The following is a 288,358-nucleotide window of genomic DNA, read 5'->3' as shown; positions in this document are numbered from 1 at the left end:
AAAGCATTGCGTTAGTTAGAGAGCAAGCAAGCGCAAGGTTGGGGGTTTGATTCCCTGGGAACACATGACAGGTAAAAATTGATAGCCTAAATGCACTTTGGATAAAAGTCTACTAAATGCATAAATGTAAAAAAAAAAATATATATATATATAAAATCTCACGTAATTGTTTCAACTGTGAAAAGATGTATAAACCAGCTTCTGTTGTGAACAATATAAGGAGCATTTTGCAAAAATAGACATTTACGATATATATATAAAACACTTATTTGAGTAGTGACATAATCTAATCAGAAATGTATATAAAAACTTCCATTTGTGCTATTTAAATGATTCTTATAAGTGCTGATTATTACACCTAAGCTTTAACGTTATTGTGATGTACCAAACAGGACGGTTCCAAGTTTAACATAACATTATTTGTAAGATTAATTTCCATTAAAAAAAAATAAAAAATAGATTGAAGTAATAGATTACCTGAACCGTAATCAAATTAAATCATGAAACCTGTCAATACCGAGTTATATTTAGAAACTCCAATGAGAAAATAATCTGGGATTTAAACCTTTAATAAGAGGACATGTTAGGTGAGTACAATGCACTTGTCAAAAAGCAAAAAATAACACTGACATAAAACAAAAAAACGTATGTGAGAACTGCAGTCAAGAAAACCACCAACCTGCTTAATACAATAAAGGGTCAAGGAAAACACAAGTAATCTATTCAGGGGTTTTTTTCAGCCAAGGATAATATATTCAGTGCAAAACATTGTTTAGCACACACATTGGCTACAAGAATGAAATGAATAGTGGTCAAACAACTAACATGTGCAAGTTGCAAAATGGTTAGCGCCGTTACAGTCATGTTCATGATGCAAATCATCAAAAAGCGAAATGCATGACAAAATCTGCAATTTTAAGTTGCCTGTAAATTTTTGACATGCTAATTCAACACTGTATATGCACATTCAATAGGAAACTATGGATGTCATGATTTCTGGGAAAACATAACCTGCATTTTCACTATTGTTTTCACAAATAACTTGAGATACATTGTATTTTTTTTTTTTAGACCATACAGAGATTATTATGCGATTTTGATGAACACATTCTTGAAGGAAATATTAACATCACATCACAGGAAACCCAAGCGATGTTTTTCATTTATTTCAGCTCTTTTATGAATTAATAAACTCCTACATAAAAGCATGCAAGGTTCAAAAAACAACAACAACACATGTAGGGTCAGCTGAACGAACAAAACACTCAAGTATTTACATTTAGACACTACTATCCCTATACATGTGGATTTTCACATAATTAATGGCGGATTCACATTGCAAGCTTTTATTTCGATCCATCCTCTCAGTCGAAATCACGGTTAGTGAGGACCAGCGGAGCCACCAGGGTCCACACGTACAGAGAGATGCAGATCCAACTGGAGGTGATTTTCACCCACACAGAGGGCCACTTGCTGGTCATAGTCTCATAATTGGCATCAGGGCTATAAAATTTAAATAAAAGACACACACAGTAGATATTGAAAACTGCTGGTTAATAAAGTCAATATTTTAATTGAATTCATTTTAATTCTATATACACAATTCCACAAATGAAATCAAACATTTTAATATACTGTGGAACAATTTGATGAATGCCTTTTTGAAAATATGCCCTTTATCTGCTTCCAAAATAGGCCTAGTCAGACAAAGACATGATTACCAATACACTGGGCACTTAAACTTGGACACATACCTGTACCAGTTTGTCAGTGTCATCATGATGTACAGAGAAGCCAAGAAGAGCATGAAGTGGAAGAAAGAATAGCTATAGGTGACTCCGTCTTTCTCATTGTCAAAGGCACGGCTGGTGCCATCACCCACTTCAAAGTTCTCTGGAGCGGGACCATCCTCGATCAGAGCAGACTCGTCGCTGCTGAGGGTCAGTTTGTTCACTTGGGCATTGCTGGAGTTGCGGATGCTGAGGAATTAAAAAGACAAATTTGACTGCTGTATAGAACAATAGATGCAAAAATAAATCATATCTTTTAACAAATTATCAACTTGCTTACCTGGAGTACAGCACACACATCAGGAACAAAATCAAGCCCACAATGCCCTGGGCATCCCACCACTGAACAACACGGTCCTGACCAGCAGGGGTGGTGCTGTTGAGGCCAATAATGCCAAGCAAGCTAGGGTTGCATTTGCGGTCTTTTGAGAAAAGAAAATCATTATTTTAAACGGATTTTATGAGCAACAGAAAATTAATTTAAACAAACCTCTCTCAATCCTTACCAGGCTCATTGGTCATGGAAGACCAGGTCAGATACATGGTGTACAGAGTAACAATGGAGGACTGCAAGAGACCAGACCTGGGCTGGGACTCCTGGAGGAGGAAAGTAAAGACATCATTTAATTCTAGACGCTCACCTGATAAGACGCGTATCCAAACCTTGAGCAGTTTTAATAAGGAGACCATCACGGTTCCAATACTAGTCATACAAACAGACGTTTTGTATTCATTACCTGGATTTTAGGCAAGACGGACATGACAGATGCACCAACGCACAGCAGCATGTTGATGCTGATGAAGACTTTGTTCTCAGTGCAGCCATCGGAGTGAGTGTAATACACATAGAACAAGATCAGAGAGATCAGTGACAGAGCGTAGTTCATGGCTGTGGCAGACAGAAGAGCTACGGATAGTAGAAAAAAAAATACGTTAGAACAATACAATCAAGCTTCTCTATGACCGCATAAAACGGGGACAATACCTTTATAAATCAAGTTCTCTTAATGCATACCTGCGTACCAGCAACGAGAGTTTCCCTCCTCCATTTTTTCCACCCAGGATTCGTTCCAAGAGTGAGCAAAGTCGATCAAGAGCACCAACTGGATGAGGATGAAGCAGAACGCTCCAGCCATGCCAATGTAAAACCAGACTGGAAGAGACCCAACAGAAGATCATCATGAGATCCTCACAAATAAATATGAGGAACAACTCAAGTCTGCCTAATCTCACGCTCTCATTTCTTAAGATGACCAAACACTGTGCAGACTGTATAAATCCCACTGCAGATTGTATAATATACATATAATTTAAAAATACATGACACATATTTAGCAGTTACTTTTTAATTTGGTCACTACTGATAGAGCTAAATGGTAATTTAAAGTCACCTTTTACCCTTACATTGTAAATCATGTAATTGCATGCATATTTCATATTTGAGGCAATAAAACAAAACTTCACCAGTAGTAAAAGGGCCTTCAGGAATGAAGAAAGCTCCAACTGTAATAGCAGTGGCGGCCGCAAACTTGAAGAACCAAAACCTGGAGAAGATAAGAATATTTCAAAGATTAGTGAGGCTCAATGAGACGTTTCTGAAATTATTTGCACGTTAAACCTGTGTCTCGCTCATAAGAATTCAAATCTTTAAACTGTTGAGTTAGAGGTCATGACTTTAACCATTAGTTCACATCAATGCTTACATACCCGTTATGCACAGCGGCTCTTGGGTCCTGGCTGCTCTTGACCTTTACCATGATGAGAGAGAAGAGCAGGAAGAACATGGCCATCCCAAAGCACACACGATACACGGCCTTATAGCCCACCAGCACATCGCAATTCACATGACCTTTGACTCCCGGGATGGACGACCCCGTTCCTCCTTCACAAAAGCCTGGAATCTGCAGTGACGTAAAACAACAACAACAACACAATCAGAATGCTTCAGCTGCAACCCTGTTAACCAAATACAAAACTTTCATTCCCAAGAAACAGTGCTGGGTCACCTTCTTCAGATGCCCCTCCATGCCTGGCATGAGCATGATGCAGGCGATGCCCACACCCAGCAGCATGAAGAAGGCATAGATCAGCCGAGTGACTGTGGAGTTGTTTCCACTCGGGCAGCATCTGCACAGCAGGCAGGGAGCACTGCCACAAAGGCAAGGAATCTGCAGATAAGATAAAAAAAGAAAAAGAAAAGAAAAAAGCACATTAAAGGTGATTTAAGCCATTTTACGATTCAAATAATCGTTTTATCTCAGTTTACATATTTCTGTGACATCTGTCTGGTACTAGAACCCTAAATATATATAGCAATGGATGAGTCGTAATTAGGGCATGCATTGTGCATGACATGGTGACTAAAAATCCTCAAATCAATATAATTTTTTTTCATAAACATTTGGCCATTGATAAATGACACTATTTTTATTAACAAAAAGAAGCTTAATACTGCAAATTCATTTAAGCATTACAAAATGAAGGATGGGTAAATAATGCTTTTTAACCGTGCTTTTAAAAAATGCAATGCAAATAAAAATCTCAATATCCAGTAAGATGCCAAATCGATCATCTCTAGACATAAAAAGTGTCATTCTTCAAAATGAGCAGGGCTGGTTGACGCATAAACACTGTGACTTCAAAGTGACTCATAACAGTGCTTAAAAATAGAAGCCTCATCCCTCATTTGTTCCCAGGGTAAAACATCAGGCAAAGCTTGTGCCTAAATGTGTCTGGCTTTACAGAACAAAAACAGAGCGTTTAGATAATGATTAAGACATTAAATACTTCCAAAATAAACATCTGGAGAAACATCTTCTAAAAAGTGTTCACACTACTAAAGTTTAGAGTCCTTGAGAACATTAAGATTTATTTATTTCTTAAAGAATTATTCAATGCTCAACAAGAATGCATCTATTTGGTCAAAAATACAATAAAACAGTAATATTGTTGAATATTATTACAATTTGAAATATCTTTTTCTATTTATTCTTGTGATTGCATAGCTGAATTTTCAGCAGCCATTCCTCCAGTCTTCAATGTCTCATGATTCTCAGTCAGAAATAATTGTAATATGCTAATTTGGTGCCCAAGAAACGTTTTAACAACGTGCTGCTTTTTGGAACTGTAACGTTTTCAGGATTCTTTTAGGAATATAAAGTTCAAAAGATCAGATTTATTATTTTATTTTACAATATGTCACAACACAGCATAGTACTTGTACATGAATAAAAGTACATTTTAAGTGTTACTTAACAGACAATAGTGTTACTCTGTTGAGTGTGTTTGTCATGAGCTGAAATCTTATCGCAACATCCAAACTAACATGTGCTCTTCTTTGAAAACCTCATGTTATGGTGGAATGTCATCTGTATGCGTGTCCCATTTAATACACCCCAAAATCATATCGCAGACAAAACATTGTTTATCTTTGATTATTTGGCTGCAATTGCGAGAAACGTAGTAATATGTGTTGCTTGGCGATGCAAATTACGCAAAACATAACAATACACGATTGTCTATACAAAAACATATTCAATATTTGTGCTTCATCACAACAGGGGAAACACCCAACATTACACTGTATATTTTACGCTTGTAAAACAAAAACAACTGATTTGAATCAAACCAAAACATAGTGAAATTAATGAATATGCTGTTATGTTTCATTCTTGGTGATAATTCAACAGATGCAATGGGTTTTTATTAATTTAGACCATCGCGAAGGGCCCCGACACCATTTTCTCTTTCGCTTCTTTCACGATGCGGATGTCATCAGCTACACATGATAAATTCGCTGAAAACCAAATAGTTGTTTACCATCGATAATACTGATATATAATCAGTATATTTATATGTAAACTTACCCAACTGGCCATGGAACAAAGCCCGAGTACGGCCCCCATGTTCAGCGGTGATGCGCGATGTTTCTCAGGACGGGTTTGAAAATGGAGGCTGTGTGTTTACAATGTAGCTCCGCCGTCTGGTGAAGACGGAAACCACAGGTTACTTTCACATTCAACTTTTCAAAATAAAACATCATTCTTTCACTCAGACGAATCATAAAAAAGGTGCTGGGAAAAAAAAAAAAAAAAAAATATATATATATATATATATATATATATATATATATATATATATATATATATATATATATATATATATATATATATAAAAAATGGAATACAAACCCACAGGTAATTAATTATAAAATAAGTCATAAGTCATTATAAAAAATAAATACAAAAATAATAATAAAAACTGAGAAAAATGGGAAATACATGATGAAAAATGGAAGACAATTGTTATTGTTTGACATAAATTTTAGGCTAGTCCTTTTTATAATTTGTCATAAATTACACAAAGTTACCCTATATATATAGGCTACAAAAACAAGGTGTTCAAAAAGTGTGCAGCATTGTACACTGTGGAAGAAAAGGCAGAGCATTTAAGTTAACATTTTTGTGGAATAATATGTCTGCATAAATAATGCATGAAAAATTACTCAGTAATGAAACAGAAACTACAAAAATCTGGATTCAGCTATAGCTGGAAAAAGCAGTGCAGTCATGGAAGTCAAGCTGTCACTAAATCCAGGTAATAACTGGCACTGAGGAAACTGATTAAATAAAAGGGAGCTCTAGAATATCTGTGTTCTGAGAAAGTCACTCTGGGAAATGTTATCGGTCACAGTCTGATGTGAATGTCAGATTTACATGCACTATTTTTAGGAGCAGCACATCAAAATGTGATGGCAGAAAAATTCATCCAACATGAAGTCTTAATCTTGCAAGTCTCATCTATTTATTTAAAAGGATTAAACACATTTTATATTTCAATGCACAGTGGCTGTGGAACAGCCAATTTAGATATGATTTCTATCTCTAGGTTTATTTTTGAGATTAGTAGTATTGATACTTTACATAAGAGCTGTAATTGGCCCAGAATGTCTTATGAAAGGGCCACCGGTCTGTGATACACTTGTTCAGACTAGAATTTTACCAGGGAAAGCAACAAGTGGTAAATGTGTTATTCTGGTATCATTGCTATTTTAAAGTTAATATTCTTTACGTACAAAGTTTTCATGTCTATTCTAGATGATACTAACTATATTAATGGATCTCAGGGACGATTAAGGACACTGTATTCTAGTTCTAATTCGATCATGTCACTTTCATCATCACATTATCCATAAGTGATCCTTTAAACTACTAGTTTTGATCAGTGAATCTAATAATTAGTTTAAACACCTTTGACTTTGAGGCTTTAGTTTAATATTATCTTGTACATTTGTGTGATAACAGGTGATTTACCATATAAACAAACCAAATCAGGATTATGCAAAGCAACACGACATGTGATTCAGGCTTTAATAGTCAAATGACCAAATAGTTATACATTTTGTTAACTGCAATTTCTCCCTCTGGTTCCTGCACCATCTGCCTTTTCTCAAGAGAGCTGGGTTGCCTTTTTCATGTTTAATCACTTCATATTTATTTATTTATTTTATTTATTTTTCAGGAAAATCTCTCTTTTAGTCACTCTTTTAAATCAAAGCTCTTTTGGTCTACAGACATTTCATAATTAAACACATGCCCTTGGGCGACCAGGATTCATTTTATTTTTGGAATTGACAAATGTGATGAAATGGATGCGGTGTAGTCAAGTGGAGCAGGATCGTACAGAAGTAATTATCCTCAGCCAGGTCAGAGGGTTACTGTTTTGTTTGTTAAAGGGGAGGATTGTGGTTGCGTAAGGTGTTAAAGGTTGTAAGAAACAGATTATTATTTGAACAAATTGTATATATATTAAGCTTCTATGATATGATATTAGCCTATTATTAATGTCTCTAACTTATATATATTCAAAGGACATATATAAAGGATATTATTCCCATTACATTGTATTAAATTAGAGACGTTAATATACATGAATATAACTTAGAGACATTTATGATATAATATATTAGAGGCTACTTGTGCACATACAATAATGGTATTAAAATATTTTTATGTTTTAAAATGTTATGTAATTTTTCCCGTTCACATATAATATAATATAATATAATATAATATAATATAATATAATATAATATAATATAATATAATATAATATAATATAATATAATATACAAGAGGCAATAATTTATTAATTTAACAATTATATATTCAATGTTATGTTATGTTTTAATATAGTATATAATTAATCCCGTTCACACATAATATAATATAATTTAATTACAATTGTATTATTTAATTTTAATAAAATATAATAATAATATGTATTTAATATATATTGAATTAACATATTTTATAAGTTATTGTTATGTGTATGATAATATAGTGTTGTACACACACACACACACACACACACAGGAAATAGATAAACATACTTTCTGTGTCTAAAGTGCAACTGTAAATCAGCACACTTTTCTATGTTTAAAGTGTAACTATGACGGGTAGCGTTTGGCTGTGCGCGCTCTCGTGTGATGTAAGCGGCGCGCGGTGTAGTTGTGCTCGCTCACGCTGGACACTCAGTGGCAGAGTGAAGGAGAATCACGACGAAGATGGTCTCGATACGCGGAGTTCCCCTCGCGTATAGCCTCTGTTGGTACTGATTCGGAGTGTCCTCCCGGATAGCTTTGCTTCGAGGAGTTGCTTCATGTTCGGAGTGAGTAAAAGCTCTGCTGTAGGACTGGCAGAAGAAATACAGAGAGGGCTAGAGATGTGGCAGACGCGTATGTACAGAGCATCACTGCGCGCTTTGAACTTCTTTATGTGCGCTGCTCTATCCAGATGCTCACTGATGCATTACAGCTTTACGTTCGTTTACATGCCGCTTAAATGACAAAACAATAAGTAAACGAATGAACCACGTGTTTTGAACGAGTATGAATGATAGTTCATACTCAGTCCCTGTTGTCGTAATGAAAATTCTATTGTTCCTTTTCCAGTGTCAACTGCCAGTTCATATGCATTGTGATCATGCAATATTCCCTACGCGTTTGACACATGAAGGAATTAACTAAGATAATTATTGTATTTATTGAAGTATTGCAAATGAATGCATTTTGCATTTGGATGGTTTAAATTATAAGATGCTGTTGCATTCTTTTCTATTAGATTTAGATAAAAGATAATGCTGAACTGTAGACTTTTTGTATTTTTATTTGACTTCATTGTTATTTCTGGTGTATATGCGTCTGAAATCACACTGACCTTGGATTGGATGTAAATGACATGACATTGTTCTCTATGATAGCTGATTTCTAACTTGTCTAAGATAGTCATTAGGTGGTCCATGCACCATATTAGCGCATGCACCAACAAACCAGCTGCCAGTTGGCCATACTATGTAAAGTCATTCATATTGGTTTTTTAGAACATGATTGGTCAACCAGCTAATGATCAGCTTAGACCAGCAAATTGTTCCAAAACAGCTTAAACTGGATTTTCCAGCAGAGATAATTATAAATTTGTATGTATGATTCATTTCTGATGTAATGATGCTTCATGGTTGTAAGTTAATGCATATGAAAAAAAAAAGCCAATGTAAAGCTACAGTGTCTGGGCTGAGCAGTATACCTTCCTTTTCAAAGTCATCATTTCAAAACACAAGTAAACTACACTTAAAATAATATATATATTTTAATGTTAGTTTTCTTAAAATCAGAAAAAAAAATTATTTCTTTTTTCCCCTTCATTTGTAAAACATTTTGCCATGGAGAGTATAAGCAGAACAGATAATGTGACATTTGTGAGATCTTTTAATTCCAACTTACTAAGTTAAAGGTGGTTTAAGTTGCCTAGGAGACACAGCGGTTTCATTATCTTCTCATCTAGAGGCATTTACTCAAACGGGCACGGTGTCCTTTCTATTGTAACGAGTCCTGCATTTACAGTCTGGTATAAGCTTCTTTTGTCCGTTGTTATGGATGCATCTATTTTTGTGTATTACATTGGTGATGTTGGTATTAGATTGTCATGTTGTTACGCTGTGATAATGGATGGGCCTCCAGCAGGGTTAAATCACACATGAAATTACACATTGATATGTCCCATCTTTCCTAGAACAGCTCAATGACCATCAGATTTGCAGATAAAGGGCAGGATCTGGTTTTGATTATTATTATTTATTTTATCAGCACACTTACTGATATAATAATAACCTGGATGATTTGGTTTTTCTAGATTTCTAAATGCAGATAGACGTTTCTATATAGAGCATAGGCCTACATCAAATCTCATGATAAATTGTAGCAATATAGTAGCCGCCCTACTAAATCTATCAATCTCAGTGGCATAAAATGGTGTGTGTGTGTGTGTGTGTGTGTTGTACAGTAGATCATCATGCTGGATGCTGCCCATGGAGAATCTATTTTTAATTGGCCTTGTTAATGATAACAGAAACTTTGCAGCGGTCTCTGTCTGTTCATAAAGTTAATTGTTCTCATGGGACTAGACAGGATAGTTTGGCGGTGCTGCACGGTCACACTTTCTGGTCTGCTTTCACACATATGTCACAAGACTGGCAGTTAGACAAAAAAAGCAAATTTGATGCCCAGACTTGTTTTATTTCTTTAGGCTATTTTAACATGCAAAGTTAGTTTTAACAAAACACTGCTGTTATAAAATCATAATAGTTGAATTATACCAAAGGATCGTGACAGTTATGTTGTTCTCTGTTTCTCATCAAATGCTTAGAATTTCAAGATCACAAGTGATGAAACTGAGCCATCATCTAATAGCTGTAAAATGCAACTCCATATTTTTTCATTCAATTTTTTTGTCATTTTATAAACATTAGAATAATATTATAGATGTTTCTGCATATTTAACTGGAATAATTAAAAGCTTTATAAGCCATTCTTTGGTTGATTCCACCTATCCAGCCACACTAAAAATATCTCGACCAATGGAGTGAGTTTGGGGAAAGGACTTAATTGACCAATGGCTGGAAGTGAGAATTTTTTAATTTTTTTATTTTATTTCTTATCTTGAGGCAAAAACAAGATGTTATTTCAAATTTGCCTCAGCAGTTTGAGGAAAATTATTGTCAATACATTTTGAAGCGACACATTTTAAACAAATTAATGTAATGAGTAAATCAAACCATATTACTACGTACAAAGCACTGGGAGGTTCAGGTGCTTATTTGTAACCCCAAGTCCTTTTAGTCTTTTAGTCTTATTTGTAACCCTAAGTCCTCCAAGTCTTTTAAAGCAGGCATTTGAAAAAATTAAACCAAATTAAGTTGACAAAATGCAACAGATCAAAATTTGGCCTTGAAGAAGCACAGCCTCCCTCCCTCCCTCTCTCTCCCTCTCTCTCTCTCTCTCTCTCTCTCTCTCTCTATCTCTCTCTCTCTCTCTATCTCTCTATTCTCTTTTAACAGCTGATATTTATTCTGTTTCAGCCTTCTTCAGAGTATCATCAAGGCTCTAGTGAAAGGCATGACAGCTTCTGTTCTTGTGTTTTACTGGCGAGATCCCAAGAGAGCTCAACTCTCCATTCATTTCACCAGTTGGTCCACAAATTCCATTAATATTCTCACATTAATGAACAACTGAAAGCATCACAGCAGGGAGCACAAACAGAGAGTTACTTAATGATAACTTCTTTTTTTTTTTGTCCAATGCAACGTGCAGTAGAGCTACTGGACAGCTTCCTGGCATTTATAATAGACATATGTAATATTAACTTCTGTTTTGTGGTCAAACTTTAATTTAATTTAATTTAATTTAATTTAATTTAATTTAATTTAATTTAATTTAATTTAATTTAATTTAAAGTCATTGAGTGATTTAAAGGGGGGGTGAAATGCTCGTTTTCACTCAATATCCTGTTAATCTTGAGTATCTATAGAGTAGTACTGCATCCTTCATAACTCCAAAAAGTCTTTATTTTTATTATATTTATAAGAGAAAGATAGTCTGTACCGATTTTTCCCGGAAAAACACGAGCGCCTAGAGGCGTGACGTGTGGGCGGAGCTAAAGAATCACGAGCGCCAGTAGGCTTTTGAGTTGAGAGCATGTGGAAGCGGTGACACAGATCCAGAGGCTGAAATTTAACAAGAGCAGCATCAGCAAAGGCTTCTCTATGTGGTATGTACTGAAACTGTATATATTTGCTTAGCGGTTTTGGAAAATGACTAAGTTCCACTTTATGTCGTCTTTTTTTTTTTTTTTTTTTTTAAGCTGTACATGTGGAAAGTGCAGTTTGATGACAACATCGCATGTTGTTTACTTGATGTGCTTACGCGCCGATAGCTAAGTTAACAACACAGAGATATTTGAAGCAGTTTTACTCACCGCATGCGGTTCCAACACACGATCGTGACCCTTTTTCGTTGGGATTGCATTATCCTTAAGAAATAAACGATGTGCAATCCGAAATGCAGGGAACAAACAAAAACACTTGCACAACTCCGTTGATGCTCTGTAAAAATAAACTCCATCCACTGGTCCAATGCTGTTTCTATTTTGGTAATCTGTGCAGGGTTGTCTTGCCCTGGCAACCAAAAACACACTTCTTTTGTGACTTTTCGCGACGCTCTCGCTCTGATCAGGCTGTGCTCAGCCTCTCAGTGCTCTGCTATACGGGAGCGCGTGCGCGCACTTAGGACCCATATAAGGAAATTCCGCTCCATCTAACGTCACACAGAGCCATACTCGAAAAAAACTTTACGAAACTTGTGACAAACCGGAAGAGGTTTTTTTGGAACAAAAATACTCCTTCTAACGTACAACTTAATTTTTGAAACTTTGTCCATGTTTAGCATGGGAATCCAACTCTTTAACAGTGTAAAAAACTCAGTATGCATGAAATAGCATTCCCCCCCCCTTTAAGTCGTGGCACCAAAATAAATAAAATAATAAATAAAGTCTATTTCTGTTTTAACCATACTGCGGTCATGTTTTTTCATTGAAAATTATAAGGTGATTCAATTATAAGCTTCCAAAAACTGTAAATTTAATGTATTTTACAGAAAAATTACATTAAATGTTTCTTTACGTTTACATTACAGTATTTCCCTGTATTTAGTAAGGCAACTTACAGTTAACCAATTATCCATTTTTGTAGTCTTCTAGCATTAAAATCATAATATTTGTTGATGTCGGTCAAATGAAGAATCTACATATTACATATGAAGATTTTTGTAAAGTTCCCGTTATTGTTACTCTGAATAGGTGTTTTGTGGAGGTGACAATGATGAATCAGCGGTAGTTTGCAGAGGCGCACATTGCTAACGACATGTGGGCTTTTATGCCTCTCACCATATGGGGTGCATCATGTGGCGTTCCTCCTTCAGTAAGGTGTTAAAGACCACACTGTGTTCTAACGATAAGGCCTAATCCTAGGCTCTACAATACGCTGTAGCAGGGCTTGTGTAAAGTCTGGCACTGGAGGGTTATAAAGGGCCAGAGGTCTCACTGTTATCTCTTATCATAAATCACCGGATTTGAGCACATCATCATATTGGATCTAAAAATACACCGTAGCCAATCTAGGGACCAAGGTATCCTGGCTTTCAGTTAGATCTTCCTTGCTAACTGTCAGATGTCTTGCACCAAGAAAGCAACTTATTGTATTGTCTGCTCTGAGCTGTACTAACCATATCTCAAGTAAATAAAACAGATTGTTGCATGTTGTGAAGCTTTAAAACTCTCACTTTCTGTCAAATAAAGCCTGTGTCTGTTTGCACTGGATATATTGTCAGTGACGGTAGTATAAGGGGTCGCATTCACAAGGAGCTCTTATCGATCTTACACTGGAACCTCGCAGATGTGAATTATTTATGAAAACAGAGTGTCTTCATTCTTGGCACACTATGTGTGTCAAAAGCCTAGACTGTAGGTGTACGGAGAAGTGTTACTTGTAAAATACAATCAATGCTGTTTTAAAAGGCCTGTCTTGCATTTGACATTTCATGTTTGGCCAAGTGCAACATACTGAGAGTTTTGTGATGCCCTTTTCAAATTCTGGGAGTGATTTGCTGTTGCTTAAGACACCGCAATGGTTTCTGTTGATGAGAATTGCCATTTTGTTACTGATAACAAAAGAAAAAAAATAGTGAAAGGAATATAATGGAGTATGCCATTAATAATTCTAATAGTAGGCCTAAGTGATATCATTTTTGAAGAAAAGGAAAAGAAAAAAGAAATGCAATTTCGTCACCAAATGTTTTATTATGAAAAATGTGAATAATACTTTTAAAATAATTATCCCAAAAGATTCTATGCAGACTTTTCAATTTTATAGGTGTCATAAATGCAGTCCAATAACTGTATTCGATAAATACTAAACAAACAAACAATGTGATAACATTACATTAATACTGGTAATATTTTTTACAGTATAAACTGTAGACACACACACACTGTGTGGTCTAAATAAAATGTTTATATATATATATATATATATATATATATATATATATATATATATATATATATATATATATATATATATATATATATTGTGACGAGTCAGCTGCCTCCTCCCTGATTATCACCGGCACCCCGTCCTAAATCGCCGCCCTTCACCAGGCTCCCGACTGGAGTGGGTGTGTGAGAGGAGGGGCGCTAGACGAGTCAGGGCTGGCGGCGTGTGATGGGGCACACCTGAAGGAAGTGGAGCCTCATTACCGCCGCTGTTTAAAAGCCCAACGCGCCTCTCCTCAGGAGACCGGTCTCTTCCCCGTGCATGCACACTGGTGTCCTCGTGGGTCCAGGAAGGGTGCGTTGAGGGACTCCCGCGCCACCAAGACGTGAGCTGCCGGACCCGCGATCCGGATGGGAACCGCACCCGTATACACGGCCGACGGGCCAGGATGCCGGGCCGTCCATCCCCTACCAGCGCCGCGGCCAACGAGAGAGACGCGGCCGCTAGGAGAAGCCGCCGCCCCTCGCGCCCCGGACCAAGGAGGGGAGCGCGTGCGGCCGCCGGACTTCGCCCCTTGCCTGGACCCTTCCTTGATGAACACTGCCCGACCTACACAAATCCCGCAGCACGACGAGGACACCAGATCCCCTGTTATTTTGGACACTTTCCCCCTTTGCCCACTTTTATTCCCTTTTGGTTTATGATTTCTGTTAATAAAAGCCTCTCCGAGGCCTGACGCCACGCCCACTGTGTCTGTCTTGTGCTCCTCCCGTGACACTGGTGGAGAATGCGGGCAAGGCGGAGCCTAGACAGCGCAGTTGGGAAACGTCTGGTGACGTCACTCCCTCTCGCTTGCAAACGTTCGTGAGAACCCAGACTGGGACGGAGGAAAACTGGGGACAGCCTCCCAGCCACAAAAGGGGTAAGTGACTTCTGTTATTGTCATTTTACCCTGTGGTTGGTTGAGGCTGTCACTAAAACCCGGTTTCTCTGTCCCTGTTCTGGCGCGCTGCGAGAGGGAGGACCGCCCGGAGAGGAATCCCCGCCCACTCCGACCGTTTGGAGTCTGGTTGAGGATGGTAGCACTCCCGTGTGGGTGGCACCCTGGGGACGGGGATGTCGCTTGGGAGGGGGAATGTGACGAGTCAGCTGCCTCCTCCCTGATTATCACCGGCACCCCGTCCTAAATCGCCGCCCTTCACCAGGCTCCCGACTGGAGTGGGTGTGTGAGAGGAGGGGCGCTAGACGAGTCAGGGCTGGCGGCGTGTGATGGGGCACACCTGAAGGAAGTGGAGCCTCATTACCGCCGCTGTTTAAAAGCCCAACGCGCCTCTCCTCAGGAGACCGGTCTCTTCCCCGTGCATGCACACTGGTGTCCTCGTGGGTCCAGGAAGGGTGCGTTGAGGGACTCCCGCGCCACCAAGACGTGAGCTGCCGGACCCGCGATCCGGATGGGAACCGCACCCGTATACACGGCCGACGGGCCAGGATGCCGGGCCGTCCATCCCCTACCAGCGCCGCGGCCAACGAGAGAGACGCGGCCGCTAGGAGAAGCCGCCGCCCCTCGCGCCCCGGACCAAGGAGGGGAGCGCGTGCGGCCGCCGGACTCCGCCCCTTGCCTGGACCCTTCCTTGATGAACACTGCCCGACCTACACAAATCCCGCAGCACGACGAGGACACCAGATTCCCTGTTATTTTGGACACTTTCCCCCTTTGGCCACCTTTATTCCCTTTGTTTTATGATTTCTGTTAATAAAAGCCTCTCCGAGGCCTGACGCCACGCCCACTGTGTCTGTCTTGTGCTCCTCCCGTGACACTGGTGGAGAATGCGGGCAAGGCGGAGCCTAGACAGCGCAGTTGGGAAACGTCTGGTGACGTCACTCCCTCTCGCTTGCAAACGTTCGTGAGAACCCAGACTGGGACGGAGGAAAACTGGGGACAGCCTCCCAGCCACACAAGGGGTAAGTGACTTTTCCATTGTCATTTTACCCTGTGGTTGGTTGAGACTGTCACTAAAACCCGGTTTCTCTGTCCCTGTTCTGGTGCGCTGCGAGAGGGAGGACCGCCCGGAGAGGAAGCCCCGCCCACTCCGACCGTTTGGAGCCTGGTTGAGGATGGTAGCACTCCCGTGTGGGCGGCGCCCTGATGACGGGGATGTCGCTTGGGAGGGGGAATGTGACGAGTCAGCTGCCTCCTCCCTGATTATCACCGGCACCCCGTCCTAAATCGCCGCCCTTCACCAGGCTCCCGACTGGAGTGGGTGTGTGAGAGGAGGGGCGCTGGACGAGTCAGGGCTGGCGGCGTGTGATGGGGCACACCTGAAGGAAGTGGAGCCTCATTACCGCCGCTGTTTAAAAGCCCAACGCGCCTCTCCTCAGGAGACCGGTCTCTTCCCCATGCATGCACACTGGTGTCCTCGTGGGTCCAGGAAGGGTGCGTTGAGGGACTCCCGCGCCACCAAGACGTGAGCTGCCGGACCCGCGATCCGGATGGGAACCGCACCCGTATACACGGCCGACGGGCCAGGATGCCGGGCCGTCCATCCCCTACCAGCGCCGCGGCCAACGAGAGAGACGCGGCCGCTAGGAGAAGCCGCCGCCCCTCGCGCCCCGGACCAAGGAGGGGAGCGCGTGCGGCCGCCGGACTCCGCCCCTTGCCTGGACCCTTCCTTGATGAACACTGCCCGACCTACACAAATCCCGCAGCACGAAGAGGACACCAGATCCCCTGTTATTTTGGACACTTTCTCCCTTTGCCCACTTTTATTCCCTTTTGGTTTATGATTTCTGTTAATAAAAGCCTCTCCGAGGCCTGACGCCACGCCCACTGTGTCTGTCTTGTGCTCCTCCCGTGACAATATATATATATATACTTTGGCCCAGTATGTTGCTCACACTACACTATGTTGCTGTCTGGGTTACTGGAATTGGTATGTCACTCTCAAAGTTTAAGATTTAGAAGCCATCATAGCCCAACTAAGTAATTGTGCATCCATAGCTTAAATGAGTATATAGACAAGACAAGCATACATGTATTTAGTCGTGAGGATATCTTATAGTATTTCCCCTCTAAATTGAACACTTTTAGGGCTCTAGACTGAAAGTTAAACTTCTGTGGGTTCAGTTCCTTACGGCTGCTTTGCTATTGATCAGTGTTAGTTTGCCTTCCTTTTCTTTCATGTCACTTTCTGTACATCCTGTCATAAATCTTTCAAATGTGTTTTTGTACTGTATAGGAGTAGCAGCATTAAAATCTGTGCCAAGTAACCGCAAAGAGCCCTCTACCTCTCTGACTGATAGAATCATTTTAAAAAGCTAATGTGGACTATGCTTAGGAGCATTTAAGTGTAGCATATATTGATTTGATAAATAAAGCCTTAGATAAATAACCCTAATTGATTTAATTTTATTGAAGACTGCTTTTTTGTGAAATCACTTCAATGCAGATTCGCTTAGATGATCTTTGAAAGAAAGAGAGTCCGTTTAGTACTTTATTGCTCTTGCTATCTTGTGGTTTATTACAGTAGAAAACTTTGCACACGTTGGAGTCAGCAAAATGGTTGGTTGAAGCCTGTTCAAAGAGATTATAGCAAACCCTTCTAATGAGTGCAAATTGTTCTGCAAAAAGAAATCAAACAACAAATAGAGTGGTGTTTGTAGGGTGTAACTAGTGGTTCATAGATCTTTGCTAGCTTAGGTTTTTGCTAACTGTCTCAGTTAAATAAAAAGAGCTCACCATCTGATGTTCTGGTTCCTAGATCCCTCCTGATTTCTGGACCGTTTTATCGTCTGCCTGGTGGAAGCTGTAAGTAGTGCAGTTTGAGATGTCATTCATGCTTACAGCACAAATAGTGCAGAATGAAATCGATGAGGAATGCTAATAGAGATTATTGTCTTGGCAAAAACCACTAATCACACCAATCAACTCTGCAGTCCTGATTGAAATACATTTGGAAAACTCATTGCCATTTCTAATATTTAAGACAATTTTACAGATGATGCAACTAGCTTGTAAATACCTAGAAATAATGTTATGGCTTAATATAGTTAAATGTTTGAGGTTCTGTACTATCAGTCCAAATATGGATTTGGATAATGTCAGATCTGATTGATCCCACTTTGCCTTTCTTTGGTATTTCAGCAGCGTCCGGTGAACATCAATATTGCGTCATTGAGCACAATCTTTGTTTGGGGAGACAGATAGCCAATGGGAAAATCATTCCCTGAGGAGGCACTGTACAGGAAACTAAGGTCTGTTTTTTAAACGTGAGAAGATGAATCACATTTAATCTGTGCTTTGTTCTTCTAGCCCACACGAATGGGCTTTGCCCTCAAGCAGCTGGAATCTCCTATAAATAGGTGAAGATTAAAACCTTTGTTGTCTGGCTAACCTACAGTTCATCTTCAATTTGCTGCTGCTAAGGTTGTGTCTGATCCTCTGGGTATGATTGGATGTGATTTGGCTCATGTTATTTTTGGCCGTACATGTGATGTGACACAGTAAACAGCTTTGATGTCTATTGATATGGCCGGAGACGTTGCTGTAATGCATCGCTAATTAGCTTTGTTCACCATTCACAGATGTGTCGGTGAAGGTGTTGGAATGTTCAAACGAGTGACCAGTCTTGATTTAGATTCTGAATGGGAATTTGGATGCATTTGAGATTTAGAGGTGCAGCAGTCAAAACATCATTTTCAAAGGTCTGAGGTGGAATATAGGCTGGCAGATAGACAAATGTGTGACGGGGGAAGGCTCAGAGCCATGCCATCTGACACAGCTGGAGCTGTTTGATAGTTGTAGTGTGGTGGTAGTTTCTTTGAGCAATAATGCCATTAAATCCTCTTCTGTAAAAAAGTTTGCTTTGAGTAACCCTGCTGAAAATGCAATCTTAAACCAGTCCTAGCTAGTTTAGCTGACCAGCCAGACTAGTGTACAGCTGGTTTCCAGCATTGCTAGTTGTGGGGTTTTGTTAGTGAATTAACTGGGATATTAGAACAAATCCTTTAAGTGAATAAATCATTCTTTCTTTATGCCCATGACATAACTCAAGTCTCTTTGTTTATCACTCTTACTGGATTGTTGTAGATTTGTATACATGCACATTTTTGTAACTCAGCTTCGGTGATATGATTGGTGATATATCTACCATATGTCGGAGTAACTTCCAGAAAGAATCGATCCAAAAATAATTAAAAAGAACCAAGTGTCTTTGTATTGCAAGATGTTTTCCAGTAATAATAATAAAAAAAAAACACAATTAATGAAATCTCCTGAAGCAGTAAGTATCACCATGGCATCACCCTGCACTTTTGGACATAAACCCTGGTTAGACCATGGTATTCTTTGAAATACCTTGGAATATCAAATACATATAATAGTGGAAGAAGGTTAATCATTCATCCTAACCCTAACCCTAACCCTAACTAAAGCTTCTCCCCGGCCAAATATTAGGATACATGGAGAAAGAGGTGTCCAGATAAGCAACCTTTTTTTAGATGCGCTTATAATTCTGTTAAAAAAGATGTGGCCTTTAAAATGTCCTGCTGTTGTATATGATGATTTAATTGGTGTTAATTGGTGAATCTCAGGTTTTTTATAAATATTCAGATATTCAGTGTAAAATCTAACATTTTAATTAGTCATGACAACCAGCAGCTCCAAAAACCTGAGCTATTTCACAGTGTGTGAATCATGTATTTTTTTATGGTCAATACCCTTGTATGTCTAAAGATCGAAGATATCAGTCCATAGGCAGCCTCACAATAGTTCTGTTCTAAAACCTAATGAACTGCCTATCTAGACAACATTTTAAGACATTTTAGGCATGCTTACGCTACAAAGTCTGTTAAAAAAAGATACAGTAACATTATGTTGCTGTATCAAAATTCTATATGGCGGCATTGGAGCAGCTGGTTAGGATACTGCTTGAAAAAGTGTAGCCGCTTATTGGCAGTAGACAGCATGGCAGCTCTCAGATTTTGGAACAGAGCTGATGTCTTCTGACCTGGGAAAGACTAGCTTTAATGGCTCACAATCTGCACCCCTGTCATTGCTGTCAGAAGCTTTATCATATCTGTTACTGAAACTGCACAACAGAGCAGTGTCAAAACAGTGTGATCATGGTGTTCACTTAGAATCAATCAAAAAGATACCCTAACACAAAACAATTCAAATAGAGGAAATAGTTTTTGTGCTTTCAGGTTTATTTAGAATATCCTGAGAAACAATATTTTGACATCACTGTCAGCAAACAAGTATTACATCATGTGATTTTAAAAATGTTATTTGCACACAGTGTTGGCATTTTCACAGCTGTATGACAGCTATGGGAATGACAAGTGAAGTTACAGTATGTTCAGCTGGAGTTATTATGTATACCCCCATGAAGTTATGAGGTCTCAACCTACACCTCCTCAAAATTCAAGGAGCTAGCCATTTATGTTGCGGTCACATATCATCATACAGTAAGAAGAAGACTAAGGGTGGGCGGTATGACCAAGCTTTTGTGATGGTATGAGTCATTTATGAAAATATTATATAGAAAAATAGTTAATTTTGCTGGTGTGTTTTATTATTACAATTTAAATGTATGTTGTTTATTTTAGTATATTTTCATTTCTGACAATCATTAACATTGTTTCTCCTTAATATAAATATATATGTATTAGGGGTGTAACGGAAAGCAAAAATACTTTTAACCTGTTAAATGTCACCCCGTCCCGTATACGGGACGCCTACGTTGACTATACTATATTACAATCAAATTGAATCTAATCCTGACAAACTATATATCGTTGGAAAGGTCTAAGACTCCCAAATATATATTATACCAATATTTTTTGTTAAAAATTATGTAGGAAAAGTAATAGATAACTTTATGACAAGAGTGCACCCTCAGAAATCTACATTACAAAATGAGTTTTGACCTTTGTTTAAAAATAAGACTTCCTCGTTGCCTTTTTCTCTATCACATTTTAGAAATCATCAGAAGTTATATATCACTTGAAAACATAAAATCTCAAAATTCATCCTTCAAAACCCATTTTAAAATCAGACATTGCATTACCATGTAAATGGCACATCAAAATCATGTTACAAAATGTTTTCAGACATGAAATATAAAAATGTAAGTATGTATCATGCACATTCAAGTCTTCAAAAACGTGAGTGACAGTTATCAGGTTAAATACTTTTTAATAAAATATATATAAAATAAAAAAGAATAAGAAATAAAATACTGCTGCAAAGTTCTCCACTAAATAAAATACTCTCAGTCTCAAACGAATATCATATAATAAAATATAATGAAAAATATAAATAAATAACTATGATTACAGGGCAGCATTACCAATCCCAGCTTGGAGGGCTGCTCATATTTAAAATATATATATATATATATAATTTTCCAAAGTGTAAAGTCTGTTTAAATGCCGACGGGAGCTGCGTTTCAATTACAATCATTTTTTTCCTAGTTGTAGTGATGTTCACACTCGCATGATGCCTTTTGAAAACCTTAGGACAGTGGCAGACTGGCACATTTCACCTGTCAAACATAGTCTATTTTGCCGTCAATACTTTTGACTGTGTCCTTTATCAGTAGGCTTTATATTTATGCTCAACATGAAGTATAAAAATTGTTGTCATGAAGACAAGATCCTGGTCTGTCGGCGGTCTCCATCTATGTTACCTACAGTAGCAGCAGCGCGTCAGCACCGCGTCAGGCACGGTTGTGGAAAAAGACACCATCACGAAGCAGCCATCACGCAACTGACACGCAGCAGAAACGCCACGCTCACGCCACGCATCCAGTGTGTCACCGGCCTTAGAATCAGCTGCAGGGCGGGATATATATATATATATATATATATATATATATATATATATATATATATATATATATATATATATATATATATATATATATATATATATATTATTTAGGAGAAACAATATATATTATTATTATTTTATTTTTTTCATCAAAGAAACAAGTTTTTACTACCACTTATGATCAGTCATCATTGGCGAATAAAAGTCTTATTAAATATATATACCTTGACCCTTTAGCAAGGCACTGAACCCCAAACTGCTCCCGGGTGCCGCAGCAATATGGCTGCCAACTGCTCCGGGCGTGTGTTCACAGTGTGTGTGCACTTTGATGGGTTAAATGCAGAGCACAAATTCCGAGTATGGGTCACCATACTCGGTCACACGTCACTTCACTTCAATTCACTTCAGTTCACTACACTTCACATACCATCATTCCCTCCAGCTCTAGTGAAGTCCAGGAGTGTGTGTAGGATGTTGCATGACTTTCATCAGGAATAGGACAACCACAAACCCCATCCTGGGCCCTGTGATAAGAGAGGCACAAAAATAAGTTTATATTGGCTAAGGTTCATCAGGTAATCTGACCTGAAACCATGGACACAGTTACCCCTTTTTTTCTTTTATCAAAACATTACATAGACTGCTTTTTAAAAGAATGGGGTTAGAAAGTTTTACTTATTTATTTATTTTGTTTATTTATTTATTTGATTAATTTAATTTCATAATTTTGAAAACCTGGTATGCACTGCACCTGCTGCCTACTTATACTCCTGCTGTGATCAGCTGGGGCTGGATGCAATAATCACATGCCAGTGTGCATTGGCTCGTTTAGTTTATACTAGAAGTAGATTGGTCTCTCTAAGTGAGATTCCAATTCGTCGGTCACCGATGTGACGTCTCCATTCCCTCCTTCAGGGAATGAGGGTTACATACGTAACCGAGATGTTTTATTGATTTATATAACACATTTAAAGGCATAGTTGACCAAAGTGATGCACACAAATAAATAAATAAAAAAATACAATATAAGTATAAAACAAACAACAATATGAAAGTATCACAAATTTATAAAAAGATAAAAACAGTTTATGTTAAAACCAAGTATTCCAACTGGATGGAAATTGTATATGAAGTTCAAGTACATAAATCTAAATGTTCCTTGTGAAGAACACAAGATACCACTGTAAGTTTTTTTTAATGCATTACATTTCCCCAAAGATTGTTACAACTTTATGACTTTATTAGTGATGCATTTGTGTTCCTCATGCAAATGTTAACAGTCCTCCCAAATCCAGCAAGTCAACACCTTTACGTTATAGTGTCAGCCTCAGGTCATTGTGCTTGATAAAATGCCAGCTGTCCTTCCGCATATTGACCTTACCAAATCCCAGAGAGGAGAAATGCATGAAAATAAACACAGCACAATGCAGCACCCTTAAATTAGACATCTGCTTTCTCACCGGCTTATCGCACTACACCATGCTGTTGTAGGTCATCTGCGACATTGTTCACACTCGTATTGATTGGAAGATACTGTGCCATTAGCATCATTAGCCAGGCTGAATAAAGGAGTGTGTAAACAGAAAAGACCTTTGGATGTTAGGTGCTGGGAGACATAACAAGCATTACTGAGTTTTGTTCAGTCCTCATGAGCCGTCAAAAGCAATGCTTTCATTACATAACTAAGTGCGACCAATCACACACAAGCTATTTATTTTCCACTGCCGTCACTGCGACAGTGGCACAGAGAGATACTTTTGCTTCTTGTCAAGTCATGCTCTACAAGGTTGGGTTGTCTTGTTGCAGACCAGCAAGGCCAAATATAGAAGCTGAGGGGAAGCTCTTGTCCTGGGTCTTCAGAGCAGAGATTATTCGGAAAATCCAGCTTTATTTTCCCACACGTATTCTGTATGCCTGGACAAAAGCCAAGAGGGGCCCTGGGTATGTGGTCCAATAAATAAAAGACTTTTGTTTGTGTGCTTTTTTTCTGTGTTTTGCTTATATTCAGTAGCTGGCTTAAGTGATAGTATGTTTAATTTTAATTATTGATTTATATTCATAATTGTCTTTTGCTGAGCAATTGTAGTATTAAAGTTGTGCTTCATTTGGCAAAGAAAGATGTTCAATACTTATCTAGGAATTGAGTGCTCTTGATTTATGATAAATGCTATGATCTACTCATGCTTGAATAAAGGGTCTGACTGATTAAAGGATCATTCACACCAAATTAAAGGAGAATGTTCATCCAAAAATGAAAATTTGCTGAAAATATATTCAGCCGAGGCCATCCATTATATCAAAAGTTTGTTTCTTCATTGGAACGGATTTGGCCAAATTGGGTAACACTCATTTGCTCACTAATGGATCCTCTGCGCTGAATGGGTGCCGTCAGAATGAGAGTACAAACAACTGATAAAAACATCAGAATAATCCACAAGCAATCCACAAAATTCACCTTTCAAGTTCCACAGAAGAGAGAAAGTAATTATGATTTAGAATGACATGTTTTATTTATAAGTAAGCTATTTCTGTAAAAGATCATAACCACATTTTGTCTCATTATGTATAGTTCTTCATGTTTGTGTTTTTACAAACAGCCCACCTTATCCATATAATTACATGCTTAAAATAGGCCTTGTAACACAAGGAAATTTAACTTGACATTTTTGCTTTTTTATTTCAGTCACGTTTCATTCATGCTTTTTGCAGTGCATTGGTTAAATATTGAAGATAGAAAATTATCTGTAAGTGTGCAGAAAGGAAAGTATGAAATGAAAAAATAAAAATAAAATGCTGCCCTTCTGTCAGGGATATATTTTAAAGCTTGTTACTGGGCTGTTCATGGATTAAGACTGGATTAACCTTGTTTGTTCTGATATTAAAAGTAATGCCTGTATATATTTACCTCATTTTTGTACATGTTTTTTCACATTTGTGTACATGCTGAATACAATCATTTTTGCAAGCTGCTATGGTTTATATATATATATATATATATATATATATATATATATATATATATATATATGTATATATATATATACATATACATATATATATATATATATATATATATATATATATATATATATATATATATATATATATATATATACATACATATACATATATATACATACATATACATATATATATATATATATATATACATACACATACATATATGTTTATTAGGGCTGGTAAACGATTAACATTTTTTAATTTAATTAATTACATGATGTGGTGATTAATCTAATTAATCGCACATCAAATTTGGAGAAATTACTCTGACCATGTCAGTGAATTTTGACAGAATTGTCATTTTTGGTTGGGTGAACTATAACCATAATAATTTGTTTTCTTAAATTTATTATTATTACTATGAAAATGTGAAATTTTTTCTTTATTGAAATGGTACTCTTAATAATAAACTAATACTGCCAGTAGGTGGTGGTAAATGTCTTAATGTATAAGTGATTTATTCATTCATTTGATTCGTTCAAATGGCTGATTCATTTAGGAGTGAAGTAAATTGTTCTTTATGAATGGTTCATTGAATCATTAGGCTTGTTGGACTTGAAGCGTATCATTACCATCAGACCGATCGGTGTGTGACATGGTCAAGAGTTTAGAGAGCAGACGACTCCTTTGAATCGCTCTCGTGGTACTTTGATGTCATGCACCCATCGGTTTGTGGAGTGCAATGTCACTTTAAAGTAGGGCTGGGATAAACGATAATTTTTTATCTAGCGATTATTTTTTCCGATGCATCGATTAATCTAACGATTAATTTTTCAGACCGATTCGATTTCGATTATCTCCCCATTAATTGACTACTAACAAATTATACATGTTGATTTACATATCTAAAAAAACATGAATTCCTTAACATTGCAATATATATTTATTACTCTTAAAATTACAAAATAAAAGACTGACTAAGAATGCATTACTTTGCACTTGTATAGAGTTGAAGCCAATAAAACCTTGAAGCCTTGAAAACACATAGCTTATTGAAACAAGCTTACTGAACACATAGGGCCTAGCTTACTGAAAAAAAAGTTCTTCTTTCAGATGAAAATAACAAAAACTTGATGTCTAGCATTCAATAAAAAAGGTCACCCAAAATACTTGTTTAGAGCAATTGTAACCAATGTAAAATTGTACAGTAACCAATGTAAAATTGAGGGCTTTAAGATAATACAGAGAGTGCTTTTCCCCCCCAAAAAAAAAAAAAAAAAAAAATTAACAGTGGGAGCCAGCAGCTCGTCATGGAGAAAAAAAAATCTCCGAATGCTCCACGTGAAACTTTGGCGTTCCGCCCTTTTTCTATGGTGCCGGGACTCTCTCTCGTACACGCCCTGTCAGACATCACTCACCGATCAAATAAGGCTTTGACAGCCGCCAAAAAAAAAGATCAATGCAGAAAAACCCCTGGATTGGTTATGTAACGTTGGACAGAATGTTGATCCAGCCATCGCGTATATTCAGCGCACATAATGCATCTACGTATTTTTTGCGTCGACGTCATCGATGACCTCGACGCATTGTCCCAGCCCTACTTCAAAGCCAATGCAACTATGGCCAATGGTTTAATGTGCCAAATGGTTCACCCAATTTGTCCAAAACATGGATTAAGAAATGAAATGCCGCTGTGGGTTGCTCGGAGATGATCAGTTCCGAGTCGGTACAAAAAAAATGAAAATGTCACGGTACCAGGTTACTTTAAGTAGCGGTGGTAGCGAGTACCTGGTCAACCCGGTTCTTGACGCATACATCGCTATGATTTCCGCGAAGCAGAAACGTGGACGAAATCTCAAAATACAGTCGTGAAAATGAAACTTACATTTTAATATGGACAGTCACGGAATTTGTAAAAGTTACCATAAATTAATCAAATCAAATCTCCATATGGACCAGTATCTGTAAATGTTAAGCTGCAAAAATTGGTTGAAATATGAATCCTGCATGTTATGCGCATCTCTGTGTGAATGAATTGCAGAGACGTGCGGGTTTGTTTACTACATAGACTGAAGCATGTGACGCTTGCAGTAATTTCAGCATCTGCCGTCTCAATGAGGACATAAATACATAAACAACAGTGAGTCACTTCACAAGCATTTTACCGTTTCATTTGAGTACAACCAGTGTCAATTTAAAGGTATTCAGTTTATTTTTCCACAAAGGCATTGTGCTAGAAATATTACTATTATTTAGTAGAATGTATGTGATACTGCTATTACTGTTGAATATTTTTATAAATTTTTTAAAGACTAAATCTTTTGGTACCTTGACAACACTAATTGCACCTTGCCTATGTGATGTAAATATGAGACACAATCTAAAAACAGGCGATTTTCCCCATATCTTGAATTTTAGGGATATTCCCTAATCCCTATGCTTCATCATGCAATAAGTTGTTTCCATGCCTCATATTAGTCATTAGTCAACTAACACGTTATTTTTTTCCAGAATTAATCTAATTAACGCGTTAAATTACCAGCCCTAATATTTATTACAGTACCTGACTAAACAGATTGTTTTGGACTTTTTGACTAGACACAGATAGCTCTGTGGGACTATACTGCTACTGGTAAACATGGTAAATGCCTATAGCGACATGGGCACAGGTGTGCGTGGTAGCAGCTGTGCTGCTTTTGCCGCAAATCTCTGTTGTGGGGTTCACAAGGGGGTTCAGCGTCGCAGAGTAAGCTGCCTGCCTTGTTGCTCATTCTGGTGCTGGTTGCTAAGTTGTCTGTCTCAGGTGGCAGAGCTCTTCCCAGCCGAGAGAATTGTCCCGAAGCAGAGCAGCTGCTGAGTGAAAGATATCTTGCATTTTGCCTTTTTGTTGTCGTGTAGAAGATTCAGAATAAAGGTTTGGCTGCAGAACTGATTCGTTTAGTTCAAATGTTAGCTATTATTGACCTGCTTTAGTTGAAAAAGCGATATCCACATAAACATAATATTATAGTGTATAAAGTACACTCACATTTACTTTTGTTCAGCAAATTTTCACAGGGGAAATCTAGTAATTTCAATAGGAATCCATGCGATATGTGAAATTCCTTTGCATATTTTGCAACAGGATCAGGTTGGTATGTGTATTCACAGAAAGCTGCTTTAAATGTGATTTCTGTGTGTGCAGTGCTTAATTATATTGACAAAAGACAATGGACCTGTTTTGCCTGTTTCACAGAGCTTACTTATACACGAGGAGCCTTTGTACTAGTGTCATTATAAGTCACAGTATGCATTGATTTTAGTGCCGTCTGATCCCGGGACTGATTGAAGTACTACTATTTTAGTAATATACTTAGTTACATCTGACCATAGAAGCCAGTCCTGTTTGAAGGTTCAGTCGTGTCTTACAACTGAATATGCTGGAGATTGTTTTTTTTTTGGTGATTTTCTTTTCTTGAAGCCCTCCAAGACAACATGTGGTGATGTAGGTGCTGTGCAATTTTTTTTTTCTGACTTCCAAACTCACCCTTTTTCTGCAGTTCTCCAGCTGTGATCCTTGACCCTCCTTCTCGTACTTCTCATATTTTCTGATACATGTCCTCCTCCAGGCAGATTTTTTGTTGATTGGAGCTTTTCAATTTTTGCTGCAGAAAACGCAGAACATCCAACATGGGACAGCTCACTGGGTCAATATCTCAATCGCAGCACCATTTCATGAACACTCCCTATTAAAAAGCATACAGACGAAAGGGAAACACTAGGGCTTTACTGTAAGCTGAACCAATGAACTAATGAGTAAGGTAGTAACCAACAAGGAGATGTGAGTGGTACTATGAGTGTCCATGGCAACAAACAAGGGAATAGAGCAGCAGGGAAGTAAGAGGGGAACAAGGCAACAATAATACACAAAACTACAAACTAAAAATCCAAGGTACAGACACAGGGAATTTTTTTTTTTAAATTCATAATATTTGATTTTACATGTACAGACTGATTGGAATGAAAAAAAGTATATTTTTTTCCTTACACCAATAATTTTTATATAGTTATATAGTTTCATACATTTTAAGTAGTTTTTTATTTCTTCTTGTTTTACATATAAGTTTATTTTGTAGTGACATCAGCTAAAATATACATTTTGTTCTTAATCTTCCTTGGAATAACATTTCTTATTTTTAAATAAAATTATATTTTTATATCACAAAGATGTTTTTCTTCTTGTTGTTTTACTGTTGTAGCAGAAATGAGTCAAATCAGACAAATCAAAGAGTCTATCAGAGCTGTGTGCATTGAAACATGAGCTGAATTCCTCAGGAAGTCATAAATCAGTTCTAGTGCCACAAGAACCAAGCAAGATAACCAACCAACCAACTTGTTCACACAACAGCTTTCAACATTAACACCAATAGAACAATTATTGACAATTTTAATTCGAAGAAGAGATTGTCAAATTTATTGTTCGTGATTGGAATGCAACGCTGGACATCACATGTAAACCCAGGAGATCAAGTTAAATACTTGCATTGACTCCCCCCCCCCCCCTCAGCCAGTGAAACCAGACTGAAATTCCTAAGGGGGAAGGGCTTTAAACCTTTGTCTTCACAGAAAAGTCCCTTTGCCAGAGAATGGCAAAGAAACTGCTTTTTATACATTATATATGGACCAGAATGAACTCAAAAAAGACTTATGAATGAATCATTCCATTGCTTAACTCCATATTCATTTACGTGTAACCCACACATTTGACTATCATGTATAATCACTTATTGTGTATGTCTTTTGATAACTATAGGATACCTAGGCATGTCTAGTATTCAAATAATCGCATTTTCTTGCTTGATATTGTCCTGACAATCATTTATTTGTAAAATATATCATAATCATGTTATAGGAATCATGTCCAAAATTAGACCCTGTGAGGCAAGAACCACATGCTTGGTAAGATAAACAAATGATTTATGATACCCACCCCAAGAACATATCTGATTGGTCAAGGCAACATTTGAGGGGTGGCCAACAAGGAAGTTTAAAAACTTTGGACACGCTTTTAGTTCTAGTCTGCCTGCTGCTATTAGCCATGTTTTTTTTTTTAGTCTGCTTTTAGTTCCAGCCTTGCTCGTGCTATCAGTCATGCCTGCTCTTAGCTTGTAGCTTTGCTACCTAGCTTTAGCTTGTAGCATCTAGCCATGTGGTTAGTCATCATGGTTCTTCGAGCGCGGTTCCAGCGTGCCTGCCTGCTGCTACTTATGCCACAATGAGAAGGAACACAACCTAGTCTCGTCAAACTTTATTTCTTTTCTTTTCCGTTTGAGAGTTTCGTGTTCTGAGTTAAGTTTTGTAACGTCGACCTCGTCTGCGCGTTTGAACTCCGACCAGCCACACAACTCCAGCTTCAGCCAACGCCCAAGCACGGGCTCCCCAAGACGTCACTTCAGCCAACTGAACTTCCAGCCAATCAGCGACACCGGGATACCCCTTTCAACGGGAGTCCCTTTCACAGGAAACTAAGGCAACGTATCCCCAGATATTTGTTGTGCTGGTGTATCTAATATAATTTAGTCACATTGAGGAACTCAATGCAAGGGCTAATTACGTGATTGATGGTTGTTCATGTCTATGCAATTTAACGTATTGCTGTAAACTTGGGATTCCATATTTCCATTCTCTTAAACTCATCTTTCCCTAACTTTCGATATTCCTGCAACTTGTGTGAATGTGTGTGTGCGTGCGTTTATGTGTTAGATTAGTTTATATGTCTTAGATTTATCTAATAAAGCCTTATTCATATTGAAAAGAGAAGTATCTTGTGTTTTGTGCTTACAAGTTAATGTCTTAAGCTGCCGATCTTGTTACTGTGCTAATTGATAGTGTTTCACTATAGTTTGGATATTAGTATCCAGCGCAGATTTGATGTTAAACGGCTCGTTCACTGAACCGCAGGCGCGTCTCCGTGAACAGCCGTGAAACAGTGATTCTGTTCAAATTCCCTTTAAAATCTTAAATGATTCCCTTTGAGCTAAATTGACCTGTTTCCCTTACACTGTACATATAGATTTATAGTCCCCCCCCCCAACATTTCTTATTTTTGTGTTGTTTTTCAGTAAGAAATATTTGAACATCCCTAACACAACATAAATTAATTAAGATGTATTTTTACATTTATTTTTCTTACTAAAATGTGGGTAGCACTTTATTTTACAGTCCTGTTCCTCATGTACATACTATGTACTTATTATAGTAATTACAATAACTATGTAATAACTAGGTACTAACCCTGAACCTACCCCTAAACCTAACCCTACCCCATGTAGTTACTTTGTGTTACAGAACTTTCTTAGGTAAATACACTTAGGTAAATGTTGCAGTGGCAGCAGTTGTCTCAGATGATTTGGTGTCCCACATATCTCTCTGCATCAAGAGCCGACCAAAAATTGCACTGAAGCCATTCAAGTCTGTAACATTTCAAAGCAACAGTTTTCTTCATTACTAAACCTCCAGCCAAGGCTTACTGATCCGAAAGCATAGGAGCCATTCATTTACAATTTCATAAGTCATAGTACTTGTTGTAAGATTTTAATCAGATTTCTGATTGTAAGAGTAACATAAGAAATAGACATTAGTCTAGTTGTCAACACCTGTTTAAGGAGCTGGAATAAGAAAGCACAGATGAAAATATGAATAAGCTGAAAAGATACATTTTGACTGATGTTTAATTGATTTATGATGGCTGCATGCAGAGGCGTCATGCACATATTCATTTTTGAGAGGGCACCAGTGGAGTCCTAGCACACATGGTGTCCTTGGCAAGCCAAGACATGACTAAAGGAGAAAACTATTTTTAACATCATAGGATTTCTGTGCAGAAGTGTGTAATGCATTTATCTAGAGGTTTTCATTTAATGTCCAAGATGCCCCAGATTCCAATCCTGACCTGATGCATAATTTTATTAATAATACATCAAGCTAAATTACAGCAGAACATGATTGTGAGTGATTACCATGCAAGAACAGCTTTGACATTTTGATAATTCATTTTATTCCCCACAGGAAAAAGCGACATGAGTCTTAGTTCAGTTCGACTGACCAAATTTAAACATGAAAGTGTGATTTCTGCCACACAGTTGTTGTTGTTTTTAAATACCTAAAATAATTGTGCAGCTTAATTCAGTGTTGTCATCATTAACTAAAGCTATTAAAAAGCTGAAATAAAATAAATCTAAATAGTAAATGGAAAATTTTACATTTTAAATAAAAAAATTGGAAATGTTGCTTTGACAATTGACTAATTTATTCTGAAGCACTAGAATTATTAAAACTGAAATAAATTAAAGCAAAATATAAGCAAAATAAAATATAAAAAAGAAAAATTAAAATGACAAAAACATAACAAAATTACTAAAGCTATAATGAAAACTGAAAATCTAAAAATAAAATCTTATTCAAAATATTAATAAATACTGTAATAATATTAAATATATGAAAATCTTTGATTAATTTTCAGGTTTTTTTTTTTTTTTTTTTTTTTTTTTTTCAAGTTGAATTTTAAATACACTTCTGATGGAAGTTTGAACTGGCATTACACTTTAAGGGTGCAAGAGTAGCCATGACAGTCAGTCACTGAATATAAAGAAATCTTTGCATCTTTACAATAAAACAAAATACTTTTTTAGCCTGCTGCTATATTATGAAAACTCAGTTTATATGGATACAATGCATGTCCTCTGTTGGCCAGATTCCATACGTCAAGAAAAGTAAGCTTAATTCCAACAAAATAGCTTTCGTTAGCAAAAGTGATGTTTTGATTCTGTTAAATTTAGCACCGGTGAAGCAGGGATGAAAATCGATTGGAATGTTTTATGATTAAGCTACAGTGGTGCCATCTAATTTGCAATAATGGTTTTAGCCAGACAGGATATGGATTTTCTTTGGAGAGGAGAAAAATACTGTTAAATGTGGTGAAATAACACTTTCTTTGTCAACTTATTCAACTAACCTTAAACCTACCATAACAGTCTCTGAGAGTTAGTAGACATGTAGTTGCAAATAATGAGATTTAGTTGATATGTAGTTGACATGTAGTTACAAAGTTACTATTTAGTAGAATGTCTAAAGTGGACTAGTAAAATAAAGTGTAACCCATATATTTTATCTGCTGTGCAAAGCTATCTGTTTTAAAGAAAAAGAATAAAAGGTCTTTTTGTTGGGCTGATGATGCAATTTATCAGTCAGTCTGTTCCCACATTCGCTTCTGCCCTTTCCAGTAGTGAATTTTCCCCACAGGCTATGTGCACAGTCACATATGATTCAATGACTCTCAGACTAAAGAATCACTTAACTAAAGGCCAATCAAGCCTTTCTGCAGATGGAAGGCAATGCCAAGCAGTTCGGAAATTCTGTCTTGTGCTGCCAGCACAATGAATGTTATTTGTAATCCTCCTTGACACAGAGTATATCCCAGAAGGGACGCTGGCCAAATTCCTCAAAGCCACCCCGTCTTACATAGTGTGGTCAACTGAATGAGGTAGAGAAAGGTAAATGTGAAAGCCAATGCCCTTATAGGCCTTGAAGTAAATGATAAGGGGTAAAGTCACGCTGCTGAAGGTAAGCCGGGTGGGTGGTGTGTGGGGAGATAAGGAGTAGTCAGCGACTCGGTTCAGTCACTCCCTGCAGAAGAGGACAGTCTCATTAGAGATGCAGTAGAGAAAAATCTCTATTTGTTTTGACGCTGTTGCTGCTTTCGTACTGTTGACTGATTAACATGGATAGATGACTGCTATCATCAGTTTCTATTAGTTGTTGCCTAAAATGATGCTGATTCACACTGACATGGCTTAGTTAAGTATGGATATTAATTTGTTCATATAGCAACAGGATTAAAAGCACTCAGAAGTAAATAACCACAGCTCAGCACCCTGGCAACATAGCAACAAGTTTGGCACTGAAAACTAACCCTATCTTTTGGAGTTTTTTTTTTTAATTGAATAACTTTTTGAGTTCTGCTAATCTAGTATTTTATCATACGATATAGAACTTTGATCGAGTGCATGTTGTTTGGTTTGTTTCAGATGATGCTATGAAGACCACCAGAGATGACTGATGTGGAACCTGTTGTCTCTGACTTTGCAGCCACGGGCAGGACTGGCCGGAGGAATGCATTGCCAGATATTCTAGGTTCCACAGCTGGTCCTGGAGCTGCCGACCTACCTGATAAACTAGCCGAGCTTTCAGTAGGAGGTACTGTATGCTGTCTTTTGTTCAGCTGGCTCTATTTTATTAGTTCCGATGCATATTCCAATAATCAAAGTATGCGCTTACAAGGCCAACATTATGACTAGGCAAAATATGGGATGAAAATAGTGCAAATGAATGAAAAGTAAAGAAAACAACACTCTTTGCTAATGAGGATTGGATTTCCACTGGATATCAGCAGCAAAAATTAATACTTTTATTCAGCAAGGATGCATTAAAAGATCAAAAGTGACATTTATTATGTTACAAATGTTTATTGTTTCAAATAAACGCTGGTCTTTGAAGAATTAATGTATCACACACACAAAATATATCACAGTTTCCACAAAAATTATTACAATTATATTCAGCGGTTATGTTCAAATTATGTTATAATATTTTACAATAATAATGCTTTTACTGCAATTTTTTTTTTTTTCAAATGAATGCAGCCTTGGTAGGCATAAAGGACTGAAACTTTTGAACAGTAATGTATAATGTAAATACATAATACATTACTATAATAATATAGTTGCATAATAAAGAGAAAATATGAATAATAATAAAAAAGCAATAATAAGCAATACACAATAAGCAAAATAATAAGAAATACATAATGAACAAAAAACGAAATAAACAATACATAATGAGCAAAGTAAAATACAAATTTTAATTAAAAGTATGCATATAAGTACATAACCTGGATGAAATACTGCAGTGTAATTAAACATATGCAAGGGAATCATGCAATTAACAGGGCTTGAAACTAGTTCAGTACATTAAGTTAACTAGGCTAATTTAATCTATGCAGTGTACCCCTGATGTCTAAAATGGACCATGATGTTTGCAGAGTCTCCGAGACTAAGCTGTGATTGACAAAAGCACCTCTTTTTTTCTACTGAGAAAAGAACACTCTTGTCCTCAAATATACACTTTTCTCAATGCTTAAGTGCTTTTGTATGATGTCATCAGGGGGTCGGCTGTAAGTCTAACTTTTAGACTGCCACTGGATGCTGTCAGAAAGTCCTTAGTGATGGTTCCTGTGGTCAGTGGCGTAGCCAGGGGAGGGGCCATGGGGGCACTGGCCCCTCCTGAAAACTGATTGGCCCCCCAGTGTGCCCCCACATTTCTACTTGTCTGTCACTCACAAATTCAAATTATAATCTTTCAGTTTAGTAAATAACTCATCTGTACTTTTACTTCGTTACTGTGAGCGACGCCCCTCTCGTTACTTTATCTTAATGCAATAAATGTTATAAATGCTTCAGTTTATTCCAAACGCGCCGTCTACTTTTCTCTGGGCAATGAGCGATGCCCATTCGCCAATGATTCATTCTTTTGAGTCAATTCTGTTCAAAGGCTTGATCAAACCAATTGGCAAACGAGTGAATTGGTTCATGAATCAGTTTGAATGATTCGTTCAGTTCCCTGCCTCACGCACTGAGCGTCTGAAGCGGTTCACTCAGAGTTGTAACGTTTAGCATCAACAGCGTTGAAAACGGGACTATGGAACTGCACTGAATTGAAAGCAAATCTGCAAAGGCTATTATTTGCTTGCGGTGGAGATCCTTATTAGATGAACACCGCGTGTGCTGTCTACTGTTTAACAGGTAATAACTTGGGCTACATTCGATTACAGTACACGATACCACTATGACAGTAGTTTGTTGTACGTGTGTGGCTTATAACAGAGGGGAGTCAAGTTGAATGCAGCTTCCAAAAGACAAAAAATAGCCGATTAAGATTGTATTAATTTTAATTCAATCACACCGGTGCGAGTACGTTCAGCAAGTCATATCATCAGCTGCTAAATTCAGATCTGTGATCGCTTGCTGGCGCTGAGCCAGAGACAGACGCGTTTTTACAGCGCTGCGCATTATAACCAATCACACACGGTTCGTTTGAATGCATTGGCCAATCAGAGGTGTTCCGATGAGTCATCGCTGAAATGCCGGTGCTTCCTTCACTCGCTCGCTGACTGAATACCTCTTTCTGGCGAATTCTCTCGTCAGAAACAACAAAGTGCAGATGTGTGTACGAATCTATAATTAAGATATTGATTTCACAGTGTTAACAGTTTCAGTGATTTTAATGGGAGTTTCTGAGAGTGATTGAAATCTAGACTGTCAGTGAAAATGATCTTTAATAATGTTAATGTTATTTGCTCTCTTTCTGAACAATGAAAGATTAGTAGCAATATTTATATCACATTAACTTTCAATGTTAAATTCACATTTAATATAAAGTCAGTCGTATTAAAAATATGTTATGGCATGAAACCTATATCTGTTACTTAAGTAAACAGACAGGGTTTTATAATAAATTGCAGTAAAGGCTGATGAAATATATACATTTACACACGCACACACACATTACATACATTTATCTATATATCTAAATAAAAATAGGCTCCGTATATATGACCCAAAGTAACTAACTACTTGAGTAGATTTTTTATCCGATACTCTTTTACTCTTACTCAAGTAACTATTCAAGACTAGTACTTTTACTTTTACTTGAGTAAATATTTCTAGAATTACTTTTACTTTTACTTGAGTAAAGTTTTTGGGTACTCTACCCACCTCTGGACACATGCAAAAACATCGTTTTTTTTACTGGTCAATTTTGAGATTTGGGCCTGTTTGTCTTCAGTAACATATCTTCTTTCAGACTTGTGGTGAAAAAAAAGTCCAAAATACACATATAGGTCTTTATTTTTCTACACCTTTAGTCTATTTGCGTCTGTAGATTCCTAATAAATTCAGTTGGCGTTCTAAATCACCATGGTGCTCCGCGATTGCTGTTTTATAGGATCCACATATTTTACATGTTAAACTAAAGCTACCTTTTTGAACAAGTAGCTTTCTAACAAAATATGGATATATGATATTTTTAAATCAATATGCTCAAGATTAATTAGCCTTGACATAAGTAGATTTTGTTTATTCGTCAATGCAAATTTACTGCAACTGCTGCTATGCAAATTGAATGGGACGTGGATAATAAACAAAAACATATTATGAAATTATATTAAATTTATAGTAGTTATATTAATTAATTAATTGTGTATTTATTTCTATGAATTATTAATGTTATTCTGATTATTATTATTTGTGAGTTGTACACTATTCATACATTGGATTCTTTTATTTATTACAGTTTTTCTTTCACTTTTGTAAAGTGAAAAGTTAATACAAATTGTATTTGATTTTTTTTTTTTTAAGAGCAGTGAATAACTGCTATTAAAATATAATAGGGTATCACTGTTTATTACTGATTTTAAAGGTTACTGAACTCTTGAAATGATTTGGATATACAGTTCAAACAACACAAGATTGGCCCCTCTGTATTAATCGTGGCCCCTCTTGTGCCCCCCAGTTGAAAAAATCCTAGAATCGCCCCTGCCTGTGGTAGAATTTTGATACATGTCCAGTGCAATTTATATAATAGGAAAACATTCAAAAAGAATGACATTAGTGATATAACCCTCAAGGCAATGACCTTGATTAAATGCACACACTTCTGATAAAGTCCTTCTTTGAGGATTAGATCATGACTGACCCTTCCTGTGCATCAATAACTGCCTGCAGACAAACACTTTTGATCTGCTCTGTGTTGCACATAAGCCTCAAAGGCATCACATGTGATCCCTGCAAATGATGTTCCATGAGCAGTTTGTGATGACGCTGGAGATTCTCAGCAGTGTTGAATCTGCTGCCTATTCCACATCATGCATTATTTATCCTGTTTTAAATAATAAACAGAATACTGTCTCTGAGTTAGTGTCCCCAAACCTGAAAATCATGTCATCATTTAATCACCCTCTTGTCGTTCCAAACCTATATAACTTTCTTTGGCACGACAACAGTGTGCTGTAACTGGGTCCTGATGAATAATGAACTACCTCTTCTGCCATCTAGTGGACATTATTTATAACTGTCATACAAAATTGAATTGTCTTTTAGTTCAAAGAACAGATCAATGAGATTTTTATCCAAGTTCAAAGGGTGAAGTCTTCTTCTCATCGTAAAACTATCATAAAAGTTGTTTATACCAGGGTTTTTCTTGGACTGTGTATGTATGTAAATATATATATAGTAGTATTTATGTATAATGTTTTCTGTTTCTCTTCACATTCATACCTAAAATTGTATCTAAAAGTACTTTTATGGTGGCTAGAAAAAATACAGAACCAATAATAGACACTTGATATTCTATAGTGTTTTTTTTTTTTAAATCCTGTTATACGTGCACAAACGGACAGTCATTACTTACAAGCTACGACTAAATATTGTAGAAACATAATTTTCTGTAAAGTTGCTTTGTAACGATTTGTATTGTGAAAAGCGCTATACAAATAAACTTGAATTGAATTGAATTGAATATAGTCATAAAAAAGTTTTAAAACCCCCTGGTTTACACAACTTGTACACTATATTCCAAATCTTCTAAAGCAGTATGGTAGATTTGTGTCTGAAAAAGACTACAATTTTCATCTTTCTTCTCAGTTAGAGCATTCAGATTTCATTTTCAAAAAATGGTGCTATTAGATCACAACAGGTTTGACTATATTAATGCCAAGTGCCATTGGTCCTGGCATGTCAAGTGATCAACTGACAAAGAAAACAGTGAAAAATGAGATTTGAGAGCTACAGGGAACACTATCAATGAAAACTAGATTACTTGCTTGTAGTTGAATTGCTTTGGATGAGCATGTCTGCTTAAAGAACAAATCCACATAGAATATTGCATTTAATGAGTATTTTTGGCCTCAACGCAGATGATGGCGAACAGGGCGGAGAGAGCTCATCGTCGTCTGACCCACCTAAAGAAACCACAGAGGAGGCAAAGACAGAGGGCTCATAACTCTACTCCAGCGCCACAGTGATCTGACCTCATGAGAGACTCACAACCTCTTGTCCCATTGACCAAACAACTGTTACTCTGTGCTATGCAACATCAAGACCACCTATGATTGGCATTCGGATGTGGGCCAGCGCAAAACAGCTCATTCCTATTAAAATGGAAAGTGTTTTTCAAATATCAACATTTGTTCATTTCATACATCGATGACTTTTTTCCCCAAAGACCCACTGTCATGATTTTCCCAAACGACTGGCTGATTTATGTGTCTTATGAAAACAGATGTGACTTGCTTTCTCATTTTAAAAAGGGATATTTTGTTTCATTTTAAGACTTTCCATAATAGCATTCTTCTCTGAATGTTGACATGTAGTGGCAAAATGTCTCTTTTTGCACAAAAAAAAGTAAATACATTCCATTTGGTGATGTAAGTAAAGTTTTTTATCTTACAATATTTGTCTGTCCTTGTACAACACCACATCATCTGTGTTTTGTATTGTAAAGATATGTATTGTTAACATTTGACCCAGAAGATAAGAAACAGAGTTGAATAACATGAAACGATATTTTCTTCTTGTAAATACAGAATTGTACATTATATTTGCTAGTTTTGTTTAAAAGCCTTCTGTTTTGTGCGTAACTGCTGTCAGTGCTGCCCTGCGTGAGCTCAGATTGGATTGTTAGCTGTCTGATTCATTGCTGCAAACATCTGTGGTCATGTCATTCGGACGTCATCTTAAGTGCTTGTCTCAGATATTTCTTTGCTGTTGTTGATTGCAGTAAAAAAAATATGATTGTGGAGACATGTTGTTCTTCCTCTATTTCATCTTTTCACTGTGTTTCCATTAGAGAATTACATTTTATTTTATTTTACTATTTACCTGGCCATAAATCTTGTAATTTTGTCTGTGGTTAGCTACATATAAAATGCCATTATGCTATGTTTAAAAATTATAATAAATCCTGTGCTTAATTTTGGTAGTTTGAATTTTTGTGCAGTGGTGGTAATTTATGTAACCAGCAGAGGACACCAAAGGTACGTTTTATAATACGAGGGTACTATATATATATATATATATATATATATATATATATACACACACACACACACACACACACACACACACACACACACACACACACACACACACACACACATATATATATATATATATATATATATATATATATATATATATATATATATATATATATATATAAACAAAGTAGGATTATAAAATGGAACTATTTACCTAGAAAATTAATTTGTATAGTTTATAAATTTTGTGTGTTAATGTCTAGGTGAATACTGATGTTTATGCTTTTTGTAGATTAAATCAAATGCTGGGTTTTGTTCCATGAACATGCAATATGTACATTTGATATTGCTGTTAATTGAACTAAACAAAGCATTTAATAGAAAGGGCTGCAAATGTATTCATACAGTTTGTAAAAAAATAAATAATAATAATAATAATAAAAAATTGACTTGCAGCCAATGGGAAATCTGACTCCTCCCACTCCTGTATGACCATAGTCATGGAGTTGAAAAAAACTATTTAAGATCCTCTGCAAAGAGAAAATGCAGCTACGTTTTCTACAGAGAATTAAAATAAAGTTTAGCATTTGTTTATTGGTCAGAAAAGCATAGTTTTAAAAATGGTTGATGCTTTCTGTGGCACATGGAAACTGGTCAGCAGTGAGAACTTTGATGAGTATATGAAAGCTCTAGGTAAGTTGTATCATAATATTATCGATAATTATAATTATTAATGCAGTTCATTATTTCTGATTATTTTAATTTTCCACTTATTATTATTGTAATTACAGACACATCTCAAGTGTATTTAAACAATGGTTTTATTGAACAAAATAAGATTTAAGTGCATGTGATTTTTTCTAAGGGATTGGGTTTGCAACAAGACAAGTTGGAAATGTGACTAAGCCGACCCTAATCATCTCGAAAGAGGGAGACAAAGTGGTCCAAAAAACACAGAGTACTTTCAAGAACACCGAGATCTCATTCAAACTGGGCGAGGAGTTTGACGAGACCACCGTAGATGACCGACACTGTAAAGTAGGTTTAGAAGAAAAATATGTTTCATAGTCAAATCCACTGGGAACAATGCATATTAACAGAGCAGATGTGTTCTGTCTGAAGCTTTCTGTCTGAGATGAATGCACAGTGATGTGTTCTTTTTACCAGTCGACTGTGGTGCTAGATGGAGACCAGCTTGTTCATGTGCAGAAGTGGGATGGAAAAGAGACCTCCTTTGTCCGGGAGATCAAGGACGGGAAGATGGTGATGGTAAGGCTCTTTGTACAGTTTGTTTTAAAGACAATATACTCAACAGCAGCAGGCTATTTAATTAACTGTCGATTTCAATTGTATTATAGAAACTCACCTTTGGGGACGTGGTGGCTGAGCGTACCTATGAAAAAGCATAATTTTGGGGAGTATTATGAGGATTTGTCCTTCTCCGTCACCAGTAACAGATACCATGTGCTCTGATGCTTTACGGAATGAAAAAAAAAAGGAGAAAGAAACCGTTGCACTTAATTCCTCCAAATATAGCCTATTAAAGCATTTACTACAAATATTTTTGATCCATTTTTTTAAATACTTTCAAGTCTGTACGATTCATTTGTAATAAAGAACCAGACAAAAATAATGTCTTGTGTGTTCATTTATTAGATTAATGTAGCCTACATGAATTAACAAGTAAAGTAGCTACTAAATATCAGGTTCAGGCAAAGTTGTCGCAATTTATTAATTTAAATTTCTGCTATTGCATATTATATATATATATATATATATCTTATATAGGCTTTAGATCGTTTTGATTTTGATGTCCAATCAGTGCGCGTCAGCAGAAGGTTGCGCAAAATAAAGCGTCACGTGACGTGATGGCAGCTTTTTCCTGTTTTGGTTTACAGTGTAAATTTAAACTTAACACAAATGCGGTTTAATAAAACGGACACTCGCAGCAATGGCTTTGCTCGTTCTGTTATTGTCTGATCAGTTTTCTATCCTGCAGGTTTACGTTGAGCCAGTTAATAAAGTCTTCAAACACCTGCAGAGTTTTTCAGAGTCTTTTCGGCTGTTACAGGTTCTTCATGTCTCCTGAAGTTTGCTCTGTCGCTTCTACACTTTTCATGCGTGTGCATTTCTGGTCTTTTTTCTTTTTCTTTTTAGTTGCTTTAACAGATGCCTTGTCATTTATCCTACTGTACAGTTGTTTTATTTAACCTGGTTTGCAGTAATGGGACTTTGATATTTTTATTTGTTTAAAAAAACAATGGAATATTAATCTCTTAAAATCAACGTGCATATTGACAGATTGTAAAATACAGTCAATCCAAAAATTATCCAGACACCAGGTATAATACTGATATATTTTTACTAGTGGTTGCAGGCCACTATAGTTTATGTAAGCGAGGATAGCAAAATAAAGTAAACTGTTACATATTATACCCCAAAGATTCTCCATACAGTGGACTACAAGTTACATTTCAAAAACTTTGGGACTAAAAATTATTTAGACACTTTGACCTGACCATGTTTTGTTTAAGTGTTGTCTGACATTATCAATATTAATTTGTTCTGACACAGTTACCGTAACTCTGATTTCTTGTCTTATTTTATTAACATTTTCTAAACTATAGCGAATAAACTGTGATGTGTGAAGTTACAATGAGGATGATTCCGCTGCATCATCTGATATATTATTAGGGGAAATCATCTCGTATATATGTTTATCTCAGACCTGCACTTGGATCCAGCCTACCATGTCACAGAAGACCACACCAAAGTCTTTCTTGGATCCACAGCTTTAAAAAATATATATATTTAATCTAAAGGTCAATAAAGTGTCCTTAATATACTGTTAAATCTAACACCCTAACAGTCTAAAATTACTCGTAATCAGGTAAATTTTCTCAAATTGAATGAAGTTTAATAACAAAAATAACCCTATTACCTAATTTACATTAAGAAGAGCAGATAGTCATGTAATAAATGTTCAACTGCGCCAAAATTAGATTTAGTGAAATTAGATTTTCTGTGCTCAAGAAAAAAAATAAAAATAAAAAAAGGTTATTTTTACAACTTCACAACTTTTTTTTTTTTTTCACAACTTAATGAGCAGGTATTACACCCACACACACACCCACACACACACCCACACACACACATATACATATATATATATATATATATATATATATATATATATATTAGTTAACAGTCAAAAAATATAAAAATTACAGTATATACATATAACTAATATATATATATATATATATATATATATATATATATATATATATATATATATATTAGTTAACAGTCATAAAATATAAAAATTAACAGTATATTATATATACAATATATATATATATATTAACTAACAGTCAAATAATATAAATTGTTTATTTTAAAATATTTTTTTGAGCAGTTGTAAATGATTTCTGGTGACATGTTTCAAATGTCCACTTTGAATAATTATTTTTCCGGTCCGTGCAAAAAAATAAAAAAATAAAAAAATAAATAGACAAAAATAAAATTAAATATCTGCATGGCTCCCGAGTGCAACAAAATATTTGATATATCAGTTTTTAAGGGGAGTAATTTACATTTTTGTGAAATGATTTGAACATATGCATTTTAAATTCCAGCTAAATTCTGGCAAATCTCAGACCTGCACTTGGATCCAACCTATCATGCCACAAAAGACCACACCAAAGTCTGCTTTTCCTCCAAGGGCATTCCTGCAATGAACCAAGGTGTGTTTGGTGATTTCCTGTGTGACCTTACTGCAGAGAAAGCCCTGAACACCTCCCAAAAGAAGAACTGTCTACTGATGTGGTGATCAATGTTATTGCAAATGTGACTCTCACCACACATCCGTTCTTCCCACAGCAGCCAGTTTATCTGGCCCTGGGCAACCACGAGTACTGGCCACAGGTATTTCAAACCCAAGGGTAACAAAAGTTCTTAGCTGGGAATTCAAACCAAGACAACAGTTCTGGGGTCAAATAAAGGGCAGATTGTTTAGGTTCAGGTTGTTTAAATGGAATATTTGCATACTGTTGTATGCACTGGAAGTTACTTACAACTTATTTTTTAAAACGCAAATATTTTATATAAATATTTTGTTTTATAAATAGTATATTTCTATTTTATAAACGTATATTTTATAAAAGAATATATAAATGCACAAAACAATTATTTAATGAAAATATTTCAAACGTAAGTGGCTCAATTTATTTGATAAAAAATGCCATAAAAATGTAAAATTTTAAAGCATTTAAAATTATAAATATAAAATCTTTTTATGATTATATATTTTTTTACATTTTATATACATTTAAATATATACTGGTAATTAATTCTAAATATTTTATGCTGTGCTGTGTTTACATGTGTTTTTATTTATTTATTATTATTATTTTAATCTCATTTTAATACATTAATTTAATAAATTTTAGGATCAGTTGCCGACATCTGCAATTGCAATTTACGATGCTTAACCAAACTCTGGTCTCTGTGGTTGAATCCAGAAGCTGTAGCTAATTTAAATTATTTTTATTTAGAGATAATTAATGCTGCTTGGTATGGTTTTAGCCTTGCTAAAATACTTTGTTTCAAACAACAGTATGATGCAGCAGATTTAAATTTATATAAAATCTTATATAAATTTGAATACAAAGCCTGTCAAATAAATGTGTATATGCATTTTTTCCACAATGTGGTGCACACACTAAAAGGTGGACTTGAGCTAATGAGCTAATGATCTTTCTACATCACTTGTTGGTGTGAAGGTGGATTTTACTCTCTTGTGATCAAACTTGGCCTCTGTCTGGTGAGTCTCAAAACAAACCTGTACAACAGTCCAAATCTGCTGGGCAGTTCCAGTGGCTGCAGGAAACACTTGAGCTGTCAAGACCAAAAATGGAGATGGTGAGTATATTTCTGTCTGATTTATCAAGGCATTTTAATTTTAGAAAGAACCCGCTGTACTGATCATAAGGGGCCATTTCATTACAAGACTGTAAATTAACAGTTGCATAATGGTATGTCCACCATGTGAGTGACAGCAGTGGTGTGTGAGTGTCTGCTGACCAATTTCATCTGTTCTTCTGAGGCCTATGTAATTGCTCACATCCCCATCGGTGAACTACCCTATGCTATAAATACAACAGCCGTCCAGGAAAACTACAATGATCAACTGGTCAAAATATTTCGGAACTAAAGTGACGTCATTCAGGGTCAGTTTTACGGTCACACAATTTGTTGCACCAATTTTATTTTTATTTAAAAAAAATGTTTTCATTATATGCATAAAAACAAACATTATGTGTATGTACGTGTGTGTGTGTGTGTGTGTGTGTGTGTAAGGTCATTACTTCACTACCACTATGTTTCTTGCTAGAGCAGTTCCTGTTTCTGAATGATTAATGGTAGTGTCAGTTCTAATTACATGGTGTGTTTTAATCAAGGTGCCAACTCAAAGTGTGGCTGTTCTATTGCATCCCTTTTAATAATCACTCTGTCTCTTTTTTTCCTCCAAAGGATATTTGGCAGTTCCTTTTAAATCTCACAGAAGCAAACCTGGAACAAAGGTCAAAGTAGAAGCTGGAATACAGTTTGACTGAGGCTTTTGATATTGATGACATTCAGCCTCACGGTTTGCATGAACTTGCTCTTAGGTTCGAGCAGCCAGTCTTTAAAAAGTATTTTAACAATTGTATGGTGAGCTACAACTTAAACCTCACATGTGAGGGTTTATGCAAAACGATTCAGGTGTGTGCTAAGGCAGATAGAAAGAGTTAGCTGAAAGTTACTAGATCTTAACTTATATGTCTAAAAAGATGATTTGAAACTTTTCTGGTAAAAAAAGAAACATGGATTTTTAAAGAATACTACTACTACTACTTATAATAATAATACATGTCTCACTTCACCCCAAAACCAAAAAGAGAAAAAAGCTATTTGAAACGATAATTTATATAAAGAAAATTAAACCAATTTAAGACCATTAAGATTATTATTATTATTGTAAGATTACATTCATTGTGACATCATATCCATTTAAGGATAAACATTTACCCTATAAATTCTCATTATTACAATAAAACAATTTGTTTTATTACTTTTTTATAGTATTACAATAAAACCTGAAATTGTGAAAACTGATACTGATTTTAAGGAACTTTAAAAACTTTATTATTATAATTTTGAATGATTGTAATGCATTTTATACTTGATTCAATGTGTAGTTGCTCAAATGCATAATTTTCTATAGACCCTTTGTTTGTATAAAATTGTACCTTTGGCTAAATCTGCAATTTGCAGCTAAATATGAACAAGAAAAAGATTTGTGCCTTTTTCTGTCCTTTTCAACCTAGAAACATCAACAAAAAAGTTTTGCTTTAAATATGTTGAAAGCTTGTTATTTCTACCTGATATAACTTGTCATTCTTTAAGATATCACTCTAGTTATAAGCATGGTCACCTGTTAACCTAAAAAAAAAAAAAAAACATGCATGAAAACCAGTCTTAATCTCCATCCCTGTTCCCCATTCAGGGGCCCCATACACATTCAGACCCCTCACTGCTCTCTGCCTCCGCTGAGGGTCTTATGAAATGTTGTCTAGTTCTTTTGTCTTGACCCCCTCTTCATGTGGTCATTGGCATTCAAGTGCTACACTGCCTTTGATGACCAACAATGCTTTGTGAAAAGAATTGAGGAGCCAGAAATTTGACAAAGAGATAAAGGGGCACCGTGGTAACTCTGGCTGGTTGTTTTAACGACTGGCTGAGGTGCTTTAATCAGCATTCATCAGTGCTCTGCCAACTGTGTTCTTCAGAGTTCCCAATAGAGACTCATATGTAACAGGGATGGGTCAATATTTGCCCTGCCACACTGGCGGCACTGAAGGAGGGATGGCTTTCTTTAAGCATGGGCCACACAAGGCTGTGCCGAGGTGGGCCGGAGTTTGGCAGCCACATAAATCTCAGAGAGCTTTGGCTCCCTTCTTGGACTGGTGAACGAAAGACATTGTGCTGGTTTGATTTTATTTAAAAAATATTATGGTAATGTGACAGCGGACAGCCTCTGTTTAAAATGCTAGCTTCAGTTCAGTCCAGTATTTTGTTTTGTTTTGTTTTGTTTTGTTTTGTTTTGAAATGCTGTCTGAAATGCTGTGTTCTGTTATGTCCACTATTTAAATTCATTTTAATGCGTTTGACAGCCTGGAGATTATTTTAAATGCTGGGTTCAGTTCTGTTCACTTATTTGTTTTATTTTAGTTTAGTTTAGTTTAGTTTAGTTTAGTTTAGTTTAGTTTAGTTTAGTTTAGATTAGATTAGATTAGTTTAGTTGTGGGGCTGATGCATAGCCAGGGGTTATCTCAAATTCTGGGTCATTTTATTTTATTTTATTTTATTTTATTTTATTTTATTTTATTTCAAGACATTTTGTAGTATGACCCTTATTTTCCTTTATAATCTAGCAAAAATAGCGGTTTTGTGAATTGCTCCAGAATGCATTGTTTACTACAAATCTCCTTTTAATGGGAAATGTCCTTTGCTGTAAACATGAAACCCAAGGGCCTAATCATAACAGATTACTCACCGTTCGATTAGCTAGTTATTGCTGTCACATATATTCAGCTCGGCTGGCAGTCCTGCGTCTAATTTATATGTTAAAGAGCTGTAACAGGGAAGGTCAATGCTAGAGACGGCATAGGTCAGCCCGACGCTGGTTACAGGGCCTCATTATTGCTTTGATGGGCCTTCTTGACCTACTGCACTATTTAAGCTGTGGATTACTGTGGTGATTGTGTAACCATGGCCGCCCCCAGGGAATTGGAATTCATGGAATATGCTGGTTAATTTTATGAGTTGAGGCAGGGATTACATACCAGTTGATTTAATTCAGTACAGAAATTATTACAAAGATCCTGACCCTTTTTTTCATGCAGCTTAGTCCAAAGTCAAATGTGTTTTCTTCATTTTATTTAGATATTTAAGTTTCAGAATTTTTAAGAAAGCAGTATTTATTTACATGCTAATCCCGACGCTGCAGTGATGATACATTTTTATACAGTAGACCAACCAGGAAGTTCACATCACCCTGGTTCCCATTTTTCCATTGACTTTTGCCTTTTTGCAGAAAACTAGCTCTTGTGACCAACAACAGATTATAATTCTAACGCAGTTTGTTTACATTTACACAACGTTCATAAATTCTGAAGCTTAAAAACAATAACCAGAAGTAAAAAGCTAACCGTAGGCTATAATTTAACTTTGCCACAGACATCTTTATAAAAAATATATATATATATATATTACAAAATTAAAATAAAAACATTTTCCCTTAAAGTTTGAGTTAGAATAGTTTGCAAGAGTTTGTTAATGAACAAAATGATTAAGTTAATGTCCCTGACAACCCTGTAGTCCAATTTAGCCACTTGTTATTGCAAAAAGCAAATGAAGACATAAAAAAGAAGAATAAAAATGGGTTACTAATGGTGTGTTTTGTAACATATAGTTAAACAAATATCTTGAGCTTGTGTTAACTGCACACCTTATTTCAGGCTTTCAGCAAAAAAAAAAAAAAAAAAAAAAAAAAAAAACATTCAGAAAACTCACAATGTAACCAGAAGAGGTAAAATGATAACAGGTTTTAGCCTATGAAAATATGTCATCTGTAGCACTCTGTTTACATTTATACAATGTGCTCAAAAGTTTTTGACTACATCTCAGTTTGCATACTTACGCTATGTTCTGAAATTGCTCAAACAGTCTATCACTGCACTAGCAACACCACTGTCAAGGGTTTGGTTCCCAGCGAATGCATGAACTGATAAAAATGTATACATTGCAATTACTTAGCCTATAATTACATTTGAGTGTAAGGTAAGCAATTCAAATAAATTACATAATTATAATGTTTTGTTGTTTTTTGTCTTGCATAATGTTATCAGGGACCACAGATGTTAATTAGCTTTACAGCTAACTCTGGTACAGGGCTTGAACTGTGCACGGTCCCTGTCAAATAAACTAATAAAATAAATAAAACTATGGATATTGTAGAATATAGATCATACTTGAATTGGGACACAGCACAAATGTGAAATCAACATAGCAATGGGAAGAAAGTGATTCACTGCATTCCTGCAAGTGACCAGTGTGTTCCCAGAATCTCTCATGTAACATTTTACACCTCCTCTTTTGTACCAAAATATACTGAGTTTCAAGTTTGGAATATTTGTCAAATCTGAAGTTATGATCTCAGTATTTTCTTTCCAGCAAAGTTCTCCTATGAGTGATTTACAAATGCTACAAAAGTCCTTCACTAACACTTTGCTTTACACTTCCTTTCTTATCAAACCAACTATTATGCATGCAGTCCACACTGTAATATAATGTGAAGTTTCTGTATTTAAAATATGTTTCTGTCAGGTAGGACTCGGGGCACAGAGGTAAAGGTGAATGCTTTTATTATGCTCTTGATTGGTTCAGTGATCAGCAACAGGTGTGGGTGCTTAACCGGGCAGGATCCTGACAGTTTCTTACTGACTGTTTTGCTTGTGCAAACTGCAGTAGTGGATCATTGCAGATAGAAATGTGAAGACTCTTGGCAACCTACATTTACAGAACATTTCATTAAACATATAATGTGAAATTCTGATTGCAGATTACAGTTGGGTTCTATACTATGTTGATTTTATCACCCACTAGTAAATTCTGTAAAAAGGTGCTTCATTCATACTATATGTTAAAGAACACAAGGACCGATGGCTTGTGTTAATAAATGAAGACTACAGCAAGACTTTCACAAGAGGAAGAGCTCAAGGGAACTAGCCGAGTCTCTGTCCTGTTTAAGCTCACGGTGCTGTTAAAATCAGATCATCTAACGCTAAACCTTTCTTTGCAGAGGAAAAATTTAGCTTTTCATTCTAGCAACACACAAATCACAAATTATACCAGTACTTTTGCCACTGAGTTCAATACATAAAGTAAATGATGACAAAGGTTTTGATTTTGTCCAAACTGTAAATTGTGGCATGAAAATGTGACTTTCTGTGTGTGCACACTCAGCATTTAATGTCGTGAGCCACTTCCTCTCTCTCCTCTTTAGAAGTGAGCTCTTTTGTCAGGCACAATGCAGAAGTTTGCATTCAGAGTCACATTGAAATGGCTGTTAAAACCACAAATATGAGTCCGGGGGAAAAGCTACTTTCTGTTTGAATACTGAGGAACAGTGAATGCACTGTAACTTCTGTTTGTGGAATGCATTGTCTTGCTAACTTTTTTATTGTGCTTAGAAAGGCTAAGTAGGAACAGTACCTGGTCTGTTCAATGATAGCCACAGTCTCATGGCTTTTGAACTTAAGAATGCATTGCTTGTTGGATCAGGATTGACCGACACCTATGTGTTATATCTTCATGCTATGTTGTAATTATGTTTAGACATTGACTGATGAGAATTTGACGTGGCACTACATGAATGTATATAATTGTTTGTGCCATTAACAATATACATTTATTATGGAAGCCTGTTTTCACCACAGAATGTTATTGTGACTTTTTATCTCACAATTGTATCTCATAGTTCTGAGAGGAAACAAGTAAGAATTGGGAGATATAAACTTGTTTATGTAAGACAGTTCTGAAGTTACAGCTCACAATTCTGTTCTCTCTCTCTCTCTCTCTCTCTCTCTCTCTCTCTCTCTCTCTCTCTCTCTCGATTCTAAGAAAAAAGTCTGAATAGTGAGAAATAAATCCTGACTTTTGTTCTCACAAAGTTGTCTTTTTGTCTTAAAATTGTGATTTTATATCTTGGAATTCTGAGTTTATATCTTGTGTGTGTGTGTGTGTGTGTGTGTTTATATATACATATACACACATGTGTATTTCACTTTGTGTTATAAATATAACATAAAATCAATATTAAATTGTAAAAAAACAAAACAAACAAACAAAAAAAGTTTTTAGTTTTAGGTGTTTGCTAGTGTGTTGCAAAGGTTTTATTTATTTACTGTGAGTAGTTGTTAGCTCTGGGCTGTGTGGCACTGCTAATATGAAAGACATTGAGCAGGAAAAATGAGTAATTTTGGGGGAAAGCCTAATGATTGTGTAATTCCCTTCCAAAATGAGGCTGGGTGGAAGAGGGAGGGGAGCACAGCCAACCGCTGCTTTCCTTTAGTATAATGCCTGAGTGGAATTTTGTCTTTATTGACCCATATAAAGGCAGCAGTAGGGTTTCAAACTTTATTGAATCATAAGGTGCTTGTTCTCATGTCTTTGAGAGATGATGACAGGCTGGCATCTCTGCTGAAAATGGCCTTTCACTTTGGGTGTGATATCAGTGTCAGCTGATGCCCATGGAAGACTCACCCTGATTTTATGCTTGTGATTGCAGAAAGGAATTCTGGCAAATAATGAAACACTAAAGTCTTCATTGGACCTTCAGAGATGCTGCCTAGACAACAAAATACAATACAATGTGCAACAATGCAAAGCTGAGCAAAAAGGAATCTGTCTGACTCAGAATGTGGCTTGTAAGGAATGCTGAAAAGAGAAAAGTCTTCATAAGTCATGCAGTTTGAATGTACTTCGAATATAAAACAGTACTTAATAGATATTAAATGTATTTAAAATATTAATATGCTGTATCTCAGTGTTTGCTTGAACAATGTTGTTGTGATGTTGTGTTGGTCACCACATCCAATATAAAATCTTGTTTATGGAGCAAAACCAAATGATATGATATTTCTGCATTTCTATGGCTCTGTGGCATTTAAAGAATACGGAAACTTCTAGATAAATTGCTTTGTCAAAGTCTCAGATGTCTCAAATCATCAATTTAACTGTCCACACAACCAGACAAGAGCATGACCTCTCTGATCATACCAGAGCACAATGCTGTTGGCTTATTCCACATGGTCAGATCTGCGTTGAGCCATCATTTTCTCCAGAGGTGATCTAGAGTTGAAGGTTACACTGATATGAAGTAGCAGTTTAGCTCATTACACTCTCCTCTTTTATTACTGTCTCACCCTTGAAATTGTTTTCTCTTCCAGAGACTGCAGTCAATTTTGTTAGCAAGTCACAAATAATAGTATTCTTGTGACCCTCAAATATAACACGCAGAATCTTCCAGTATATACCTTGTTTATGACTTCAAACTAAAGCCATTGTCTTGTTAAAGTATGCAGAGGTTCATTGTGATTTTATAGTGTTTTATTGTTTAATAATCTGTTACAGTCTATAGGAACATCAGCTGACACACAGAACTCATATAAAGTCAAAGTATAGAGCATGCATCTATTTGTTGCACACAATTATGTTGATCCACAGTTGTAGCACAATACTGCCATCATCTGGTCAAGCAGACGATAATCATGCAAGTTATTACACAGCAAGTCAGTTTGTTACCACGTACTGTACAGTATGGAGCAAAAAATTTAGTTGAGAATGTTTATGCATTTTAACTAATTAAAATAGAATTGAATTCAAAACTGCTTCAAAAGTAAAATCTTTATTTTCTTGCCATTTTTTCTTACACGTGTATGTATGTTAAATTAGTTTGATTTCAATTTTGTTAAAAGTTTTAGGTGGAAACTTTAAAAAAGCCTCTTTTTTCCCCCTCTCCCTGCACTGTATATTAACTGTATTTGTAATTTTTGGTATTACATTTAAATTGTACAATAAAGATGATGATGATGATGATTATTATATTTTTTTTCTATATTTATCAATAACATTTATTATTATTATTATTATTATTATTATTATAACATTATATTTGATTAATATTTAATTTCATTATTATTACAGATTGTATAAAATACATTGTATTTTTCTGTAACATTGCTTCTTTTTATTTTAACATTTTTCACGTCAGAGTTACACTTAAATTACCAGAATTGAGTCAAGCATCAATACTGTAGCCAGTAAATCCAAGCATATAATAAGTAGATAATTATTTAATATTGAATGCCACACAAAGACTAAAGCCACGCTGGGGAAATGAGCTCTACAAATGCATGCAATAATTAAACATGACATTATTTGTCAACATATAATAGGCGTTTTGGATACGAACCAGGTTTTTACAGTCTATTTATCACAAGTGTATAATTGAACTCGTCTCACCATACAAGCCTCTGTATGTCTGCCCAGATGTCACCATTAAGAAGAACAGCTCATGCCACTGCAAAGAGGCAGATGACCATCTGGAGTGTCATTTATTATGGGTTATGCCAGGACTGTTATGCATTGCCCCCTAGAAATATCATTATACACAAACTCTGAAACAAATAAAACAAGCTAAATCATGCTTCTGCTAAGTCATAATTCATATAAGTCAACCCATAATAAATGTTTATCAACTTATTTAAAAGAGGATTCCAAGTAGTATGGGAGTAAAGTGTTGTAGAGTTTAATCATTGTGACTTTGACGGACTGAGGACATCTTCTGAATGATAAGCTCTTGGACATTGCCTTGATATGTAACATTTGTAGCATTAGTGGTTTTCTCTTGTTTGTGGTTTTCTCTTGTTTATATTACAGAGATTTTATATTTGAAACATCATAGCATGGCTTAATTTGTCTGACTCACTACATACTAAAAATATTTGTGTTGAAACCTTCTGGATGATTCTGTGCTCTTTAATTAATATATATATATATATATATATATATAGACACAGCTATGTATTAAGCAGGGATTTATGACTTTAAAAAAATAGAAATGAAAATGATTTTACATTTAAAGTAATTAAAACTAGAATTGGAATTAACATGGTTTATGATACTCTGGATTAAATTAGTTTAAACAAATTGGTTTATACAAGATCAGTCTTTTAAGCATGTGAAATACTAATTTTTTCTTTTTTCTTTTTACTCATTCATGAAATACATTTATATTTATTAATATTTATTCATCATTAACTGTAAATTTTACCCAGCTCCATTATATTAATTGAAGGATACCAAAACCAAAACCTTGCTGTCCAGTTACAATGGTGCTGAAAGCACAGTTTGACATGGTTGGAGTTTGATCCCTTTGATGGCTTTTTTTTTTTTTTTTTTGCTTAATCACCTGTTAGTTTTAGAGCATTATTTGCATTCTGTGTTCTTTGAGATAAACAATGCATAATCCTAAAACCTCATTCTTTATTCTTTCAAGCTATTTGAAACATTGTATTGTCTTTTTTAAAATAGTGACAAAACCCCTTATCTACTTCAGGAACACCATCAAGCCAGTCTGAAGAATGGCAAAATGGCCACAGACCCATTTTAAGTGACAGCTGCTCTTCTGTGACAAAAGTCATTTCAAATGCAAGCAGGTCCATTCATTTGATTTCCTCCACATCTTCCAGAGTGTAATTATCATCCCTCCATCTAGCATCCCTAGGGGGCCCTTCCCCCTCCAGGCTCAGCTGTGACCGGCCCAATGCCCCTCCCTTTGCCTGAACATGTGACATTATCCTGTCCCGCCTGCCTGTCCTCACCCATCAGCTCCTTGCCCGTTGTATGACTTTTGTAATCTCCATACAATGTCTAATCAGTCACCATTGACTCCCATTTCAGCCTTATAATAGAAAGTAAAATCACAAAACCAATTTGGACTAGTACACCAACAACAACATTAATGATGATAATAATTTAATAGTTTAAAAATTTAATATTAACAAAATAATTATCATCATCATCATCATCATCATCATCATAATTCAATAGTTTAAAAAATATTATTTATAAAATAAAAAATAAACATGTTAATTATTATTATTATTATTATTATTATTATTATTATTATTATTATTATTAAATATTTAATAATGATGATAATAACAATGATAATAGTAATCAATGTTTATTAATATTATTATAGTTGTTATTGTTGTTTATTTATTTATGTGTATACATGTCTCCCAAATTTTAATGTTTAGCATGTTTTAATGTTTTTAATTGTGTCTCAGAGCATAAAAATAAGATTATGGGGGTAAAATAGTTAAAATAGTCACTGTAACCGTCTCAGTAGAAATTAATAAATCAGAAGGGATGTAGACTTGTTGTATATAATGTTGTAAAGGTAAGATATCAGGAACTATGCATTAGCTTAAATGAAAAGTAATGGTGTCCAGAGGTGCAGGCCTCGAAAAGACTTACATTCATATTTTAAGGATAAACTAATCAGAATCCGTAAAAAAAAAAAAAAAAAAAAAAACAGCCTTGCTACTGAGGTTTTCATTATGAAATCATAGCCACATGGACAGAATCAGTTCACTCAGAATAGAAAGAGACTGCATCATCACAGATGGTGCTTGAGGGCTTTGACTAGTACCTGCCTGAGTGTGTGTGCAAGCTTTTGTTTGACCACATTTGTGTGTGTGCATTTCAATTTAAAATGTTTGTATTCATGCGCTTTAGACCGACTGAGTGCTTTGCTGGCTTGAACTAGTGGATGGTCACGGACAGCCTAAAGGCTTGGCTTCTGTTTCTGAGTGTGTGTGTTTTTGCTTTTTCTCCAGATGGTAAATATGATCTGTTTCACGGCTTTGGCTGTATACAGTAGCTAGTTTAACTTGTGCAATTCTGCTTGTGACTGCATTTGTTTATTTTATGGCAGAATGCATTACAACAAACACCTACTGCATCTAATCTGAATACAAAGCCCCACCTTGTGTAGGAGGCCCAGCCTTCATGCTCCGCAAGCAATTACCCTTAGGCTCAAGGCCCTTCCTCCACAAAAATTATAAGAATCATTCAGGTTTTAAATTAAAAAAGAAAATGCAGTAGGTCTATTAACAAATTTGTAAACATTAATGTTACTGCAAAATGTATATAATAAAATAATTTAATGAAAATATGAATGGCAATGACAATATGTACTAATATAATAAGTGCTAATATGTGCAAATGTTACCTTAAAGGGCTATTTCAATCCACTCTGATCCATATACTTTCTCTATTGATGTAATCTAATGTAGTCAGGTTGATTACATTTCATTGAAATAAAACAGTTAATTACCACATGAAACATACTTTTAGCTTGCCTGACAGTTTGATCCTGTCAAACGTGCACAAACTGACAGTCACCACCATAAGCTACTACTAAATATTGTAGAAACATAATTTTCTGTAAAGTTGCTTTGTAATGATTCGTATTGTAAAAAGCGCTATACAAATAAACTTGAATTTAATTGAATTGAATAAAGTCGTTTTAATTTATAGTAATAAATAATAATAATAAGAGGCAAATACAATTTTTATGACTGCATTATTCTGAAATGTATTTTATATATATATATATTTATATATATATATATATATATATATATATATATATATATATATATATATATATACTTATATATATATATATATATATATACTTATACTTATTATACTTATATAATGTATAATACTATATTATTATTATTATTATTATTATTATTATAGGGGACGCTATATTTAAAAAATATATTTTAGATAAATGAAACAGGATAATACATGTAATAATGTAGGCTAAATATTCATTATATTAAATGACAGCTGCAACTAACAATAAAATAATAATAATAATAATTATTATTATTATTATTTATTACTATTAGTAGTAGTATTAGTAAAAGTCTGTTTTATTTTGTTTTTTTTACAGAAAAAAATAATAAAAAATTAAATAAAATGTGTGAAAATTAGAATAATTCTGGCAAATGGCAAAACCTGGCCAAAGCTTTATTTAGAGAGTCTCGGGGGGATACAGAGAAAACTCTCTCCCCTCCTCCGCCATGTGATGACGGACAGACTGTATTACCGGAGCGATGCTTGAAGTCACTCTCATCAGCAACAAAGCGAAGCGACAGCAGCAGCAGCACTGACGTAAACTATCCACCACATCACCGGAACATACGGACCAGGACCGACACCATATCGTCTCCTCCGAAGGACATATGGAAACGGAGCGCTGAGAGAGACGTGATGATGCTCGGACTCCGAATCACGGCAACATTTCAAATGCGCGTTAAATGGAGACTCATGACAAGAGATGCTGCAGGGTGCCGCATTGCCTGGCCGCTTGATGATGGTAGGATAGAGCAGCGCTTTTAACCGTGATGCTCGTTCTTAGATGCTTTCGGGGTGGGATTTGTAGTCGATCGAATGCCTCAGATTTGATCATACGCAAACTAAGACGATTTCAGCTTGCTTAAGCCATACATGCATACACATATACAATCGATTAGCATGACCAGATGAATGTGAATTTACGTTGCAGAACAAGCATTAATAAACCCACAATACAGGTGAAATCAGAAGGAGTATATGAGGTGAACTAACAGTGTCGTAGCTTACACTCAGGACCTTCTCTGAAGTCAGGTTTTTATTTGCAAGCGCTGCAGTGATAGGGCTCTTTATGATTGATATTTTCATCATCAGTTAGGAAATATATATTGATAGTATATAGAGTCAGTCTTGGTCCAGTGTAAGGACAATGACTCATTTACAGGCAGGCCTCTCTCCAGAAACCCTGGAGAAAGCCAAGGTGGAGTTAAAGGAGAACCCCGACACATTACATCAGGACATACAGGAGGTGAGGGACATGATCATCACCCGTCCAGACATTGGCTTTCTCAGGACAGATGATGCTTTTATCCTGCGCTTTCTTAGAGCCCGGAAATTTAACCATTTCGAGGCCTTCCGCCTCCTGGCCCAGTACTTTGAGTACCGGCAACAGAACCTTGATATGTTCAAGAACCTCAAGGCCACCGATCCGGGGATCAAGCAGGCTCTGAAGGATGGATTTCCTGGGGTTCTGTCCAATTTGGATAGATATGGGAGGAAGATTCTGGTTCTGTTCGCGGCGAACTGGGATCAGAGCAGGTAGGGTGCTATTGGATTTTGGCTAATTGTGGGTAATGAAGCGCACTGTCAGAGCCGTCTTTTCAGCACAAGTCTTCTGTCATTCACTAGAGCATGATGTTGAGCCATTATGAGATGTAAAGTGTTACCTTGTATTTAATCTTAACATTACAGCGTCTATTTACTGTTACAGTAAATACAGTAAATACTGTAAATACTGTTTAACATTACTGTTACTATTTCTGTATAGGTCATATAGAAATTTTATTTATAGACAAACAGAGATTTTATTAAACATTTATACAACCTTCTACAGAAAATTTGATCTTACCTTCCAAAGGATGGTGTCCACCAGTTGAGAGATCTTTAAGAGACATTTGATGGTGTGATCATCCAAGCCTGACCCCTGATGACCTTTGACCTGGCCCAATATTTTATATGATGGTCCTTTATATCATTGTGTTTTTATTTACAGTATGACAACATAAATTCAACATGGATGCACCAAGTGCCTGTGGAATCTCATTTTTTAATTAACTGATAAATCTCTCAAAATGTGTAATCTCATTAATAAAAAAAATATGACCTTGACATACAGTTTAAGGGTCTCTGGTCTCTTGTCACATGTCAAAATGGCTACCGTCATGTAAAACATGCTGACTTTGATTTGGCAAATAAGAGGTATTTATGCATTTCTTAATCTATTGAATAACTGATCTGAACAAAAAAAAAAAAAAAAGTATACCCATATATAGCCTTCAGTAATGTTTCATCTTAAATTTATAAATTAAATTAAATGTATGCATTTAGCAGATGCTTTTATCCAAAGCGACTTACAATGCATTCAGGCTATAATTTTTTTTAGCTATCATGTGTTCCCGGGGAATCAAACATTTTCAGCAAATTACATTTTTTGGATGAGCTACTTTTTTTTTTAAATATCTTTGAATTTATTGGACTAAAAGCTCTACTATAATTTTGTTCTTGCAGGTATTTTGTATTTAATTCTATAATGCTAAACATTCATACATTTTAAGTGTCCAAACACTTTTGGGGGTAATTGGCAATACATAAATATATGCATTTATTTGTTTGGGCACTTTGCATTACTATTACTATGCATCATTTAAGATTACATTTAAATTATATATTTTCATGCTTTTCTTCAAATGTAATTTGTTTTAATGTTGTGAGAAATCCGCTAACTGTTGGTGTTTAGTCTCACCTCTATAGACTGGAGAGCAGATAGTGCTGGAGTCCATATCAAACAGCCTTTGAATTCATGCCAGTTGCGCCATTGCCTAGGGATAACAGGGCTCTTGGCATCCTCTCATAGGAACAATGTGTGATGAGCACTACGGTCAAGCCGTGCCTTATTTGCTACATTTATTGCAGCATTATGGGGAATGTAAATCCCTGAAGAGGTTTAAATATATACAATATATAAATAAATATAAATAAATACAATATAAATACTATATACAGTACAGACCAAAAGTTTGGACACACCTTCTGATTCAAAGAGTTTTCTTTATTTTCATGACTATGAAAATCATAGATTCACACTGAAGGTATCAAAACTATGAATTAACACATGTGGAATTATAAATGGAATTATATACATAACTAAAAAGTGTGAAACAACTGAAAAGATGTCATATTGTAGGTTCTTCAAAGTAGCCACCTTTTGCTTTGATTACTGCTTTGCACACTCTTGGCGTTCTCTTGATGAGCTTCAAGAGGTAGTCACCTGAAATGGTCTTCCAACAGTCTTGAAGGAGTTCCCCGAGAGATGCTTAGCACTTGTTGGCCCTTTTGCCTTCTGTCTGCGGTCCAGCTCACCCCTAAACCATCTGGATTGGGTTCAGGTCCGGTGACTGTGGAGGCCAGGTCATCACTCTCCTTCTTGGTCAAATAGCCCTTGATGCCTTCAGTGTGACTCTACAATTTTCATAGTCATGAAAATAAAGAAAACTCTTTGAATTAGAAGGTGTGTCCAAACTTTTGGTCTGTACTATATATATATATATATATATATATATATATATATATATATATATATATATATATATATATATATATATATAGTGTGTGTGTGTGTGTGTGCAAACTTAAAAATGCAAGTCATGCATAAACATTTAGCTTTTAGTTTGTTTGCAAATCTTCCTAAAGGCTTGTGTTTATTTGTAGGTACACTTTTGTGGATATTCTGCGAGCTATTTTACTTTCTCTGGAGGCAATGATAGAAGACCCCGAGCTACAAGTAAATGGATTTGTCTTGATCATTGACTGGAGTAACTTCACTTTCAAGCAAGCTTCCAAGTTAACCCCAAGCATGCTGAGATTGGCAATTGAGGGCCTACAGGTAACACAATTGTCTGTTTTTAATCTTATGTTTAAAAAAAATCAACGTGGATATTACAATGCATTCTTTCAATTTGTACCTTCATGCATATGTTTTTGGAAGCAATCCAACATCAAATATGTAATGTTCATAAAGTGTGCTTCAGGCGTGAATAATAAGAATTGCATAGGGAAATTCTGGATGTGTGAGGCAGAACAGGTGCTTGTAGAGGAATCCCCCTCCCCTCAAACATTTGCCATTCTCTTTGTGAGTAAAACGAACAGGTGCTGACCTAACGCAAGGGAACACAATCTGCAACATACAAAACAACAACAACAAAAAAAGGCCAATGCATTGGAAAATGTGATTAGTGTGTGTCTATAGTATAGTTTGGAGTTATTCAAGTTGTTTTTTTTTTATATATATTTTTTTAAGCATCTTTTCTGAGATCCATTCATTTTAATAAAGTAAAAAATGTTTGTGCTAGAAAATGGTCACTGCATTTAACTAAAGCTAATCTGTGCACAGACATTGTCCCTTTCCAGAAGCAGCCTCTTGAAAGCTCTCACTTAGACATTGCTGCTTTGAGGAGGGTTTGGGTCTGATATGACATGTAGGCAGTGCAGATTGAGGCATGTTAACTGAATATAAATGCGGGTCCATGATGATCCCATTCCATATTCCAGTGCCTCTTCAGACAGATTAGCTGGTCGCCGCCATTAGCATCTTGCATCCACAATGTGCTGTTCACAGTGAGTGGGACATCGCTTTTGTAACTGTTTGAAAGGAAAACAATAGCGTAGATTGAGGGAAAACAGCCAAAGCTAATTAGCTGCAGTTCAAAAGAGTGCTCAGAAGCTAACTTGTCAGCAGAAGTCACGATTTACTTATTTAAATATTTACAGGAATTCAGATTTTTAGTTTTTACTGCTTTGATCATATTGCATGCAAAGAAAATTACAAAGAGCAACTTCTAGGATGAATGCATGCATTTACAGATATACACCATTGTTCAAAAGTTAGGAGATAGCATGGTTATCTTTTAAAGAAAAAAAAAATTCATTAAGGATTTCAAAGGTTAAAACAATTGAAAAGTTATTTTGAACTTTCTATTACTTTTTTTTTTTTAGCAAGAAAAAAACAAAAACACATCGTGCCTTCCACAAAAATATTAAGCTGCACTGTTTTCAAGACTGTTAATAATAAGAAACTTTTTTTTTTTTTAGCTCCAAATTAGAATATTAGAATGATTTTTGAATGATCTTGTGACACTGAAGACTGGAGTAGTGGCTGCTAAAAATTCAACTTAGCCACCACAGTAATAATAAATTATTATTTCAAATATATTAAAACAGAAAATAGTTATTTTAAATTGTAATGATATTTCACAATATTACTGTTTTTATATATATACATATAAATAAATGTATCCTTGGTGAGATTAAGAGACTTCCTTCAAAAAAAATAAAAGAATCTGAAGAACTTTTGAACAGCAGTGTATGCTGATCACACTGGAATCCTACATGTGTATATGTCAGATGATGTATGCTAATAAGAGGTGTGATGGCCCATGGTTCTGTTTTGAAACTGACAGACCCACGGTATGTACATTGAGTCATTAAACATGACGTTTAGAGCCAGTGGGGAAATCACACAGCCCTTTGACCCAAAAGTGCAGGGTCATGTGAAGCGTTACATCAGTCTGATGACATTGTTCATATGGGCATCTGTCTGTCTCAATCATCAATGTAATGAAGCATCAAAACCGTTTTTTGATGGCTCAGTGCTTTATGGTGTTTAAGTCTATCATCATATCAGTGAGTCAACACATAAGACAGAGACAGAAAGAAAGAGAGGACATGGACAGAAGGAATAGGAGAGAATACTTAAGTCCTTTATGTTCTTTTTTGTAATTCCATTTGAAGTCTATTTGATGATCTAAAACTGCCAGATACTATCATGTATGTTTTGCCAGGTTGAAAAATAACTAATTTATTCTTACTAGAAGACCTCATGGTTTGCGGGCAATGGGCATTCCGTGTTATTTGAGGTAATATGTGTTTACTGTTTAATTTACAGTAGGGCCATCTATCATGTAAATTCTCTTGCAAATGGTGGCTCAGAAAAGAGCACTTGATGCACAGAAAATGGCTGTTCTTAGTAAAATCAATAAACAGAAACATACTGACGAGTCAAATAGAAGTGAGGGAAAGTGTTCATGGCTTTCCTGGAGCAGTGCTTTGTTGTTTCTACCTTTGTTGTTTGGTTCTGTGCTTCGGACATGCCTTTTGTCTCTCTTAGTCTTGAGAAATAACCCACGCTTGGCAGCCAATCACAATGGTCCAATCTTCCCCAGCCCACCCCATGCCGAGTTTCCCTGGCAACCTGTCCAACCGCCATGCTATGCACCCTCCAGATGGGCTGTGCTCACAGAGAGAGATGCACTCATGTCACTCAGCTACCGCCGTATGTGCATGTTTCTATGTAGGGCACTTAAAGTGCATCTTAGAAAGCACAGGAAGTTCATTGTCCTGACAGACTGACATGCATCACATTGTTGCATTCCCGTAAAAAAAGCAATTTTATTGCACTCTAAGGTTTATTTTATTGCTGAGGCTTACATCAATTGTTGGAGTATCAGCAACGATTTTATTACTATTATCATTATTATTATTATTTTATTTTTACATATTATTTGTACTAATATATATATATTTTTTTTTTTTATTCATTTTATTTGTAGGTATTACTTGTGTGTAGTTTTTTATTTCATTCAAGTTTTGCTTGTCTGGGACTGATGTCAGTTGTTGGAGTATTAGCAACAGTTTTATTTTAATACTACTCCTATTACTACAACTACTAACATTTCATTTATACTGTACCATTTGATTTGATTTGATTTGTATGTTGGTATTAGTTGTGTGTAAGCAGTTTAGTAAACTTGGTGACCTTGCAGAATATCTTTCAGATCATTTCCCCAGGAATACAGAAAGGCTGGGTTAGGTTTCTGCTGTTCTTGCCAGATACAGTTCATTGACTCAACCTTTTATTACAGCATTAAATCTTACAATATATCGGAGGTATTGAGCATGCTTTTAATAGCTGTCCCACAGATGTCTTCAGACAGGCAGAGGGGTCTATGTTATGCATCTTTACAAACAGTCAAATCCTTTAAGCCATGCTGACTGATGTACATCTGATTATCATTAAAGAAAGTGGTGAGTGAAACTTAATCAAATGATGGATTTTAAGCGCTTTCAGTGGCACGCTAGCATTACACCTTGGCTTTTACACCAAAAGCCAAATTATAGAATGTAACTTCTCTTAAAGGGATAGTTCACCCAAAATTACAATTGTGTCATCATTTACTCATCCTCATTCTTTTTTTTTTTTTTTTTTTTTAACTATGAAATAGAGGTTCTTAAAGAAGTTTTGTTCTTATTGTGAAGAACGTTTTAGTACTCTAACCTTTTTTTAACTATATAGAATCTTTTGTACAATGGAATGGATGTTAAATGATCTTCATGGATGCAGATAAAGAACCTTTATTATTTCCAAAACCAATGCATCTTCTTAATTTTCAATACCCTAAGACATTTTATTAAAGTTTATTTTCTTTGCTTGAACAGCTGTGTGGTCAGGCTATGAGGTTTGTGCAATATTTATAATTCCCAGTAGTTCCATAAGCAAACACAGAAAAGCATGATCCAGAGGGGTCTTCTCAGTCCCTGTTTAATCAACAGTGCAACTTGCACATGGAAAGGATTTGCACTGGCACATCTGGATGCTAAGATCTGCTGCAGCCTCCAAGGAAGCAAAGAGCTTCTACAAGTCTTGCATATCTGGGAAATGGCACTAGACATATCTGGGCCTGCAGGACTGAAGTTAGACTAATTGTTTTGCTCTCTGCAAAGTGGCACAGTTGTGGTCTCGCTCTGTTTATCGCACTATAACGGGACTGTTCTGATCTGTAGGGAGCTGACAGCTAGTGAGTAGAGCTTCGTCTTTTTGTTAGTAGCCTTGTGTTGCTAAGCTCAGTGGGATGGATCTGGCAAGTGTAGATAAAATGTCTCCTGTAGAGTTCAATTATTGATGTGAGCAATGGTAAGTGTCAGAGCGTGATGCTTCATTTTTCGGGTTTGCTTAGTTATGGTTAATTTGTCTTAGTTTAAGACAAATATTGCTAATGGGATGTTAACTGTATGTATAGCCTTAGCTTCAGAGAGTACAGATCACAGACCACCTGATGTATAGTAAACACACGAAAATGGCAAGAGTGGCCTGTTATGCCGCTTAAGTCAGAATGTGCCAATTTTTGCACAAAAGTCCACCTGGAAACAATGTTGTTGTTAAAGTTAGCACACTAGATTGCATAGAGTTTTCAGGGGTTGGACATTAAATCATAATGTTTAATGAGCCAGTAAGATGAAAATTCTAAGCTTCCTATCACTGTTTATAAGTCCTGTACATTAGGTTTAAATCCATCCAAGGTTAAAAAACATTGTCATTTTGTCAAAATATCATTTTAAAATTACTTCAATTCTCAGAGATCCCCAAACGGTTTGCGCGAAGCTGTTCAAAAGATTCAGTTTCCTTAAACCCCACCTTTCGGTAGCATACTGTGTTCTGATTGGTCAACTGACATAGTCAGGTTTGATTGGTTGTTCCGCACACACCTCCAAGGTAAACTATGCGTTAGCATCTGTTTGGGGTGAATTATGTCTTATTCCTCTCATCGCGAAGCAAACAGTAAAATAAAAAACTTGAACAGTCTCGCTGCTTTTTCTTCTGTGTGGGTGTATTCAAGCCGCGCGCTTTAGTATGAATCTGAATAGCGCGTTCCGCGCGTGGGCGTGGTCACATTAGATGTAACGAAGGGAGACATGAAAAACAGACACCGTGTTGTTTTCATATGGATTACTTTATCACAGAATATCTGTTTTTCGGCAGCACTTGTTTAGTTTTAAAGTAGTCATGTCAAGCTTTCTATAGATATCTCTCTCATGTCTCTTCCTTGAGTATTCACGGAGTTACACTTCAGTTTAATGACGTGTTTGTACATGACGATCAGCGCAGAGAAAGGCTGCAGACAGCACACATACTGATAAGACGCTCGGGAGAAAACAAACACATAACTTCATAATCATACTTGCTCTTTGTTCTAAATAAAGTTGGTAATGAACCATCTTTTATGGCCAAACACTTTGAAAATCCCGCTTTACTCACCGAGATTAGAAAAGCAGTCATCAGTGAAATGTTGTGAACACAACAAAAGGGATTTGTTGTACTGCTCTGGTATTGTGGTGAAAATGAATTTTAGCCATTGGTTCTTCTGATCTTCATTCTTTGGCATGGTCTCCTCGACATGATGCTCTCACACCAAACAGAGCGTCTGTGTGTGGGGGTGGGGCTGGTCATAGTTCCGTTTCTCCCAACACGGTAGGTGGAGATTATTATGCAAAGTGTTCCTAGTGACGTACATAGAGATGGGCAAAAGATTTGAAATCTATAACGACTCGTTTCAGCGATTCAGAGTCGACTCCTTACTTTAGAAGCCAATAACTTTATAAATCGTGTACTTTTTGGTTTAGTTATTTGCACATTGTTTACACAGATGGACAGCTATATCATACACTGTAATACAGGTCATTTTTGATTTCCCATCTGTGTGGCTCTTTAAGAGTTTTCATTTGGTAACAAATTTTTTTTTCTTTTTCTGTCAAATAAAATGGTTTTATTTATGAATAGGTGGAACTGCAAATTAGGAATAGTACTGATTATACACTGAAAATGATTTTTATCTTGTTTTCCAGTGTAAATATATGAAACTCAATATTTACTTACCAATGAAAAAAGAGAGATAAACATATTTCAAAATTAAGTATATTTAATTTCAGTGAAGAATGTTTTTTCCTTCAACATTTTGTTAGATTTCTCACAACATGAGACTTCTTTTCAGATCTCATGTAATTTAGCTGTTATTACAGGAAATTAAGATGGAATCCTAACCACATTTTTAAGTGTAATTACATCAAAATTTGGTGGTGATGGATCAGGTATTTTGGATGTTAAATAATTTTCTCAAAACTTGCATTTGAAAGCAAACCACCTACATTCTTTTAGTGAAAAGTGAGAAAATCTTGATCAGAATAGGCCAGAATGTGGACCATAATTAATGCTGATAAATAAATTCTGCCTACTGAAGACTATTGTATTTTAGGGTCACAAAACCTTTGTTTTCACCTTTGAAGACTCTTAGAAATCAGCTATTGATATATATCCAGGAATCCTGTCAGTGAAACTAGGACAGCTCACTGACTCTGACTGATATGTATTATTTGGTAAGGGGACCATGATAAAATACTTACATTTCCTAAGGCTACGTCTTTTTTTTTTTTTTTTTTTCTCAATTACCTTGCTGGAGTTCAGTCGTGTATCATCAGTGACTCTAGACAAGAAAAGAGATGGAGGTTTCATCTCAAGCAAAATGCACAGATGAAATAATCTTATACAGAGACTAAAAACAACCCCATAAATCTCTAAGCAAAGCCAATCTTTGATAAACTGTAATTTAGTTGCACTGTTTAAAACCGGTAATTATTTAAAATTGCAGATTGATGTTTTAAATGGTTCCTGATTTCACGATGAGGCACTTTGAAGAGCAATTATCCTGTGGCTCTACATCTTTCCAGTCAATCTGACCTGCTGCCAGAATGTGTGTTAGCTGCTTTGTATTCAAGCTAATACAAGCAAACAAAATCCTTTTTCAACAATCCATTTGAGCGCAGTACTTGACCAAAACAGGGGCATTATGCTTAAAACCCAGATCACTCCCTAAGAGTCTTTTATATTTTTATGAGTAGGTAATGTAAAAAAAACGAAGAAAAAAAAAACTTGGCCCTAAAAAATATTCTGTGTTTTCTAATCTGCTTCCTGCTCTGCTGTGGTAGCAGTGTGGAAACAATGTGTAATGAGCCCCCTTTACAAGTATGACACTTTTTAAATTCCAGTCACTTCTTTATTTTTATTTTTTTCAGTAATTTGTTCCGAAAAAATACTTTAGTTAATATTTTGTCAGCTCAGTGCACAAACAGTGCCAAGCATAGGATGACTCATGAATATTAATTAGATTATGTGACGTTCATCCTGTCTAATTTAGCAAAACTAGCTGTGCTAGTTTCAGTGACAGGATTCCTGGATATGAAACCTGATTTCTAAGAGCCTTTAGAGGAGAAAAACAGGTTTCTCAATCCCAAAATATAAATAGTCCTCTGTATTCTTAGATTCAAAAAGTGAAAGAAACCTCTTCAGAATATTTAAAAGGAATTTAGTACAATATGTTTTTAAAGTTGGAGCTGAGTTACAATAGCTGCCTTGGATCCGTATAAACTGGATTATCCAATATTTGTGTATGTGCTGTGTATTTTATATAGTATAATGTGAGCAGTTGTAAGTCAAATCTCCTATGTGCTTGAGTTGTGCTTTATAAAGTCACATTTACTTATGTAGCGCTACAAGATACAGTTGTACAATACAGATTGTTTCAAAGCAGTTTCACATTAATGAACACGAAAATAGAGTGTTAATGTTGTAAACTAAATTCAGTTTCAGCTGGGCTTCAGAAGGCAATAGTGTCATTATTCATCTCACTTTAGGTCAGTGTTGTTTCTATTTAGTTCAATATCTGCCAATGTTGCAAAGTTCAAACATGAAACAAGTTCAATTCAGCTACAAGGACCTCTAAAGAAGATATCTGTGTACAGCTCATGTCTCTTTTTGATCAATTTGTAGTAAATGCTGCATATAGAGACTTTAAATTTTTGTGGTGATTCTGCTTTTTTTATTTATTATATGTATATGTTTTTCTCCCTAAAAAAAAAAAAAAAGAAAAAAAAAAAAAAACCTTTTATTGCCCACTATGTCGTTTACTAGTATTTGTGAAAATTATTTTTACACCTTTTTTTTTCTTCTCAATGCAGCTCACTAGGTTGTGGAACTGAGTCCTAGATTAATTATGGGAGCTCATGTCTGTTATTTTTTAAATTGAATAATGCTTTTTCAGCATTGAAGGATCAAATTAATTCTGAGCATCACGGCAGCTTCCCCTCCCCCGTTTACCTCTGTCTCCTCCCAGTGTCACACTGCAAGGGGCACAGATCAATCAGGTTTCACCAGCTTACACCAGAGTTGAGCAATTCATGTTTAATGCAGCTAAGACCTTTATCTTTCTCGCTAGCAGCGGGGTCTCAAAGAAGAGATATCGTCGTGTGCTGACACCACATTCTGGCAAATGTCTCTTAGCCCCTCCCCTGAAGCGGCAGGCCAATCGGCATGTGTTTGCATCATCTCTGTGTGAGATGCTGCACCAGATCCAATGCCCATAAGCCTGCATTCTGCCACCAGACTCTGACCTGGGGGCCTCAGTGGCTACGGCCCACTTGCTTGCAGATGTCCATCTTCAGCATTACGCATGAACATAGTTCTGATATGAAATGAGACAAGACTATGATGTGATGACTCTGATTTAAAAATTGCATACTACAGAAAAAAATGCTGTAAAAGTTAGGACTATTAAAATAAATAATAATTATAACTAATTTCAGTTTCAAATAAATGTTGTTCTTTTGAACTTTCTATTCATCAAATAATCCTGACAATTCAGATTTGTCATCACAGGAATATATATATATATTTTTTTAATCAAATAAATGCAGCCTAGGGGCTTCTTTCTCATAGACACATGTTTACATCCTGTAAATTGGGACTGGGATTTTTGTGAGTTTAGCGAATCGACCTCAAGACAGCATCATTATGAAGCTTCCCAGAACCCTTGCAGTCAGCTTTATGAATATGGATTACTGTTCAGGGCAGATTAGTGAACACAGCAAAGTATTTATTACCTTCAGCGGTGTGATATCAGGAGAAATGGGAATTATGTCTGCTTTTTGGTGTAATCCTCTGTGGAATCTTAAACTAGACTAAAGGTACAAATTAAACTCTTAAAAAATCTTGTAGGTACAGTTAGGAGAGATGGTCATTGGTAACATGTAATTAGATTTTTTTTTCTCTCTTCTCAAATTCAGTTATAAAGTATGCTGAAAAATGTATTTAAACATAAAGTTATACACAGTCCACTTCAATGTTTAAAGTAGTAAATATAAACATTATTGGACTATACTTGACTAGAAAAATTTTTATTTCAGTCTTTCTACTTGAAAATTTCACCTTTCACACAATTAAGTGTGTTGTTTCTTTTGCTCCACTAGTAATTTCTAAGTGAAAATTGTTTATACACCATTTATTTCACAGTACTATTATTTAATTTGAATTATTTAATTGTAATTATAATAATTTTAATTTTATGGAATATTATTTATATAATAATATGGTCGTCCTTTCTATGGTTTTTGATGAATCCACATGTTTTGCCCTCGTCAGCTGCCTTATTTAACGTCTTATAGTCTTATAGTATTTTGTCCATTCTCGTTGATGTTAATCCATTTATCTAATGTGGATTCATTTACTTGTCTCCTGAATATTCAAATTAAAATACAGTGTTTGTTGATTTCCTTTGTCTTCATCCGTTTGTACCTCACCAGGCGGTGTTTTTTTTTTTTTTTTTTTTGCTGTGTTTTTTCCCTTTTTTTCATCATGGACAATCCAAGTGTTGCCCTTTTATGCCAGGAGCAGAGGGACTGCTCCCTAGAGACTCACACCAGCTATTTTTTGGAGTTGGCATGCCTCACGCACTATCCATACCAGTCTCTTTGTGTGTTTAACATTGCGAGCCTCAGCGAGTGGTCCAAAGCACGCCTCTCTGGGAATGGTCCGCCGGACAACTTCGCCACATGTCTGGAGTGGAAGCTGGAGAATAATGGACTATACTTCTTCGTCTGAATCTCCTGTGTCTCCGCTGTCTTCACCCAGCCCAGAATCTCCTGTGTCTCCTCTGGTTCTGCCCAGCCCAAGTCCTCCTGTGCTCCCTCTCCTGTCTCCTCTTAAACCAGCCAGTTCATCAGCCCTGTCTCCGCTGGTACCTGTCAGTCCCTCAGCTCACCCTTAGTCAGCGTGATCTGTGTGCTCTAATTTGCCTTGGGACTTCCAGACCCCAGGTCCTCCTTGGCGTGAGGATCCCCTGTCTCAGCCTCCAAGCCCTGGACTCCACCGTGGTCCTTTGACCCATCAGCTCCGCATTGGCTCTTAGCTCCCTCATCTCAACCATGGCCCATCATCCCACCAGCTCCACCAGGCACACTCGTCCCTTCAGCTCCACCTTGATCAATCGTCGATCGTCCGCCACCTCGGAACTCCACTCCTCTGGCTTCACCTCATCACTCCAAACCTCCAGCTCTGTCAGGCGCCTCCTTCCCTTCAGCTCCAGCTCCATCTCCATCCTCAGTTGCTCCAGCTCCCCGTGGTCTTCCGGAGCCCCACCTCTGCCTCAATTGTCTGAGACTTCATCTCTGCCTTGGCCACCGGGAACCTAAATGTCACCCTGGCTCTCTGTCTGCTCTGCTCCATTTTGGGCTCCTCATCAATCGGCTCAGTCTCTGTCTGGAGTTCCATCTGGCTCCTCCTGCTCTGGGCTCCTCCCTGGCTCCTCCCTCCAACCACTCTGCCCTGGCACTATGGACCATGCTCACTCTCCGTTGCCTGCTCCTTGCCTGCCCCACGCCCGCCTCCTCAACCCCCACCCTTCCTCTTCTGTTGGACCTTTTTATTGACATGAGGACATTCCGGGAGGAGGCAAACTGTTATGTTCATGATCCGTTTTGGTTAAGTTTTCTGTGATTGCCTTTCACCTGCCTTGTTTGTTTCTATGTTTTTTGATTAATTTGCTCATTAGTCATTATCTAACTCCCTCCACCTGTTTTCCCCTTGTCAGCTTCCTTATGTAATGTTTTCTTCCTGTTTGGTATCTTGTCCGTTCTCATTGTTGTTTATTCCTTTGTCTAATGTAGATTTATTTACCTGTCTCCTGGATATTCAAATTAAAATACATTTTTTGTTGATCTCCTTCATCTTCGTGCATTTATACCTCACCAGCCCGTAACAATATTAGGTCTGCTAAATATAATAATAATAATTATTATGATGTTTAGTTGTTTACTTATTTATTTATCTTTCTCTACTACCCATAGGATAGCTTTCCAGCAAGGTTTGGAGGGATTCATTTTGTTAACCAACCTTGGTACATCCACGCTTTGTACACAGTCATCCGGCCTTTCCTCAAGGACAAAACAAGAAAAAGGGTGAGATAATTTTTTAATTTCAAGAGTTATTGACTTGTCTGTTTTCATTAATCACTTTTATTATATTCTGTTTATGTACACGTAAAGAACATTGAAATATACAGGCTTTTGATGTTTGATGCAGGAATTTTTGACGCACAGTGCAATGCCATTGAATTTAGTTCAAACCACTGAATGGTAATGAAACTATGAACAAATAACCCAGCGAATAACACATTTTTGTTTGTTGTTTATTAAGATTTTCATGCATGGAAACAATCTGAACAGCTTGCACCAGCTAATCTTGCCTGAGATTCTGCCGTCTGAGCTGGGTGGCATGCTGCCTCCTTACGACATGGGCACCTGGGCCAGAACGTTGCTGGACCACGCGTATGATGAGGAGACGGACTACTGCCCTGAGTCCTACACCTTGTCTGTCAAAGACCTGGAGAAAGATCTGTCCCCTAAAACTATGAAAAGGTCTGTTACTTGATGATCCAGCTTTTCAGTACAATTGTTTGACGTATGTTTGATTTAAGTTTTATGCAAGCATAGTGGAATGTTTTAGTATTATTTGTTATCTTTGTATTATTTAAATAGGCCGGCAATTTTTAACTCTAGTCCTCGCGACACCCCAAACCATATCCTGTGATGTTCACTTCTTAGGGCACTTAGGGTCAAATAGAACAAAAGTGATAAGAAAAACATATAAAATATGCAGAGCTGGGGGGATCGAGGAATCAAGTTGAAAACTGCCGATATACAGTAGGTTATGTTATTTTAGTATTTATTCATATTTTAAATTAGATACATATTTTCCATATAATATTTTATTTTATTTTTTATTATATATTTTCTTTTATTTTCAGTTACGCCAAACAATTTTTAATCATTGCGATTTTAGTTTCAGTTAACCATTACCCTGGTGTTCATTAAAACAAGCCCATGAGGTCACCAAACTGCCATATTATGTACTGTATGTTGTTTATTTCTAATGTGTTTGTTGAATGACATCATTTGGTGGCTTGCCATAGAAACAGCATTTGCTTATTCGCAGTCTTCATTCAAGTAGAATTATCAAGAGAGTCGCTCTGGATAACAAAAATAAGCTGCTTTGCTAGAGGCATAAAGAAGCTGCAGTGTTTGTTAAAGAAGTCACATTTGAGCTGCACACTGTATGTTTCTTCTTGGTTACGGTGCTTAGCAACCGACTCCTTAGTTTTATGCTTAAATGCAGCTCTTCTAAATAAAATAAGCACTTTGGGATGATCTTACTGAATGTGTTTGACCGAGCGACTTGAGCTCATTTCACTGATCAAGACATGGTGAGGTGTCTCGACTTACTGGGTCATGAAATGAGGGAGTATAGCTGCTGCCAGGAGATGCATTAAACGATGCACTGCCTATGCATGGACACCTACGGAGTGTAAAAGAACACGTTACAGAAGTTTTCCTGTGTACAGAGACGTTGGCTACCAAATATAGCCTAGTTTGCAGTGGCTTATTTTGCTCTCGCATTTGAAGAAACTGTTTGGATTCTATCAAAGCGCCTGGGGAGTGAAGTATTTGAAAGAAAGTAGGTCTTAGATGTTCTTCTATTGCTTAGATCAAAGTACTGTTCTTTAAACAGCTTTGGCTACTAAACTAAACCTCCCAGTCTGCACATAACACATAACACTTTGCCGGAATCCTTCACCCTGCATTGTGAATTATTCTCCAGTGTTGTATTATTAAAATAATTCATCTTGTTTTAGATTGCTGGTGATGATCTATACTGATATTCAATTATATCTATTCAGTCTCATGGATGTACTCACAAACAGGTTATATATTGGGGCTTTGGTTTACAATAGTGAGAAACGATCCCATTAGACTCAATTAATGATTTATTTGACCTGTAATACAATCTACTAAATTTGACTGTAAAAATATACATTTCCTTTAATCACGCATAACCTGTCACAACTAAATTGCTTGTATTCACAGCATATTTTTTTATAGTTTATTCTATTCTGAAAGGTGAAACAATATAGTGTTGACACTTTTAAGTGGACAAGACATTTACCTAGCCTTTTTCATTTTTAAAAAATACCCAATTATTATTATTATTATTTTTTTTTTTAATAATCAATACATTTTTCATGGTAGCTTTTGTATATTTGTCATATTCATGCATGCAAGATGCATCAGCACTGACATTTCTATTGAATCAAGCAACAGTGTTGTATTTACTGAGTGCTTTAAATTTCCACTCACTAATACTCCCTAAAATGTCATTATGTTTAAATTAGTGTTAGATTATGATTGCTTGAATTTTAAAAGCTAACACCTCCCACATTCTTCAAAAGGGTAAATTATTCAGAGCAATTAAAACCACACTTCGTCCTTTTGTCGGATCTGGAAAAATCACTTTTTTTTCCCCCAACACAGTTTTCTCTTGTGTTTGCATTGGGTTGCACTCAAATAGCATGGATTTTTGCTCTGACGTTAGTGCAACAGCTTTTTTTGAGTCATTCTGTGATTTTATTTTATTTTATTTTTTTGAAAAAAGGTGTAGATCATTATCCTCAAGAAACATCTTGCGTTTCATCTCAGATATTTTTTGCTGTCTGCTGAGTTTGTCACAGAAACAGGTAGGATTTCTCAAAACACCCATTCAGTGATGGGTGTCAGGTAGTTTTTTCATGCATTGTACTGAAAAAAAAAAAAAAAACATATCTTACTGCAACTTTAATTTGAAAATTTAATTTAAAAAATGCAGTGCAAAGTGAATTTCTTTTGTCAAATCTAGCAGTTGCTTGATAAGAAACATCTGTTTTTGTTATATTTTCGTGATTACAATCACGGTTCATACATTAATGCGTCAGTCAGAGGAAAGTGCCCCAGATCTGCACATGATGAACGACAGCACACTGTCCTCAAGGCTTCTAATGCCTCTACGAGAGGGCTAAATCAAAAGTAGGCCAATACAGTGCACTAAGATGATGTTCCATTACACATCCTTCATTTTAAATGATTGTGACATGCACAATGCATCATTAATTTGAGTGTGCAGCGCTCTGTTAATGTACCTAAATGTTTCATTGCGGTCCAAATGTCTTAGAGTAAACGTCACTATTTTGGGTTATTTTTTTATATTTCATGTCATATTATATGATCAGGTATTAAGTATTATCAAGCATTATAGGGTGAAAATGGGTTTATTTTTACCCTATAGGGTTCATTTTATTCAGATTTAAAATGCACTGACTTTCAGGACATCAAAGATGTAGATGAGTTTGTTTCTTCACCAGAACAGATTTGGAGTAATTTAGCATTACATCATTTGCTTCACGATATGTTTATTGACTGGGGTCATGTGGATTACTTGTGAATTTTTGCAATGCTTTTTATCAGCTGTTTGGCCTCTTATTCTGCTGGCACCCATTCTTTGCAGAGGATCCATGGGGTAGCAAGTGATGCAATACTAAATTTCTCCAAATCTGTTCAAATTAAGAAACAAACTCCAAATTAAAATTTTTGGTTGAACTATTTCCTGATTTGAAGTTTTTGCAAATTATGATGTTCTTATTTAATTTGTGGCATGAAAATTTTATTAATAATAATTTAAATAATGTATTAAATAATAATCTTATATATATATGTATATATACATCTTCCTCTGTTGTCAACTTTTCTTGTTTATTTTCACATTTAAATTAAGAGTACATTTTTTATCCTAGCTTTTTAATGCACTCTCAGGATTTTTCATTTCTTAGCGGTTTATTCATATTTTGTTTATACCCACAGGTCCCAGTCCGTGGTGGAACCAGGTGTCCTGAAACGACCAGAGAAAGTGAAAAACGAAGAAGAAAACATGCAGCCACTGCTTTCTCTGGACTAAAGGCTTTTAATTCCCCAGGCAACGAGGAAACGCCAAGCCCCGTACACTGGGGAGGAGTGCACCTTGTTCCTATAACACAAAGGGGGAAAAAGTATAAAGAAAGGAAATGTTATAGAGCAAAAGAACACACAAACAGCCTCCAGGAACAATACAGAGAGCTGCCAGTTTAAATGATATTTTTGAAGCAAAGAGCTGACGGCGGGACTTCCGTATGTGATTGTCAAGTGCCAATTCAAATCTGTAAATACACTTCAGTTCTAGACGTGAGATTGAGGGAGTAATTGTGACATGAACCTGTAAAGACTGCTGTGAATATCCTGTGTGTGCTTCTTGTGATTGGTTATTATGTAGAACACGGTACAGTAGGATGGGTAATCATGCTTATAAAGATTCACAAGCTTTGGGGTAACCTACATTTATAATCCCCAAATCAGGTTTCACAGCGAATACCCCTTTACAAAGAAAAGATTTTTCTAATGAGCGTTTGCTAATATTATTTTAACACATGCTTTTCGGTTTAGTATTCTTACAGTATATCCCAGAGGGGTCGAATCACATTTAGTAGACTTTAGCTGATTCTTCACTGATGGCCTTTTTGTTTACACTCTGTCGTAGATCTGTGGAATATCGCTTTATTTCATAACCATTTCCACATTAGACTAAGTTGGTTTCCAAGGCATTTGTATTCAAACAACAAAATACCGTCTTTGCCATCTTTCCAACTTCAGAGTCATTTTTGCTAAAGTAAAAGGAATAGTTCACCCAAAAATAAGTATTCTCTGTTTATTTACTCACATATTTTAGTATCACCGTTGTAGTTTCTATTAATATTTTTATTATTTTTATTAACTTAATGAATATTTAAAACTCTATATGTTGACATATATATACTTGCTGCCCATATGTTGATATTTTCCCATGAAAACACAAAAGGAGAGTTTTGAGGAGTTTGGAACAACACGATGGTGAGTAAATAAAGACTTTTTGGTTGCACTATTCACTGTTACTCAAACACAGAGGATTCCACAGAACCATAAATAAGGTGTTGTACAGTGACACATGCTAGTGCATGCTTCCACATGCTTATCTTGGTCAGCTAATGGTTTAGATTGTGTGAAAATAGTTTACTCTAAATAACTCAGCTGTTTTATGGCATGCTGTGTTGTCATTCGTTTTTGGCAATAGGTTTTTACAGCGGTTAAGTTTTAAGCCCAAACGAGTGAATTTAACGCACAGATAATTTCACCATTTGATACTTTGTGAGTGTGTGTAAGGAACAAGGGCAATATACACTACATTTAAAATACATACAAATCTTCCAGGCTTTAGTTTTTTGCTGATATTTCTTTTTTTCCATGGGAGCAAAAATCCTCATTGATTTTGAGCAAATGGTACTTCAAAAAAAGAAAAAAATCTATATAAATATGTAATCAAAGCCTCTAGCTTGCCTAAACAGTCAAATTTAGGAATACTGTGGTCATCTTTCTATTTTGTGTATGTAACATTCTGTGGGAACAGGTTTGTACAGTGACTCAGTTTGTTTTTATTTTCTTATTCTCATATAAATCAATAGCTACACATACATTGTTGTGCACTTGCATATATGATGAAACATACAATATGGATGCATTGATAGCATCTAATGTATTTAACATTTACACAGATTAAGGAATCAATAGATTACATACAGTACAATCAGCCACCAATTTTATGAATCTCCAAAGTTGTTAGTTATATATAAGATGCTGTTAATACATTACTTGTACACATTTCAGTGTTTATGCAAACATCCCTTAGAATGTTTTCCCCATCCTTAGCTTTTGAACACTAAGACTTTGCAATTTACATCAAGCAGATTAACAGTCCAGATTATGACTTTTTATATTTTGCTGATATAGTTTGTGTTAAGCAAGGTGATATCCGTTTTTTATTTGCCAAAACTAAAGCCTGCCCACTCTGATGACTCATTGGGCTTCTAAAATCTTAAGGAGCGAAAATTGTTTCTAAAACCTTGCTTTACTATCCTGAACAGAACCGGGGGGAGCAAAAAATGTAAAAGTTTTGAATCAGAATGTATTTCCCAGAGAGTAATGTCAATACTCTGGGTTAAGAGAATGGTGTTCTAATCAGTATAGTCATTATTACACTTCCTGTGTCACGTTCAGATATTTTGAGCAGGAAGGCCTCAAATGATGGTGTAAATTGTTTCAGCATATATTTAGCATATATTTTATTGTTAATGCCATAACCAGTATTTTAATACACCTTGAATTTATTTGTATTCCTGTATATGTTTTGTTCATTGTGCGTAATGAACAGCCTTGTTTGTATTTTAGGCAATCGGAATGTTGACCAAATTGTTTCCATTTTTCTAGCCTTGCTTTCTATGGATATGTACATGTATTGCCATTACGACCAAAGCAACCCTGGGTCAAAGAAACCTACAATTATCCCCTGCTTTTCTAAATACTACAGAAACAATATTTCTTTGATTGTTGGCTTATCTTTTCCTTGTCACTTTGATTGTATAATAAGGTGTTAGTGCTGAGAAGCCCATGCAGTATAGAGGTATTATCATGCAGAACAATACATGTGGTTTAAAGGAACATGTTGAATGGAAGTAAATATGTGTATATGTCTTTTCAAAATGCTGAGATAAATTATGTAACTGAAACTAAACTGCGAAAGGAAAAAAAGCAGCCAATAAATATTCATATGCATAGTTTAAACCTATGAATCAATTTTTCTTTGAACTCAGCTCTTAATTTTGCTTTGTTTTTAACAGGTTACATCTAATAAGATGAATGGCTTCTGTTTCTTTCCCAAGCTCTCCCACAAACATATGTCCATGTACTCTAAGTTTGGTACTAAAATTCCACAAAAAGAAATAAAAAAAAAACAAAAAAAAAATAGGGCATTGCTTTATGGCAGCAACAAATGCATGAGTACAGTTATGACAGCGGTATATTTCCAACAGTGAATTCCACTCATTTAACTGTAGGGGCGTCAAAGTCCCAAAAATGAAATAAACTACATACTGTACAGCTGCTTTAAATCATTTTAAAATATAGTTATAGATTATTATATTTTAAATTGTAATAATATTTCACATTATTAGCCTTCCATTTTACTGTATTATTCAAACTGCAGTCCATCTTATAACAAATATTTTTGTTGTTGTTGTTTTTGTCATTTATCAGGATAAAGTTGCTTAGAAATCACTTTCCATTAGCTTAGAAAAGTCATATATCCAGCTGAATGTTTTAGGTGTCATAACCACTCATATAACACATAAAGGTGTTAGGAGATTAGGAAATGATACACTCCATAAAGCCTTTTTTAGATTATGTCCGCAGCCAATAAGTTAAACACTCTGAAGGGACCGTTTGTTTGCTGAGAGTGCACAAAACCGGTGCCAAATTCTTCTGGTTGTCCTTATCTCATTCTTTGCCGCCCACTCTGAGTGTCTGCTGAGTCTGCTTTGGACACAGCCTGGGCCCTCGTGTACAAACACTACACAAAACCACTGGCCTCCTGCATTATTTAGTGAGGGTGTCATCATCGCACCTCACACCACCTTAAGTGTGCAATCAGGCTGCAGCTCTCTGATGGAGATGCACATGAAATACACTGCAGTGTAGTGTCTAATTAAAAAGCATTCGTCATATTTAAGACCATGCCGTATGTCTGCTGACCATAATGGTGCTTCCTGTCATTCTCTGCATGCATTGCCTTTTTATTACCACATAGTCGCAAGGAGTCGCTCCTTAGTAAGGATGTACAGACCTATTTATCTTCGGGGCTTTTATTGTCTACCGAGACCATGGGATGCCAGTGCTAATATGAGATTCACAGTCAGACTGTCTTCTTGAGACAGCAGTTCCCATATTGGAGAGTTTGGCCTTGTCTAAACCGGGCTGTTTTAAATGGAGATGAAGCACTGATCCTGCCCCGAGGAACCTTCTCTGCTGATGATAGTGGAAGACTGCTTGCTTTTATGAGCAGCAGGGTGTTTGTGAATCTTGGGTGTTCATGCAATACAATCATTATGAAAGACACCCCTTACGAAAGGAAAATATATTTACCAATATATTTCTTAAAATATATTGTGATATATTGTAATATATTATTTTCCCTTTTTATTTTCTAATATTTTATATATTTGAATACATTTAATAATATATTAATGATACATATATTATATTATATATTGTGAAATATACAAATGATTGCCGCTTTCAATATATTGCAACATATTGGAAAATAATAAATATATATAAGAATATATGCCTAATATATTACATGATATTTTCCAATATACTGCAATATATTTTTGTTTCATAAGGGACACTAACTGAACATGAAATGTTGCAATGAGACTTTATTCATGTGTGTTAAAATACTTTCTTCAAGACAAGAGACAAGATGAGGATTAATTTTTGATTGAACACACATGCACAAATGCTGTCTATCTGTCAGGGAAGCTGCTTTCTCTTTTGCACACACTCAAAGTGATTGCCAATATTAGGACCAAAACAAAGTATTTCACTTGACTATTAGGCTGTGACTATTAGGTTCAGTCAATTTAAACAGAAAAGCCAATTACCTTTAGGTTGTGGAAGTTGTTTTTGAATAGAAAAACAAAACAATTCACCATTAGAATTATTTTATTACTTTAAAATTATAAACGTTTCCAAAAGGCGTGCAAATAAAGATGTCTTCCTTCATAACAACAATGATTATGTTATGTTGTATTTTTATTTACCAATATTACCTTTTTACTCTATTTCTGATTTATTATTATTATTATTATATATATTTATGATTATTTGAAGGAAGATTTGCAAACATATACTTAAGAGTATATGTACTATAATTGTCACTCTGTCACTCTATGCTCTGGTTTTCCATATAGTAAAAAAAAAAAAGTCCCACCCCTTTCTGAATTATTTATATAGAGGCGCTCAGGATAGAGCACATTGCAATCATGTAGTTATCTGGCTGACCCAGATATCTTCACTCATCAGCTGATGTGACCTGCTTGAGCCACACTACTTATCCAGACTGAGGCCTAGAATCCAGAACCTTGGCTTAGATTCTGAATTTTTTATAGCCAGGCTGCCATAGAGAATTTGGCTTAAAATAGTGGACCCGTTTTATGTTGCTCTTAACAGATGAGGGTTTAAAGAGGGCAGGCTAGAGGGAATTACAGCAGCAAAGTCAGAATTTATTCACCAGCTTCTCCTGAGCAGATTAGATTCAGTTAAAAATATGAATGGCCCTACTAATGGTGTCCAGACAGTGGCCATGTAATCTCATAAGAAACCAGAGAAAGTTCACAATTGTTAGTCCAGGATGTTTATTAACAGCTGTGTGAAGTGCATATAGCTTAAAATATAGTTAAAAGTTAATAAGAACACAGAGCAAAAAAGGTTTCAACTGCTACTGTGAAGAAAAAAAAAGATATTTGGAATACTAGATTTGCTAAATACAGGGGAAGAGTCTTAATTCTGAATAACATATTAGCATACTACTCTATCTCTGCAATGCATGTAGCATGTATGTTAGTATGTTATTCTGAACCCAGCCCATGTTATGGAAGGGTTGACTGAAAGTATAGCTACTGTACTTGGAGCTTATTAATATGTGAAAAAAGTTTTTTAATGAATATCCTGTGTTGTACTCTTTCCTCTGTAGTTTTGATAGCTGGGTTTCAGTCTTGCAAAGTAAGGTACTTTTTACATTTTTTTAAGACCAAAAAATCAGGATCACATCAGCTAGCTTTGGTCATAGTAGCAGCATGCTAGGAAAACACAGTTTATACCAAACTTTAGAAAAAAAGAACACTAAATACACTCTGAAAAGTATTTGCATTTGAGCTAATGTGTAGCGAGTAAACTAACCATTTAGTTTCCATTTTTTTGCTGACTAAACACATCTTCACAACAGTTTTTTTTAATATATTTAAGATATATTGATATTTCTGTTGTACGTGGAAAACTGAAAATACATTAAATTGTCAAAAACAACATTTAGAAAAACAGGATATCACTTGCTTCTAATATTCTGTAATGGTTCATTTGAGCTCTTATATTTTCTGTGAGCAATAAGTAAGGTTCTAGAGCCAGAAATGTAACAAATTATCACTGTATATATATATATATATATACTGTATATATTCTTTTCCTAGAGTTCATGCTCAACATAGAAAATACTCTGATATTTAATTCATAACAAAACTTTAGTAGACTGAATTGCACAGACCGCTTCTTTTATTTATAATTGCTTTCACATATTTGGCTTGACACATATTTATGCAAAAACAAAAATTCACCCAAATGAATAAAAAAAAACAATTCTGTCACAGACGATTTGCACAAAGTAATTACTTTATTATCAGACTTTTGCCCACTCCAAGATAAAATCTAGCATGATGTGAATGAAAGATAAAAGCAACAATGGTTTAGTCACAAATTTCCTTTTGTTCCACTGACAGATCTTATTCAACATTCATAAGAACATGACAGTTTCACATATTTAAAACTGTGAATTAGGTCTTTGTGATGTGATGATAAATGATGGCACAATCTGACATAAAACTGCTAAATCAAACCACAAAATCCCATTTATCTACTTTATGAAGGAAAACTAATCTATCCTTTCATAAGATAAACACACAGCAAGCCTTAACAAGGGCGACAAGTTTTAGGTATCCATCCTCATGTCATGTCATCAGTGCAAGATTTATGAAGGAAAGACAATTTAGCAGCCTCGATTGAAATACAACCTAGCAAGCTATTTAGCACCTCAGAAACGGACATTGTCACTGTTTAAATAAATAGGAGCAACAACTATCACCTCTTAAAGTTCTGAAAGCCCTAAAAATGAACGTATACATCTATAGTACGCGAAGTCATCTAAGAATCAACAGCTGAGGTTCCATCACGTAAACATTGCGTTCTTACTGTAAACTGTCTCTTATTTACAGTAAGACAGTGATTTTTCTCCAAATCAGACAACAATTACATCTATCTTGTGCATTTTTCAGACAGTGTCATTGATATTTGTATTGTTCATTCATATATAAATTTTAGGAATATCCAGTTCAGTTGACATCCTCTCGGCTCTACATATGTAGTAACTTCAAAGTGAGATTTATTCTCTGGCCTACTTCTCTGTTCAAAGTCAGACAGCTACATCTACCTTTCTCAATATGTCCTGATTAAAGAGAAACAGCCTTCTGCTGCAGTTATTGCATAGAGTAGAAACATTATGCAGTCTTACGACCATATGCAGCCCATATGCACAGCAGCACTCAAGATGCGTCCGGCTGTTCACTCTTGTTCTTGTCATTTTGATTTTTTTCCACTGCAGTGGATGATGAGAATATATTCAAGGACATATTTAGGTTGTTCCAATCCTTAAGTTACTGAAAATAAAGATCATACGCCAGTGTGTTCTTGAATAAGACAATGTTTTTTCCTGGTTGAAACTCTCATACCCACAATATTTGCACTCAACAGTGCAGTATGTTACAGGAACAAGAATTGACAGTGATCTTAGATCATCATCTAGAAAATCACTGTTGGTCGAAGCAAAGTCAAATGTTATACACATATATCTATTTTATTATACTACTATATTTTACAATAAAATACTGTTTGGTGACTGTCTAGGTCAGGATTCTTCAACAGTGGGACTGCAAGGGGTCTGCCCATTTCTGTTAATGACAAGAATTGTTTTGTCAAATATTAAGTAATTAATATTATTATATTGCATTGCCATCATATTTGCTGAATGAAATCCAGTATTTGTTTCTTAAAAATAGTGCCACAATATTTGACACATAATTCTCACAAAATATGTTGAATTTAGTAGCATATTTTCTTTCAACAACCATTTCTAAGGCATAGAAGTGCTGAAGTCTTGTAATAAACTTAAAAAAAAACTGCCACAAAGACATGGTTGTAGCTATTTATTCAATTATAAGCCAGTTTTCATATGTATGAATGATTCTGAAGACTAATTTATGCCTAATCCTGACTTCAAGATTAGAATAATGGCCAGTGATGGAAAACAAATGCAAACATGACCAGATGTTAGCATCAATTGGTGTTTTATCACATCCTAATAGTGAATATGAACTAAAATGCAGCTCATGTGTGTATCCACAAAGGGTGTGGTTTGAACAAGGTTGAAAACTGCTGATCTTGGAAAACAGAGAAAACTATGGCATGGTGGACAAAGACTGTAAACACTGTATTTACTGTATACTTTAATTTTATACAAGTAGCACAGTTGCTTTGGGTTTTATCTGTACATGAAAAGTTAGATTTTATGTATTCATACACAATTCAATTTGCTACCATAAATCTAATAACTTTCAATAAGGGTTTTCAATTAACTAAAGAGATAATAGAAAAGTCTCAGTCAAGTAATATGCAAGCCTTTCATTATTTAGAAGCTGTAGGCTTTTGTGTGCTTTCATTTCTTAATGTCTCTTTCGATTCTGTAAGCATGCAAGCTCTTTTCATTGGTTAAGATAGAAATCGGATTCGGTCCAAATGGCGTCCTCCTGTTTTCTAATGGTCATGCATACAAATGCAGAGAGACCGCAGACCCTGGTAGAACCCAGACGCTCTACACATAATCTCATTACCAGTGAGTCAAAGGAAATGGCCTGGGCTAAAAGATAAGGCCTTTAGTGAATGTGTGCTGTTTGACTTCTTTCCGTAATGGGATCATATAATCAGACATAGAAAAATAAATAAATTAATATTTAGAGCAACATTTAAATCATTTAACGAGTCCTAAATTTGCTTCACCGCTAGTGTCATGTACAATAAGAAAAAAACATCAGATTCTGCAAAATAAATAAATAAATAAATAAAAATAAATTGTAAACAGATGATTTAAGATCTCAAAAAAAAAAGAAAGAAAAGTAAATCTACACAGTAACACAACATTTATTTGACAGGTGTTTATGCATTAAATATATTCCAAAATGTACATTATAATTAATTTGTAATTGCATATTCTTTATTTGTCAAAATTATGTAACTGATCAGATTTACGGTGGCCGAGAAAGCTCAAAACTCTGTAACTTAAGAAAACACAAGCAAACTGAAAAAACACCAGCAGATATAGAAAACATCTTCCTTACTATCATCACAACACATGCATTTAACGAAACACACTACAACACATGCATTTAACGAAACCCACTGCAAATCATCACAACACATGTAAATAACGAAATGCACTGCAAATCCTCACAGCACATGCACATTAAGAAACAATTAATGAAGCATTGCAAAAAAAATGTCATTAACCTTGAAATTATATTTAGCTGAGGATATTAAAGTTAGCCATCTTAAGTAACGTTTTACATTTAATCTGGTAATTATTAAGCTTATTTAGGCTAATCATATCCAAAAGATAAAGGAATCATGCAATCAGGGTGTTAAAAAAAAACAAAAAAACAAAAAAACTCACCTTCCAGATTTGCAGCGTGCTTCGTTATATGCATGTGTTGTGATGATTTGTAGCGCGTTTCGTTATATGCATGTGTTGTGAAGGATTTGCAGCATGCTTCGTTATAAGCATGTGTTGTGATGATTTGTAGGGCGTTTCATTATATGCTGTTGTGAAGGATTTGCAGCGCGCTTCGTTATATGCATGTGTTGTGATGATTTGTCGGGCGTTTCGTTATATGCATGTGTTGTGAAGGATTTGCAGCGTGCTTCGTTATAAGCATGTGTTGTGATGATTTGTAGCGCGTTTCGTTATATAAAAAACTTGGCTGAAGGAGAATCAATTATGTGATCATTAATCCATGGAATGTGTAACTATATCTGTGTTTTGGTTTATATGCGAGTACTGTTTGTTACATTTTGTTTGTTTTTATGTGTTTTGATAGTATTGTCTATATTGTCTGTATTGCTTCTCTTTTTTTCTTTTTTTTTCTTTTACTTTTATTATTATTGTTTTTTTTTTAATCTTCCTTGCCCAGGGACCACAGATGTAAATTAGCTTTACAGCTAACTTTCACGGTCCCTGTCAAATAAACTAACAAAATTAAATTAAAATTAAATTAAAAATATGCATGTGTTGTGAAGGATTTGCAGCGCGCTTCGTTATATACATGTGTTGTGAAGGATTTGCAGCACGCTTCGTTATATGCATGTGTTGTGAAGGATTTGCAGCACGCTTCGTTATATGCATGTGTTGTGAAGGATTTGCAGCACGCTTCGTTATATGTTTGTGGTGTGATGATTTGCAGCGCATTTCGTTATATGCATGTTTCACATCTAATCTGAAGGCGAATAGTAGGCATATTTTGGCGTGCTGTCCTGGGGGATGGGTCTGGGCCCGGAGCACAGCCCGAACCCAAATAACTCCCCCTATCCCCAATTTGGCATAAATAGATTAGAAGTGAGGAGTTGGGGTGGAGGAGGGATGCCGGAAAAAAAAACTGTCGTGAGACAGGAGGTAGGGAGACTGGATATATATACGCTTGTGTGCTATTTAAGATGATTAGCTAAACGAGATGCACCTTTGCCAAATTGAATGATTATCTGATCGTGCTTCTCCCGAACTTTGTTAATAAAACCACATGTTGTGATGATTTTGCAGTGCATTTCGTTATATGCATGTGTTGTGATGATTTTGCAGTGCATTTCGTTAAATGCATGTGTTGTGATGATTTTGCAGAGCATTTCGTTATATGCATGTGTTGTGAAGGATTTGCAGCGCACTTTGTTATATGCATGTGTTGTGATGATTTTGCAGCGCATTTCGTTATATGCATGTGTTGTGATGAATTTGCAGCGCATTTCGTTATATGCATGTGTTGTGATGATTTTGCAGCGCATTTCGTTATATGCATGTGTTATGAGAGTTTGCAGCTCATTTCATTATAAGCATGTGTTTTGATGATTTTGCAGCGCGTTTAGATATATGCATTGTGTTGTCAAATTGATGATGTTTGTTTTTTTTTATTTACTGGTGTTTTTTCAATTTGCATGTGTTTTCTTAAATTGCAGCGCGTTGAGCTATCTCGGCCAACGTACAGATAAAAAAAAAAAAAAAAAAAAAAAAAAAAAAAACACTTATGAACGAATGGAGAGTGTTCACTGAAAAACCAGGGACCTCAACTCATTATTTGTTAAAGTCTCTTATGTTTTAAGTGGACAGCTCTTGAGAGCCTAGCAGCACTGTATTTTTACAGAAGTTCATGAGCAGTTTGCACCTGCCAGGGCCGGACGAGGTCTGTCGTCCAGTTACTGGCCAGCTGCACGGGTTTTCTGCTGCAGTAACGCAGCCCTCTGCTCCATCATGGCTCTCATCATGGTGGGGTTAATAGCTGGACTCATAGCTGGGGACATGGGCCGCAGTGGATACTGGCTGGATTTAGAACTCATTAAAACACACTGGAAGTATGGTATCTTGCCTGTAATACAAAGAATGAGTGATTATCAGTTCTGAAATAAAATAAAATAAAATAAAAACTGATTAAATGAACACTTTTAAAAACATTCATACAACATTCATACATTTATCGAAATATCAAATATCTTTACCTGGCTTTTTCCCCTCCGTGACATTTTCCTCTGCTTTCAGATCTTCTAATTGAAGTTGTTAGAAAGATAAATTGAAGAAATATTTGTACTAATTTCAATATATATATATATATATATATATATATATATATATATATATGTATGTATGTATGTATGTATGTATGTATGTATGTATACTATGCAGAAGCAAATTTTTAATTGACAGGGCAAGGACTTTCTATTTAGAACATAACATATGTTAATGTGACATTTATCAGGGTTGTTATGAGGAGACATGACAAAGCTCAGTTCTCAGAGGAAAATTATATCTGCAAATACCCATTTAGGCAGAGTCAAAGACTTGAATTTTAAAGTATAAGCGGCCTTCAAAAGTTATTTTAAATGGATGAAAACCAGGCTGTGAATAAAGTCACTTGAGACCTTGGCGAATTTCAACAATGAAACAATACAAAAGTTGCATTCGCAGATGAACTGAAAGCTTTGTCCTGATCAAAGTAATTTGTCACTGTAATGTAGCATTGCATTCAGAAGGAAACAGAAAATAGACAAAAACTAAAGGAGGAAATTCAGAGTGTACCATGCCCAAAGACAACATGTCTGAATGTTTGCCGGATTAACATAATCTGTTTTCATAATCATCCTTTTTTTTTTTTTACCTTTCTTAAAGTCTGACAAATTTTATTGAGCCTTCATACTAAATATTATTATTAAATATAATAATAATTTAATATCTTATTTGATAAATCAGGCTTTTATGTCTTATATAACATAATATAGGAGAATATGGTGCTCACAAATGAGGTCTAAACTGAGCAAAAATTTGCAATCTGGTGAAGTTGCCGGTATTTATATGACCAAAAATTATTATGAAATTCTGGTAGCTTGTAATGTAAATCAATGGGATCTGTATCTCTCTGTGTATACTTTTGTGTTCACTGGAATATAAGACAATTATACTGATAAAATTATGCTTTTCAGTGAATAGTGCCTTGCTAAATCAGACTGCAAGTGGTTGCTGAGTAAGACCCAGGGTTTTTACTGATTTAACATGCACTAAAGTGGCACACTAGTTAGTAAACTTGACTCTAACAAGCATGTCAAGTGATTTATGTAAAAAAGGACAGTAGGTGGGTGTTAAAGTGGAAGAGTGACATTAGGAGTTCACAGGGTCAAACTGCCAGCAGCGTTAGTGTATTAATAGCAGCATTTAATTTGTAATTTCACTAACACTGTTTAAAAATAGTTTAATCTCTGGTTTAAGTGGGAACCTTGAATAGTAACAATGTGGTTTATTTGATTTCCAGTGAATTATTGCGGTTCGGTTATTGAAACTGATGGTGAAGTGAATACATCTAATCAAAAGGGGAATTGTACCTCAGCGTCACCTGGAAGTTTTTGAAGTTCTCCCAAGTTCTACAATATGCAGGTTCACATTATCACTATTAATGCTTAGCAATGCATTTCTAAATGTATCTGCAGATGTTTAACCTGCTTACACAAATGCATGCTTTTGATTATTGCTTATGACTTGCTGAATGATTAGGGACAGCATTACTATATATGAAGCAAACAGTCTACATAAAAAAAATAAATAAATAAAAAACGCTTCACAGCATACTCTTTCACAACTCATGGATGCAAGAAAACTTCTGAACTTACTTGCTGGTGCTGGTGCCTCAGCTGGTTTGTTTGAAGTCAGAAATGTAATGACAGAATCGTGGTTAGCAAAGATCAACCTTAAAGCGATGGCAAAAAACATGGCCTTTGTTCCAAAACCTAGAGAGATTTCTCACTTCGTTAATAGGCAGCATTCTAACTAAAATAGAACCTCAGAAGAGACAGCTACACCTACAGCTAGCCATATTTTACCATGTTAATACTTTCTAACTGAATAATTGTTTGTTTTACCAATTTGAATAAATGTCTTTTGAAAAAAATATTATTAATTAATATCAAATGTAGATGCAAATATTTAATAATAAACTATGCCATTATATTTAGTGCAGTCATTTTTACAGTTTCTCACCCTTTTTCATTGATGTATGACTGAAAAATATGCTTTTAAGTTTATTAGTTTATGTATTAGTTAAATGTGTAATCAAAATGGGTGGAAATGTTATAAGCAATTCAAATACATGAATCTTAAATTTAGGCCAATATATTTTGTGATGTTATAATAAATATAAAAACAAAATCACTAAATATTTTCCTATTTTGTGAAATAAAGGAATATATAATATAATATAATATAATATAATATAATATAATATAATATAATATAATATAATATAATATAATATAATATAATATCACTAAAAATACAAGTTTATTCTTTTGAGCCTGACTGTTGAAATTAAATAGCTGATCCAGTTCACATAACAAATTTCCAGTTCTTGAGTTCAACTCAGATGACATGAGGATGAAAAAAATCATATACAATATTTAGACAGCATTTTAAATAGATAAGTTGACCAAAAAAAAAAATAATAATAATAATTTAAATTATTTAAATTCTATAATAAATATATATATATTGTTTTGTTTTTTTTTGTTTGTTTTTTGTTTTTGTTTTTGGTCAACTTATCTCTTTAAAATGCTGTCTAAATAGTCAGCACACTAGTTTTTAAAGAAGACGCACAGACTGCTTCATACCTGGGAACCTGTGTGAGGTGAAACAACACCTTAGGAATAGAGTTATTTCTATTCTTCAGGTGTCTGGAACACATGCACAGTTTTGTGATTACATAGTTATGGAGAAGAACATGAAAGGTACACTTCCTGTCACAAAATCGAGAAATTCTCTCATGGCTTCATCTGAAGTTACATAACTTGACAGATCTAATTTTCTTGTGCCAACTGAAGTCTATAGCGAGATTTTATTATTTATTAATTTTTTGCTGACTTGATCCACCTTGCAGTGAGTTCTCAGTGAAAACAAAGAAACTGTGTACCAGTTTTCTAAACAAAAAGCATCCATTGGGAAATTAATATAAAAACAATTCCTCAATATTTTGCCATGCCTGTCTATTTTGTGCTTTGAGCTGTCAAGAATAAAAATGTGTGAGAACTTCTGATCCAGTTTTACGCTTGTTAGCAATGGAAACCAAAGATATTTTCTCTCTTTTAGGGGCGATATTCAAAGATACAGAGATGGCTATCAGACTTTTATGATGCAATCTGAAAATAATCATTAAAACTTACCCACAACTTCTTCAGTGGCTTGATTGACTTTCGGTGTTGGTGCAGCCTTCTTTTTGACTAATGATCAAACATAATCAAGCATATTACACTGATGATATAGTATGCAGTATACAATATATATATATATATATATATATATATATATATATATATATATATATATATATATATATATATATATATATATATATATATATATTAGGGGTATAACGATACGCGTATTCGTATTGAACCGTTCGGTACGACGCTTTCGGTTCGGTACGCGGTACGCATTATGCATACCGAACGGTTCGTTGGAGTAATTAATTATATTTGAAAAAAAAAAAAAGAGAGAGAGAGAAATATAATGATATGCGTTCAACAAGGTAGCCCAATAACCCAAACAACGTAACAGGCAACGCCCCTGACACTCCCGAAGAAGAAAAAAACACCATCTTCTATGTTTATGTTAGGCTACTCAGCAGGCGCTCGCTCACTCAGTACGCGCTGAAGGCTCGTTGCAAAATAGCCAATGCGTTTAACAGACTAGAAATGAGAAGATCCTCCAATAACCAACAGGTCTGGTGTTTGGGTGCACTTTGGATTCCCTTTAAGCTATAATGGTGATGGCAAGAGAGTGGTGGATAAAAAAACAACGGTATGTCGCATCTGCAACATGACAGGGTACACCAGCGGGAAAAAAAAAAAAAAAAAAAAAACACCAGCGGGAATATCTGGGATATATGCGTCAGTACTATCTGGGAAAAGACGAAAAAAAGGAGAAACATGCACGCAGCAAACTATCCCTGCAGCATTTAGAAACTATAGCTTACAGGGAATCCAACCCAAACACCAGACCTGTTGGTTATTTTAGGATCTTATATTTCTGGTCTGTTAAAGGCATTCGACATTTTGCAACGAGCCTTCAGCGCGTGCTGAGTGAGCGAGCGCCTTAGGGGCCGTTCACATATCGTGCCTAAAAACGCGTGGAAAACGCTAAGCGCGTCTTTCTCCTCCTTTCCAAAGCGCTCGGGCAGAAGCGCTCATGAGGCGTCTGTCTTTGCTAAGCAACAATGACGTGCTCTCTCCATGAGACGCGGAAATTTCAGCGAAGGATAAATGGATTTGCAGCTCTAAAAATCGCTTGCAGTAGCTCTGCTACTAAATTTATTTCAAAATTGCAATCCATATTCAACTATGATCAGCTGATCCTTCATCTTGGCTGAGCTCTCAACGTTGTTACGGGAAAGGATGAAGCTGATTGGTTAGTTCTTGTCACATGACCCGCGGTGCGCTTGCGGCATTCTGAAAAGTTGAGATGTTTTTACATTTTGCTGTATCTAAAACGTATCGAACCGAACCGAACCGTGACATCAGTGTATCGTATCGAACCGAACTGTGAGTTTTGTGAACCGTTACACCCCTAATATATATATATATATATATATATATATACTATATATATATATATATATATATAACACTACTTTATCACTTTTACTTTTTGTCATGTTGTCAGTTACTGTAAACAGGATTTACTAACTTTAGCCCTTTACAGGATGCCAAGGAGTTAAATAGCACATAAATATTGTGTACTGGTTTCCTGTCAAGAAGTCATGAAGTATTGCATGCAATAATTCTATACAATCCATTAGCAATCTAAAATGCAGTGACCTATCACTTAAGATTGACAACATCATTAATCGAATGTATTTGTTGTTTGGAGGACTACTGACTGAAATATTCACTAGAACAAAAGTGTCTTCAACACATTCAGAGCAAGATTGCAATCCTTATTATTACTAATAATAAAATAAGAGTTCAGTAGTTTAATATTTAATATTAGGGGGTTGTTTAAACCCCTAACCCTTAAATATGAGCACTAGTAAAACTATTACTGAAATTCTATACAATAAAATAACATACCCTCTGCTTTGGGCTTCACTTCTTTTCCAGCTTTCTCTTCTTCCAATGTATGGGCACAAAAAAAGAGTAAATTGTTATTGAATTGATTATGAAATAATCAAATATTGTTCGATATTTATCAAAATCATACTGCACATCTTAAAGACACCATGTTTCATAAGACTGGTGCTCTGACTGTATGACCACAGGGATTTTATGGCATCAAATAAACAAAATGGCAAGTGGAAAAAAGCATACAACAACAAATCATTGTCCATGTGTGCCAATCTAGATGCAACTGATAAGCAAAAATAATGTGCAATGTGGAATTCAGCTAACAAGTAGCAGGGACAATTACATTTACTCCAAGCAACATTACATTTACTCGTTGACATTGCTAACGGTGCGGCTAGCAGGCACTAGAAGCAAACAAATATCATCCAGTGTGAAAAATGTTATCAATTTCAAAACACCCAGAATAGGATACAGTTGAACCTCTTTCTGTGAGTATTAAAGGGAATAATACAAATAATATACAACAACAATATGTACCTTTCTTAGTAGAGATAGGTTTAGCCTTTTCTTTAGAGATCATTCGCTCTGTAAAATATGAAATTATAAGCTACTACTCATTAATATAAAACTACTTCCAAGTCAGTTCCTGAACCATAATTACCTGTCCTTTTAGACTTCTCTTTCACAGCTGTTGGCTCTAAATAATAGAAAAGGATTTATTCAGTATGAAACTCTAAAATCTAAATTTAGCCATCATTTTTCTATTATTCTTACCTTTCTTTGCCACTGAAGGTTTTACTTTGGCTTTAGTAACTGTGGGGTCTTGAAGACATACAGTACAAATGTATAAAATCAAATAGGAATGCACAAATTCAAATACAAAATGTATAACAAAGTTGTTATAATAATGACAAATCAGCATCTTCTCCAAAATTATTTTAACTCAGATATTGCCTTTCATTTCATATAATTTAAATTGGATCTCACCCTTCTTTGTAGGAGCTACTTTGGCTTTTTCTTTAGGCACTGCTGGTTCTGAAATTGGAGGTCAAAGGTTATTACTTGCTTCAGGTCTGTTAACATAGCTATAAACTATAATACATTCTTACTATTGGCACAAAACAAATTACTACAATATACCTTTCTTTTTAGTGGCTTGTTTTGGTTTTGCCAAAGCAGCTTCTGGTTCTTAAGCAAAGGAAACATTCATTCAAATAAAAAAAAAAAATATAAAAAAAAAAAAGAAGAAGAAGAAGAAAAAGAAAAATACAAAAACAAAATTATTGTCATATAGAATTAAATTAATAATATATTGCAGGATAAACACCTTTCAGTAGAGTAGGAGCTTGATTAGTTGTTGAAATTTGAACTTCTGATTCTGAAAAACACAGTAACTATTGTTAAAAATATATTTCTAGTAAACATACTGCACTTTCACTGAAATTCACGTTTTTTATTTTTTATTATTTCTTTTTTTCATTGACAGACACACTATTTAGTTAGCAATAATATGTTAATTATTTTATGAATGGATTTAAATTAAAATAGTTTTGAATACCTGGAATATCGGATGGTGGTAATGGGCTACTTGTAACTATATGATGCACTGTAAGATAAAAGATAAAGTAGATTTCAGGGCATTAAAGAATATTTTTGGTTTGTTTAAATTTAAAGGTGTTGTGTGTAAAGTACACCTAGTACATCACAACAGTAATTATGAGTGGCTGCATTACTCACCATACCAGCCAGGGGGCGCTGGGCAGTACACAGGTGTTGGTCGGCACATAGGAACTGTTTCACCGGATTGTGAAAAGAAAGATTCAGAGTTACACCAGACTGTAGATTGTGTGTTACTGATGCTGTCTTTTTGCATAATGTGAATGTAACACATATTAAAAAGTCACAAGGATATGAGTTGCACTCACGATCCTGTATCAGAGCTGGAGCAGCTGACACTTCCACATCCTCTGAGGCTCGAGATCCTGTTATTAGGAAAAGGGAAAGGGAGAGCACTGCTGTCATATAGTTAAATCAAATGGAATTTTTAAATTTGACATCAACTTAGAAGTTCAGCCAAAAATGAAAAATCTGTCATCATTTCCTCATTGATCAAAACCTGTATGATTTCTTTCTTCTGTAGAACACAAAAGAAGATGTTAAGCAGTATGTTCATGCTACTCTTTTTTTCATGTAATGAAAATAAATTTTGACCAGGGCCTGACATAAAGTATCCTGAAATCATAAGTTGTTTGACACTCTTAATCTTCCTCACTGGTAGTTCAAACTTGTGTGATTTGAATATGTGCATGTTTAAAGTTGCAGAAGATCTGTAATATTGCTCACAACTTACATGGATAACTTGTATGTTTTTTATTTAATATTATTATTATTATTATTATTATTATTATTATTATTATTATTATTATTATTATTATTATTATTATTTTACCATATAGGTTGAGTTTGAAAAGTTCCTGTTTGCCATTAATGTGTGTTTTATGGAAAACAGCATGTGAAAATTTAGCAAAATGTGTGAAGACATGATGACAGGACTTTCATTTATTGATGAACTATCCCTTTAAAGAAGTAAAGTATGGTCAGATCATGTGGATTTACTTCTCTTTTTGGGTATGTTGACAGCCGCTGTCTTTGCTTTTGGAGCTGTGAAGCAGAAAGCAAATTTGAGTCAGTATTAATTTCAAAGATTATAAAGTCATTTGAAAAATGTCATTCAGGGCTTGATGATAAAGCAGGCACACATTGTGCTTTTTCTTTTGCACCTTTCTTTGCTTTTTCTAGTCTTGTTCTTACTGGAGACTCTTTTTCTGATGAGCAAATATTAGTTATGAAGTTAATTTTAGTACAATATTCAATAAAAAAAACAATAACTCTGATGTTAAGAGGGCTATTGGACCTTTCCTCTCTTTAAGCAGGGGTTCCCTTCTCTTAGTCTCAGCTTCTGGAGATGGAAAACACAATAAACAATATAAAATTAGTATGATTATCTCCAAATTTGTTGCCAGAAATTTAGTCAGCTGAAAATGATTGTAAAAATATACAGTGTTTGCTGGCAAAATTAAAACACTGTGTCAAATGCACCATGAAAGACATCTAATTGGAAATATATATTTGTCATTTTACTAAATGTGGAAATAAACAAATCAAAATTGAATTTAGGAATAAATACATTTTCTAAAGTGGATTTTGGCATGAAATGTCCCATAATGCCGTTGGCTCACAATTATTTGATTTTTTATATTTTATTGCATTATTAATTAGACTATTTTAACCATTTTGTTAAAATAACAGAACAATCTTTTAAAGCACATCAATATGATTTATCAATAGATTTTTATACTAATTTACTAGAGACATGACATGAATCAAGCTAAACTGCTTTGTTTAGAGAGAGCTGAAAACTGAAGCACTTCATGTTGACTAAATCACTGATACTATAAACTATTAATATATATATAAACACTTTGCCAGTGTTTGTTGTCAGTGTATCAGCTGTATCAGCAGTCATGATTGTTGTTGCAAATTGATTATACAAATAAGCATATTAGAGTGGAAATACTATCTTTAGTATTTCTTAAGGCTGGGGTTTCGATTTAAAAACAAAAACAAAACAAAATCTGCATTAATTATTATGCACCAGGGGGCACTATTGTGTTTGTCAAAAAAATACAACTATTTTACTGATATAAGATCCTCAGTGATGTCCTGTAAAACAGATTACTATGTTATTATATAGATGAGATCATTGTATATTTTTCATTATTCTAAAATGATTTGAAAAATTAACTTGCAAAGCTATCGCTTCGATGAACAAAATTAAACAAACTAACAGACCATATCTGATATAAAATACAAGTTACTTGTTATTAACTTATGTTCATAGATCTGTTGTATAAAAATATGTGGTCCCATGTCTAAGATTAAATAATGTGTGTAGTTTGTTATTGAAAAAAAGATAATTTACTTGGCCAAGCATAATCCATGATACTCAAAGAAAACATACTTTATATAATAAATGCATATGTAACTATTTTCTAAAGTATCTATTATTAACTTCTTGCAGTTGATATATATATATATATATATATATATATATATATATATATATATATATATATATATATATATCAGCGGCAATAACATTTTGTTCAGTAATATTATTGAATAAACACACCTCTTTTCTTTTCTTTCTCAGGTTCAGCTGGAAGAAACAAAGAAAAAAGGAAAAAAGGACAATGAGTGACAATTAATGTAGCACTTTAATTTATCATTACACTAGATGGCGAATATGAGTGGATTTCTCTAAACAACAATGCAAACCACCAAACATGGCTTTGCTGATCCATTAGTGGCAAAAACTTTGCCTAGCAATTTCAGCAAATTGTTAGGAAGAGAAACAAAACTTAATCTTGAATCTTTTTTTTTATATGCTATCCTGTAAGCACAGTAGAAAGCAGGATGGTATGAGTTTAAAGTACGGAGACATCCACGTCTTCAGTCACTTCTATACCACTGGTGCAAATGTGTTTTTAGGTACACATCATTCACCAATCAGTGATTATATTTTATTGCATGTTCAAAATACAGAATATCAGTTATTTTTGCATGAAAAGCTCACAATATTTGTTAGAACATAATCACAAGATTCCATTTCTCTAACTAGATCTACAGTTGATCCATGAGCCAGTGTAATTTGCTATAGAATGGCTCTAGAATGCAATAGAATATGCCCAGGCTTTTGTTTATTATATTTTAAAACAACATGCATGATATTGACCTTGCGAGTCAATACCAAATACCTTTTTCTTCCTTTGGTTTAGTGTCTTGGGTTTTTTGAGGCTCTTTAGGTATTACTGAATGCATACAAGGACAGGCAGAGGCCTCTTTGTGTTTGTCTGGATACAAACAAATGCAAAATTGTGAGTGTAATTTTTAAGGACTTCCAAATGAGCATTTTTTGTGCACACACGGGTTCGTTTGGTGTCAGGGTTCAGTTCGTTTGGGTAATCTAAATCTTTTTTTTTGGAGGCACCCTCAGACTTATTCGAAAAAAAAGCAAAATCGAATCAGTCACAAAAAAATATACTAAATCTGAAAATTATTATGATGTACATGAAATAATGTGAAACTGTTCAAAAACAGACAAACTAATGAGAGATGTGTTAGATTAGCCTTGTTTAAATCAACACAGGGTGATAAAGATCACATTGGCAGCTAAACACGAGGATAAATGTCTTCTACTGATGAATATATTAGTGTCATTATCTTTAAAACCCATAATGTGCTTATGACATCAGAGGCCAATTCCAGATTTTACATCCATAAATCAAAATGTTATTACTGAAATTTATTTTTAGAGTGGTGGTAGTAAATCACAGGATACAAATATGACACCTTCATTATAAATTTGGATTGCATAATTTTGCCAGAATTAATGTGACAAATTTTGGATTAAATACCACCCCATCAGTAAAGAGATTGGATTATTTTAACAAGAAGGATGCCAGCTAAAAATAAAAACAGGTTGACAACCTCGCCAACAAACGGAGATTAACAGTAACAACAAATCTGAAGATAATGGCTGAGAAGAAGGGAAATGTTTTAAGCGGCTGCAAGAATTCCAAGAAAGTCTCTTAGAATAATGTTATTTACATGCTCGCTGGGAATTACAGGGTGGTGTCATTCAAAATGTCTTTAACCTTAAATGCTAATGCCATTTTTGATATCACTCAACGCTGCAGCTGAGAACATGATATGTGTTATTAAAACAGCATGCATTCTTTCTTCCTCTGTTTTCTCACTGACCTTTGGTGCTAAAGTTTATTAGCTAACAAAATGCATTTACTCTTTTCTGATTATTAAGATCAGCAGGGGCATTGAAAGGCGTAAAGTAGGATATTATAGGATATGACTATGGATATATAAGATATGACTATAACTTTGATTTGCCATTGAAACTTCATATATTACATTTGTGTAAATTTGCATTTGCATTTTTTTTCATAAAAAATTAAATAGGATAAAAAATGTAATGTGAAATAAGATGCGTATTTAGAGACAGTAGTAGCACTTAAACTGTAATTTTGCTCTGACCTTCTTTTTAAATAAAATAAAATAAAATAAAATAAAAAAGTTTCTCTATTTGGAGACAACAGCAGCACTTTAATTATGTACTGACCTTCTTTTTCAGCCTCTGCCACAGGCTCCTCTGCTTCTTTTTCTTTCGCTTCCTTGGCTGCCGCTGTTTTAAGAAATAAAGCAAACAAAACAAAAGGTGAGTCTTACAGCCCAGAAAGAAAATAGAAAGACAAAAGACACTGATATGTACTTGTTCACACACACACACACACACATCCACACAATGTCAACTTTGATGTTCAGATCTTTTTGTGCTTTATTTGTGCTTTCTGTGCGGACTGTTCAACCCCATGGGTCAAAATGGATCTCTTCAAGTCCCACATTTTTGCTCTCTCGCCTAGCAGCAGGAGTCTTTCTCTCAGCAGGGATTTATTCTGTTGTGTGAAACATATCTAATGATGTTCTTGATAGAGGAATGATAGAGTATCTGCTGCTTGCCTGCAGGCAAGGCCGAGATTCTCATTTTTCTGGCGTACGCTCTGTAGTAAATGGAATGGGGTGATGTTATTGCTGTAATTTTTTGCAGAGCACAACATTTTAAAGAACTAAAGTACAAAATAGTAAAGTCAAAAACAAGTCAGATCTATTTGAGGTAGCCTTGTCAATGAAACAGATCAGCATGATACAATCCTGGGATATCTTTGGACATGAAACGGGTGGAAAAAGACTCCCAAATATTGCTTGATGATGGGGCCAAAACAAGCACACACATTTACTGAATACTGGATTATACACTCTTTTGTAAAAAAAACAAACAAACAAAAAAAACATATATATATATATATATATATATATATATATATATATATATATATATATATATATATATATATATATATATATATATATATATATATATATATATATATATATGATAGAGCCAATGTATACACTGAACATATTATAATCAGATTGTATTGCTGCCATTTATTTACTGAGTAATAATTATGCACTTTATTGTGTAATGAATACTGAATTATACATTGTTTTGTAAAAAAAATTATTTAAATAAAATAAAATAAAATTTGTAGTGATCAGAGATGTTGCTGTGGAAATTTCATGAAGGTATGTCTTAAAATAAAATGATTTCCTTTCACTTCATAAAGGTAAAGGTCAACTTGAGATCTGCATGAGCCATATTATATTCAGTGTGCATAAATGCCCCCAAACTCGACATACATTTTTAATCTGTCCAGTGCACAAACAGCAGGAGATTGAATGCAAATCAATATGTTGCTGCAAAATCAATGAAGGTGAAAACAAACTCTGAACAAATTTTATTAAAGTTCGAATGTTGTCTTGACAAATCCTTGCCTAAAAATGTAAATAATCTTATTATAAATTGTTAAGGCTTACTTGAGCAATTTTTTATCTTCATGATTGCTACATAGTTGCCTGGTCTTCAGAATCGCTGCTAAGGTTGTTAAGACCAATCTACCATTTTTGGGCAAAAATCCTCAGCAAAGACCATGAGAACCAGGTCCTCTGCATAGACCCTGTGCCCAGCTTTGACTCTTTCACCATGTGATGTACTCCAATCTTCACTGGATGGATGTTTTGAGTGATGCCAGTCCACGTTCTGACTTCTGATGCTGCCTTGAACTAAACCACACCATGTTTGGTTCATCTGGCCAGAGGAGAACTGGCCCCATGACTAAACCTGGTTTCTCCCAAGGTTTTTATCCCCCGTTTCTGTCAAATAAGAAGTTTGGGTTCTTTGCCACTGTTGATTTTTTTGGCTCACTTATTTGGGGACACTTTATATCTGCCGATATTATCGACTTGTTTGCACAGACACAATTAGGAGAAAACTGAACTGAGCTGGATGAGAACATCACTGAATCAGCAATTAACTGACTTTAACTGAAAAAAATAAGAGCTGCTTTATAACAAAATATAATTTTGTTTACAGCATCTCAGAACACCTTAGTTACCAAGTTGTGACTCCCTAGTAACAAGTCAGAGAACATTAGCAACAACTTGTTATGTTTGTTATAGGGTGCGCTTGAATTGACAGTTTAGAGAGCTTTTCTCCTTTTTGAAATGTATTTGAATCTCTCTGTATAAGTATCAGTTCTCTGCACTGTGTGTAACCACAGTCTCACCATGTTCCACTGTTGTCTCTACAGGCACAAGTACACTTCATTCTGTTGTTCCCAGACAGAAGCAGCAGCAGTCAGTACTCTGAACTCATCTGTGAGTCTGTGATACTGCTCTGTCACACACTGTCTCAGAGTGGGATTAGTTTTCCATCTTGCAATACACACATGGCTTTATCCCCAATCTCCTCTCCAGATTTTAATCTGATACCCAGTAGAATCTTTTGCCCTCAGGAGGAATTCAGAAAAATTCTAGTTCAACACCATATCGATAAATCAAATAACAAGAATAATTGGAAAGGGAGGAATACATCTCACAGGAGGAAATCATATTATAGAGATCCTTGTGCTTTTATAATGTTCATTTCACCATGGCTGAGGTTACACCTTTTTTGCATTATCTTTAAAATATGTATTTTAGGTAAATAATGAAAAATATGGCTTCAGTTAAAAATAGTACATATTAATTTCAAGAACTGTTTAAAAACTGTTGAAGAAAGAAAGAAAGAAAGAAAGTGCATTTTTAAAAACATCTGTATACATGGCCTATATACTAATTAAAATTATTATTAATTGATCATTGAAAATACATATTTTAATAAATAATGAATAATTATTATTAAATAAATAAACAAATAAACTATAATATATAGCATTTCTTAAATATTCAGCTCAATAAATAAAGTTCAATAAATGGTCACTTTAACATTACAGTTATAACAGTCAAGGATATAATAAATGAGGCCAGACCCCTTTGATCTATAACTGAGTCTGAGAAAGTACTTTTTTTTTTTTTGTCTTTTTATACACACAGAAAAACAATGTACAAAATCTGTCACTGTGGCGGTACCTTTTCAAAGGGTATACCTTTGTACCTAAAGGGTGCATATTAGTTCCTTAAAGGTAAGTATTAACACCTGAAGTGTACATATTTGTACCTAAAAATTTACAAATTGTACTTTTTGAAAATAAATTTCCCAGGTGATAGCTTTTGTACCTTTTTTTTCTGAGAGTGCAGCAGAGACCAGTGCAGAACATCAAGCAACTAGACACACACCAACATCATCCTAATGCTGTGAAGTAGATGGGGAAAAATAGCTATAAGGAAGTCGTTGGAGATCAAAGTTTAAGGCCTAAGGGTCTGCTCAACCCTCACATCCACAGCCACACACACACTTGCCCTCTTCTCCCATCATCCACCTCCATCAGACTTCTGCCTGTTGTAGAACACCACTCCTCCACAGTTTTTGAGCTCCTTAGTGAGACCTTGGAGCTCATTAGTGTTGGCATGATATTCTCATTTTAATTCTGGTTCATTTTATATGCTTCATGCAAGCAAACTGTTGCTATGTTTGTTACCTTTAGGGACCGGTTCTGGTTCTGGTGCTTTTTCAGCGATTTCCGCCTCCTCTGCGCTTTCATCCTTTTCATCTTTCTCCTCTTCTTTCAGGGTTGTTATGTCTTTGAAAGGAAAGCAAACATATTTATAAAGCTCACCGGATAGATCACAAGAAGTATGCATGATTTTGTTTCGAAGTCTTTCCAACCTTTAGTAAACAGTAAAAATTCATTTTCCCTTGACCTATTATTCTTGAACTCTTCCAAGTGATTTTGGCGGGAGCTAAAATGTCCCCTTTGTTGGTGGCTAGATTGCATTAGTGTTTGACAAAGAGATATAATCAGATTTAATTTGCAAATAGAATCTTTTTTTTTTTTCAATTATTCTACTGAGACTGATCCTTCAGATTGCATTTGCATCATCAGCGGTGAGTTAGGAGATGGAACAGGTGGTTTGGCTTTGTGCAAAGGCAATTAGCGAATCAGATAAATTAAGTTAGTCAAGCTGCCCTTTGTTTGACTACCTAAGTAAAAAGCAAAAGGTATAGGCAGTATGCATAACTTACCATTAACTTTATGTGTTGCTCCAGCTAAAACTATGACTATAACCACTATTCCTAGCTTTTTACTCATTCTAGCTACAATAACCTATTTTGATTTTCTCTCGTTTGCAAGTGCATATTGGCTTAATCTCTTTCCAGTGTTTTCATTCATCATCCAGAACTTTGATGACCTTGAATGACCCTTTTCGAGACAAGTGTTTGGTGACAGATGACACGAAAGCAGTCTCTTATGTTTTCTAACTGTTTCACTGGCAGCTGAACGGCAATGCACTAGCTGCTGTTCTTTGATCCACTCAGCATGAATTAGTCTTCAACAAACTCAAATGGGGTCCCTTCTTAAAAGCATATTTGGATATGTATAGCAGAAACTTATACTGAACTATTTTTGTGTGATAGCAAGTGATGTCTAAATGACTAAAGTATTCAGTTAAAATTGAGAAAACCTACACATAGGAATTGTAAAGAATTCTTGAGGATATATAAAGAGTTCCAATTTCCAATTCTTGTTATGGTTTCTTAACAGTTCCTATTTTTTAGTACTATTAAGGAATAAATAAATGCAATCCAAAAACTGGCCTTATACAGTATATATAGGCTATAAAACAATCCAATATAAAAAAAAAAACAAATGTGTTAAAATAGTCCATTCATTATTTTATAAAATTATAATGAAAAAGCATAATAAATTCACCAAATAGAGTCAAAGTATTAGAGTAAATTGTTTGGAAGACAGATTATATTGGCTTCATTGTATGTTTTTGATTTACTAAAAATAATGTGGCTCAGAGTGATTGGCTCAAGAATTAGACTACACTAGTAGTGCTATATGTTTGTGAATCATAAAAAATAAAACAAAATATTCCACACAGAGTCATTCTATCAGAAACTGGATTAATGTAGGTTGTGCTGTAGGTAACACTTTAGAATAAGGTTCCATTAGTTAAAGCTGTGGTAGGTAACTTTTGACGCTCTAGCGGTTAATAAACAGAACTGCTTGCGTCTTGCGGAAGAACATTGTAGCCTGAACTACTTCTCTCTGTTTATGTCTATGAAGAATCACAAAGGTACTGGGTTACTCCGCCGCGGTACCCCCCGAAGCAATCTAAAATAGTCCGAATATAAACACTTATTATAGGTGTACCCTAGTGATTCAGGACAAGCTAAAAACACGGTTTGGAAAATGGATTCATGGTGTACTCGCTTATTATATAAATTTTTCTACATTTTGAACACAAACAAAGTTATGGACCGCAGCTCTGATTGGTTGATTTCTTACCGGGAGCGGTCTGTAACGGCAAATGGCAATAGGACCACTGGGAGGAGCCAGAGGAGCTTGATTTTTTTCACAGATAATCTGTCTCATATTCTACTGTCAGGACATAATGACAGGTTTAATAAATATGTAAAAAAATATTTTTTTACAAAAGTTCCATGCAGCACCTTTAATGTGAGTTAACTACTTTCGTTAACATGAACTAAGCAAGAACAATCCTTCTACAGCATTTATAAGTCTTCATGTTAATTTCAACATTTACTAATGCATTATTTAAATCAAAAGTTGTGCTTGTTAACATTAGTTAATGCACTGTGAATTACCATGAACTAACAATGAATAACTGTATTTTCATTAACTAACATTAACGAAGATGAATAAATACAGTAATAAATGTATTATTCATTGTTTGTTCATGTTAATTAATACATTAATTAACATTAACTAATGGAACCTTATTCTAAAGTGTTACTTGTGCTCTATGTTTTTTATTCACTAAAATTAACCATTTCAGAGTGATTCATTTGGGAATTGGACTACGCTGGATGCGCTCTATTTTGGTTCACTAAAAAGACCAGACTTTGACTCGTTCCTTTGGAAATCAGACTACGCTGGTCACACTGTATGCTTTTGAATCACTAAAAAGAACCAAAGAGTTGTTCAGGGATCACTGGCTAGACACATTTAAAAAACAAACAAACAAAACAAAATAAATGATCTTTTAGAGTCAATAACCATAATCTTGGTACCTTTTTCGGGTGAAGAGTCACCATCTTCATCAGCCACCACTGTTGTCTCATCTCCACCTGCGTCAGAACTAACTACAGGTGCTGTTACTATAATATCATCATCAGCAGCAGCAGCATCATCATCATCATCATCATCCTCAACCCTTATCTGTTCCTCTCCCTCCTCTTTTCCCTCTTGCTCCTGCTCCTCCTTATCTGCAACATCATCGGCTAGCTCAGGCTCCTCAAAAACACCCTCAACTTCACGTGTTATATCTTTCTCAGAGTCAGCGTCTATCAGTCCATTACCAGTCTCATCTTCAAGACCGTCTTCTGTAACCTCACCATGATCGTCAGCTAGCTCTTTTATCATCTTATCATCATGGTCATCAGTAGCGCTTAAGCCATCTTGTGAGTCAGCTAAATCAGCCACTGCATTATCAGCTTTAGCAGCACTCTCTTCTATGGTTGTTAATAGCTTTGAATTGGCATCAGCTTTAAGAAGTATAGATTCCTCACCAGTTTCTTGCACTTCAACATCAGCGACTGTAGCACCAGCATCAGCTATAATACCAACAGCTATGGCGATATCAGCCTCTTGGGCTTCATCGTCATCATCTTTTTCCTCGCTTTGGTCATCTTTTTGGTCATCATCTTTATCATCAGCAGGAGTATCTTTTTTTCTTTTCTCGGTTTCTTTAGAAGTGACTTGTTCTGCAGTTTCTTCTTTCTCCTCATCAGAATCAGCAGGGATCGAAGTATCTTTCTTCTTGACAGCAGGAGCAGCAGCAGCTTCCTCTTCATGTTCTTCTTCCTGCTCAGCATCAGCTTCCTCTTCTTCCTTTTCTGTTTCCTCCTCCTTCTGCACAGCTTCTGCTGCTACTCCCTTCTTTTCATCTTCATTTTCTTCATCTGCATCAGCCTCCTCTTCCTCCTTTTCTTTGTCCTCCTCCTTCTGCACAACTTCTGCTGCTGCTTCCTCCTCTTCATCTTCTTTTTCTTCCTCATTATGAGCATCATCTTCCTCTTTCTCCTTTTTTTCAGCCTCCTCTTTTCTCTTTTCCTCCACCACTGCTTCCTTTGTTAATTCCTCCTCCTCTTCTTCCTCCTCTACGATCTCCTCATCACTTTCTTCTACCTCTTCTTCCTCTTCATCCCCATATTCTTCTTCTTCTTCTTCCCCCTCCTCTTCAAGAGCAAGCACCTCATCTTCCTCTTCCTCCTCATAATCCCCTTCGTCTTCTAACATCTCCTTGGCCCATATCTCTGCAACTATATCATTAGGTTTTCAGAAATATCAGTGTAATGGATCAAGCTGTAATGGATAACATATAATAAGACTTATATATTGCAAATTAGTGTTTAACTCTGACATAATCCCTTCAGTGTGCAAATGATTGATTGATAAAGGAGTACATCAATCATAACTTGATGAGACCTCATAATGATATTCAGTACTTGGCAGAATTACAAATGTTTGTATATTTTAGTCAGTGTCTGTTAAAGTAGGCATGAAACTGAAATTGTGGTTATCTTTTCTTACCTGTTGTAACATATGTGACAGTTTTGAATTCCTAGTAACAGCTTAATGAGGTCTTCAAAATGCTCAAATAATAATCATAAAAATAATTTTAGTGTATAGTGTAAACACATCTTTATATATCTATAGAGTATGTAGTAATTATGCATTTTTGAAGACCAACCTGGTATCCTTGACATTGGCTTTTGGATTATTGCAGAAATTAAGCTCCGTGACCAACAAAAGTTTATGATTCTTACCCATTGTGCTAATTTTGACAATCTTCACAAATTAATGCAACTTTTGTCCTTTTTGGCAAATGTAAAATGTCAAATGTAAGCTATAAACAAACTATTCCATGGTTGCATGACTTCAATGTCACCACCAGTAGGTTTCTGACAGCTCTTTTCGTCTTTATATACTGTATATATATATATAAATATATATTTTCTCAAATTTTGAGTTGGAGTAGTTTGCAAGAGTACTATGAACACAGTGAAGCTTTAAAAGTGGACTAGTGAATTCAAGATTTATTTTCTGTTTGGGATGATGACGTTTAATGTTCCTGACAACTTCTGTTGTCCCATTCAGCCAGTCCTTTTTCAAGACAAGTAAAAGCTTTAAAAATCACATGGGGGTATTACTGATGTATTTTACGTCATAAAATAAAAGCTTGTGTTATCCACAGACCTTATGTCAGGCATTTGAACAAAAATCAACTTAGAAAACTCACTGACTTCAGGGTGATTGAACCAGAAGGGCTAAAATGCTAACTGGTTTCCGGGTTTTTGTCTATAAAAGTACAGCACATAATCTGTGGTTATTTAAAAAATATGTCCCGCCCTAATTTCCTCTTTCTACACAGGAAGGAAAATGGTCTTTACCCATATCATAGCATCTTTAGAAGGTTATTTGAACATTTTACAATAACAGGCATTGTAAAGGGGCAGTTCACAGCATCTGAAATTACTGTGTTGCTGCACGGTGTATAGCATCCTCTTAGAACAATAATTACAATATATCATAGTCCTCCAGTGACATTGCCTATATGCCTTAGGAGTGCACAACTAATTTCTTGGTCTCTTACGTGTCCCTGTTTTAGCAATTACCGACTGTTCCTTTAAAGCAAAACTGGGCCACACCAATTTATGAAGCTTGCAGAGTCCCCTTAAGTGTTAATATGACAAATGATAGGAAATTTGTCACCCGTATAATCAAATACAGACTTTTAGTATATATATGAGACGACTTTTATTCACAAACATTTGCATAAGCTGAAACTAATAATGTTGTTTAGATGCTTTCTGATTGCATTAGCTTTGCCATTTAGAGGTGGCTTAATGATCATTTCATGAAGTTGTTAATGGACTAATACATGCAGCTTTATGGAACACTGATTAGCATGGGAGCACAATTAGGGTGTGTGAAAACAAAGGAAAATGATTATGAATGGCACTGAATGTAACAGCGCAATCAATGACTGCTTAGTGCCCATTCTCCACAAAATACTCTAATGCTTGCCCTCCTAATGCAACTGTAATATAAATATGTTAATTACAGATACAAGCAAACTGTTATCTGTTATGCTGATAGTTTATGTGTTCTCTAATGAATGCAATCTCATCAAGCGCTCATCAAGACACAAACCTTTTTTCCTCGGTGGCAAGAATTCTCCTAGAGGAGAGAGACACAGAACATAAGAAAAACTGATTAAGTTAGTTGGATACTGTGAGGTTTAATGCACGGTACAAAAATGCAATTGTTTATATGGCACAGTGACTGTCAGAGATGCTCAATCCAGGGCCTGCTAGCCAAAGTTGGCATTTCTTATTTGTCTAGGCTACATGATCAAAGTGAAGCACAGAGTTTGATACTAACCTTTTTTCCTCACAAAATGACGCTCACCTAAATCGGTAAAAGAGGAAGGAAGACAAAAGACAGTGTTAGAGAAGAACCTACAAAATAGATCTTTTGAAACATTGATGAGAGTTGCATAAATTATAAATGTGGCTCAGAGATGGGAAAAGGCTTGTCTGCGATCCACAGCATTTTATTCCCATATCCCTGAAGGTCTTCTATAAAATAGAAAAAGGGCATGCCAACACCAGTACACACACAGTGTTTTTTTTTTTTTTTTTTGTGCAATCTTTGTCTTTCACACTTACATATTTAATTTGCATGCAGATAACAGGTTTAAATCTAAATAATTGTGAAGCTACCTTTATGCCTGGTAATGCTTTTGCATGTGTACAATTCAAATGATTAATTAATCAGCTTGTTTGTCTGTTTGATTTGATCTGGCGAGCCTGTTTTACTCAGTCTGATACAAAAATACATCTGTATTTATCTATATTATATTTCTAATTTACAGAAAAGATTATGAAATTGCTTTACGTTTTGAATATCTGTGCTATTTTCATAAATTCCCATTACTGTATATGTATAGCCTACTGTCAAATCTAGTAAATCAGGTTGTGCACCATTCATAACTGACACTGAAATGCCACATATATGGAAATGCATATTGTATTGAACTGATAATTTGAACACATCATTTTCCAGAATGCATAATTTAAATTGCAATTCAGTGAATTACTCTTCCTGTCATTCCTGTCAACTTTTGAATTGGAAGGGAGTCAATTATTTAATTAAGAATTTTGCACAAACCTGCTCCTGACCCTGAAGTTCTTTCTTGACCTCATTGCAAGTGCATAAAAACAATACATCAGGGTCATACAATAATATTAAATGACAAGGATTTGTTTGTAACTCTGTAACTCTGTAAGGCTGTTGGCCTATCTCCGCTCCCGTAAGAAACAACCAATCAGAGCTGCGGTCCGTAACTTTTTTTTGTGTGCAAAGTATACAAAATGTATATAATAAGTGAGTACACCATGAATCCATTTTCCAAACCGTGTTTTTAGCCGTTCCTGAATCACTAGGGTACACCTATAATAAGTGTTTATATTCGGACTATTTTAGATTGCTTCAGGGGTACCGCGGCGGAGTAACCCAGTACCTTTGTGATTCTTCATAGACATAAACAGAGAGAAGTAGTTCCGGCTACAATGTTCTTCCGCAAGACGCAAGCAGTTCTGTTTATCAACCGCTAGAGCGTCAAAATATAACCAACTGCAGCTTTAAGAGTTTACTTTAAGCTCATGAGTTGGAACTTGAATTAAACAGACCACACTCCACAGGATGCTGAAACAGAACAATATATTGATGACTCACTGTCGGAAAAACATTTTACCTCACAGTATTTAATAAGCTAATCTTTTCCTATTTCTGTCAGCCGTTTGCAATCAAAACTAGGGAGTCACATGAATCATTCGAATCAAACTTATGAAACAGTTCTCATTAATGAATCGTTTAGAGGATTTAACAAATGATCTGAATAGGTTCACGATTCAAAGTGAATCATTTACTTCACTCACGTACTAAAGCGTCTGAAGCAGCTTATCCTGCCTCAAGCAGGGAATAGGTCTACTAAAGTGCACAGGGAGCCAAAATAATCTATCATCCTATCGTTGGCAGCAATTTAAAAGACTTGATTAAGTTCAACACCTGCACTAGGAGCTTGTGAATGACTCGTACCTCAGATAAATACATTAAACAAGTTTCAAAACGGTGGCCTACCAACACACTGCGATTGGCTGTCTGGGCATTAAAGAAGCTATGGAATGCCACTGGTAATGGGAAGTTATGCATTTGTTATATATAAATAAATAACAGTGTAAATGTATAATCTGTGTGTACATAGTGTTGTTAGAAGTTTGTATAAGCTAATTTGCATTCTTGCCTCTTTTTTTTTTCTTTTCTTTTTTGCCAGATGATATATCCCACTTAAGATTCTGTTGGTATGTGAGGTAACCATCAATTTGAAAAGCATTCATTGATAACTGGAGCTGCTGAAGCAATGTGGAAGTCAATCCACATGCATTTATTTTAAATGACTACCTCAAGGTGACTTTTATGAGGAATCTTAGTCAAGCGCGTTATTGGTTCAACAATCTTGGCAATGTCACTATTGTGTCTCTTTGCTTTGAGCTCTCTTTATGAATGTTTCTGAAAATTTCACTGTACATATGTGTACGTACTTTGTCCTCTGACAGCTCCATAAACATTTATTTCTGCTGTATTTCGACTAGGAAGATTCCAAACTCATGTGCTATAATGTTACTAAATGTAGTAATGTAAATCATGTAGCTCTTCATGTTTGTCTAATTATGAGTCTTGAGCAGATGTGGGAGTTTATTAATTGATTACTGTTCTGTGGTCACTGGTACTTAGCCAGACAGTAAATGACATTAAAATGTGGGTTCATAACTTCATAAGACATATTTAATCTTCATAGCATAGGCTTTATTTATCTTTGGAGATTTTGATTGAAGATTAAGGCTTATATTTGCCTATAATAAAAGTGTCAGTTTTAATGGCAGCATTGTTTGCTATTCTACGAGTCTACTGTACCATCCTTTATGGGTACTTTTGGATAGTCTTGTAACAGATGTGAAACATTTTCAAGGTGATAATGTATCAGAATATAGATTGCTTGAAATAAAATATTGCCACAAAAATGATCCATGATATTATTTAATCCCTTTGGGAAACCATTTAAAGCATGTTTTGTTTTTTGTTTTTTTTTCTGTAGAAGGAGGAAAACGTGACCTTAAAAGCCAGCTCAGATTTCTAATAAGACCTATTAGTACACACGGCTCGTCATCAAACCACTGTGGGTTAGTCTGTGGTTTCTGAGATGCTGTTGATATTACACTAAACACTTTGTTATGGAATCGTGCTGTTAATGTTGAATGGAGGCTACAAGTTACTATACCTTCCTCCTCCTCCTCTTCCGGGGCTAGCAAATTAGTCATAAAAGTCAAGGTTGATGTTATCCAATCAGTAGAGTCTTCCATGGCTTCACTCACTGTCTTCATGGGATCAGGGCTGATGTGCTGAATACCTCCTAAAAGCATGTTTTAGACAGGGCATCTTAAGACACGTTTCAATGCATTCAACATACGTTCACTCAAACCTCTCTTTAAACCAGCTCTAACAACAGAGAAAACCTCAAACCTTTCACAGTCTTTTGAATCTCAATGCTCAAAACCACTCAAAAATATTTATCTCTATATCATACAGTGCAAAAATAATTACTAACAAAATACACTAAATGGCCAAAAGTATGTGAAAAGTGAATGCTTTAACCATTTGTGGTTTCAAAATCATTGACAGTTTGTTCACTTGTTATGTATATATATATATATATATATATACAGTTGTCCACATACGTTTACATACCCCTTGCAGAATATGCAAAATGGTCATATTTGTTGCTAAATGGATGGATAATGAAAATTTACAAAGTTTTGTTAGTTGTTCACGAGTCCCTTGTTTGTCCTGAACATTTCAACTGTCTGTTGCTCTTCAGAAAAATCCTCTCCTGCACATACTTTGGTTTTCCAGCATATTTGACCACTTTCCAGCAGTCAAACTGAGGGCAATTGAGGGACTCATACATAAGAATTACAAAAGGTCAAAACATTTATTGATGCTCAAGAAGGCAACACAATGCATTAAGAGCCGGAGGGTGATTCTCTCAATTGTCCTTAGTTTGAAAAGATGGATTTCAAAATCATGCAGTCACTGCTGAAAAAGCGGTGAAATATGCAGAAGATGCTGGAAAACCAAAGAATGTGCAGGAGCTGGGGATTTTTCAGAAGAACAACAGGCAGTTAAACTCCAGGAAATGACACACAGTATTAAGATCCAAGGGTATGTAGACTTTTGAATGGTGTCATCTTTATAAATTCAGTTTTATTTTGTCTTGTGGAGTACAGTATATAAACATCTGTAATGTGAAATAACTTATTCATGACAGTATTAAATAAAAAATAACATGCAGTTTTCATGATCCCTCTTATTTTGTTAAAATTATGAACATTTTGTATCATATTCTGCAAGGGGTATGTAAACTTATGTGCACAACTGTATGTGTGTGTGTGTGTATATATATATATATATATATATATATATATATATATATATATATATATATATGTTTCTTTGCTTCTCTATACAGATATATCTTGCTCTTACAGTGAATAGATAGTAGAAATTAAAAATTATTTATGTATTAAATGTAAAAACATTGGAAAATGTTTAGTTTTCTAGTTGCAATAGCCAAATAATTGTATCAGAAGCAGGTGTTATAATGTATATACTTTTGTCAATGTACTGCATGCTGCTTTTGTTTTCAGATTATCAGTGTGCTATCATTCCTGAATGGCATCTTCAGTAAGACCACCTAATCATTGCAGTGTAAAATTCTGCACTGAAAAAGGCTGAACATCCACATAAAACAAGCTAGGTGTATGCTTGCATATGCCGATACAAATATAAATGCCAAGTCAGAAAAACGTGTTTTCATTTAGGGAGACTCTTGAGTTTTCCTGCTTTCCACTGCTCTTTGACAGGAATACTCATATTTCACACATCATCATGAAGTGCCTGTCTGGTTGCAGTTATTAGCAGGCAAACAGCATGACCCGAGTTATAGCCATTTTACCAGATGTTTACTACCCCATTAGAATAAATTAGTATTTGATTATAGAATATTCTGGCTGCCAGCTATTTGTAGCCATTATAAAATTCTCAAGAATGTGTTAAAATCAGCTTGTGAATTTACATTAGATGTGCAGTAAAGCTATTTTAGTTTCAAAACATTGTAAATCTAAAAAGTCTATTAGGTTGATATTGCTTAATCATAATTCATTATATCAGTTGTTGAAATTTGTTATTTCTTTCAATGTAAGTAATTAAATAGGTGTTTAAAAACCAGGCAAACAGAAGTCTCACCATTGATTGCAATGTTTTTCTGCCGAATCGACATGTGAATTACTTATTTTTTTCCAAATTAAATTGGGAAAGGAGTCAATATTTTAGGGCCAATGAAAATTGCACACATCACATTTATAGATCTACAAATACATTCACCTTGACATTGTAAAGGGTTTATATCTCTTAAGAATGCTGCTGGAAGATGCTGTTCTGGATGACTGAATTAAATTTACAGTTAATTAGTTTTTTTCTAGTCACATTTTTAATACCTTACAATGACCTTGCTTTAGTCATTTAAATAACAACTTCAAATGTTTTGCCTACCAAGACCACTACTGTACGTGTAAGATATAAGATGGCTTGCCTCTAAGGCTAGCTGCTTCCTTTAATGTTTTCCTGACATGGTGTGGCTGGGGTCCTGTAAGGATGAGAGACACAGAAGCAGAGGTGTGGGATAATAACACACACACAAGGTTATGTACACACATGCTCTCATTGGGTCGTCCTCACTGAACATGCTCCAAACTCTAGGCAGGATAATGTAGCCACCATTATAAATAAAACACAATACACTTATGGCACAAAATCACAGGGTAGGTGTGAAAAGAGACATGTTTATCCATGTCACAGAGATTACAAAAACACTTTCGGCTGAGTGTAAATGAAAACGCAAACATTAACATTTTGTGAGAAAACTAATTGATGTAAGAGGCAGGATACATACGTGTGAATGTGTTACATAAGTCACTGTATTATATGGTCTCTTTTTTTTAGACCATTTACTGGTTCATATCAAATTAAATTGTCACACTCTTTTCTTTTTCACACGTCTGCTTACGCCTGCATTGAAATTCAAGCCTCATAACGTTATTGTGACATCTCCTTTACCTAGAAATGCTAATGCAATACTGATGAATTCAGTGACATTGGTTTGATTAACTTTTTAACCTAGTTCATGGAAATTCATATTGCCGTCTAAGCGCTCACACTCAAAACTGAAAACATTTACAATTTTTGGGTGCTTGAGTGTGACGTAAACTCACAGGAAAGGAAAATTACAATTGCGATTTTTTTTTTTACTTTTTTTTTTATATCTCTAGACAGTTATAAGAATACAATGAGAGAAAATTCAAACTTTAATTATGTCTTCTGCTTCTCAAATGTGAAGACCCTATAATCTCACACGTGACCCCTCTAGAGTTCTCAGCTGTGTTTCAAGATGATCAGATTTGCCAAGATGCCAAAATCTGCAATTTAAAATTAGACCAATAATCTAACATGCTTTATAACCACAATAATTATCTGTTTTTGTGTCACATTTGTTTCAATCCTACAGAGAGAAAAAAAAAAGATAAATTGGATATCTATAAAAGATAATTCCAATAGACAGACCGTTTTCTCTGGCCAATGCTGCTGAACCATTGAAATCAATAAAAGAGACACAAAGCCATGCAGATGAATGATTAAATTAAGATACAGTGAGCTCAAACTGAATGAATGCCTTGATGTTTTTAACTTATCCTGAGGACAAAGTGCAGAGAGTTCAGAGCACAAATGTGCTGGTTTCTGTCTGATCTATGATGATAAAGGAACATGCCTGCTCTTTGTTTCAATGCAGAAATCTTTTTCTTAATCTGGATTCTTTCTTTCTTTCTTTCTTTCTTTCTTTCTTTCTTTCTTTTTAATCTGGATCCCTGCACATGGCATGCAGGAAAAAAAGTATAGATAGTATAAGATTCTATATTGTGTAGCCCATTTCTCCAGGCTTAGTTCTTCTTTAAGAGGGAAATTAAAGTATATATTCCTTATCTGCAACATAGAATAATTCTTTAATATTCTACAGGTGAAATATTATTGTTTTGCTCAATGCATTTAATGAAAAAAGAATTAAAATCATTGTGCATGGCAAAGAGGTGTTGCCGTTCAATACAGAACAGTTGATAAACGAAGTCACGCTTCAGTGCTTTCAAAGCATAGTTATCGATGTTAAAGTAAAATAAATTGATTGAAGATAATAATTTGAGGCTTATTGAAAGCAATATTGCAAAGTAGACGTCAACACATGGATGTTGAGTATCATAGGGTGGAATGGAGCAATTGGCACAAAGCTTATTGATGTCATGCTGGCTCAAATAAAATGATGGTTTTAAGTCTCTGAAATGATATACTGTGCACTTTTTGAGTTAAAAAGTCCAGTATATTTTTGCTTTGAGAATTTCAGATTCTTGTTAACATCACTGCAGCATGTGTATGATTTTTTTTTAGGGCCATTTTGCACTTAGAATCAAAATGGTGTTCATCCCATTTATGTTATTTTATTCCTGATGAAAGTCCTGTCGGAAGCATTTTTATGATGCCATACTGTTTTATGTCCCTCATAAAAGCCCATATGAAATGAGGTCTAAATTTATGATGTTTGTGATAAACTTAGCCTACATATTTTTAAATATAGGCTAATAAGTAAACAGATTTATTTGTCTCTTGAGCTGAAATTAGTTTCATGTTGCATTTCAATGTAAAAAAATCCATAGGAGATTTGTTTTTTTATGGAAATGATTGAAGTAAATATAATATTCGATCAAATCATAAAAACTCATCCGCACATCCAACTCCTCATCTGAGTCATGTTTTACTTTAAGCTGAGAGTTAATAAATAATATAAAGACCCCAATCATGTAAAAATTGACTTCTGCGCCCAAGCTACAATCTCTTCAGGGACAACTGTACCAAAATAACTCCCCATCGAAGGGAATTAGACCAATATAAGAGCCCTGGACCTACCTTCAAGACCCTTGCTGTCGAGCAGGCCAAACATTATGACAGCCACGGTTGACCAGGTTACAACGAGAGCCAGCACGAGGATCCAGGCCACAGGAGAGCTGAATGTGGTGTACAGGTCATCAGTTAAGGTGCGTTTGGACGAACATGTTGGATGTAGACTCACATCATTCTTGATATCGACTAGTGTAGTCATGGTGGTGGAGGACCGTGCTGTTAAGACAGATGGAGGTTTGGAAATGTATAAATGCAAACAAGACAGGTAAAAAATCTACATGGTTTCAAACTGGTTCAAGCTGGTTATTTATGGTTAATATCTTGTCCAGTTTCATACAGTAGTATTCACGGGTGGAGTTGACATCTTAGTTGTGTTAGAGCTTAGATGGTTAGAGTGTGAACCAATAACAAACCAGGTACAAAGAACAAATTTAAATTAATAATTGACCATAAAAAAAAATTATGTCAGTTCCTCTATATGTTTTGGCTTTATTTGATCAAAATATTTATCACACAAATTGATTGTGTCACTTCAGGGGAACTACAATATACAACTCACGGGGAAATTTCATTCTGTCTTTGTCCTTCTTGGAGTTTGAAAGTGCTGGGCCTGATTGACTTCCATAACAGTAACCAAAACAGATGAAAATGTTCAAAATATCTATTCTGTTTTCCAGAAAAGAATGAAAGTCATACAATTTTGAAACAAAATGAGGTTAAGTAAATGCTGAGAAATTTTTGTGTGAACTACTTGAATGATTCAGATGATTGGCTACTCTTAACTACCATCTGTAAGGAATAAGGAATCTGCTGGTGATAGTTTACAAAGAGTTTATTTTGTCTGTGTAGAGCATCTAAAGACAAAATGAAGAGTATTTGGTCTGCACACTTTCAACAGTTAGTAATTTATGTTTTATAAATGAGCCACAGTGGCTGCAACTTCAATTTCAACAGTATTTTGCTCTAAACAAAGCATTGTTTATTTTTTTTTCATATATATATTTTGGCAATAGCATATTTTTTTCATACTTTTTTCTATGGAAGCTGCTTTTGATGCTCAGTGCTATTTAAAGAATCTGTCTAATGTATGCACATTCAACGCTATCTCATGACCAATTCGTACATATTTTACGAGGCGTCTAATTCGTAAGAATTTGTACGACCTCACTCGTACGATTTTATACGATTTGTCTAAACCCCAGTGATGGGTAGGTTTAGGGGCGGAGTTAGGTGTAGGTCAATCGTACAAATTCATACAAATTGTGCAACTCGTAAAATACGTATGATTTGACAAAAATCTTATGAATTTGTACGAATGTGGTCGTACAAATTCGTACGAATTAGCCACCTCATAAAATATGTGCAAATTGCCGTGAGATCGGGTTGGCACATTAAGTTGTCTAGTTCTGTCACGTTTCTCACTCTTAGTGCAGACAGGACATAAGAGTTATAAAGACAAAGACAGCTAGACAGCAGATGAATGTTTGCTTTTTATCTTTATCAGTGCATTGCCTGGCAGAGAGATTGAACTTGTTGTCTGTAGATAGGGCACACATCTGCAATTGCAATGTTTCATTGTTAAAACATCTCCAAGGCCACTAGAGGAATGCTGGCGATGTGTCATCTGTTGGCCAGAGCTCCTTTAAAAGCCCCTTTTCTAAATTGATATAAATTATTGCGGCAGCAAGAGAGTCCAAAAATACAGCAAATATAAACCTTATAATATGTGCTGCAAAGTTTACTAGACCATTTTATTAATCTTTGCCAATATTGTTGACTTAAGTCATCGTAAATGATTGATTCTTGCACAGACCACTTTGATTGTGTTTACAGAAAAGTATTTGTGGATGATCCATTGTGAATCTGAGGCAAGATCAGGGCAGTGGTTCTTATTTATACTGGCCCTTTTGCTCAGAGGACTAGTGTTTTCTGCTACCTCTACTCCAGGCTCACAGATAATGATGTGCTCCTGTGTGTGGGGGTTTGATATACGTCACACACCAGAAGTGTTAGCTAAGACCACCTGCTCTTCACATGGTCCCTGTTGTCAAATTTAGGATTAGACGTCCAATCCAAATGCTGACTCAATAATCTTTTTCTGTAACCATATGCTTAGCTGCATCTGGTTTGGAGTTTTGCGGCATCTTTCTACGTGTTATCATGACTTCGCCCTTGCAGATTGTCTAAGCTTCAGTATCTGATTGTACAGAAACATATGATCACATGTAGTGTACACAGAAGGCCTAGGAGAAATCTTTCCATGGCAACACGGTGCGCAAATGCCACTTCAACTCTTGCTGTGTTGTAAACCCGAAAGGGGCACAAGAAATAAAAAATAATTCTCATTGCTTATTTCAATATAAGACCTTGTCCTCCTAAGATCCGTGTATGGATATCCAACTAATCCCAGGTTTGTAAATGACAGATGTTGAGACAATGAAATCAGTAAAAAAAAAACACTCTGCAACGCTATTCCTTCAAGTGTCACTTTAAATATAATTTATTCAGGCTGATCTGAGAGTCATTTCACAGTTTAATCAGAATATCAAATTTACTTTAAAGTCTTTGCAACATTTAGCCATTTCATACAAGACTGGGGCTTATTTGAGATGGCCCTTGACGTCAGTAATTGGCTTTTTTTTTTTTTGGAAACTCTATCTCAAGTCACTGATAATGACTTTAAAAAGATTTCTAACTTTTTAAACGCATTTCTTTCTTTTTTTGTTTTGTTTGGGAACTGACAGAGTTTCAGTTTCTTGGGAAAACCTTTGAGAATACCGCACTTCTAAATCTAGAAGTTAAATGACAACTATCAATGAAAATGTTCTGCAGATACACTGAAACCTTCAGCTTTCAATGTGGACTGAAGCTTTTCAGTTTTGTAACTTTATTCCAAGTTTTCAAAGTATATGTTGTCGGTCACTGATAATCTTAACATCTGCCATTATTGAGAGAAATAGTGATAACTGATTTGTATATGAATCATTCTTTTGAATCAAATCTTTTCAGTGAGTGATTTATTCATGTTTTATGCTAGTCCAAATCTTAAACCAAAACCATTGACTTGTGATCTTGTTGCAATGACTTCAGAAGAATATACAAGTTGCATTGATCGCTTTTATGGTGAATTTATGTCCTTTTTGAAGATTTAATTGCAAGTGCATTAAAAAATAGTGACTAAACTTTGTAATTTCTCTTTTTGTCTTCCACATAAGAAATAAAGTCAAATGGGTTAGGAACGGCATGAGGGTAAGTAAATTAGTTAATGAATTGTTTGAAATGTAAATGATTAAAAAAATGTGGGTCAACTATTGCTTTAAATATATTTCCTCTCTAGCTGATTGAACTGTTTTTCTGTTGATAACACTACATTTAAAAAAAAAACTTTAAAATCTGCAACAACATCAGAAGCCTACTTCAAAGGACTACAGATTCCCATAGAGCCATTTGATATGGTGTATTTTTAGCTGCTTTCAACCTCAAAATTCCCCTCCAAAGCAGATGGTTACTATCTAAGAGACAGTTAACTTGACTAAATGACTAAGTTAACTTAAAGATCTTGGATGTATGCTGCTAGTAGCGCAATTTACATAACATACACTAACATTTATTTGACTTATGCAACCTTATTGTTAAATACACTTAGAAATGTAACTGGAAAATGAAGTTGACAGTACCTTCCATCTCTCTCATGCACTAACAGGCTGAAAGCACAATCTCAAGAGTCAATTCCCCGGTCCGGAATAGTTTTCCAATCAAAAGCACCACAGTGACTTTCTGTGCCTTTCCTGTTAGAGTCCCAGTAAAACTTATGCTTGTGCCAGGGCCCCCTTGAAGGAAGCAAAAAGGGCACCTGTTGCTCAAAGTGGCATAGGAAAAAAACTATACACTTTCAGCTGGTGACAAAGTACCAGCAGGAAGGGGAAAAAAGGCTAGGCAGTGTAAAGAGCAAATCAAGCCCTAGGTTGTCCTTATGTTTGTTACCAGCCCATGATGTGTGTGGGTCAGGAAAAATGGGAGAGAGTGGAGGACGGGTTTCAAGGTAACCTTATCTGTGACTGGACTGTGTGGTTTATTCTTAGAGTCCCCAGCAGCAACGGCATTATGTTTTGCCTTTTCAGGCCAGGGGTGTTACCCCTGAAGTGGAGCCAGGCTGTCATCAGGTGAGTGTGTGGGAGGCAACCACTCACATGAAAATGCATCTTTGAAATGTGCATTTTAATCCATTTTAGCAAAATGTTCTTCTAATTTGCATAATGAAATATTTCATGTTATGCATTAAAACCATAACATACTGCATACAGATTTCTTTCATGGAGATTTTTTTTAGCTAAAATTGAGAAATGTAAGAAACGGAGCCCGTGATATACTCAGGTTAAGCTGTTTGTGGTGGCTTGTTAAATATTCATGCAAATCAAGGGAAATCTTTTTCATAAACCGTGCAAATGGAACATTTAGAAAGTTGACCTTTAAAGAGCAAATTGAATTTTATTCTTTCAGCTGTACCTTTCCCATATTTCAGGGAATAGGGAAAAGCCTGAGATGTCAGAACATAAGTGTGCTTTCAAGATTGAATGACATAGCTTGACAAGCAACATATGTTGAAAGGACCTATTGAAACAGGAAGTTGGGATGTAATTTATTTTTCAGAAATAGCCAGTAGGCTTTAGTTGTGCTTAGACTTTTTGTAGACAGCCATTATCTCGCTTTGCTATTGCTAATATTTTATTTGACAAAACTTTGGATATAATCACAAGTGCTCGAACTGTTTTCACCAAACAGCTTGGAGAATCTAGCTGCTAGAAGACTTTTTCTCAATGTCTAGGAGTATAGTAGCATATAGAGACATTGAAGGTAACATGGACTGTAAGCTAAAATACTTAAATTTTGAGTTAAAATATCTAAGTTTAAAGATACATTTAAGGAATGTTTTAATTTTTCTGCTTAATTTTTAATGTAAAACTACTGCGTTGTAAAATTACTACTGAAGCAAATTTGACCATCCGAATCAGCCTGCAATAGCAGCTTTTAGTTTATGGACTAAAACAACAACAACAACAAAACAAAAATAACATTACCATTAAAATTTGACCTTTTCTCTTTCTTCATTTTATAGGAAGACCCATATTCATGAAGACAAAGTTGCATCTTTATTCTCGTCCTGTCAGAGCTTAGTATACAACGGAAGCTTTACATTTCTTACCCACTCATCTGCATTGCTGTCGTAGTCAGTCTACCCTTGTGCAGGTCAAGATGAAACATGCAAGTCTGATGAAATCGGGTGCAATGAGGAGGAAAAATGAGTGGCATAGTGGTGTGAATCATGGGTGATTTTTTTATGCACATGTGTTTGTGTGTGCGGAGCCCACACTAAGAGAAGGTTGACGCAGACACATTCTCTCCTGTTTAGTGTGCCACTGTGTCACCTCAGAGTTTAATCCTAGCTTGTCATCTCTCAACACCTATCACATAAAAGACACTGCGATGACATCTGTTTAAATTAGCCAGATTTCCATTTAAATGCTGCCTCTCTGAATAGCTTCTCAAGTCCCTGAAATGAGACAAGAGGTCTGAATAAACCATCTGCATCTCTATCTATGGTGCAAAGGTGAGAAAAAAAGAATTATGTTTTGTAGACGGCTCAATCAGCCTTGAACGTCATGCTAAAAGTGGAAGATGGATAAGTAGTCATTGCATTAAATAAGCAAAACAGCCAATTGAAAATTAACAGATGTACAGAAATAAAAAGCGGTTCAGTTGTTTTTAAGGAAGGAAATTGATAATTTTTTTTTTTTTTACAGGTTTGGTTTAGAGTCCTCTTAAAAATTTCATTTGATTACCTTTCATTAAGATTTAAGGATTAACTATTTTGGAGAAAGCTTGCGCTTTATATTTTTAATCCACGGAAAATCAACAACACATAAGAGTCATTAATTTTTGCAACTCCACTAGTTGCACTGCATGGTTATTTATCCACTAAAAATAATGCAATGCCATTGGTCCATGGTGGAGCTGCACAAGCCTATGGCGAAGCCTAAGCCCACCAGAGCCAGCCAATATGGGCAGTGCAATCTGGCTATATAAATGGGCATGTTGCCATAGGATTCTAAGATTTATTTTCCTTCAGCAATAACAACGGTCTTCGCTGAAACTACGGGACTTGAAGCTTCACCGTTGAAATGCCTCACAGCAGATCAAGACCTCTCTGCTCGGCTGATCATGCAGCCGCCTACTGTGCGGCAGCAGCACCTGTCTTCCATCCGCCATTCATTCCCATCCGCCATTCATTTTGCGGCATTGATGCAAACACAACCCCATTTCTTTCTGGACTCCCCTGCATGTCGCTGATGGTCATGGCAATTGCATCTCATGCTTATGGAGATCCCACGCTGATGATGCACTCAAGGTGACGGAATGTCCTCATTGCAAGTATATGAGTCTATCGTCTCTGTGCTCGTGGGCAGCTTTCTTTTCAGAAAGCGACCCCGACCCGAGGAAAACAGAGCAGGGCAGAGGACCTCTGCGCCCATAGACAAGCAAGCTCATGCCGGCCCAACCCTGCGTGCCTGGTTCTTTCCTCAGTAAGAAGCTTCCCACGTCCACTTCACCTAGCCAGACCAGCATCCCTCCATGGCTGCAAGCGATTTGGTGTCATTTGGTGGGAGCGAGTGTGACATGCTTAACAACTGCTTGTCATTGGCGGCCTTCGACGCAGTGGAGCTGTCAGGCTCAATCAATGACCCTACCCCCCTGCCACCTACAGAGCACAGCGAACCCGAGCCAGGCATGGATGCCAAACTCATCTGAATCATGTCAAAGGCTGTAGAGGAGCTGGGATTGGAGTGGTCTCCACTGGAGGAGCCCAATTGCAGCTCCCTGGATGAGTGGTTCTTGCAGGGGCACTGTCTAACCCCTCAACAAAGAGCTTCGACAGTGCTGAAGAGATGGTCAGCTTAGTGGTGCTCGAGTGCACCTTATGGTTGACCTTAACAGAAATTAAGGATGCAGACAAAGTCCCCTTCCTGGACTTACCGGTCTTCCCCTCTGGCCTCTTTGGACTTGCGGTCAAAGGATTCAAGGAATGCTTAAATGCTGCACAGAAGTTGTCCCAGGCCATGCGACAGTTCCTTCCCAAGTGCTCCAGATCTATGGCTGCTTCTAGTTGCCCCAAATCAGCGCCAGCTCAGCAGCCTGCGAAGCCCACAACTCCATTCACGAAATGTCAGTGACCCCTGGCCCAAGTTAGTGTTGGACCTGGCACCTCAGGTGTCCTCCTGATCTGCAGGAAAGGAAGAGGAGGGTGCCAAGTCTCGCTAAGCCGGACCTCCCCTAAGAAGCCTCTGTTGTGCCTCAAAGCACCCCGTTCAGTTCGGGGTGCTGGCAGCAGTGTGTTTGTGAACACTAGACTCATTCAGAAAGTGCACACACATCCAGCCGCTGTTATAGCGGAAAAAAATAAAACACAAACACTTTCAAAAAGAGAGCATATTTCCTCTTTCACTTACCATGAGTGTTGGGTAACCATAAGGTGATCCTCAAACCAAATAAATCCAACCCTTGCCAAATGGGAAGAGGCCTGGCAGAGGGGACCTCTTTGCTTCAAAAGACAACTCTCACTGCCCAACTTATTTCTCAAAGGACATGGACTCGTTGGCCCACAGCTGGCAGAACCTCCTCCTCCTCTACGCTTCCTCCGATCACCCTGATCCCACAGGTAATCAGGCAAAACAGGGAACAAAGGCACAGGGATCTGTTGGTAGCCCCACGCTGGAAGAACCAACACTGGTTTGCAGAGTTGTACCAGCTGCTTGTAGCAGCTCCATGGCCTACTCTCCTAAAACCAGCCCCAACCTCATGCAACATATCTCTGATATTGTCCCTCCTACAAGAGCTGTTGGAAAAGGGCCCTTCCCCTTCTATGTCTATGTAGCAGCTATAGCAGCCTGTCATGCTCCTTTAGCAGGCCAATCGGTGGGCAGAAACAACCTGGTTGTTTGCTTCTTGAAGGGGTCTAGGAGGCTTAACCCGCCTTGCCCCTCCACAACCCCCACATGGAATCTGGACACGGTGCTAAGGGTTCTTAGGAGCCCTCCTTTTGAACCACTACAATCTGTTGATTTTCATCCCCTGATGCTAAAAACCATTCCGCTAATGGTGTTAGTATAGGTAAAGTGGATGGGAGCTCTACAGGTGTTCTCTCTGAGCCTCTCTTGTCTGGAATTTGGGCCCAATGACTCTAAGGTCATCCTGAAACCGAGCCTCGGGTACATACTTAATTTTGTTCAGACCATATGTATTAACTCTATCATTACCCCAAATGGGTAGGTGATGCTATTGTGCTTGCTTACTCCTCATTGGGCCTACACTGCCCCATGGGAGTAAGAGCCAATTTGACTAGAGGCATGACCTTGTCTATAGCTTGGTCTAGTGGTGTGTCCATTGCAGAAATCTGTGTGGTAGCTATCTGGACCTTGCCATCCACATTCACCAGGTTCTGTAATCTGGATGTCCTTTCTGCTTAATGGCCTCAGTCTTGCCTCAGGGCAGAACCAGTCTCCTGCTTTGCCTACCTGTGTTCTTGGCTCTCATGGAGTGCCAGGGCTGTAAGTTTTTATTCCTGGAATGTTTACTTATGGCTGGGCTGACCTCTACGAGTTTAACCATAGTACCTCCTGCAGGGTCTCCTTGCAAAATTACTCTTGAGCCTCTTGTGGTGCTTAAGGCAAGTATGAGTCGTTCCTCTAAGCATAGCACGGTGGGATTGTACTGGTTACCCGAATGAGATACGGGAATGAGAACTGCATACTTAGCCATGCTGTACAGTTGCACGACTCAGTCGTCACTTCAGTTGAAGTAACCTGTGAATCCTATGGTGACATACCCACTTATAAAGCCAGATGGCCCTGCCCATATTGGCGGGTGGGCTTCATTGTTTTTCATTTACTGCAGGAATCAATGGCAGTTACACTGTCATCAGAGAAAAAGGAGTTTTCCCCATAGCGTCTTAGCAGACACAGTACTCGTTCTCGTATCTCAGGGAACAGAGGTTACGTTTGTAGCCGAGTATGCTTTTGATCCACTAAAAGAAAACCAACTCCTACGAGTGACTTGTTTGGAAATTAGACTACATTGGTTGCATTGCAAGTTTTTGGAAAACCACTAAGAATATCATAATTTAACAAAATAATTTGTGTTGTACATTTCATAATATTTCATAGTGTTATATTCCTGTTGAATAGGTAGTGCAGAAAAGTAGTGCAAGAATCCTTTAGTTCTGGTGTTTTTGTATCATTGGAACATGTTCTGAATAAGAATTTGTTTTTACCTTAGGGGTTGTAAAATGTCTGTATAAAATCAGCAGTCCATGCAGAACTGAAAACTGCTGAGGTACATAATGCAGTGCCAGCCAGCGAGTAAAATTTACTTTTATTTGGAGATGGATTTTTGACCAATGATATTTTGTGGACGTGTATAGCTAGTGCAGTGCTGCAGATATAGAAACAAAAATTCAGATACACTTAACATATTTGTGTTTGATAATATTTTGGAAATGTGTAAAATGTAACACAGTATCAGTGATACAAGGCAGATAACTAGTCAACAACCCATACGGTTTACTGTGTCTCTTCAAAAAGCTTTATGAAATATATGCAGATTTGTTGTTTTACATCTCAGTCTTTGGTCTATGAAATACAAAAAAAAAAAAAAAAAGAAAACAAACAAAAAAAATGAATAAACAAAGGAGGAAGCATAAAATAGCGGACAAGTCTCTAATGGTGAAAAATCCTGCAAAGCAGCCACATTCTTTCCATGCATGAATGATTTTAAAGAACTAATTTAGAAAAAGAAGAGCCATTCAAATGTGGTTTATGGAAAGAGAAAGCAATAAACCAGCAGGTTGTAAAATAAAAATGTGATGCATAAACTTGTCTATAAAAACAAAATATTTACTTTTATAGCATTGTCTGACAACCTAGGATTTTACAGTTTGCAGTTGTCAGAAGCAACAACACACTATCTCCAAATCATTTAATTTCATTTATTAAGTAAAACTACTGTTACTAACCTGGCATGAAACAGATTTGGGCCACTTCATTGGGAAATAATCCTTCAGCTACTTACAGTAGAAACTTAAAGTAGTGTTCATCTCCGTAATAGACATCAGGTTTTGTTCCTTCTCTCATGGTGAGATCTGTAGCTGTTGGTGAGAAGAAGCAGACCCAGCAGTAAAGGATCGGACGAAACTGCATCTTAATGGGTAATTTAAAAGAACTGCTGATGAAGTCATTAATACTTAAAGACAGGCTGTCTGGAGTGCAATAGCAAGCAGTGCTAAATGACCATAATGGGAGGACAGGTCAGGCCCTGATTCAAATGCTTTTGGAGAATAAGAATTTGAGGTGGAAAAGAACAAAAATAGGCCTAATGCGCTTTGTCATTGTATTTCACAGGGAGGGGTGTTATGGATGTTATGAGTGCATCAGACCCCTTTTATGCCATGCCAAACCCAATCATAATTTAGTCCTGTCAGCTCTAACTGGCCATCTGGATGCTCACCATACTAGACAATATCAGTGCCGTAATCAAGGAAGAAAATAGGTAACATGGAGCAAACTGAGCCACTTGTTTAATAGGAGTATTAATGGGATCGTGCTGTATGAATAAGGATCTCTTATAGAGCTGTCCATAGTCCTATAAAAGCTGGAGGAGAATTAGCATTTTTGACCACAGGTTTCCTTCTGGAACTCTGAATGGGTTTTTAGCATAAGCTAAAGTTTTCAGTTTAGTGAGTAAAATGTTGTTAACATTACTTGAAGAGACTTTAACATTATGTTCTTAAATTACACCCAGTCGCTCCTCATTAATGTTGATATTGTTGTGTTTTCCAAAAACCAGATGCTACATGCGGCATGCTCTTTGGCAGCATATCCCTCTGAACTGAATGTGGCCCAATACTGCTGGATGTGGTCATGTGTAATTAGAGTTGACAGGGCTGCAACATCGTATATTAAAGTGCTGAGATGGGCAATCCAATGCTTCACTGATTCACACTCAAGGAAGGTTCGTCGGACACCTGAACGGAGCCCTGCCTGCCGCACTTTCTTTGTTCAGATACCGTACCATCAATTAAAAACCCTGCATTGCAGACACTCTTCTGGCATTCATTCATTTCAGAGTGCTCCACTTAAAGGAACCACTAAAAATGAACTTTTACAACATTCAACCAGTCTCTCTCAAGTTCACTGGCAGATAGCAGAGCTCGCTGGCAGCTATCAATAGAAGCAGATGTGGATGCCTCCGGATAGAAAATGTGCTGAAAAACACTAGGTAAATGTGTAGGATAATTGCAGAGGCTGTGCAAACAGCCTTTTTCGGTGGTAATGTGTAATGTCTGGGGTGATGGGTCTTCTGTGTTTGTAAGGCAAACGCTTAACAAATACGAATAGAAAGTTGAGTGAAATGTGAAAAGATTCATCAAAATAGTGGTCTACAGATTTACTTGTGTGCTTGGAAAAAAGTGCAATGGACCACCTTTATAATGATTTTCTTTTTGTAGCTTTACAGCACCTGGTCACATTGAGATACTGATTTATTGAAAGAAAAATACTGCACTGTGAAAAAGTTTTTCCTAAAATGTAAATAAAATGAGTATATTTTAGTATCTTTTATAAAATAAATAAATAATAATACTTACATTTTTCTACTTCTGAATTTCACATTTAATTCAGTGTTCGTTGTTGTTGCTTTGTAATTATTACCAGCAGTTTCAAATAGTTTCTTGAGTAAATGACAGAATTCTCATTTTAGGATGAACTATTCAATTTTTGAGAGTTTTTCACCTCTTGTCTGCTCTGTGAATTGCTTCCCATAAACAGCAACTTGCATCACTTGAAAACTTTGATCATGCAGTCTGTCGCAGAGCAACGAACAAACTGGGGGCAAGAAATTATCATCAATATCTGATGGCCTTCTGGAATCCAGGTTTTGAATGATTAAATCTGGCAGTGAGCTGCAAAAGTGCCGTAGTCTCCCTAACACAGCAGCAGTCATTGTGTGTTGCCAAGACACTGTTTGTGTGGTGAACATGATCCATCTGTTGTGCATGTGTGAAAATAACTTTTAATTATAACTCCATGCATTGCTGTTTCAAACTTTACTGTCTGCACGTTTGGATAAGTGTGTGTATTATTTTCAAAAGGGAGCATGTGGAATTCTGGGCCAGGTGCACATGTTAAACTTTAAAATCAGCACATTTTTATTGGCATTTGACAGCCCTGACATACAGTAGCTTGGCAGTATTTAATGCAGAATAAGCATGCAGAAATGTTATTTCACATCCACAAGGGGGCACTGAAACACCCAGAGGGGCCAATCACTGGCTTATTAAAACAGTAATTGAACAGCCCTTCTGAAGGCTGTTATTGAACACCTCATTATTGGAGCTTATGTACTCAGCTCTCAGTGTTACACTTATTAAGACATACTGACAGGTAGCGTAAAGCAAGACTGTTGTTAACACTGGCTTTGTGAACTAATTACCTCTAATATACAGTACCTTGCTGCAGTCACACATACCCATAGTTGCAGTGTGTGACAAATAGAGTTACTTGAGGTAATATACAAGCCTGCATAATGGGTGTTCAAGGCCAAGGACAAAATAAATAAACAATTGATATATATTTTTTCGATTAAATCACCATCTACATACATGAATAAATGTATACAATGTTTTGTACATTTTTTTAGCCTTCAGCTGATCCATTGCAACACTGAAAAAAACATCTATTTAGCATGACAACCATCTGCTCTCATGTAACAAATCTTACAAGAATTCCATCTCAGTGAACAAATTGCAATATTGTGATTAAAATTGCTACAAAGTTACTAAAAATTTAGCCATGAGAAAAATAGTGGAACAACTGCACACATGACCATATGGTGTTTTGCGGTGAAGTCGGCCTATAAATGCATTTAAAGCCACATCGACTGTCATATCAGTCTTGTAAATCTGTGAAATAACCATTATTTTCTTTAAATGATACAATTCAGCTTTAACAGCCAGAGTTAAACCTGTCAAACAAGATCGTTTTTAAGTTGCAAGGGTACCTTTAAAAGAATAATGTCCTGAGTTTTCACTGTTAGGCGGTTGAAAATCCTATGATGGCTTGCTGATGGAATATGAACAGATCAAATTAAATATTCAGGAGAACCCAACTTCAACCTCACTAAAGCACAATGCAGGAAAGTGCATATGTCTGGTGTCCAAAATAAAGTGACAGAAGTTGGGGGATCTGCAGTAGCTCAAGGAGTTTGAAAGGATCCATATCTCCCCATACAGCAGATGGGCAGTCCTCCTTAATTTCATATTCTTTAATGGTTCGCCCCAATTTGCCCAATTTAGATAATTTACATTTTGTGACGTGAATGAAATAAAATCAAAGCATAGATTTGAATCCAAGACAGCTATGTCTCAAAGAGTTATAATGACTTTCATGGGAACAAAGAATAAAAATGCATGTAATAACAACAATAAAATAGTCGATTTCATATATGCCATTTTTTTTTAAATGTGGTGTATTTATTTATTTATTTTTCTGTCATGTGTTGAGGTTAATGGCTAGCATTTCCACCGAATTTGTTAATTCCAGTTTGTTTGCTTGGACATAGTGGAAACTTGGCAAATGCAAGGTCCAGAGGTGATCACTGGAAAACTCAGATAAAGTCATGTGGCATGGAACATTCACACAAACATAACACAATCTCTAATTCTATCGCTTTCCCAGGTACAGTATTGAAATGAATCCAAGATTGAACTGGACCAGAGGACACAAAAGCATGACAGGAAGGAGGGGTTTGCAATTTTGCATGAAGTCATTACCGGGCATGGAAAGTAAATACATGATACTCCCACTCAAGATTGCTGGGAAAATGTAAGCATATCATAAACACTGATAGAGAGACTAATTGTGTGTATTCGTTTGTGGGTGTGGGCTTGTGCTTGTGTTTACTCAAACATTAGAGATTGCATGCAGCAGCATCAATTATAAAAGTATGCTATACACTATAATACTAAGTATACATGTGCATACACAAAGTGTGCATATGTAGTAGGCTATGTGAAGAATTTATTGCAAAATATTACACGTCTCTATCGAATACTTTTTTCTGATTGGTCAGTCGCGGATTGGTCAGATATTTACTTCAGTGTCACACCGCGGACTCATATCGTTTCATAAAAACAAAATATTGTGGCTCAGTTATCGACTGTAGGCTATAGCCTATTGAAAATAACCTCGGAGGATTTTAGTAGGTCTATTATTAAAATTAATTCTAGTAATTTTCGTCTAGTCGTCTTGTTTTTATAGCTAATTCTTGTGACTATATTTTGTCTTAGTGGAAGCTAATATATAGCTTAAATTAGTCAAAGCAAAAAGTTATTCAAATTAAATTAATATTTTATATGTGTCTATTTTTATTCATTTATTATTATTATTATATTGTGAGTGGCAATGTAATACGCGGGGTAATACAGTCCGTTATCGCGAAATAAATCTCTAAGCAGCCAAAACGGTAGGCTACTGTAGAGAAAATCACTTCAAAACAGCCTTTGAACTACGATAATGGAAGCTTATGAAATGAATTACATTGCTAACAAGAACATGCATTTTCAATGTATACTTTGAAACCCGAGGGAGCCGTTTAAATTCAGACCTGGAATTTCCTGAGGGCAAAGGAAGCAATTACAGCCCGTTATATATCTGCATCTTGCCCAGTGACCCCTCAACACCACACAGTCATTATTTCCATATCGTGTTGCTCTCACGCCCACTGAGAGAGGGAGCAGAGAGCTCATCCGGTGCATTGAGGGACGTCCAGGTCCTCATCTGCGCTCTGTACAGCATCAGCACCAGCCGCTACGTGAGAAACAACCCGAGTCGCATCCCTGCGGAGAGGAGCACCGCGTGCGCTTCATTCAATCTGGAGCGTCAGATGGTGCAAGATGCAACGCTTCTTTGTCCTCCTCTACACCCGGACTGTTCAAGTTAACACTGGAATGGACCAATATTAGTTAAGGGACTCGAGAATACATATTTATGTTGCACTGAAAGGGCTCCTAGGACGCGCGCTTGGATTATTGTCCTAATATCACAATTCCCGTGGATTTCCTACATGTGCAACTAAACACACACGCCGCGGCTTCCAGAGCAATAAAGCAAATCATCGCCTCCTAAAATGTGTTAATTCGGTTTCTTTCTCGCGAGGGAGGAGCAATGAGATCGTAAACAACACTGGGTGGCTTTGTTTCTCGGACAGGACCCGTGGAAGATCACATTGACATGTCTTTCAGTGCTGGATTTGGAGCTACCGTTATTTCTCCACTAACTTAGGGAAGTGTTTTTCGTATATCTTTGAGTTTGCATTAGAGCTCAGTTCTACTTTTCTAACAAACACATGCAGTTTTCTTCATATCTTCTTCCTACATTGTGGAGTGTTTGGGATGCTTTTATCAGAAGGGCGTATTTGATTCGCCTCTGTCGCCTTTGTAGCGAAGAAAGACCCCTCTAAACCCATTGCCTCGGCATTATCTTGTGGAGTTACAGCGACCCACGTGGAAACACGGACTCGACGGAGGGCAAGATGGGCTGTTGCAGTGGTAGATGCACGCTGGCATTTATATGTGGCATGCAATTGGTAAGTGTTAATGCTTAAGTAATTTCTAAACCTGCTGTGATGATGATAGTTCATGGATTCAAACCTACAACCTTCCGGTTACCATTCAATATGCTGAATTACAAAACTGCATTTCAGTTTAATAAGAAAACTGTTATTTTGGTAAACAGAGACAGTCTTATTGGGGTAAGTTTGGGTGAAAGTTCATAGAGGGATTGAACCTACAACCTACTTACCTACTGTAGGATTTTAATCTGAATTGGTTTCTTGAAGCCTGTGCCTGGTAACTTAATGTGATTTTATACAGTTGTGGAATAAGCTTTGGTTCAAAGAAGAGAGTCAGTCACTTGTAATAGTGCAAAAAACTGCAGTGTCTCCCAGAAGTGAACCAGAGAACTTAAGAGCACAAGTGTCCATCCGACAAGTGGTCAGTGATATAGCTCTAGATGTATGCGGCTGTGTGTAATCTTAATGGAAATAATGTGGGGCTATATGTGGAAACCCTGGCTTATTATATTACACCGGAGGGATGACGGTGTTCATGAAGACTGGGCTTGTGTCATTAGCCTGGGGCCACTATTATTTATTCTTATCTTCCCACTAGCACAGGCCCTGACAGCCAGTTAGGAGTTTTAAGTTAAAGAAGCTAAGCTAAGTCTCACTGACCTACTAAAGCATTAAACGATTGCTTCTGCTAGAGTTTGATAGGGGAATGTTTTCTAATCTAGTCCTATTTGAAAAGATGATTTCAGTCTGGTGTTTGTACAGCAACATTGTGCTCTGTAAGAATTCACAGAACTGAGTAATTTTACTTTTACCAGACTATCTCTGTGACACCTTTTGAATCACTCTGTAATGGATAGTGGCCAGTGACAGTCTCATCATACCGACCAGCTGGCATGGTGAATCAGGCGTGCGTGATAGATCACATGACAACTGGCAAGCGTGACTACACTAATCCAAATGGACGTGTGTAGGTTAATGTGCCACGCAGGTCATTATCCCGTAGTGGGTGATGTCACCACCTGCTGTCTGTTAATAAGACCTTACTCTAGAAGCCAGTCTTTGAGCGGTATGATGTCATAAGTGAGTCATTTATAGCAGGCTAATGTCATAAGCTCCCATGTTACTTTTAAGCAGCTGTTGTCTTATAATGCACTTTTGTATTGTTTGGGATTAGGGTGGGTTATGTTCTGATGTCAAAACTTTGAAGGCCGTTCTTGTTTTTGTTTTTTTCTGACCATAGCTGTTTTTTGTCCTCTCTGTTTCTCTGACCTTTTCCGATCCCCTTTTCCCATGTTTGCTACTATTCTGAGAGAGTTAATTCTCAGTATAACTGAGATGCCCTTAATTTAGATGTTCTTAAGGTTTGGAAACAACCTAAAAAGCGTTTGCCACACTCGTTGTGAATGATAAATCACTGTATATACTGAATAAACATTAGTAGAATGCAGTGATATATTTTTGTATGTTTCGTTTAAAATGACTTTATATAACATTTGCCTCTCATAGACTTTTACTTTAATCACATTTATTTCTGAGAGCTTATATAATCAATAGCATAAAAAGTTGCAATTCTTTCTTTCTTTCTTTCTTTCTTTCTTTCTTTCTTTCTTTCTTTCTTTCTTTCTTTCTTTCTTTCTTTCTTTCTTTCTTTCTTTCTTTCTTTCTTTCCAGTGACTGTGTAATGAACTTCTGCAAATAATCTGCATATTAATCTAGTAAGAAAACGATGTAACAGATTGGCTTTATGTGTGCATTAGTCGACCATTTTGGCCAGTGATGTAGGGCACCCATTTCACATCCTGGCATGAGTTACTGTAAATAAAAAGTTTGTTACCCTTTTCTTCTGTTGGAATGGCTATAGAAAATGGAGCTATTGCACTCAACTCTTCTAAATTAGCAAGCAGACATTTTTATTGTTTAAGGCTATAACACAGATAAAATGTCCATAGTTAAAGCATTTATAAGAGTTTCCTCTCTGGTGGTTTTTGTGTCTGGCAAGTATAAATGCCTGTGGTCCAACAGTCTGGCCTGGAGGCCCAACATTTTGACATTGAAGCAAAGAAAATAATATTGTATACTCAAGGGATGTGTTTATTGAGATTGCTCAAAGATATATTCATAGAAAGGATATCTGGTAAAGTAGTTTAACTCTATTATGGCTGATGAAAAACTTGATATCTGTTGTCAAAGTGGTCCTCTTAGCTTCAGCCTTTGACAGCCTCCCTATGGACCATCTGATGCATATTGTACGCAAAGATGAATACAGCTGGTGAAATCTGCCAGTTCCAATTGGCTGCCCACAAGGGAACTTCCGGGAATCAGGCGTGCACAAGTTTTTTTTAATTTTTTTTTTATCAGGCAATATTTTACCACTTTGTTGCATGCCAGTCTGTTGTTGTGGCTGCATCGATTTCAGATTTATCTGACCCTGCATACCCTCATCAACAACAGTTGGTCATTTTACATGTTGGTCAGAAGGCTGTCTAAGTGGGCAGTTCTTGGCCAGAATAAGCTACAATATGCAGTAGAATTAGTGTTGATAGTCAAAAATGTGGTTTTATATAATCTGGATTGTCATAAATATTGTAAAACAATATTCTGAGTCTGGTTTTAATTACATGATGAAGAATGTTGATTAATCAAACCAATCACAGTTAATCAAACTTATCAATGTTTTTCTGAAAAATATAGAATTTCCCTTAAATGTGCAGTAGATAATTCAAAGAAGCTTTTGTGGCAGAAGAGTTAAATTGACATCACAGAAAGTGGCTTTAGAAGTCAGTTTATTGTTTGTTTTATGTCCATATCATTGAAGTCTATCACAGTCCTCAGCAATCTGTTATGCAGTCGAGTTTGTCCATCTGTCTTTATTCGTTTTGTGTTGTTTGCTCTCTGTGTGAGTTGGCAAGTTTCCTGTAGAATTGTATGAGTCTAAGAGTATGATTAAATGTGTTCAGTTTTATTATTATTTTATATAATTAATTGTATTAGAGTAACATTTGTCAATTAAACTACTGAAGGAAATGCTCTGTGCATTTAAGATTTATGATTGAGGTCTAATCAGTTTCTGCGTTTTTCAGTTCAGATACATTTATGAAATCAGGGTTGGGTTATGTTGTTCATCCATCTTATTGTTTTCTTATTTGTTTTTGCTTTTCTTCTGCTCTTTGTACTGTCATAGGAAACAAATCATTCTCGGCCACAAATGTTTGTTTACTCAAATAAACCCAAGTATGATTGTTAACTCAGATGTTACATTGCGAGTAAAAACAGAATGTGCATATTAAAAAAGAAAGAAAGAAAGAAAATGATTTGTTAGATTGGCGAATAGCAGATTGCCCAGACCTGTGGTTCTTGAGGTCACACAACTGAGTTCATTTCATACTCTCTTGAAATATTCTACACCTGGTGCTACACATTTCTATAATTGCTTTGTTTTCAAACTGGTATGAATGTCTGCTGTCATGCTTTCCTCTTGGAACAGCACAAAGACAAAGGTTTAATTGTTGTTTTCCATCATCATAATCTGCTATATGCAGGACAAAGGCTTTTTGCTTTTAAAATTAATTACTCTCCTGAATGCAGGTGATTAACCAAACATACATTTTTCTTTAGATTAATACTGCATATTATATGTGATTCACTTTGTCCGTAAGCATGTAAAAGTGCTTTTTTCTGGATTGGAAGAAAACAGATTCCTAGCGTACAGACGGAAAGCACTTCAAACAGTCCCTTTGCCAAATAAAGCAATCACATTGGCAGAATATTGCTCTAAATTGCTTTGCAAAGCCTTTGCCTTGTGACCTTGGTTTCCCAAAACTGACAGATGGTTTAGGAAGCCTTTTTGCATAATGAATCCAAATATTTACATATCTCATCAAAACATTGATGCCATAAATCTACCATGTATAAATGAATGTTTTTGTACACCATGAATTTAAACTGGCTAATTAACATGCTTTTTTTCCCCTTAAAACAAACTCTCTCTCACACACATCAGCACAATTAAACGACATGTGGCAAAGCTATCTTTTTCACATAAATCAGCCAAATTTTGTTGTTTGCTTGATTTTTGTTGCCGCCGTGCAATCTCATTAATCTAACTCCACGAATATTAAACATCACATATTTACGCATTAGGAAAACACAAAGTGACTTGAAATCATAGGTGCAAATTATCAGTTCTCACTTCCCCTGGGAATCGAACCTAAGACCTCAGCGTCGCTTGCACCATTCTCTACTGTTTGAGCTACATGAACGCTGCACATATAACAAGAATACTTCTGTTCAGATTGGTTATTATGACAGCAATTTCACATTCACATCACTGGAAAACCCTTCACATCGTATTTGATGGAAATCCATTGATTTGTCATGCAAGTGGGACTGTTGAATCAGATCACTTTGTTTGCTAATATTTTCATGAATTTGACAATAAGGAATCCCGGACTGACAAGCAGGATAGAGACAGAGTAGCATAGCGAACTACTGAAGCTCTTTGGCTTTGTGACTGTGACTGAAGAGCTGTCTCTCAGGGAAAAGAAGTCCTTGATATTTGGCAAGTGAATTGAATTGGCTTCTCCACACCACAATCCAAATCTAAAAAGGCAGATAGATTTAATGACTTTTCAAATGTTAGAAATCATTCCCAGCCTAACAAACCAATAAACACAAGTGCCTCCAACATGCGGTGGGAATAAGTCTTTGCTGCAGGACATTTTTTCAGACATCTCTCCTTCAGCATTAAATTAACCTTTCTTTTCCCTCCCCTGGATGCCTCTTTCATAGACGTGAGATTTCAGAACACAAAAGGTTACGGTGATGATACCTGTTCTGTGCTGCACACTATTTGCCAGCTTCCCATTTGATTGAGGCAAGCCATAAACATTAGCGGGAATGTCTCCTAGCAACAGTAGGTATAAATGTTGGAATGTTGCCCGGTAGATGAACACGAAGGATACAGACTCCTCATAGTTGCCCTTTTGACCCATCAAAGCCAAGAAAAGTACAAGAAATGCATTATGTGTATTATGATGCCTTTTGAATGATTTTTTTTTAAATATTGAAAGCTATTTGATTTGAATCTGCATTTTATGTTCATGGCTCAGCCTTTCCAACCCAGCCTTTCACATAAAAAAAATGAACAGATCACATTAATTTTTCTTTTCGGGACAGGTTACTGAGAATACAAATGTATTTATTTTAAAAAAAGAAAAGAAAAATGGCATTAATCAGAAATATCTCTATTTAATAATAATATTAATAGAAAATGTTCCTTTCAAGTGGCTAATCTAATAGACTTTAAATTAGAATTTTGATTAATTAATTAATTTTTTACATTTATTTTTATTTTTATTTATTTTTTTTTTTTGGTGTTAGTAAATGTGGCGAGGGGGGCGTGGTTTAGCGGAATCCGCAACGGGAGAGAGACGGAGGGAGCAGAGCGAGGCGTAAGTAGGTCAAATGCAATTAACGAACACGTGTGTTTGATTGCAGTAATTGGCGTGGAGAGACCGGATATAAGCCGAGTCACCGCAGAGAGAAGGAGAGAGAGACACGCTGGGACCTCGTTCTGCACTAGGGAAGCTACAACAGTGCTTTAAAGTTATTGAAGTTATTGACCGTGTTTAAGCAATCGTTTGCTGTCTACGCCCAGAGGGCATCGTGTTTTCTTATTTTGTATTACTGAATAAACGAGTGTCCCAGCAACAAGCCGACCCCTGCCTTCTTCCTTCCTATTGAGACTGTGTTGAACCTTGTTACAGTGGTGCCGAAAACCCGGGAAGGAAGAAGAGCATCGCCGCCATGCAATCTCCGTCAGGTACGCCATTTGCGGACATCATCCAGTCGCTCGCCGGTCTTCATCAGGAACAACATCAACACATGCTGGCGATCAAGGAGGAGCAGGACAAACGCTTCGAGGCGCTCCTCCGGGCCCAGCATGAAGACCGCGAGCTATTCCGGAGCTGGGTAGACCGGGAGGCCCGGGCCACCCCTTCGTTTAAAGACCAGACATCTCCTCTGCCGCTCAACAAGATGGGGCCTCAGGATGACCCGGAGGCCTTCCTGGACCTGTTTGAAAAATCGGCAGAGGCTCGAGGGTGGCCCCCTGCGGACTGGCCCCTGCGGCTCATTCCCCTGCTGTCCGGGGAAGCGCAGGTGGCCGCTCACCAACTGCCAGTCCAAAACCTCCTGGCCTACCAGGACCTCAAGCGTGCCATCCTCCAGCGGGTCGGTCGGACTCCGGAGCAACATCGCCAGAGGTTCAGGACTCTAACCCTGGAAGAGTCTGGCCGGCCCTTCGTGATGGCACAGCAGCTCCGGGATTCCTGCCGCAAGTGGTTGATGGCCGACAGTAGCGACGTCGAGGACGTGATCGATCGTGTGGTACTGGAGCAGTTCGTGGCCAAGCTGCCAAGGAAGACAGCGCAGTGGGTCCAGTGCCACCGCCCGACGTCGCTGAACCAGGCCATCCAGCTGGCGGAAGACCAAATGGTGGCGTGTCCAGGGGTCGGCGACCCCTTACCATCTGCTTCTCTCTCTTCTTCTCTCTCCTCCCCTCCCCTCTCTCTCCCTAAATCTGTCCCTCTCCCCAGGTCCCGTGGGGGGCTTCCGTCGAAGCTAGCCCCGAGGTGGAGGACGAATTACGGGGCTGAGTCACCAGCAGGTCCCAGGGCTCCTCCCAGGGGTGGGACCTCGCCCATGGGATCCGTTCCCCAGGCCCCGGCCTCTCCGCTCTCTCCTCGCCAATCGCTTGACCTACTTCCTGCCGCCAGGGTGGCGGTAAAGTCTGGGCCGGCCTGTTGGCGTTGCGGGGACCCAGGGCATTTTATCGATAGGTGTCCGGTGATGGAAGTGGGGACGTTGATCCGGGTCCCCGACGCGCCAAAGGCTGCCCTCGATCAGGCTGGCTTATACCAAATACCAGTGAGTATCAGGGGGGGTACATATCAGGCTTTGGTGGATTCGGGATGTAACCAATCCTCCATCCATCAAAGCCTGATTCATCCGAAGGCATTGGATAATAGCCGCATGGTTAGGGTTCGGTGTGTACACGGGGAAGTGGTGAATTACCCTATTTTGCCTGTGGATATTAAATTTAGGGGAGAAAAACATAGAGTAGAGGTGGCCGTTAACCCGCACCTCAGGCATCCGATAATTTTGGGTACGAATTGGCCCGCGTTTAATGAATTATTGGGGTATTTATGTTCGGATGGCTCTTGGGGGAAACAAGGGAGGGATGGAGTAGCGGTTGCGCAGGTGGGAGAGGCTGAACCGGAACCACCGGAACCTGTTGCAGGGGAACCGAGTGCTCCCGAGCGGAACATCCTCCCGGAGCGCGATGATTTCCCCCTGGAACAGTCCCGCGATGAGACGCTAAAAAATGCTTTTGACCAGGTTCGCTCGATCGACGGACAGCTTCTCCTCCCTGACCAACCGCTCTCTTATCCTTACTTTTCAATTTTAAAAGATAGGTTGTATCGGGTGACCCAAGACGCCCAGACAAAGCAAGATACAACCCAGTTGTTGATACCTAAAAGCCGCCGGGAAATGCTTTTCCAGGCGGCTCATTGTAATCCAATGGCCGGGCATTTAGGGCAAGCGGCTACACTAAACCGTCTCATGGCCCGCTTCTTCTGGCCGGGCATTCACGAGAATGTGCGCAGATGGTGCGCGGCTTGTCGTGAATGTCAGCTGGTGAATCCACCGGCCACCCCAAAAGCACCATTGTGCCCCCTTCCATTAATGCAGGTCCCCTTCGAACGAATTGGCATGGACCTCATCGGGCCATTAGAGCGGTCAGCACGAGGACACCGCTTTGCATTAGTTCTGGTGGACTATGCAACGCGATATCCTGAGGCAGTGCCTCTCCGCTCTATTTCCGCGAAGAGTGTGGCGAGTGCACTGTTTCAATTAATCTCCCGGGTGGGGATCCCAAAGGAGATCCTCACCGATCAGGGCACGGCGTTTATGTCACGTACTATTCGCGAGCTTTATGAATTATTGGGCATTAGATCGATTCGAACAAGCGTCTATCACCCACAAACAGACGGGCTGGTCGAGCGATTTAATCGCACATTAAAATCCATGATTCGTAAGTTCGTTCAGGAAGACGCCAAAAATTGGGATAGGTGGCTAGAACCCCTCTTGTTCGCTGTACGGGAGGTCCCGCAAGCCTCCACGGGGTTTTCCCCCTTCGAGCTTCTTTATGGGCGCCAGCCCCGCGGGGTCCTTGACGTCCTTAAAGAAACTTGGGAGGACGGACCTTCTGCTAGTAAAAACGAAATTCAATATGTCATGGACCTGAGAACAAAACTCCACACGTTGGGGCGGCTATCCATGGAGAATTTGTTGCAGGCTCAAGACAAACAGAGTCGGTTGTACAACAGGGGGGCTAGGCTACGTCAATTTGCACCGGGGGATAAAGTGCTTGTATTACTCCCTACCTCTAGTTCAAAGTTACTCGCGAAGTGGCAAGGACCCTTTGAGGTCACACGGCGGGTTGGGGATCTTAACTATGAGGTAGCTCGAACGGATAGGGGCGGGGCACATCAAATATACCACCTCAACCTATTAAAAAAATGGTCTGAGGCGGAATCAGTGTTGCTGGCGACGGTAGTGAGTGGGGAGGAGGATCTCGGTCCAGAAGCGAGTTCAAAATCCCAATCTCTCGCTCTGGCCCCTGGAGGAGACCACCTCTCACCATCGCAGCTCACTGATATCAAGTCCATTCAAGCAGCCTTTGCTGATGTGTTCTCGCCCCTGCCTGGTCGAACGAATCTCATTCAGCACCATGTTGAGACCGAGCCGGGCGTGGTAGTTCGCAGCCGGCCGTATAGATTACCTGAACATAAAAAAAAGGTGGTTCAGGGGGAGTTAGAGGCAATGCTAGAGATGGGAGTAATAGAAGAATCCAACAGTGACTGGGCGAGCCCGATCGTCTTAGTACCTAAAACAGACGGCTCCGTGCGGTTCTGTGTGGATTATAGAAAGGTGAATGCTGTGTCAAAATTTGACGCATATCCAATGCCCCGGGTGGACGAATTGCTTGATCGGCTAGGCTCGGCTCGCTTTTACTCGACGCTGGATTTAACTAAAGGTTATTGGCAGATCCCCTTGTCTCCCATGACCAAAGAAAAAACAGCTTTCACCACGCCGTTCGGGTTACACCAATTTGTCACTCTTCCGTTCGGGCTATTCGGGGCTCCAGCCACGTTTCAGCGTCTCATGGACAAAATTCTCCGTCCGCATGCTGCATATGCCGCCGCCTACCTGGATGACATCATCATCTACAGTGGGGATTGGCAGCGACATATGCAGCATTTGCGAGCGGTCCTGAAGACGCTGAGGAGGGCTGGGCTCACGGCTAATCCGAGGAAGTGTGCAATTGGGCGGGTGGAAGTAAGATATCTGGGTTTCCACTTGGGTCATGGACAGGTGCGTCCCCAAATTGATAAGACGGCAGCAGTTGCAACTTGTCCAAGGCCTAAGACCAAAAAGGAGGTTAGACAGTTCCTGGGGCTGGCAGGGTATTATAGAAGGTTTGTACCTAATTTTTCGGATACTGCTAGCCCGCTGACTGATTTAACTAAAAAGGAGGCACCAGATACGGTCCAGTGGACGGAGCAGTGCCAGCAGGCTTTCACCCAGTTAAAAGCTGCCCTGTGTGGCGGACCGCTCCTGAATGCACCTAACTTTTCTCTCCCCTTTATCTTGCAGACAGACGCGTCGAACAGAGGGTTGGGCGCAGTCCTGTCCCAGGAGGTGGAGGGGGAAGAACGGCCGGTGCTGTACATCAGTCGGAAGCTCTCTAAGAGAGAGACGATGTACAGCACCATAGAAAAAGAATGTCTAGCGATCAGGTGGGCTGTTCTTACCCTCCGTTATTACCTCCTGGGGCGGGAGTTCACCCTCTGTTCGGACCACGCTCCTCTGCAGTGGCTCCACCGCATGAAAGATACCAACGCGCGGATCACCCGGTGGTATCTGGCTTTACAACCATTTAAATTTCAGGTGATCCACAGGCCGGGTGTACAGATGGCTGTGGCTGACTTCCTCTCCAGGAGGGGGGGGGGGGAGGCTGCAGGCCGGACGGCTCCCCGGCCTGAGTCGGGCGGTGGGGGTATGTGGCGAGGGGGGCGTGGTTTAGCGGAATCCGCAACGGGAGAGAGACGGAGGGAGCAGAGCGAGGCGTAAGTAGGTCAAATGCAATTAACGAACACGTGTGTTTGATTGCAGTAATTGGCGTGGAGAGACCGGATATAAGCCGAGTCACCGCAGAGAGAAGGAGAGAGAGACACGCTGGGACCTCGTTCTGCACTAGGGAAGCTACAACAGTGCTTTAAAGTTATTGAAGTTATTGACCGTGTTTAAGCAATCGTTTGCTGTCTACGCCCAGAGGGCATCGTGTTTTCTTATTTTGTATTACTGAATAAACGAGTGTCCCAGCAACAAGCCGACCCCTGCCTTCTTCCTTCCTATTGAGACTGTGTTGAACCTTGTTACAGTAAACATTTAGTAATTTATTCAAATTATTTTATAGTTTAAGGGTTAATAGAGGGTAACTAAAACTAAAACCATAAACATATATTCATTATTTAGAATAAATATGGAACTGACATTTAATATAAAAATAATAGTCTAAAGCTAGTTGACAAGGCTAGTTGACATGGCGTCGTTCCTCAAATTGAAGTATTAAATTACAATTCAAATAATAATTAATAAAAACGTCCCAAGGTTACGAATGTAACTGTAGTTCTTCGAAGGAATGAGACGCTGCTTTGAATGCTTTGGGGAACGCCTTTGGCGAGACCGGCTCTGAATACCTTGTGCAATCTGTCCAATGGAAGGGTGTGACATCATGGGCGGGGTGATGTAATGAGCAGGAAGCTATAAAAGCACATGTCACGCAGCTGGCTTCAACTTCGAGTAGGGAAGCAAGCGCCGGCAGGGGTGCCGGGAGTATGGCGATACAACACAGCGTTTCGTTCCTTCGAGGAACTAGGGTTACATTCGGAACCTTGGGACGTTCCTCTTCAGGAACTTGAGCTGCATTGGATGCTTTGGGTAATGATGTGCCCATGCTGCCAGACTTCCAAATCCCTGCCTGGTGTGTATCCGAAGAGCACAGCTAAGGCGAGAGAACAGAAGAGGCAGGAGTGGCTCGCATATCTATATTGTAAATTCTGAAGAAAGTGTAGGCGTGGACCATCCCGCAGCATTGCAGATGTCCAATAGGGATACACCTGCTAAGAAGGCCTTAGAGGTTGCCATACCCTGTGTAGAGTGAGCCTTGGCTCCCAACGGCAGGGGAAGACCAGAGGACCCATAGGTAACGTTGATAGCTTCAACTATCCAACGACTAAGGTTCTGCTCGGTTGCAGGAAAAATTCCTCTTTGGGGGGACCATGGCACACAGGCCGTCGGTCTGTCTTTGTCCACAGGGCAGCTCTGTGGACGTATGTGAGCAGAAGGCCTGCAGTACTATTGATTGTGGTGTGACAGAGGGAACTTTTGTAACATAACCCACTGGAGGGTATAAGAGTGCTTTGACCATACCGGGTGTAAAGTTTAGGCAGGTAGGGGCCACTTAAGGGGCCTACAGTTTAAAGGGTCAGATGTCTATCAAAAATATCTTGAATTGGCTCGAATGGAGCTTACACCTCTAAAACCACAACCAAGTCCGAGGGGGGAAACGGGAATGTACTGGAGGCCTCAGCCTCATTGCATTGACATTAAACAACACAAACTAATAAAAACTACAAGCATTTCTAGCAATCTTATTATTATCAAAACTATAAAAGTATCTCAATAATACTAAAATAACACTGAATAGATTATTTAGAAAGTATAATAATGTTATAATATTATACCTTGTCATGTACATATTATGCTGTCATGTCATATATTTATTCATAATGTCATATTTTTTCATTTTTGTCAATTTTACTCTGAATAAAATGATATCTCATTTTATTGAAACTAAATAAATAACATGTTAATTGGTGATCAAGTATAAAATTAAACCACATATTCAAAGGTTATGTATTAATTTACTGGAAGCGTATATGAACATTTTAACAAAAACATGAAAACTGAAAAAAATCACTACAGAATACACTTTTATTAATCCTTGTCAGTTTAATTCATTTCAGCCTTTAATTAACAGGTAATGCTATACAGAAATTAAACATTGCATCATTAATGAATGATTAAATGTCAGTCTTTGAACACATTTATGAATGCTGTTACATTTAAGCTGTGTAATCAGTTCCATTAATTAGTCTGTTAGGCTGACAGTCTACCAATTCTCTTCTTGCTTGTCATTGCTACTGTCATTCTTCAAAAACCATCAAATTTTTCACCACCACACTCGATGCTCTGCTACCACAGTTTGTATCCAGCCACTTTGCGAAAGTCTTTTTACGGTAAAGTTACCTCATTTTGCATCTGGGAATGAAGCCATCATCTTTTGCGGTTTGGCTGGGTTACAGCAAGCTTTGTTAGAACATCTTCTCCTAATGCGGTTGCCTATAGTTTTTGATCTAATAATAAACAGTCCCTTGTGTTATTGTCTGGAAATATGAATACCCATAATGCATTCGTATCACCTATCCGATAAATCCTCTGCGTTGTTGCGACAGCAGAACGGTTTTTACCTCTGACTGCAGCGGTAGAATCTAGAAGATGTGATCCCATGAGAATACAGACAAAAGTGCTTATGTGCTTCAGCAGAACGAAACGAGGCAGGGCAGTAGAATGGCTGTGAGTAAAAGCATTTTTTGCTACATTGGTTTGTACGTGTATTCAAGCATAGTAAAACAGGTTTTCTGTTCTATTCTATCACAATAATACACAATACTCAATAATCAGTTAACATCATTAATGCAAAATTGCCTTATTTTAAATAAGCAAATCCATCATTCTAACTGTTGTTTCTGTTTAAAAAATACAAGCCTTCTATGTGTAATATTGCTTTCTCCAGTGAAGAAGTTGTTTTGTCTGAATCAGGAGAGAAATATGCACAAATGAAAGCACCATTTACTAGTGAAAACAGTCCAAAACTGTTTTAAACAAATATTTGGGTGGGAATATTTGATGTGAAAGGTCAACAAGGGATTCACTTTTTCACTGGAGGAATCGTTATTATGGATTATGGAAAATAAAAATGCCCTAACAATGGATTTGTGTCTTACAAACAGATGGATTATTGTGATCTTTTTCTCAGATGAATATTTTTGTGGAAACTATGATACAGCCTTTTCAGGATTTTATGATGAATCGAAAATTCAGAAGTTCAAAACTGTATTGATTTTAAAAATACAACTTTTGTAGCTTTATAAATGTCTTTGCTGTCACTTTTGATCAATTCCATGCATAAATCCAAAAAATGGCATAAAATGTTTTTTATAAATTAATTGTCAGATAATGCATCTGATAACTGTCTTGTTTAAAGCGTGTAGTCCTATAATCCAAAAGATTGTATTCTGAAAACATATTGTTATAAGAAAAGCTTTTAGGATGAGTGCTCATAATCATAACCAAGCTGAAATCTAGGTTTAACATTTCTTGGTTAGCCTTTAATGTATACATAGGCCTACTGCTATACATTTCCTATTTCAATTTCATAACTTAGGGGTATTTTTATTCATCCCATCATTTTTCACCAATGAAGAAAGAAAGTCATACTCATTTGGAATGACATGAGGATAAATGCATTATGTCAGAATTTTTATTTTCGGTTGAACTGTTCCTTTAAACTGATTGAATGTAGCTGTAACAGTTGTATGAGGGAAACATGTAATCCAATCCGAAGAGCTGCTTTATAAGACATGCGAACATGACCAAGCAGAACAGCCACACATACCCTTTGATAACTTATGGTTAACATCTCTTTGCTGAATGCATGCCTGCAAATGTTACAATAATTTACGATCGATACTTAGTAGTGTGATTGGTCTTTATTTTCCATAAAGTGTTTTATGGGTGCCTGGAATGGCATTTCAGCAGGGTTCACGCCTCAACATGGCACTTAGCCTGATTACGACTGTGCCTCTGCATATCGTACCATGATAAGAGATTTTCTCACACCGCCACAGCATGCCTGGTTGAGGACGGCTCCATTGCTGCAGGAGCTGTGAGGCCTGTCCTGACGCGTGATCTGTCATTGTGGCATGGCTCAGATGAAGAAGCATTCTCGCTGATGGGGTGGGCTGTTCCACATCTGTTCTGGTCAGCTGAGAATCTGCAGGTCTGAAGGGTCAAAGACAATATCTAGCACATACTATACAGCCATCCTTTTTTAAAAATCCTTTTTTTTTTTTCTTAACCAGGGTCTTTTAACCAATACAAGTTTTTTTTATTTTTTTTTATTGCACTTCAGGATGCAGTATTCTGATTCAAATTTAGAAAATAATTAAAATTAAAAAAAAAAAAAAATCCATACATTTTCTAGAAAAGCAAACTATATATATATATATATATATATATATATATATATATATATATATATATATATATATATATATATATATATATATAATAACATTAAATATAATATTTAGTTTATAGCATTATGTATCGTTTTTAAGATTTTTTAGAATATGTCATTTTTTTGTAATTTATTAATCTATTGATGGATGGACAATTTTTTTTATTGGTGTTATTTGTAATTATTATTTTATTTATAATTTTTTTCCAATATATAATATTTAATTTATAGCATTATATACTTATGGATTTTTTGTGATTCTAATTCCTGTCAGATTCCTGTTCTATTTCTTGGATGTGGCTAATTGAATCCAATGTCAGCTTTGAAAATTTTCATGTATTAGGATATTAGTTTTACTTATTCTTAAATTCTGAATTTTGTCCAATTTTTCATGCTGTTGTCCATGGTACTGAAATCCTTTTAAAAAAAAAAAAAAAGATCTGTACGTCTCATTCATATGGCCACATTTAGTCTATTTAGGTGACATTATAGAAAACATTATATCAGAAAAATCCGTATCTAAAGACTTTTAGAGCATGTCTGAGGATAACCAGCTACGGCTGAACTCATAAGCATACAACATATCATTTAGAGTGAAAAATTAAGAGTAAGTAAAAGACTGTGTACATATTTTCATTTCAACGAAGGAACTACTCATCCCATAAACCACCGCGCCTCACTGAATTCGACTGAAGCCACAACCGCGAAGGAGCCTTTTGAGCAACTTCCAAATCTGACGACGGATGTGCAAACTTTTTCCTCCAGTGAATTTTATTTTATATAGTGAATGTGCAGTAATAGCAGTTCTTTCAGTATTAATCGTGTAAATAAATAGTGTTTTATACAGGTATTATATTGATTTTTATATTTATCGTCGTGTATTTTATATATTGTGTGCATGTTTGAAAGCGGTTAACGTCACCAACATGGTGCAGTGCTTTGTACCTGACTTGCAATCACCGCTCAGTCGTCAACACATGTTGTTGCCATTACACAAATGTTCAGTAAATGCAGAAAAAGGTATGCCTAGGCTAAATATTGTTTTGACAGTGGCATCATAAAATGCTTGATATGACTCATACCGTATGAAGGCTACAGTAGCCTAGCTAAAGTGGACGATAATGCTACTTTACCAACCTCCCTGCAAAACTCACCAAAACTTTGTAGGTCTTGTCCCTCATGCTGGCCCTTACAAAACCCACAAGCTGACCCTCGGACACGCTACACTCAACTAACATTACATGACCCTATATAAAGTGGTTTTCCCACCTTTGAACACTTTTGTTTTCCTCCTTGAAAAAAGCCATCATGGCAGCCAAGGAGATCATGATTGCACTGATAAGTCTACCGTGCAAAAACGCAACACAAGTTTTTATTTAATTTTTTTATTAATGATCTTCAGTCTTCACAGACCTTCGTGGGGTTTAACCAGACAGTTCCACGAGTTCCACCAATCAGATGCATCACTGTGGGATTGTGGGATTCTTCAGGATTGTGGGTAATGAAGTACTTATCCAAGACATCGTGAATAAAAGGCATTTATCTCAAAACAAGGTTAGTGCCCCATGAACCTTTGGCGTTTATATCAGCTACTACCATAGCTTAGTACAGCCATAGCTGGTTTTAAGTCTACCAAGTATGGTTACGTTTTTATGGCTTATACTCCAAATGCCAATGCATTAACCAGCTGTGGGCGGGACTGTGATGCTCTATTGACTTTTATGAGAAGATAGCCACAGTTAGTGGCTCTATAGAGCTCTGGAATCCAGCGTCATTTCCTTCACTTGTTAAAGGAATCTATATGGTTCAAGGCTATTATAATGAGAGGAGCAGGTGTGTGCTGTCCACATGAAGTGGTTTTGATGGAAGCAGGTTGTGAGGACTGAAGGCATTGTTAGCAGGGCACACGATGGCAGATCACATGTTTTAATGTGCCTCAGGCCATTGCTGATGGCTTCATATTACAGTGTGGAAAAGTAATTACATTCTTATAGCACAGGAAGAGAAGCCTTTATGGAATATATTAGCTGTATTAGACATACTAAATTAAAATGAGGTTTTGCTGATCTGTGGAACTCAACAAATCAACAAATTGATTGCTATTGTTTTTGACTTCCCTCAATGAGTGGAAAAGCATCCCTGCAATCCTCAAAGGAAGCTAATGTGCTGTGTTGAGTTCAGGCTTTTTTATTATTAACTAGCATAACAAGCTAGAATTCTTTGGTCAACCAGCTTTAATCAGAACTGCCATGTTGGTTGACTAGTGTCAACAGCTCATCTGGTTATTCACGTTGAGATTCAATCCTCATACATTAGTCTGTTCTTTATTGTTCAGCCGTCATGACTACCGCTACACTTGGTACTCTAGGTGTGCTTAGATTTTCAAATGCCACGGCTACAACCCAGGGTGCTGAGCTAGTCTATATTTTACAGATACACCGTCTTGCACTCATTTAAAACATTGGAAAATCCAGTCAAGACTAATCTCACAGCAGAGTTGCTTCTGCTAATTGTATAAATGATTTCCTCTATGATAGCATTATATTCTCTTTATACACACACACACACACACACACACACACACATATATATATATATATATATATATATATATATATATATATATATATATATATATATATACAAACACATATGTGTGTGTGTGTGTGTGTGTATACTGTACATATAATATTTTCTACATAATGCAGGACTTTAAAATTATAAACAAGCACAAAAACATCAGGATTCTTATTAAATGTTTTTACTGCTTCCAGCTGTTCATTCAAACAAATGATGGCGATAAAATATGCACTCTTACAACTATCTAATGCATATTACAACACGAAAATCATAAACATTGTCATAAGCAGTCGATCATAAGCGTTTGCTGAGCATAAATGCATGGCAACCTTTATGAAGACATATGTCTTAAGAATGCACAGAGTGTGCAAATATGCACGTTTATTTCATTAAATCATTGATTTTTATTTTATTTTATTGATTTTAAAAGTTTTATTTATTAAACATTAGGGTGTAAATGGATTTATGTTTACCAGCCTCAGCTTAAGATCTCTTAAAATTAAGACTTTTGTTATTTAATATATGCACAACTTTTTATGACCACAGGGCCTACTAAATCTATTTTTAGTCACAAATACAAGTGAGATGCTCGCACTGTCGAGCCCTGCTGGGAAGAGTAATTTAACATCAGTAGCACTATAAACAAACACACACATGTGCCGTTTTCCAGTTGGAAATGTTTGTTTTTGACCCATTTTTTCCGTAATCCTTCATCATTTGTTAGGTTGTTTGGGGATGTCTCTTCTCAATACCCAAAACGGCCCATGTTAGAAATCTCAAAGAAGCGATGATCGTGAGTCAGGCTGCCTGCATGTTGGTGGCATTGTACTGGGTGTCAGTAGTACCCAGTGGAAAAGTGATTGCTGTCTGCGACTCATAAATATAATTTCCTTGAAACCTATGAGCCGTGCGCCACTGTGGGGAGGTTCTGATTGCATTGGAGGTGACAGAAACAGAGTCAGACTGTCTGTTTCAACGGAGTGACCTTGTTGGACTTGGGGAAGTGGTCAGGAATGATGGATTTCCTAGTGATTATCATGCTTGTCTGTCGTCCCCTGAGAAAGATTCTGTAGAGTGAGGATTTCAAAGAAACCTCTTTTTCATTTTATAGTAGCTACAAAACGTTGGGCAAAAAACTTAAAATGCCATGCCGTGTCATTTTACACTCAGATTTATTAGGATTGAACGTGTTCTCCTGTGACGGGAAGTTAAATTGCCCATGCCGCCAATAAAAGGCAAGACTGTGTTTTAGAAACAGAATTTGATACATCTAAAATGGTCATATCTGAAGGAATGTAATTTATTCTGGACGTTTTGAGAAGATAAGAACATACATTATACATGTGAAATATAAAAATTTGGGGTCAGGAAAATGTAAAGAAAAAAGCTTTTTGAAAGTCATATAATATGCTCACAAAGGCTGCATTTATTGTATAAAAAATACAGTAAAAACTGTAATACTGTGACATATTATTACAGTTAAAAGTTTTCTGTTTAAATAAACTTACAAATGTACAGTGGCATGTGAAATTTTGGGAATCTGTGAAAATGTGAATAATTTTAACAAAATAACAGAGATCATACTAAATGCAAAAAAACTACTTAATGTTTTATTTAGTACTATCCTGAGTAAGATATTTTATATAAAAGATGTTTACATATATATATATATATATATATATATATATATATATTATTATTATTATTATTATTATTATTATTATTATTATTCAAATAACCCTATTCAAAATGTGGTTACCTGGATGATCCATGACTCAGGTCTTTCTGTTTTGTGATGGTTGTTTATAATCATGAGTCCCTTGTTTGTTCTGAACAGTTAAACTGACCACTGTTCTTTAGAAAAATCCTCTAGTTCCTGCATATTCTTCAGTTTTCCACTATCTTTTGCATATTTAAACCCTTTCCAGCAGTGACTGTATGATCTTGAGATCCATCCTTTTACACGGAGTACAACTGAAGGACTCAAACACAACTATTAAAAAAGGTTCAAACATTCACTGATGCTCCAAAAGGAAACGCGATGCATTAAGAATTTTAAGATCAAGGTAAATTGTACTATATTTGTGTTTGTGTTCTCATGCATGTATCTTCTGTTGCTTCCAAAGGGTAGTACTAAATAGAAAAAATATATATATTTCAAAAAAAAAAAAAAAAAAAATTGTCTTCATCCTGTTCAAAACTTTTCACCCCCAGCTCTTAATGCGTCATGTTTCCTTCTGGAGCATCAATTTCTTTTTGGAGTTGTATGGTCCATAAAACTAAAATTATTATTTTGTTCGCAAATTGACATGGAACGAGAGATAGAACGATAGACAGAATGATAGAACGATAGATAGAACGAGTACTGCTCCAGTGACAAGCTGTTGTTCCCCAAAAGCTAAAATTTTGGCCCCTTGTGTGTGGCCTGGATGAGTATGAAATTTCCTGGCCTAGAATTGTGTCCCAGTCTGGCCCTGTATACATATATACACACATGTGCATGTGTATACCCCAGAAACGAGCTAGAGAGGTGTATAATGGGCAGAAATTAATTAACGAGTTGTGGCTGAAGTTGCTGGGTTCAGACACAGAGCGTAGTGCTGCGCAAGGTGCTGAGATGGCTAATAAGATGTGGAGGCAGCCGGTATTAAACAGCCAGGCTGTTTTAATAGGAAAGGTCAGGCATGTCAGCTCCCATTATTGTTCTGTGTGTCCTGTGGACACTACAGCCAGTCTAGCTAAATTGAGATCTCAACTTGCTAATAGCCTAGAACTTCACTAGCGGTGTATTAAACCTGTCCAAAAGTTTCCTTCTTCTTCTTATTATTTTTCACCAATGACATCAATGGCAGCCCTATCTATCTCTATCTATTGTTCTGTCGTTCTATCTATCGTTCTATTGTTCTGTCTATCGTTCTATCTCTCGTTCCATGTCAATTTACAAACAGAATAATAATTTTAGTTTTATGGACCATGCTGTAACAACACTTATTTTCGTAGTTGAAACAATATATAATAAATATAGATTATTTTACGTTTTTTTTATTTGATAGTGCACTTGTGCAATAGCATACCTTGAAGCCCATTGCTGGATCAGAGATGGTATGGTTGGCACTTTGATGCTTTAAAAGTTAGATTTTTTTTGTTCATTGCATATGACTGTTATTTTTCTGGTTGGTGGGGAGATTCGGCTAGAGCGACAGTGATGCTGGTGTGTGTGTGAAGTAGAAGACATGACTCTAGTAGTGCATGCAGGGGTGGATAGTCATTCTGTTCCAGTTTGTTGAGGATTAGATGTATACATCCCTGTCAGCAGATGCAGCTGTTGCTACTGAGCTGAAAAATGGACATACATACAGAAGGTGAAGTATGTATCACACACATAACCTTCTCTGGCTTTAAGAGCTTGTGAGAGAGAATAATTAATTTACCATGATACATTGGGTGTATTACCTAATTTCTGAGAATATTACTAAGCAGGACAAAAAGAAACGGTAGCCTTTGCAGAAACCAGTTATAGTTTCCAGAGGTTGCCGTTGTGAGTGATGCTTTGTAGGTGTCATCGTATTTTAGTCTTCTGATAGTATGCAGCCTGGCATTCTGTAATTCTATACTAGTAAGTTAGAAAGAAAATATTGAACTCTTCTGTACATTAGATGTTTCAGTTGAAAGTTGATTCAATAAAACGTTGTTCCACTTTCACTACAGTTCCAGTTGAGCAAGACACTAGTTTTAATCAAACATGTCTCATTTTATGTAATTGTAGATTACAACGTTTTTTTTTGCATGACTCAAACTTAGTCAGCAGTTCTGTCTTCAGATGATCTTCTGTAAATGTTACATGTTAAATACTCGTTTATTATTACTTATATATCATCTGTTCAAAAAGAAGCCCTAGGTGTGGAATCAAAACCTGTTGCTCATATTTGTTGAAGGGTCCAAAGTGATTTCATAGACTTTGAATTCGATGCACATTTATGTTCTGGGCACCTAAGTATTTATTAACTAACCATTATTTTTAGACATCTGCCAATATTTTGCAGCCTGTCACCTTTCAGGCTTTCATTCCAGGCTTATGGCACATCTTGTTTACCTGGCAGGGTCTGAGTGATCTATCTGAGAAGTGTAAAAGCTGCTGTGAGGTCCTGCAGACTGACCTGAGTTCAGAAGGTCTCTGTGTTCAGCATGTTTGCTTTATATTGATGAATGTCACAGACCAAAAGCAAAGCTGCTCTGATTCACATGGTGCCTCCATGCTTAGAAAGTCTGTATGTTTGAGCACTAAAAGCAAATATTTTTTGAGGATTTTTCTTTTTTATACACAATCTAACTATTTTATGATTATCCAATACATTTATGGCTTGCTTGATGAGAATGTGGACAATGGTGTGATTGTTTACCCTGTATAACATAATTCGCTGGTATTTCTTAATATAATTTAGTTGATATAATGCAGTGTAGTTTAATGGGGAACTTGGAAAAATACTCTGTATAATGTTGTGTTGTGTCTGCTGACATAAATTGATAGCTCATCCAAACATAAAAATTCTGTCTTACTCATGTTGATCCAAACCTGTATGAAATCAAAAGATTATAATTTGAAGAACATTGAGTTCAAGCAACATTGGACTCTATAGACTTTCATTGAATGGCCAATGTTCTCTACACAAGAACGAAAGCTGCACAGTTTTGAAATGACATGAGGATAAGTAAATGATATGAGTATTTTTATTTTTGTGTGAACTATGCCATTAACATAATTTTTCATTTAGATTCTGCCCACAAACCTTAAACTGTCACAGTGTAATGTAGCATCACTCATCATTTTCTTAAGGATGCACTTGTACAGGAGGTTATCGATAATAATTTTTAGGGCTTGACATTAATAGAGTCTTCACTTATGGGAAATATGTGCTGAGCCTGGACGATGTCATATGGACGTGAGTCATAGTGGAAAATGAGAATGAGGCCAATGCCCTTGCGACCCTCATTGGTAGGCTTGATAGGAGCAGGTCAATATTTTCTTCCTGTTTAATTTATTTAATTGCTTGACCTATGAAATGAAAGGTCACAGCTGCAGCTTGAAGGTTTAATCAGTTCATTGACCATTTGATGGCATTTAATGGTGGGACCACTTTTACATTTATATATATAATTGTATACCAGGTGAAATAAAGGGTTGAGTAGTCTTCTGTTCTCTTGAGCCTTCCTTGCCGGACAAAATCCCATTCGCCTTTGTGAATTGTCATCAGAGTTTTGCTCTGCAATCTGTACACGTCTGCACTAAGCAGCCCAAAAACAGGTTCACAGCAAATAGCATATCCTCCGGTCTTCTGTGACTGGTAATTAAGTGGTAAAATTTCTGACACATTCATTACTACACGGCCTACGGACGGCAGTGTTCGCTGCATTTTGTAGGTCATGACTGGTGTCAGACTGTCAGAAAACTGTTGATGGAGGAAAATTATCATACATTTAGAGTACATGATTAAAAGAACACAAGGACTTATGAATGCAGGTTGACTCACTGGGGGACTGTGCAAGATTTTTTATGAATCTTATTTTTTTTGTTGTCTTTAGCTAAATGACAGCTATAAACTATGTAAAAAATTTCTGACGTGCATAGTGTAAAGCTGTCTTTCCAGTCCTCCAGTCTGAAACTAAACAGCCAAAAAAAATGTATACTTTTAAAGTCACAGGTTGTAAGACCTGCCACTAGAGGGCGCACTACCAAAACAATAACAATCGCGTGGTTTGATGACGCTTCGAAAAAGGAGCGTGGAATGATGGGATTTGTTGTTGTGACGAGTGGGGCGGGGCCGAGAGACGTGGGAATGGGGCGAGTGATTGAGAAATGAGGGACACCTGCGCCACTCACCGGTCTCGCATCCCACGGAGGAGATGGAAGGATATAAAACAGGAGCGACGACAGTAAAGGACGAGAGCAGACCGGGCCTGGGTTTTATTTTATTTTATGTTTTGGTTTTGTTTGTTTGTGGTCTGTGGGGCTGCTGCGCTGTTTTGTCTTTATTTTTATGATTAAAGTCATTTTGATTGTCTGCCGGTTCCCGCCTCCTTCTTCCCGATCAATATGAAGTTTTTATTGTTACAGTTGTCTTCTAACACAATAATTGGGCATACATAGCAAACGCGAGTTCAACGATTTGCTCGAGTAGATTACATACAAAGTCAATGCAAAGACGTGATCAGACTATGGATCAGACGCGTCCTCCCACGGATCTAGAGACGCAATACCCCACTTGTATGCCCCCTTGTTAATCGTTACAATAGCATACTTTTTCTGTAAAGATACGAATCAAAACAACTCACCTGTCGAGTGAAACAGAAGCGAGATTGGCATCTCTTTCTAGTTGAAGTTTGTCAGAAAATGCAACACCGATATTGATCCTCGCTTTATTTCTCCTCTTGTCCCAAACTCTTCTTGGGTCGTTTGGTTGGCCCGTACGCTTATGTTTACGGGAGCTGTCCTTGTTGACAGAACCAGCAGCAGACGGTAAACAGTAATTATGTTCCATAAATAAGTAACACAATCCACCATAAAAAGTAAAAGAACAAGTAAATAAGGAACTGCTTGAAGCAAGCTAGTGGTTTGCTGGACGCTAGACACTACTTCCGCATTTGTCCATGTTGTCATGTGGTTTCTACGTCAATAAAGGCGGTAACAAAGTGTAACTAACGTCATTGACAGATGACTGCACTGCCCCGTGTCACTGTTTAGAATGGGAATTTTCTCATGATTTACAAGTAGTTGAAAACATTAGAGATATTGTTAGTAATCAGCTGGACAAAATATATAACACTAGCCTAGTGGTTTTTGGATATTTTACTGCAAATATCTTACAAATTGTACCTGTAAGTAAGAATGTATTAAGCTGATCAAAAATTACAGGAACATTTATAATATTCTAAAATATTTATATTTGAAATAAAGGCTGTTTTTACATTTTCTGATCATCAAAGAATGATAATTTGCATAACAAATAATTTTAACATTTATAATAATATTAAAAAAAAATTATTGAGCACCAAATCCGCATATTAAAATAATTTCTGAAGGAACTTGTGACACCAAAGCTTGCAATAAACCACAGGAATAGATTACATTTTAAAATATAGTAATATAGAAAACATTTATTTTAAATAGTAATAATATTTGACCATATTTATGTTTTGCAGTGTTTCAGAGTATCAAATAAATGCAGCCTTGGTGGCTTATTTCAAAAACATTTAAACTGTCTTATAAGCTAAATCTATGTAAACTAAATTATAGTAAATTGAATAATATTTCAGTGGTAGATTGTGTATTAAAATAAAAAAAAAATCCTTAAAAAAAAACATTTAGCTTTCAGTGCTCAGATATAAAGACTCTCTGACCATGGAGGCACCATGTGAATTACAGCAGCTTTGCTGTGGGTCTGTGACATTCATCGATATAAACAAACATGCTGAACACAGAGACCTTCTGAACTCAGGTCAGTCTGCACGACCTCACAGCAGCTTTTACACTTCTCAGATAGATCACTCAGACCCTGCCAGGTAAACAAGATGCGCCATCAGCCTGGAATGAAAGCCTGAAAGGTGACAGTCTGCAAAAGATATTGGCTGATGTGTAAAAGTAATGGTTCTCAGACTTCTCAGGCCAAGTATAACCTTTGATTGAGTTGAAGCATCCAAAATACCACCTATTATAATTGTATTATTATTTTACTCTTTTATATAGGCTAATGATTTTATTTTAATATTAATATATTCAATGGTAATTTGCTGTATATATGTGTGTGTATTTATAAACTGAATTTCATTTAGTTTTTTACTAAAAATATTTAATTCATATATATGTACATCATATGTATATTCAACATTTTTAAAAGTAGTTGTAATTAGTATTTTCTAATTAATAGGGTAAAGTTTGAGGGGCTCTGTGTTAGATAAAGTGATGATTGGAGAGAGAGAGGCGGAAGTGATGTGAGTGGTAGAACAAGAGCAAGGAAGATTGGGAGTCAAACTGAAGTGGTGGAAAGAAGGAATAAGTTGGTAGAGAGGAAATGTGTGTACAAATGAGAGGCCAGGCAAAGTAGATGGACACTATAGATGAGGAAGATTGAGACAGGCTTGAAGACTGAGACAATCAGAACGAAAGAGCAAGAGCTCGGAGCGACCCGGATAAGCTCAGCACAGCTCAGGAGCTGATAGCACTTGGCTGCTTGAGGGTGGCTGGAAATAAGACAAACTGTCCCTTGCTGTCAAGCCTTCAGGACTGATTGATCTGTTATCTCCCTGCACAATTTATCTCTCCCTTGCTTTATTGCCATGTGTGTGTGTGTGTGTGTAAAAAAGGGATTTTTTTTAAGTGAGACCATCTCTACTTCAGGGATGTGATTCTTCCAGATTAATCCAGAATTAGAATTCCAGAATGAATCCAGCCTAAAATTACCCACTTGAATCATGCAGGTCAGTAATGAAAAAAAAGTGAAATAAGCAATTAACTAAATAAACTGCAAAAGGTTATGTTATCTAAATACATCATGGACGGAATGGTACTGAGAGCACTGAACGAGCTCGCGGTGCCATCTCCAGGACAGTTAAAAGGGTTCAAATAGTTCAGAGCTCCAACAGTACAGAAATGTGTTACTCGCCTGGTAACTTTTTATGAATGGTGGTGAGAATTTGAGATTGCTTAGTACTAGCATAAAATTAGCAACGGTTATTATGTAATAATAATAAATAAATAAATAAATGGTATAGTCTATACCGCTACATGTCTGCTCTAACAGCACTTTGTTTTCAGTTTTAATTCACTGTAAATGCTAGCTGAGTTTGAGTGTGATGGGGGTGTTTCTCTGCAGCAAGGACTGGAGCACTTGTCAGGATAGAAGGAAAAACATGGATGGAGAAAAACACCATCAAATTCTTGAGGAAAATCTGCTGCCCTCTGCCAGAAAGTTTTCAATAGGAAGAAGGTTTCCTTCCAAAATAATGATCCAAATCACACAGCAAAACTGACCACACAGTGGTTGAAAGAGAAAAAAGGGAATGTCCTTGTATGCCCTATAGTCAGAGCCCAGATTTAAACCCCAATAAAAATCTGTGGAATGACTTGAGGACTGCAGTCCACAAACGATCACCATCAAATTGAACTGAGCTTGAGCAGGTCTGCAAAGAAGAGTGGTCAAATATGGCAAAGTCTAGAAGTGCAAATTATTATTATTACTGTTATTCCTTTGATAAGTATTTTCTACTAAATAATAGTAATATATTTCTGTCACAATTTCTTCAATTTAAATACATCGTTTATTTTGACATACTGTTGTGAAAAACTTTGCATTTCTGTGTGTACATGATATGACAATATTGTTTATCAAAATAATCAGTAAAATGCTCATGAATTGAACTCTCAAAATAGCTCAGGAGATGAAGTTCATATTTTCATGTCCTCCTCATATAGTGAGATGGCCAATGCTAAAAAACCTTGAGTGTTATGTGTGTAGTTAGTAGACGAAACTGCGCTGATTTTATTGATGATAGTAAATTCAGTAAATTCATTGGGGGATTTACAAAAACACTTGCTCTTAAAATATGGCTCAATACACAGTTTATTTAGACCAGTTGGCTCCACTGAATCACAACCTGTAAGTATGACAAATAGTAGATGTTTATATTTTTTATCGAACAGAACTATGACAATTGTGCGAATCGTTTCCAACCAGCAACATGTATGCTGTAGACCAATCACAACAGACTGGGCAATCTGACCAATCAGAAGGAAGGGGTTTAGAGAGACTGAATCTCAGAACTGCTTCAAACAAATCATTTTAGAATCGCTGGAAAATGAGGCAATATTAAATGCATATTTTTAGAAAACAAAAGCATTTTTTTTTTTTGGACCTTGCATGCATGTAACCCTAATGTAAGAGACTCCCAAAATAATATTGGCCTTGCATGCATGTAATCCTAATGTAGGAGACTCCCAAATTAATATTAGGAACCTTAAAAATGGCATTATCGGGGCACTTTAAGTGTACAGCCTTACTTTTTATGTTTTCATTCAAAATTTGCCAAATTTGGTGACATTATGTGTTGTACAGTAAATTCCATTTTTGTGTCTGGATTCTGTGATTCCGTCCATTTTCTGCATCGCCAACATCTTCTGACTATGCATTCTGATACAATATATGTTTTTTCTTTCTTTTGGTCCATCGGTAGAGGAAATTGCAGATGATGTATTTTAGTCTGAAATGAGTGTGTGGTAGCTCTATAGCAATATCTTAAGTAGTATGAGACTTAACATGCTGGGCTTATATAAGATGGATTGAATTGGCTGATGAATTGCATTAGATGAAAAGCATGGAGTGTCTCCTGCCAGATGTACTGGCTATGATGGTGTACATTAATACAAGACATTCTGTCATCAGCATCCCCGTTCAAGAGTCCTCTATACCTCTCTTCGCTATTAAAATATCCCAGCCTCCTCCACTGCTCAACAAGGTTTAGTTAAATATAGCTGAATCATATTATTTAGGCTACTGATTTATATGCTCTAATAATTCACATCCAATTAGGTGGCAATAGCCATCATGTTTTATGATGCATTTTGTAAAAGCCACTTTTAGCTGAAGATGATTTATTGCAGGTTGTGTTTAGAATAGACTATTACAATTTCTGCACTGTATAGTACGTGTACTGTGCACAGTATGCACATTTTCTGAATATGTAGAGTACTTGGATGACCTACATGTAAGCTAAATGTGTTGAATACAGTATTCCACAATCCAGTGCAGTCAGTTTGACTAGTAATTTTCAGTAATTACTAGTAACTGGAAGTAATTGTCTTAATAAGTAACTTTTTTAAATGTAGACTACTGTTCAAAGGTTTGGGTCGTAAAAAATGGTTTATTTTTTAAAGAAATCTGATTCTGATATGCTCAAGTTGCTTATGAAACATTTATTATCATCAATGCTTAGAACAGTTGTTTTGCTTATTATGGAGACTGTGGTTCAGGATTCTTTGATAAACAGAAAGTTCAAAAGAGCAGCATTTATTTGAAATATAAAAAATTGTGTAACATTATTAATGCATATACTGTGACTTTTAATACATTTAATACATCATTGCTGAAAAGAATCATTAAAAAAAATCTTCAAAAACTGGTAAACTGGTAGTCTATACAGTTTACATGCACTATTCAGTGCATAACATATTATTCTGTTAGCAGTATGCTATTATTGCATGTCAGAAGCAGAATAGTAATTCAAGTATTCATTATCTTCACTAAACTTGCTATTAAATATTCTTTGGGTTTGGTCACATGCTTCAAGGTCAAGAGTAGACTGTATGCAATCAGGCAATCATGCCTGCCCATTCCAGAACAAGAATGGGACAGCTTCATTTTTATTATGCATCTCCCTTTTCATCATGCAATTGTGGCTCCAGCCGTCAGAGAGAAATTACTCTGATTATTTTCAGCATATGGGGAAATAAGACCCAATTTCCCACCTCAATCTTCGAGATGATTTCAAGTGTAACCAGTCTGTCACACTGGACAGGCAGATAGACGCACCGGGCCCCGATTAAGGTCCACCGTCAAGCGAAGAGTATTTTTCAATTTTCTCATAATTTTCAAATTATATCAATCTTCATTTATTTCGATTGAAGGAGCTGGGATTTTTTGTTCACATCCTTAGAGGATGAGGTCATTAAATGCAAATCATCAAGTTAATGCCTGCGATTTTCAATGATTTAACAAGAGCTCTGCTTTGGATTTCAAGGTTTTGTATAATCACAAGTATTTTGCCTTAATTGACAGAGAATCAAAGATTGACTCTTTAAAGTCAGTTTCAGTCTTAAATCTAACAACAACTGTGTGCCAGGTATCGAATGCAACCTTTGACTAGTATTTACTATTCCCTAAAGTTCTTTATTAAGATAATTACATGCCTTTAATAGATGCTGCAGCTTGATTGAATTGATTTAATATGATATGTTGTAAACATACTTACATATTTAGAAAATCAGATTCCTAGTCTCTATTTCATGAGCAAATGAAATATGTGACCCTGGACCACATAACCAGTCTTAAGTGTCAATCTTTTGAAATTGAGATTAATAAATGAGTAAATGAATAAATAAGCTTTCCACTGATGAATGGTTTATTAGGACCGGACAATATATGGACGAAATACAACTATTTGAAAATCTGGAATCTGAAAGTGCAAAAAAAATCAATAATTTTGACACATACAATGTATTTTTGGCTATTGCTAAAAATATACCCCAGCGACTTAAGACTAGGGTCACATATAGAGATACAGTATTTCGTAGCATTTTGTTTAATTGTGAATAATGTAATTGAATGCATAATTATTTTGTCAAAATAAAAAATCTATATTATATCTTGGGTATTCATTTTGTTAGAAGCTGATATTTATCTAAATAAATTTCATAAAAATGGAAACTTCTGCATTTTAGATTAAACCTGCTGGAGAACAAATACATTTATTATTATTATTTTATTTATCTTATATTTAATAATTTTTATTTGAATATTAACAGCATCATTTTTATGCTCTTTTAATGTGCTATTTTATATTGGGTGAATTTAACAGTTGTTTCCATCATTTTTCACACACACACACACACACACACACACACACACACACACACACACACACACACACACACACACACACACACACACACACACACACACACACACACACACATATATATATATATATATATAATTGCTGCACCATAAAAAAATAGAAATAAACTTTTTTATTGAAATTAAAAAGTTTATTAAAGAGGAAAAAAAACTTTGTTGAACTGTTACAGCTTCTAAAACTCATGTTTTCAATCTTTCAAACATAAAGTCCCAACTAATTAGGCCAAATAAAGTTTTATTATGCTCCTCGAATTGAAGAAGTACATGCATGGCTATCAGAAAATTGCGAGTCAAATGAAATGTTGCTTTCCATCCTGACTGTTTCAACATGCAAATTTGCATTTGCCTGTGAACCAACAACATCCGAGAAATGACTTGAAAAATTGATGACCTGGGTACAAGCATTACGTCTGAAACACCTCATTTGCTGCTTTCCTCTCGCTAGAGTCTAGACTGTATTTGGGTTAAACCAGACTCAGTTGTGGGGGTGTTTTTTTCTTTTTTTTTTCTTCTTTTTTTATAAAAGGCCCAAATAGCTGTAATTATCTGGAAGAGTCATTAGCTTGGTGTTTATCATAAAAGTGATGCTTTCGTAAATAACCACAATATATGAGTGATATTTGTTCTTCTCTCTGTTTGTGCAATAGGCTTCGTTTCCTGTTTCACTCAACAGAGATAGAAATCAAACATGGAGAGTTCAAACAGTTTGCAGCGGCCATCTTTCCTCTTGCAGGGATGTCACTGTTATTAATGCTCTCCGATGTAAATGACTGATAGTCTGGAGTTGCACTGCCCCTGAAGTACGCTGCAGCAGGGTATCGGTCACTTAATTCTTCTGCTATGCCACGCTTTTAAGATGGGAGATAAGCCAAGAGTGGCCAATTTCCTTCCGAGATGGGTGCGCTTTATTGATGGAGTGGACCACGCTAATGTTTTTAGCCTTCTGGGTGTCCATCTGTGAGCATTTTTCCAGTGTCATCACCACTCTGTTTAAGTAGCTCCAGTTGCTTCTTCGGGCAAAGGGGAGATAATGCAGGCTATTTATCATGCAGGAATTCAATTTTGAGCCCACCATTCTCCTCATAAAAGAGTTACCAATCCATATATCAACCATTTAGTTATCTGTTTTCATGAGCGGGAAATCATTTGTATGCATTTTATTTATTTATCGCACAGGTCGGATGGGTGCTGCATTTGCCCGTAGGGTGGAGGAGAAAGATAGTCAAGTCGAACAATTAACTAATATGTCAGAGAGAGAAAGAGGAAGGAAAGTGGATTGTTGGTCTGTAGTCTTTTGACTTTAACTAGAATTTGTCTGCTTGAAACATGGTTATTTGGACAGAAATCTTAATTGAATCTTAATTAGATTTTATTGATTGTGGATTCTATTAGTACAGTTTATATGATTATTTTAGTACTAAATTTTAAAAAAAGTCACCGTAACAATATAAAAACCTTTATAGTCATGGGAAGAAGGAAGCGGGAAACGTCGGACATGAAAACTTTAATGACAAAATAAACACAAAACGGCGCAACAGCCCCTCGCGGACGACTGCCGCGCACAAACAAAACACAAAATAAAGTCCAGGCCTAGTCCTCTCTCATCCTTCACTATCGTAGCTTCTCTTTCACCTTCCGATCTCTTCCATGGACTCGAGACTCGAGAGTGGAGCAGATGTCGCTCATTTCCAAATCACTCCACCGGCCTCGCTCTGTTCCCACGGCTCTCGGCCCCACCCCATTCGTCACAGTCACAAAACACAGTTACAATAGTTGATTTATTTCAAGTTGAATTTGAAATTATTAACATAAACATTTCATGAGCCAAAAAATTCAGTATCTTATCGGATAATTAGTTTTTTGGATTCACTGAAAAGAAACTGCTCAAGACTCTGGTTGTATTGTATGTTTCACACAAGATTCTAAGGATGCACAATAAATCACTATGATATTATTATTATATTTCGAATTCATATAATACAAGATATTTACTTGTGTTTTAAATATTTAACTGGCTATTTCTCATATTGGTCAATATTAGATATTCAATCATACATCATCGTCATCAAAGGTAATCTATTATAACGCTCATAATTTAATAATGTTATAATTTAAATTTAATCTCAAATTATTTTTCTAAAATAATAATTGTAATCATATTTTTTATAATCTTAATTTTTTTTTAGTATTCATGTTTTCATACTGTATATTGCTGTGATGTGTAAATAAAAAAATTTCGGTGCAGAATTTTTCTTCCCATAGACATTTTATCATTATTGGCTACAATTTTACTTGAATAATAGTGGATACAGTGGTGATGTAAGGGTTTTTTCATAACGTGTTCGATAATTGGTAATCGAACTTAAAGCCATGAATATCATTATTGTTTTCCTTAAACAAGGAACCATTTATTTTACATAATCAGACCCTAATGATTACTACTAAACGCTGAGTCAATTGTAATGGGGAGGCATATTTATCACCCCCCACTGGTTATTTTCCCCCGGATCTTGTTTTTCTCAGCGTTTGCATTCCTAATGAGCTCTGTTGTTGATGTAAACTCGGGCCTCCGCTGGGGAGTGTGACCTCCAGTCATCTGGGCTTTATGTTATATGATTAATGAGAACACGATTCCACCAGATCAGATGAGCATTCAAAAACCGCTTTTGATGAAAACCCTTTTGATGAAGGGCTGTTGTTTCATGTGGCTCTCGTGAGGGCTTCAGATCTAGGTATATACAGTACTGTACTGTATGTGCACTTTGCCGCTGCTTGAAGTCTTGGATGTGCTCTTGTGCATTTAGAGGACTAACTAGCTGTGCGCAGCTGTGGTCCAGTCAAGGTCATGCATCAGAGACGTGTTTCATGCATGTCTGACAGTAATTAATTGTTCTGGGCACAGTGCTGGCCTACTCTTCCTGTCCTCTCTCAGATGCCGCGTCCTATAGATTTCAACAGAGTTTGCTGATGTTATAAAGCCACAGACTTGCTAACTTGCTAGTGTATTTCATATTATTTGTTAGAGCATCATGTCGAATTGCATCGATCGCTGTTCGTCTATCCTGTTTTCCCCACTGTAATTGAATGGTAGATGAGATGATTTAGGCTAAATTTTTAATGTTACCTTTTTCTAATGAGCGATGACCATATATTTTCCTGCCAATAAAATACATTGCAGCAGAGGAAGTCTTCATCTAATGACTAACCCCTGATGCTATTTAAATGACACTGATTGTGGGGAAGTGTGTGTGTTCAACTGTGACTGTCAGTTTTGGTTTTGATAGGTTCCTCACCATCTGGACTATCGGTAAGAACAAGCTAAAAAAAAATAAAACAGTAGGTGCAGAATTTCAGTTAAAAGTACTTTTGTATAAAAATACAGCTACCTTGTGGGATTGTAACTCACATTAAAGTGTGTCATGCATATTGTTTCAGTCTTTCCTATAAACAAGGGGAAAAAATTATAACAGTAATTCATATGTGTATAAATTCATGGTACAGTTTTCCTTAAAAGTAAGTTTTTATTTTTATTTTATTTTTTATTAATTAAAAAAATAATTCTTATTTTCATTTTTATTTAAATTTTTAATTTTATCACAGGCAATCAGAATTTATAGATTGGTGTGCCATTTGAATTTTATTAATACTGTTAATGTGTTTTTTTTTTCAATAAATGGGTCTTTTTAATTTAGTAATTTATCATAATGATTCACTTGAAAAATCCTTCTCAAAATACTTATTATTTTTTAAATCGGACAACACAGGTCATATTGTGTGTTTCACACTGTAGATTGTGATGCACAATAAATCGGTGTCTATATATATATATATATATATATATATATATATATATATATATATATATATTTGTAATTTTAACATTTTATTTTAACCATGCTTATCAGACCGCTTTATTATTTTTTTTATTTTTTTTAAAAGAAAACAAAGACTGTTTGCCAGTGGGGTAAGAAAAAATATAATACAAGATTATGTGTTTTGAGTATAAATCATATTATCTTACACCAGTTAGCCTTTCAAGTAAATTGATCTTGTTTTGAGAATAGTTTAGATATTTTTCACTGGACAACAAGACAAAATACTGATTAAAAATGATAGTGAAATGAAACCAGAGAATGGTTTTCTGTACCGATATAAACAGCAAGTCCAGCATATCCTGAAGCTTGTCTCATTTTCACATTGTCCTCAATTGGCTCTCTGTTTGAAGCTTGTGTGAGAGAATTAAGGACTGAAATCAATTTGAGCACTGCCATTTCCCCCTCAAGTGCCTTATTAGAACATTACGCCACTGCCTGAGATTATTGATTTCAATCAAATCTGTTAGCTTCATTAGCTGATAGTTTCACCAGAATCTGACAGATGAAAGATCCGTGGAAATGGTAGCTGTTATGATTTTAGTTGTTTCAAAATGCATCACATTTTTACATTTGAATACCAGTGAGGCTTTGTGTATAGAAATAGTAGCATATTCTTTCAGGCAGGGTTTTAGAGATAGCAAAGCAAAAGCTTTTTAGATGATTAGGGGTTGGATAGAAAGAGAGCAAGCAGGAGCCAGAGACCTGTGCAATGCATTTAATCTCATAAAGTAATGCGTAGTGCTCACATTCAGCAATCAGCTCATCATGGTGGGCTGAAGTAGCTGACTCTGTGACACTCTGAGGTAGAAATCACAGTAGCAATAACTCTGTTCTGATCTTTGTGCATTGCTGGCTCAACACGAGAAAGCATGGATACACACTTACAGTAACTTTCATTTGGAGCTGGTATTGCTAGTCTTATTTGGTGCTTAAATATGGGTCTTTCTTTCTATGACTGTCCGTATCTTTTTTATTTTATTTTTCTCCATGTTGTTGATAGTTGATACCCTTAATTGTATTGTGGTGGTACCATGGCACAGTGATGGTAATTCTCAAGATGGTTTACTGTTCTTACTTGGCCTCCAAATCTGGTCTGGCCTGAATTCTAGATAGCCAACCAGATAAACAATAGCTTGGTCAGGCTGGTAAACTAGGCAGGGATATATTTTGTTGTGGTGAATCTGTTAGCATTCCCATTTTCCCAATGAATCAGGCTAACCAGAAGCTAAATTAATTCCAGAAGAAAGACCAATACTTACTTGGTACTGTTCTAAAGTTTGGGGTTAAAGTCTTACCAAAGCTGCATTATTAAAATAAAAACATTTTTAAACATCTATTTTCTATTTGTCCTTTTTTTTTTTAAATGAAATTTATTCCTGTGATGCAATGATTAATTCTCATCATCTTTAGTCCAGTCTTCAATATCACATGATCCTTCAGAAATCATTTGAATATTTTGATTTTGTGCTCAATATATCATTTCTTATTAGTGTTATTGTCAAAACAGTTGTTCTGCTTAATATTTTATGGACACTTCAAACATTGTTTCTTTGATGAATAAAGAACGGTATTAATTTGAAATAGACTTTTTGCTATTTAAAAATCTTTATTGTAACTTTTGATCAAATGTATTTATCCTTGCTGAATAGAAGTAGGCTACTAATTTCTTTATTGATAGAGAAGCTCAAAATATCCACCATAGACCAAGCATATAGCATTAGTTCTGGCAGGTCACGTAAGTCAAGCTTGCAATCCACTGAATCTCAGCTGATCAACTTCTACCTATAGATCTATTCAGTTTTATTCAGCGGCCTTATCACTTGCTCAGGAGCAAATTGCCCTCCCCCATCCCCAACTCCTCCTTTCGCCACAGTCAGGACTTGGCTTTCTGATATTCCTCATTGAATCAGACTTTTTGAATAATGATTTGTAAATGCTTTATGTTCTGTTTACCCTAGGGAGTTTTTGCCCAGAACAAAACCTTACCACCAATCCAAACTGTATGCTCAGTGTCAATCATTTTGACAGTAGTGGTCCTGACAGAACTGTAGTTATGGCACCATAAGTGTTAAAGATTTAATTATATTGGTAAAGGTCAAGGGCTCTACCGAAGTGAATAGTTAATGAAAGATAATCATCTCATGAACAATAATTTACTGCAACCAAAAGGGAAATGGAATTTGTTAGCATGCACAATGACTGGGTGGAATTAAACAACAATTAGCATTTGAACAATGATTGGCAAGTTTAAAATGCCACACAGCTGTAATTAAAATGCAACCAAAGCCAAGACTCCAGAGCCCTGTTTGTGAGCAGCATCACTATACTCTAGGCTAAGTTCATGGCTCTTTTTCCTATGTATTACCTTACACCACCTTGTTAACTCAGCAAAATGAGAAAGATATATGGGTCCCCTCTCCTCTAACATTACCTGAAGGAAATTACTTGGGAGGTGAGGAAAGGAATACTCTATTTCTTCATCTTTTTCATTGAATTTGGAGGGAATTTCAAGTATACTGATAGCCTTGTGTTGTTTGTGCAGACTGCAGTTGGCAAACCAGTCAATGCGTTTCCCTGAAAACATGGTCTTGTTTGTTGAATGATACTGTTCGAGCCACATTATTTTGCCTCTCTTTTGATTCGTTTTGGCGTTTAAAGGACAAAATTGTGGATAGGCTGCCTGCTTTAATGTTCCATCTGATCGATGACAGGGTCAGATGATTGATGAATCAAGCAATCAGTGACTCTCTCCCGTGGACAACACAGATGATCAATTCCTCTCCCAAAGGAGTGATATCATTAAGCCTCAGGAAGTTTTGATAACAGCCTCTGTAGGATCCTCCTGCCCGGAATATTTTATCACCTAGGAACAGGCTGTTAACTTTTCCAAAGTCAAGACACAATAGCGAGACTTTGCCAGGACCCCAGGGCACAATATTACTTTTTTCACAATTTTCAGACCCTGGGTCCCAAAGCTCTTTTGTGGAAAATGCAACCATTTTCAGGGCTTTTTTTTTTTTTTTTTTTTTGTAATCAAAGTTCACAGCCACTTTTCTAGATTTCGTTCTTTGTTACGCTTAATCTATTGTGCTTTTTTCATTCTCTCTTAGAAAAGGTCAGGGAATCACCGGAAAAGGTGCCCCTAAATCCCAGGCGTACACAGGGATCAGAGATGAGCCACCATCATCTCCTCTTCTTTATGGCAACAGAAATTTTTCTGCTTTGATATCAGATAGGTGTTGACCTTTGTGAGTCTGTCTATGTCACTTGCAGTCAAAGCTAGTGTAGGAGGTGTCTCGTTCATCTCATGAATTGGAAAAGGAGCAACAAAATCCATGTTTGTTAGTATTTGACTCTCTATTTGTGCAAGTACACTACCGTTTTTGTTGTTTATGTTGTTGTTTTGTTTTTGTTTTTTTGAGCGTGAGAGAGAGATTTATATTTTTCCAATATAAAATATCCAATATTAAGCATCAAAACTGCTTTCAACATTGATACTATTAAGAAATATTTTTTGAGGACCAAATCAGAATATTAGAATGGTTCCTGAAGGATCATGTGACTGGAGTAATGGCTGTTGAAAATTCAGCTTTGCCATCACAGGGATAAATTACATTTATATTAATATAGAAAACAGTTATTAAATTGTAATAATACTCCACAACATTGCATTTTTTGATCAAATAAATGCAGCTCTGGTGAACATAAAAGACTTCTTCTACACTTCTCGATTAAAAAAAAAATATTCTAAAGTTGTTGATAAAACAAAGATGATTGGAATATGTTTTACAAAAAAATACTCTACTAGATAATATTTTCTTTCTTCAAAATTTCATGTTTAATTCAATGTGTCAATTGCTGTGGTGTTTTCGTGATGCAAATGGCTTGTTTCAAAAGAAACCGGAAGGAAAGTCATTTCTTGGTGTTTTCAAATACACATTTAGGGTCTACAATTCTTACTGATGCAGAAATGTTTGCCAGATCTCTCTTCAAATATTTTTTTTAGGATGGGTGTAGCCCGGTATATTTGGTTAAAAAGTAATTCATAACCTCCTGTGCTCCGTTTGTGGCCTGCTGACTGTCTAGTTCTCAGGATCAAAGCGACGCACTACACAGTAGCGTCTTTTTCTTCTGAAATGCTTTACTAAGTGAATGGATGTGCTTCTCTGTTGACACCCAGATGCCACAAAAAAGACATGATACAAAACCAAGACATGTCACTCAGCCTGCCATTTGTTTATGTGAGAATCTGGAAGAACAGGGTGATTCATCTTTCATATTCTCATCTTGAAGTAAGGCTGAATTTATGCAGTTGAAGAAATAAGATTTGCATTAACCAAGTGAATGACCTGTCTTATGCATATAAACCATATCTAGCTGTCATTACTAATTTTAAATGCTAAAATGATAGACACAAATGAAACAAGTGTTTACATGCAATAAGTGCATAGAGCTTTAACGTAAACATGGTTAGCATGGACTTGGAAGAATCTGATGAGAGATTTGAGTTCAGATCTTAACAAATCTGAGCACATTTTATGTTTCAGATTGACACATTTCAGTATTTTTCTCAGGAGAAAAAACTGTCTCCATTTGCTCATAGAAGAAACAGTTGAGATTCTATTTAAGAGGTGATGAGTGGGAAAGAGGTGCTTTATGGGTGTCTGTGTGGGAAGATGGTTTGTTCCCCCATCTCTGAATGGAACAGGCCATCTCCATCAGCACATGCTCTTCCCCAGAGGGTGCCTGTCATCAGAGAGCATGTGGGCTTGTGGCAACGTGACCTAAGCAATCCTCTGGCTGTTGAACATGCCTGAGTTTCACAGGAGATTTACCTAAGAATGGCAGAGTGTGTTGAATATTCGCATCTTTTGCCCCTTGCACTCAACATCTTGACACAAATGATGCTCTGTGGGTGAATCTAGAAGAATTGCACACATATCGTAGATCATAACCATTTTATGCAGCCTGAGACATTGCATGTGATATCAGTTACTTTCATTGGATATTAATTTTTTTATATATATTTGAGGTTTTATGCTTTTGAATTTTGGCATTTTTTATCAGCTTTATGGATTTTTTCTGAGGCTGCATCAATATTTTAGGTTCAGATTTAGTTGAATGTGTATTTATGCACACTAGTTTGGATTATTTAAAATGTTGTAATGTTTATGAAAAAGGTCTCCTTTGCTCACCAAACCAGCATGTATTTAATATTTTTTTTAATTTAAAGTACATAATTTTTTTTAATATTATTTGTTGAACACAAAGTTCAAACAACATTTATTTGAGATATAAATCTTTTAAACATTATACATGTTTTTATTCTCATTTTTTATATCAATTAAATGCTTTCTTGATGAATAAAAAAAATAAACAAATAAATAAACAACTAAAAGCTGAATGCATGATCATTAAAAAAAATATAATAAATGTAACTACCCAATTTTCTTTTATCGAAAGAAAAGCATGTTACATCACAGGACACTTTCTGGTAGTGATTAAGAGATTAACTAACCATAATTATAATTATATAATACATAAAAAATAAAAATACATAACTTTTTGTACATCACTTTCTAGTTTTTATCACACTACAGTTTAGTTGTTGTTGTTTTTATATTTATTTTTAGGGAAAATAGTTTCAGGTTTTAGCCTCTAACTTAATAAAACAAAAATTAACTGTTAAAATAAAGCTGGATAAAAATAAGGTGTGATGTGCAAAATACTGTCCCACCAATGGATATACTGTCAGTGTCACATTGAAAAACAACAAAAAAAAATTTGCTTAAATAAATAAATACATACATACATAAATGTGTATAACCTGTATGAAACATTATGACATTCACACCATAGGAGAATTAGTGTTCAATTTCTGAGAAATTCCTGTGTGCAATTGTTTGTTTTAGCAGACTCCACAAATATTTGATTAGCACTAATAACAGACCCAACAAGCAGTGAAAATCTGTTTTATTATTGTTGACCAACGAAGTGAGAAATTTGTCATTTATTTAGTGATAAAAATCCTGTAATATTATGTGACAGATGAGTCATAGCTCTGCTGTGAATGTGTATTATTATTAGCTAAATATTTTATCTCAGCAGCCTTTTAATCAGCAAATTCATATTTGCACATACTTCTTAAAAACACAGCTTTATTTTACATAAGCACAGTGGAAATGCTTTTATTGGCCTAGTGATTGGGAATCCAATGCCTCAGATGAAGGCAAAAGCACAGATGGTGTGGATGTCTCGTATTTGTACCTAATTTTTGCACCGGCCTCTGAGCTTGGCTTCCCGTGTCAAAATCAATAGTTTATTTTAAGACATTGCCAAATATTACTTTCTCTGCATCCAGGGAAAGCAAGCACTAATACAGTGGCCCCCAAAACTATTTGGACACTTAAACCACACTTAAAATATGAGTGTTATTGTATTAGGTAACAAAATATCAGACTGGGATTTGGCGAAGTTATTGAGCATAACTTTTGTGATGGACATTTGACTCTGCCATTATGAAACATCTTTGTGCTTTTCAAAAAGTGGATGAAAAGCGTGAAGCACAACAGGGCCTGGTGTTTGTTACATGGTGACTTCGTGGTCTCTAAAGCCCTCAAAACAGATGTCTCTGACCTGTAATATTTCCCATTAAATTCCATGAGCGGATTCCAGCTCTTTGTGGAAGCCGAGCTTTTGGGCTTTTAAGAAACTGTCAGGCACAGAAACGGAAATACTGCTATTTACCAGTGGTTCTCTGACAGAATCGCTTAAATGAGAACTGGCACTTTCCTCAAACACACCCACTGAGAAGTGAAATAAATAAAGCATCAAGTAATTATGATGCCTGAAAACAAAGATGACAGTTTAAGGTCAACCAATCAGAGGGCTTCTCCACTGAAGTCAACTTATGTTTTATACCTACTAGCTATGGAGGTCGCTTTCCCAGGGACAGTTGAATCATTTAATGCATTTGTGTCATTCATGTACCATCACATTCAGTGGATTTTATGTCAAGGATCTATTTTTAATGTTGCTTCAGTGGTCGTGTGGAAGCACCTGAAGGATATATGACATTTGGATTGAATTTCCATGCATCTCTAGAGTTCCCACTGTACCCTGACTAGTTCATATTTTACATATTTATTGGTAAAGCCATTGTGGCAGTTCTCACAGTGGGCCATCTCCGCATGTTGGCAGCTTCCACCCTGCTCAGTTGACATTTGAGTTCACTGCTGGGTCTATTCCCGAATCAGGCTCGATTATCTTTCTGGGCCTCGGGCAACAGCTCTCTTTCGCCAGCCTCATTTATATGCAAACGAATATTAAAATAGATTATCATCATTAACACCGCTGTATCTTGATGAATTTTATTCATTTGCTCTCCTCCTCCCACCCCTAGAGCCATCCATACTGAGGAAATTAACGTTCACCACTTGGATCCTTAAAAACCTCTGGGTGGGAAACAGGAAGCTGTTCTTCACTGGACTTTTTTAATGAGGCTCTCAAATATGGGTGTGAAAAGTCTATAATATTTAGTTTCTGAAGTAATTCATGGCACACAGTCAATGGCTGCTTCCAAATTTGCATACTGTCCGGGTTACATAGTATGTTATATTTAGAGTAAAGTTGGAATGAAATAGAAATCTTTTTTTCTAAATGTCTCTTGTTGATCTTATTGTGAACCATTAATCCATGTTTTTCTTTTTTCTTTCTTTTTGAGCTCATAATTCTTAATTAAAATATAAATACATTTTCCGGTGAAATGACAGATTTCTCTCTTTCACAACTTATGGCAAAATTGTCTAATCAATTTGTCCACTTAAACTCCGCCCCTTTTTGTTGTTGATTTGCTTCTATCCAGTTAACATCCAGTGGATAGAACCAGCATCCATTAGATTTCTCTTTTAATGTGACTGTAAATTTAAAGCATGCATCTGTTTTGAATAATATTATCCATATATTGACTAATATTCAGTCCCTCCAGAAAAACGAAATTATGCGATCGCCTGATTTAATGCATAATCAGCCAAAGGCCGCATATTTATGCGGGGTCGCATTTTTTCAAATATGCCGCTCTTTTGCCGCATAAATTGCCGATTTCAGAAAGCCAAATATATGCGGGCTAGCATGATTTCATAATCCCTGTATTTTCGTTGCAAAAAACTCACATATATATATTAGCAGAAAGTTTAAAAATTTTGCGTTTACTTCACACAAGTAAAGCGACATTTTCCTCCTATTGCCATGGGAACCTTATGAAGTGACGTAATTACGTGACGTGAACATCATCTGCAAACCCTGTGGTGAAACCAGGGTGAAACTTGAAGCGCGCAAATCATTCTTATTTGGAAACAAAAATAAGCTTTTGGGGGAATCACTTTTTTTTTTTTTTCATCAAACCGCAGTTTTTGCAAGTTCACGCAATTTCATCGCATAAAATTGCAAAAATATCCTGTATATTCCATCGCATTTTTTAAGAAAACGTGCAGCAAAATCAAGGATTTTTGCCCACAACAATCACAAGGAAAATCCGCGTTTTTCTGGAGGGACTGAATATTAGCCATAACCCACTGCATTAAAGAAGAGGAGGAATTTATGGTGGATTTATTGTCTAGCTATACTATAAAAATATGCATGCAGTGGGTGAAATTAGACTTCTTTCGCACTTTTTTCTCTTTTTCCTCAAAGCACATACTTTAAGTGAATACTTTATTTACAACTATGAAAAATCTTATTTTATTGAAATATAAAAGGATTTAAAGGATTATTGGAGTGCATTTAACAAGAAAAATGTCCTATGCTTTTGTTCTTCTTTTTGATAATTTCATGTTTAATTTAATGTGTTGCTGTTTCTTTGTAATTGTTTGTGAAATTTACTATAGCAATTTCTGAGAGAAAATTGTTTCTTGATTTTTTTCAGTGTTAATACAGATGCAAATTTGCATTTTCCCATATAGAAGCCAAAGAACAGTTCTTTGTTGTATTTGTACATTCTGAGAAAAATCTGATGAAAAACAATATCTAGCTCTCTGATATTTTTTTGGTGCAAAATCCTTAGAATGTGAAATGTAATATTAATGTCTGCCATTTCCTTCATGGTCTCTTTATCTTGGCTCTGTGGGTGTAAAGCACAATTGCTTTAGCAGAGTGCTTTTCTTTTGCTGCCGTTCAGACCTTTGTGATGATTCTGGTCAAAGAGCATGAGGCCAAGAATATGAAACGGACCATTGTGCGATGTAGATAATGAACAGCATTTTTCAAGCTTAGCTACAAATTCTGACAGCTGCTATGGACAGCATGATTAAAAACATAATTGTCTCTGTTACACACTGTGGCTGACACTGGAACTCATCATCGTCTATTACGAAAAAAAAAAAAAAAAGTTTCTCATCAAATGTCCAACCTGCATCATTCAGCATGGAATTCTAAGATTTGTGCAAATGGCAAGTCTGGTAATGAACACATTCAGACAGCTCCGTATAAGTAAATAACCTCATTTTCAATAACCTCTTACTGGATGCATTGAAATGTTGGCATTCATTACATTGGTTTGCAAGCTCTCTGTGCATCTGATGTGCTTCTATTTGCACCATTTTCTTTTATGACATATTGTCTGTTTATTTCTTCTGAGATGGACTATGTACAAAGTTGACAATCCAAAGCATGAATGTGTTTGCTTTGTATGAAAATGGATATTTGTGATAAATACACCATATTTTGTTTCACGAGTTCACCCTTACATCTAATCTGAAGGCAAATAGTAGGCATATTTTGGCGTGCTGTCCTGGGGGAGGGGTCCGGGCCCGGAGCATAGCCCGAACCCAAATAACTCCCCCTATCCCAATTTGGGATAAATAGATTAGAAGTGAGGAGTTGGGGTGGAGGAGGGTTGCCGAAAAACTGTCGTGGGACAGGAGGTAGGAAGACTGGATATATATACGCGTGCGTGCTATAAGATGATTAGCTAAACGAGATGCACCTGTACCAAATTGGATGATTATCTGATCGTGCTTCTCCCGAACTTTGTTAATAAAACCACATTTCACGAGTTCACCCTTACATCTAATCTGAAGGCAAATAGTAGGCATATTTTGGCGTGCTGTCCTGGGGGAGGGGTCCGGGCCCGGAGCATAGCCCGAACCCAAATAACTCCCCAAAAGAAGCTTAAAGCCATAGGACAGCAGCCAGAGAGATAAAATTTAGTTGCCCCCCAAAATATGGGTGTTGGGAAGAAAATGCAGAGCGACCTGGAGAGCCCGTGCAGTGTTCGACGAGAGCTGCGGCTCGCAACGTCTTACCAGCGAGCCCTCCATGCCGCTTATGGGAGGAGCACAATGCCAGATATCAAGAAATGAGGGACTCTTGCTGCCTCCGAAGGGAGCTGCGGCTCTGCTGCACCGGAAGGGAGAGTCCCTCTTGCGGCTGAGTACGAGGCGCGGTTTGTTGCATCTGATGGAGGGCTCTCACTGCGACTGAAGGGAGCCAGCGACTGTATCCCATCGGGAGGGAGATCCCTGGCCGCCATAGAGTATGCAACATAACTCGGACGGGGGGTTCACACTGCGACCGAAGGGAGCCGTGGGTCTGCTGCACCAGAAGGGAGAGCCCCGTCAGATGCTAAATAGGCAATGAGATTGGAGCTGCGGTTTGGCGCGTCGGATGAAGGGCTCCTAATGCAACCGAAGGGAGCCAGCGGCTGTACCCCATCGGGAGGGAGATCCCTAGCCATCGTGGAGCATGCAACATAACTCAGATGGGGGGTTCACACTGCGACCGAAGGGAGCTGTGGGTCTGCTGCACCGGAAGAGGAGCCCTAGTCCGATGCTGAGAAGGCAAAGAGACGCGACTGTTGGAGGGACTCCCGCTGCATCCGAAGGGAGCTGCGGCTCTGCTGCACCGGAAGGGGGAGTCCCCCATTGCGGGTTTATGGAGGCACGGTTTTTTGCCTCTGAGGGTTCTCCCAGCCTCCGTAGGGGGTTCGCAACTCTGCAGCAGGAGTGCTGCCCCGGAGGGGAGAGCCCTGATTGACGCTAACTAGAATACGACTGTTGGAGGGACTTTTGCTGCGTCCGAAGGGAGCTGCGGCTCTGCTGCACCGGAAAGGCGAGTCCCCCTTGCGAAGCGAGGCATGGCTTGATGCGTCTGATGGAGGGCTCTCACTGCGACCGAAGGGAGCCAGCAGCTCTATTCCCCCGGGAGGGAGAACCCTATCCGCTCTTGAGCATGCAACATAACTCAGACGGGGGGTTCACCCTGCGACCGAAGGGAGCCGTGGGTCTGCTGCACCGGAAGGGAGAGCCCCATCAGATGCAGAATAGGCAAGAAGATTCGAGGAACGGTTTGATGCATCGGATGGAGGGCTCCTGCTGCGACCGAAGGGAGCCAGCGGCTGTGTTCCCCCGGGAGGGAGATCCCGGTCCGCCCTTGAGCATGCAACATAACTCAGACGGGGGGTTCACCCTGCGACCGAAGGGAGCCGTGGGTCTGCTGCACCGGTAGGGGAGCCCCGTCCGATACGGAGTAGGCAAGAAAACGCGACTGATGGAGGGACTCTCGCTGCGTCCGAAGGGAGCTGCGGCTCTGCTGCACCGGAAGGGAGAGTCCCCCTTGCGACTGTATAAGCGGCTTAATTTGATGCATCGGATGGAGGGCTGTCACAACGACCGAAGGGGGCCTGTGGCTCTGCTGCACCGGGAGGGATACCCCCATCTGCCGCTGAGCGCGCAGCGCAACTCAATGACAGATGAAAGGCTCACACTGCGACCGAAGGGAGCCACTGCCCAGCTGCACCGGAAGGGAGAGCCCTGTCCGATGCTGAAATAGGCAAGGAGATTGTAACGATGGCTGGAGGGCCCTTACTTTGGCCGAAGAAACGATAACTGAGAGGCTTCTATTATTCAAGTACACAACATGATTTAAGGAGGAATATATAACATTTTTTTTTTTTTTTAAATGTCTGATGAACAACAACCGAGGGCATCTATCGGATTATGTGAGAGGCCCCTTTTGAGCTGCTTAAGATTAGGGCTGAAACGATTCCTCGAGTAACGCGATTACAAAAAATGATGTAGGCAAATTCCTCTGCTTCGAAGCCTGTTTTAATTTATTCTAAATCTCACGTCGGGTTCTTTCGCAATGAAATTTTTTTTTTTTTTTTTTTCTTTTTGAATGAATTAATCAAAATAGGTAATTGCACTTACATCTGATTCACGAATTAATATCTCTAAATATTAAGACGGAACAGTGTTTAAATGTAAATCCTGCATGTTCTGTGTGTCTCTGTTAATGAATGGAGCAGGAGCGCGACTTCCTTTTTCACACACACACTGAAGCGCGCATTACTCTCACGGTAATTTCTGCGTCTGCTGTCTCACTAAATGAGGACTTGAACACATGAACAACATCTCCAGAACTGCTCTGACAGTCAGTTCATGGGCATTTGACTTTAAGTAAAACTAGCGTCACATCACATACACAGAACTGAAAAGGTACGTCAACCCGACTAAATAAAGGTCCGGGGTCCTGACATTTTATCCTACCCATCAGATTTACTGTGCATGCGCACATCAGTATAATTAAGCAACAACACATTTTGTTACTCGATTAATTTTTTTTTTTTTTTTTTTTATACCAGAGTCGTTGATGAAATGAGGGTCCATCGTGAATTTAGATTGGGCGTTCCGGAGTTAGACAAAAGCGAGCCTGATGAGGTTGAATTGGAGAATGGACATAAAATATATATTTTTATTTATTTATTTATTTATTTATTTATTTATTTATTTATTTATTTTTGAGGCTCTTGCGGCAGCGAGAATTGCGGCAGTAGGGAAGGATGGAAAGGGCTCCTGCGGGAGCAGACACTGCTATGGCAGTGGTGAAATATAGGTAGAGGCTCCTGCGGGAGCAGACACTGCTGCGGCAGTGGTGAAATATAGGTAGAGGCTCCTGCGGGAGCAGACACTGCTGCGGCAGTGGTGAAATATAGGTAGAGGCTCCTGCGGAAGCGGAGACTGCTGCGGCAGTGAGGAAAAAACAGAAAAGGCTCCTGCAGGAGCGGAGACTGCTGCGGCAGTGAGGAAAAAACAGAAAAGGCTCCTGCGGGAGCGGTCAATGCTGCGGCGGTGGGGAGATACAGAGAAAGCTCCTGCGGAAGGATGGCTGAAGTGAGGATTGACCATTACAGATAGATAGGGCATGTTAGGAGAGTTAGCTATGGTAGATTAGGAGTTTTAGTGAAAGGGGATGAGCTGGCGTTAGAGGGGTTGGCTGAAGAGGGTTCGAGATAGATATATAAATAAATAAGATAATCGGCCTGACCAATAATAGGTCTTGGTACCCTCTGCCTTCTGGCAAATCTGGAGCTGGAGGCCACTGAACAGAAAAATGGTTAGTAGCATGAGGGAGCGGAAGAGTTGAGGGCGCGTTTACGAATGGAGGCGGCCTCACGTTTGCTTCAGCTGCTGTAGCTGTGGGTCGTGGGAAGGGGCTGGGGTGTGTGATGTCTTGAAGAACCTGTGTAGCCTGCACTGCTAGCAGAAGTAACAGGATGGAAATACTGAGATGTGCAGGCCCGTGTTGCAAGTAAAAGTAGCTTCATGCTTGCTTTGGCTGCTGTAGTTGTTGGCTGATTTGACAATTGCTCAAACCTTGTCTGAATTAATACAGTCCTGTTGGAAAAGCATCTTTTCCTCTTGTTTTGGCCTTTGGGCCCTTTTAAACAGCCTCCGGAGCAGATAAATTTGGGATGCTGTTTTCCTGTTTTAGTATGGACTGTGAAAATAGAGGCTTTGAAACAATGTAGCATGTTTAGTTTTATAAACCATTGTACCAATAGACATGTCTATAGCAGTAACGTTAATTGCAGTAATTCAAATTCAAGCCGTTTCTAAAGACATTTACTTTGCATGCTTTTCATATGACAGTCCTAAAAAGACGATAGAAAATTTACTCACACTTGTTGTTCTGCAGCCAAACACGAGGCAGTAGCGTGAAAAATTCTGAATAATCATGCCAGTAAATGGTGAAATATGTCCTTAAATAATTGATCCTGCCGGAATAATTGCATGAAACTTATGTCTGTATCATCTCAGTGAGGTTTAAACATGCACAGTAAAGCAAATGTAATGTCTTTAGACATTTCGGTGTGGATGACAACTCTGCAAAAAGCCTTTGCTTCGTGGTTAAAAAGTGGCATCGTCATCGGACAAAGTTAAGTCATAACGCCGTTTAACAAATTTTGGCGTCTTCATAAGCGCATTCTATATATAACGTCTATTTAAATTGTTCAGATGAGCAAATCACGAGGTTTTCTTGCATGATTAGCATTTTAATTGTTTGGTCAGACGGTTCATATATTGATCTATATATTCACGTTCATAAATCGGGGATTAAACGTGGAATTTATCTTTTGTATGCTAAATATGTAAATAATATGTGCACAGTACCTATAACTGCGCTTTACATTTTGCAAGATTGACATGCTAAATGGCTAACTGACCCGGTTTACTCTCATCTTAACAAAATTGATAAGAGTTCCTTGCGTTTACGAACGACATGTATCTGTTTAATCAACTCGACATGTATACCGGTTTAGTCCTTTCGTTCACGAATGAGAGCTCTCGATCTCTGAGACTCATATGAAACTCGCTCATTGTGGATGACAACTCTGAAAAATTCTTCATGAATGAGTGTAAACCGAGAACGATTCGTTCGCCTAGAAGATTCATTCGAAAAAACGATTCTTTCACGAACGACATGCCACTACAACAACGCACGGTCTTCGCCGCTAGTGGAGGCAGCATCGAACTGCGCCACGGCTGAAAAAGCGAGAGAGGTTTACTGCGCTGAGAACTGGAGCACGGCTGCAATCCAGCATTATAATAGAGCCCGGTCCTGGCGAGAAAATCGTGTTGCCGAGTGAGGCGAGCTCAAGGATTTGCACGAGCTTTTGGCCACAACGTGTGGCTTGGCGAGAAGAGCAGCTGACGCGATGACGCTTGTTGGTGTTCGGCGGATAGATATCTTCGTCGGAAGGAAGATTGGGCCTGTGATAAGATGACGGACAGCGCGAACCGAATGCTGACAGAGCGAACCGAATGCTGACAGAGCGAACCGAATGCTGACAGACGGTCTATGCCGAAAAACTGTCGTGGGACAGGAGGTAGGAAGACTGGATATATATACGCGTGCGTGCTATAAGATGATTAGCTAAACGAGATGCACCTGTACCAAATTGGATGATTATCTGATCGTGCTTCTCCCGAACTTTGTTAATAAAACCACATTAAATTTTTGTTAAATGAATATGATGCTTTTTCTTAAAGTTCTATTTCTTTTAATATTATTTGCATGAACATGTCTATTGTACATAACATGCCACGGGAAACACCAGGAGTCCTTCAATGTCTCCGATTGTCACTGTGCATTTTAGATTTCTTCACATTATTGTACAAGCAAAGTTTATAAGCTCTTTGATCACTTACAATTATTTATTTACAGTAGTTGACTCTGTCTGAGAATATTCTGGCGATAAAAGAAATAGACCTTTAAGAAAAAGCATCATATTCATTTGGAATCATAAATGTGTCTTTTTCTGTGTTGCATAAAGTCCATTGTGAGACTTATAGAGTTATACTTCATCCAAATCCACTGTTTAGACATAAATGAGACACAATGGCACTTGCAGTCTCATCTCTGCAGAGCAACATTAAAATCACTGGCGGCAGCAGCAGATGGAATTGGATTACTGACGGACAATGGAGGCAGGCCAAGATGCGCCTTGGCTCTGCTTTGCTGCATAGGAGCCTCCTTCATTAGCCCATGTTCATTTTGTAGTTAATGCTCTGTGGCTCTAACACTGGGAAACACTATAACTCGGCAAGCTTCATTTGAATGCGCCGTGAAGCTCTCTATTCAACCTGCCCCTGCTGATTGATTAGCTTTTGTCTCTATGATTAAAGGCTGCACATGTCCCTGCGCACCGAAAGAAATTTATAAATGGGGGAAAGGGAGAAAGAAGCGAAGCGGGAGAGAGGCGAGCGAAAGCACAAGGTTGGGAGAATGAGATACAGCTTTCTCACAGGGAGAACGAACTTTAATCTCAATCACGGACTGAAAGCATGCCTTACAGCGGCTAATCACTAATGGGATACTTCTGCTGCCAAGTAATAATCATGAAAAAACATTATGTGCGCATAAGGAAGGGAAATATCATTACAGGAATTGGTTATGCTGACCTTTGGATTCGATATTCATTACGGAATCAGTTTAGTGATGCTTTTAGCTTGACACTCTAACTCATCTTTGTCAATTTACCAAAGTTAAAGAGTGTTGTTATCAAGAAACAATGCAAAAATCCTCTTCAACCATGGTTGAATGATAGAACGTGGTCTTCAGTGGCTTATTGCTTCTATAAAATGATGCAAACTGCAATATGTACAATAAATAATTGCATACTATTAATAATTGCACTAAACAATTCTTCCGTCAAGTTATATTGTTCATTATGCTAACTCTGGGCTGTTTACCACTTTAATAGCTTAAAGCAATGTTCTCATAGCTCAAACTAACAAAACATGGTGCCAGCAAGGTCATTGTTTCAATTCCCACATACTGCTATAACGATTACATTGAATGAGCTGTAAGTTATAAAAGTGTCTACCAAATAAGAAAATGTAAATTGCAGTAACATGCAGCATTTAATGTAGATTTGAGTTTATGTCCTGCCCTATGTGTGTATATACTATCATTGAAAGTTTGTGATAAGTAGGATGTTATTTTTTAAGAAATGAATACTTTTATGCAGCAAGGATACCTTAGATTATTAATACTGTTTATTATTAAAAAAGACTGAGATTTTACATTTATATTAAAACAAATAATACATTTTTGAAATACATATATTTGATAAATAAATAAATAAATAAATAAATATATATATATATATATATATATATATATATATATATATATATATATATATATATATATATATATATATATATATAATTTTTTTTACTTTATGTACATTAGTTAATCCTTAAAAAATGTGTCCACAACTGGTACCAACATTGATAATATTAGATTTCTGAAGGACCATGTGACACTGAAGACTGAAGTAATGCGGCCAAAACATGTTTTTTTGTTATTATTATTATTATTATTATTAAGATATATTAAAATTCTAAAAGTTATTTGAAATTGTAATACTATTTCACAATTTTACAGTTTTTATTGTATTGGTAGTTTGATCAAATAAACAGCCTTGGTTAAAAAATAATTTTCCTTTCATATGTATAGATCTAATTACTCATGTATAAAATTACTTAATAAATCTGTCACCCTGAGCACAGCTGCCCCACAGTGCTGTTTATATTACTGTTTATATAAAAGGGGGCCCATGGGCCACAGTTGTAATGATCCTGGTCCCCCACCTCAAACAAGAACCTGCAGCCTCTTCATAAAACCCCTTAAGCTTGTAACCCCATCCCCCTATTGGACGTGTGTTAATGCCGGAGCTCTTTTGGGAATTCTGTCAATAAGCGCAGGTGTCCACAAAAGCCTGACAGAAGAGAACCATGAATTTGAGTGCCATTAAGATGTGTTTTAAAACCATTGTCAAGGCACCATCTTTCACCGAAACAACATAATATAGCATAATTAGCCATATTTGCATTTTGCAACCTCTTCACAGGCAGGGCAGATTGTGTTTTGTGCTGGCATATGGGCTCCCTTCAACACCATGACATGTGGTTTATTAGTGGATTTCTGGGGTGGCTGTAGTTTTTAACAAAGGCTTTGCTGGAGCAAAGGAACTGCTGAGTCGGGTCAGTCAATCATGTTGTTTTTTTTTTTTGTTTTTTTTTGTGCTTGTAGTTGCTACACGACTATGGGTGAACAATTCTTCTGTGAATATGGTGTAATGCATGGCTCATTCGACGAGAAGCGCGTTTGATAATGAATGTGTTATGGATTGAGCATAGTGCTATCATGCTCTCCAGCTTATATTTACACAGTTTTTGGTGGATAATGGAAAACAACCTATTAAATGAATACTCCTTCAAAATTATTGTTTTCTTTGTCATTATGTATTCATCCAGTTGGCATTTCAAACTTGTACTTTCGTTCTTCTGATGAACACAAAAGGAGAATATTTGAAGATTTGTACTGGTCACTCTTTTCTATATCAGAATAAAGGCTCTAAAATGTTAAAACGAGACCATGTGACTTTATATCTTTATATTCTAACTTTTCTGAAGCGATGCTTGGGAGTCATTCAAATTTTGAGGCATTATTTAATAATAATTTTTTCCTCCAGTAAGCAGTTAACTGCTGTGACTGGATGAAGTGACAAACTGGACAAACTGGGAATTGCTACTTATCTTATGAACATTCAAATGAAACCCTTTTTTGTAACAACTTCTTAACACAAAGCTATTGTCTGACTTCAGAAGTCTTAAAATATAGAACAAGTTTTATTGAAGTGATACTTTTATGGTTCTTTTGCGTCCTTTTCAGAAGACATATCATTCTTATTATTCTTCTGTTGCATAGAGAATATATGGAGGACAGGGAAAATAAACAATAGCTAGAGTAGGGGGAAATCACATTCTATGATTCATAAAGAACACACTGAAAACAGAGCATTATTTGAAGGCTGAATGGAAAGGCAAAACATTATTGTGTTAAAAAAAAAAACGTAGATGCCACTTGGAAAGGGAACCAGTTTTATTCTGACACAAAACTAATCTCAACTGCACCCTAGAGTTGTGATGATTCTTAAGAGCCTGTGAAGGGCGCTGGTGTTGCTTGGTGTTGTCAGTAAAATACATTTAATTATGATCAACGACGTAAGTGTTTGGGACAGGCACGCTTACCAGATGTATGCTACAGAAGCTCAACGGAAATGAAGAAATGTCCTGAAGACAATAGAAAGAAATGTCCTTCTGGGAGACCAGGGGTGGAGGGGGTCCCGAACTGGTCATCACTGGGCAGAACTGAGCAGGATGCACAGATTTATAGACTCCCGAGCTTTGTTCACTGGTGATAGATTTATGGCATGAACTATTGCTTAATTACACTGTAAAATGTAGGTGGCGGCTGTGTGTTACAGAATTTTACAGTAAAAATACACTAGAAACATTTGAGGTTTTATGGTTTTAACTTAAATTTACAGTTAAATATAGTCATTTCATTAAATGATATAATATTAATATATCAACCTTGATACCCACAAAATGCAGCTGGTATTGAGGAAATCACATGATGAACCAAAGCCCACCACAAGCAGCGTTTAAGTAATAATATATATAGAAGGTGCACAGTTTCATTCATACATACACTACACACCATCATGGTAACATGAAACTGAAATAATGCTATAAAAGTTGCATAGTGTCATTCACACAAACAATAAACACCATCACGGTTACCACCATTAAACACCATTAACTTCTGATTCACTCACAAACCACAGGACTTTATTTTTATTCATATGTGTCAAAGCAAGGTTTGTGATACTTAAATTAGTATCATTACTCATATGACAATAGTTTAAGTTTGTCTCGAAGGCCCCAGATATTGTCTAAAATATTTCTTCCAGTATTTATGCTGTATTTATGACGACATTGCTTGTTTTTTTGTTTTTTATTTTATTTTTTACTTTAAATTAAATCAATATTTGGTGTGACCACACTATGGGTAAAAAAATAAAAAATAAAGCTTTTGTCCTAGGTGCACTTGCGCATTGTTTTTCAATTATCTTATTAGTTCTTCTGGATTGAGTCTGTCTCAGTTTGTTCTGTTTCTTCATGTTATTCCAGACAGACTGAATGATGGTGAGATCAGATCTCTGTGTGGAGCACTGGCTGCTGTTAGACTCCTTGTGCGAACAAAAATTTTACAGGATTATTACAATTAATATGTAATATTTATTTTTCTATTGTTTTGCTTAATCAAATTTAAATACTTGTTTATTTAGTCAATGTTATAATTTTAAAAAGTACAATTAATAATTAATTTCAGCAGAAGTTTAAATATTGTATTTATTTGATCCACTGGGTGGACTGTAGGGTTGAACAGGTTCTCCTCTGCTGCAAAAACAGCACTGAATAGGAAACACTTAAATACAGCATCTCAGTGCGACTTTAAGTCATTTGATTCATGCTGCTATTGAACCCTCTGAAGCCTCTATTGATGTTCACTTGAGTAGATGTTTGAAAATGCAACCGCTGAAAACACAAAGGTCATTGTGACCTCAATAGCTTTATTTAACAACCTTCATTCCGAATCTTTGCTCTTTACTATCCCCATTACATCACAAAACAAATCAAGTGATTCAATGCCGTGATTTTTGTTTGGTTACCTTTCCAGAAAAGACCTTTGTTAAACACAGCTTTTTGTGAATGCAGCTGGAGACACAAGTGCTATTAGCATTAGCTTTATGAGGCTGGCTGCTTGTGGGTCCTTTGGGGATGAAGCCGTGACCCTGTCTTGGTCTGCTTTTGGAAGTGCCATAGCTTGTGGTATTGACATCAGTGTCATGTCCAATCAGTGGCTGAGATTGGAGCACCCAGAGCTGCGAGGCTGGACTTGCCAGCTTTAATTTTCAAGTCATCTCTGGAAAGGGTGGTGGGTTTGACTCCGGTGCGCGGCACGTCTTGGCCCTAATTAATTGCCTGTGTGACAGGGCTGTTCCTCTGGCTGCATGTATAATGTAAGCGCGTGTGCGTTTACATGTGGCCCCGCAGTCCGTCATCTCACCCTGCCTTCCAGCTGACATCAGAGGGTTGTTAACCCCTGAAGCTGGTTTAAAAGAAAATCTGTTTACGCCTTTATGCAAATAAATTCTTACATGTCAGTGTATTGTCCTCATCTTTGCCTTGTAAGTCAGTATCTTTTTCCTCTGTGTTCCGTTTCTAGATCAGCATCCTGGAGCGACAGATATTTGATTTCCTTGGATACCAGTGGGCTCCAATCCTCACAAACTTCATCCATATCATCACAGTGATTCTAGGTCTCTTTGGGACAGTACAGTTCAGACCGCGATATGTGACCGGGGTGAGTTTCCACATATTTTCATATTCAGTATGTGATATATATTCTCTTTCCCTTTTGCACGTTATGCTGTCAATACCACTGGTGTCAGAAAAGTGTCTCACTTCAAATACTAGCATGCACAGTGCAACATAACAATAAGTAATGAATATAAGTTTTTGTCCTAATGTTTTACGACCATGATGACATTTTGACAGTTGTTTGGTTTCAATGGAATCTCACTGGTCTAGCCTGCTCCTCATGTGCTCTCAAGCATCAAATATGTTATGATTGGATGTAGGGCTGCACAATATTGGGAAAAAATTATATTGCGATATTTTATTTTTCTTTGATATATATTGCGATATGAAATCTAATCTAATTTTTTTCTTATAAACAAAAAAGGGGTGAGCACACTTACATTCTCATTTTAAATGATTTAAACATCAGAGTATTATTTAAATTAGAGTAAATTATTTGTTTGTAACTTTAGAATATGGTTTGAATTGATAACATATTAACTAACATGAACTTGCCACAAGCAATACATTTGTTACTATATTTATTAATCTTTGTTTATCTTAGTTTATAAAAACTCAGCTGTTCATTGTTGCACAGTGTATTAACTATGTTAACAAATACTGTACAAATTTTAATTTCAACAATGAAGGCTATAGCCTCTATGTTGTAGAAGTGCAGTTTAGTAATAGTAAATGTTAAATAATGTAGATAAATAGTTTAATAAATAGAACATTATTGTAAAGTGTTACATTTTTTTATACACAAATTCAGACTGGTGAGTTCAGTGTTGGACAGGTCAGTTGTTTAAACCATTCATTAAATTGAATCGGTTCAAAGGAAACATTAGTTTGCGAATCAGACGTGTACGGCACGCGTTGTGTAATTATCTCTGCAGTACAGGTATGGTTAATGAATAACGGATCAACTACGACAGCCTACATTGCACATCCTGCGATGTGAGTATCGTGGATTCGTACATCGCGATATCGATGCTTAAACAACACATTGTGCAGCCCTAATTGGATATGATTGTTATTTCACAGTGACAATGGACAGACTTGTCAATAAATGTAATTTTTTTGTATCATGCACAGTTCTCAGACAGTTATAGGGTGGTTTTTTTAGACCTGTAGTTTGTAGTTCCTCCTTACTTTGGTTCTCTATTCGGCTGAAATGTTTAGTCGACAGTCAGTGTAACATTCAGTTAGAATTATAACTTGATTTTCTGTTATAAAGCAGCTCGACAGTGTGGAGCTAGCTAATGATACAATCTTTTTATTAGTGGGAAAAAATATTTTATTAAAGTTTTAGTTTGGTTTGATCTAGCTCAGGACTGTTTTGATTATCATAACCCCATAAGGTATTTTAAGAGAGATTATGTTGTGAATAAAATGTTTAGACAAAAATAAAATGTCCTATCACTTACCTTTAATTTGTTTCTTATACAAATGACTTACAAAAAGAGATGTTAATAGGCAGAATTATTTGTCATTCAGCTACTTTGTCATATAGCTAATTTAATGGCAAATAATAGAGTTTCTCTCTATCATCTCATTTTGTGTGCCAAATATATTTATTTGTATAAATTTATTGTATACTTGTAATTACATAATGTGACTTTCAAAAGCGAAAGTAATTACCTTATTTATTTGTTAGAATATGTATATTTTATATGTCTTATGATTAATCGGTTAAATAATCGATGATTAGTCAACTAATCGGTCTAATAATCGTTTATTCGATTATCAAAATAATCAGTTTGTTGCAGCTCTACTCTATATTTAAATAAAGACAACCACCTGTTAATAATAGTCACATCTCTGCTAAAATAAACAGCCAATTTAAACCAGCCTTAAATGGTTTGTTGGTATAAGCTACTTTAAGATGGTCTTCTAGAACAGAAAACTAATTTAGGCTACTTTCACGATGTTCATATGCTCAGTAGGTTTATTATAGCCTTCTATCTTGCTTGAAGATCGGATTGGCATAATGGGATTCCCATTCTGGTCAGATTAGTTTTCAGTAGGTCTAGTTTCCGAAGTTGGCTAAACTTTTGTTAAGCTGAGTGTTGGGCCGGTTTCTCAGCCTGAGTGCCTGACAAGCACCTAAAACCCTTTGTAAAACCAGGCAACAGACCAGTCTGAACAAGAGGGAGACCAACTAAGACCAATTTAGGCTGGTGTTAAGATTTTTTTTTTTTTTTTGCCAGGGATATGAGCAAACTGTTCCTTCATTGGTTAGAATATTTAAGATGGATCAACAAAGATCAGTGGCTTTATTGCCACTTTCCCTCGGTTCATAGAAATGATTATTCCTTATAGTAGTTTTGGTCCAATTTTTCAATCAAAATGATTGCTGTGTGAATATATAACTAAACAACTGAACTGAGGGACAAAATATTCTGAAACAAATTATTCAAGTGATAGTTTTACATATTATCTATATTGGTGTCAAGTCCATCAATCGAGTCATTCCTAATATATTATGCTAAGAGAGAAGTGTTGCTGTTCACTACATTTAGCAGGGCTGAGATGAGACCGCTTGTTGTGACTGACTTTTCTCTACAGTCAACGGACATTTAACACCCTGGTCAGCATATCAGAGATATATCAATGTACTGACGGACCCGGTCATTGACTCAAATGTGACGCGGGCCATGTCACCCAGTTGAGATGAAGCAGATTGCCTTTTTAGTGTTATGTGTCTCCCTTTGGATTAAACAATGCTCAATTTTTCAGTCTAGGACCAGTGGCTGGTCAGAGAGATGAAGAGAGAGCCTCCTACAGAGATAAATTGCTCACATTCGAACATTACTCTTGCTTATATCCGTTTTGGGAATGCTGTCAGGCCAGATAAATTTTTATTCTAATTCAACTTGGCACGTTCCAGTGGCTGGCAAAGGGCCAAATGAGGTTCCACTACATGCTCACATCTTCTGTATCTAATGTCCCGACAACATGTCACTTTTCAAGATGGCAAAATTCAGAGTCTCAACGGTCTGGTGCGCTCCGTTTGCAAGTGTGAGTTCTTAGGGCAAAGGTTCGGCCAAAACAGCCCTTGCTGAAAACGCATTCATAACCTCCTCCCTCTGGATCAACTCAGAATGTGTGTTGGAGATATCAAGCATGATTATGAGACCTAATTGAAGTCAATCGCTCCGTCTGGACCCCTTCAGCTCCAACATGCGGAGGAGGCTCCTTCTTATACAGCAATGTGTGGAGATACTTCAGCCACGCTGCAGTTGGTAGACGAGAGTGATGTGTTGATCTTTGGCCCTAGCCTGAGGCTCTCACAGATTTTTGCATATATAACTGCAAATCTGTTAGTAAAGAACAGCTACTGTACATTGTGACTGACACGACCTTGTACTCTTGTACAAAGTAAGCCTTAATAAATGGCGCTCAGTTGATGCTCAGTTCTGTTGGAGATCATATTGACTACAGCTACATACAACAACAGATAATTTTATGTCCTAGCTGAAAACAAACAAACAGCTAAAACCAGTCTAAACTAATTGGCTAATCTTGGCAGATTTAAGCTGGTGTTCAGTTGGTCTCCAAGCTAAATAAGTGACCAAATCTGTAGCATTGCTACAGCTAGTTAATACTTTTGTACTTGAAAGTTTTTAAAACATTATTTCAAAAGGTTTTATCAAGTCAACAGTCAGAGTTTGACAACTTTAATTTTGCTGCTAAAACAATTCTTATCATTTTATTTGAATTTAAGTTTGTTTTAATTCCATTTTTTACATTCCAATGTTGCATACTGTATCACAGTTCAACTTATATCATTGAATAAAAAATGTAAAAATAATTCACTGTTCAAATCTGATTGGCGCACACCCCTAGAATTGATCTACATACAAAGTTGTAGTGTCTTTGCACATGCTCATTTTTATCAAAGCTGAGTCCATATTGATCTATCTATTAGAGTCAATTTTGTGGAGCTACTCAAAATTCATATCACTAACTGCTCATTTTCAAGTGCTAAAGGTCGTATTTTTCCTCTCAAGTCCCATCAGGTAATTCAGATTGATTTTACATTTCCCCTTGCTCAGTATTTCATTTGCACTCACCTGTCTCACTTTGAATTGGATCAGATAAGTGTTATTTTATCTAAAGATCACAGCCTGCCTAACAGACCTCTTACATTTTAATCAGTAAAAAATGCTCTGCGCTGCTAACACTCGTGAGTGTGTACCCTCGTCTTTGGAACAAATTAGTAGGTTAGTTGAAATCACTAATGATCTAAAACAGAATGAGACCTGTGTTTATTTATCCAAAATTTGCTTTATTTTTAAAGACACCCCCCTGCGCCGGCTGCGATTTTGCTGGGGAACCTGCTTCATTGTTTTATAATCACATCCGGCTATTTCAATAAGCATTAGCTCATGAACCAGGGAGCGAGCCACCCTCACAAACTCCCACACAGGGTTCCTGCTTCCGTTGCAAAATGCATCCTCTGCCTGCACCGCTTCTTTGGCAGATTCCAGCTTTGTGGAGGCTGATTGTTTTAAGGAACACACTTTGGAGAATTAATTACAGAGAAAATACCCCACTTACGCTTTTTCAGTCCAATTAATCAAACATATGCAAATGTGTATTTGGTTAGTTAGTGGTTGGGGTCTGAGGTTAAAATAGGTCTTTCAAACACCCTCTTCCTGTCTCTTTCACAGTATGCAGTCTGGTTGGTGCTGTGGGTCGCCTGGAACGTCTTCATCATCTGTTTCTATTTGGAAGTGGGTGACCTTTCAAAGGTAACAACTGATTTTGTACTTCATTGCAATGTGTAATCGCTTAGCTTGGCTACCAGTGTTTTTTTGTTTATATCTAAGCTCCATAAGAGTTTTAATAAGTACGTTGCAGATCATCAACTTGCATTAGTAATAAGGTCAGAAAAGACATCTATTGTTTTGTTTTTGTCAGTTTTTCACTGCCACAGATGGGTCTACAATCCTTTTTAGAGCTGGAAGCAGGGCTTGGGAGGAGAGTTTTAAGCCAGTTTGCAACTGGCGACTAATCAAATAGTGAGACTGACTAGTTTATCTAGATTTTTATTATTACTATTTTTCCTGTATTCTATCATTATTTTTTAGTTTTCAAATTGTGGTGCTTCAATTAGCATATGTCCCATGCTTTTTCAGATCCTCTCAGAAATATTCCATTGGACATCTTTGGCCATCTTGTGCTGTTTGTTGCTTGTGCCACCATGGTTGTTGTGTTTTTAATATGTCATCAACTTTTAGAATCCTTTTGCATCCGTCTAACTGTTTTTTAGAGCAAGATAGTGTTGTAACCTAGCGACCACTCAGAACACCCCAGCAACCACATAGCAATGCATTAACAGCCACACACAACACCTTAGCAACCACACAGCAATGCAATGACAACCACTCACAACACTAGCAGCTGTAAAGTAGCAATGCAATGACAACCATTCAGAACACTTTAGCAACCATGTAAGTACAAAATGCATTGACAACACCCCAGCAACCCCATAGTAATACAATAAAAACCACTGAGAACTTAGCAATGAAATAACCACTTAGAACACCCCAGCAACCACATAGCAACATAGTCACAACCAGAACACAATAGCAGTGCATAAGTAATGCTATGACAACCACTACGAACACATCAGCAAGAATGTATTAACAACCATCCAGAACACCCCAACAACTGCATAGCAATGCAAAGAAAACCAATCAGAACATCTTTGAAACCCCAGAGCAACGCAATGACCAGTCAGAATACTCTAGCAGTTCCATAGCAGCATATTAACAACCACTCAGAAAACCTTAGCAACCACATATGTTACAATGCAAGAAGGAGAAGAAGAAGAAGTTTAATTTATGTAGTGCCTTTCCATAGCTCAAGGTCACTTTACATATACATAGAACACCACAGCAACTGTTTAGCAATGCAAAGACAATCAATCAGAACACTCCAGCAGCTGCATAGCAACATAATAACAACCACGCAAAACATTTCGATCCAAGATGTTAATAAATCATATGTTGCAATGCAATAATAACTACTCAAAATACCTTAGCAACATAGCAATGAGTTTTGCACAGGCCAGCGCCATGCATTGAAACTGTAAACTTTTTTCTGAAACTGCAAACATCTAATTCTTGCATATAGTTGTAGCCTAAATCTGTAAAGAAATGTTTTTCTCTCCTCTATTTTCCCATCTTTGCTTCTTTCATTTCAGCTAATAATTTATTAAATAGTCCATCATCTGCTCATTTGTATAGATATAGTGAGCAAATATTTAATAAAAATCTCAAATACTGTACCCAATTAAATGGCAAACCATGCATGTAACTTGATTACCAGATCCATGGAGCACTTTATATGTATTGCATTTTTATCCTGAAAGCTCGTACGAATCCACATCAGCAGATGAGACCCCTACTTTTTTATATATATATATATATATATATATATATATATATATATATATATATATATATATATCAGAGGTGTCAAGTAACGAAGTACAAATACTTCGTTACTGTACTTAAGTAGAAATTTGGGGTATCTATACTTTACTTGATTAATTATTTTTCAGCCGACTTTTTACTTCTACTCCTTACATTTTCAGGCAAGTATCTGTACTTTCTACTCCTTACATTTTAAAAATAGCTTCGTTACTGCTTGTCCTCATTCAAAAAAAGTAGTATAAACATATACCATTCCGACACCCTATTGGTCTGTACGCGATCCATCGCACCTGCACGTGACACAAATCACATCACAGTCCAGCCAGGACATAGACAGTTTTGGGTTCGTTTATCAAAAAATATATTTCTTAAAAGTAGGGTTGGGTATGGAACCGGTATCCGATCAACTCAGAGTCAGTTCGCTTAAATTTCACATGAAACCAGCGTCAGACCGGTCTCCTCCCGTCTTTCAGCGCGCTCTTCAATCCGCAGACCGCGAACGGAGCAGCGCATGCGCACTTAAACAAACAGAGGACACAAGGTGTGTGTTTATCGATAGATTGTTAGAATATCCATATCTGTGCAGTTCTTTGTCATAAATACAGTTTACAAAAAGTCACGAGATAGCAGTCGGTTTCTCATATGTAAAGTTTTCGCTCATCACACCACAGCCGTTTCCTCCAGCGAAAATCTAGCCCTTAACACATATGAACGACCACATACTTTAATTACACTTACTTAAATATACTTAATTTAATCATACGTACTTTATACATACACTACTGTGCAAAAGTCTTAGACACGTTAGTATTTTCACTTAAAAGAATGGTGTTCGGACAGTTATTTATATATTTTGCTGTAATGTGTCAGTATAAAATATCAGTTTACATTTCCAAACATTCATTTTGCCGTTGTCAGACTGCTTGTGCATTCAAAATCGCACTAGATTATTATTAAAATTAATGGCAAACTGATATTTCCTACTGACACACTACAGCAAAAGATATAAATAACTGGCTTAAAACCCTTTTTGGGGAGAAAATACTAATTTTTCCATAAGACTTTTGCACAGTACTGTATTTTAAAAACGACATTGTTGCTATAAAAGAATGACCATACAGTAATTCACAGAACTGATTTAAGACAGTGACAGACAGCACTCATGTTAACTTTTATATCAGAGTGAGTGACAGAGATACAGTAGAAACATTATGTGTGGTTCTGTATTAAATAATGACCCAGATTGTGAAATACATTTATTAGCCTTAGATTAAGGGAAGCACAACTTGCACAACAAGCTGTGGATTTATTTTAAATATTTGTAATGTTCTTTAAAGTTATCCATAGTTTTTTTGTGGTTCTTTTTTTTAAAGTATCGGTTCAGGCACCGTTTAGGAGCCGGTACCATTTTAAAAGTATTGAAAAGGCACTGGACCCTACTTAAAAGTTATTATTTCTCACTGGCTCATTTACCAAATGAGTGCTTTTTCTTTGTCCTCCACAAATTAAGCTACTGTAGGTAGTTCGGTAGCGAGACGTTTTAATAAATTAGCGTTTTCGATTGACGATGCGATTGACAATGTTGTGATAAGAAGGCTATACCAACTTTGTAACTCGTTACCCCCCGAACACTGGACATAGCAGACGTATGTACCAAATACAAGAAGCTATCAATCAAGAAAGTATCAGGATTATGATTTCTTTTTCAGTTTTAGTTTTTGATTAATCACTTGGATTAATCATTCATTTTGACAGCACTATAATGTTTATTGTAAATAGACAACCATACAAGTGTAATTGTTACTAAGCCTGCACCAATGTTCTTGTCCATTGCCCTCGCAGATTCCTGCAGCTAATCTTGGATGTACATTTACATTCCATTAAAAGTTATTGATGACAAGCCTCTGAAGTTTGACTTTTTGCACCATAACAATACTTATTGGCAACTAGTCATCATATCTCTAGTCCTTTAATGTATTTGCATTGTACTAAAGTGCGTTCATTTTAAATGGGCATATATGCGGCTGAGGAAGACCTGAAGGTCGAAACGTTGCTTGATTAAATTCCTCTGGAGCAGTAGTTTTCAGTGTTCAGACTTCACTTCTTTATTTGTCTATATCATTTAGTTGTCTTGCACCTTTGTCCTAATTGGATGTTTGGGATGTGCACACCATTTTTGTATTTTCATATATGCGGCTGAAACAGGAAGCCTAGTGCATCCCAAATTTTTCAACATGAACATTTTAATATAACATTATAGTCATTATGGCCTATGGCCTTTAGAAAAATGTTTTTTGAGGAGGTGGGGTAGTGTACAATAGGCCCCTGTGGTGCGGCCTAAGCTTTTGTTCTTAATGGCATTTTTTTCCCCTTACATTACTTTTACTTTTATACTTTAAGTAGTTTTTTAAACCAGTACTTTTACACTTTTACTTGAGTAAAAAGCTTGAGTTGATACTTCAACTTCTACAAAAGTCTTTTTAAACCCTAGTATCTATACTTCTACTTGAGTAATGAATGCCAATACTTTTGACACCACTGATATATATTCAGTGAAGCTTGTGTATGCTTGTGAAGCATTGCAGGGCATGTGTTTTGAGGTAGCCTACTATAAAATGGCCAGAAGTGATGTAGTGTATCTCTGACGATAAAAATGGCCTAAATGCCTGCACTTTTCTCCTCAGGCTCAGATCTGTAATAGAGATTGATCCTTTTATCTTTAAATCACCTAGAAATGTCTGGCAGTCAATCTGGTCTTCTGGTTGATACGTCATTAATGTGCTATCTTTTCAAGCATCTCAGATGACAGAATGAACATTACACTTTAGATCAGTTGGTACAGTGTCAAAGATATCAGGCGGATCGCCGGCTTCAGCTATCATTTCTCTGTTATAGCCTCTCACTCCATCAGGTTCTGATGTGTCACACTCTCTTACAAGATCAGTATAGCAAAGAGGATAATATTATATTATTGTACTTTAGTTGCACCTTGAGTCTTAGAAAAACTAAATCCAGTGAACATAACTCTCATATCATTCCAAATCTGTTAGAATTTAGTGCATTAAAAATATTTTATACATTATATCTATCTATCTATATATAGGTTTTTTTAATTTTGTTGTCTGCTTTTGTCATTTTTATTAGTTTTTATTTAAAATGTTTCTATTTAGCTTTCATAACTCACTCAGTTCACCAAACAATTCTCACTCTCTTGTTGTTGCAAATCTGTTAGAATGTATTTAATAATTTTGGTATTGTTTAATTTATAATAATACTATTTTTAATTCTTATTTTTTTTATTAGTTTAGGTTTTAGTGATTTTGCTGTTTGCTTTTGTTGTTTTATTTTGTCATTTTAAATATTTATGTTTAACTTTGTTTTTGTAATTTTAGTATAATAACTTATTACATGTAGCTTATTTATTTCAATTAAATTTTCTTTTCTTTTTTTTGTCTTTCATCTAATATTTATTTTTTTATTTCAGATTTATTTCAGTTAAGTGAAGTAAAAGTGACATATAGCCAAGTATATGACCCATACTCAGAATTTGTGCTCTTCATTTAACCCATCCTAAGTGCACACACACAGCAGTGAACACACACACACACCGTGAACACACACCTGGGGCAGTGGGCAGCCATTTATCCTGCGGCACCCGGGGAGCAGTTTTCGGGTTCGGTGCCTTGCTCAAGTCGTGGTATTGCCAACCAGAGACTCAAACCCACAACCTTACGGTTAGAAGTCAAACTTTCTAACCATTAGGCCACAACTTCCCCCCAAAAAACAATTAAAAGCGTTTGAGTTGACAGTCACTATTCTGATCCAGATGGCATTGAACCCTCTTGACTTACATCAAATGGACACATTCAAATTCTTCAAAATATCATCTTTTGTGATCTTTTGAAGGTAAAGAATTTTCAGTTTTAGGTAAGCTATCCCTTTTTATTTATAGTGATCAGATCCTTTTCAGTGCTTGTGTTTCACAGAACAAGCTTCAGAATGCCACCCATAAAGTGAAGCCCAGTTGATCTGGTGCAGCTTCGGTGCTGATGGTCCAGTGGATTGATGTGTGTTTCTGAAGCTCATCATCCGAGGGGCTGGCAGCTCGTCTCAGCTACAGCTTTGTGGGAAAAATCGAGAGCCTACACAGCCCTCTAGAGAGGCTTTCCGTGAGTCTTCATTGCCGTTCAATTCGCGCAGCTACACATCCCACAAGGGATCTTGTCAGTCGTCAGCTGGAGAAGAAAGTCACTTCGGTATCCTTGATGTCTTCACGGTCTCTTTCGGAAAATAGAGAGAACTTTTAGAGGCAAACAAATGGAGTTCTGCCTCACAGAATCCATTCCCTAAGTCATCAACACAGTTTTAATTAGTTAGAGAAGTTATATGATATTTTATTTAGCATAATTTATTTCCTTGTGACATTGCAGCTCATGATTTATTAATAAGGGTTTTATTGTGTTTAACCGGGGAGAATCCATTGAGACCCGCAAAGGCAATTCGATTTAGATCATAAAGAAACAAATGAAGATAAATACAAGAGACAATTCCAAGTCTCTCATTTTTTTTAGGTCACATGGGACTCAAGACTTACTCTGTTACTTAAATCAGTATGATGTAAAGGTGCATGAATAGACATGTTAGATCTGTCACAAAACCTAGTGAGCTGCCCACAGTGACAGCATTTTAACATATCATAGAGCGCGACATGAGAACTGTTCCAAATGTTTCCTAAAATGCCTACAAATTCTAGGGCATTGCATTTTTATCCAAACAGCAATCCCAGAATTTCTTTTGATAAGCTCTGTGAGGGGCGGAGTCGGGGGTCGGGGGTGGGAAAGGGGTCCAAGATAGCATGTCAAAACGATAATAAATAAAAATAAAAAACGAATAATGAAGAAGTTAAATCTAATTTAGAAACACTATTTTACCCAATATTGTATGCTGTGTATTTTTCTGCATGAAATAGCATTGTGCCCTGATTTGTGTCTTCATTGCTGATCGTTAGCTTAGCAACATACTACTAATCAAGTTCTCATTCAAGCTGAGAGTCTGAGGTGAGGAGTAAAAAAAGTTCTTGTTTTTATATTCATTTTTTTATTTTAAAGTTTAGATTTGTTTTTGTTTTCTAACAATGACTGACATTAGATAGTGGGCCTAATGTTTGTGTGCAAGCATTGCCTGTTTATCCGCATATTTTTATAAATCTAAATGTGAATATTCAGAAGTTTATTGTCTGTCACAAACCCCCTCTCTGTCTCCAAGTCCACATGTGCATGTTTGGAATGGGATTTGGGGACCATTACTTGAGGATAGTGGTGTTGAGCAAAAGTGACAGCAGAGAATTTGAGGAGGTGGCCAAAGTAAATAGCACAGCAGCCTCCATCCAGTCCACTAGTTTATAAGCAAACACAGGCAGTCTGGTGAGAGTTGCCTATTGCACCTCGCTTTGCAATCTCAAAGACTCACATCCCCACTTCCTCGTCCCTGAGGGTAGATTGCACACTTTGCATGCATCTTAAGATTGAGTTTAGTAAGTACTGTTGTATATTATGAGCTACCTAAATTCATATTGACTACGCTATTTTGTTTGTAAATGTACGGATCCCTTTTTATTAAGGAAACATATTAAGTCCATCAGAATTATGAAAAATGACTGAGCTACACCTGTTTGAATTCAGTCAGCAAAGTCAATTTTAAGAAAAATCTAGTTAAAGTTCTTTGACGGTTCCAAATCAAAATCACCTGCAACATTGCATCTATTCCTCCAGTTCTTTTCTTAAAAATAATTTCTATATTAATAATCACAAAATAGCTATTTTTAATTTTATCTTTGTTATTTTAAATAAGAACAGAAGCTAAAAAGTAGAACAAATATGAGAAAGAAACAAATAATGCATTACCTTTTTTATTTTACATCTAAACAAAAGCATTCAAGTAAGGAAAACAAATAATCAAATGCAAAAATCCCTTTAGTCTGTTAATTACAAATAAATTGACTATTAAAAGTCAAGAAGCAGTTCAATTAAGAGCAGCAAGTGATTCCCTCTTTTCTTTCATTGTTAGATTAAAGGGCCCGTTTTTCGTGCTTTTTTGAAGCTTTGATTGTGTTTACAGTGTGCAATATAACATGTGTTCATGTTTCACGTGTAAAAAAACACAGTATTTTTCACACAATTCACCTATCTGTATACCGCTGTTTTCACTGTCACAAAAATGGGCTGATGACTTCCTTGTTCTATAAAGTCCCTCCTTCAGAAATACGTTACGAGTTCTGATTGGGCCAGTGGTTCCTGTGTTGTGATTCGACAGCAGCTTAGCGCACGCGGCCCTCCTGGAAACGCGATTGGACTAGTTTTGAGAAGCAAGTGGGCAGGAGCATGTGCTGGAGATGTACTTCTAATCACAGGAGCGTTTTTACTGACAAGATGCGCATGAAAATCGCATTCGTTTTTTTGCACAGCCCTAACATCTAGTTAATAAAGCTAAACAGCGTTGCCCTTTGTGTAATAAGTTACAGAAACTGTTAAACGCACCAACGTAAATAATAAAATACACTTATCGGTTGTGGTCCATAAACAACGCCTTCTCCAGACAAAGAGGAAACTGCTCCATCTTTCAAGAATAGTCTTTGTGCGAATCCGGCATTAAACTGATTGAGATTGAGAAAGCTGTGCTCAGAAAGCTGTCCTCAGCAAAATGTGCTGCACATAGTTTTACATGGCGACAAACACAAATGCCGCTCTTCCTTCTTCTCCGTTGGATCGCAACAAGACCACGCCCCCTGTTTGTGTATTCATTTGGGCGGAGGTTAGTCAAAAAACTGTTTTAGTGACGTTATTACTGCAGGAACTAGAGGGCTGTAGTCCAAACGGGTCGTTTTTTTGTTGGCGAATTCTGTTAAATAAAATATCTCACTTGGCATTGAACTTTGAGCTTTAGAATTTTACAGATATTATTTCTACACTAACAACAACATTACACACTAACTAAAGTTTAAAACATGGGATCACGAAGAAGGGGACCTTTAAAATAGTAGGCCTATATTAAAACCTACTGTACTTTCACATCACAAGTTTGCCCCAACATTTTCCCAAACGTTCACTTAAGACATAACATATTATGTTTACATGAATACTTATACTGTAATTCTGTGTATATCTATATTTATCGGGATTCCGTGCTGTCAGAAGCGCCTTTATGTGAGCGCGTTGAATGACAGTCAGCGTGGGAAACGGGTGGAGAAAAGGTACTCCTCTCAGAAAAACTTACAAATAAAGGTAATTAAACATCTGAAAATATTACTTGGAGCATTGGGATCTCTAGATGAGGGCTTAACTCATTTTTGTGAAAACCTCAAAATCGAATTAAATCGACATTTTTCACTATTTTGCCTGTAGCTCAAAATTAGTCTGTGCAAATCATTTTGCCAGCACTGATCACATATATTTCCAATAAATACAGTTCGTTTGAACTCTATATTAATCAAAGAATACTGAAAAAAGTTACAATGTTTTTCATAAAAATATGAAGCAGAAAACTCTTTTCAACATTTATAATAATAAGTAATGTCTCTTGAGCACCAATTTAGCATATTAGAATGATTTCTGAGGATCATGTGACTCCGGAGATTCAGGTTTGCTTCACATGAATAAATTAAACGTTAAAACGTATTGAAAACCGAAACAAGTAGTTTAAAATTGTAATAATATTTTTATGCTATTACTATTTTGCTTTTATTTTTGATTAGATGAATACTGCCTTGTTAAGCATAAGAGAATGTGAAAGCATTGGTATTCAAAAATATATCAACTTCCTAATAGATCCAACCATCAGTGTGTGACTTTCCATATACTGAAGATCCATTTCTAAATCTTCCCAAAGCAAAAATATGTTTGCCTGGTAGCATTAATTTGTATTTCATTTATTGCCATTTCACAGTTGCTGTGGAGCTGGTGCTATTACTGTTGAAATAACCGCAACTTAATCCATAGAACTATGTTGCCGTGGGTTTATTTCCTGCCTTACGAGGAAGGCAGCTTAAAATGTCCGGCCCCGTCAACACACTCCGAGTCCTCATATTCAGTAAAATGTTGGAAGTCTGAAAGCTGTCAGGGGTGAAAGTGATAAGGTGATTTATAGTCAATATCACTGGGAGCTGGTGGGGAAAAGCTGGGGCTGTCAGCTCTGGCTCCTCAAAACAAATGACTTCGAGCCCATGCATTGGCTCAATAAGGCTATCATTCCCTATCAGGACACATCACTGCCACTCGGCCATGGAAAGAGTTTTTGGGGCACTGGTGAGTCAGTGCTGCACCTATGCTGGGCTGCCTGCTCTAATGTGGCTCTTTGGCTGACAGTAAAGCTCATAGAGGTAATTGTTTGCCTTCAAGAATGCAGCTGTGTGACCGCAAGACACATTTACCATAATAACATAACTAATCGACATGGACTTTGGGTTTGACAGTACTGAATTTATTTGTTAATGGAGTTTCAAGTGGAAACCACAAGCTTTTTTTGAATGAGAATGGGGAAGTTATTTGGGGTGTTTTTCCATGAATTTGTCATCAACGGCAGTTTTAGTTTTTTGATATTTGCATTGTTTAGCAGAGTATGCATGTAGTCAAGGTTCAAGTTATATATCTTTTATATATATTAGTGCTGTCAAGTCATATGTGTGTGTGTGTGTGTGTGTGTGTGTGTGTGTGTGTGTGTGTGTGTGTATATATATATATATATATATATATATATATATATATATATATGAAAGTGATGTGACGTACAGCCAAGTATGGTGACTCATACTCAGAATTCGCGCTCTGCATTTAACCCATCCAAAGTGCACACACACACACACACACACACACGGGGCCACCATTCATTTGTGTATACAAACTTTTATTTTGGACATGATTAATCGTGACTGATCGATTTGACAGCACTTATATGCAGTATATGTATTAAATAACTGTTTTCTATTTGAATATATTTTAAAATGCAGTTTATTCCTTGTGATGGCACAGATTAATCTTTAGCAGCCAATACTCTAGACTAAAGACTGTAAGAATTTTAATTGTGCATATCTGCTAAAAGGGAATTTTTAGTTCACACACATGAGCGAAAAGCCATAAAGCTCTCATTTTGATTCTGTGCGATCTTTAAGGATATATTTGAAGCGGCTGTAGGTTAATGTGAAGGGAGAGAACAATGGTGACAGCCCAGTCTTATTTCAGATGAACATGGTGCTCTAAGGGCCTCCAGTGTTATTAAAAATGACAATGAAAGTTCCTTTCAATGTGCCATTAAGATCGGAGTGACACTAATGCGCCATTCAGATGTTAGCTATGTGTGCAGGGGGTCTTACCTCTGTGTCTGAGAGGAGGAACTCCATTCTCCACACTGTGAGTTCATTTGTTGAGACTACACTCGCTCGCACACGGGGCCACCGTTCACGCAACGTAGCGCTCGTTCTAATCAACATCCTTTTGAGAGCCCAACTGTTTTCATTGTTTGCTTCAGTACTCCAAGTTTAGTTTGTCATTATGTCCATTCGTCGTTTGCCAGTGATCTTGAGGGAAAGTCTGTTCATTAAAGATTCTTTTCGGTGGTTTTGGGAGCTACTGCCATCAATCACGTCTCGGCAGGGGGCCTCGGTTTGCGTCCCATTGCACTCTTTGTGAAGTAAGCGTGTCATCCTCAATGTCACTCAGCATAAAACAAACAAAAACGCAACTCTGAAAAACCCACAGATCTCCTCAGAGCAGAGAATACGCTCCCTTTATTCACCCACACAGACAATCAGATGCTGTGTTTCAGCAAAGTTGAGTCATAAATGATAATACTCAGTGCACTATTGGCAGTTTGGGAATACCTGAACTATGAAACGAGCATTGGAATAAGTACTAAACTGATGCATATTATCATTTTCATAGTTTTGTTGTGTTTTATATGCACATACTTTGTTGTGGTTTGAAGCCACACTCAGGCTAACACTGCAAATCATTTTCTTTAATCAGTGATTATTTCTTTTTTATATTTTTGGTGTTATTTATCGGTGCTGGTACTATATCAAGCTTGTTTACTAGTTTAACCAGTACATATTACATTTTTTAAATATTTTGCAAGTTAAAATATGAACCGCAATGAATACAGAACATTCCCAGAGGTATGATTCATTGCATCCAATTATAGTTTATTTATTTATTTATTTATTTATAAAATAAACTATAATTGGAATAGAATATTATTTTATTTAAACATTTTATATATATATATATATATATATATATATATATATATATATATATATATATATATATATATATATATATATATATATATATATATATATATATATATATATATATATATATATATATATATAAAGAAATCCCAAAGTTTTGATTGGTAGTGTATTTGAACTGCAAATTATATAATAAGTTTTACTTAGTTTTACTTTACTAAAAACAGGAAACTGCATCAATCAGAATCACAGAGGAGGCAACATTTGGACAGAAAAGTTCCTTTACATGCTGTAATATGATGAAATGTGCATTCAGACAGCAAAAGCAGGACAATTTGGCATTGTTATCTAAGAGTTTAATCAGAGGAAATGCAGACATGTAGTTCCACCTTCACTGTAATATCTCAAATGCATCAAGTGCTTTGTTGGAAGTGCAGGGGTATTAGGTGATCACACAACAATGTTTTTTCCACATTTCAAAGCGTTATTCTTTTGAAAGTAGAAGTGAGGAAATTGCTCTGTGGCTGGCTTCCGCAGTCTTTGAAACACCCTCACATCAAGTTTTAATTATTCACTCAATGAAGCATCTCTGCTTCATATACACTGATCAACATCCTCTTGTGCCGTAATCCATGTGTAACGACCATCACTCAACCTACACAGTGAGGTGTTAATAGCAAATTAAATACACCCACAAATTTGAACATTTAAAGAGAAGTGTGACTGAGAATTACAATAGGATACTTAAATTGTTTTCATTCTAATACAAGTATTCAGAATGAGGCTTTTAGAGGAATTGTTGACCTTTGTGTGGATGGATCAAGGAATGTCATTAAGGTGATTTAATTCAATCCTTATGAAATGTGTACTGTTCTGGGTGGCTGTATGAAATGATTGTTGCTTTGGTCAGATTGTGTATTTGGTTTTTCAGCCATTTTGACAGCCCTATTTGCATTTTAAGAGGAAATTATTGAAATCCAAACTTTTGGGAAAAAATGTAAAACTATATGAGTGGGCAGTATATAATTGGTCAATACCAGCTCTCTGCTTTGATTGATATTATTTCCATTTTCATCGTTGTCAGTGTAGAAAATAAACAAGGTAGTTTCGGCCCAGATCTGGCCCACATGTGGCCCACATGGATTTCACCAGATGTGGGCTGGTTCTGGGCCGAAACAGCATTCCTGATTATTTTTGTCAGTCGTTTAACATTTCTATCATAAAACAGCTGTTAGAAATGAAATGTTTGGCTACTTACATCTTATGCTGCACTTTATAGCTTCTTACTGAAGTGTCACGTTGCAATTTGAGCTTTGCAATTTGCAGCTTTTGTAGAAATTAAGTCCGCCTACTTTGATTGTATTGGTCATCTCAAATATTCTTTAACATTGATGAGTGATGACAATCACTGTGGCAGATGGCTGAGGCAGCTCAAATGACGATGCTTAAGTTTAATCTTGGTGCTGTACAATATATTTGCAGCACGAAGAAGAAGTTAATATACATTAGGCAATTATTTCACAAAGTACACTTCGGAAAAATACAGAGGTCCGAAACTTGGTGAACTCATAGCTGGCTATGGCCATGCTTACACTCGAGTAAAACTATCTAGAGTTAAAATACATCTTAATAGTGTTCAATTGTCACTATTTACTCTAGTGTTGAAGAAAAATTTGAAAAAGAGTTGATTTACAGTGTAAATATAACTCTGTCCTAGTTTTAAATCCTTAATGTGCGTCTTTCCTAGCTCAAGGACATTATATAAATGACATACAATTAAATAAATGTGTGGATATAAATATATTTGTTTTATTTTATGTTCCAATTACTAAAAATTACTTTTAATAGTTTCAGTTTGTGTCTGTTTTATTTATCAGTGACGACACTGAGTTGGACACCATACTTATACACAAAGGAATGATTTTATTCCTCATTTTATACTTAATTTATGTCATTATTTTTGTAATTGTGTTGGGTGCCACCAGTGACTAAAATAGCTTATTTTTCATTCTTATAAGTATCAAAGTTGTCTTAGATTTTCTCCTTACACTATACTTTAGAAATGGAATAAAATTATAGTGGCGTAAAATGAGTAGTCATTGTAGTCATTGATAAAAAGTGAATCCTGGCAAATCTGAGCACAGCTTTTTTTAAACTCTAGAGACGTGAGATTGCTGCTTTCTCTTCTCAGAAGACTAATCTGAGAAACAACAGACTTCTCCACTTAATCCCATTGCTGCCTGAGAGAAACAAACGAGAAATTCAAGGCATCACATTTGTGATTTGTCTTCCCTGTGTGTAGTGTCTTAGCTGTCAAGTGTATGTTAAATAAATGAATAGTAATCAGCCTACACTGAAGGTGATTTATGTGTGTGTGTGTGTGTGTGTGTGTGTGTGTGTGTGATCATTTGGATGCCTGTTTGTGTACATCTCTCTTCGTCTCTCTCTTTCTTGCTCTATCACTGTTCTTTTTCTCTGTGGCCCATTACACACATAGAGCAATTAGTTCATTGACCGTGAAACACCAGGGCTCGTTCTAAAGGTCAAGCTTAATTTGCAATTGCTTGGAAGAATTGCTTTTTTCCTTTCCAGGCAGACAAATAACTGTAATTAAACCTTAAAATCTCAACCCATATTTATTTATATAATTATTTGTTCTCTTAAATAGAAGAAGTATAGTTCTAATAATCATTTTTCCTAATTTTCGTTCATTTGGTGCAGAAGGTTTCACCAAAGTGCCCCTGGTTGTGGTATTAAGATACTAAGAGGTTTATTGGTTTCTGCACTGTCCACTGAGGAATGTCTCCAATTTCTTGTCATGGAACATTAAAGATATCAGCAGGCTACCTGCTGTGCTTCTCGTTTTGTGTGAATCGGTGGAATTTTTCACAGAGCAGTTTGTACAGTGCCAAGGAAAGTGTTTGACTGAAGGGCCTTTTCTAAATGGTTTAAACAGTATTGAAAATGCATTATGTAGATGTTCTACTTTGAAAATTAACCGGAATTAAATGTAGATCAAATAGGACTGGAAAACGTAAACCTAATAACGTCATAATTTAGTGAGGGAAAAAGAATAAACCCCTTTAGCTACAGTTACAGAAAATGATTGGGCCTGTACTGGACAAAGAAAGAAAGCAGCCAGCAAAGCGGCAAAAAATGAATTAAACTCCAACAGCTGTTCATGTTTTGTCATAAAGCTGTTGCATAGGCTGAATCAAACACCTCCAAGCTCTGGAGGCCGAACAGACAAGGAAAAGCTGGCTATTTTAAACATGATAACGTTAATGTGTGTGCCACAGTTTTTCATCAGTGAGTTAATAAAGTTAGCTTGGACTCTTGGATCAAAGTTAAACTGGACGTATACAAAAAAAGACTGATGACTAAAACTTTGCATGGATGCCAGAGATCTCAGATCTCCATTTTTTTGCTGCCTTTGGTGTCTTGTCTTTTTACTTTTTAGTACATCTCAGTACTGAGTCATTTTCAAAGACCCCTCATGTTTTTCTTCAGTCAGACGCAGTAAGCCTGAAGCGTATACACTCACTAGGACTGTGCCATGTGTTTGGATCTTACACAGACTGTTTACATGCACAAGAATATTCTGAAGAAAATCAGAATATGGTCATATTCCAGTTATATAAATTGCGTGATAATGCATGACAATTTGTGATTACATTGCTGTCCAAAATTATTACAATAGATAATAATAAGTTGCAAGAGCAATGTCATATTTTATTCTAAATATGCTAATTATATATTTTAATGTACTGTATATTCCAATAAATGTGAATCATATAAACATTTTTCAAAATAAAGCCTTAATCAGTATATAGACTTAAACTGAACTTAAACATTTGTTTGTTATGCTGTAGTATTGTTCTCCCCTGTTCATCTGGCTCAGCTTTGTGTCTCAAGGGATTTAAAGACAGAATAAAGACTTAATGACATTGAGCTCTCCCCCGTTGAGAATAGTGTCTCTGAACCCCCCTTAGACAGCCCACTCTTAGCATATGTTTATAATTTGGCTCTATTAGGCATGTTAAGCTGAAGGAGTTCTGCATTTATGTGTTCCAGCTGTTCTCGGGACTTGCATTGATGAAGGTCATGGAAGAGTGTTTGCCGAGGTTTATTTACACCTTATGTTGTATCAGGAGCCATCAGAGGAACATGGAGACATGTGCATTGTGGGACATGGACTGTACTACTTTTTTTTTTTTTTTTTTCTACTTTTTTTATCAATGTTGAAAATAAATTAGAATATATTGCTGGTTAGTCTGAGTAAATAATGACAGAGTTTTCATTTTGTATTAAAATATTTATTTAATTACACTTAATGCAGTTTGCCCTAAGAAAAATAGCTGTGATGTTTATATTGGTTATAAACATTTGATTGATATTGTGATCCAACTCTCAAGCATCTCCCAAAGTTCAAGTGAAACCTCTGCCACTGCTAACATCCCGTCATGCAAGTGTTTCAGATTCTTTGTTTAGCTGAACTACTCATGAATGGCAACTCTGCTGGAGCTGTCTTATTCTCACACTCTTTTTTGGATCTCTTTGTTTTGTTTTCCAGCTCTTTTGATAATGCTTTGCGCTCTGTATAATGCCTGTGTTTCGTCTCCAATGTTCTCTGTCTTTTTTGAGAGGAGCGACTGCAAAAATTCACTATATTCTTCTGTTTTTGTTCTGGTTCTCTTAATTTAGATGATGCCACTGAATTTCAGGGCTGTCTCTTTCTCTCTTTATCCTTTAGCTCTTCTTTTTTAACCTTCCCTCCATTTATTTATGTGGTTCAAAGGCTGCAAACTTGTGATTAAAAACATGTATCTACACTCATTTTTCCTTTGGATGATGCCACTGTCCTGGAACAGTGGATATTCAGTCTTTGCTCAGTCCGTAATAGAAACAGGTCACCCTGACTTCCCAGAGGGCATCTTAACAGGTGAGGTCATGGAGATGGCAGCAGTTAAAGATCACCCATCTGGGACCCAGCAGCTGTAGCTTGCTTGACATTTACCGTGAACCCAGTGCATATGTCTTCCTGTCCACTAGTGCCCTTGGTAGAAATCCCACCGATGAGCAAAACTAGTCATTAGCCAGAGCTCTCCCAGATGTTTACGTACCCTTTGTCTGATGAAAACTCAGACTGGACTACCTAAACTGCAGTTTGCCTTCTTTCGCATGGCATTTTGTGTAAATGAGAGGAGCACCATGGGATACCGACATGCCACTCATTAGCATAATATCCTCATTGTGTGTGCATGGGGTGGGCCATGTGTCTCATCTGTGAATCTCCTGTGTTCATATCAAGGGTGGAAAATAACAAAAATCCCCAAGGTGTTTAATACCACAGCCTTCGTCGTGAGGTGAGAGAGAGAGAGCATAATTCTAGAGCAAGCTGTGCATAAATGTATGGAAATGATCCAAGACTATCTGTTAGACCACCTACACCCCACATTCAACCAAATCTTATTATAGTTTCAGAGCGAAATTAATCCAGTGCTCCAAAAACTAAATAACATTGAGTTGCCTGTAATGCTTGATCAAGTAACTGAGAGATACACCCCTGTCTGTGCCAATTTTGACTTGCCTGAGAGGCAGTTTAGCAAACCTGGACGCTTCTCCAGGGAATCAAGGCCATTATATTTTGTAATCATTGTTATACAGTCAACTTTGGTTTGAACTTCAAATTGGGACTCCATGTTCCCTGAGGTGGTATCAGCAGGACGTCATTTTAGCACCTCACTTTTTATACTTGCTTAATATGTCCTTAGAGGTGTGATTAACATTTTTTCTCTCTGGCTCTGCTGGTAGTGGCCCAGCAATTGAGTCAATTACAAAGTGAGAGTAAAGACAATATTTCTATTTCAAATAAGTGTTGTTCTTTTGAAATACAGTATATATAAATCAAAGAATCCTGTAAAATGTTTAATGCTTTCCAGAAACAGATTAAGCAGTAAATTTTTATATTGATAATAATAAGAGGTGATTTGTCATTGCACTATTGTAATATAACAATTTAATTGTAATATTTCACAATATTTTAGCTTTTTTTTTTTGATGAAATAAATGCAGCCTTGATAAGCATAAGAGACTTATTTCAAAAACATTAATAATTCCTAATAACTCCAAACATTTGAACAGTAGTGTATTTATGAATAATACTGAACAGTATATAATGTGTATTTTTGTATACAATCTATTATTAAATTAAATTATTTACAATTGTCTTATATTACATATACATTTATTTACTGTATTTTAAATATAATTATGTATTAAAACCTGTTAGCGTGCCACTGTCCTGCCTGCGGTACAATGCATGTTTTAGGCATATTTTACAGCTATGCAAAAGGGTTAATTTTATTGTGTGTAGTGTGTATATTATAATGCTAATTGATTAATATACACTTTTTATTTGCTCTTCAGCAGTCTACTGTCTTTGAGCTATTTTCGTTTGAAAGTTTTTCCTAGCAAACATTAATGTTATTAATTGAAATTAATCAACAACTCAAGTAATTGATTTGATTACAATTTGAATCAACTTTTAACACTTCTACGTTGCTACAGTTTCGTGCTAGCCTTCTTATCCATCCATATCCATCAAATATCAATGTTTTATAATAGATGTCAACTTGTCCAGTCATTAATCTGTCCTAATATCATTTTCTTGTTTCATCATTGTCCAGCTGAGTCTATTAAGAACCTGCTCGCCTCACCTCTCATCTTAGCTGTCCAGACAAGATAAGTCATGTGATCCTTCACCGTTTAAGCCGGGCACAAACGCCCCCATCACATCTCTTCTGTGACAGTTCTACTTCTGGGGCCAGGACATGTGCTCCAGTCTTTTCATTCATTATCTTTGCACACGTCCACCAGTCTGCACCAGAATGCCAATTTCACAAAGGAGTGATTGATTACCTTTGTCATTACAATAGCATGCACTAATGACTTACACACTCACTATGTCATCGGGTTAGATGGTTGGCCTTTGTTCTGAATATGAAATCTGTTGATTTCCGAGATTGGCCGCATTAGGTGTGAAAGTTAGATGTATTCTAGACACAGCCACTCTGTTATGGATTTCATGGAAAACAATGAGAGTCTTGGCAGCTGAAATTTTCACGAGGATTGGTGTTAAAATTAGCACTTTTCTCCCTAAACTGACTTTGACAGCACAAAAATGTTGCTGTCCGGCTGGCAAGTGGATTTTATTCCTTGGAATTTGACCTCTAATTGGCGTAGAAATCAGATATTCATTTGCACTTATTCAAAGATTGTTATATACATTTAGCAAAGTACGCTAAATTAAATTGATAGTGTTCATTTGTTTTCTACATCTCTACAGTTTTGTCTTTGTGATGAGGTAATGTTTCATAAAAAAATGAAAAAAGGCTGACATCTTCAATTTGACTTATGTAATGCATCAGTGTCAAACATGAACAGTATGTTTCAATAAGTAAATTTGTATGCTGTGTGTGTATGGAGTGAGTTTTGGTTCTTTATTACATGCGAGAAAATAAAAGATCTGAGAGAAAAAAAAAAGTTTGAGAGAAAAAGTTATCACACTGATAGCAAAAAAAACATTTCATGAGAGAAAAAAGAATATTTGAGAGAAAAAGTTTTCATGCCAATAGCAAAAAATAATAATATTTGAGACTAAAAAAAGTTTTGAGAGAAAGTATTTTCTCATAGAACATAAAAAAATATACATTTGACATTTTTTAAATTATTTCTGAGAAAAAAAATCTCTCTCAAAATACTTTGAAAAAAACTCTCAAATATATATTTTTTGCTATCAGTGTGAAAATATTTTCTCTAAAAAAAAAAGTGTTTCTCTCGAAATGCTTTTCTTTGCTCTTGATGCAATTTCTTGCTCTCGTGTCAGGATTTTGCTTTCACTGTGAGAATTGTGTCATGGGCGGGGCCACGTTCCTATTGGCCAGTCGGGTGAGCATCGTCTTGTCTTGGGAGTCGAACTGAATCATTACACCATTGTTCGGTTCACCTGCATAGATGCCGCCTCTGCCTTATGGCTAGTTAAGTAGAGCACGGACACTCCAATGTTTGGGCAAGATGATGACACACAGCTGGCTGAGCAAGTTCAGTATCACTGAAGATTAAACATTAAAAAATAGCACTCATATTCATGAATGAATGTGTATTATATTATTTGCTTGCTAATCGCTAGTAAAGCTAACCAGCCATCATGCTAGGTAAACTTGCAAACTCACCTGGTTTATACTATATTTAAATAAAATGCCAAATTAATGTTTTGATTTAGATAGTTTCACGCTTTTTTCTCTCATTAAATGTGTTTTTGCTATCAGTGTGATAACTTTTTCTCTCAAACTTTTTTTTTTCTCTCAGATCTTTTATTTTCTCGCATGTAATAAAGAACCAAAACTCACTCCATAGTATGTGTGTGTGTGTGTGAATTTTATTTTTTAAGATTATACTTTAAATTAGTTTAAAACATTACATTTTTGACATTTGTATTTGTCATTTTGTTTATTTATTAGTTTTTTGATAGTTATATTTTAGCTTTAATTTATATATTTATATTTATTTTTTAGTTCTCAATTTACACTTATTTAATTCTCTTATTTAATTTATCTTATTTATTAAATTATTATTTTTATTAAGCACAACAAAACCATTCTAATTCACATAAATAAACATTTTACATGAAATAAACATTGTGCGTAGACTAATTTTTTTTTTAACTATTCATTTACTCAAGCTGTCTGAATGAATGATTCTCTAGAATGAATTCGTATGAATTGAAATGGATTGTTTTATTCCCTCAGCTCCCCATGCTATTCACTAACAAAACATAGTTTTTAAACCAGCTTCACCAGAGAGACAACATCATGATGAACATCATAGCAATACTGATTCAGCCCTCCTAAACTAGCATGGAAATTTAGAATGATACCCATCTGAATGAATACATTTTTCAACCAGCATTTAGACAAACTGGTCTGTTTAAGGTAGTAAAGAAGCATCAGTACAATCTAAAACAACATAAGCTGGTGACCAGCCATACTTAGCTTTTCATTCAAGTACACGTGTATGCTTAAATATGCTGTAATGATCCAGGCTCAATGAATTTCCATAACACTCTTCCTTGCTAGCCCGCTAGCATGATTAAACCATCACCATGTGAGCGGATTTTGGTATTGCAGCTGAATACAAATAATCCTGACACTGGAGGTTTTAGATCAGAAGTTTGCATCCTCCTGTAAAGTAATGACCCTCTCCCATTGGAGCGTGTGGCTCAGAGTCCGGCATCGACTGACATCATTTCTCCCTCAGTAAATGCCTTTGTCACTTTTAAAGTGAAACTCCCTCCAGCAGTACGCAGTCTGGACTGGAGAGGCACTGGGGAAATTATAAGCAGCAGCAGAAGCCGTTACACCATGCGATTGATGATCTAGGTTGAAGTCCGTGGATCTCTGGCTAAATCTGCTCTTGGTCCCTCAGGCTCAGGCTAGATTATTTGTTAGTGAGAAGTTTATCCTTGTCTAAAATTCACAAAAAAACATTCATCATGTAAGCGTGCCATTTTGAATGATTGCAAACCAGTGTTCATTTGATTTGAGGGTTCAAATAAAAAAAAACCACTGACATGTTTGCATGACTTGCTGGATATTTTCCCATCTTTCTGAGCACATATGCATGGATGCTAAAACCATTTTTAACAATTGAGGGTGAAATGTTTAAATGTTGGGGAAGCTTCTCAAGTTACATAAAAACTAAAGAAGATACAAATGTACACAAACGTTACAACAAACTACAATACTATATTATTATTATTATTATTATTATTATTATTATTATTATTATTATTGAGCTGCTTAATTTTGTGGAAACTGATACATACTTTTTTTTTTTTTTAGGATTCTGTGATTAGAAAGTTCAAAAGATCAGCATTTATTTGAAGTCTTTTGTAACAATATAAATGTCTATAAATTTATAAAAGTGTTAATTCCTTAAAAATAATCCTAGCGACACCAAACCTAGATATGCTAGTATGTAAATCATTTATTCAGTCACATTAATACTACAAAAACCTACGGTTTTAATACTCTGTACTAATTATGCAAGATTTTATAACATCTATAAGTCAAAAATCCTTTATCTATTAGTCAAAAACGTAGCAATGAACAGTAGCATTTAACTTTCATGGGTGAATTGTTTTACTGTTTGTCCAAACTAACTAACTGACTAAAATTAATCAGACTTCCTAGTGCTACAGGTTACTATAGGACTGTTTATGAGAATGTGTATAATTGCCACAGCCTGATCGCTGTAACTCTGTCTGCAGTATGCGGTGCTCATAATGCCCAAAAGATTCTATATTCTATAATGCCCAAAAGATTCTATATTCTATAATGCCCATGGTATGAATTCAACATGGACAATGAAATTGATACACCAGTGACCTCTTGAATATTTACTTCTATCTTCTGTTGTAGTGAACCAGTTTGAATCTTCAGTAATCAAAGCGTTGAAATGAGCATAGTGGTGTTTGGTCTGAGTCCAAGTCGAGTCCTAGTTTGTAAACAATTGAGTTTGAGTGTGGGGTATTTATTAATGTTTATGTTGTTACTTATTTATTATCTTTCATTTTACACATGACATCTTTAAAAATGTCTGCATCCAAGATATCCAAATTCATTCCAAATTCATTCATACAATAATTGCAGTCCGAGTCCAAGTACTCTTAACTTTAGAGCATACATTTTATTTGAATGGAATGTTTATGTCTCAGAAAAACTGTAAGCTTTTTCATTTTCATCCTTTTAATCTCATTCATTTTTATGGCATCATTTTATTTAGCAGCTCAAAGCTTGATGGGGGCCAAGAAAGCAAAGGCACTGAGTTTACCCCCCTTTCTATCTTTGTGTGCTGTTGTCATTCCATTAAAACAGGGTACACAGCTCGCCACGCGCTAGTGCTACTCAGGCAGCAAACCAAATTGTTTGCCTTTGTGTCATTTCCGGCCAGTTGGGCTTGTTGGATACGCTCGGCCCCTGTCAAATGGTCCCGGGCACACTCCCCTGCCTCCCTATAGAAGTGCGCTGACCTTACCGCCTTGGGGTCCAACTCGGCTCTGCAGGGTGCAGCCTGGTCCAGATGCCCTCTTGTTCTCAATTTCTACGCCAGGCGCATCAGAGCCCTTCATTTGTGGCTGCTGGAGCTTATTCATTTGGGCTATCACAGAGAGACTATATATATATATATGTGTGTGTGTTGCATATGGTTAGAGGGTAGCTCTCCATTTCCCATCTTGCACCTGCTCCTCAGAAGGTGATTGGAGGAAGGAGCACAATACTTCAGACAGTTCAGATCAGCGAAATGAACCAAACCGCAAACTCTCTTGGTAACACACACACACACACACCCCTGGAGCCCTCTAGCTAACTCATTTCCCAATTATTTGTAGGTCAGCAGTGTTAGTACCATGATTGTGTAGCCATCTCACCATTAGTCTCAAATGGCAGCAGTTTGGATATAAGTGGAGTTAGGGGAGAGAACGTAATGGCAGATGCACAAAACCCAGCGGCCTCGCCTATTCCGATGGCCTGTTTCACCAGGTCATGTTAACACTAACTTGATCAACATAAGCTGTTTTCAATGCTTTAAGGGGTTCATCAACTACATTAAAACACAATGCGATGAATGCATGCCATATGCATTAGCTGCAAATGAAACATTTTTCAATATATCTTCTTTTGTGTTCAACAGAACAAACAAACTCATACAGGTTTTGAAGAAGTGGAGGGTAAATGATGACAGAATTTTCATTCTGAAAGTAAACTGCTCCATTAAGTTGCGGTCACCTTAGCGAAATTCTGCAAACCAAAAAAGGTCAATTGTCTGTTGTCAATAGTGTATATAGTCTATATGAAGCACCGCTCAGACAGCAGTCAATTTCAAACTAAGCGACTAAGTCAGTCAACATGGCATATGCATGTGTCCAACTTGAAAATAAGCAAAAATTGCATGGGAAGATCTTTCAACCCTAATGCAAAACTCCCTATCGCATGGATTGCTATTGGAATGACTGGATTTCACCAGCAAAATTTCACTGACCAACAGTTAATGTGACAAACCTTTAGAAACACCCACACAACATCGTCAACTAGTTTTCTGAAATTTTAACACAACGTACATTGTTATACATTTACATGAATGAAAATTAAAATCTAAAATTTTGCTGGAAATATGACATTCATAACTGTGAAAAGGCATCATCACAGTCTGTGAAAAGGGTCCATTTCATTTCCTCGTGTGAAGCAACACACTTCCCCAAGCAATGTGGTGCAGAATTGGCCACAAAAATCCTATCAGGGGAACAGATGTCCTTAGCCTCATCGCCGGTCCCATTTCCCAATTAATGAGCTATATCCCTATCCCACTCTCCTACCTAAAGCCCACCTGGACAAACACACATCCACACACTCTGTATGTTCCATCTTTCATCTTCAGCCAGCAGTCTATCTCTCTGCCTCATTAGATATAAACTTGTTTGCATGCTCCATATAAATCATGGCCTCTGGTTTATAAACTGTTTCTGCATGCTTAAAGATGTTTAAATAATTTATCCTATTCTAGTTGTGGTATTTCTGCACCACTAGCATGTGCTAATAGAAATGCAAACAAAATGACTGTTTTCAAATGTGGAGCCAGTTAACTTTCAGTTACAATTTTTTTTGTAATAACTTTTATCTATTGATAAAAAATATGCTTTAAATTTAAGGGCTGTTCACACCATTAACTAAAAATGGTTAATAATCATTCTAATTTCATGAGAATAGTGAATTCCACACCACCGCTTTAAAAATATTGACAATATCATTGGAATCACTTTCAGAACCATTTTTTCCAGTTGATGAATGTAAAAAAAAAAAAAAAAAAAGCTGAAACATTTAAAGTGTCAGATGGCAAAACTGCAGAATGCACTTAAAATAATAATTTAAAAAGTCATCCATTGGTGTGGATGCTCATTTACTTATCAATATAGTTGTAGTCACTGTTCTTGGTATGAACAGGCCTTCTGTCAAAACAGAATGTCTTGTTCTGTAATATGTCAGATTCTTTCATTTTAGTTGATTTTAATCTGACTAAAATTGCATTTAATTTTAGTTGACAGGAATGAAAATAAAATATTCAAACGTTTTATGTTTTATTTATATATTAAATTGAACAAAAATATGAAAATTCAAACTTGTATTTTGTATGGCTTAAACAGGTGTTGCTACAGAGAAAGTGTAACTTACTGTACACATTCTGACTAGTGTTGTGTTGTTTGTGCAATGTTGATATTTTTTCTTTGTCATATTTTTGTAAACAGTATGTTTTTATTAAAATCACTTTATTATTAATGCTCAATTATAGCATTAATAGATAAAGACAGATAATGCAAATTTTCCTTATCAGCTTCAACTGCTGAAAAAATTTTTTTTTTACAAATATTTTCATCAGTAATTTGGCTGACTACATTGTCCAGCTTTGGTCGGAATCTGTAGTTTGTGGTTTACTCCTGTAAACTATGTTGAACTCGATCGCCGGTTCACGGCCGTTATTGATCTGTTCACTCTCCTAAAAGGCACTCATAAGTTGGGCCTCAGTCCAAACTGGAAGCAGAAAAGCTTTTACCTCAATTAACTATGGACCATTTTGATTAATGCAGTTTAACAAATTATGATAACAGGCTTGAGTTGGGCTTCTTTTCTTTTTTTTCTACTGTAGGTTATTTATTTTTGGCACCAATAACTTCATTACATCAGGAGAATAATTGGTGACATTAGTTAAATTAAAATGTGTCCAGAGGTCAATTATGAATAATAATAAAAAAAGATTTTCTGAGATTTTGCAGAACAGACTGACTCTGGTAGCGAAAAGTTGTAGATGACACAAATAGACAAAAATAGTTTGTAATAGGTTCATTGTAAACAAAAAGAGCATATCGACAAGTAATTAGTTTATTAATACCTATTACTTGACGAAAACATACTGTAATTAATTTGGTCTCATAGAGGTTCAGCATTTTTCAGGATTTTTTTGGAGACAGTGTTAGATTCTTTTTTACAAATGTAAACCTGTTTTCCCTCTAGGTCCGGAGATTACAGTGAGATTACAATATGAACATGTTATATGATTTGTGTTTGCAGGGCATTGCGGAAAACAAAACGGCTTTAAGGTTCAATATGTTACATAGTAATGAAAGCTGAATAACTGACTGTTCATCGTGAATATAAAAAGTGAGCACCACATTGTTTTGCCATGTCTTTGTTCACATCTAGAACAAAAGCTTTCAGAATATGAAAAATCTCGTGCAATTTAATCAGTTCCTATACTAAAGACAGATGGAGTGATTTATCTTGTAGTGTTGTGTCTTTACATGATGTGATTTATATAAACACACAAACATGCACATCAGATATTCACGGCTTGTTGAGCCTGTTCTCCGTATGATTCATTGTTGCTATCATTTTGCTCCCCAAAAATTTGCATAATATTGCAGTTACCATTTTTATGGCAGGGTGGTAAGAATATACTTACGTTTAAATATGTCTGTGTGTTTTCTTAGTTGAATGTCATGTAGTATTTAAGATTTAGACCAACCGTTGCAGGCCCAGTAACATAAAATGCCCTTACACAACATTATGCATTCACTTGGAAGAAAATATGTATAACATATTGCAGAACTTTGCTCTGGATTATGTCAGCATGCGATTATGCTTAGCGATTATTTATTTAAATTACACAGGACACTGTATTGTATTAGACGGGCTTCTCATAATTCTTACGATTGCGCAGGTGCCTGTAAATCCTTTTGTTATGCGTCTGGTGGGCATCAGTTTGACCTTAAGCAGCTTCAGATATGCCCTTTGCAGCTGGAATAAATTCAGTCTCCAGTGCTGGCGCTGCATTTCAGAGCAGTTCTCATACTCTCAGTCAGTGCGACACCGCTGTCTCCGTGGGGGATCTAGAGACACACAGTTGAGCTCTAGTCGGTGTGTAAGCCATGTATCTTACAGAAGGCTAATGATGAGATGGTGTTATTGGTTTTTGATGAGCCCAGCCGTGTGCATGCAGGAGAGAGATTACTCTGTGTTTCTCTGCTGGCTTTGCCCAGTGCTTTAAAGAGCTGACACTTCATCTAAAGAACAACATGTAAAACTATTCTACTTCCCACATGTACCGTTGAGCCTTTTTTGTGCCGTGTATAATAACAGACTCATTTGCACATCCAGCATATAACTTTTGCCTGCAGGTAGTGAATTGTTAGGCTTGCTTTGCTAATGATCCGTTTTGCCAAGAAAAACAATAAACAAAAAAGTAGGGAGAACAGAAATACAATAGTTTGCATAAATAATCATTGTGTGCTGGGTTTTTCTTACACTACATTGTCCCTGGGGCTGATTTTTATTATCTTAGATTTCAGCTTTTTCCCCCATACCATTATTTTGATCTACTTTTCAAAAGCATTTTATGTTTATATATATATAATTTTTACGGAAAAGACTTTAGGGATTCTATTTCAAATAAATACTTTTCATTTTCAACTTTCTATTCATCAAATAATAATATAATAGTGGATAAATTAAAACAATGCTACCACTTAATTAAAATAATGCTTCAGAGGGCAGAGGTCGCGAGCTAGTTGAAGAAAGAGGCTGACATTTCTGTCCATGATGCTCAGCTGCACCTTGGCATCGTTTCGAGACAGAGACGGTCGTTGTGGCTGGGTCTCTTGAGACCGGCGAGGAGGGGAAAAACTTCAGAACGGCAGCAGAGCCCCTCCAGAGAAGAAGCTATATCCATTTGACCCACTTTTCGCATCTAAGCGTCTGCTACAGGACAAGCCATGCACAGACTCCAGAGTTAGGGGATGAGAGACTTCTTTCTTCAATTGATTTGGTTTTATAGCTTAAACCTTGTATTTAAGATGTAATTTTCTCTTTTGAGTCCTACTGAAAGTCCCACCTGTGTCCTCTTTCAGCTTTTTAAAGGCTACAAAACAGATGCCAGCCAGAGGGTGACCCACTCTGACCCTTTGCCCTCTGGCGTCCCCTGATTGCCACCCTGAGTTCAGCTAATGTCCAGAAATCATATTTGAAGTGTTATTGGTGAAAAGGAAGGAGAGATTTCTATCCACATTTGGTTGTCTGTCTTTGAAAGGTCAAAAAGAAGTTATAGCAGTAGATTAGACACATCAGTGTTTGTTCCTGATTTCTAGATGTTCTTCAAATGGATTTTTCTCCACCAATTGTACTCTTCACAGGTAGCTTAGTGGTTAATGATCTAGGCTGTCAGCTGAAAGGTTAGTGTTTTGATACTGAAAAGGAATAGATGTGAACAGAGTGAGGGACTACTGATGTCACTTTCTGCTTCTACAGTCACGATACCCTTAAGGAAGTTAGGACTTCTTTAGGGAGCTGGTCTTCGTAATAAGTGGTAGCAGATAAAAGCATCAGCTTTTGGCAATGCTTTCAAGATAAAAAAAAATAAAAAATAAAAAATCATTAATCATTTGTGCATGCTTTCATTTCATGTCTATTAATACCACTGGCCATTATGGTCAAAGTCAAAGGCACAATAGATTACAATCGTCAGTACTCTCTGAAGAGCATTGAAAAAGGAACACAAAAATAACATGCTTTTCATTTGCCCAGCATTCTGACCTCAATTAGACTATTCATATCATATAAAGGCCGGTAATGCACTGCTCTGTGTAAGTGACTAGGCTGTTTAGGGCTATCAATGCAATTCATCTTGAACCCAGCAACTGATTAGGGGAACAGTTGTAGCATTGGTTGCTTTAACATCTGTAACTCTGTTGGTGCATGTGTTTTGGTGCTATCTCAAATGTTGAAAAATTATTTTAATGCATTTAAAAATGCTATGTATTTCTGTGATGGCAAAGCTGAATTTTCAGCAAACATTACAGTTTCCAGCGTCACATGATTCCAGTGTTATTTTAGTGTTATAGTTTTTTTTTTTATTACTATTATAGTTCTATTATAGTTTTTATAAATTTTGGGTGATTTATTTGGATTGTGTTTGAAGTTTGTTTTTTATTTATATACATATATAATTTATTTTTTTTTTTTTACTTTTTTACTTTTCTTACTTTTTTTATTTATATTTCAATTAACACTTTTTAAAATAGGTTTCATTTTAGTTTTAACAATAATTGATAACCCTTCCTGGTTCTATTTTGTAATAATAGAAATGTCTTTTGTTTCATTTTGATCATTTTAATGCAATAAAAAATAAAAATAAACATTTTACTGATCCCAAACTTTTGAAAGGTAGTGTACATGATGGCAAATGGCAATTTATTTATTTATTTATTTTTTCATAGAGAGAGATGATAGAGTCTTTTTTTTTTACACAGAAAATGTAAAGACTTTCTTCCCAGTGTTCATGTTTGATAGTGATTTTATCCCTGTCCATTATTTAAAAGCAGTTAAACTGACGGTGTTACAGCTGTCCCCATGTTACAGGCATCTCTGATCTCCCCTTTATGTGAGTCAGACAATCACACAAGTCGAATGCGTATTTAACCTGCCTCAACACTAAAACGCTTCTGTTTGTACCTTTCTTTCCTCTGCTGTCTGTTCGATTACCCTGCCTGCCGTCTGAAACCATTCCTGTTTGTCTCTGAAGACCTTTCCACTCATTTTTATGGTCCATTTGATTTCCTTCCCCTCTAAATGTCCAAAATAACCAGATTGAGACTTGACTCTGCAAACAAAAACAAAAGAAAGAAACCCTGACGTTTACTCACACTTTGCTCTGTTTCAGAAAGCTGCCTGTTAATGGTTTAGCATGCAGACTATGTGACTTTAATGCTTTTCTTTCGATTCCCAGCAGCTGTTTTGCCGCTATTTAAGTCCACAGTAAAGCCTGAGTGCAATCACAACATCTGCATATGGTGCTTGTCTTTAGTGAAGCATGATAATGTCTCAGACGCCTCAACTATGTGCAGATGGCTCATCTATCGGGTTGTTAGGGAAAATTGCCGCACCAGTTAAAGGGAATGCAGAATTTCATTTTCTCTCGGCACAGACGGCTGTGTCCATGTGTTTTTGTCTCTCTGTCTCTCTTGGCCTGTGTGTAACCCATATAATGACGGGTGCTCAATGGCAATGTGCAATCAATTGTGATCATGCACAGAGAAATTTCAACAGCAATTAGTCAGCCAGTGCCATGTATCATCACCGAAACTACCCACATCTTTAGCTTTTTCTCTTTTGCCCTTGTCTCATTTATTATCCTCATCCCCTACACTTCTTTTGTCTGCCCTCAAAAAAACAGTCACCAACTTGAGAGGATGGAAGCCCTCACACTCCTTCCACTCTCATCTTCTCTTCCACTTCCTCTTCTCTATCATTTCCTATGATTCTCTTCCCATTCGCTGTGTAAATGACATGCAGATAAGAATTTTACTGTAACTTGCCGCTATTTTCCTGCGAGGCTCAGCGGCTTTTGATTTCTTTGGCTTTCATCTTCGCTCCCTTCCTTTGTTTTGATCGTTCATAGTCTACTCTCAATAATGACCTCAAAAAGAGGGTTTATGTCACATACAAGATTTCTCTGTCCCATCTGCATTGTTATCTAAATTGCATGTGATTCCCTCTCAAATGAACTCATTCTGACTCTCATTTATGTCACTGAAGAGAAAAAAACTCCCTCCCAGTTTTGTTGCTTTAAAATATCTATTCCTGATGTAATTAGCAATAATTTATTATATATATATATATATATATATATATATATATATATATATATATATATATATATAATTTTTTTTCTCTCTTTTGGAAAACTTTTGTATCATTATTTGATCAAATATACTGTATTTATTGGCCTTTATGCAATGGCACCTGTCAAGTTGTTATTGGAAATGGTCATAAATACGCTAACAATGTATCAGATTTAGACATCAAAACAACAATTTTGTTATCTAACATTGATAGTGTCAATATTGAAATGAATGCCTGAGCTATTGTTAATTTTCCTGGACAGACACAGAGGATATTGAAAACCGTGTCCGTGTTGTTTTCATCTGTAAGATGTAAGGAAATGAAAATGTGATTCATTCAGTTGATTTTAATATTTACCAAATATGTTTCCCCCTGAGGTTGTTTGTGATGAAACTGCATTTTAAGACATGTTGTTGATTGATGGCTGACAGCTGATGTTATGAATGTGCTGATCAGAGTCTCCAGTCTGCAGTGAGGTAAACATTAGAGAATCGGTTCAGATGCAGAAGAATAGAAATACCATTAACAAAAAGCATCCTTTTGACACCGCAACTATTACGATTCTCGAACAAACTGATTTTTATGAGCTGGTTCTTTTTACTGAAACATATAGCATCAACAGTAGTTCAACTCCTGAATAAATCAGATTAATGAGCTGTTTATTTAGTTAGTTTTGGTGGCACCAGTGTAGTCCTGGTTCCGAATGAATCCCTTCTCTGATTAGATTTTTTTTTAGATAATCAAAAACATACAGTACAACCAGTGTAATCCAATTCCCGAATGAATCTCTCTTGGGATTCAATTTATTTCAGTGATCCAAAAAATTCGGCAGAGCCAGTATAGTCCAATTTCTGAATGATTCCCTCTAGTGAGTCAGTTATTTTAAGTGAATCGAAATCATACAACGCAAGCTGTGTAGTTCTCAAAACAAACTGATTCTTGATAGTGAAAGATGCACATAATGAGTTTTGTTGTAGCCAGTTGTATTTTATTAAATTATTATTTAATAATTATTATTTAATTATTTTTTTATTTAATATATTTTCTTATCTGCTCTGTCAAAATTTGGCAACTGGCTGCTGAGGGCAGTAAATACAGCAAGAATATTTTTCCCAAATATGTCTTTCTCAAAAAGCACTAAGCTGGAATTCCTTCCTTTTTCCATTTCTAGTCCCTAGCTAAACTCTATGTTAAGTGTGCAGCTTGATCCATTTTGCGTGTGAATTCAGGTGGAGATGAAGAAGGCAGGTGTCCTCCAGTCTTTCTGAGCGTCCCACCTCATCAAACCTCTGTCCTCCGCAGGGGTCCTCCTGACAGTGTGGCAGTATCAATGATTTCCTCATCCTGGGTAACTAATGGGGCAGCCCTTGCTCCCATACGCCTTTCATCTAAAAAGTGAATTACCTCTCTAATATCCAGCCTGCTGAGCCGATCAATACAGCGCCTGAGGAACTGATGAGCGCTGACTGGTTTGGAAGCTTCCTCCATTCCCCTCTTGTTTTATCTGTTTTCTTTTTTCTTCTGTCTCTATTCTATCTCTCTCACTTTAAAGTACTTGGCTGGTACCAGGTAATACAGATGGTAATACCATGGTACTTTGATATTACAGGCCACGGTACTGAATACTTTTATAGATATACCATAGTACTGTATTTACATTGTATCGAAGGTACTTCAAAGAATACAAAGGTACTTTTTTCATTACTCTCTAAGGTTTAGTTCAGACAGCACTTAGTTCTGATGTTTGTTTTTTTTCAAGTGTGATCTTCAAGACAGACTGTCAGTAAATAATACTTTTAAAAAGATGCATTAAAGTGAGGACAAAACAAGTTCCCAATGACTTCCACTGTATGGCCAAAAAGTGTAATGGAAGTCAATGGGAACCAAAGCAACTAACATTATTCAAAATGTCTTCTTTTGTGTTCCGCAAAACAATGAAAGTCATGTTTGGAACAACGTGAGGTTGAGGAAATCATGACAGAATGCATATGTAACACATGTGAAGCTCACGTTTTACATTCTCCTTCTACTGCATCTAAATCTTCTCAAGTTGTTCGTTTTAACTGCTGTAACCAAGCCGCACCTTTTGACTTTCAGATGCTCTGCCAGTTCCCAAATCGGTTCTAGCGAAGGCGTTGCACTCTTTCCCTGACATTTCTACGCGAGGCACGGGCGTGCTTTCCTCCAGTGCTAAATGTGTAGTCCTTGCACTGCAGTATTCATAAATATAAACAATTCTCCATCTGTTAACGCACATTTTGAAATGTCACATCTCGGTCTGTGACAGATGCATCTGCTTTCACTCCAAACAGTCTTCTCTCTCTGAGGGGCGAGAAAGGAAGCCTGTCGATTAGCAACAGCTCCTTCTGGAGCATCACAGCAGCATGCACTATTATTTTTGGAGCTCCAAATGAATTCAGTTCTGCTAAACAGGCTAATTTCATGCTCTTATGCACAGACAAAACTCTTCCGCTGGCATAAAATGTTTGTTAGGCAGCATCTGGAAAATTAACACAATGGATGTCTGTGATGGGCCCTTGTTTACTAGAGGAGCTATAATAGAACCTAAGGCGGTAAGTGCCTTGAATCTCCTCCAGGAGGTGTTGCTTAGTGCCATTTGTGACTTCAGTGCAGACGTCTGACACTGAGGTGTGTGTTTTTCTCCGAGGACCAAAAGGAAAATTGTTTTTAAAAAAGCAAATAGTTTGGGTGAGTTTGTCTTAGTTATGTTTCATTTAACTTTGTCTCAGAAGTCCTTCTAAAAGAATTTGCTAATTGTTGACACACAGTAGAATCAATTTGAAATGTAATTTAATGTTTGTTTTTATTTTTAATTAATTTGTTCTATTTAATTAAATTTGGCTATCCACTTTATCTCAGATGTTCCTTCTAAAATCTGAGGGAAATAACTGACATCACATGAGTACATGAGTATTAAGAATGAATTCTAAATATAATTTATTTCTATTTACAATTATTCATTTATTCATTCATTTTTGGTGTATTCGGTTATGTTCCATTTGATTTTTAAATAAACCAAGTAATTGTAAATTGTAAAATACTTAAGTGCATTTATTATAATTAATTCATTTAGTAACAAGTTTGTCTCATGTGTTACTCATAAAATTCCTCAGAGAAAAAAAAAACAAAAAAAAAAACACTAATTGAGACACAAAGATAGTTTGCAGATAGTTTAGTTTTAGGAGAATTGAATAAAAAATAATGATGAGTTCAAATTCAAATCTGCCGAATTTAGTCTTGGTCTCTAAGCACAGTTTGAGAGGTTGTTGATTTTTTTTCAAACTTAAGAGATATTTAAGATCTTTTTTTATTTTTAAATTTTTTTCCCCTTATGGGGAGAAAAGGTGTCACTCCTAGGCAAAGGTGTTCATCTACTAGGCAAAACAAGGCAGCAGGTTCATTAGAATACTGTTTACTTCTTTTCCCTCAGTGTTAAAACATGGCTAGAGTTACGGAGAAGCTTAAGTATCTATCTGAGGGCTGAAAAAAAATCTAATTTTGTGTTACATTAAGCCATGAATATTTCACAATGCTTCTCATGTGATGACATCAATTTATAGGATGCAGGCACTGGATGCTTGCTCCATTTGAGATGTGCCTTGTGGCATCCATTGCCATGTGTGTGTGTGCAGAGAATGCTTCCAAAAATTTTTTTGGAACAAACCATCTAAAATTCCCACTTTCTGAAACTTTGGCCACTTCTAATAGGCTTAGCTTGTCTAAATAAATAAATAAAGTCTATCCCTGGTAGTCTTAATCTTCCATTTTGTTCTGCCCCAGTCCAGATATCACAGTGCTAGCCTGAGGGAAATATAGCTGTAGCTCTTGCCTGCAGAAACCTATTTACTGATGGACAGATGACTGACAGTCATCCTAAGGCTGAGTCTTCCCATCTTGATCCCCTCCAAACGCCCTCTGATTGTTTTCCGACAATAAACAATCCCTGATGATCGAGAATTATCCCAACACGGCCACTGGGTTTTGTAAGCATACATAAATAGAATGTGTAAGAAAACTAGCGTGACTTCAAAACAAAGGCCCCTTTTTTGGGGAATCTACTGTATCTATCTATCTATCTATCTATCTATCTATCTATCTATCTATCTATCTATCTATCTATCTATCTATCTATCTATCTATCTATCTATCTATCTATCTATCTATCTATCTATCTATCTATCTATGTCTGTCTGTCTGTCTGTCTGTCTGTGTCTCTCTCTCTGTTTGTGTGTGTGTGTGTGTGTGTGTGTGTAATCTTCAAGTTAATTTAAAATGTAGTTTATTTTTGCATAGAACATGGCACAAACTTGATGGATAGTAATTGCCTTAGCAAACATCACTAATTACCAGCAAATATTATGTCTTTTGATTCATTTCCTATGGCACTCAAAGTCCTCTGTGTTTTAGTAATGGTCAAATGTTGTTCCAGCAGAAACGTTTTTATTAGAAACCGTAGGGAGCATTCGGCGTGTCATAATTTCTCTCTGTGTGGATATGTTCCTTTGTTCATCGAGTAAATCAAATCTCTCGTTTCTAGTGGAACAGCAGTGTTTTAGCTTCAGTCGGCCATGCTCAATATGCTTATCTTGAATTGCATTTCACAGCAAGACTGCACAAATATGCCCAAGCATAGTCTTGGGTCAACAAATATAAATCATGATTTGTTCCTTTGATCTGAATATGTTCATGAATTTTATAAATATTGAACTTGCATGAGGCAGATGGACCCAGGCAGTAGTTTTAAAGAGCTCACTGCAGGATGAAATATCCCATCTTTGTTTGATTTGCATATACAGTGATTCAGTGTTAATCTTTTCAGTGCTTGTTGCGGTTTAAGTATTATTTATTTATATTTTCATTTGTATTTTATACAGAAAGCATTCAGTTGATCTAAAGTGACATTAAAGACATGCATAATGTCACTTACAATCACAGGAATAAATTACATATTCAAAAAGTATTTAAAATTTTAATAATATTTCACATTTTTATGACTAAGTAACTTTATTTTTTGCAAATAAATGCAAAGAGAATCATATTTAAAGATATACATATAGTATACTGTATGATATATAATTATCACATTGTCATATTCATATATATATATATATATATATATATATATATATATATATATATATATATATATATATATATATATATATAATATATATATATATATATAAATAAAGTTTTATTAATACTTTAAAATATTACTGTATTTACTATATTTTTGGTCAAATAAATGTACCCATGGTGAGAGACTTCTTTCAAAAACATTCAACAATCTTTCCTACTCCAAACTTTTTAATTAATTGGTATAATTTGACTGTTTTTAGACATTACATCACAACAGCATCAAGTGTTCTTTGTTTTTATTGTGCCTAGCAAGACATCAGCTACATGCTTTCTGCAGTCCACCATCACTCACTGTAAAGCATGCTGGCACGTCAGTCCATAACGCCTGTTGAAATGTGGTCTCATCCATCTCCAGACACTGTCCTGACAGCCCTTCTTTCAGGCCGGCAGTGTTTCCCATTGCTGTGACTCTGGCACAGACTGAAAGAGAGTAATGGAGGAGTGTTTGTCTGTGAGACCCCTGCCGCTTTGCAGATTGAAATGCTGATGTGCTGAGCAGTCCGTCCTGTTATTTGACTGCTGATGGATCACGATTATCCACTGGGCTGATGTTCATTACACCTGTTAGAGAGACAGAAAGCAACAGAGCGGAAGAGTGAGGCAACATGTACATTCACTCTCGTTCTGTGGAAGGAAATGTCTGACACGTCTGGGGTCTGACCATGCAAGGGCTTTTCAAGTTTTTTGATGATAAGGACCCCCAGATATGATGAGGAAGATGAAAGGGCTATATAGAACATTTTACTGTTTGAGAAAAGGGGTCCTATTATAAAGACAACATGGAATTTACTTAATTAATTAATTTAATTAAATATAGTGTATTATGCTGAAACCAAAGCAAAGTTATGAAAAAAAAATATATGTATTAAAAAAGATTTTAAAATATACAAGTAAAAAACTATTCTTATACATACACTTTGAAAAATCCAGTTTGAAAATCTCCGGAGGAAAAATACATTTGTTTATTTATTTAAAGAACTCTCAAATTTTCCACAGACCCCCTTAAACTCTCATGAAAATCTCTGATGGGGAAAAAAAGTGTATATTTTTTGTTTGTTTGTTTTTAGATATTTAAATGTTATATTTATTTATATATTAATTCCTTCAAAAATTCTGCGGCTACTGTGTGCTTGGATGACTCTGTATTCATTCAAAGCTAGGATTCATTTTTTGCATCATGGTGGCTATTTATGTCCATCACTGGAGCGTGCTACATGTGTTTCTGGGGACAAACAGGGATTTTTCGCTAAACTGCTATACAAGGGTATTGATTTGGAGTAAACAAATCAATCCAACCATTCAGGTTCTTTGTATATGTTTAAATAAGCACAGAGGACCGAGGACTCGGTGTGTATTTTGCAGAAGGAGAAGTGCTAAGCCTTCCTCTAAGGAGGAGCAGGGCTTATTCAGTCATTCAGGAGCCTTTCAGACGAACCAGTGTCATTCTCACGCTGAGATAGACATTGCACTGTGCGGTTGGGCATTCTGCCGTTAGTGTGCATTTTGAAATGGATTAAAAGTTCTTTATCACATCACTCACACTGGCTGGGTAAACAGTGAAGCCATTTATGAAGGCGGGCGAGTGATTGATCTCCCAGTGGCCTTTAAGAAAACATAATGGGGATTGTGACTTGTGCCCCTCAGATGATTCACTCAGAAAACACTGGAGACAAGTTTTCGACAAATAAATATATATATATATATATATATATATATATATATATATATATATATATATATATATATATATATATATATATATATATATATATATATATATTATTCTTCATTATGTATTATACACTATTATATGTTTATATAATATACTGTATATTTTCTAATGTGTTACAAAATTACACTTAAGTTATATTGTGAAATATTACTACATTTTTAAATAACTGTTCTCCATTTTTATAAATAATTTATATGATATATTCTTTTCAGAAGCACATTTTTTGTCGCATGATACTTCAAAAAAAAATATTTTTGAGTTTTTTATTAAAAGAACAGCATACACTAAAATTCATTATGTCATAGGAAAAGGGTATCTTGCAAAGGGTTCACATTTAATATCCATGGCATTAAAAAGTTTGATTGCTCCTGTTGTAGAGAGCACTGATTAGACATGAGTCATCGATATGGAAGAGAGAGACTAAATTGTTGAGCAAAAATCTGCTTGAAAAGATTCTAATTTGTGAGATTCTTTTAGTGGTGCACTAGTATATTAATGACTTCTTAAGACAACTGCTAGGCTGTTGTTGTTGTCTTTCCTCAGGAGGGAAATATCTCCTGGGGAACTTCAGGTTCCAACATGAGTAGCATGCTCAGTGCCAAGCTTTAACACTTGTAGGACCGCAAATCTGGCTATAAAATGCTAGATCGCTGCTCTTTAGAGGGATTTCTTAGAGCACTCGACTCGTACATCAGATTTATGCAGACATGCATCTGTAGGTGTGAGAGTTAGAGCTCTGTTTCTTTCTTTCTGCTTTGCGTCTAGGCTTGGCATGTGTTTTCTAAGACTGATGGATTTGTCTGAATATGTTCTCTGCGTACTTGAAGCCCTGGTGTATAATCCTCCACTCGTGTAACTGGCATTCACTCAAATGACCCAGGATATTGCAAACACTTCAGTCGCCAGCATGCAGATCATTAAGGCTGAAAAATGGCACACAAAAGTGAATTTGGGATTAGAGAAATGTGATTTCTTCCGCCACTTGATTGTGGAATTAATCTCATGCCACATTTATAAGTATGTGTTGGCTGGTTATTGCTCTGCGGGTCCCTTTGATGTCTCAAAATTAACCACATAAGAGCCACTTAAATAATTGTGCCTCAATGTTAAAAAGCTTCAAAATGATTATTAATACAACAAAATACAAACCCTACAATGGCTGCTAGGGGTCCCATTTCCAGTGTCAGACAACATCTGACTTTTTAAATGTAGGGTGAATATGTTACACTGATCGTGAGCCAGAATATATGATTATTTTAATATAAACAAATGAATGAAATCATCAATTTCAAGAGGTTAGAATGTGAGGCATCTCACTAGAGGGAATGCCTTGCTCTCTTAGCTGTCAATAAATGAGAATGGACTGGATTTAGCTTGATTAAAATATTATGGAGTGCTTGTTATTTGACCCACATTGTTAAATAAGTCAGCGTTCAGAGTATTACATCTCGTAAGCTTGAATACATAATTGAAATTGCTTGAATGCAAGGAAGTGAACTTACTTTAACATTTTTATCTGGGGTCTGAGGGGGTTTTGGGGCTGTGGAGAAATTTTGTTCTACAATAATATATAATCATCATGTTTGTGCAAATTTGCATTTCTGAGAAAATTAGGTTTATGTGTGGTTAGCAAAAAACTGAAAAAAAAAATATTTAAGTCACTGATGATCTTCGGCGTTTGTTCTGAATATAGTTTTGGCGCCATTCCACTTTTCTTTGCATTTAGGTGAAATAGAAACATAAACATTGATAACTGATTATTCGGAAAATAGAAATATCATTTGAATGTAGGTAATGTTACTTGAAAAACAAGCTTCTCTTCTAACTCATTCTTCTCTCCTGCAGGACACAGATCTGATTATGACATTCAACATCTCCATGCATCGCTCCTGGTGGATGGAGAACGGCCCGGGGTGCAGGGTGACCCCGGTGACCCCTCCTCCCTCCTGGGCCCCGGAGGACCATCGCTACATCAGCATCACCGGCTGTCTGCTGGAGTACCAGTATGTGGAGGTGGCCCACAGTTCCTTGCAGATTATCCTTGCTGTGAGTAATGTCTGATCCTTTACAGGCTTTTCTTTCCTTTTACTGCGCTTGCGATTGCAGCTCCTTGTATTAAATATATATAGTTCTTTATTATGTGTCTCTTCTTATTGGTCGGTCGTGGAATTCTGAAGTGAAATATGGGGGTACAATGACAGCTGAACTTTATGATTTACTGTTTCCTCATGGATAAGAAGCTCTTACTAAGAGTCAAATTTGGTAGGTGTCAGTGCAGAGCATTTGTTTTTGTCTGTTTAAAATATAACCAGTTGATTACACCAAGTCTGTAAATAACGGTTCAGAAATGCTTCTGAATATGAGACACATCAAGAAGTTTGGCCAGGCTCCAGTGTCGATATTGCTTGAATGCGGGTTGATAATAGGAGCTCAGCATGCTGCCTTCCTCTGAGTCTTTATTTTTTATCTCTTGCATTAACTGCTACACCTGCTTCTATTCCCCCCACCCAACCTCCACCCACCTCCACCCCCCACCCCCCACAGCGTCTCTAATGCTGTAGTGAAATTAACTGCCTCAAACGTGGATATAGCAGTTCTCTGATTACAACCCTGTACATGACTCTCCCTCTGCTTTCATTCTCATACAATGAAATCTAATTTATTGCAGTATTTTCAACGCAACATGAAATTAGAATTGACCCCGTTTACTGCATGATTCATCAATGCATGTTATTGAACTCTAATGTCTTTTGATTTCTGTTGATGTAACCAAGGCCGTAGGGGCATGGAAAATGGACCAATAATATCGGAGCCTAGTTTTCATGATCCAACCAAATCCCAATGGATGCAGTGAAGTCATACACGTTAGTTCGAGCTAAATATTATGTTTCATTAAAAATCACATCAAAAATGTTAAATGAGTAGTTGACATAAAATGTCAAGTAGTAACAGCAGTGTCCTGCACTAGACATGTTATACTTTCTACTCTGTATTTAACCTATTTTAAACTTTTTTTCTAATTCTCCTGTACTTAGGTATTGTATTGTATTGTAGAGTTTTCATAGTTTCATGTTTTATAGTTAGTTTTTTTTTTAATCTAATTTTAATTAACAGACTCAATACTGTATATCTACTTTATTACTTTATTATTATTTATTTTTCACATTACTTGACTGCAGCATGAGTTGCGCTGTACACAAGAGCTTTTCTTTGCATTACCAGTATACCTTATCAGGTGTGATGTCAGGAGGACAGGAACTTTAATGGTGACCCCTGGTGTCTCATAAAAAGCTGTAACAGAGCACAGGCAGGTATCGGCTCTATTCACCCCGGTATTTATAGACCTTCCTCTGTTACGACTGATGTTCCTGTGGAGATATTATACAGTGAATAGCGGAGGAGAAAGGCAGCTGCGTGTCTGTGCAGACACAGTGCCTGATGGGAGATTTTAGTGGCTTTGTGGTGCCCCTTCTCAAGAGAGAGGAGCAGGAACCGCTATTCCCTTATTGGTGGTCTGATCTCTATTTTACTGCAGGAAGCTATGTGCATATTGAGGGCATGGCTAATACACACACATAGGTAGCTATAAAACAATTCTGATTTTATTTATTTTTTTCTTCGTTTTCTTGTAATTACAGATCTGAAGCTCCTTGTTAGTTTGCTTGAGTATGAGATAACCCCACGGCTGCTGAGGTGCTTTATAATGACTTCACACGTGCCATGTAATTAGGTGCGTGTTGATGAAACAGATCTCAATGTGGTGCTGTGGAAATGACAATATTGAAGCACACCTGCTTCCCAAGGGAGCTTCACCTTCTTACTGTATACCTGAGGGATTTTGTCTTCAGGTTTTTCTTAAACTGTTCCTTATGAAGTGCATAAAATGAGAAGTTACTTTTCAGACTGCCAAAAATCATTCTGAATAGATATCTTTTATTTTAGGGGAACATTCTATGAACTTAGAGGGAACATTGTAGTTACCTAAAGAAAACTTTTATTTGATAACCAACAGAGAATATTAGGATGTCCATACTGGGAAACAAAAACTAATGTTCCCATTAAAAAAAATAATAATAATAAAATAGAAAAAATAAAAAAATTATATATGTATATTTATTTATTTTTATTTATTCATTTTTATTTATTTAATTATATATTTTTTTTTATTTATTATTTTTTTATTTTAATTTTATTTCATTTTATTTATTTATTTTTACAAAAAATTATTTGCTGTGTGTTTTACAACAATGAAATTTAAATAAAAAAATTATATATTTGAGACATAACCGGAGGAGTATAGAGCTGTAGAATGAATGTGGATGTCTTGGAAGAATTTAATAAAAAATGTATGAATTCATATTAAAAGCTTAAGAAAGATGCCATTAGCCCCCAATTTAATTGCATTGCTGTCTAGGAGATATTTAAGACATATTATTTTTGATTTTTCTTTCCACAATTCACACTTTCATATGCGCAATAAGTAATATCATTAGGGGCTGTCAGATATTATGTAGGAAACTGTTGAAGTCATTGCATGTTCAATAATGCTTGGACTTCTAAACACAGAAGCTGTTACAGTAGGCCAGTGTCAGGAGAACGCATGGTGCCATAATCAATATGACAATGATTGAATTAAGCTCTCTCTGAAGCATTGAAAGGGACAGGACATATGTCTGTGTCAGCGGAAGTGCTGAGTTGAGTCCCACCACTGGCTGCTGAGACTGTTCCTACGGAGTGTAAAACAATATCAAGGCCTGAAGTTTATTGCTAGCATTTTGTTCATGAGTGTCCCTTCGGAGGATCACAGTTTGAGTCGTTCCTTGAACTCACCAAGCTGAGACAAGCTAACTTTCTTCAATGTCCAAGTTTCTTTTTTATGGTTTTCAAGTTGCTTATAATGTTGTGTTCAGTAATGTACAATATATGGATGGATATCAGTCCCTGGAGATTTTTTTAAATGTATTTATTAGTGTTGAATTTATAACCTCCGATATTTGACAATTAATCAGTCATGCACATTTCCCCTATTTTTACATTTAGATTAGTTTTGCATCATCTAATGCTCATTAAATTTTAATAAAACTAAACACAGTTAATTGTAATTTTTAGCAAATCTCAGCATGAATATCCACTTTTTGGGATGCTGTGATGCCTGTGTTCAATATTTTATAGAATTGTAATATTAACAATTACTCTTTAAATGTGCACAGCAATAAAATACATTTTTCCTTTTCCTTTTTTTTTTTTTGCTATTACCCTTTTATGTTTTTGAAATAAAAAAATTTTGTATATTTTTTAATATTTTAAAATGTAGTTTATTGTGTGATTTTTTTTAAATCATTCTAATATGCAGATTTAATGCAATTGAATTCATCCTTGCTAAAAACAAAAATGTATACTCACCCAACTTTTGAAATGTTGTGTATATATTAATAGTATAGTAATGTTAGCATTATTATAATTAATATCCATTTCTTCCTTTATTTGGTAAGCAGCTGTTTAATTCAGGATAGTGCACACTCATTGTACATTTATTGCAAAATGGACTCTTTCAGAGTGATACAAAATAACAGTTTTAGCGACAAAGACTGTATGTGTCAGTACATTATCCATTACATAATATTTGCTGTTTAAATCTATTTCATTCAGCAAGATTAAAATTTGTATTTGTCAATACATTCACACCTCAGGCACAAGTTTTTCTAGAGATTTATCTGTTGTGTAGCAGAAGTCTTTGTCTTACCACTTGTGTATGCAACCAGGTGACCTCAGATGCATGTTCATGGGTTTTCTCTGGAAATGTCTTTGTTTGCAGCAACATCTCAGTGAAGAAACTGATAATTGGAGCTGGAAATATGTGCCAGTGCTGTTTTGCCACCTCACAACATGTTTCTTTATGTTTTAGACCCTCCCCAGATACACAGTTGTGTCTGGATGCATAGACAACATTTTCAATCATCCCCTCAAGCTCCCAGATACAGTACATAATGAGCGTCTTTGTTCCCCACACAGAAATCTGGGTGTTGAAAAATGGACCCGTTCATTATTTTCTCCTAAAGCGAATAAGTGCCTCTTTGATCGGTTAACTATGGAGACCACCGCTCTCTCGCTCCCTCTTCCCACTTCTCATTTTATCTATAGTTAACAAGAACACAATTGATCAGAAAATCTTGCATCTCTTCTCTTTCACTAAAACACAGTCATCTGACAGTACACAAAGTGAATAATTCCTTATCTCATATTTATTAATGGAAATTACCTGGAGGTTAATTCGACTCAGTAATATGGAGATGGATGTGGCTTGTTGAAAGGGTGTTGATGTGAAGTAGATTAATGACAGCTCGATCTTCATACACACACAGAGATAATTATGTGGATTACAGAAGAGGCATTCGGGAAGGAGAGTCATTTCACTGCTAGCCAGCCACTTTGCACTTTTTTCCAAACGGCACCTGCAGCAGGCTCCGAGTCGTGCCTTCGGTCCCATTGTTTTCCCACGTCAGAACAACAGTGCCTGCACCTTCAGTTAATTAGGTTTCTCTCCCAGCCGAAATGGATGTGGAGCCTTCGACCATTCATTTACAAGCGTCTCAGACATTAGTAAGGCTGCATGCATCATTACACAGTAAGGGAGCGTCAGTCTGAAAGTAATTAAGTAGAGTTGTATGATAATGAAAGGCCCGTGGTGTGAGCTGATTTCGGAATTGTACACCGATCACTTCTTGATAATCCTCCTCTTAAGCTTTTTGTCTTTGCGGGGCCAATGCACAGGTGGTATACAGAATTTAATTTGATCTAAATGAGCACGAATCATGCAAAAGACTAGGCATAAATACCTTTCTGCATATTAAAGAGCAAATTTGCAGGCATTATTGTTAAATTTTGGGGTCAGTAAGAATTTTGAAAGGATTTATTACTTTTATTCAATAAGGATGAATTAAATTGATAAAATATTAAATATGACATTGGATGCCCTTTTTCCACAAATTGGTATGCTTCTTTAGGGTCTTCAAGAAATGTCTGCAGCATACATTGGTTAAAATTTCTCAATGGTCGTGTAAAATAACTGTTCCAAACGACCCATTTTGGTGCATGTCTCTTTAAATGCCTCAGAATATCAAAAACGCTTGATAACTGAGATTGTTCAGGTTTTCTGAAGATTAAAAAAAAGAGCGAATGGATTTTTATCATTGTAGGGCAGTAGTGTCCACACACTGCTAAGACACATTATATGCAAACACCATGTTAAAGTGAATGTTGCATCCAGTGTCCCCTTTAAGCAGTGCAACAGAAACACTGAAGACTGGCATAAAATGGCTGCTGAAAACTTTGCCTCGACAGGAATAAATAATATTTAAAATATTACTGTTTTTACTTTTATTTTTATCAAATAAAGAGATTTCTTTCAAAAACTTTAACAAAAATCTTATTAAATTGTTTGATGTTCAATTCAAGAATGAATAAAAATTTACTATTTTTAGTATTAAAGGAAAAAGTGTTCAACCAAACATAAAAACTTTATCATTATTTCACCCTCATGTAGTTTCAAACATTTATAATGGTATAAAAGTTTTTGTTTTTTTTTGTTTTTTTTGATACAAAGAAATTTAATTGGACCTGGTTAAGATTGTTTATAGTTAACTTTTGGAATATGTGTCTGCAGGTCCATGACTAAATCCCTAACCATTTGAGCAGATCAGATTCATTGGGGAACACTTGCATGATGTATTTCCTCATTTGAAGATGCCACAGTGGACTTCAAACTTATTTCTGAATAGCCCTTCTGCATACCAACTTTGGAGGTCCTTTAGAGGAGAGTGTGTTAATTTCCTCGGGTGCTTGGGAAGAAACAGAGTACGTGCTTGTATCTGCTTGCAACCAGTGCATTGTGGGAAAGAGAGAGAGAGAGCGAGAGAGATAGGAGAAGAGGGGAAGAGAGCACTGATAGTGGGATAACACTTCTCATCTGTGATTAATGCTCTCTCCCTCACCTCCTGCCCCGAGTTCTCATGAGGTCTGTTGTGTTGCTATCCACCAGCCTCTGCACTTCTGTAGACAAGAGGAAGAGGACACGCTTTTGTTCCTACTTGTGTCATATGCAGAAGATAGGACTCACCTGAAACAAACAAAAAAAAATTGAATGGAAGCTTATTTCTGCCACAGAACAAAAAATACAAGCTTTTTGTAATCACAATTTAGACTTTTTTTCTTGTAAGTCTAAAAAAAATCTGAGTGTGAGAAACTGTGTCAAGATTTTTTCTTCCAAGGAATAAAATAAATAAATAAATAAAATAAAAAATGGGAAATCATGACTTTCTCTCAATTCTGACCTTTTTTTTCTTGCAGTTCTGAGTTCATATCCCATAATTTAGACCTTTCTGTTCTCAGGATTGATAGACAAATCAGAATTATGACATATAAGCTCAGAATTATGGGGGGCGGGGGGGGGGGGGTCAGAATTGTGATGATTCAGGTGATTACATGGCACAATTCAGAGAAAAGTCAAAACTGCTAAATGTTAACTTGCAATTCTGCGAAGAAAACAATTAAACACAAAAAAAGATAAAGATATGAACTCAAATTGTTAGAAAAAAAGTCTGAACTGTGAGTTGAAGTTCCACCAAGAAATAAAAAAAATTATAGACGCAGTAAGACTTTTTATCTCACAATTTGTACCTTTTCGCACATTTTTTATATCTTAGATTTAAAAACTTAATTTAATTTGAGTTGAGTTGAGAGAAGAAAAAAAAATCTGAATTATGAGGTAAAAAGTCACAATTACTTTTTTATTCCATGGTTCCATACTTTTATTCTATCACACTCACCACAAATGTACACCTAACTGACATTCTCCACAGAAGTCCTTTAGCTGAATGACTGGCTCATATTCATTTTCGAGAGTCCATCTCTGGGGCGCTGGGACCTGTTCCTGGGCAGATTTCTCTTTCACAGTGAGAGAGAAGGAAGAGAGTGTTGGCAGACTGTTGGCCATACCCCTGCTCTCTCTCTCTCTCTCTCTCTCTCTCTCTCTTTCACACAGTCACTGATATGAAGGGGAGTGCGGGGCTCTCGTATACATGGATGCGTCAGCAAATGAGCTGTGTCCAGCACACTGAGCTGCACTGATGTGGCAGTGCCCTGGGATCTGCCTGACCATGAGCAGACTGTGTAACCAGAAGGGCTTCCAGTAGACAGTCTAGTCAAAAGACCTGCTCTCGTGTCAATGTTGTGCACAGAACTGAATAGAGAATGGCTTTTAAAACTTTCAAATCGATTTTTGTATTTGATTTAAAGATTTATTTCATTTATGGGGTTTCACTGTTGCTTCAGAAGTTAGTTATCTATGTAGACAGCAAGTTGGCACACTAGGAGCTGCAATGAGTACATCATGCGATTGCTTTTTATTAATCTTGCATTGTGTTTTAAATATTAAATACCATCTCTGTTTCACAGTCTGTACAGTAATGATAGTGAGCAGCTTCAGGCTGAAAATTTCACGTCATGATAATTTCTGTAATGTGGTCACTGGGTGTATTCTCATCCCTGGTGCTGTCATGGCTGTGCAGCATGACATATGCTAACAGAAATCTCAGCTAGTCCCTGTTTGTGTCAAGCCCCAGTCTCGGTTCTCGTGCAGATGACTGGGTCATGCCGAGTTTGTAGGACTTATGCTGTCTTCTGACAGCTGGTGATTTTGAGTCACCTCCTTTTCGTTATTATACTTGTCCCAAACCTGTGCGCTTCTCAACAGGCAGCAGTATCCAGAGTCCAGCCTAATTAAAGCCTCTATGAGCAGCTATACTGATGAGCTTCTGTGAACGTTAGCAGTGACTGTCATAATCAATCAAGCCTTATTTTCCATCATTTATGTTATCATTATGCTCTGCAGGACTTGATGGTACTAGTATTATATATTTACTTATTTTAATTAAATAATTAATTTAAATTTGATTGTAAATATTTTAACATTTATTATTATTATTATTATTATTTAAAGCATTTATTTATTTATTTTAATTAAATTTAAAAATTATTTAACCAGAACACAGTGGGATCTGCCTTTGCAATAATCAGTCCCTGTAACATTCAACGTTATTGAACCACTTTTTCTGCAGTATGAGTAAAGGGGGATAAATAAAAGTGTTTTTAAAAGTGTTTAGTGACTCTGTTAGACACTCAGCAAAACTAATATAATGGGGGAACTTAATGGGCAAATAAAAAGCAATAATGTTGCTTAATTAACAAATATATTGTGAATACATAGCCTTAATTAGTATGTATTTTTTTTAGTTAGGAGCATTGTTCCTGGGTCCATTGTTAGTATTAATGTGCAAGCCTTCTTGATAAGAGATTTCCTTAATTTCTTACACCCTGTTTAAAGCTGTCTGTATCATATTTGCCTTATTAATAGCCCAGCTTTTCTGTGTTTTATGTACCCTTTTCATATAAAGCCTGTTGATCAAGAGGTATAATTTGCATAACGCCCTGTGTGCTAACAATTCTCCCGATCCGGTGTCTCTTAAGATGCATTGAGGGAGATCCTTGCTATCCTTGAGTGTAGCCGGTTTAATACTGCTTGCTTTCTGAATTATCAGAATGACTGATTGGTATCCCAAGCTCACACATATATTTCAACAGCTGAACCTAGACATGTCTCACCTTCTGCTGTTCATTTCTATGCCCATTGTTCTGAGCTATTTGTGGCAATGGAAAGAAAAATGAAGGAAAGGTGAGTGCCAGGTTCGTGAGGGAAATATGTGCCACATCGAATGAGAAAAGACAAACACTGAATCACACTGGATGCAGTCATTGCATCAAGGCTAAAAGGATTATCCGTGATTTTTCTAACTTTTTTTCTGAAATAAGGTCAGCAAGCTGGATCCAGTGTAAGGATGTTCAGATACATGTTTTGGTTTGAAAGTGACATGACATTAAGCCAAGTATGGTGACCCATACTTAGAATTCGTGCACCGCATTTAACCCATCCAAAGTGCACAAACACAGAGCAGTGAACACGCACACACACACACACACACTGTGAATTGTCCAACAGTAATTGCCCTGAAATGTACTGTGTGCATTGTTATTTATCTATCTTTGAGTGCAGCAGAGGTGCTTTAAAGGGGATGAAATGTGCTGCTTCAAAGCATCGCAAAAAGAGTTGCGTGTAGTGTTACTGACAGTAAAAGCCTCTCTGAGAAGTTTGCCTCTAAAATCATCCCCTTCAAAGCATATAAAAAATAGAGCTAAAATATAAATAAATAAATAAACTCACTAGTCAAACTTACTATATATTTTTGGTAAAGCCCTTTGATCCATTAATTCCTAGTCTGATGGTAGAATGCTTTGCATTTTATTAAATTAAATAATTTAGTTAAATAATTATTATTATTTTTTTTTTTTTTTTAATTAACCAATAATAAATATATATATATATATATATATATATATATATATATATACATTAATTAATAAATAATTACAATAAAAAAAATAGTTTATAAAAGTTATTAAAGGCAGGGTAGGTAAGAAATTTATAAACAACTTTCTTCCAAATTTGTTTAAACTTTCTATTTATATCAATGCATAATTAAAATGTAAGTACTCTGATAAAAAGAGTATAAAAATCGAGTGAGTCTAGACCGTTTAATCTGTATTAAACACAGCTCATTATTTCCTTTCGGCACGAAACATAGGATTGGCTTAGGCGACTGTCACTCTCTCGCAACCATGGCAACCACCCTTTTGCCACACATGACCTGCCCACTTGCGTACGCACGTTTGATTTGAGGAATTCAAGAGGATCCTAGGAATACCAAAACAATGGCAGAGAAACAGCAAGCAAAATTCACTGTACCGGCCTATGCAGTTAGTGAAGGCAAACCAGGCAAAAAAGGAAGACAGTAACAGTACAAAAAAAGGCAATGAACAAAAAGTCTTTGGATAAACAAAGAAATAAAACGCGAGTTAATATCGGCGTGCCTTTCCAGCGATGGCGAGAACTGAGGGAACTCAAGTGCTCCTTGCCCTGCACTCCGACCACCCCGTCCTCGGCCTCTACTTCCTCTGACCCTAGTTGCACGGCCTCTTGCACGACCTCCTCTGCTTCGCCCTCGACCCCGGACCTGTCCTCGAGCTGACGATGCGGTACTTGCCTCTGGAGTGTAGTCCTCATCAGAGTCAACAATGCTTTCATCATGGAAACTCTTACATGCAGAACAACGTATATGTTATGAATCTTACACGAAATTCATCTTCATCACAGTGTAAATGATGGTAATGGAAAAACGTGTATCATGCAACCTGTTTTTAGCTTTGCCTTATAGATAACTAGCTCGTTAGCGAATCAAAAAATATATATTTTAAACTTTACCAATATCAATATGCTAGCTTGATAGTGAGTACTAAAATACATCTTGTTTGTTTATCTTCATAATTATAAAGTTATTTTTATTACATGTGATTCTGACATGATTTCACTACATGCACTGTGCTCCTTCCTCTCCGCTCATCTCAGGTAAATAATGCGTCTTCCAGCTCAGTGGTCGGAGTCGCGCGTTCATGTGTTTTGGGGGCGTGGCTTTGGAAGGCACCCAGAAGGGAGGGGGTGGTGTGAATGGAAATAATGAGCTGTCTTTAAAACAGTCGTTAGAGGTCTACAGACACTCGATTTTTATACTTTCTTTTTCAGAGTACTTACATTTTAATTATGTATTGATATATAAATAAAGTTTAAACACATTTGGAAAAAAAGTTTTTTATACATGTTTTACCTACCCTGCCTTTAATAGTTTATTTGACCAAAACTGGATTCTGCATTTGTTTGTTTGTTTGTGATGTACTATAATGTTGATTTTTTTTTTTCTCCAACATTGAAAAGGTTTCAGCTAATCTCACTATTGGGACTCTAGATCACTCGTTTTGAACTTTCTTCTGTTAAAACTCCTTAAAAGAGGCATTTAAAAATGGATGCATTAGCCATTATGCAGATGTAAACATCCTTTAGCATTTATACTGAAACAATAATAACTTTTCTTAAGCTGTCAGTCAATGAACGATTTATGGAGCACCTAAAGAAGACCTAACTCTTTTGACAAAACATAACACCCAGAGGAGAAGAAAATCAATGGACCTCATTAATTGCCAATCCCTCAAGACCTCCATGGAATTCTATCACCAATTTCGATTCAAGACATAATTTGGTGACGAGGATGAGTTGTGTTCAGCAAATCATCAGCTTGGCAGATGCCAGTGGAGCAGGCGATTGTCATCAGCTCTTGTAAATGTCAACACTAGGCAGTGATCTTATTCAAAGTCTATTTTTGTTTCTTTTTATCCAGTTGTTGACCCCTTTCATTCTCTTTCTTGTCTTTTCTTTTTCTCCGTCACTCTGGCGGAGTGAGTAATGACGCAGGCCACGGCTGAGTGACAGGAGGTCTGATATCGTCTGCCTGGCTGACGTGGCCGAGTATCTCATCTGATAAGTCAGACAAATCAGCGACTATGACTGAATGGCAGAGCCCTATTACTATAACATCACACACGGCATGAGCAGAAGGTTGACAGTCGTCAGCTGGCAGAGCTGGTTATATAGTATATACTGGGATAGAAAATTCTTGGGATAGAATTTTTGCTTTCGGCACCCTTTTTTGTGCTGTTAGGGTGTTTGTGTGGTAATGTCTTTGTGATGCAATTCTTTTATTATTATTTTTGTCTGTGCAGCAACATGTGGACAATACATATATGTGCTGCTGTATACTTTCAACATCATTACCATAAAGACATGGTTCCTGTTAGTTTTCAAATATCGGCATCGGCCGATAAGTTTTTCTGTTTGGCCGATGTGTTTGAGGGGGGAACACTTTTATTTTGATGGCGCACGAGATGTGCTTTCCCTGCTTTGCCAGATATCGGCATCGGCTGTCAAAAAGCCAGTTGACCACTAGGTCCTGTCTTCCTCTGAGCCAGGTTACAGCTAATTGTAGGAAGTCATGGCCTAGTGGTTAGAGAGTTTGATTCCTAACCCTAGGGTTGTGGGTTCAAATCTTGGGCTGGCAATACCATGACTTAGGTGCCCTTGAGCAAAGCATCGAACCCCACGTGTGTGTGTGTGCGCGTGCACTTTGGATGGGTAAAATGCAGAGCACAAATTGTGAGTATAGGTCACCATACTTAGCTGTATTTCAAGTCACTCATTCAGTGTGTATATATATGATGTATGTATATATATCACACATAATGTGTTTTTCAGCTCTGAAGTTACGGAGAAATCCAGCAAAAAAATGATTTGTTAAAATCCTTAGAAGCTTATCTCGTCTGAATCTGACAGATTAATAACTTGTGTGGTGAATAACTTTAAGAAGCCTGCCTTTCCCTCACACATCAGAGTCTGGACCAGATCAATGTTCTACACGTATGATGCACAGCATTATTGGCTGGACTCAGTTGTCAGACTGAAACCAACTAGCTGTCTGTCATCTGTTATTGTAGGCAGAGATGTTGTTTTCTATGTTAGAAATGATTCCAAAGCCCTGTCAAAACAAACATGTCATTTATTTACTGGAATAACTTGCAAGGGTTTTTTAACCTTCCACTAGCCTCTCCATCTAATATCAACCTACCCACCACCTGCGGGCTTCAGCTTTAAATCCTTTTGTCTGTTCCTCTGTTTTTCAGGATAGAACCTTTCACTTACCCAGTTATACAGCAGGAAAGGAAATATCTCTGGTGTGTTACAAAATTGTCATTACTGATGGAGGTCTTCAGGAGGTCACTGAAGCATTTATTTGAGAGTCGTTGCAGATTTTGCTCCGAGTGCTGTCTGACCTCTCGATCTCAGCTGGACACCTGCCCACCACCCATCTTTTCCTTCTAACACGTCAGGAGGCCATGAGGTCTGCCAAGCGTTATGTCATGTGTCCTATTCAGTGCACAAATTCTCCTTCTTGCTTGCTTCATCTGTCTGAAAAAGCTCATAAGGCTGCCATTTTGATTAGTATGTTTTATGCCATTCGTTATGGAGGTCACAACTCAGAAGATCCACTCCTGGTGGCGCTTTTGTCATTTTGCACAGTGGAAAACTGGAAATGCAAGCAATTGTGCACCATCGTGCTCCAGGCCTTTGGCACTCTTGGCAGCCGATATGCTGAGCAGGTATTCAAACATTATTTGGTCAAGATCAATAAGATGTCTGAATTCATTACTGTAAACAAAGAGCAATTATGCTCTTTACTTAGAGAGTCTGATTTTACAGCAGACAATCAATCCAGGCACAATGGAGCTGAGAGCTCAGGGTCACGATATGAATTAGCATCAAATGAAGGAAAAGCAGGAAATGCAACTATACTGAAGCCAGTAAAATTGAAGCAGAAACGCATGAGTTGAAATCCATAAATCCCTTACAGCAGGAATGAAGAAGTTACCTACCTATAAAGGATATTATTTTATATTTTAGTTCAAGTTGAGCTTTATAGTCATTCTGCTGCATTTGGGGACATACAGTGCAACGAAATGTCGTGGCTCACAAGGACCACAGTGCTACATAAATACAGACATACAACAATGAAGTAAAACAGTATAAACCTATACACAACTAACCTTCTTCATTGATGATTTTCAATATATTCATATTCCTGTTATTTGGTAATTAATGAAATGCATTGAAAGTGATGTGTGTCATTTTCTTTAATCACATTTCTGCATATTTTTTTTTAATAACATTTAATTAAACAACTTCCCTCCCCCTACAATTTTCATGATGTTTTTTTATTATTATTATTATTTATACATCATAGTATACATTTTAGTTTTTAAATTTAGCTTTTAAAGCTAAATTGTTATTTTTATTTTTTCTGTACAATCATTTAAAAAATTTAGTATTTTTCAAAAAATGTACAAATAAATTAGACTATTAAAGCTGCCACTGTCTATGACATCATCAGTAATAATCAAACAGCAATAATAATGAAAAAAAGAAAGACCCATAATTGCAACTGTCTGTAAACTTTCAGATACTTAAAGCACTCTCAGATACTGAATGTTTACTTTAAAGTATATTTGCTTGTATGTTTTGAAGCTATAATTAGTTTTGTTAACTCCTTTGACATAAAAATGATCATGTGATATTTGTAATCATTACAGATTATTTGCTTTGAATGTACCATAGTCATAAAGTGAGGAAAAATAAGTCTATAGAAGAAAATGGTGCAACAAGATGTTTTGAAATTCATTTTATCATAACATCAAAGATCTCTGAATCATAAACAAATCGAATCATAAGGTGCCTAGGGATTCCCACCCCTAGTCTCAAGTTATAAAAGCAAACAAAAATCACAATATATAGCAGTTTTGAACTGCAATAATTGTAGAATCGCAGTTCATATTTATTGACTAATTACAGACCATAAGTGATCAGCAAAAATGTTGGTTCTGCTGGTTAAATGAAAATGATACTCTTCATCTTTAATTTAATGAATCTTTTATTAATAATAAAAAAAAATGTTAGACTATTTTTTGTTTAATAGTTAGTAATGCTAAGTTGCAATAATCAGAAGCTTGTGGGAATTATTATTTATTAATATTCATAATTACAAATAAGTTGGTTTAATTTTTTCATGCAAAATCTTAATCCCTATACATTTTTTTTTTATTCACCCTAAAAGAAAAACATGGCCATTGTGAATCTTGTATGTTATAAATAAGAAATAGTAAATAGTAAGTTCTATCTATCTACCTATCTTGCCACGCTAGGTTCACCAACATGTTCTCTGGAGCGCTGCAGTCTGTGGAGGTCTGTGTTGTGTGTCTCTTCTCAAGAAGAGCTTTCTCTATGAGCATCGGGTGTTACTGTGTCATGGAGAAGCTTATCCCCTCTGGCTAAGTGCCTGCTCAATTGTGAAAGTGGAATATTGGGTGTGATGTGTTATTTGAAAATCAAAGCAGTTGTGATGAAATTGCCTGCTTTACTCCCTTTTTTGTGTTTCTTCCGTAATAACATTGCCAATTATGCCATTTGTCAACAAAGCACAAACTCTTGGCGTGTAGCATTGACTCATGGATTGCTGCCTTTTAGAAAAACGTTGGCAGAAATAGATAGAGAGTTAATTCTGATATTGATATTGAGAACTCAATGCAGTGAATTAAGGAAGTTCTTAGCCATGATTAAAAAGCTTAAAAGGTTCATTTAGCATTGCTAACAAGACTTCTCTTTGCTAGCTCCGAGGTATAGTGTGGCCTTAGCTACACTAATGTACTGCGTCTAATTCAGATTAACAGCCATGTGGTCAAGGCCCAAGGAGGTCAGCACTGAAATTGATTTCTTCCGAGGACTAAAGGCAGTGAGGGGATTGTGCAAATGGGTCAAAAAGTGACTGTCCGAAAGCACAAGGACTAAATAATTTGTAATTTTTTAACAAACAGTGTTTGTGCCTGTGATTGGAAATAGTCTGAAATTTATTTTAGATGATCTGAATTGTAAATAAGGCTTTGAATGTTTAATTATTTTGTTCATTTGACACATTCTGTTTTAAGACTGATGGTGGCACAGTAAGAAGGTCAAAGATGGCATGTCTGGTACTGGTGTAGCCCACAGCAAATGATCCAATTAAAACACTTACAGTCAAACACGTTGTTAAAATGATACTCGTTCATAGTGCATGAAATAATGTTAACAGATACAGCTTTAAAAGTAGAAATAAACACTTTTGTCAGCTGCATGAACAACAATTTGCTTGCTCATGTCACAGCTTTAAAGGGGTCATATGATGCAATTTCAAGATTGTCTTTCTCTTTGGTGTGTTAAAAGCTGTTAGTGAATAGATAAGATCCCTAAAGTCTCAAACCCAAAGAGATATTCTTTATAAAAGTTAAGACTCGTCCACACCCTCCTAAAAGACCTCGTTTAAACATGCCCCCACATGTTTATGTCACTGTCTGGGAGATTTGCATAACACTACATAAATGTTCACGCAAAGAAAAAAGACGCAACTTAGATCCTCTCTGTAGTATATTGCCGCCGTCATGTCGTGGAGATGCTGTGTGCTTCATTGTGAAAGCGAAAATATTTAGTTTGGCCTTCCAAAAGAGGACACAACTAGAAATCAGTGGGTAAGTTATATTTAACACTGTTCCAGAACAGTTCAAATCAAATATATAGATGTGTGCAGTGCATTTTATGGAGGACTGTTTCCTGATCCTGGAAGGGTAGCATACAATGCCAGCTGTTCTGACTCATATCCTGTAAGTATGTTTTCATATTGAAAGAATTTGCCACTGACGATGCAAATGCGAGTTTTTTGAGTAGTGTAGAGTAGCTCTTGTTTGTCGTTCTCCTGAAAAGTTCGATTTTTTGCATTTATAGCATCTGCGTCCTTGAGCTAGAGCTAATCAAAGGCATTAGACGTCTTTGTGATATTCTCTTGGCTTTGAGCCAAGCAACACTCCATCCATTTGAAAACAGGACCGATTTACTGAAAAAAGTTTTTACTTTACCACAAAGACTCATAAAAAAAGACATTACTTCCCCTCTCACCCAATAAAACAACCCAGACAGCAATCTATTTCAGCATTTCTTTGTCAGCAATCCACATTTTACAAGAACACGGCCGCTATAAACGGCTATCTAAATAATATCATAAAAAGTGCATAAACCATTCACCCTTGAGTGTTGTTTAAAAAAAACACACACACAATTCCGACTGCCCCGAATAAGTGTTTGCACTTGGTAGATTGCAGAAGAAGTTTGGTGTGCATCAAGACATGGGTGATTGTTGGCATGTTAAGTAGCTCACTAGCGCAGTCTATAAAAGCCAGGAGTGAGCAGCCCACCTGGAGAGAGGCCCAGCGCCCGAGGAGGAAGTCAAGGACGTGAATTAGTCCAAGCCGCCAAGTGCGAGAGCACAGTTTGAAGCAGACATCCACACTGGCACAGAAATGGGTTGACTGATGCTGTGTCGACATACGAAATTGATTAAGCCATGTGATTCTGCCCAGAAAAAAAATGAAAGAAAGAAAGTAGGTTATCTAAGAAACTGATCTTAGTGAACGTGAAGAAATATATAAGAACACCAGTCATCAAAAGGTTTTAGAAGATGAAGAAGGATTTTTTGCTAGGTTGGTACGTTTTTGAAAGAAGGCTCCTAGGCCCACCAAGGATTTTTTTATATATATGACCAAAAATACAACAAAAAGAGTGATATTGTGAAATAATATTACAGTTTAAAGAGTTGTTTTGTAATTTAATAATTAATTATTCATGTGATGGCAAAGCTGAATTTTTACCAGCCATTACTCAGTTTTCAGTCTCACATGATCAATGCCTGCTTGCAAAATGAAAGGATAAATTTAATTTTAAAAACTCTTCATGGCCCCAAACTTTTAAACAGTTGTATTATAATATTGCATATTTGGACATTTTGACTTTTTGATCAGGGTCAAAGAGAGGAATGAAAAAGGCTTGTGAAAAACAAAATTTACAGGAATAACCATCAAATAAAATTAGCAGAACTGCACTTTTTTATATATATATATTAGATATCAAACTACTAAATTGTGACTGGCTAAATGGTATGATATTTCAAGCTCGAGTGTTTGTACTAGGCTGATCAAACAATGAACTTGGATGGAAAGTGACTATAAAGCCATTTCCGAAGTCACAATTCTCTCCTGTTTCCAATAATGCTGTACATGTTTGTGTTTTCCTATGTATTGTGTTGAAAAATCATCTGTGTTTCTTCATAGTCACTTAGATGAGAGTTTGTTCTTTATTCTGTTTGTTGTGAATGTGAATCAGTACACAGAAGGATGTTTGCTATTCTGTGTTATGTAAGACGTGTAGCCTGTTTCTGTGTGTCTTTGTGGCAGATGTTCTTAACATGCCGAACCAGCTTTTTTTCATTGTGAATTTGCTCCATTCTTTGAAGATAAACATATTAAACATTAAAACTCATTCATCAAAACTGCAGTCGATGAAGAATGAGCGAGCTTGTACGTGAGGTTCAACTTTAAGATACTTGCATCGAGATCAATCGTTGCTCCCAGACGCATCCTCAATTATTTAGCACCTCCTTAGAAACCCTGCATGTATTATTCACATGTATAGAATCTAAATTTAGTCATGTCTATTGGGAATGACATGGCAGAGGAAGAAAGAACACAATACAACAGCATGTCTGTGGCTGTGAATGAGTGTACTGGTCTGAGCTGCTCATCGTGCAACTCTTATTCTCATTTCTCATTATTACTCATTTCTGAGGGATGTACATTTTCTTTGTTTATGGAGTATCCAGATGTGACAGAGCTCACTGTGTAGAATACAGTATCCCACAATGGATAGAGCTTTACTTGATCTTCTATTTACAGTGTGACCACTGACCGGTCAGTAATGTCAGCCTCAATAAAATAAGTATTTTTCTTGGCTCTGATTTCAAGTTAAATAAGTGACATAAGTGTGTGTTGATGACAGAAAGTGATATCTCAACATATTTGGGATTTTTTTTTCTTGATAACGATAATTAGACAATATTTTGCTGGTAACTTTGCAGGTTTAGGACCGCCGTGTACAGCTGACTGCCAAAGCTTTTGATATTCTTCATACTCAGTGAGGTGGTTAGTTTGCAGTAGTACCAGAAATTTACTTTTAAGTTTAAATAGATTTTTTTATCTTTTATGGGCATTTTTATCCTTATAAGGCATTTTTATAACTTAATTTAATGTGTGCATTATCTTTTGTCAAATTCTTAAATTTAATCAATGAACTCAAATAGTAAGACACTATAGGGCTGATACTAATCGAATGAAATGTGTTCGCAATGCAGAGGTGGCACAGTATCTGCATCTGAAGTGGCATTTAGATCCACTTCAGAGAAACCAATTTTAGCAATTAATTTGTTCTGAAAAAAAAAAAAATATTAGGCTATATAGTGTGGGTGTGTAGATGTGTGTGTGTGTGTGTGTGTGTGTGTGTGTGTGTGTGTGTGTGTGTGTGTGCGTGTGCGTGTGCATGTGCGTGTGTGTATGTGTGTGTGCGTGTGTGTGTGTGTGAACTCATTTTCTATATTTCAAAACTTATAAATGGCTAAAATGTATATAGTTAGTTATTGTAGGTTTAAAAATTAAATAAAACAAACTTATTACTATAGAGTTTAAATATTTGGCCATTTTTGTTCTGAAATATAGGTGTGTTTGTGTGTGTGTGTGTGTGTGTGCGTGTGTGTGTGTGTGTGTGTCTGCACATCAGAACTACATTCTTTGGTTTTACTCCTTGTGGTGGATGATTAAAGGATTTTGTCCTTTGTTTTCCTCATATTTATAATCCTTTGAAACAAGAAGTCATGGCTGGACAGTTTCATGCTCCTAGTCTGGTGTGCCAAAAAATGTAAATATGAATGGGAAAATACTTCAGAGATATTTTACTCATACGAATTTCTAGAGGTGCCCATAATTGTGGCCAACATGCATTGGAGAAAAACATTTATTTTTATAATCTGAGTTTCCTTTCAATTGTTTAACTTCAATGAAAAGGTTATATTTTGTGAATATTTTGAATGAAAGCTCAAAAGGATAAACAAGGCTAATTTATTTTCACAACCACCTTTGCTCATATTTGCAGATATTAGTAGAGGGCATTGTATATAATACTGGACTGGTGTTCCTATATATAACTATTGTAGATTTTGTATATTTACTTAAACATATTTTTTAATAAGTTTCAGTTTTTTACATGATCTCATATATATTTGGTCATTTTTTTTTTACATATTATCAATCTAACTTGTTTTTCCCGAAATATATGTGTTTATGTATCTGCCTTTTGAAGTATATTTTGTAATTCTTTGCCATTTTAATTTTGAACTAATTAAAAATTATTAAAAATAAAATTCCTTCAGCTGTGCTGTTTAAAACATATATTTAGCATGTATTTGAGATATATTTTGGCCAGATATATATAAAGATATATAAAGATATAAAGGCCAGATATTTATATAAATATAAATCATTGCTGTCTTTTTTCACCGCTCTTCATTACACAGCTAGTGCGGGCTGTATTTACATCCTGCTAATTTGGTTTACATATTTTGTAAACACAATGGGCAAATGATAGCATCAGGTAATCAAAAGAGCAGCCTGTATTGTGTGCGTTGAACCCTAATCTGCCTCTTTTCCAACACAAACACACATCTTCCATTGCCTCCTTACCCTCACTGGGTGCTGTATCCAAGGAACCGGGAACCAAAATACTCTCTGGCCCAATGTGGTGTTGCCTTAGCTCAGCACATTGGGTCAGACAGTATTTTGGTTCCCGGTTCCTTGGATACAGCATAGTTGTGTGATATTATGTAAATGACCCTGTCTCGATACGGACTGCATGTGTGCGAGCACGGCCCCATGCTCTCCACTGCCACTCGGAAGGAGGAGGGAGTGGTACATTATTCAGTGTAAATGAGAGCAAGACCTTGAGGTATTCTCAGAATCCTAAATCTGCTTTTCCTCCCATTTACCGCCGTACTGTGATTATCCAGAGGGACTGGACCGGGAATGCAGTCCTGGACTGTTTGCTCTGTTCATTTAGTTAAATTAACTGCTCAAATGATAAGAAATGGCGATACATAAACAGTCTTGTAAACACGTCCGCATTCTAGAGCATTCCTTGAGGGGACACAAGTTTGTATCTCATAGAAGAGCAAATGAAGCTCATCCTCTTAATTATAATCTTAAGTCTGGGTGGCCTTTTTAGCAGTATGTCAAAGTACATTTGCTCTCAGCACAACTGGTGCACTGTGTTGGGTAATGTTACTTTAAAAAATAACGTGTATTGGGTTAAGTTATTTTGTGTTACGTTTTTCTGTCCAGATGTCTCTTTTGTCCTTAATGGAAGTGATTTGATTGGTTTGCAAAAAATTTTCACATTCAAAGTGATTTTTTTAAATGTTGATCTGTCCAACGTATGTTACCATTCAAAAGATTAAGATCTGATATCACACTGTAAAAAACGATATGTTCAATTTAAATTGTTATATTACTTTAAATCATCAAAATACATTGAACAATAATAAACAATTGTATAAGTTCTATGAAATTCAACTTGAATTTTTAAGTCAGCTTAAAATGTAATTTAAATTGAAATGACGGTTGAAAAGTTTAAGTTGATTAAGTTGAATTGGTGGGATATTTTACAGGGTAGCATGATTTCTGAAGGATCAAGTGACACTGAATATTGGCTACTGAAAATTCAGCTTTATTATTACAGGAATAAACAACATTTTAAAATATACTAAAATAGAAAATAGATTATCGAATTGGAATACTGTTTCACAGTAGCACTGTTTTTTACTGTATTTTTGATCAAATAAATGCAGCTTCCAAGACGGAGCAAATTCACTACTGCTTTGATGCAGTATCCAATTTCAGTCATTTAATATATTTAAAACCATTATACAGAAGTCATCATTTGATGTTCATCAAAGTTGTCCTACGACAAGAATGTGAATGGTTTTGGTTTTAGGACAACTCTGATGAAAGATTTTGATCCAATTCAAATGTAAACTACAGTGTATTTATTTAATATTTTTATAATTATATTAAAATAGTTTAATATGCAATAATTAACCATATATACATATATATATATAGTAACCACTATAAATAACCATACTGGAAAAACCTCATAGATCTGATTATGTAACCTGTGTTTTATTGTTGCTGTGTTTCCCACAACACTTATTTTGGCAGTGCAGACAATGGGAGTTCAAGCTGTCCCACTCTATCATTTGTCTTGATTTGATCAGAGACTTCTAATCAGTCCGGTTCTATAAAATCACCGGTCTAATACAACAGCATGGTTCTCTGATGAAGAGAGTTTATAAAAAGCCCAGCAGTGCTCCCTGGGCATTTTAAAGAGTCTGCTCGGAGTGATCCAAGTCTTTTGTTTGTCCATTAAATGTGTTTACAGTACTCAATATTCTGGTGCGATCTTTTCATCATCGTTTCACATTCATCCTTCTTAATGGCTGTTGAAGTCCCAAGCCCGCCACTGACCTTTTTCTTTAAACATGGATGCTGATGAGTGATTCAGAGCTAGGAAAATAGGACCTTTGTGCATCCGTGTGCTTCTATGATTCAGTAGTGCTGTATTTTGGAGCGGCAGTGAGGATGAGGATCCAACATTTCTGCTTCACTCTGTCCTCATTGCTCTAAAGACCCATTTCCTGTGGCAGTGTCTCAGTTTGATGTCAAGCTCTCGTCTCAATGAAAATAAGCCTACCTTTCTCCATCTTTGATCTCTTCATTCTCTTTACATATTCTCTCATTTAAACAGAACATATGAACACATTTTTTCTACTGTTTTTATTTTTTCTCTCCAATTAACCGAATGGACCACTAATGGTTTTCTCTAATGGTTTGTTTGCTTATTCTGATATAATGACCACATGAAATGGGTTGACACACTGTTTTATTTCCTTTGTTGATGTATTTTCTGTTGACAGAGGAAGTCAGAGCAAAATCATTATTTGGAAGGGACAGTGTCATTCTAAAGAGATTTTTTTTTTAAGAGCATTGAACGAAGATTCCTCAATAATGCTCTTTCTTGAAAGGGAAAACTGTACATTTTAAATGTGTATATGTGCTAAAAGTTTATTTTTTTATTTTAACAAAGTCGACATTTACCATTGCAAAAGAGTGCTAGGAATGATTGTGGGAAACATTCTTTTTCCAGATCTATTAGGTGCACTACACTTAACCTTAATATAGGCAAATTGATTAGTAGAGTTGATTATTCTAATCAATGTGGTTTTCTGTTCTCTTCACAGCTTGCTGGGTTCATCTATGCCTGTTATGTTGTGAAGCTCATTTCAGAAGAGGAGGACAGCTGTGAGTATACTTCATAATTCAGTTATGAGTTTGTTTTTGTTTATTTTTTAATGAAGGTTTGGCTTACGCTCAAATAAATAATGCTTGCTTAAAAGATATCAGTTATATTTATACTACGTGGCTGTAGAATGCTTGAATCTGAATGTTCTAAGGTGTGCAATTACTTTCAGGGTAACCCACAGCTGATATATATATATATGTGTGTGTGTGTTTGTCGTTTGAAAGAAGCAACTAATAAGACAAAATTTAGACATGTTTTTAGTTTACAACCTAAAGATGTAAAGATGCATATATATATATATATATATAAAATGTATGCTTTAATATGGGGAATATTTGTTTCCTGTGGTAATGAAGCACTGACATAGACATAGCTTTTGGTGGCAGATCTTTATCCTAGTTTGAATGCCCCTGTAAACATTTGAATTTAGATGTTGCAGGATCTAAGAGATTGCTTTTATTGATCCCAAACGACCAGCCTGTGGCCTAGTGTTTTAAAGCAAGGAGACAATTGTTGCATTTGTAGTGCTCAGGCGATCACACTTACCACCATGCTGAGACACATGGGTCTTTCGCTTGTGTCACCTCCTTGTCCTGTCAAAAGTTTAGAAAGCACAATAATGAGGATAGAAGTTGCAATGATTTATAATATTTCTTATATTTTGTTCACCCAAAATTTGCTCACTATAGTGTATGCAAACCAGTTTGCCTTACTTTTTTTGGTGAGCACACACAGGAAAACACAAAGCCATAAAATGGCTCCATAAAACTTGTAATATGCACCACTTTTATGATACTTTTAGTGTAGATTTTTTTGTTGTTTCACTTCCATTATATTAAAAACTGTGGGCTCTACATTGTTCAACATTTCCCCATTTGTGTTTTACAGAAGAAAGAAACATGACAGACTATTCATTTAATGTGTTTTGCTCTCAGATGCTTTTAACTTTTTTCTTAGGAGAGTCTTTTGAGGAATAGCTACAATAACAAAGGATATGCAGCCTAATACTGGCATAAAAGATCAATACTGTTGTTCTCTTGCAGAGTCGAGCCTTATTTTCCCTGTTCTCATCATTCTCTCATAACCAAGCAACTAAAACTGACTGACAGAGAGAGAGAGAGTTGTAAAAGTGTGTTTTTGTGGCTGTTTATTTGTTAGGCATCCCTCTTTTTTGTACTCTTTTTTTATTGCATTTAATCAGTTCGTAATCAAAATCATTAAACTTCACTCTGAATGTAATTAAGTATGGCCACATTTGGAGGGCCAGCCTCTCATTAAACGGAGTGCCGTCACTACATGTTAAGATCACGAAGAGGGAGCCCTGTGGCAGAATCCATCCAGTGTAGCATGATGGTCCATTAATGCAGAATATTTGTGTGTAAATGGGTTTTTATGCATGAGTTCACTGGCATGTTGGTCCAAGCTAGAGCACAACCTTTTTTTATTATTATTTCTTATTATTATCAATGTTGAAAACACATATTTTTTTGTAAAAAGCGTGATACTTTTTTTCAAGATTTTTAGATAGGAAGTTCAAAATAACACCATTTATTTAATAGTAATATTTGTAACATTTCAAATGTTAATTTTGTTATTGCAACCTTAAATTATATATAATAATAATAATATATATATATATATATATATATATATATATATATATATATATATATATATATATATATATATATACATATATATACATATATATATATATATATATATATATATATATATATATATATATATATATATATATATATATATATATCCTCACACAGGAAATTATTTTGACAGATTTTTCATATTGGGCGAAGTACTTCCTGAACATTAAATATAGTTCCTTTGTTGGAAAAGACCATCTTAAATCAGAATCCTTATAAATTTGTGGATTGTTACTTGCTAGCCTTTTTCAGAGTAGCTTATGAATAAAACTCTCCAACTAAGCGATGCATGCAAAAACTAAATAATTTCATCCTCTCACAAAATCCATTTTATTGGCATTAGATTAGTCAAATGAGCTAAGCTTTGCGCCACAAAAACTTCTGCCACCACACTGATCGGTTAACTTCCCCAAACATCATTCAGCAGCGTTCCCGGAGTCGAATGGGGGTTCTGATTGTCTCAGTCAGTGATCAGGAGAGATTCTAGAACATTTTGTGTAATTGGAAATCCCTCTCGAAAGTCTCTCCCAATCAGTCCATGGGCAGCCTAAGTTTGAGCTACTGCCAGAGCACTCGTGATGAATGCCACACGGCTGCACCGTGACAATAGCATCCGTTGAGAGAATATCAGTGCCGTTGATGTTCCCATGGTGGGCACAATAAAATTCCACTGAGAAATATAATTGCTGAAGCTCTGAATCCTCCAAGCAGGTGAACAATATTGATGGCTTGATCCCTGAGGCATGTAGAAACACTAATCAGGACACCATATTGGCCATTAAGACTTTAATTAATATAGTACAAGAAGCACCTCTGCAAAGGTAATGAACAGCTCAAACCAATCAACATGGTCCGCATGTAATTACAGCTACTATCACGGGTAACCTCCCAGGGTCCATTTAAAGACAGGACAGTATGGAAAGGCAAGATAGAGAATAAGGAAGTGTTGGTGGGCGCAAGTTGCAGGGGAAACACTTTCTGCATCTATAACAAGGAAATTAGGTTAAGGCTTTCCTTTGGGGATATGCAATCAGGCTTTGTGGTTGCAGGGTGATGGGAGCTCATGCTGATAGTCTTTGTGCGCCGCGTGCCGTTTACAAATGCCTTTGTCAGAGGAAAAGCTTTTGGAAGGTTGAAGCCAAAACAATAAAACTCATAAAGCCTTGCTATATGGACGCTGTAAGGAGAAAACGTCCATCTCAGCCTAATTCCCTGCAGCGCCGGTGCCAGAGAAATGCCTCCTTTCTGGGATGTGTCCCTTAAAACAGAATAAATAGCTATTTGAGTCGTTTTGTTGGGGTCGAGGAACGGTTGTTGTATAAGTTTGAATGCTAATGCTGAAGCTCAAGGTGACCCAGAGACCCTCGATCTGTCCGCTTGCCCAAAGTCAATGGTGCTTGTAAGTTTTTTGTTGTTGTTGTTGTTGTCTTTTTTGTCATTACTGGATCAGTGATCCCAGCATTTCCTATTATATTGCCGGGAAGAATTTCTGCAGTGAAACAACTTGTTTGAAATGTTTTCAGAGATTTAAAAGCACAATGGTATCTGGCCAGAAGCAATCTGTTTTAACATTTACCCCCTGCAGACATATTCATGCAAAGGACATTAAGATGGGAATGTTCGGCGCAACTTAATTTTATTTTTGATATGATCATTGTTTTCATGATCATGATCAATTCTCTCTCAGAAACTGCTTGTAAATTTCACAGTTACAAATAAATGGCAAGTAACACATTGAATTGAATTAAATGTGAAAACTTGCAGTAGAAAAACTGAAATAATATTTTTTTTTGTAAAACACACTTCAGTATTTTTTGTTTGATTAACAATTTCAAAAACGTTATTGTTATTGTTATTATTATTATTATCATTATTTTTTAATTCGCGTTTAATTTGAAATGATGGTTCTGTAATGGCCATTATTATTATTAATTTGAATAATGGCCTGTTTCAGACCAATCTGAACCTTTCAGTCTAAAACTTCAACAATTCATATAACATACAAGTTGATGTGTCACATTATTATTATTATTATTTCTTTTGTTGTCTTTGTCATTTTTGTATGTAGGTTGAATTTCAAAAATATTTTAGGTCAATCAAATTATAGACTGGACCCAATATATTGTTGATTAATTACATGATATGATGTCATATATCACTGTATGTTGAGAGGTGAAATTCAGACAGGGTTCTGCTAAATGTAAGCACTCTGGTTTAAACTGCTGGCACAAGCTTTCAGACTGACCTCTGCGGGTCCCCAGATAACACTGATCAGGACAAAGGTCTAAGTCCACAGTGAGACCAACATAGATTTAGGGATTTGTAGGTATGTGCCCCCTAAAATCTATTATCAGAATTATAATGGTTCCAGTTTTCCATTCTCCTTCTGTTTGGGATGCACGAGGGCTGCTCTCTGCTAATTCCACAGTTTATCTCCTGTGTTCGCTGATCTAGGAAAAAAGCCTCTGATTTCCAAAGCCTGGATCTTTATCGAACAGTTTATTACCTTTGCGTCTTTGTGGAAAGCCCAAGTACTCTGGGCTTCCAGGGCCTGAAACATCTGGTGGGACCTCACAGAGGGGTCCGGGGTTAATCCTGTCAGTTTGCTTTATGTTAGCCTATCATATAATCCAACAGGCATCGTGCCAGAAAAAGGCCTTCATAGATATTGGTCTCACAGAGGGTCGGGCTCATGATTAGCACACTGACACACCCATGGGATACATAATTCTAAAGTGTTTATTTGAATGAACGAAAACCTTAATAAGTGTTTACTACAATTAATTATCTCTTTTTGTCCCCCATCTTCTCTCCCTTTCTCATTTCTTTAGTTGACTTTATAGGAGGGTTTGATTCATATGGTTACCAAGGGCCACAGAAGACGTCACATTTGCAACTACAACCAATGTACATGTAAGTATAACAAACATGAATGGTTTTAAAACATGAATCAAACCAACACTGAGATCATAATGCGCAACATTGTATTCGTTTTAGCAGTGTTTTATCATATATTGGTGCCTCAGGGTAAATTTCCCTGGGGTACTGTATTTTATTCAAGCAGTTTTCTTTACTTCAGCTCTCTACAATTGCTCATAAATGCAAAAACTCGGCAAGGCGATTTAAGTTTTCTTAGTAAGCTGTATCTAACATGTTTATAAATTTATCAAACTATTTTGATGGTTTACTTATTTATTTGTAAGATAAATGTGTTGACTTTTATTTTTATGTACATCTATCAATTAAATTATGACTTTTAATTTATAACATAATTATCTAAATATTTTATTTATAATAAAAAATTATTCTTTATCTGTGTAAGATAAATGTATTTACTTCTATTTTTTATTAAAATGTATCAATGAAATTATGACTAATTATATAACATAATTGTTAGGTTATTTACATGCAATTATTATATTATTATTTTTTGTAATAGTAATAGTAATTATGTATCAGATACATTTAATAACTTTATTACATTTATTTATTTAAATGTATTAATCAAATTATGACATTAAGTAACAACAGATACAGTAATCATGAGGAAATTTATATATTTATATAATTTTAGAATATTTATGTATTTATTTACTGTAATTAGCATGTCAAATAAAAACATTAATTTTTTATTTCATGTTATATAAAGAATGCTTGACATTGATTTTATTATATTTTCATATTAGGAAATTTGTCCAGTGTATAAATTACCATTTAATTTTCTTATGTAATTTAACAAAAGACATTTAAATTTGAAAAATGTACAGCAAAATATCAGCAAAGTGTAAGTTATTTAATGGCGACACAACCAATTGATAATGAAATTCATTATCAGCTATTTTCCATACAGTTTTGTACTGCAGTTGTAGTCTCTAGACTCTTGTGCTCTCATTTAGTGAGTCAGTGGGTTTTCATCACAAAACTCTCTGTTGGACAAAGTGGACATACAGCGGAGTGGTTTTGTGAGATCTGGTCCGTGACAGACCTGGAGCAAAACAAAACCCTGAGGAGTATCTCTAGACGGACATCTCTAAAAAATAATATCATTGTCAGTCTGGCTGGGATAATAGCTTAGGTCAATATTAGGAGAGGTGATCTGTTTGCGTAGTCTATGTTGGTACCTTAAATGTTTATGAGGAAGTAGCTGAATGCACAGAGGTGGGACTGTGTGATCGCTGGGAGATTTAAGAGGATTTGGCTTATTGACACTGATCTATTGGTGATTGTGTTCTACAGAGTCAGCCTTTATGTCCACAATGCACTCCATTATGCCAGAAGGTGAGACAGCAATGCTATCAAAGCTTAGGCCCATTATCTATATGAAGAGAGCTATTTGATGGAAAACCAAACTGCAATAAAGGCAGGGTTTGGGGAGTCACGGAAAATCAGTAATGTGTAATAATCTTTGCATCAGAATCAACCATCTAATATTCTAGCCTGCTAACCAGTCATGAAAATGACTCTCAAAGGCAGTGACTGCCCTTAATGTGGATAGTCAACTATAGGTAAGCCACTCATAGGTTGAGTGTCCTAAAAGTGAACATACAGGTAATATCAAAACATTAAAACATTCAGCATAGCAACATGTGGCATGTGTGGTGTGACTATCCCTTTGTCCAACCAATGGAAGATGAAATATATATATATATATATATATATATATATATATATATATATATATATATATATATATATATATATATATATATATATATATACATATATATATATATATATATATATATATATATATATATATATACATACATGTATGCATACATATATGTATGGGCATACAAGATAAACAACTTCAGCTGTACTTTACCCTATGACATCATCCAAAGTCATTTTTGGCCTGTGGGTGAGATCTGCCCAACTGATGTGAAAACATATGGTGGGGCTCCAAATGTGCCTGTCACCAGTCTTGGTACACATGTGACACCAACGGCAAAATAGCAGCCGGAACATTCCCCGCCATCCTCCAGGGAAGGAAGGACACAGCTGAGCTGCCCAGCACCACAGTCCAGACACAGGAAAAAAAACTGTCTGGAATGCTGCCACTGAAATGGGACCAGAAAAGATACCTCATATTATTCAAATAGCAAGGGACTGTGTTGATTTACCAATAATATAGACGTAGTTTGTCCCTGGAGGATTCCCATTAAGAAATCCTTTGTTTAAATTTGTATAATTTAGAAAAATCTAGCATGTTTATATATACTACCATTCAGTTTAGGAGCAGTAAGATGTTTTAATGTTGATGAAAGTCTCTTCTGCTCACCAAGGCTGCATTTATTTGATGGAAAAATACAAAAAAACAGTAATATTGTGAAATGCATTTTGAATTTTGAAATTAGTATTTATTTATTTATTTATTTATTTATTTTTTATATGTATATAAAATGGATTTTTAACATCATTACACCAGTCTTCAGTGTCACACGATCCATCAGGAATCATTCTAATATGCTGATTTGCTTCTTAGAAAACATTTCTTATTTTTATCAAATTTGCAAAGCTGTTTTGGCTGCTTAATATTTTTCTGGAAACTGTATAATTATATGCATTTCCATTATCTGCCAGTTTCTCCATTCTCTATGCACTCAGCAGAAAGGTGCCATTACATGGGCTTTTAGATCACTGAAAAGTAACAATGCTTATTGCTTCGTTTTCTAGGAACAGATGCAGTAAAATTGGGATTAATGAGGATTACACAGAAAAGAGCCGTAACTTGTCTGTACCCACAGCTGTTCCCCTAGTCTTCTTCAGAGAAAGTGTCTTGTTGAAGTTGCAGTGAATATTCACTGTCAGCCAGTGTTTTGTATTTATTACATGGCCGGCTGACTAAATCATTCTGTCACGTCATGAGTCTCTTGCCTTTGTAAATGTCAGACTCTCACTTTTCCATAATGCATTGGAGTGCTTTGAATGGCACACTGTAAACCCTAATGTTGTCATTAATAAAGAAATCAAGTTAACATAACTTCACATTACTTATAAGACCCAGTTTTGCCATCAAAACTTAAACAGATGTGTTTAACTTACTCATTGGCAATAAAAATCTTTTTAATTAAGATTTTAAGTGTTATAAACTCATAATTTCAATTTATTTAAATTATTCGCTACGTCTGTGTTTAAAAATGATTGGTCACACTTGAAATTCTGCCTTGACAACAGCGCCGATTGGCCAATATAACACAAGGCGGGAATTTTTTGTCGAATTTGCTGAAGACGGTGCAGCACTGACTGCAGGACACAGTCATTTGCAGGACCACCTGAAAGAAGAAATAAATCATACAGTTTAAAGTTAAATAGGTAAGTAAAGATTTAAACGCAACGCATAAGTATACACACATTCTTTTTTATTTCCTTATACGTTTTATTGTCATGTTATTTGCATGGTGAAAATACTTTACCGTTTTACTCTGGCAGCGGGCCAGCTGCACAAGCAGCCAGACAGACGTTAAAGCAGGTGGGAAGAGAGTCGTCGTGAAAGACCCAGAGTACGCTGGTAGGCAGAATAATGGTAAAATATATATTTAAATTGCGCTAAGTTTCCTTGGAGTATTTTCGGGTTATAAACACTTGTTACTAACTTTCTGTAAGAACATCTGAGTTTCCCGTTTTCCTTCCGCAGGGACAGACTGCGGTCAAGCCAGCCGCACTTCAGAAAAACACCGTCAAGCCAGCCGCGAGTGAAATTTATATGCGCGTGTATTACTATAATTACGGCAATAGCAGGAACAACAGAGAGGGAACGCGCTTTCAGAGCGCTTTTCATCTATACGTTCAGATTTGATCTATGACGACCTTTTTCGCCCATCTGCTCTAATATTCGTGTAACTTATTGTTTTCCTTGACTGCTCTGTATTACTATAATTTTCAGCCTTTCAAAGCATTACAATTATTAGTAGAAAACGAGATATGGGACATTCATTGATTTAGAAGACACTTTTTTATGATGAGAAAGAAGCAATTAAAGGTCAGTTCTTAAAGAAGACATCCCATACTATATCCATACCTCACATAAAACCATTTTACTGGAGACTTTTAGAGATATAGGATAATATTACACTTTACAAGTCTTTAAAGATCCCATTTCTAACAAGTAGAAAAAAAACAATGGTCAGTTCTTATAAGGGACTTCGCATACTATATGCAAACTTCATATCAAACCATTGTACAACAGCATTTTTGAGATATGGGACATTATTACACTTTAAAGGGTTATAAAGATCATATTTCTAATAAATAGAAAAAAACAATGGTCAGTTCTTATCAGGGACGTCCCATACTATATACACAAAAAATCATTTTGCTAAAGCATTTTTGAGATATGGGTCCATATGGCGATTAAGAGGGCTATAAAGACCCCTATAGCGGAGTACAAAACTTTTTATCCACAGGAAGAAGGAGGCGGAAACCGGCCATCAATCAAATAAGGCTTTTAATAACAAAATAAACACAAAACACTGCGACAGCCCTTCACGGACGACTGTCGCTTACAAACAAAAACCAAGTACAAACTAAAATCATGGCCTGGCCTGGCCCTCTCTCGTTGTTCACTGTCGTCGCCCCCTCTTTTGTATCGTTCCATCTCCACCGCGGGACGCGAGACATTTCCAGTCACTCCACTGGCCTCATTCCGTTCTCATGGCTCGCGGCCCCGCCCCACTCATCACAACCCTATTTCTAATAAGTAGAAAAAAAACAAAGGTCAGTTCATATAAGGGACATCCCAAACTATATGCAAACCTCATATCAAACCATTTTACTGCAGCATTTTTGAGATATGCGTCCATATCGCGATTTAGAGGGCTATAAAGTCAACATTTCTAATAAGTAGAAAAAAACAAAGGTCAGTTCTTATCAGGGACATCACATACTATTTGCACCCTTCATATGAAACCATTTTACTGCAGCATTTTTGAGATATGGGACAATACAATGATTTAGAGGGCGATAAAGACACCATTTCTAATAAGTAGAAAAAAACAATAGTCAGTTCTTATCAGGGACATCCCATACTATATGCACACTTCATATGAAACCATTTTACTGCAGCATTTTTAATATATGGGACAATACAATGATTTAAAGGGCTATAAAGACACCATTTCTAATAAGTAGAAAAAAACAATAGTCTGTTCCTATAAGGGATTTCCCATACTATATGCACACCTCATATCAAAACCTTTTACTGCAGCATTTTTGACATATGGGTCCAAATGGTGATTTCGATGGCTATAAAGACACCATTTATAATAAGTAGAAAAAAACAATGGTCAGTTCTTATAAAGCACATGCCATACTATATGCACACCTCATATCAAAGCATTTTACTGCAGCATTTTTGACATATGGGTCCATATGGCAATTTAGAGTGGTATAAAGACCCCATTTCTAATAAGTAGAAAAAAATAATAGTCAGTTCTTATCAGGGACGTCCCATACTATATGCACATCTCATATCAAACCATTTTACTGCAGCTTTTTCCAGAAATGGGAAATTATTACACTTTAACGGGCTGTGAAGATCCCATTTCTAATAAGTAGAAAAAAAACAATGGTCAGATCTTATAAAGGACATTCCATACTATATGCACAAATCATATCAAACCATTTTACTGCAGCATTTTTGAGATATGGGTCCATGTGGCAATTTAGAGGGCTATAAAGACAACATTTCTAATAAGTAGAAAAAAACAATAGTCAGTTCTTATCAGGGACGTCCCATACTAAATGCACCCTTCATATGAAACCATTTTACTGCAGCATTTTTAAGATACGAGACATTTTTACACTTTAAAGGGCTGTAAAGATCCCATTTCTAATAAGTAGAAAAAAACAAAAGTCAGTTCTTATCAGGGACATCCCATACTATATGCACACCTCATATCAAACCATTTTACTGCAGAATTTTCGAGATATGGGACATTATTATATTTTAAAGGGCTATAAAGATCCCATTTCTAATAAGTAGATAAAAACAATGGTATGTTCCTATAAGGGATGTCCCATACTATATGCACACCTCATATCAAACCCTTTTACTGCAGCATTTTTGAGATATGGGTCCAAATGGTGATTTAGAGTGCTACAAAGACCCCATTTCTAATAAGTAGAAAAAAACAATGGTCAGTTCTTATAAAGGACATGCCATACTATATGCAAACCTCATATCAAACCATTTTACTGCAGCATTTTCAAGATATGGGACATTATTACACTTTAAAGGGCTATAAAGATCCCATTTCTAATAAGTAGAAAAAAAACAATGGTCAGTTCTTATAAAGGACATGCCATACTATATGCACACCTCATATCAAAACATTTTACTGCAGCATTTTCGAGATATGGGACATTATTACACTTTAAAGGGCTATAAAGATCCCATTTCTAATAAGTAGAAAAAAACGAAAGTCAGTTCTTTTCAGGGACATCCCATAATATATGCACACCTCATATCAAACCATTTTACTGCAGCATTTTCGAGATATGGGACATTATTACACTTTAAATGGCTGTAAAGATCCCATTTCTAATAAGTAGAAAAAAACAAAAGTCAGTTCTTATCTGGGATGTCCCATACTATATGCACACCTCATTTCAAACCATTTTACTGCAGCATTTTTCAGATATGGGACAATACAATGATTTAGAGGGCTATAAAGACACCATTTCTAATAAGTAGAAAAAAACAATAGTCAGTTCTTATCAGGGACGTCCCATACTATATGCACACCTCATATCAAACCATTTTACTGCAGCATTTTCAAGATACGGGACATTATTACACTTTAAATGGCTGTAAAGATCCCATTTCTAATGAGTAGAAAAAAACAATGGTCAGTTCTTATCAGGGATGTCCCATACTATATGCACACCTCATATCAAACCATTTTACTGCAGCATTTTTGAGATATGGGACATTATTACATTTTAAATGGCTGTAAAGATCCCATTTCTAATAAGTAGAAAAAAGCAACAGTCAGTTCTTATCAGGGATGTCCCATACTATATGCACACCTCATATCAAACCATTTTACTGCAGCATTTTCAAGATATGGGACATTATTACAATTTAAAGGGTCATAAAGATCCCATTTCTAATAAGTAGAAAAAAACAAAAATCAGTTCTTATCAGGGACATCCCATACTATATGCACACCTCATATCAAACCATTTTACTGCAGCATTTTCGAGATATGGGACATTGTTACATTTTAAATGGCTGTAAAGATCCCATTTCTAATAAGTAGAAAAAAGCAACAGTCAGTTCTTATCAGGGATGTCCCATACTATATGCACACCTCATATCAAACCATTTTACTTTAGCATTTTCAAGATATGGGACATTATTACAATTTAAAGGGTCATAAAGATCCCATTTCTAATAAGTAGAAAAAAACAAAAGTCAGTTCTTATCAGGGACATCCCATACTATATGCACACCTCATATCAAACCATTTTACTGCAGCATTTTCGAGATATGGGACATTATTACACTTTAAATGGCTGTAAAGATCCCATTTCTAATAAGTAGAAAAAAGCAACAGTCAGTTCCTATCAGGGATGTCCCATACTATATGCACACCTCATATCAAACCATTTTACTGCAGCATTTTCAAGATATGGGACATTATTACACTTTAAAGGGCTATAAAGATCCCATTTCTAATAAGTAGAAAAAAACAAAAGTCAGTTCTTATCAGGGACATCCCATACTATATGCACACCTCATATCAAACCATTTTACTGCAGCATTTTTGAGATATGGGTCCAAATGATGATTTGGAGGGCTATAAAGACATCATTTCTAATAAGTAGAAAAAAACAATGGTCAGTTCTTATAAAGGACATCCCATACTATATGCACACCTCATATCAAACCCTTTTACTGCAGCATTTTTGAGATATGGGACATTATTACACTTTAAAGGGCTATAAAGACCCCATTTCTAATAAGTAGAAAAAAACAATGGTCAGTTCTTATAAAGGATATGCCATACTATATGCACACCTCATATCAAACAATTTTACTGCAGCATTTTTGAGATATGGGTCCAAATGGTGATTTGGAGGGCTATAAAGACATAATTTCTAATAAGTAGAAAAAAACAATGGTCAGTTCTTATAAAGGACATCCCATACTATATGCACACCTCATATCAAACCATTTTACTGCAGCATTTTTGAGATATGGGACATTATTACACTTTAAAGGGCTATAAAGATCCCATTTCTAATAAGTAGAAAAAAACAACAGTCAGTTCTTATCAGGGACCTCCCACACTATATGCACACCTCATATCAAACCATTTTACTGCAGCATTTTTGAGATATGGGTCCAAATGGTGATTTAGAGTGCTACAAAGACCCCATTTCTAATAAGTAGAAAAAAACAATGGTCAGTTCTTATAAAGGACATGCCATACTATATGCACACCTCATATCAAACCATTTTACTGCAGCATTTTCGAGATATGGGACATTATTACACTTTAAATGGCTGTAAAGATCCCATTTCTAATAAGTAGAAAAAAACAATGGTCTGTTCCTATAAGGGACGTCCCATACTATTTGCACACCTCATATCAAACCATTTTACTGCAGCATTTTTGAGATATGGGTCCAAATGGTGATTTGGAGGGCTATAAATACATCATTTCTAATAAGTAGAAAAAAACAATGGTCATTTCTTATAAAGGACATCCCATACTATATGCACACCTCATATCAAACCCTTTTACTGCAGCATTTTTGAGATATGGGACATTATTACACTTTAAAGGGCTATAAAGATCCAATTTCTAATAAGTAGAAAAAAGAATAGTCAGTTCTTATCAGGGACGTCCCATACTATATGCACACCTCATATCAAACCATTTTACTGCAGCATTTTTGAGATATGGGTCCATATGGTAATTTAGAGGACTATAAAGACCACATTTCTAATAAGTTGAAAAACAAATGTCAGCTCCTTTAAGGGATGTCCCATACTATATGCACACCTCATATCAAACCATTTTCCAGCAGCATTTTCAGATATGGGACTATATGGTGATTCTTTGGGCTATAAATATCCCATGTCGCTCCCACATTATCTTAAGTGTTCTTAATACTTGTGTATATACAATGTAACTACATGTGTACGTAATATATAACACAGTGTAAGTATACATTGGTATATAGTATCCATGGCTATAATATTTTTGTAACAACCCTCAGAATGGTTTGTGCAAGTACAAATGTATAACAGGACATGTAAATCTACATTTTGTAACAACAATATGTATAAGAGTAATTTGAACCATTTGATCCAGGTGGTGGAGATGGGTGGGTTTAGGGTTCTGTAAAGTGGGAGGAGTTGGTGCACCACTTTAATACCCGTGTACTTACATGGTAACTCCTCAGGAACTGTCGACTTCATTTAAAGTGCAACATTGTGGACACCAACCACATTTTATATGTAAAGCCTAATTTACTTGCCACTGCAGTGTAACATAGGGGTAATTACATAATAAATTGAATATTGCTATTAGTCCTGTTACACATTTGTACTTTCTTACCAATAAATTTTATCACCAATGTCCTGTTGCACATTTGTACTTACACATACCATTCAATGGGTTATTACAAATATGTAGTTACACAAACATTAGAGCTATAGATACTATGTACCAATGTGTACTTACACTGTGGTTACATACTACATACACATCTAATTACTAAGTACACAGGTATTAGGGACACAATATAAAGTGGAACCCTCATTTCTAATAAGTTGAAAAAAAAACAATATTTAGTTTGTATATTGGAGTTGCCATACTATATTCACACCTTATATAAAAAAGTTTTACTGCATTTCTAGCATTTTGCAAAGATGTTTTTCTGTTTTTCTGAAATGTATTCTGTTTCAGAGGCCTAGAAAGACCCCATTTCTAATAAGTAGAAGAATACAATGATCAGTTAGTACATGGGACATCCCACAAGCACACCTTATATAAAACTATTTTACTGAAGTATTTGGTGTATAAAGATATTTTACGATAGCAATTTGGGGTTAAAAATCAAGAAAATCCTCAGAAACTCCAGTTTTGAGAACTATTTCAAATAAGTTTAAAAAAAGGCCATTCCTTCTAAAGTTCCTCCTACATTTTAAGCACACCTAATGTGAAGTCTGTGTACTGTGGCAGTTTGTAGAAGCATGCATTCATATAGAACAAAACACTCAAATACATTTTAATATTTCCTAATTTTTTGCAACCTATAGAAATGTTTTTTTCAAATACTTAAAAGAAATAATGGCCTTTTCTTACAAAGTAGCTCATATTCTATCAGCACAGATAATCTGAAGTCTGTGTACTTTGGCAGTTTGTTGCATACATCCAAATTTAAAAATATTATATATATATATATATATATATATATATATATCAGACTTCAGACTATCTGTGCTGATAGAATATGAGCTACTTTATATATATATATATTATAGACTGGATATTTTTTCCCCAGTTTTGAGGTTTATATAAACATCAGGTTAAATACATACAGTAGATAAAAATAATGGCCTTTGCATGCAAGGCACTCCCTATTCTTTCAGCAAATATGAAGTCACACACACTTGTCTGTCACACTATACTTCACACACTTTCTAAACACCAAATATGGAGTCTTTGCTCTGTGAAAGTTTAGAGTAGCTTGCATTCAATGGATGAATGGATCATAGCGTATCCCCAGTCTTGTTTCTGGAAATCTCACTTAAAGTTCAGTTCCAACCCTAATCTAATTAAGAGTCAGGAACAATTCATAGTTACAGAAAGGTTTGCTGGAGCAGGATTGACACTGAACTCTGCACGAAGGTAGTATTATTGTGTGCCTTTTAAAAATAGTAAGTGTTCCTACTTATGTAGTTAAATAGCATTTTGTTGAATTAGAATACATGTAAGTCCAAACTGCCAAAGTACCCAGATTTTATTTTAGCTGTGCTAATAAAGTAGGAGGTGCCTTGCATGAAATGGGCATCGTTTTCCTCTACTTTTATAAGCTGACATTTCTACATGTCTCAAAGTTATGCAAAGTCTCAGAACTGACTCTGAATGCATGCAGTTCCAGATTGGTAAACTGAAATGTTTTTTATAATGGCTGCACATATTTGGTGATGTCCCTTATGACAATTGTTTATTATTATTATTATTATTATTGGAATAGATAAATGTAATGTTTTATAACTCTATATGTGAAATACTTGCTAGCTCTTAAAAAAACATACAGTAAAATGTTTTCCATGGATTTACTCATAGATTTTAGAAAACATTACATTTCTCTATGAGCCTCTGAAGTGAATATACCCTTTATCTTTATAGCCCCCTAAAGCACAATATAGGTCCATATCTCATTAATGTTGCAGTAGACTGGGTTTTATATCAAACCATTATGTGTGCATATAGTATGGGATGTCCCTTATGAGAACTGACCATTGTTTTTTTCTACTTATTAGAAATGGGATCTTTAAAGCCTGTTAAAGTGTAATAATGTCCCATATCTCAAAAGTCCTGCAGTAAAATGGTTTGATATGAGGTGTGCATATAGTATGGGACGTCCCTGATAAGAACTGACCATTGTTTTTTTCTACTTATTAGAAATGGTGTCTTTATAGCCCTCTAAATCATTGTATTGTCCCATATCTGAAAAATGCTGCAGTAAAATGGTTTGATATGAGGTGTGCATATAGTATGGGACATCCCAGATAAGAACTGACTGTTGTTTTTTTCTACTTATTAGAAATGGGATCTTTACAGCCATTTAAAGTGTAATAATGTCCCATATCTCGAAAATGCTGCAGTAAAATGGTTTGATAAGAGCTGTGCATATAGTATGGGATGTCCATGATAAGAACTGACTTTTGTTTTTTTCTACTTATTAGAAATTGGATCTTTACAGCCCTTTATAGTGTAATAATGTCCCGTATCTTAAAAATGCTGCAGTAAAATGGTTTGATATGAGGTGTGCAAATAGTATGGGACGTCCCTTATAGGAACAGACCATTGTTTTTATCTACTTATTAGAAATGGGATCTTTACAGCCATTTAAAGTGTAATAATGTCCCATATCTCGAAAATGCTGCAGTAAAATGGTTTGATATGAGGTGTGCATATAGTATGGCATGTCCTTTATAAGAACTGACCATTGTTTTTTTCTACTTATTAGAAATTATGTCTTTATAGCCCTCCAAATCACCATTTGGACCCATATCTCAAAAATGCTGCAGTAAAATGGTTTGATATGAGGTGTGCATATAGTATGGCATATCCTTTATAAGAACTGACCATTGTTTTTTTCTACTTATTAGAAATGGGGTCTTTATAGCCCTTTAAAGTGTAATAATGTCCCATATCTCAAAAATGCTGCAGTAAAAGGGTTTGATATGAGGTGTGCATATAGTATGGGATGTCCTTTATAAGAACTGACCATTGTTTTTTTCTACTTATTAGAAATGATGTCTTTATAGCCCTCCAAATCACCATTTGGACCCATATCTCAAAAATGCTGCAGTAAAATGGTTTGATATGAGGTGTGCATATAGTATGGGATGTCCCTGATAAGAACTGACTTTTGTTTTTTTCTACTTATTAGAAATGGGATCTTTATAGCCCTTTAAAGTGTAATAATGTCCCATATCTTGAAAATGCTGCAGTAAAATGGTTTGATATGAGGTGTGCATATAGTGTGGGAGGTCCCTGATAAGAACTGACTTTTGTTTTTTTCTACTTATTAGAAATGATGCCTTTATAGCCCTCCAAATCACCATTTGGACCCATATCTCAAAAATGCTGCAGTAAAATGGTTTGATATGAGGTGTGCATATAGTATGGGACATCCCTGATAAGAACTGACTGTTGCTTTTTTCTACTTATTAGAAATGGGATCTTTACAGCCATTTAAAGTGTAATAATGTCCCATATCTCGAAAATGCTGCAGTAAAATGGTTTGATAAGAGGTGTGCATATAGTATGGGATGTCCATGATAAGAACTGACTTTTGTTTTTTTCTACTTATTAGAAATTGGATCTTTACAGCCCTTTATAGTGTAATAATGTCCCGTATCTTAAAAATGCTGCAGTAAAATGGTTTGATATGAGGTGTGCAAATAGTATGGGACGTCCCTTATAGGAACAGACCATTGTTTTTTTCTACTTATTAGAAATGGGATCTTTACAGCCATTTAAAGTGTAATAATGTCCCATATCTCGAAAATGCTGCAGTAAAATGGTTTGATATGAGGTGTGCATATAGTATGGCATGTCCTTTATAAGAACTGACCATTGTTTTTTTCTACTTATTAGAAATTATGTCTTTATAGCCCTCCAAATCACCATTTGGACCCATATCTCAAAAATGCTGCAGTAAAATGGTTTGATATGAGGTGTGCATATAGTATGGCATATCCTTTATAAGAACTGACCATTGTTTTTTTCTACTTATTAGAAATGGGGTCTTTATAGCCCTTTAAAGTGTAATAATGTCCCATATCTCAAAAATGCTGCAGTAAAAGGGTTTGATATGAGGTGTGCATATAGTATGGGATGTCCTTTATAAGAACTGACCATTGTTTTTTTCTACTTATTAGAAATGATGTCTTTATAGCCCTCCAAATCACCATTTGGACCCATATCTCAAAAATGCTGCAGTAAAATGGTTTGATATGAGGTGTGCATATAGTATGGGATGTCCCTGATAAGAACTGACTTTTGTTTTTTTCTACTTATTAGAAATGGGATCTTTATAGCCCTTTAAAGTGTAATAATGTCCCATATCTTGAAAATGCTGCAGTAAAATGGTTTGATATGAGGTGTGCATATAGTGTGGGAGGTCCCTGATAAGAACTGACTTTTGTTTTTTTCTACTTATTAGAAATGATGCCTTTATAGCCCTCCAAATCACCATTTGGACCCATATCTCAAAAATGCTGCAGTAAAATGGTTTGATATGAGGTGTGCATATAGTATGGGACATCCCTGATAAGAACTGACTGTTGCTTTTTTCTACTTATTAGAAATGGGATCTTTACAGCCATTTAAAGTGTAATAATGTCCCGTATCTTGAAAATGCTGCAGTAAAATGGTTTGATATGAGGTGTGCATATAGTATGGGACGTCCCTGATAAGAACTGACTATTGTTTTTTTCTACTTATTAGAAATGGTGTCTTTATAGCCCTCTAAATCATTGTATTGTCCCATATCTGAAAAATGCTGCAGTAAAATGGTTTGATATGAGGTGTGCATATAGTATGGGATGTCCCTGATAAGAACTGACTTTTGTTTTTTTCTACTTATTAGAAATGATGCCTTTATAGCCCTCCAAATCACCATTTGGACCCATATCTCAAAAATGCTGCAGTAAAATGGTTTGATATGAGGTGTGCATATAGTATGGGACGTCCCTGATAAGAACTGACTAATGTTTTTTTCTACTTATTAGAAATGGTGTCTTTATAGCCCTCTAAATCATTGTATTGTCCCATATCTGAAAAATGCTGCAGTAAAATGGTTTGAAATGAGGTGTGCATATAGTATGGGACATCCCAGATAAGAACTGACTGTTGTTTTTTTCTACTTATTAGAAATGGGATCTTTACAGCCATTTAAAGTGTAATAATGTCCCATATCTCGAAAATGCTGCAGTAAAGTGGTTTGATAAGAGGTGTGCATATAGTATGGGATGTCCATGATAAGAACTGACTTTTGTTTTTTTCTACTTATTAGAAATGGGATCTTTACAGCCCTTTATAGTGTAATAATGTCCCGTATCTTAAAAATGCTGCAGTAAAATCGTTTGATATGAGGTGTGCAAATAGTATGGGACATCCCTTATAGGAACAGACCATTGTTTTTTTCTACTTATTAGAAATGGGATCTTTACAGCCATTTAAAATGTAATAATGTCCCATATCTCGAAAATGCTGCAGTAAAATGGTTTGATATGAGGTGTGCATATAGTATGGCATGTCCTTTATAAGAACTGACCATTGTTTTTTTCTACTTATTAGAAATTATGTCTTTATAGCCCTCCAAATCACCATTTGGACCCATATCTCAAAAATGCTGCAGTAAAATTGTTTGATATGAGGTGTGCATATAGTATGGCATATCCTTTATAAGAACTGACCATTGTTTTTTTCTACTTATTAGAAATGGGGTCTTTATAGCCCTTTAAAGTGTAATAATGTCCCATATCTCAAAAATGCTGCAGTAAAAGGGTTTGATATGAGGTGTGCATATAGTATGGGATGTCCTTTATAAGAACTGACCATTGTTTTTTTCTACTTATTAGAAATGATGTCTTTATAGCCCTCCAAATCACCATTTGGACCCATATCTCAAAAATGCTGCAGCAAAATGGTTTGATATGAGGTATGCAAATAGTATGGGACGTCCCTTATAGGAACAGACCATTGTTTTTTTCTACTTATTAGAAATGGGAAATTCACAGCCCGTTAAAGTGTAATAATTTCCCATTTCTGGAAAAAGCTGCAGTAAAATGGTTTGATATGAGATGTGCTCATAGTATGGGACGTCACTGATGAGAACTGACTATTATTTTTTTCTACTTATTAGAAATGGGGTCTTTATAGCACTCTAAATTGCCATATGGACCCATATCTCAAACATGCTGCAGTAAAATGCTTTGATATGAGGTGTGCATATAGTATGGCATGTGCTTTATAAGAACTGACCATTGTTTTTTTCTTCTTATTAGAAATGGTGTCTTTATAGCCATCGAAATCACCATTTGGACCCATATGTCAAAAATGCTGCAGTAAAAGGTTTTGATATGAGGTGTCTATATAGTATGGGAAATCCCTTATAGGAACAGACTATTGTTTTTTTCTACTTATTAGAAATGGGATCTTTACAGCCATTTAAAATGTAATAATGTCCCATATCTCGAAAATGCTGCAGTAAAATGGTTTGATATGAGGTGTGCATATAGTATGGCATGTCCTTTATAAGAACTGACCATTGTTTTTTTCTACTTATTAGAAATTATGTCTTTATAGCCCTCCAAATCACCATTTGGACCCATATCTCAAAAATGCTGCAGTAAAATTGTTTGATATGAGGTGTGCATATAGTATGGCATATCCTTTATAAGAACTGACCATTGTTTTTTTCTACTTATTAGAAATGGGGTCTTTATAGCCCTTTAAAGTGTAATAATGTCCCATATCTCAAAAATGCTGCAGTAAAAGGGTTTGATATGAGGTGTGCATATAGTATGGGATGTCCTTTATAAGAACTGACCATTGTTTTTTTCTACTTATTAGAAATGATGTCTTTATAGCCCTCCAAATCACCATTTGGACCCATATCTCAAAAATGCTGCAGCAAAATGGTTTGATATGAGGTATGCAAATAGTATGGGGCGTCCCTTATAGGAACAGACCATTGTTTTTTTCTACTTATTAGAAATTGGATCTTTACAGCCATTTAAAGTGTAATAATGTCCCATATCTCAAAAATGCTGCTGTAAAATGGTTTGATATGATTTGTGCATATAGTATGGAATGTCCTTTATAAGATCTGACCATTGTTTTTTTCTACTTATTAGAAATGGGATCTTCACAGCCCGTTAAAGTGTAATAATTTCCCATTTCTGGAAAAAGCTGCAGTAAAATGGTTTGATATGAGATGTGCTCATAGTATGGGACGTCACTGATGAGAACTGACTATTATTTTTTTCTACTTATTAGAAATGGGGTCTTTATAGCACTCTAAATTGCCATATGGACCCATATCTCAAACATGCTGCAGTAAAATGCTTTGATATGAGGTGTGCATATAGTATGGCATGTGCTTTATAAGAACTGACCATTGTTTTTTTCTTCTTATTAGAAATGGTGTCTTTATAGCCATCAAAATCACCATTTGGACCCATATGTCAAAAATGCTGCAGTAAAAGGTTTTGATATGAGGTGTCTATATAGTATGGGAAATCCCTTATAGGAACAGACTATTGTTTTTTTCTACTTATTAGAAATGGTGTCTTTATAGCCCTTTAAATCATTGTATTGTCCCATATATTAAAAATGCTGCCGTAAAATGGTTTCATATGAAGTGTGCATATAGTATGGGATGTCCCTGATAAGAACTGACTATTGTTTTTTTCTACTTATTAGAAATGGTGTCTTTATCGCCCTCTAAATCATTGTATTGTCCCATATCTCAAAAATGCTGCAGTAAAATGGTTTCATCTGAAGGGTGCAAATAGTATGTGATGTCCCTGATAAGAACTGACCTTTGTTTTTTTCTACTTATTAGAAATGTTGACTTTATAGCCCTCTAAATCGCGATATGGATGCATATCTCAAAAATGCTGCAGTAAAATGGTTTGATATGAGGTTTGCATATAGTTTGGGATGTCCCTTATATGAACTGACCTTTATTTTTTTTATACTTATTAGAAATAGGGTTGTGATGAGTGGGGCGGGGCCGCGAGCCATGAGAACGGAATGAGGCCAGTGGAGTGACTGGAAATGAGCGACGCCTGCTCCACTCACCGGTCTCGCGTCCCGCGGTGAAGATGGAAGGATACAAAAACGGGTGCGACGACAGTGAACAACGAGAGAGGGCCAGGCCAGGCCATGATTTTAGTTTGTGTTTGGTTTTTGTTTGTAAGCGACAGTCGTCCGTGAAGGGCTGTCGCAGTGTTTTGTGTTTATTTTGTTATTAAAAGCCTTATTTGATTGATGGCCAGTTTCCGCCTCCTTCTTCCTGTGGATAAAAAGTTTTGTACTCCGCTATAGGGGTCTTTATAGCCCTCTTAATCGCCATATGGACCCATATCTCAAAAATGCTTTAGCAAAATGATTTTTTGTGTATATAGTATGGGACGTCCCTGATAAGAACTGACCATTGTTTTTTTCTATTTATTAGAAATATGATCTTTATAACCCTTTAAAGTGTAATAATGTCCCATATCTCAAAAATGCTGTTGTACAATGGTTTGATATGAAGTTTGCATATAGTATGCGAAGTCCCTTATAAGAACTGACCATTGTTTTTTTCTACTTGTTAGAAATGGGATCTTAAAAGACTTGTAAAGTGTAATATTATCCTATATCTCTAAAAGGCTCCAGTAAAATGGTTTTATGTGAGGTATGGATATAGTATGGGATGTCTTCTTTAAGAACTGACCTTTAATTGCTTCTTTCTCATCATAAAAAAGTGTCTTCTAAATCAATGAATGTCCCATATCTCGTTTTCTACTAATAATTGCAATGCTTTGAAAGGCTGAAAATTATAGTAATACAGAGCAGTCAAGGAAAAAAATAAGTTACACGAATATTAGAGCAGATGGGCGAAAAAGGTCGTCATAGATCAAATCTGAACGTATAGATGAAAAGCGCTCTGAAAGCGCGTTCCCTCTCTGTTGTTCCTGCTATTGCCGTAATTATAGTAATACACGCGCATATAAATTTCACTCGCGGCTGGCTTGACGGTGTTTTTCTGAAGTGCGGCTGGCTTGACCGCAGTAGGGACAGTAGCAGGCGGTTATGAAGCAGACGAGGAGGGGGAAGAGTCGAGGCCACAGGAGGAACGTTACGTTGGTAAATTTTGCTTTATTGTCTGTTAAAGGTCTTATTTTATTTTTATACGGATGGACAAGGTATAAATGCGTTTAAGTTAAAATCACCTAACTTCCAAGCATAGCCAATGTTTTACAGACTAGCGCTGTTGTTTACAATTGGCCTAAGCGTGATATTGCGGCTCGAACTTCGAGAAAAATCTATTTCCAGACACTGAAATGTCTCTGTGTAATTTGGGAAAGGACTTTCTTTTATGTGGTGTAAAATTTGGCTGCTGCGTGAATATACTGACTTAGGCCTAATCGTTTTAAGAATTTCTTTGGGCGGTATGTTCACTGAAAACAGCAGACCTTTTTCCTGCCTGCGACACATATACAGAGATATTATTAATTAATAGTTATGTGGAATGAAATTTTATGAAATGATAGGTCTATGCAATAAACGAAACATTTACATAATACCTTTAATCCACAGCCTCTGTAAACAGAGCTAAATGCGTTTACTACAGTCAGCACAAGCTTAAAGCTGTTAAGTTATATCAAACTTTGGGAATCTTTGAAAAGTCAATCCTCCTGATTTGAGATCGTGCATGTGAATGTAATTGTACTTTTTTAATAGCATCAAGGATAGCAGCAAGTATTATTTTGATGAACAACACAACAGACGCATCTCCTCCTGACAGCCTGGAGTGCCAGCGCCCTGACACATATAATGATGTGATACAGGTGTGGTTTGTTTACAACTAGCAGGATGTCCAAAATGGTACTTGCTACTATCCTTGATGCTGCAATCTGTATAAAAAGGTAAGATTATTCATAGGTGTGATCTCAAATTGGGAAGATTGAGTTTTCACACATTGCCAAAGTTTGATATATCGCACTCCAGACTGTAGAAAATACACTCAGGGCTGTTTGTACAAGGTTAAGGTAATGTTATAAATAACTTTCTTGCATGGACCTTTCGTTTCATTTCATAAGACATAAATATATCATCAGGAACCACAAGTAATGATTTTGTTTTGCTTGTACATGTTTTTTGACCATCAAAGGGATGGTTACATTTGACTTTAATTTATATGAATAGCCAAAGACAACAGTTTCAGCTTAAAATCTTCTTTAATGTTCTGCTAAATAAAGTCTTTGATGGTTGAGTGTGAGTAAATTGACAGCAAAATTGTATTCATGAATGAAAAATCCTTTTAAATGTAAGTAAATGTAAACTGTATAAACTGCAATAGAGACCTCATTGTTGATCTCTGAGTAAACGTTTAAAGGCTGTTATAATGTATTATTAGTGGTTGGATTTAATACAATTTTATTTTTTCCACACAAGCTATCAGAGCCAACTGAAGCCGAACTTTGGTGCTTCAAGGACTATGCCTTTGGTTTGGAGATGTCTCTGCTTTCTTTACGACACTTTGTTTGGTAAGTGTTCCAAGGAGAAAATGTACAAAAAAAAAAACCTCAATACACACTCTCACACATTCACAATCTTGGTCATTCTCTCTCACACACACACACACACACACACTGTATCAGTCTCAATCTAAAGGTTTAATTCACTCAAATATTGAAAATTATGTAATTCATTGACTCACCCTTATGTCACTTAATCTTCAAGACGATCGATTTTTATGATATTCTGTAACTTTTTTGTCGCTCCGTCGACATCCAACACAACTACACTTTCAAGGACAATAGGAAAGACTTTGTTACAGTACTCTGTACTACTGTACTCCAGTGGTTTAACCTCAATTTTATGAAGCAAAAAGAGTGCTATGTTTGTGCAAAAAAACATAATTTACCAGTGTATTTTTAAAAATGTTTATCTGCAATGCCCGTTCATGAGAGTATCTCATATAGCACCACAACGCTTAAGTTTTGACGTAATTGTGTGAACATGCGTTGGAGATTATATTTTGCAAATAAAGTTGTACTTTTTTTTTTTTTTTTTTTTGCACAAACAAATTACTTGCGTAGCTTCATAACACTGAGGTTAAACCACTGGAGTCACATGGATTACTTTAATGTTGTCTTTCATACCACTTTTTTGACATTGAAAGTGGTAATTGAATTGGATCTCTAGTATGGAGGGACTGAAACCTCATGGGTTTCATTTAAAAATCTTTTTTTTTTAAGTTCCGAAGATGAACGTAGGTCTTTCAGATGTGCAGCGACACAAGGGCGAGTAATTAATGACAAAATGTTAAATTTTGGGTGAACTAACCCTTTTAGATGGAGATTGATGCAGTGTTTGTGAGAGATCGTGTGAATGTGTAATAAAAAATGAAAATTCTGTCAGTAATTACTCACCCTCATGTTGTTCCAAACCTGTAATACTTTCGTTCATCTTTGGAACACAAATTAAGATATTTTTTATGAAATCTGAGAGCTGTCTCACTCCTCCATAGGTTTCTATAGTAACTGTAGCTTGCCGGCCTTGCTCAACCTGAAGTTTATCAAGCGATGAGAATACTTTTTGTGTGCAAAAAACAACGTCTTTATTGAACTATTCATTTTCCTCTGTTTCTCTGAGTTCACGTAGTGTAACAGTGCAGCGCTTCTGGGTTGTACATCAGAACGTAGGCTCACTATTGGCCAGAATCACACACATGACCAGCGTGAGCCTCCGTTCTGATGTACAACCCAGATGTGCTGCGCTGTTACATAACGTAACTCTACGCTTGATAAACTTCAGGTTGAGCCACTGTGGTCACTTGGACTATTTTAACATGTCTTTACAAACTTTCTGGGCTGGCAAGTTTAAATTACAGAGAAGCCTATGGAGGAGTGAGACAACTCAGATCATCAAAAATATTTTAATTTGTGTTCCGATGATGTATTACTGGGTTGGAACAACATGAGGGTGAGTTATTACTGACAGAATTTTCTTTTTTTGGTGAACTAACCCTTTAAGTTGCACCGTTTTGAAATGTAAATGAGCTTTCATGTATATGAATTAATTTTAATTTGTTAATGTTTTTTCTCTAGATGTCCGATGATCACAGCTCAATTCTTGATGTGCCAGTGGGGATTTTGATAGTTGAAGATGGGACAAGATGGGTCTCCCTCTTCGATTGGATTCATAATCGAGGGAAAATTAGTGATGAACAATCTACATGACCTTCCTGAAGCAATGTGCCTTCTGTTCGGACTAATAAATGCATTGCACCTGAGTTACCCAAAGTCGCTGAGAGACACGTTTGACTTCATTCAGCGGATTCTACTTTCCTTGGGGCAGAAAGACCTGCAGCCTAAAACACAGTCGTTGGCAAACCAGCTGTTTGGTTTAATTGGAGAAATTGCTTGGCGCATTTTTAATAGCAACACATTTACATTACACATGGTCCTTTAAAAAAGACTGAGACTGTTAAAAATACGAGTTTACTCTTTTATTCATGTGTCTTTTTAAAATGAGCTTACTGTTTTGTAAAAATGTGAGCTTACTGTTATAAATATGAGCTTAAGGTTTTTTTTGTAATGTGAGCTTAATGTTTTGTAAAAATGTTAGCTTACTGTTAAATATGAGCTTAATTTTTTAATGTGACTTAAAAATGCAGCTTCCTGTTAAAAAAATGAGCTTAAAGTGCTGTTCAAGTGTCTTAATGTGACTTAAAAATATAAGCTTGATATTACCAATGTTTCTTAAATTAATGTAAATGTATAAACCAAATAAAGCTGTGAATGGAAAAAACTATATTTGTATTAAATCATTAAAACAAGTAAACCATATAAAACTCGAAAATTTAAGTTAAGTCTGTTTGCCTTTTTAAGTTATCTGTACTTGAACATTTAAGTTAATTCAATGAAGAGATCAACATTAGGTCAACTCAATTGAATTGAGTTGGCAATTTTGCCATTACTCAATTTTACTTACGCAACCACTTTCCTCAAATCATTTGAGTAGTCTCAACTTATTAGGGTTTACAGTGCAGGTCCATTCATAAGCAGATTGCATATTTTGATATTTCAGGGAGGAGGTTTTATCCACATGGTTCTGTGTGCATGTTGTTTAGTGGATTTTGAGATTCAGTGTGGAGAAAAATAGAATAATGAAAAGTGGAAAAGGTCACAGCTAATAATTACCTAGAAGGGCAAGATATGAGAAAACTTAAATGAAATGAATAGATCTCACTCAGAAGCCCTTTAACATAATGCAAAAAAAAAACACATAGGCCTACAGCGGTCCATTATCTAGTGTTAATTATCTAGTGTTTTATCATTTAAATACAACTTTTGGAAAATGTTTTGTTTTAGTGAGATTAAAATGTTCAGAGGGTATCATACCCAATCTGAGGGCACAGTTTTTGGAATTTTCAAATAAACATTTGTATGTTTGTACTTAAAGGTACAGTTCACAAAAATAAATAAAAAGTCCATCAGTTAACATCTTGTGAAGCAAAAAGCTGCATGTTTGTTATAAAGAGATCCATCGAGGCACTTTTAACAAGTCCTCCATCCATGATATTGCTTTATCCACTGAAAATGTTTACGTGAATCAGGAGAGAAATATGGACAGATCAAGAACTATTTACAAGTAAAAACTGTTCTAAAAAATACGTTCAGTGGATTTTGATTTAAGAGAGCATTAATATGAATTTATGACTCCTTTTTTAGCCAAAAACATTTTGTTTGAAATAAAAAAAAGTGAAGAAAAATGGATTTGTTGTTTACAAACATGCAACTTTTCACATTACAAGATGTTAATTTATGGACTGTCATGTGGATCACTTATGTCTAAATCTGGTTGGTCTAGTTAAGTCCTATACCTCATGCCACTCAAAATAAATGAATGATGATCACTTGCAAATTCAGTTGCAAATTATCTTTTTTTTCACATATTACATTGGATGTCCTTTGCACACTAAGCGCAAACTATACAATTGAAAGTGCCACTGGTGTCTCTAAAAAGACAAGGTTGCATGACACACCTGCGAGTGCTGTCTTTTCATAATAGGAATGCCTTTTGGTTTGATATTTTGTTAGTTAATGCAGTGACATTCATACATTTTTAATGTTAAGTGCTTTGTTTCACCCAGCTGAGCTTAATCAAGCAGTCAGTCAGTCAGTCAGTCTTAAAAGCATGCACTGAGATTTATTATTTGTTTATGCTGTCTCTAGATCAGTCTTTAACACTTGTTTTTTTTTTTCTCACACAGGTCAAAGTAAAAGGATAACTGCCTTATCAGCCAATCAAAACGATGAACTGATGTTTGAACTTGTCTTTCTACGTAAATGTCTTAACATGATAGTGTCTTACGGATTGTCGGAGGAACACAGAACCGACACTTCAACCTCAAAGACTCCAAGTGGATTTTCTTTGTCTACGCCCAGCCCTTCCTCCACCAGAGCGCTGCCATCAGGCACGAGAGAGCCCTCATGTGGCCGACCCCCTCTCATCATTAGCAGTGTGAAACGGAGGAGCAGATTGAGTCAGTGTCTGTGGATAGATCTGCAATAAGAAAGACTTGGAATCGTGCAATGGTACACCGAGATGATATAGTGTCAGTGTCTCCAACTGACTTTCACGGAAACCATCCATACTTAAAGAATGTTCATTAAATAGTCAGTATGACATTAGTTATCTAGTCCTACAATCTTTCAAATGGTCTCTTGAGTGGAGAGTCATTATTCCAGTTGTGTTTACAAAGGGTTATTCCAAGCATCGGAATTACCATCTGTGTTTAATTGCAACCCAAGTCAGTTTTTCTTCTTTCTCCTGGATGTACTTGTCTTGAAAGTGCCAAGAACAGTTACGTAAAAAAAAAACTAAAAAAAATCAAATAAAGAAATCAGTAGCTGCTAAGAGATTCATATTTTTTTGGAGTTACGAAACTATGATTTTATCCGTTCGACGTCACCATGGGATCACCCGTATTTGTTTGCATGAGGTGTCCAAATCTGTTGCGTATTTAATATCTTTCAGCTAGACATAGGCTGACCTTGGAACGGGTAACAGACGCTCCAAAAGGTTACGTGTGAATATTGTTGTTTTTTAAGACGGTGTTGAGTCTTGTTAACAAGATAACGGATAGAAAACCAATTGTAACTTCTTTCTATTTTAAGCCTTTTTTAACGTGTGCCAGTGTTCACTCTTTTCTAGTAGACTAATAATTTATTATGGTGTGTAAGTGGGCCTTTCTTTTCAATATTCCTGTACATACTGAGGGGGGTAGGGATAGAGATGCAGTATTTCTAGTGATGTGACATGAGAAGAGGTGTGAGGAAGAGTCTAATCTGGTTAGAACGCTTTGTTTTGTGTAGTAACAGGACCCCAAGAGTAACGAGTTTTCGTTCCCCAATATTTAGGCGAAAGGGATAGAATCGCGCAAAGTGCTGAAGCTATTCAGGTGTTTTAGCTGTTCTGTATAACTTCTTTTGTTACTTGCCTCGTGAATGAATATCAAACAAGAGTTTCTTTTAATGCTGCACTTTCAATTGCCTAAAATACTGTGCATATTGTAGCCCTTGGATGATGCGTGAAAGCAAGAAATGTCTTCATTTTGCTCAAACTACCATGCCAAAGCGCAGCTGAGTAACATATCCCCCCCCCCAACAGATAATGTGTATTTCTCCACTGTATATTATCTTTTCCCTTAAACTGATTCTAGTAACTGTGTGGAGTTGGCATATGTATGCGGTATGGTGTCGAATATTCTGAGAGAAAGTGCCTAAAATGACATCCTGTTAACATTCCAATAAATAATGTTCCAATAAATGGCAATCTGCTCTCACCCCGAACGGCTGTACATAAACAGAGGGTCTGACTGAACTGGGTTTCATCAAACACCTTGTGAACTGCACTGGCAAAGCTAAGTGGCTTTGATAATTAATAAAGATATTTTAGCTGCGCCACTCTCCAGACCTCACTGGCAAATAATTCCCTGCAGTCCCTTGCTGCAATCGTTCTGCATCTGACCCGATATGGAGTGATAGATGTTTGTATGGGTACTGCAATTAATCAGAATGATGACACTAGGAAAGGAAAGCTGTATGGGCATGTCTCTCAGAACCAGACTTTTATTTTTGTATTTTAATTTGTATTAATAAGGGAGATTATTATATAATTTATCTTAAATTATATTATTTATTAGAATACTGTAATGCACAAACATCACAATCTCATTACTGTAATGCAATAATAATATCAAAAGTAGAATATTACAGTAATGAAAGTCTTGATAGAATAACCATTAAGAATATTGGGAACTTAAAAAAACAAACAAAATTGGTAACAAAAAAGAAGCAGCAGGAAATGTTATAACAGTAATGTTATAAAATATCTTAAATGTCTTATATAATTAAATCATAAAAAGGGGACCTTAATAATTAAATAAAAAGCATTGAATTTATTTGCAAATTACTTAAATGCCTCCTGATATATATATACACTGATCAAGCATCACATTACGACCACTGACAGAATAACACTAATTAACTCTTCATCACTGCATCTGTTAGTGGGTGGGATATGTAAACATTTTGTCCTCAAAGTTGATGTGTTAGAAGCAGAAAAAAATGGGTAAGCATAAAGATTTGAGCGAGTTTGACAAGGGCCTAGGATAGATGACTGGGTCAGAGCGTCTCAAAAACTGCAAGCTCTTGTGGCCTGTTCCCAGTCTGCAGTGGTCAGTATCTATCAAAAGAGGCCCAAGGAAGGAACAGTGGTGAACTGACGACAGGTTCAGGGCTCATTGATGCACATGGGGAATAAAGGCTGGCCGGTGTGGTCTGAGCCAACAGATGAGCTACTGTAGCTCAAACTGCTCAAGAAGTTAATGCTGGTTCTGATGGAAAGCTGTCAGAATATACAGTGCATCACAGTTTGTTGTGTATGGGGCTGCATAGCCACAGACCAGTCAAGGTGCCCCTGCTGACCCCTGCCCACTGAAGAAAGTGCAAACAGTGGGCATGTGAGCATTAGCAATGGACCTCGGAGCAATTGAAAAAGGTGGCCTGCGAATGACATTTTCTTTTACATCACATGGATTGCCGGGTGCTTGTGCGTCGTACCTGGGGAAAACATGGTATCAGGATGCATTAAGGGAAGAAGGCAAGCTGGCAGAGGCAGTGTGATGCTTTGGGCAATTCTCTGCTGGGAAACATCCATATGGATGTTACTTGACACGTACTGTACCACCTACCTAAGCATTGTTGCAGACCATGTACACCCTTTCATGTAAACAGTATTCCCTGGTGACTGTGGCCTCTTTCAGCAGGATAATGTGCCCTGCCACAAAGCAAAAATGGGGATCATCAGGAATGGTTTGAAGAGCACAACAACAAGTTTGAGGTGTTGACCTGGCCTTCCTCAGATCTCAATCCAATCGAGCATCTGTGAGATGTGCTAAACACCTTTCCATAGGCCCCACCTTGCAACTTACAGGACTTAAATGATCTGCTGTTAACATTTAGGTGCCAGATACCACAGCACAGCTTCAGGAGTCTAGTGGAGTCCATGCCTCGACAGATGAGGACTGTATTGGCAGCAAAAGTGCTGTTTTGACTAACATATTATTAGGAAGGTGGTCATAATGTTATGCCTGATCGGTTTATATATGTATATATATATATGTGTGTGTGTGTGTGTGTGTGTGTGTGTGTGTGTGTGTGTGTGTGTGTGTGTGTGTGTGTGTGTGTGCGTAATTTAATTGTGGAATTATTTTATTGATTTTACTTTTTTATTATTTGGAGTTTGGGGTAGTTTCTTATGTTTATGCTTATGCCTAAACTACTCAAAGATGAGCAGATTCCAAAAGATTGAGACTTGCAACAGTCTATCATACTTTCAAGACATTTGTAAATACATCCTGATTCAACATGGTGCTTGATTAGACTTTATCATATTTAATAAACAGGGCAAAGTTAAAGCAAAAAAAAATTTTTTTAAATAAAAAGCATGTTCTGCTTCTCAATATACTTGCAAGGCACATTCTAAGCTTACATGAGATTTACCCAGCATTAATACATGTAAAACAAGACTTGACAATGTTAAATGTCAAATTTGATCAAATCATACTTATGAGCTGAAAGAAGCCTGAATGAAAATGAATACCGTTCTAGTTCAGGAAATCCTGCATGGTGCTTCTACCCAGGAGTGCTCTAACCAAAACTGGGAATAAAAAATATGGATTCAGAAATTGGTTTAAATTCTTGTGAAGTGTACAACATGGTCCGATCAAAATAGCAAGTCATTAAATGGTCCACTATGATATTGTCAAACAAATGACACTCATGGTAGATGCTTTAAGCAGCTTTCCAGGTTGATTTCATTGGGTTCTGTGCTTTTTTTTTTGTTTTGAACAGGTAGGAATTTTCTATTTCTGTAACTTTTAAAGAATGACTGTAAATAAAACCAGACTGTGTCATTGACTCTTTATTTTGCTTCTCTTATCAGTTACTTCACTTCTTTGTCATTCTTATGCCGTTTCCAAGTAGTAACATCTCATATAGCACATAGCGACTGTGCCTAGCAACAGACTGTAGCTTTGACAGTCACTGATGACTGTCTTCCACTTAAAAATGAATCGCTGTCAGTCATGCACGGCAAGCCCTGAATTTCCCTCACAGCAGTAGTGATGTGCTCCAGCATCAAATGTTCTAGTTGCACACTGCCTTTTGTTCTTTCGTAAATGCTAAAAGCGTTTGTTTTACAGTCATGTGCTGTGCTACTGCCCACTGAGAAGCAATGATTAAAGATCACATGCACACACACACCTAATCAGTCATGCAGCTACCTGAGCATTCTTATTTTAGTACCAGAGAGATACTAGTTTGTTTTTTACTACACATATACTGAATCATATTCGTTTTTGTCTATTATATTTGTTTTTGAATCCTTTCTTGGAACAGAAAAGGGGGAAATGGCCTCATAGAACACTTTGTTCCCGCTTCTGGAGAGGTGGGGAAATCTAAAGAAGTACGAGTTAAGGAGAAATCATTTGAAACTACTGAGATACTGTATGTGCACTGTGCTTTGAGCTGCACGTGGAGGTCACATCATAATATGCAAAATCCCACAACGTTAAGAGCTATTGATGATGTTTGGAAAACCCACTGTGCAATCTTCAATATTTCAGAGGTATAAAACTATTTCCACATTCCATTCTGTACAACGACTGTATGGGTACTTTAAGGAGCACAGAGGGGTTGTGCTGTGGAGAGAGGTGATATATAGGGATGAAAGACCAGATTTTGCTACAGAACGCTGCTGACACTAAAGTTGGTCTCTGCTCTTTTTGATGGCATAAGCATTCCCTACCATTACCTTATCATTTCAGCCCTGTCCATCAGACACTGAGTCTGGGCTCTGTGCCACAGACCCCATAAGTTGTTGAATCATCATGATCCATAATATTTTATCTACAGTATTAATGGGAACACTGTAGAAAATGTAACAACTTATCACAGGACTGAATCATCTAATTGCTGACTTCAACTTTCTTAAGTGTTCAGGAGCAAACCCTTATAATTTGATTTGATTATTAAGGCTGCACTGTATAACGTTTAAAAATTAATAAAAAAACAAACAAACAAAAAATCATACTCCAACAATTGTTTTATTTACAACTTGAGAAAAAAAAAGTGTTTTATTCATTATTATAATAAATATTAACTGGGAGTAACATTGTGATGATTCATGATAACTATGGACTTTTATCATTGCTAAAATTAGGCAGCTTGTTAAAAAGAAGTGTGATATTGTTTTTATTAATGCAACATTTTAGCCTGCCAGATGATAAAATTAGCACATAAAAAGAGAGAGAAAACACATTTTGAAGGAGGGACGTAAACCACTAGCTACAACCAAGAACACTCCAGTAACTACAAAGCATTATGCTAAAAAAATAATAAAAAAACACCCCAGCAACCACCTATAAACTCTTGGCAGTGAACTGATGAGTTTTTCAGAGCCAAAAATGTTCTTTAATCTTTGTATCCAACCTTTATCCATTTAGGCACTAAAAATGACAGGAAATATGAATATAGATGTCTCAAAGCAGTTCAGGGACTCTACAACTCAAACGAGCCTCCATGTAGCACAGGATTTGGTTGCTTTGCACGTGTAAAGCATGCTTGAATGCATTCTGTGACATTGTGACCCCTCTTTGATTCATCTCAGATAATAACAGATGGTCACTCCTTAGAATTTTTAAAATTAGCCCCCTAACAGATGGATGTTTAAGCATGACTAATATTCGTGATTTTGATTTATTAATTAATGACGGGTTTTTGTCACGCTATTATAAATTGCCACACAACACTGACCATTTGTCAAACAAGCTCAGTTTAAAAAGCCATCTTGGGAAGCAGTGCACTTTCTGTTATTTCAAGGAAGGAATAGCCATTTCGTGTTTAGACGTGCTTGCAAAAACATAATGTTAACATAATAAAATGCATATCAATAACTTACAAGTGAAATTATTAACATGCTACATAACTTATGCTACACATTATTTAATTATTAACATCTTTAGCAATATTTCCCTTTTGCTTTTATATAAAGCCGAAAGCTTTCATTTCTGACCTTGCAAGGCTTAAAGATGCTGTGAATGTGCAAATATCATCAGGGACCCTAGGGCCACTTTATCATAAAGGAGATCACCAAGGTGGGGCAGAATGTTGATTCAGCATGTACAGCTTGTCCAAGAGACCTATTACTGGGTTGATTTACCTTTTACTTTTCCAAACATACCTCACACTGAGCATTTGCTTATGTCATTCCTTTTTCTAAAATTCTTAGCCTGTGAAGCACCGAATCTGAACCCATCTAAAGCAAATTGAGGTTCTTTTATAACTTACGCTCTACCTCCCTCTAGTGTCTAGACATTTTAAATTAATGATGATAAGACTGACAGGGAGGAAAAGGGTATGATTATAAAAGAAATATACATATTTAATACGCAGTCATTGCAAAACTATACTAAGATATATAACGATCATTATTCTCGTTGGTAATAGAAGAGTTCTAATCTGACTGGATTCTAAGAATGTAAAAAAAAAAATGTTGATGTGACTTTTCAGTCATGTTCAGTAATATTTATATTTGTTTAAATAAAAATAGGCTAATAAAAGAGAATAATTCTATATTTGCTGCAACATGCTTTACAAAATCGAATTGTTGT

At 36.3% G+C, this 288,358-nt stretch overlaps 7 protein-coding genes, 2 long non-coding RNA genes and 1 pseudogene across 23 annotated transcripts; 8 read left to right on the top strand and 2 right to left on the bottom strand.

The window, feature by feature from the left end:
- Positions 1 to 553: 553 nt before the first annotated feature.
- On the bottom strand, positions 554 to 5,805 carry LOC127938560 (serine incorporator 1). The gene is made up of 10 exons (XM_052535257.1): positions 5,657 to 5,805; positions 3,797 to 3,958; positions 3,498 to 3,691; positions 3,255 to 3,334; positions 2,806 to 2,943; positions 2,528 to 2,697; positions 2,297 to 2,387; positions 2,071 to 2,212; positions 1,755 to 1,979; positions 554 to 1,503 (listed from the first exon to the last, which is right to left on the bottom strand). The coding sequence occupies exons 1-10, from the start codon at positions 5,693 to 5,695 to the stop codon at positions 1,365 to 1,367; spliced, it is 1,380 nt and encodes a 459-aa protein (XP_052391217.1). The 5' UTR covers positions 5,696 to 5,805; the 3' UTR covers positions 554 to 1,364.
- A 2,486-nt stretch (positions 5,806 to 8,291) lies between these two features.
- LOC127938995 (cAMP-dependent protein kinase inhibitor beta-like) lies at positions 8,292 to 40,124 on the top strand. The gene is made up of 3 exons (XM_052535963.1): positions 8,292 to 8,459; positions 34,032 to 34,200; positions 38,975 to 40,124. The coding sequence occupies exons 2-3, from the start codon at positions 34,056 to 34,058 to the stop codon at positions 39,058 to 39,060; spliced, it is 231 nt and encodes a 76-aa protein (XP_052391923.1). The 5' UTR covers positions 8,292 to 8,459; positions 34,032 to 34,055; the 3' UTR covers positions 39,061 to 40,124.
- Positions 40,125 to 40,621: 497 nt separating this feature from the next.
- On the top strand, positions 40,622 to 41,729 carry LOC127938078 (fatty acid-binding protein, brain). The gene is made up of 4 exons (XM_052534481.1): positions 40,622 to 40,789; positions 40,962 to 41,134; positions 41,264 to 41,365; positions 41,455 to 41,729. Exons 1-4 carry the CDS (start codon positions 40,717 to 40,719, stop codon positions 41,503 to 41,505), a joined length of 399 nt encoding a protein of 132 aa, XP_052390441.1. The 5' UTR covers positions 40,622 to 40,716; the 3' UTR covers positions 41,506 to 41,729.
- Positions 41,730 to 42,047: 318 nt separating this feature from the next.
- On the top strand, positions 42,048 to 45,377 carry LOC127938247 (acid sphingomyelinase-like phosphodiesterase 3a; annotated as a pseudogene).
- Positions 45,378 to 56,870: 11,493 nt separating this feature from the next.
- Positions 56,871 to 78,127, top strand: LOC127938061 (clavesin-2-like). The gene is made up of 5 exons (XM_052534454.1): positions 56,871 to 57,961; positions 60,131 to 60,305; positions 71,426 to 71,536; positions 71,775 to 71,995; positions 75,305 to 78,127. Exons 1-5 carry the CDS (start codon positions 57,573 to 57,575, stop codon positions 75,396 to 75,398), a joined length of 990 nt encoding a protein of 329 aa, XP_052390414.1. The 5' UTR covers positions 56,871 to 57,572; the 3' UTR covers positions 75,399 to 78,127.
- A 3,642-nt stretch (positions 78,128 to 81,769) lies between these two features.
- LOC127939034 (triadin-like) lies at positions 81,770 to 119,385 on the bottom strand. Of its 15 annotated transcripts, none has more exons than XM_052536016.1 (29): positions 119,052 to 119,385; positions 115,381 to 115,590; positions 112,964 to 113,017; positions 110,594 to 110,725; positions 107,635 to 107,661; positions 107,404 to 107,430; positions 104,259 to 105,509; positions 101,695 to 101,796; positions 98,277 to 98,339; positions 96,898 to 96,993; positions 96,273 to 96,299; positions 94,995 to 95,039; positions 94,861 to 94,905; positions 94,697 to 94,741; positions 94,006 to 94,062; positions 93,818 to 93,871; positions 93,639 to 93,686; positions 93,408 to 93,458; positions 93,221 to 93,268; positions 93,068 to 93,115; positions 92,855 to 92,902; positions 92,742 to 92,777; positions 92,618 to 92,665; positions 92,087 to 92,125; positions 90,182 to 90,238; positions 88,640 to 88,660; positions 86,981 to 87,025; positions 86,650 to 86,850; positions 81,770 to 83,118 (listed from the first exon to the last, which is right to left on the bottom strand). In XM_052536016.1, exons 1-28 carry the CDS (start codon positions 119,065 to 119,067, stop codon positions 86,681 to 86,683), a joined length of 2,910 nt encoding a protein of 969 aa, XP_052391976.1. In that variant the 5' UTR covers positions 119,068 to 119,385; the 3' UTR covers positions 81,770 to 83,118; positions 86,650 to 86,680. The 15 variants fall into 15 exon arrangements, 14 of the variants coding, with proteins under 14 accessions (XP_052391976.1, XP_052391986.1, XP_052391987.1 ...); XM_052536026.1 differs by lacking the exon at positions 81,770 to 83,118 and having other exon boundaries at positions 84,347 to 86,850; positions 104,259 to 104,330; positions 104,757 to 105,509; XM_052536027.1 differs by lacking the exon at positions 81,770 to 83,118 and having other exon boundaries at positions 84,347 to 86,850; positions 104,259 to 104,315; positions 104,757 to 105,509.
- A 10,854-nt stretch (positions 119,386 to 130,239) lies between these two features.
- LOC127938555 (sodium/potassium-transporting ATPase subunit beta-1-interacting protein 2) lies at positions 130,240 to 285,612 on the top strand. The gene is made up of 7 exons (XM_052535255.1): positions 130,240 to 131,067; positions 185,604 to 185,741; positions 190,414 to 190,494; positions 229,952 to 230,152; positions 252,913 to 252,973; positions 257,470 to 257,551; positions 281,393 to 285,612. Exons 1-7 carry the CDS (start codon positions 131,014 to 131,016, stop codon positions 281,400 to 281,402), a joined length of 627 nt encoding a protein of 208 aa, XP_052391215.1. The 5' UTR covers positions 130,240 to 131,013; the 3' UTR covers positions 281,403 to 285,612.
- LOC127938553 (putative SCAN domain-containing protein SCAND2P) lies at positions 136,438 to 141,486 on the top strand. Its single transcript, XM_052535254.1, has 2 exons — positions 136,438 to 137,979; positions 141,292 to 141,486. Exons 1-2 carry the CDS (start codon positions 136,858 to 136,860, stop codon positions 141,292 to 141,294), a joined length of 1,125 nt encoding a protein of 374 aa, XP_052391214.1. The 5' UTR covers positions 136,438 to 136,857; the 3' UTR covers positions 141,295 to 141,486.
- LOC127938556 (uncharacterized) lies at positions 268,146 to 279,910 on the top strand. The gene is made up of 4 exons (XR_008148736.1): positions 268,146 to 268,506; positions 275,110 to 276,255; positions 277,567 to 277,658; positions 279,225 to 279,910. It is a non-coding gene; the product is annotated as an uncharacterized LOC127938556 (long non-coding RNA).
- LOC127938557 (uncharacterized) lies at positions 269,206 to 273,386 on the top strand. The gene is made up of 3 exons (XR_008148737.1): positions 269,206 to 270,360; positions 270,503 to 270,786; positions 272,491 to 273,386. It is a non-coding gene; the product is annotated as an uncharacterized LOC127938557 (long non-coding RNA).
- Positions 285,613 to 288,358: the final 2,746 nt, after the last annotated feature.

Source organism: Carassius gibelio, chromosome A20, assembly GCF_023724105.1.
Source record: "Carassius gibelio isolate Cgi1373 ecotype wild population from Czech Republic chromosome A20, carGib1.2-hapl.c, whole genome shotgun sequence".
NCBI classification, from domain to species: Eukaryota; Metazoa; Chordata; class Actinopteri; order Cypriniformes; family Cyprinidae; genus Carassius; species Carassius gibelio.
The sequence above is the reverse complement of the archived record's forward strand: the minus strand, read 5'-3'. Positions and strand labels throughout refer to the sequence as shown.

Excerpts from the sequence above, each read along its gene's own strand:
- LOC127939034 (XM_052536016.1), bottom strand. Across the intron at positions 113,018-115,380 it reads CGACAGCAAGGGTCTTGAAG|GACCCCAGCCACACCATGTC; the intron begins GTAGGTCCAGGG and ends TCATCCTTACAG. Across the intron at positions 94,063-94,696 it reads CAACATACCCAAAAAGAGAA|GATCTCGAGCCTCAGAGGAT; the intron begins GTAAATCCACAT and ends TCCTAATAACAG.
- LOC127938553 (XM_052535254.1), top strand. The coding sequence starts at position 136,858 with ATGCAATCTCCGTCAGGTACGCCATTTGCGGACATCATCCAGTCGCTC.
- LOC127938560 (XM_052535257.1), bottom strand. The coding sequence starts at position 5,695 with ATGGGGGCCGTACTCGGGCTTTGTTCCATGGCCAGTTGG. Across the intron at positions 2,388-2,527 it reads CCGTCTTGCCTAAAATCCAG|GAGTCCCAGCCCAGGTCTGG; the intron begins GTAATGAATACA and ends TTCCTCCTCCAG. Across the intron at positions 2,213-2,296 it reads TTCCATGACCAATGAGCCTG|ACCGCAAATGCAACCCTAGC; the intron begins GTAAGGATTGAG and ends TTTTCTCAAAAG.
- LOC127938078 (XM_052534481.1), top strand. The coding sequence starts at position 40,717 with ATGGTTGATGCTTTCTGTGGCACATGGAAACTGGTCAGCAGTGAGAAC. Across the intron at positions 40,790-40,961 it reads TGAGTATATGAAAGCTCTAG|GGATTGGGTTTGCAACAAGA; the intron begins GTAAGTTGTATC and ends ATTTTTTCTAAG. Across the intron at positions 41,135-41,263 it reads TAGATGACCGACACTGTAAA|TCGACTGTGGTGCTAGATGG; the intron begins GTAGGTTTAGAA and ends TCTTTTTACCAG.
- LOC127938555 (XM_052535255.1), top strand. The coding sequence starts at position 131,014 with ATGGGCTGTTGCAGTGGTAGATGCACGCTGGCATTTATATGTGGCATG. Across the intron at positions 131,068-185,603 it reads TTATATGTGGCATGCAATTG|ATCAGCATCCTGGAGCGACA; the intron begins GTAAGTGTTAAT and ends TTCCGTTTCTAG. Across the intron at positions 230,153-252,912 it reads CCTTGCAGATTATCCTTGCT|CTTGCTGGGTTCATCTATGC; the intron begins GTGAGTAATGTC and ends TTCTCTTCACAG.
- LOC127938995 (XM_052535963.1), top strand. The coding sequence starts at position 34,056 with ATGACTGATGTGGAACCTGTTGTCTCTGACTTTGCAGCCACGGGCAGG. Across the intron at positions 34,201-38,974 it reads AGCCGAGCTTTCAGTAGGAG|ATGATGGCGAACAGGGCGGA; the intron begins GTACTGTATGCT and ends GCCTCAACGCAG.
- LOC127938061 (XM_052534454.1), top strand. The coding sequence starts at position 57,573 with ATGACTCATTTACAGGCAGGCCTCTCTCCAGAAACCCTGGAGAAAGCC. Across the intron at positions 57,962-60,130 it reads GCGAACTGGGATCAGAGCAG|GTACACTTTTGTGGATATTC; the intron begins GTAGGGTGCTAT and ends GTTTATTTGTAG. Across the intron at positions 71,996-75,304 it reads TCCCCTAAAACTATGAAAAG|GTCCCAGTCCGTGGTGGAAC; the intron begins GTCTGTTACTTG and ends TTATACCCACAG.